This window comes from Phyllostomus discolor, chromosome 11 (assembly GCF_004126475.2).
Source record: "Phyllostomus discolor isolate MPI-MPIP mPhyDis1 chromosome 11, mPhyDis1.pri.v3, whole genome shotgun sequence".
NCBI classification, from domain to species: domain Eukaryota; kingdom Metazoa; phylum Chordata; class Mammalia; order Chiroptera; family Phyllostomidae; genus Phyllostomus; species Phyllostomus discolor.
The window spans coordinates 46,385,852-46,674,209 of NC_040913.2; the positions used below are offsets into that span (position 1 = coordinate 46,385,852).

General features: G+C 39.1%; 3 protein-coding genes, 1 non-coding gene and 2 pseudogenes across 4 annotated transcripts; 2 read left to right on the forward strand and 4 right to left on the reverse strand.

Moving 5' to 3' along the window:
* The first annotated feature begins 39,353 nt into the window (after positions 1-39,353).
* On the forward strand, positions 39,354-217,268 carry GTF2F2 (general transcription factor IIF subunit 2). Its single transcript, XM_028526576.2, has 8 exons — positions 39,354-39,470; positions 41,730-41,803; positions 52,812-52,830; positions 54,589-54,733; positions 117,478-117,559; positions 169,130-169,229; positions 189,509-189,652; positions 212,818-217,268. The coding sequence occupies exons 1-8, from the start codon at positions 39,405-39,407 to the stop codon at positions 212,935-212,937; spliced, it is 750 nt and encodes a 249-aa protein (XP_028382377.1). The 5' UTR covers positions 39,354-39,404; the 3' UTR covers positions 212,938-217,268.
* Positions 42,377-42,822, reverse strand: LOC114508600 (annotated as a pseudogene).
* On the reverse strand, positions 59,642-59,771 carry LOC114509003. The gene has a single exon (XR_003685574.1). It is a non-coding gene; the product is annotated as a small nucleolar RNA SNORA66 (small nucleolar RNA).
* Positions 98,656-101,596, reverse strand: KCTD4 (potassium channel tetramerization domain containing 4). The gene is made up of 2 exons (XM_028526575.2): positions 100,677-101,596; positions 98,656-100,540 (listed from the first exon to the last, which is right to left on the reverse strand). Exon 1 carries the CDS (start codon positions 101,594-101,596, stop codon positions 100,817-100,819), a length of 780 nt encoding a protein of 259 aa, XP_028382376.1. The 3' UTR covers positions 98,656-100,540; positions 100,677-100,816.
* On the reverse strand, positions 106,603-107,765 carry LOC114508601 (histidine triad nucleotide-binding protein 1-like). Its single transcript, XM_036011342.1, has one exon. The coding sequence runs from the start codon at positions 107,763-107,765 to the stop codon at positions 107,403-107,405; it is 363 nt and encodes a 120-aa protein (XP_035867235.1). The 3' UTR covers positions 106,603-107,402.
* Positions 201,307-202,918, forward strand: LOC118497355 (annotated as a pseudogene).
* Positions 217,269-288,358: the final 71,090 nt, after the last annotated feature.

The window sequence follows — 288,358 nt, forward strand, 5'->3', positions numbered from 1 at the left end:
AGCTATTTCCCCATGTAGATTAATAAGTTAAAATTTGAGTTTGTAAAGGGTTGAGTTGGTGAATTTTGATTAGAATGAGTTAGTTTCCCAAAGCCACAGTGCACTGCATTGTTGAATTACTTTCCTGGGGCCATTGTAACAAATTACCACAAACTTGAATGGCTTAGAACATTTATTTTCTCCCTGGCTAGGTGGCTCAGCTGGTTGGAATGTTGTCCTCATATATCAAAGTTGGGGTTCAATCCCCAGTCAAGGCACATATAAGAAACAACTAATGAGTGCATGGATAAATGGAAAAACAAATCTCTCTCTCACTCAAAATCAATCAGTGAAAAATACAATAGATTGTATTTATTTTTTAGACAGAGGGGAAGGGAGGGAGAAAGAGAGGGAGAGAAATATTGATATGTGTGAGAAACATCAATCAGTTGCCTCCCACATGCCCCCAACTGGAGAACTGGCCCACAACCAAGGCATGTGCCCTAACTGAGAATTGAACTGGTGACCTTGAGGTTCACAGACCACTGCTCATCCCACTGTGCCACACCAGCTAGGGCAATAAAAAATAAATTTAAGAAAGAACATTTATTCTCACAATTCTGTAGTTTAGGACTCTAAAATCAAGGTATCAGCAAGGACATGCTCTCTCTGAAGGCTCTAAGGAAGGATTTTTTCTTGCCTCTTCCGAAATCTTGCCAGTTGCCAGCAACCCTTGGTGTTCTCTGGCTTGAAGATGAATTACTCCAATCTTTACTTCATCACCACATGGCATTCTCCCAGTATGTTTGTGTCTAAATATCATTCAATATGCCTCTATTGGCTTATTAACATGCTTACAAACAAAGGAATGATAAACAAAGGATTCCTTTCTCTAGATCCAGCATCTGTGAGATGATAGGAGATAATAAAGTCCCATAATAAACCCCAAGAGAAATTGAACTCTCCTTTAGAAGTAATAGCCATAGCACTTTGCTGATATAAAAGAATCTCTACAAAACGTTTAGTGTTTGGTCTCCTGTGTCACAGCTGTAAATTCACTTCCACTATACTCAGATCTATAAATGTTATTCCATTAACATATGTCCTATGTGTCCTATTAACATATATGGTTAAGGAACTCTCCACCTACTGTGATTGTGATATAAAAAGAAAAGATTGAAAGGAAAATTGAAAAATAAATCAAAAGACAAAGCATCTCCAGAATATAGACTTTTGTTCCTTTGTGTGAGTTAAGTATTCATTATTTAATTGGGGTTTGATATTTTCCTCTTGTTTGCTTTATATGTAATTTTATGGGAAGTATATTTGTATTTAATATCTCATATTTGATCAGTGATGATCTTTTTCTTACAAACTGGAAGCCAGGCACTTTCTTATTTGCATTGCAAAAGAGAAAATCAAAGCATCCAGGCATGTTGTTAGACATTATTCTTGGTTAGAACTTGTCTAGAGTGATCTGACTGAAGTAATAGACTCCCAAGATCAATGGTAAAGATCGGTGCTTTCTTAAGGTTTTTTAAAGATTTTATTTATTTATTTTTAGAGAGAGTGGAAAGGAGTGAGAAAGAGAAGGAGAGAAAAAATGATGTGCAAGAGAAACATCAATCAGTTGCCTCTACCACTCCCCCAGCTGGAGACCTGGCTTACAACCCAGGCACGTGTTAGGAACAGAACCTGTGAACTTTCAGTTTGTGGGACCATGCCCAACCCACTAAGCCACCCCAATCAGAGCTGGTGCTTTCTTACACTAGTGTTTTTGTTTGTTTGTTTGTTTGTTTGTTTGTTTGTTTTTTACCACTCAACATTATAGATTCTTTGGAATTAAAAGACAGGGGATATAGCAACCAGTTACAATACAAATGTCTTCTTCTGATTTAAATCTTGGAATGGACAAATTAAACTGTGAAGGACATTTCTGGAACAACTGGGGGAAAACTGAATATCAGCTGGTATTAGATGATATGAAGGAATTATTATTAATTTTAAGGTGATTACTTCAGCCATGTAGGAAAATATTCCTAAACATTAACAATGCATAGTGAAATAAAATAAATTTTGGCCCTGGCTGGCATAGCTCAGTGGATTGAGCTCGGGCTGCAAACCAAAGCACTGCAGGTTCGATTCCCAGTCAGGGCACATTCCTGGGTTGCAGGCCAGGTCCCCAGTAGGGGCCACATGAGAAGCAACCACACATTGATGTTGCTCTCTCTCTCTCTCCCTCCCTTCCCCTCTCTAATAAATAAATAAATAAATAAATAAATAAATAAACAAAATCTTTTAAAAAATGGGCTTTCCCTTTTAAAAAAAGAAATTTTAAAAACAATATTTTGAAGTGCTAAAAATCAAATTATTAACAACAGTTATTTATGTTGAAGGGAATGAAGCAGCAATTTTTGCCTTCTACTTTACATACTTGTCTGTTTGAATTCTTTGCAAACATATAATATATAAATTTAAAACTTCATCCTCAAGAAACATTCAGATAAATCTTGGCTTGCATACTTCAAAAAGGTTAAGGTTGTGAAAAACAAAGACAAATGAGGAACTGCCCAGTTAAGGGAAACTAAATTGGCTTGACAACTAAATGAACTCTGTGAGTTGAAATTGTATCCTGGACCAGAAAAATATACATATTATTTTTATTTTTGCTATAAAGGACATAATTGAAACAATAGACAAAATATGAAGTCTGCAGATCAGAAGATAGTATGATATCAGTGTTTAGTTCCTGATTTTGATCATCGTACTGTTGTTACGTAAGTGAATGTTCTTGTTCTTAGAAAATACACACTAAAGGGTCATTATGTCTACAACTTACTCTTAAATGATTCAGAAGAAAAAAAACTGTGTGGAAAAAGAGAGCGAGAGGGGATAAAGCAAATGTGTAAAATATTAACAATGGAGGAATCTGGGTAAAGAGAACAAAACAGTTCTTTATACTATTTTTGCAACTTTTCATGATAAAAATTACCATACTTTTGAGACTATAAGATGCACCCACCCCCCCAATTTGGGAGGAAAATGGGGGTGTGTTTTATAGTCTGAATGTAGCTTTACATTTACATTGGTGAAATATTATGTTATTTATGTTATTAAATATTTTACCACATTTTTTGCTTCAATTTTTCCCCTATTTTCCTCCTCTAAAACCTAAGTGCGTCTTATGGACCCACAAAATACGGTACTCCAAAATCCTTTCTTTACTTTCAGAAGAGACTGGAAAAGTTGCTTCCACATCTGCTAATGGAAATAAATAATAATACTTTTATCTCTTGGATGTAGGGTGATTAAATTAAATATAGGTAAAGGGCTTAGCATTGTTACAAAACAAAAATTCAATTGTCAACTTCCAAAATAGTTGAGTAGAATTCTCTCTAGCTAGGTAAGTGCAAACAGATTTATTAAGGGGTATAAAGAGCTCACAAGACTGTTGAAAGGGGGGAAAACACACACACACAAAAAAAACCTAGATTCACAAACCAAAACCACACTAACCAAAGAATTGGTCTGCAAAGATGGCTGCTGTACCTGACACTACTAGAAAGCTGAAGACTCAAGGAGCCACAAGCATAGCTGCTGCCTGCCTGTACTGCCTCCATTGTCATCCAAACCAGCCACGAGATGATTCATAACTTGCCTCTCTCTCCACAGTCTTTATTCCAAGCCAACATTTCATGTGTGTTCATCTAATCAAGGAAGCTTAAAATATATCTACTAGTTGCAGGAATTTTCCACTGCATGAGAGGTCAGCATCCCTAACCCCCAAGTCGTTCAAGGGTAGGGTCAACTGTAGATTCTAGCTGCAAAGGATTCTGAGAATGCAGTCTTTAGTTTTCCAGGCTTTGTGGGGCAGGTGGTCATGCCAACAGGTGGTTGGAATGGATGTGGGTTGTCAATATCTGCAAACAGTCCACAACTGTAGCTACTCAACCTCTGAACCTTTTTATACTTCTTTTTTTTTTTACAATATACTCTTTTTAATTTAATCTTTATTGTATTTTTTCCATTACCATTTATTTCCCTTATATACCCCTCTGCCCAGTAATCACTGCATGGTTGTCCATGTCCATGAGTCCTTTTGCCTTTTTGCTCAATCCTTGTACCCTCAACAATGAAATACCTGCTTAACCTAAATTTCTCCCTTTTTCCCTAAAATAAGAAGCCCAAAGCCACAGGAGTCCCTGTATCTATTTCTAGGGGATTCTTATTAATCTTCTAGATTAATTACATCCTTTCTGGATACCCTGTAACCTGTAACCTGTGGGCTAAATTAAAATTTAACACAAACCAAAACACATGTAAAATAATAGGGAAAATTGTCAGAGAGAGAGAGAAAATAGGGCAGGGCAGGAGAGGTAAAACCATATTAATAAATATAATTATATATACCTAATGGAAATAGTTAACAGATACTATGGCTGAGTGCTCAGGGGCCATGTGTTAAATACTTTGACAAAGGCAAAACCAAAGATAAATATGACCAAACCATCATGGAATGGATTTTAGGATATATGAATGAATCTGAAATGTTATTACAATGTTTAAATTATTATTATAAATTTTGATGGCCTACTTTAAAATTACAGTGCAGAACAATATTCTCAGTCCCTGGCTTACTCTCCTGGTCACAATACAGCACATTAGGAACACTAAATTACCACTTACTTTCAGCTGAAGTTGAAAGAGCAGCAAGACATTTTTCTAGTTCTGCCAATAGTCTTTAGCTGATGGGGAAATGACCATTGCAGTATAAGGTTTCCTTCTTCTCTAATCACAACTGACTAAAGTAAAACCTACCTTCAACTACTAGTCTTGAGGCAGACTGTGATAATGGAATTTCACTGAAACAGTCCCACAGACTGAAGCTCTGTGCAGCCACTTGGAAATGCTTCCTGCACATTTTTACAAGTAGATTTAAGACTGTAGTTGTGATTTGTGCTCTCCCATCGCTAATCTTTTAGCATGTACTTTCCACTTAAATCACTTGAGAAAATTTCATCCTTACATTTTAGAAGTAGGAGTTTTTCAGTGGATAGTATCGTTTGCTTGACTAGTGAAAACAAAACATGTCCTGTTTTCTCCACCACTTTCCTTTCTTCTTCATACTTTTTCTATTCTTTATTACACACAGATTGCAAATGATTGTCATACTCCATGTGATTTTGGAGGTAATGTTGCTCTGTGAAATTTCAAGGTGGCAAAGTTGATATTCTGCTTTAAAATTAAAATTCAGCCTTACAAAATGTGAAGAAATCTCTAATAGAATTTCTAAAAAATAAAAATAAACCCATGGCCTAAACTTAATTAAACACACACAAAAAATAATATAAATTCTTAAACACATTTGCCTGCCATTACACTTCAGCCTGTTATAAAAAGGGACAAGAAAAAGAGGGAGTAAAGACAACTAGAAGACAGTGAGGCAGGCTTGGGAGTTGCACATAGGGAATTCAATTTTAGGAAGCACAGCAGTGCTGAGCCTGCACTTGAGAATAAGTGCCTCCTTAAATTTTGAACCATGAACACTTTACTAGCCTCCCCATTGGTTGCACCCTGAGTTTCTGTTAGTATGAAGCAGCAAGGACATAAACTGTGAGGCCATCATCATCTGTGGGCTATCATGGTGGGGCAAGGTGACCTATAAGTAGAGGTTGGGGATATACTGCTGGGAAAGGGAGTGGAATAAAGGACTTTGCAGAGACTTAGAGAATGGGAAGGGTGATTGAGCCAATGCTCCCCAAGGGCATGTTTTTTCTCTTCTGTTCTCTTTTTCTAGCAGCCCTTCACCTTCCTGCTCTGATATGGACTAGTCTCTCAAGACACATGTTGAGATGTCCTTGTGTGACCTTCAATACATTCTCTCCTTGTTGGGGTCCCTCTTACTATACTACAAGACAACCTGGGAGAATATTCTCCAACAGCTTCCTGAGAAAAAGTACACGGGAGGTTACTTTCTGAGATTTTACATGGTGGAAAATTTTTTAATTTTATTATCAAATCTTATTGATAATTCAGCTGGAAACAGAACTTTGGGTTAAAAATTTTGTCCTTGAAAAGTGTTGAAGACAATACTCCATTGTTTTTGGTTTCCAATATGGTCACTGAAGAGTGAGAGAACATTTTTATTTCTCATGTTTTATCTAAGGCGTATTTCCCACCCTCAGCCCTGCCCCAGAATCTCTTAGAATTTACTCTTGGTCTGTACCTTTTTATAGTTATTTTGCTGGGTAAACTGAGAATATTAATTAAAATATTTAAAGTTTCCCTTGAATTCTTATTTTTTGGTAAATATTTTTTTAGGTCTCTGTTTTTCTTGTTGGAGGCCTTAATCAAATACTTAGTGATCCTAAGCTGTCCAATCATATTAAAGAGCAAAGCACTAAAAATCTGATTGGCTTCCTCTGCTTCCAGCCACAATTGAAAAACAGTGACTAGATTTACTCTTCTATTTGAAACAAACAAACAAACAAAAACAGAAAAAATATACAAAACAATGGTTTTCAGACATTCAGCACCAGTCAGCATTTCTGAGAATGAGAAAAACACATAACGCAAGTCCTATAAACATCCCAGTTTCCTAGGTGAGCAAGGTTGCAGGTCACAAGTTAAGCACTAACAACCAATTGTATTTTTACATGCTAGCTAAACTCATAAGGTGAGATTTAAAAACAATATCATTTATCATCACATCACAAATATGAACTATTTAGGAATAAATTTGTCAAAGGATATGTAAGACCTGTATACTGAAAACTCAAAATATTGCTGAGGATATTAAAGACATACATAAATGGAGAAATACACTATGTTCTTTGATCAGAAGACTCAATATTATCAAGAAGGCAAATTTTTTTTTCAAATTGATTTGTAGAGTCAATGTAATCTCAATAAAAATCCCAGCAGGGTTTTTTTTTTTTTTAAGATTTTTTAATTTATTTTTTAGAGAGGGAAGGGAGGAAGAAAGAGAGAGAGAGAGAGAAACATCAATGTGCAGTTGCTGGGGGCCGTGGCCTGCAACCCAGGCATGTGCCCTGACTGGGAATCGAACCTGCGACACTTTGGTTCACAGCCCATGCTCAATCCACTGAGCTATGCCAGCCAGGGCCCCCAGAAGGTTTTTTTTGCAAAAATTGACAAAATGTTTCTATCATTGAAACAGAAATACGCAAAGGGCCTAGAATAGCCAAAGTAATTTTGTAAAAGAAGAGCAATATTGGAGGACTTACAGCACCTGATTTCAAGCCTTAAAATAAGCTGCCATTATCAAGACAGTGAGGTAGGTATTAGAGTAAGATAAACTTATAGTTCAATGGAATACAATAGAGATGGTCATATATGTTCAACAGTTTTTTGACAAGTTGTCATGGCAGTTCAATGGATAATCTTACACAAGCTATAGATAATCTTTTCAATTAATGATCCTGGGACAATTGGATTGCTATATGCAAAATGAAATACTTAACAAAATAAATTAACAAGAAAAAAACAGAGACATGGAAACATGGATCAGATTGATAGTTGTAGGAGGACAGAAGAGGGGGGAAATGGTGGAAGGAAGGGGAAGGGATTAGTCAAAGAATGTGCATGAATGACTCATGGAAATTGACAATGGAGATGGGATTGACTGTGGGAGAGGGGGTGGGCTGGGTGAAGTGGGGTAAAGGGGAAAAATTTGGACAACTGTAATAGAATAATAAATAATAAATAAATACATACATACATACATACATACATACATAAAACTTACCCTTACCTAACACCCTAAATGGATTAAAATTAATCATACCTAGTATAATAATCAAAACTATAAAGCTTCTAAAAGAAATCACAAGAGAAACTCTTAATGACCTTGCGTATTCAAAGATTTCCCGAGTAAGGGACAAAAAGCATGAATTGTAAGAGAAAAATTTGTTAAATTGCACTTCATCAAAATTAATGACTTTTGCTCTTTACAAGACACAGTTAAGAAAATGAAAAAGAGCCCTGGCTGGCGCAGCTCAGTGGATTGAGCGTGGGCTGTGAACCAAAGAGTCGCACGTTTGATTCCCAGCCAGGGTACATGCTTGGGTTGCAGGCCATAACCCCCAGCAACCGCACATTGATGTTTCTCTGTTTCTCTCTCTCTTTCTCTCTCTCTCTCTCTCTCTCTCTCTCTCTCTCTCAAGTGAATAAATAAATAAAAAAAAAGAAAATGAAAAAGAAAGCTACAGACTGAAAGATAATATTTATATATCTGATGGAGTTTATCTAGGATATACCTTAGAACTCTTAGAACTCAATAATACAAAACAAATAACCCAATAAAAATGGATAAAATATTTAAACAGACTCTTCACAAAAGATGCTATATGGATAGCAAATATGTACATGAAAAGATGCTCAACATCATTAGCCATTAGGAAAATACAAATTATAACCACATGACATATCATCATCACACACCCACTAGAATGCCTTAAAGGCTAACAATATCAAGGATGTTGCAATGATATAAATCAATTGGAACTCCCAAACAATGTTGGTAGAAATATAAGATGTGCTCTGGCTGGTGTAACTTAGTGGATTGAGTGCCAACCTGCGAACCAAAGGTTCACCCGTTCAATTCCCAGTCAGGGCACGTGCCTAGGTTGTAGGCTGAGTCCTTGGCTGCAAGAGGCAACTACACATTGATGTTTCTCTCCATCTCTCTCTCGCCCCCTTCCCCTCTTTCTAAGAATAATTAAATAAAATCTTTAAACAAAAAAGAAGAACTTCCATCCAAGATGGAGGCTTAGGTAGACACACTGTACCTCCTTGCACAACCGAAAGAAGGACAACAACAAATTTAAAAACAAAAAACAACCAGAACCGACAGAAAATTGAATTGTATGGAAGTCCGACAACCAAGGAATTAAAGAAGAAACATTCATCCAGACCAGCAGGAGGGGTGGAGACAGGCAGTTGGGTGAAGAGGACTCTCAGCAAGGTGGCAGCTGGCGGACCAGGTGATGTAGCAGCTTGCAGACTGGGTGATCCCATATTCACGTGCAGATGAACCAGGAGGAACAACTAGGGAGCAAGATCACGCAACCCAGGGTTTTAGTGCAGGAAAATAAAGCCTCTAAGCCTCTGACTGAAAACACCTGTGGGGGTTGAGGCGGCAGGAGAAACTCCCAGCCTCACAGGACGGTTGACTCATAGAGTAGACTCATAGGATCCTAGAACATACACAAAACCACCCACCCAGGAATCAGCACCAGAAGGGCCCAATTTGATTGTGGGTAGTGGGGGAAGTGATTGAAAACTGGCAGAGAGCAGAGGAAGTGGCACTGTTTCCTCTCGGACCCCTCCCCCACAAACAGCATCACAACGCAACCAGTGTGGGTTGCCCCGCCCTGGTGAACACCTAATGCTCCGCCCCTTACTATATAACAGGTTCGCTGAGACAAAAAAAAGAAAAAGGCCCAAATGAAAGAACAGTTCAAAGCTCCAGAAAAAACACAACTAAGTGATGAAGAGATAGCCTACCTATCAGATACACAGTTCAAAACATTGGTTATCAGGATGCTCCAGAAACTTGCTGGGTAATTCAACAGCATAAAAAAGACCCAGGGAGCAATGAACGTTGCATTATGTGAAAAAAAGAAATATCTACAGGGAACCAACAGTGACAGGAAGGAAACCAGGACTCAAATCAATGGTTTGGAGGAGAAGGAAGAAAGAAATATTTAACCAGAACAGAATGAAGAAACAAGAATTCAAAAAAATGAGGAGAGTCTTAGGAACCTCTGGGACAAGTTTAAACATTGCAACATTGGAATCACTGGGGCGCCAGAAGGAGACAAGGAAGAGCAAGAAATTGAAAACTTATTTGAACAAATAATGAAGAACTTCCCCAATGTGGCAAAGGAAACAGGCTTCCAAGAAGTCCAGGAAGCTCAGAAAGTCCCAAAGAATGAACCCAAGGAGGAACACACCGAGACACATCATAACTACATTAGCCAAGATTTAAAAAGATAAGGAGAGAATCTTAAAAGCAACAAGAGAAAAGGAGAGAGTTACCTACAAAGGAGTTCCCATAAGACTGTCAGTTGATTTCTCAAAAGAAACCTTACAGGCAAGAAGAGGCTGGAGAGAAGTATTTGAAGCATGAAAGGCAAGGACTTACATCCAAGATGACTATATCCAGCAAAGCTTTCATTTAGAATGGAAGGGCAGGTAAAGTGCTTCCCAGATAAGGTCAAGTTAAAGGAGTTCATCATCACCAAGCCCTTATTATATGAAATGTTAAAGGGACTTATCTAAGAAAAAGAATATAAAAAATATGAACCCTAAAATGCCAACAAACTCACAACTATTAACAACCCAACCTAAAACAAACTAAGCAAACAACTAGAACAGGAACAGAATCACAGAAATGGAGATCACGTGGAGGCTTATCAGTGGAGAAATTGGAGAGGGAGAGAGGGGTACAGAGAATAAGTAGCACAAATGGTAGGTAAAAAACAGACAGGAGGAGGTTAAGAATAGCATAGGAAATGTAGAAGCCAAAGAACTTATATGTACAACCCATGGGCATGAACTGAAGGGGGGAAATGCAGGTGGGTGGGTATTTGCAGGGCAGAGGGGAATAAAGGGGGGAAAATGGGACAACTGTAATAGCATAATCAATGCTATTAATATAATCAATGCAATTTAATATAATCAATAAAATATATTAAAAAAACAAAAAAGAAATATAAAATGTAACAACCACATTGGAAAAGTTTGACACTTTCTTAAAAAGTTAAACATACACCTACCATATAACCCAGCCACTTTAATCCTAGTTATTTATCCAAGAGAAATGAAAGTGTATGTTCACATAAAGACTGGTATACCAATGTTTACAGTACTTTATTTTTAACATCAGTCGGTGAGTGGGTCAAGAAATTGTTGTATATGCAAATAAAGAACCGAATACCACCACTCAGCAATATTACAGAGTAAATTATTAATATAGACAACACTGATGAATCTCAAAATAATTACAGTGGTTGGGAACAAGCAAGACAAAAAAGTACACACTGTATAATTCTATTTATATAAAATTCTAGAAAGTACAAATTAATCTGTAGCGACAGAACACAGACCAATTTTGCCAGGCCACTGGGATGGGAACAGGGAGGACTGGATCACAAAGGGGCAGGAGGAAACATTGAGGATGATCAAATTGTTCATTATTATCTGAGAGTGGGGTTGTCTTTACAGATGTATACACATGAAAAAAACTAAACTATATGTTTAAATGAGTACAACTTATTGTATATTAATTACACATTAATAAAACTGTTATTTAAAAAGTCAATTGTGTTCTCCCCATGTACAAGTTGGTTCAAACACACGCTGTGCTGAACTGTCTCTAGGAGTGCTCCTCCTGGAGAAAAATACTCCATTACCTGTACTTTGTCCAGTCCCAGATTTATTATTATTTCAATAATTGATGTTCCTTTAAATATTCAGAAACTTCTTATACAACTAATAAGTTAAAATCATAATTTTGTAAATGAGTCTTCTCAGGCATGCAAACATTAATTTGCAAATTTAGTTAAATGTAAATCAGAAAAGGGGACCCTAGTGCGCTGTTGGTGGGACTGCAGACTGGTACAACCACTATGGAAAACAGTATGGAATTTTCTCAGAAAACTAAAAATGAATCTGGCTTTTGACCCTGCAATTCCACTGCTAGGATTATATCCTAAGAACCCTGAAACACCAATCCAAAAGAACCTATGCATCCCAATGTTCATAGCAGCACAATTTACAATAGCCAAGTGTTGGAAGCAACCTAGGTGCCCATCAGTAAATGAGTGGATCAAAAAACTATGGTACATTTACACAATGGAATTCTATGCTTTCGCATTATGCTAAGTGAAATAAGCCAGGCAGTGAAAGACAAATACCATATGATCTCACTTTTAACAGGAACCTAAACAACAAAACAGAGAAACAAGCAAAATATAACCAAAGACACTGAAATAGAGAACAGGCTGACAGTGACCAGAGGAGAGAGGGGAGTGAATTTCAGAATTTCAGGGGAAAAGGGGAAGGGTTTACAGGAACAAGTATAAAGGACGCTGGTCAAAAACTAGGAGGGAGTGGAAATGGGAGGGAGGTGGGAAGGGCTGTGGGGGTGGGCTGGGATGTGAGTAAAAGAGAACTGTACTTGAACAATTAAAATAAGAAGTTTAAAAAATAAAAAATGTAAATAAATTACATTGGCCATTAACTTTGCAAGTTAATGTCTTAGATTTTTTAAAATGCAGTAATTACTTTAAAGGCAAGTAAAATATTTACACAATATTTCAATCATAAACAAAATGAAGGAGTACTGAGACTTTAAATATACTTTTTCATTGTATCTGTTTAATCATCTATGTTTATTTATCTTTCTCCATACCTACAACCTATTTTTAATTTTCATTTCTTCCCAGGGGCACAGTGTTAATTATTTAACCCAGAGGAGCCATGTTTATTCTCAGACAGGCCAAGCTTGTGGATTCAGGTGGACCACTTACATTTCATGAGTGGGAACACAATGTGTAGGAGCCTCTACCAGGATGATTCTTTGTGTCTGTCACCCAATCGGTTCAGTCTTTTGTTATAGGCCTTTAAATTCAGAATTTTACTGATTGGCCTTGACCAAACAGAGGGTTTGATTTCTTCAATCCTTGCCTTATTTTGGAAGTGCTTGTCCTGAATATCTTCTCTAGAACACAGTTTAAATAGCCTATTTCACAACTGCCCGTTTTGAAACAGGGCCTGATTTGGTTTGCTTATATCTTGAGCCTTTGGTCAACCTGTTTTGTAAAACTCAGAGAAGCAGAATGTAGAATGATGGTTTCCAGGGGCTGGGAGAGAGGGAGGAACTGGGAGTTGGTTAATGGGTAGAGAGGTTCAGTCATGTCTGATGAAAAAGTTCTAGAGATCTGCTGTATAACATTGTACATGGAGTTAACAATACTATACTGTATACTTAAATTTTTAGGTCTGTAGATTTAAAAATTTGTTAGAGCATATGTGTTTTTTTAGCACAATTAAAAAAATAAAATGCCAACTTTTCTTTTTCATTAACACTTAAGACATAAAAGTAACAGTGATAGGCAGCAGTATCAATAGATCGATTCTCTGAGGATGTTTCTTTTTCCAGGACGGAAACTTCAGACTCCTGCTTGGATGGTATATACAGCTGCTGGCATCTGAAAGTGGGACAATCTCCTTGGGATGCTGCCATGCCACATGCAAACTTCCCCTAAGTCTCCCTTTTTCTGGTCTGAATCTTTATTCCTGCCCTCTGCTGAGCCCTGTGTCCTTTAATCCAGAGCCTCTTACTTTGCATTTTCTAGAGGAGAGTTCCTGTCCCCAGAAGGTAGAAAGGGGGTGAGTTTGAGTGCTGGCCAGATGGGTATGGGAGATAATCCACACAGCTTTCTGTCTGGTTTGTCAACAGATTTTTAACACACTTCAATGGTTTCAGCCTGCTCATCATTCCTTCTGCAGGACCTGATGCCTTGTAGGCAAATTACTCACCTATGTGGCTATCTGTGGCCCAAACCATCAGATACCTACTCAGTATCTAGTACCTTCCTGTTCCTTGCTAACAGTATATTAATTACCTTTTAGATAACTAGGTACCTGGCCTCAGGTGAGGTGCTTACTTTCCCAGCCTCCCTTGTAGCCACAAGTGACCACATACAACCAGTTTTGTTGCAGGCAAAAATCTGCTAAGTGACTTAGAAAAGTATTTTCTTAATGAAAAGAAACAGATAATGACTGCATGTGGCTTCCCCTTTATCTATTCCTTCTTTGAGGCAGACGTAATATCTGAAGCTGCAGAGGTACCAACTTGTGATCATGAGGCAAACAAAAGTTAACACAGTAAGGATTGCTGAACAGAGTAGAGCCTGGTGTAGGTGAATAGCTGAACCTGTAACAGTGGAAAATTGTAATGGTGGGGAATTGTAATCCACTTTACCATTCTTCTGACATTGTTTCTGTAAGTGGGAACTCTGACAAATATGTGGCCTGTAGATCAACAGCATGTTTGTATAAGAATCTTAGGGACTAACTTCAAATGATACAGACTCTGACCTTCAAGCACCCCAGCTCTGGGAGATTTGCTGACCTTCAAACATGCAGACCTGACATAAAGCCAGGAGGACTAAACCAGGATGATTCACACTGGACCATCACTTGCCTTATCATAATGGACTGTGCTAGTCTTCATACAGAGAACTTTTCAACCCTCCTCCCTTGATTTCTTTGTTCTGTTCCCCTCTCCTTCCTTATAAAAAAAAAAACCCTCTGTCTCCACTGAGAAGCAGAGATGGGCTTTGTGATATGAGTCCCCCGTCTTCCAGGTGGCCAGCAACTGAAAATCAACCACTTTCCTTTACATCAGCACCTGCTTCTCAAGTATTGGCTTTCATAGCAGCAGGCTGACTTAAGCCAGACCTACTTTCAGTTACAAACCAATGCTGGCAACCACTTTCTTTAGAACCTCTTGTGATATGAGAAAAATAAACCCCAATATATTTGAAGCATGTGCTTGTCATATGTCCTGTTACTTGCAGCTGAACACATGCTTACCTGATGCAGAGGTCTGTTTGCCCAAGCACTGAGATTGCACCTTTCTCCATGCAGCTGAGTCAGTTTCCACTCTTTCAGTTATTCTTTAGCTTCCAAAATGGTGCTGAACTCTTTCTTCATTTGTTGTCTCCTCCACTTTTTGTACTTTTAAAAATACACATCAGACCCTTTTAGTGGGAATTTGGGGGAGGAAGTAATAGGAAATAAATGTTCAGTTAAGCTACAGTGTTTGGCTGGAAGTCTTTCGATAACCTCCCTGCTCTTAGTCTTCCTCACCTGATCCACATTCCAGTTTTAGAAATCTCTCTAAATTGTAAATCTTTCCATGGTACTCATCTGCTTAAATTCACTTGCTTTTTTTTTTTTAACATAAGAGTAACAGGGAGTTTTCCCCCCACTTGAAAATGAGAGTTAAATTCCACAGGGAATGGAAGTGACTATTTGTTTGTCCCAAGATCCTAATATATTGTCATGAGAGGAAGAATGAGTCCATCATCTCACCATCCCTGCCTGGGGAAAATCACAGATACAAAAAGCCACCATTCATAATAGATGTGTGTTGTATCCCTGGATGTCTCAAAGATGAAAAGATAATTAAGAACCACTGTTTTAAGAGATTTGTGTAAAAGGGGAAAGGAATAGAGCCAAATAGAGGTGAATGAGTGATATATGAAGTCAATCATAAGCTTGCTCTTTCTGACTGACATAAACTGTCTTGGACAGAGTAAGATTTCTAGTTAGGGAGGAGTGAGAGATAATAATAGTGATTGTGATGTCCACTGTGTTGTGTTACCCACAGACAGTATTCAGCACATCAACCCTTTGAGCTCTAGCTGAACTTCACAGGTAAGGATTCTACTCCCCATTGGGCAACCATAGCCAATCACTGATGAAGAGTGTCTAGATTGGGTGACTTAAGCAACAGACATTTATTTTCTTAAAGTTCTGAAGCTGGAAGTCCAAGATCAGGATATCAGCATAGTTGGTCTTTTGGGCTCACTTTCTGAGTTGCAGATGGCCACCTTCTCACTGTGTCCTCACATGGTGAGGAAAGAGACCTCAGGTCTTTTCTTCTTTTTATAAGAACACACTAATTTTATCATGGGCTCTACCCACATGACCACATCTAAACCCAATCACTGTTCAAAAGCCTTACTTCCAAATACCAACACATTGGGAGTTAGGACTTCCACATATGAATTTGGGGAGACACAAACATTCAGTCCATAACAAAGGGGAAAAAGGCCTGGCCATCTTAGCCCTATTTGAGACAATCCATTCAACTCAACTTCTCCCTCTATTCCTCCTGCTTCCTCCCATGGGTGCAGATCCTAAGGCTCCTTAATAAACTTGCTGGTAGCTAAACTAAAGTTAACCAGGGGAACCTCCTCTAGAACAATATCTTATATCTGTTTTGCAATTTACAAGTAAATTTTAACTACATGTTCTCATTATTTTCTTTAGTCTTCATGAACAGCATTGTGAGGGATCACTATTTTTCTGTTTTAAGAATAAGAAAACTCAGGGTCAGGGAGAGTACTTGACCAGGGGGATGAACAAGGCTAGAATTTAATCATGGTCTCCAGACTTTATTCTTTAGTAGGGTGAGTAGGTCTGGGGGGAAAAAAAGAAAAAGAAAGAAAGAAAAGGAACAAGAAAGCAGGCTTATGCCACAGGCCTACTCAGAGAATTTGGCACCCAGAGTCTGAACACTCAGGCCTCTATTTTCTAACAAAACTGCACTGCCATTTCTGAGAATGTACTTATTTAGATGCCAACATGTACATGTTATACTCAAAAGCCAGAGGTACTCAAAACACTAAAGAGACCAGCAAAACCTTAAAATTTAGCTGTCCTAATGAGTTTTCAGGTGTTCTCTCCAGGAAAGTAACAGGCGAAGCTGCTGTAATTCTTTCCAAGCAATATGGCACCTAGGACACAGAGATACAAATGTCTCCTTAGCAACCACCACAAATGCTGGAAGATGAAATCCTGGTCTCTATTCATGTAACAGATCACATGGGGTCAGGTATTGTTTATTCCTCTAGCAGAAATCACACATCCCTGGAATTTTAATTGCATCCTTAAGATCAGTAAGAAAAGAAGGAAGCAGAAGAAATGAGAGAAGTTACTAATGAACATGTAGTGAACACAAAACATTCAGCTAGCTTCTTTGAAGAATGTACTTTTATAAAATGTGCTCCGGAATCCAAGCTTACACACACACAGTCTTTAAGACTTCTAACACTGCCTTCTCTTCACTGTAATTCTAAACTCACAAACTGGCCTCATTATGTGAATGTTTGGTTTGGTAGGACGTTTCAGCTACACAGGTAATTGACCATTATATGTTTGCCTCATCCAGCATTACTTTTAACAATCTTGCCTCCCAAAAGACCATAATATTGAGCAATCTTGGAGTCAAACTGAAACTAAAGGCTATAGATCAATGTTATTCCTTTTTATTAAAATAGCCTTGCTGGGGTGATGCAGACACTGACCCGCAGTGTCCACATCATTATGGATGAAATGAGACATTCACATGGATTACCGAATCCAGTGGAGGAAAAGGGACAGCATGGCTTTTCTCTCAAGGGGAGCAAAAGCCACGGCCTCCACCATGACAGGCCTTTATTGGGTTTCTCCGCCCATTACATGATGATCCTCATTTACTATGCACAGGTTCACTTTAGGTGGTTACCTTTTATAGAAAACAAAGGAGCCAGTGCTGCTAATCACATCACAGAAGAGGGATATTTGCAAATGAAAAGGCAGAAGTGGTTGAACTGATTACACTCATCCTTGGAAGGTTTAGCATGGATTTTAGGAAGTTACTTTGTAGTAAATGTCCTCAATTTAGGGTGAGGGAGTTTTAGCAAAAAGCAAGACTCAAAGTAGCCTAGGTACATTGCAGGCCTGATTCCCCATGGAAGAACCTATCTGTGGGTGTGGGTCCTGTGCATCTCCAAGTAGGAGCTGGGCCCACGCCATGCAGAATGGTCTCCTACACTGGGGTAGCAGGTGGTGACTGGTTGGTCATGTAACCAGTTGCTGAGTCTGTGACAGATGGGGGTTTACAGTTTCTGTTGCTTTTCTAAACTCTATTTCATTTATTTATTTAAAAAACATTTATCGATGTGTTCTTGATATGAATATGCATCAGGTGCACATTAAGGTTTAAAAGTACTGCTATACAGTGGAGTAATTAGTTTAACAAAATTACTACAACAATCTGAACCATAATTGTTTAATCATATTTATGTAACTTATAATTTACAGGACTAGAGATTTTACAGCAGGATAGCGCCTTGTTTCTCATATGCAGAAGAAGAGTAATACTAGTTACAAACATGGAAAAAAGAGTGACTTTACAAAACTGACAAAGTTGTCTTATGTCAATGTTTAATCTTTAAAAAGAATTTCTTTAGCTGGGTGGCTTGGTTGGTTGGAGCATCATCCGGTGCACCAAAAGATTACTGGTTCCATTCCCAATTGGGGCACATACCTAGGTTTCAGGTTTGATCCCTGGTTAGGTCACACATAGGAGGCAACTGATCCATTTTTCTCATAATAATGTTTTTCTCTCTCCCTCACCCCTTTTCCTCTTTCTAAAACCAATAAACATCTTCAGGTGAGGATTAAAAGATAAAAAATAAAATAATAATAATAGCTTTGGAAACCTGACCTCTAAGGGAAAAGAAATGACAGTTTTAAATAATAGCTTTAGCTTTTTCTTTACTGGCTGCTAAATGAAGGAGACAGACCAAAGGCAGGGAGCCTGCGGTACCTAAGAACTGAATAGGAATGAGGATTAGTTTTGATGGTATTGTACTCTCCACTTTCATCTAACTTTCCTTTTTTCTGACCTTTTATTCTCCTCCCCATTTTCATTTTTCCTGCCTAAGGGCCTATTAATGGAATCTAAAAGATGAAAAGGTCTCTAGTCCATGACTGGTGGCAAATATAAGCAAGTTTTGGCTTTCTCATTGTAAATGCAACTTTGCCACTCTTTTGGTATGCCCCATAGGTCATAGTTAGGGATACAACTTCAGAAGACACAACAGTGGGTACTTGACATGCTGTCAGAATATCACTGTTTCCAAAACACTGTGAAATTTCACAGTGAATTGTGGAGCAATTTTGAAAGTCAAGATACAGAATGTTGGAATCCATATAGAGGCAATTTGTAGCAAGCTGTCAGTGGCAGCAGTGGGTGTTTCAATGTATGTGCACTCACTTCTATTCCAATTTTAGGTAAGTAGAGTTCTAATCTTGAGGGAGTTTTCCCTCCACTTTCTCTGGCACCTGTCTTCCTATCCACTTGCATGATACTGTAAGCACTATCATCACATGATGGTAGGAGAAAAGCCAGAGAAAAATAATTCGACCTGTCAAGGAGTTTGATTTAAAAAATATAAAACTTTACAACTGGGAGTGAATTGAACATTTCTGATTTGTCTTGTTCATGGCAATGAATGTTTGAGAAATATCTATTGAATAAATGAATATATTAGTTAACCGCCCCACTTCCACCTCCATTTTCAGTGTTTTCTGTGTATATGAATCACATGGGGAGGTTCTTAAAATGAAGATTCTGGCCCTGCCAGGGTGGCTCATTTGGTTGCAGGTTTGATCCCCTGTTGGGGTACATATGGGAGGCAGCCCATTGATGTTTCTCTCTCTCTCTGTCTCTATCTGTCTCTAAAAATCAGTGAACAAGTCCTTGAGTGAGGATAAAAAAATAACATTTTTTAAAAATGCAGATTCTGATTCAGTAAGTCTAGGGAATGACTCTAATTCTGCATTTCTAACAAAGCTCTGAAGTGATCAGATATTGTTAGTCTCGGGACCGCACTTTGAAAAGCAAAATTCTAAATCACAAATTTCAAAATCCTTATTATTTCAACCTTAAAAATACAGAACAGAATCTTCCTATGGTATGGCTATTTTGTTTTATTCATTAGACTAGCAATTTTAAAATTAGACTGTGCTATAATTGGCCCCGTTGCATTACAAATGAGTATTTGAGGACTGTACACTAAATAAACTGATTTATCTAGTTGCAAAGAGGCATAGTTAAGAGGTTTTTTCTCTTTTTTGTTAGTATTTTAAATTACTTTTCAATTACAGTTGACAAATAATATTATATTAGTTTCAGGCATACAACATAGTGATTAGACATTTATATAAATTACAAAGTAATCACCTAATAATTCTAGTAACCATCTGACACCATAGTTATTATATTATTGACTATATTCCCTGTGCTGTACTTTACATCCCATGACTATTTTTATAACTGACAATTTGTACTACTTAATCCCTTTCATATTTTTCACCCATCCCCTAAACTTCATACAATCTGTTGACCGCCGATTGGGTCTCATATCTATGAGTTTGTTTCTCTTTTGTTTATCTATTTATTTTATTTGTTTTTTGTGGTGGGGCGATTCCACATATAAGTGCAATCATATGGTATTTGTCTTTCTCTGACTTACTTCACTTAGTATAATATCCTCTAGGTCTATCCATGTTGTCACAATGGCAAGATTTCTTTTTTGTTCTTGATTTTATTTATTTATTTTTAGAGAAGGAAGGGAAGGAGAAAGAGAGTGAGAGATATATCAATGTGCAGTTGCTGGAGGCCGTGGCCTGCAACGTAGACATGTGCCCTGAATGGGAATCGAACCTGCGATGCCTGGTTCGAAGCCTGAGCTCAATCCACTGAGCTACGCCAGCCAGGGCAAGATTTCATTTTTTTATGACTGAGTAAATATGCCATTGTATATGTGTACCACACCTTCTTTATACATCAATGAACTCTTAGGCTGTTTCTTTATCTTTGCTATTGTAAATAATGCTGCAATGAGCATAGGGGTGCATATATCTTTCACATTAGTATTTTGGTTTCTCCAGATAAATACCCAGAAATGGAACTGCCAGGTCATATGATAGTTCCATTTTTAGTTTTTTGAGAAACACCTATACTGTTTTCCATAGTGGTTTCTCTAATCTGAATCCCCACCAACAGTGCACAGGGGTTTCCTCTTCTTCACAACCTTGCTAACACTTGTTGTTTGTTAATTTGTTGATGATAGCCATTCTGATAGGCTTAAGGTGATATCACACTGTGATTTTAATTTGCATTTCCCTGATAATTACTGATGTTGAGTACCTTTTCATATGTCTGCCCGTCATCTCTAGTTTTAAATCTGTGTTCATTTATGAAATTGTCATATTTTTCATATACAACAAAACTTTAGCCATTCAGATCTCTCTAGGTGGACATTACTAGAGGAAGCACACTTATTTTCCTGGATGCTATCCTATTTGCCATTTGAATTTGAAGAAATTTTGAGGGAGCATAGTGGTGCTGGGGTTCTACCAACCTGAAGACATCTACATGCTGAGAGGTGGAGCCTGTATTAGTTATCTATTGCTGCTTGTCTCTGCTCTGTAGTGGCTGGGACTTCAGCTGGATTATCCAGAAACCAGAGGACTGAAACCATCTGAAGACTAGACTGAGGCAGGGGGAGATGCTCCAAGGGACTCATATAGCTGGCTACTTTGTGCTGACAAATTGGTTCCTCTCCATAGAGCTCTCCTTATAGATGAATATCTCTACACAGGGACATTTCCACAGGGCTGCTGGGTTGTCAATATGGTAGCTGGCTTCCTCCAGAATGAGTGAGCTGACAAAGACAAACACAGACCTTTCCCATTTTTCCTGAACCTGCTGGCAAGGCAGACCTTCCAACATGATTCTTCAACTTCCTGTTCTTTGTCTCATGATTGATTTGACTCTTTGTCTCCCTGAAACCAGCTCACCACAGAGAAAAACTTTTCTCTTCAGATCACTATTAAGTCTTCTGTTTACAAAAGAATGCAAGCTATAAATCACCTCATTTGTAACTTATCTTCTCTTTACAAAAGTCTATGAGAAGAACCACCCTGCTGAGACACTCTGATCTTCAGATCTAGGGTGTTCCCTCTATTATAATAGCCTTAATAAAATGAGAGAGTGAGAGAGAATGAGAACAGATAGAAGGCTATCCTTGTTACCGTCTAACTCTGGAAATCACATCATTTCACTTTCACCACATTTTGAAGAAAGGAGTGTCAAAGAATTCGGGTACATTTTAAAACCACTTAGAGTCATAGTCAATGGCAACAGCTGGAACTGCCCAAGAAGATAGGCAGTAACAATAATAGCTTGTTCTAGCATTCTCTCAACATAAGTATTATAATTTTCATTTTTCTTGCCTGATGGAATTTAAATAATACATAGAAAGTTACCTCAGTCCAAATAGTACTATGGCAGGTACAACATATTTACTCTAGTTTGCTTCTTCACAAAAGAGGAAATTGGTTAAATCAGTCTTCATATGGAGATTTTCATCCAAGCATTTATCTCTCTACATTGTAGAGTCTACAAGCTATCAATCCCACCACCACCACAACCGATATGGAAAATCAGGATTCTAAGGTGCACTTTGTAAAAACACTGGTGACCCACGCTTTATGCTCTACAAAGAGAGAGATTCTTTAGTTATTGACAGAAGAGATTCTGGGAACAAAGCCTTATATAGTTAAACAAGATAATGAATAAGTTGAGTGTAAAGATTCACAGTAATTATTTTATTTAGAAGATGTTAGGAAAAGAGGGGGAATATACTGAAAACAAATTTGCATTGAAGTTAAATAAAAATGCTCAATTATAACTGTTGTAGGTCTAATGGTCAATTTTTTTTTAAGAATTTTTTTTAAGATTTTATTTATTTTTTTAGAGAGGGAGGGGGGGGGGGAGAGAGAGAGAGAGAGAGAGAGAGAGAGAGAGAGAGAGACATCAATGTGCGGTTGCTGGGGGCTGTGGCCTGCAACCCAGGCATGTGCCCTGACTGGGAATCGAACCTGCGACACTTTGGCTCGCAGCCGCGCTCAATCCACTGAGCTATGCCAGCCAGGGCCAATTTTTCATCTAGTCTATTAGTGGGGTTATTGGATTCATGATTTACAAAGAGAATGTTTGACCCAAGGAAAGTAATTAACAGCCCTTTCACAACAAAAGATTCAATGCTCAAGTTCTCTGAAAGCTGAAAGGAATTGCAAAAGAATGCAATGAGAATCAATAGAATGAAATAAATTTCAAAACATTATTTACATAATGCTTTTTGGATTCAGGAAATAGGCAAATTCTGATTCTCATTAACAAGGGGTACCTAGGAACCAAAAAATATAATATAAGTAACTGCTATTGGCGTTCTCTTCTGCCATAGTTGAATCTGGTCTTGAAGCCAGAGAAATAAATTGCAATGGAGCACAAATATCACGGACTACTACTCCGTGAGTTATTCTCTCAGGAGTTATTCCATCTCCATCAGTTCTGTTCTCCAAGTGTAATTTGAGTTTATTGATCTTGAGGCATTACAGAGATGTGTCCACATGGGGCAGCTAGTTACAGGGCAAAGACTGATGACCCAGTCCAATTTAGCCCCACTTGGTGGCCACCCAGTGAGGTGCTGATGTTGAGGAGCAGAACTTGTATGCAGATTGAGTGGGGTTACTTGGCACTTGATTCTTAGTTTAGCAATCACAGTAGAAAGACAGTACATTTCTTTCTGGATGCTTGAGAGGTAAATACTGTAGAAATCTATTATACCAAGGAATAAAAACAATTAGGCCATCAGCCAATTGAAAATTTGGGGGCTCTAATTTTAATGGTCATAGAAGCTTTTCTTGATGGGTGATCAAAGGTTGTAGTGGGAAAAATAAAGCAAAAAAGACTAGGGCTTTGGGGTTGAGATATAAAGAAGATGTGAGCCTAGGAATCACAACATTGGAGGTGGATTGAAAGCTGATCTCCCCAGGGTACTCTTTTTGTGTTCATAATGTAGTTTTGAATTCAAATACTCATTGGCCATCTACCCAGCATTTATATGATAAAAACCTCACAACTATGTCCAATCCAGATTGTCTTTATCTTCTAGCTCATGGGAATAATGTTGGGAAAGTCATTCCAAAGAAGGAATGGCAGAACTTGAATATAACAGTTTTGTATTTCATGATGAATTACTGGGTCTATGCAATAATTATCCATTAATGAAAAATTCACAAAAAGAAAGAAAACCAAACATGATCTCATGCTAAAAGTGCTCAAGAACATATATGTAGTAATACAATACGTAGACCTGAGTCTGATTGTGCCTTGAGATCTAATTACCTATTCGTAGGAAATAAAGGGGAGGGAGAAACATCATAAATGAGACCCTGGGGATGCAATCAGCAAAATCCAGAATGTGTAAAAATGTACAGGACAACCATCTAGTTTTTAAACAATTAGAGAGAGGGAGAGAAAACAGCTGTGTCAAACAATCACAATGTATGAACTGTATTTGGATCCAATCCAGATTATAAAAGTTTCTTTTTCTTAATTTAGGTGTTTTTAAAAATTGTGGTAATATACATAATGATATAAAATTTACCATCTTACCTACTTTTAACCCTACAGTTCAGGGGCATCAAGTACATCCACATTGTTGTGCAACCATCACCACCAGGCATCTCCAGAACACTTTCATCTTGTAAAAATGAAACTGTACTCATTAAACAACTCCCCATTCCCCAAACCCCACTGCTGGCAACCACCATTGTTCTTTTTCTACCATGTTTTTATGAATATGACTACTCTAAAACCACATATAAACAGGATTACACAATTTCTGGTTTTGTTACTGGCTTGTATCACTTAGCATAATGTCCTAAAAGTTTATCTATATTTTAGCATGTGTCAGAATTTCATTCCTTTTTAAGGCTGAATAGTAGATATATATAACACATATATATATATATATCTCACATTTTGTTTATCCTCATCAATGGGCACTTGAGTTACTTCTATCTTTTGGCCATTGTGAATAATGCTGCTATGAAAAAAAATATTTTCAAGCTCTGGCCAAACTGATGTGTAATGCTTCCTCTTTCTCTGTTCCTGCTGGTTGGATAATGGAGACATTGTGTTCTGCAATGCAGACGAGAACAACACCCCAGAGACAGTGGAATAATAAAATGGAAGGACCCTGGGCCTCCAACAATTTCCTGGAATGGAGTCATCATCAGCTTATGAGAGAGAAGTAAAAATTGCATTTATAAAGCTTTGGAAAGAGCTTTACTTATAAGACAGAGACTAACTAATCTTTTCTCAATTCTTCCCATTGATGGAGGAAGCATATCCTTGCTTTAGCTAATATTTTCACCTAACCCTACACATTCGAAAACTATCCTTCCCCTAATGTTTGTGTATTTGGGTAGGAAATCTGATCCATCAATATGAAAGCCCCTAGATCTTATCCTTAGCAGTAATGTGGACATAATTCCATATTGATATTCAGCACATATGAATTCTCTGGCTTTAAAATCTGAATACCAGTGAGGAACAATCTGTTTAATATGGTATTTAGGACTTACTGTTATTTGTCATTTTTATCTGGGTACTTAGACCAAGTATTCCAGTGCTCTTCCTAGCTATGATTTTATTTAGTATATTAAGCATGATATAAATATTTTGGTAAATTATATATGAAAACAAATTGGATTTTATTACAGCAGTGTCAAATTAAATTTTCTTATGTTTTATTTAACACTTTATTCCCAGAGTAATCCCTAATGGGCAATTAAACTGAGTTAATGAGAATGAAGGCTTCTTGCAGCCTACAGCAGCCATATGTTACATCAGACATGACACTTATAACCAAAAGCAAGTCAACTGAGTTATGTCATCCATCAAGCAAAGCACATGAAGAGTCTCATCTGATCTCCCAGAAGGAGCCATGCTGTGTGTGTGCACTTTGTTTTATTTTATTTTTAAATTGTTATGAATTTATCTGACCTAAAACTGGTGACATATGCCAGGAAAAGAGATCTCAAATGCACGTTTTATTTTCTTGTACTAAACTGTTATTTGGTAGATGGTATTTTGCTACACAGCAAGAAATCACAAAACCTTATCAATTCTACTCCTAAATCTATGTTTCCAATTCATCCACTTATCTTCTCTCCACTGCCTCCTTCCTAACACAAACCACAGTCTTCTCCCACTTGAATTAGTGCAATAATGTTTAAGTTAGTTTCTTGATATCCATTCTGGCCTCTTCCAATCCATTTTTCCCCCACAACAGCTACAGGGATCTTTTCAAAAAGGTAAATCTAATTATTTCATAATCAAGCTTAAAACTCTTCAGGTTTACATTTGCTCTGAACGAGGCTTCCAAAGCCCCTCATGGTCTGGCCTCCCATTCCCTCTCCAACTGGTGGCACTGTCACTACTTCCGCAATTACTCACTTTGCCCTACTTACAACATCCTCTCTGTTCCACAGACACAAACACACAAGTTTCTTCTCCCTTTGGGTTTATAGATGCTACTCTTTCTTTTAAATGTATGTTTTATTGATTATGCTACTACAGTTGTCCCAATTTTCCCCCTGTGCCCCTCTCCACCCAGCACCCCCACTCTCTCAGGCAATCCCCAAACCCTTGATCATGTCCATGGGTCATGTGTGTAAGTTCTTTGGTTTCTTAATTTCCTATACCGTACTTTATATCCCCATGGCTATTCTGTTTCTACCTATAAATACTCATTAATCTCCTGAACACTCCCTTCGCTTACTCCCCAACACTCCCCTCTATTCTGGCAACCATCAAAACACTCTCCATATTCATGATTCTGTTCTTCTTGTTTGCTTAGTTTGTTTTTAAGATTCAGTTGTTGATAGATATGTATTTATTGCCATTTTATGGTTCATAGCTTTGATCTTCTTTTTCTTAAATAAGTCCCTTTAACATTTCATATGATAATGGCATGTGATTATGCACCCCTTTAGTTTTTACTTGTCTAGGAAGCTCTTCATCTGTTCCTCGATTCTAAATGATATCTTTGCTGGGAGAGGCAACTTGACTGTAAGTCCCTGCTTTTCATGACTTTGAATATTTCTTGCCAGTCCCTTCTAGCCTGCAAAATTTCTTTAGAGAAATCAGCTGACAGTCTTATGGCAACTCCCCTGTAGGTAACTAACTTCTTTTCTCTTGCTGCTTTTAAGATTCTGTTTTTATATTAAACCTTTGGTATTTTAATTACAGTGTGTCTTGGAGTGGGCCTCTTTGTATCCATCTTGTTTTGGACTTTCTGTGCTTCTTAAACTTGCATGTCTATTTCCTTCACCAAATTAGGGAAGCTTTCTTTCATTATCTTCTCAAATAAATTTCCAATTTCTCATACTTTCTTTTCTCCTTCTGACACCCTTGTGATGTGAATGTGGGAATGCTTGGAGTTGTCCCAGAAGCTGCTTATACTATCCTTGTTTTTTTTACTCTTTTTTCTTCTTGTTATTCTGTGTGGTTGTTTGCTTCCTTCTGTTCCAAACCATTGATAGGATCCTTGGCTTCATCCATCTATACTTGTTTCCTTGTAAATTGTTCTTCATTTCAAGTAGTTCACTCTTCATTTCTGACTGAATCTTTTTTATGCTGTTGAGGTCCTAAGTTCTTGAGCATCGTTATAACCAGTGTTTTGAATTCTGCATCTGATAGATTGCTTATATATATATATATATATATATATATATATATATATCCTTTTTGTTTAGTACTTTTTCTAGAGTTTTGATCTATTCTTTCATTTGGGCCATGTTTCTTTTTCTCCTGGTTTTGGCATCCTCCTGTGTTTGTTTGTACGTATTAGGTACAGCTGTTATGACTCCCTGTCTTGGTAGTGTGGCCTAATGCAGCGGATGTCCTGTAAAGCCCAGTGGCACAGCCTCCCCTATTACTCAGGCTGGGTCCTCAAGGTGTGCCCTTAATGTGTGCTGAGTACACCCTCCTCTTGTAGTTGAGCCTTGATTTCTGTTGGCAGGTCTTTGGGAGGGATTTACCCAGGCCAGTCATCTGCAAGGACTGACTGTGACCACTGACCACATACCTCAGCCCTCCATGGAGGATCAGCTGTATAAGGGCAACGTATTGGTGCTTTAATGTTGTCTGTAGCTGTCCACTGGGTGTGCAGGCTCTATGCTTTCCCAAATGGCACAGTCCATAGTCAGCCTGCACCTGTGTTCTTCCCAGAGCCACCCTGCATGTGCTATAAGCAATCTGAGATGCCTGTTACTTGTGCTGGGCTTGGAGATTTCCAGGCAAATCCAAGCTGTGAATCTAGGCTGTTTGCTGCTAGTGCTAGGCCTGGGGCAACATAACAAGAGGTACTGGGCACTTACTGAGGCTGGGTGTTGCTATTTTATAGGATTTAGGAAGTTATGAATCATGAGTCAAGACCCGCCATTCGCATCTTTGGTGAGCCCATAAGTTGATCAGGGATGAAGTCTCAGAGGATCTCCAGGGCAGGGCAAACAGTGTTAGCTATGTTGGTGGAATCTTAGATATGGCACCTGCCTGCCAGCTCTGTGGGGTGGATCATTCAGAAAAGGGGCAATGGCCTCTCTCCATCTTTCTGTCTGGGAGAAAGCTGTTCCCCAGCTCTTGCCTTTATTCCAGATACTTCAATTCCTCCCTGTATTTCTCTGGTGCCTTTCAAGCAGATACCCCTGTGCAAGAGCTCAGAGGGAGTGAGTCTGAGTAAGTCCATGTGTGGGTTCTTTATGGAGAACTGCTTGGGACTCCAAAGGTTTTTTCAGTTGACTCAATCTCTGCTGGTTCTTGAAGGTAGAAGTTACGGAGACTTATGTTCCTGGCACTGGAACCCTGGCGTGGTGTGGGGCTGGAACCTCTTGCTCCCAAGATATCCCTCCTGAATTTTTATCCAGGTATGTGGCACCAGACTATTCTGCATCTGGACCTCTGCTACTAGTCTAGGTGGATGTGGTTTCTTTAATTTCATAATTGTCGGACTTCCATTCAACTTGGTTCTGACAGGTCTGAGTGGCAGTTGTTCTATAGTTTAGTTGTAATTTTGATGTGGTTGTGTGAGGAGGCAAGCCGTGTTTACCTATGCCACCATCTTGACCAAAAATGGTTACTCCGTTTTTCCAGAATACATTATATTACGATGCGCGTGGGTCACCGGCCAGCAGTGACCATGGAACGCTGTGGATGGCTCACCAAAAAACACGCAAAAAAAAAACCCCACATGCACAGAGACAAACTAGTTTCTGTGGGGAAGTAGGGACGAAATGGCCACTCCCCCTAGTGGGGAGCACACAGATTTACCGTCCATACCTGCTTTTATTGGGCTCATTTTGCATAATAATTCAGGTAAAGTACAGTACTCATTAGGGGGAAGTAAGGAACCACAGAAAACAAGGAAATTTGCCCATCTATTTTGAGTCGGGGTCAAAGAGCTGTAAGACTTTGAGGAACAAACTAACTTCCTCCTTGGACCCTTCTCATTCAACTGAGAGCATTCTAAACAAAGAAGGTTTCACAGTAATTTATATATTCTTTCTTAGGCCTGAATAATCCGGGGAATCCGCCCCTTTCAGCACAGAGCTGCACCACCCTGTCATTGTTTCAGGCTTAGGTGGAGCAAGGGAACTAAGGCAACCAAGAGATAAGGAGATTTTCTCCCAGACGATGAGGACAAAGCCAAGGAGCGAGAGTCCATCACCCCCTTTTGCTGCAGCCCCCCAAGTCCTTCTTTTGGGGGGTCTCCCAAAGTGATCGTGCCTGTCTTAGGTCATTCCCCCCTTGGGGAATCTTACCCGATTTTGGCTAACTGACCAAGCTTTTTGGGGCTCAGTTATGAATAAAGCAGCAGCAGCAGCATTCCTGCCAGGGAGATAAGCTTTTGTCTCCTTGCTGGGTTACGTACGGTTCCAAGGGCATTCCCTTAGCCTTAGCCTTAGCCTAGGCGGGGGTTTCAGCTTCTGATACCAGTCAGGGCAGTTCCCAACAATATTATATTAAACACAAAAGTAATAAGAACTAAAAACTCATCACTTCCTAATTATTTTATTGTGTTTTACTATTATGTATGCTCTTGAAGTTATTTATGTCTCATATACCCACATGGTGAAGTATACAATGGCTACTTATGCTTCTCTTCCAATTCTGTGTTTTGTAATGTCATGTTGGTAGCTAGAAATGGGCTATGGTAGAAGTACATACACCACAGAAATTGAAAGCACTACAAAACAGAGCTCTTTTGGTGAGAGAGGTATGGTGTTAGGAAAGCCAGTTGTTAAATATTTACCAGCAATTCACTGACTATAATGAATCTTTTGTGCTTCCTTTTTGTTATTTTACTCAATATAGTTAATGCAGTCACCAAATATTTAAATATGTAACTAGTGTTAAATCCTTTTGATTTGATTTCTCATTTTTCTTGTAAGAACTCCATCAGGTAGGTACAATCCCATTTTATAAGCAAGAAAATAGGTACAGAGATGTTAAAATAATTAGGCCAGTATGCAGTACAGCTAGGACTTAAAAATCTGTTGGACTCCAAAGCTCATGCTTTCTATATTAAACAGTATGGAAACAATTTTGGGGAAAATTTCTTTCTGTTTGTGTATGGCTGGGGAAACAGGGTATCTCCCAGTGAAGTCAGGTATTATATGAAATAACTGTTTATATGAAAGAAAAGACAGGGAGAATTGAGAGAGGGGTCTTATAGTCCTGGTGTGATGTCAAAGCAAAATGATCTGTAACATCACCAATGTCGGTGAAATCTAATTAATTACCACATTACCATGTTAACTTGTAATTTGTGAATGAAAATCTTTATATTAGTAACCAAGGTTAGTAAGTCTGGATTACTAAGAAGGCCTTTGTAGTGGTGTTTTTTGCCTACTATGTGAATTCTCTTGAAGGTAACAGTTCCACTTGCTAGAAAATTTCTGAGTGAAAGTGAACAAAGATGACCTATGGCCTGGAGAGGCACTGGGTCCATGTGTGCCAAGGACAGCATTTGAGAAGGGACTCAGCTACTTGTTAATATCATTCTAATTTTTTCCACTCACTTGTAATATCCCCTCTAATGGCTTTGCTGCTTATAACTCTGATGGATAATTTGGATAATTCTAGCTGTAACACAAATGACAAAGAGAAAATTTTCTAGTAAAATTTCTCTCACGCCTCGGGTCTCAGAGTATGGCCTGGTTCTAATAAACTCTATCAGTCGGAGATTAGAACTATGATTCTCAGATTTTGGTGTGCCTAAGAAATACCAGGGAGCTTGCTAAAATGTCAGTTTCCTGACCCACTTCCAGAAATTTTGATTTTGTTTGTGTGGATTGGGCTCAGGTCTCTAAATATTTAGCACATCCCTCAGAGGATCCTAATAAGCTTGTCCAGGTACCAGGCACTGAGAACATTCATCTTGAATGAAGCATGTTTGGTGGTATTTGGGGTGGTTTGGGGATTTGTTTCTGCTCCAGCTAGTCTATAAGACACACAAAGAGAATGTAGTTCTGTCTATTAAGCAGGTAGGGCTGCCTTGAGGTCCAAACCAGACTCTAAGCCCTAAGTAGTGGTGGAGTTGTAGGTTGGCCTAAGCCAGCAATTTTCAACCTTTTTCATCTCATGGCACACATAAACTAACAACTAAAATTCTGCACCAAAAATAAACGTGGTCTGTCCAGAAAGATTCCAGCCATTGTTAATATAACAAGAATAGTTTGCACAACATCCATGTAACATGGCAGCCAAGGAAAGTGGACTGGAATGTGCATATGTGAACAATGATGACTTCACAGTACAAGTCAGTGGAAGCAGATGACATTGAGTGAGTATGTGTACTGTGTGGCTGTTGCATTCAAAATGATTGAGTAGAAGAACAAATCTACATCAAATTTTGTGTTAAGCTTGAATATTCCTCCACGGAAACTATTCAGAGGACTCAGAAGCCTTTTGGGGATGATGCAATGAGTGCAGTGCAAATAAACTTGTGGCACAAATACTTCAAAGATGGTCAAGAATCTGTTGAAAGTGATCCACATTGTGGAAGACCTGCAACAAGCAGAACACCTGATAACACTGAACAAGTGTGGGCTGCAATTGACAAAGATTGGCAACTGACAGTGTGAGAACTAGAAGCTGATCTGAGGATTTCAAAAACTGTGTCCAAGATTTTGACACAGGGCCTTAGCATGAAATGTGGGAAAATTAGTCTTGCGGCTTCTGCTACCAGAGCAGAAGGAACATGGAGCTGAAGATGCTAATGACTTGATTAAAACCACTTCCAGTCAACCAGACTTCCTCAAGAAGGCCATAACTTTGCAGTGGACTGAGGCTCCATTATTGTATGTACAATGTTTCTTATATTTTGTATCTTCTTCAATAAATGTCTCTATTTTTCACATTACGTGGTTGGATACTTTCTGGAAATACCTTGCTATTTTTTTGCCTATCTGACAAAAAAATTGATATAATTTTGATTTACAAAAAAATAATAGCAATTACATTCCTTCCTTGCTCCAAAATGACTTTTAAAAAATCAGGTGCTAGAGAGGATCCAAGATGGAGGCATAGGTGGTCGCACTGTACCTCCTCGTGCAACCAAAACTAAGGACAACAAGAATTTACAAACAAAAAACAACCAGAACAGAGAGAAATGAACCGAACAGAAGTCTGAATAGCACACATCCAGTCCGGTAAGGAGGGGCGGAATTGGAGGCCTACGGAGAGGGGTTGAGGGGTCCCGGCAGGAAAAAGTGGTGGCTGGCAGACGCACGTGTGCAGGGCACAGACCGCAGTTGGCAGACCCCAGAAGCGCAGGGGCAGCTGAAGGACCGGTGGCAGACCCTGGGCTCGGGAGGCAATGAGCAGACCCAGTGATGCGCGCAAGGCAGCTGGCTGTCCGTAGCCGCACAATTGCGTGCAAACTAAGCAAAAACGGGCAGCGACACAGACCGAGCAACCCAGGGACTCAGTGCCAAGAAACAAAGCCTGAAGGCACCGATTGAAAACACTGGTGGAAGTTGAGGCTGGGAGATTCTCTCAGCCTCACAGGAGGCTCCTCGGAGAAACCCACAGAGTCTGAGAGAGGGCACAAGCCCACCCGCCAAGGAGCCAGAACCAGAGGGGACCAACCTGCTTGTGGGAAGCGGCAAGGGGGACTGGAGTCCTGGTGAGAGTGGAGTGGGCGCCATTTTTCCCTCTTGGACCCCGCCCCCACATACAACGTCACAACCCAGAGACTGAGGTGCCCAGCCCTGATGAACACCCAAGGCTCTGCCCCTCATACATAACAGGCGAGACCAGACCAAAGGGAAAAAATAAAATAAAATAAAAAAGATGGCTCAAACAGAGTTAAAAGCCCCAGAGCCAATTATTTTAAGTGACCGAGAAATAGCCAACCTATCAGATGCACAGTTCAAAGCACTGGTGATCAGGATGCTCACAGAATTGGTGGACTTTGGTCACAAATTAGATGAACAAATTCAGACTATAATAAGTGAAATGAAGAAAAATGCACACGGAACCAATAGTGATGGAAAGAAAGCTGGGTTTCTAATCAATGGAGGGGACCAGAAGGAGGAAAGGAACAACCAAATAGAAAAGAATGAAGAAACAAGAATTCAAAAAAATGAGGACAGGCTTAGGAACCTCCAGGACACCTTTAAATGTTCCAATATCCTAATTATAGGCGTACCAGAAAGGGAAGAGGAAACACAACAAGTGGAAAAGTTATTTGAACAAATAATAAAGGAGAACTTCCCCAATATGGCAAGGAAAATAGACTTCCAGGAAGTCCAGGAAGCTCAGAGCATCCCAAAGAAGTTGGACCCAAGGAGGAACATGCCAAGGCACATCATAATTACATTACCCAAGATAAAAATGAAGGAGAGAATTCTAGAAGCAGCAAGAGATAAGGGGACAGTTATCTACAAAGGAGTTCCCATCAGAATGTCAGCTGATTTCTCAAAAGGGACCTTGCAGGCAAGATGGGGCTGGAAAGAAGTATTCCAAGCCATGAAAGGCAAGGACATCTAAGATTACTCTATCCATCAAAGCTTTCATTTAGAATGGAAGGGGAGATAAAGTGTTTCTCAGATAAGGCCAAGTTAAAGGAGTTCATCATCACCAAGCCCTTATTATATGAAATGTTAAAGGGACTTATCTAAGAAAAAGGAGATAAAAAATATGAACAGTAAAAAAAGACATCAAACTCACAGTTAGTAACAACCACACCTAAAACAAAAGCAAACTAAGCAAATGAAGAGAACAGGAGCGGAACCACAGAAATGGAGATCACATGGAGGGTTAGCAACAGGGAAGTGGGAGGAGGAGAGAGGAGGAAAAGATATAGAGAATAAGTAGCATAGACAATAGGTAGAAAATAGACAGGGGGAGGGCAGGAATGGTGTAGGAAATGTAGAAGCTAAAGAACTTATGACACATGGACATGAACTAAAGGGGGGGAATATGGGTGGAAGGGGGTGGGCAGGGGGGAGGGGAGTGAAGGGGGAAAATGGGACAACTGTAGTAGCATAATCAATATATTAAAAAATATATAAGCATAAAAAAAGGAAAAAAAATCAGGTGCTTATATTTGTATATAAGGATTTCTGGTACCAAGAATTAACCAATCAGCCCTGACTGGTGTGGCTCAGTGGGTTGGGTTTCGTCAAGCCAACCAAAAGGTCTCAGGTATGATTCCTGGTCAGGACATTTGCCTGGGTTGCAAGCCAGGTCCTTGTAGAGGGCATTCAAGAAGAAACTGATTAATATTTCTCTCCCTCTCTTTCTGCTTCCCCTCTCTTCTCTCTAAAAGTAAATAAGTAAAATCTTCAAAGAAAGAATTAACCAATCAGACACAACTTTATTATGAGACAACTCTATTTATGATTCAAGACAGGGCATTCACACCAAACAGCTATTGTGTGTGTTTGTTTGTTTGTTTGTTTGTTTGTTTTTCCATTTGACAATCTGAGAAAAAAGAGGTCAATGCCCCTGGCTAAAGAGTCCAGTATTGCATGTTTTAAAAATTCTAGGGGGACACTGGTTGACAATCACTGGTCTAAGAACTCATAGACTCTTGGAAAAATTTCAGCCAGCAGGGAGTACTTGAGCCATCCTTACTTGACTTGCACTTGTGCCTTAAAAGACTGAATAAGAAATTGACTAGTCAATTATCTGGAAGAATAAATAATTTTGGATTTACCTCTTTGGGGACTGACCTTTCCATCTATGATGGTTAATTTTTTGTGTCAAATTGATTGGGCCTCAGGTTGCCCACCATTATTCTTGGGTTTACCACTATTCTTGGTGTGTCTGTGAGAGGATTTCTGGAGGGATCAACATTAGAATCAATAGGCTGTGTAAAGCAGGTTGCCTTCCCCCATGTGGGTGGGCCTCATCCAATTCCTTGAAGCTCAAAATAGACAAAGGTTCAGTAAGGGAGAATTCACTCTCTTAACTGTCTTCAAGCTCCGACATTGATCTTCTTCTGTCTTTGGACTAGCACATGAACTGGAATTTACATCTTCCATTGTCCTGCTTTTCAGGCCTTTAGACTCATACTGGAAGTAAACCATAAACTCTAAACTCACACAGGTCTCCAGCTTGTGGGGACTTGTCAGCCTCCATAGTTGTGTAAGCCAATTTCTATAATTTCTCCCTCCCTCCTCTATTTCTTTGGAGAATGCCAATACAGATCTTGGTCCTGAGAGTCATTTTAGAAGAACAGAATGTTAAGCATGAATTTCCTAAATTGTGACACGACCACTGACCAGGAGTGACTGCGGAACACTGTGGATGGCTGATCGAAACACAAGAAAAACATACACAAAGACAACCGGGTCCTGTGGGGGAAATAGAGATGGAATGGCCACTCTTTCTAGTAGGGAGCGCCTTGGCCACCCTCCCTAGGGGAGAGTGCCCCGTTCTCCCACCGGAGCAAGCTTTTATTGGGTTCGTTTACACAGGAATTCAGGTAAAGTTCATTACTCATTGCCAGGAAGTAAGGGTCAAATAACAAGGAACTCTGAGGGCCTATTTTGAGTCAGGGTCAAATAGCTAAAGAGCTGTAAAAAACTTTAAAGAACAAACTTATTTCTTGCTTGGACCCTTATCATTTCATTGAGAGCATTCTAAACAAAGCAGGTTTCATAGGATTTTACATATTCTTTCTTAGGCCTGATCCCCCTGGGGAGCCCTCCCTTTCCAGCACAGGGCTGCACCACCCTCTGTCATTGTTTCAGGCTTAGGTGGAGCAAGGGAAGTAAGGCAGCCAAGAGATTAGGAGATTTTCTCTCAGACAATGAGGACTCAGGCTATGTCAAAGCCGAGGGGCGAGGGTCCATCACCCCCTTTTTGCTGTAGCCCCCAAAGTCCTTCCTTGAGGGCCTCCCATGTGATTGTGCCTGTCTTAGGTTGATCCCCCCTTGGGGAATCTTACCCGTCATTGGCTAACTGACCAAGCATTGAGGGCCAGTTATGGATGAAGTAAAAGGAGCAGAAGTGGTGCTCCTGACAGGGAGATAAGCTTTTTTCTCCTTGGTGGCTTATGGTCCAAGGTCATTCCCTCAGCCTTAGCCTTGGCAGGGGTTACAGCTTCTGGTACCAGGCAGGGTGGTTCCCGACAAAATTGTTCCTGGGATTCTGTAATTGCACTCTAATGTGATTAAAGATGCTAATGACTCTATTTCCAGTAGTAAAGAGAGCACTGAAATTCCATGATGTGAATAGTCAATAGAAATCCATAAAATATCTGCACTGGATACACCTAATCAACCACTTAAAAAAAAGCAAGGATCTGAATGACTGTGTATTGGATACTTTTCAACATTTTTGAAAAACTAATTAATATAATGAGATTTCCAGTTGCTTCTAATGTTGCTGGACAAAGTGATGAAAGAAAAGAATGAGCTTAGGGGTTTGAATTCCCAGCTCAAGCACCACATAACTGACCAATGTGTGCCCTGAAGGAAACCCTTGTCTCCTGTAGCCTGGGTGCTGAGATTGCTAAAAATCAAACATAAAATCTTATCCTGTAACTGGCTGAATTACAACACAAGTTGAATACCCAGCCTCATAGAGGTTGCATCTTCTGTTACAATGATAGTATTGATTAAGAAAGAATGGATTCCCATAAGTTGGAATAAGGAAGGCCCTGCAAAAGCTGGGCAAGCGGAGCTCCTAAATTCTGACAAATCTTCTTTGCCAGTGGAAGTGGCCTCTCCCAGTAGAACCAGACTCCCCACCTCCAGTGGTAGCAATCCTTCCACCTCTTACCAGACTAAGAGAAAATTAACCCTACTTGGCTGAGAAAAGTAATGGCTTCCCCCTAAGGCTGCTGCCTCCCATGACAATGCTAATTATCTTCAGGACACACCACTCACCACTCTCTTTGCTTTTAGACTTACAAGCAGACTCAAATTCCAGCAGGCCCATATGTGTGAGGTAGAAATCTCAGTAAAATCTATGAGGAGATATGCTATACTTCCAAAGCATTACTTAAGTTTTATAATTTATATGAACAGAAATCCAGGCAATATGTGTAAGAATGGATATTAAGGGTGTGAGATCATGGTGGAAGGAACATGAAGTTGAATCAGGCCCAATTTATCAATGTCTGGCATATTATAGGCCCTTGGGAAGAGAAGGCTTTGGCTGCAACATCTGTTACACCATCAGTCTCCAGAGTAAATCCTTGAATCCAGTTCAAAGAGCCCAACTTCTCATTTTCTCTCACTGTTCATATCCTTCCTGTCCCTCACAGATTTTAAGTATCCCTCCTTAAACAGGAAGGGGGTTTGAAAATTACATTTAGGGGAAATTTGTTCTTTATTCAACAAAGGGTGAGGATGAGGTACTCAATAAATTGTTGGATTTTTCCTTCTTTATAATCATATTTCAATATTTACCTTTTCTTTTTGTGTCTAGCCATTTCTTCTTCTTTAGCTATTCATTATCCCCCAATTCCAGGAAACACACACACCCCATGAGATATACATCAAGACCAATGTCCTAGCCTGGCTGGTGTAGCTCAGTGGATTGAGCGCAGGCTGCGAACCAAAGTGTCTCAAGTTCGATTCCCAGTCAGGACACATGCCTGGGTGCAGGTCATGGCCCCCAACAACTGCACATTGGTGTTTCTCTTTCTCTCTCTTTCTCCCTCCGTTCCCTCTCTAAAAATAAAAAAAAAAATATTCAAAACAACAACAATGAAAAAGGTCAACTAATCCTTTACTCTACAGTCCATTGCCAAGGTGCTCCAAGCTAGTTTAATTTCCTTCTTTCATGGTCTCATATTTAAATTTTTTCCTTGTATTTCATCAAAGCTTATAGCAGCTATCTTCACCAACTTGTTCTTAAATGTTTTAAGGCCCTTTTCCAAGCTGTGACATGAGAATGCAACCTTTCTTTTCAACACATCAGTTTCCCCAGCTGATCTCAGAGACTAAAGGACTTTTCCTGGCCCTATGCTCACAGACATGGAATTTCTTCAAGTATATGCATGTATTGAATGTGTGATTAAACACATTACTTACCATTCTTATAACATCTTACTGTTTGTTTTTCTTCAGTGAATGTTCATTCCGACAAAGCCTACTGAAATTTAACAATAGCACTGTCCTAGATGTTGTGGATATAAAATGAATAAAGCACTTATTTCAGCCTAGGAGGAGCTCATGGTGTGGAAAGGCAGCATGTAAACATGTATATTGCAATGTGATGTGAAGCAAAATGAACTGCCTGAGCTGGTAAAAGGTCTCATAGGAAGTGACATTAAAAAATTTATTTATTTATTTATTTTTAGAGAGAGAAGGGAGAAAGAGAGTGCAAGAAACATCGATGTGCCAGAGATTCATTGCAGGCCCCCAAACAGGTACCTGGCCCACAACCAAGGCATGTACCCTGACTGTGAATGGAGCTGCTGGTTCAGAGGCCAGAGCTTAATCCACTGAGCCACACCAGTCAGGGAGAAGTGATATTTATACTAGTCTGGAAACCTAAGTAGGAGTTTGCCAATCAGAGGATGGGGTGAGTGCACGTAAGGGCAGAATAGAGCATCTGAGTAAAAAGTATCAAGTGTGCAGAGGTTTTGAAAAAATTGAGGACGATACTGACATGTTTGGGGATGTCTAATGGCTTCAGGGTGGTTGGATGTGTGTTGGATTGAATGTCAGGGATCAAATTGAGAAGGTGTGTGTAGAGAGGATTGAATTCTATTCCACAGGCGAGAGAAGAAACTGTTTAAGAAAAGGAGTTTAACAATCAGGATTTTCTGTTACACTTCTATTTTCACTAACCTAAGTACCCAAAATCAGGGTTTTGAAGTCTGAAAGCGGGTGTGGTCTGCTTGGTTAATTAGAGGTGCTCTGAATAGCCTCTCAGGTGAGACACTGCTTTCCACCATCTCCCACCTCCGGCCCCCAGGTCTAGAAACAGCATGTTTTCAGTATACCCAGGGTTACCAGTCTGATCCCCGTGCCCACCTGTGCTAATTTATTTACCGTTTATTACTACAACACTGTCCTCCAAATGATGTCTCTCCTTGGCCGCGGTTGGATATAAACTCTCTCAACCACACTTCTCTGTTTTGACACTTTCTTTTTTAAGTTCTGCCGATCTAGTCTTCAAGCTTTTTGCTGATGTTTTGGTCCATGCCACCCTACGTCTTAAATAAACACTTTGAGACCAGCGGCACCAGTAGCCACGCCCAGGCAAAAAGTTGCGGATCCAGGAGGTTTGACTGCACCAGCGAGCCGTACCGACGTTAGTAGCGCGCAAGCGCACATCCCGGCTCTCGGAGGCGTGTTTTTCTTTCCGGCTTCCTGGTAGGTGGACTCGGGCGCTTCCTTCTCTGCTTCACACCGCGGCTTGTATTTTGCTTAGCGACAGACCCATGGCTGAGCGTGGGGAACTTGACCTGACCGGCGCCAAACAGAACACCGGAGTGTGGCTGGTCAAGGTAATGTTGGCGCGACTGTCGCTTGCGGTCCTCCTATTATAAGTAGTTTAAGTTTCTTGAGACCGCCTCACTTCGTGCACCTTTTAAAGTTCCTCATGGTCATCTTCACATATCTTGAGTTGTGTGACTCATTGTTATGCACTTGTGCAGACGAGGAAACTAGCTTAGAACAGCAATATCTTTCAGCTGGAGTCCCAACCTGCCTGGAATAGATTTCCATTCTCAACGACCTAGTTTTTCCGGGGCCCTTTCATGGCCCCGATTCGGGCGGTGCATTTTACCCTAGAGTGAAGAATTTCTGCATTTTCTCTTGGTGAAACTGATTTAAGTCATGAGCCTGTAAAGTGTCTGCTTCCTGTACATTTTTCTCGGCCAGAAAATAGAACTGATCTCTGCATACCCTTAAATGCTCTCTTGAGTTGGTGGCCCTTAATCACCTGAGAAAGCTCGGAGTTCACGGAATAACAGGCCATTGGATTGGAGTGTTCTTTTAGAGCATGACAGAGTCTCCTGAAACAGATCGTCAAAAATTTTTTTTTGTAAATACAGCAATTAGACATTAATGAGCACAGTATTTGTACTTTACTTTTTCATATAGGTGAGCGTTGTTTATGAGAGTTTCATAAGATATATATGTATGTTCAAAATGTAATTAAGAGTCTTTGAACCTCAAGCAAAAATGGTTTGTTAAACTTAAAAACACTTTATCACATGGCTGCGTTATCAAGTAAATCTGAGAGGTCCTTCTAGTTCACCTTTCTAAAATAGCTGCCTTACCATCCTTCCCTAGCATGTCGAACCTGTGTTGTACTATTCTTCAAAACCCTTTCCAGTCTGAAGTGATTCTGTGTTTGTGTGTTCAGTGTTGGTTACCTCCCTTTCTCTAGCGCCTGCACATGTACATGCACACATACAGTCGCATTACATGAGCATGATACCCCTGCCTGTCATACCCAGACTTGTGTTTGGCACATGGTAATTGCTCAAGATAGGTGATGAATGAATGATGTCTTACTCTTCAGCCCTAGCCTTAGTCTCTGGCACTCATTTGACTTACCACAACTATGTCAGTATGAATTTAAAAAGATACAGTAAGTGAGCATTCCTCTCTCCATGCTAAATGGAGGAGAAACATTAAGGAGATCTCCCATACAGACTTGAAGAAGGAGCTTGAAAATATAGTGGAACTTGAGATGATGCATTTATGATTGCAGCACAGTAAATGCTCAGTAAATGTTTACCTTAACAGGATTTGGATGGGTGGACAGAGGCATAACATAGTATACTATGGAACAGAAATGCAAGACTGCAGGGCATATTAACATGATGTCTCCTGGGAAATAAAGAGATTATTATATCTAGAGCAGAGGGTCTGTGTAAAAAAAGGTTGGGAACAAGTACTCATTCTTTGTATCTGACTCAAGATTGAAAAACTGTAAAGGTATATGATGATTTAGAGTTCACACTACTTCCTGGAAGAAATGAGTTAAGGTACACAGTAGGGATCCAACATGTATTTTCTTAACCATTTTGAGAATTATAACCCTTCTAATTGCATATATCTAGTTACGGACGCAATATAGTGTATTGGTTACATAGATGTGGGAACCAGAGGGCCTGGATTTGAATCCTGGCACCATCATTTGCTGATTATATAACCTTGGCTAAATTATGTAATCCCTGGGTGCTTCAGATCCATCATCTGTCATATGGGGGTAATCAACAGTGCATACCTTGTAGAGATGTGAGGATTAAATGTATGGAAAGTGCTTGTAATAGTGTTAGTAAAGTAGTATTACATAAATGTTAGCTGTTATGTTGAATAATACTTTCATTTCATTAGATCTTTCATATTGGTCATAGTTTATTATACATAATAAAACTTTTTGAAATCTTAAAGTCAGTGGTGTCCTAAATAATATCATGTCAGAGTGTTATGCTTCTCTGAGAAGTCTTTTCTGGTAGCCTGTCTTATCTTTGAACATTTATTGGACTTATTTGGGAACATAAGTTAATACTTTTCTCTTGTTATTTGACCCATGTTATTTTTGTGTCACAAAGTTGATTGGCTTCAAGCTCTTTGAGAGCAAAAGGCATCTTACCTATCTTAGTATCATAGTGCAAAACATATATTGAGTTTGATATTAATGATTGTCTATTACAAGCAGAAAGTATAATAGAAGCAGTATATCATTTTATGTTTAAAAAGATTCATTAGTATCCAAAATATAGTCTTACTAATTTTTTACTTTGTGTTAGGTTCCTAAATATTTGTCACAGCAATGGGCTAAAGCCCCTGGAAGAGGTGAAGTTGGGAAACTACGGATTGCAAAGTAAGTTATTTGTATGTTTTTGACTTTTTGAAATGCTGTTTGTAAAAGTTTTTTAGAGTGTTTTTTTTACATGGAATTATAGTCTTTTTCAGAAAATTTACCTGGAAAATTAGGTAATGAGCATGTCAACCTAGTCAAGAGATGGTTAGATGCTTCGTAGGGAGTCATCTGTGCACATGTGTGTGCACAGATAAACACTCTCACACTGGCACTGCCCCCCTTCTGACAGGTGTAAATATGAAATCAAATTTGTTGGTAAAACTTACTGGAAGTAAAGCAGAGTATGTAGTTCTCTCATCCCTCCTTCCTCTCCATATCTTGTGAAGAGGTATGTTTGGGTTATCATAACTGGATATATCAAGTGCTTCAGTAGAAGGATTTTGCCCTTGTGCCGCTGTTGGAAGTGGGTAGGGAAAACCTGGTAAACAATGTAATCGCCTTCTTACAAAGGGAATCCTCCAAAGTTCATCCTGTGTCAGCCAGAGGGCTTGTGTTTCACTCTCTCTATCCATTTAACTTTTTAAAAAATTTATTTCTAATGACTGAAACAAAAAAGATCTAAAATCACAGTTACTAGAAGAATCATTTGTTCTTACCAGTCTTGTACCTCTCTTTGAACTTGACCTGGGCCTCCCGTTGGGCCTTTCTGTTTCAGAGCAGGGATAACAGTTTTGTCCAAGGGGGTATGCACACAGTACCTTGTGGATATGAGGTGACTGTAGTTATAAACTCACAAAAGACTTGATCTTTGACCTCTTAACAATTGCTTCTTACCCATGGCAACTATCTCTTTGTGGGGATAATGGTCAATTCCAGACACACTTGCATGGCTGACTGTAAGCACAGTCTGTGGTGCCATCATCAGTGTTCTTCATGATGACCGCTTTGTGTCCAGAGTAGCATCCAGCCAGGACCAGCACCACCTTCCAGGGTTTCATAAACTTGCCCATTTCCACAGTGGCCACTTGGGCCTAGAGCAGAAAGGCTCTGTCTATTCTTTACTAATCCAACTCTTAACACAATTTCCACGCCTGCTGCTTTATTAAGTAGCTCTTATCTGCCACCATTATCCTCTCCTTTGCCAAGCTTTTGCTTTAAAACAAACCACCACAAAATTCAGTGGCTTAGAACAAATGCCATTTTATTTGTTTATAATTCAGTGGGGCAGTTCTGGTTGGAGCTGACCAAGCTGGTCTTTCTGGCTAGAATAGCCTTACTCATGTATCTAGTGGTTGGCTTGCTGTCAGCTGGGGTAGTAGTCATGTGTATTTCATTTCCAGCGTGCTTATTCACATGATGGTGAAAGAATTCCTAGTAACAAAAGAGAGAGGAAACCCCAAAGCACAAGCACTTTACAAGGCTGTTCTTGGATCTGGTTTGCTGAAGTTCTATTAACCAATGCAACTTCCATAGCCAAGCCCAACTTCAGGGGTGGAGCAGTAGACTCCACTTCTTAGTGGGAGTCATTGCAAATAATTTGTGGTCCATTTTTGCAGTCTACCACATCCATGTTCCTAAATCTAACAGTCAGCTAGCAGCCCTCTTGATCCACTTCAATGGAATTTAACACACTGATCACTTCTTATTCCCAAACCCTTTTTTTCACTTCACTTCCAGGACATCATTCTCTTGATCACTGGCTGGCTATTCCTTTTCAGTCTCTATTGCTGGCTCCTCCTCATCTTCTCACTTAGGGTTCAGTTTTTAATTTTTTTCTTCTCTCTATTTAGGGTTATGTAATCCCAGGGTTCAGTTTTTAATTCTTCTATTTGACTGGTTATTTAGGTGGTCATATAAGGTGTGTTTAAAGATATATCTCAAGTATGGCTTCTGTCCTAATTGCCAAGATGCATATATCTGACAACCTCTATGATGTTTCCCCTTGGATGTTTGGGAGCATGTCAAACTTAATAATCACTTTTCCTCTTTTTGGAACACTCTTCCTTTAGATATCCCTATGGATAATATTAGCTCAGCCAGGCCTTTTCTGATTATCCTATATAAAATAGTACCTAGTACTCTATTCTCCTTATTCTCTTCTTTCCCTCTGTAGAACTTACCACCATTCTTTCATTCAGCTTCTACAATGCCCATCTGACATACTGTATTTTTGTTTGTATGTTGTTCATCTGTCCGATTAGAGTAGAAGCTCCACGAGGTCAGGATTTTAGTCTTACTGACTGCTGTATCTCCAGAGTCTAGAACAGTGCCTAGCATAGTAGACACTTAGTAATGATTGTTGAATCCATAAATGAAAACTGCTATGACAGATTTATAATAGCTATTTTATTCTTTAGTTCCAAAAGTGAGATAGAAAATTAGAATGTGAACATTTTTAAAGCATAAATTTTTCCTCCGTCTCCCAATGTATAGAACCTAGACCTCTTTTTCCCTAAAATACCCACTGTCTCTGTGCAAGGTTTGTACTTGTTTTGGAGGGGTGTCCTTTTAAAATTAAACTAATCTTTCTACATCAACATCCTGCTTCAGAAAACTTCCAGTTTTTAAAATCTTTGGGACACGCTTTGTTTTAAAATCTTTGGGACATCGTGCAGTCTGCACTAATGCGGCTTATCTCAAACTTAATTATTAGCCTTTGTTTCTAAACAATTTAACATTCAATGTCATGTGTGGGCTCACTAATAGTAAAAAATATGCAAACAAAAAATGAGATACAATTTTTCTGTTAAAAAATGACTAAGGTTAGAATAATGTTATACTATTTTAGGTTGGTACAAACTTTGAAGGGCAGTCAGGTACCATATTATGTATATATACACACATACATACTGCTGCTCAGAGCAAAGTAGAATAAAAATTCCACTGTTTTCTCTGCCAGTTAGTTCACAGTGCAAGCATTATGTTCAGTTCTTGATTCAGCCCTTATAGAAAGACAAACTGATACAGCAGCATGGGACTGGGATAATGAGAAGGCTAGAAATATTAATGATAAAATATCATGCTTTTGACCCAGTAATTTCTAGGAACTTATATTGTGAAAGTTACAAGTTAGTGATGGCACAAGTTGAAAGGTTGGTATATAAGGATATTCATTTCAACATTGTTACAGGAAAAAATTAGTAACATTCTCAAATTCCTTACTAAGGGACTAAGTAAACTGGGCACATTTTACAATTATTTAATGCTTTTAAAACAATTTCAAGTTGCAGAAAAATTAGAGGAATAGTATAAAGAACTTTTCTATTACATCAAGGACATTCTCCAACATAATCACAGTACAGTCCTCCAAATGAGTAGATTAGCATCAAATTGTACTATTACTTAATCATAGACTTTATTCAAGATTTGTCAGTTGTCTCTATAATGTGTCATAGGAATAGGATCCAGTCCACGAGTTCATGTTGTGTTCTGTTGTCAGGTCTCTTTAGTTTTCTTAAATCTAGAATATTTGGAAATTTTTTTTTACCTACATAGTGTATAAATGTCAGTACTCTTGGGTTTGTCTGACTATTTTTCATGATTAGATTCAGGTTATTCATCTTTGGCAAGAATATCAGAAAGGTGAAGCTGGGTTCTTAATTTTTCTTTTCTTTTAAAAAATTTTAATATGTTTTATTGATTATGCTATTACAGTTGTCCCATTTCCCCCCTTTATTCCCCTCTACCCTGCGCACCCCCCCACCTGCAATCCCCCCTTTAGTTCATGTCTGTGGGTCAATATATAAGTTCTTTGGCTTCTATATTTCTTATACTATTCTTAACCTCCCCCCATCTATCTTCTACCTACCTTTTATGCTACTTATTCCCTGTACCTTTTCCCAACCCCGTCCCTACCTACGCCCCTGCTGATAACCCTCCATGTGATCTCCATTTCTATGATTCTCTTCCTGTTCTAGTTGTTTGCTTAGTTTGCTTTTGCTTTTGTTTTAGGTTCAGTTGTTAATAACTGTGAGTTTGTTGTCATTTTAGTGTTCATATTTTTTATCTTTTTCTTAGATAAGTCCCTTTAGCATTTCATATAATAAGGGCTTGGTGATGATGAACTCCTTTAACTTGGCCTTATCTGGGAGGGACTTTATCTGCCCTTCCATTCTAAATGATAGCTTTGCTGGATAGAGGATTCTTGGATGTAGGCCCCTGCCTTTCATGACTTGGAATACTTCTTTCCAGCTTCTTCTTGCCTGCAAAGTCTCTTTTGAGAAATCAGCTGACAGTCTTATGGGCACTCCTTTGTAGGTAACTGTCTCCTTTTCTCTTGCTGCTTCTAGGATTCTCTCCTTCATTTTTACCTTGCCTAATGTAATTATGATGTGCCTTGGAGTGTTCCTTCTTGGGTCCAACTTTCTTGGGACTCTCTGAGCTTACTGGACTTTTTGAAAGTCTGTTTCCTTTGCCAGATTGGGGAAGTTCTCCTTCATTATTTTTTCAGATAAGTTTTCAATTTCTTGGTCTTTCTCTTCTTCTGGCACCCCTATGATTTGGATGTTGGAATGTTTAAAGATGTCCTGGAGGTTCCTAAGCCTCTTCTCATTTTTTTGAATTCTTGTTTCTTCCTTCCTTCTGGTTCTCACCATTGATTCGAGTCCCCGTTTCCTTCCCATCAGTATTGGTTCCCTGTACATTTTCTTTATTTCGCTTAGCATAGCCTTCATTTTTTCATCTAATTTGCGGCCAAATTCAACCAATTCTGTGAGCATCCTGATTGCTAGTGTTTTAAACTGTGCATCTGGTAGGTTGGCTATCTCTTTGTCACTTAGTTGTATTTTTTCTGGAGTTTTAATCTGTTCCTTCTTTTGACCTTTTTTTGTCTCAGCGTGCCTGTTATGTAGTAAGGGGCGGAGCCTTAGGTGTTCACCAGGGTTGGTGCCTTGTGAGGAGGTATGTGTGGGTGAGGTCCCAGAGGGAACAGTGCCACTTGCTGTGCTCTCTGCCAGTTTTCAGTCACTTTCCCCACCACCCACAATCAAATTGGGCCCTTCTGCTGCTGATTCCCCAGTGGGTGGGCTTGTGTATGTTCTAGGACCCTGTTTGTCTCTACAATGAACTCTCCTCTAAGGCTGGGAGTTTTTCCCACTGCTGCCTTAACCCCCACAGGTGTTTTCAGTCACCGGTTTTGAGGCTTTATTTCCCCATTCTTGAACCCTGGGTTGCATGGTCTGTCTCACTCCCCAGTTGTTCCTCCTGGTTTATCTGCATGCAAATGTGGGACCGCCCAGTCCACAATTTGCTGTCTTGCCTGGTCTACCAGCTGCTGCCTTGCCGAGCGTCTCCTCTGCCCTGCTGCCCACTTCCACCCCTTCTGCTGGTTTGGATGAATGTTTCTTCTTTAACTCCTTGGTTGTTGGACTTCCATACAGTTTGATTTCTTTCAGTTCTGGTCGTTTTTTTTTTTAATTGATTATTCTATTGTAGTTGTCCCATTTTCCCCCCTTCACTCTCCCCTGCCCTGCACACCCTGTCCTCTCACCCACATTTCGCCCCTTTAGTTCATATCCATGAGTCGTACATATAAGTTCTTTGGCTTCTACATTTCCCATCCTATTCTTGCCCTCCCCCTGTCTATTTTCTACCTACCATCTATGCTACTTATTCTCTGTACCTTTTCCCCCTCTTTCCTCCCACTCCCCTGTTGCTAACCCCCCATGTGATCTCCATTTCTGTTTCTATTCCTGTTCTAGTTGTTTGCTTGGTTTACTTTTGTTTTTGTTTTAGGTGTGGTTAATGATTATGAGTTTGCTTTCATTTTATTGTTCACATTTTTTATCTTCTTTTTCTTAGATAAGTCCCTTTAATATTTCATATAATAAGGGCTTGGTGATGATGAACTCCTTTAACTTGACCTTATCTGAGAAGCACTTTATCTGCCCTTCCATTCTAAATGAAAGCTTTGCTGGATAGAGGAATCTGGGATGTAGATCCTTGCCTTTCATGAGTTGGAATACTTCTTTCTAGCCCCCTCTTGCCTGTAAGGTTTCTTTTGAAAAGTCTGCTGATAGTCTTATGGGAACTCCTTTGTAAGTCACTGTCTCCTTTTCTCTTGCTGCTTCTAGGATTCTCTCCTTCACTTTAATCTTGAGTAGTGTAATTATGATGTTCCTTGGTGTGTTCCTCTTTGAGTCTAACTTATTTGGAACTCGCTGAGCTTCCTGGACTTCCTGGAAGTCTATTTCCTTTGCCATATTGGGGAAGTTCTCTTTATTATTTGTTGAAATAACTTTTCCACTTGTTGCTCTTCCTCTTCTCCTTCTGGCACCCCTATAATTTGGATGTTGGAATGTTTAAAGATGTCCTGGAGGTTCCTAAACCTCTCCTCATTTTTTTGAATTCTTGTTTCTTCATTTGGTTCTGGTTGAATGTTTCTTTCTTCCTTCTGGTCCACACTATTGATTTGAGTCCCAGTTTCCTTCTCATCACTATTGTTTCCCTCTGCATTTTCCTATATTTCATCTAGCATAGCCTTCATTTTTTCATCTAATTTGCAACCAAATTCAACCAATTCTGTGAACATCTTGATTACCAGTGTTTTGAACTGTGCATCTGGTAGATTGGCTGTCTCTTTGTCACTTAGTTGTATTTTTTCTGGTACTCTGATCTGTTCTTTCATTTGGGCATTTTTTTTTTGTCTTGATGTGCCAGTTACATACCAAGGGGCGGAGCCTTAGGTATTCACCTGAGTGGGGTAACCCATGTCACTGCATTGTGACATGGTATGTGGGGGAGGGGCCCCAGAGGGAACAACGGTGCTTGCTCCAGTCTGCCGGATTTCAGTCACTTTCCCCATTTTCCACCAGCAAATTGCGCCCTTCTGGTTCTGATTCCCATGTGGGTGGGTTTGTGTACATTCCAAGAGCCTCCAATGAACTTTCCTGTGAGGCTGGAAGTTTCTCTCGCTGCCACCTCAACCCCCACAGGTGTTTTCTGCCAGTGGTTTGAGGCTTTATTTTTCCATGCTAGGTTTGAGGCTTTATTTTTCCACACAGACCATCCAGCTCCCCAGTTTTCCCTCCTGCTATATCTGCACATGAATGTGGGACTGAATGTGGGCACACCCACTCCAGCAGCCACTGCCTTGCTGGTCAGCTGCAGCCTTGCACACCCCACTCTGCAATTCACTGCCAGGCTGGGTCCACTAGCCACCATCTTGCCCGCCCTGATCCTCTGACCGCCTCCTTGGTGTGAGTCCTCTCTGCCTGGTTGCCTCTCTCTGCCCCTCCTCTGGTCTGGATGAATGTGTCTTCTTTAACTCCTTGGTTGTTGGACTTCCTTAAAGTTTAATTTTCTGTCGGCTATGGTTGTTTTTTGTTTTTTAAATTTTCGTTCTTCTTTTGTTGTGAGAGGAGGCACAGTGTGCCTACCTATGCCTCCATTTTGGCTGGAAGTCCCGGGTTCTTAGTTTTTCTAGCAAAGTTTCCATGTTTACATTTTGTCCCATTATTGGTAGTTGTAACTTTGGTCACTTAATAAGGTGTACCCTGTAAGCTTTTTCACTGTAAATGTTCTCTTTTCCCCTTTGTAAATATTAAGTGTTCTATGGGGTGGTACTTTGAGACTATGTAAGTATTTTATTCACCATCAGATTTTTTACTTCATTTATTTACTGATGTTAGTATGAACTCATGGATTCCAGTTTTATTTAATGGGTCATAATTTGTTACCATCATCATTGGTTAAATTGTCCAAAATTTAGCCAGTGGAAGCTTCTTCAAGCTGACTCCTGTGCTTTCTCCCTTTTTTAATGGTGATAAAAAATTATAAATATATATATAAAATGTTTAGCATCTTAACCATTTTTTTAATCCTTACCCAAGGATATTGGGATGTTTATTGATTTTTAGAGAGAGAAGAAGGGAGGGAGAGAGAGTCAGACAGACAGACATCGATTTGAGAGGGGAAAATGATTGGTTGCCTTTTGTACGTACCCCACCTGGGAATTGAACCCACAACCTAGGTGTATGCTCTGACTGGGAATTGAACTGTAACTTTTCAGTGTATGAGACAATGCTCCAACCAACTGAACCACCCAGGCTGGGCCCATTTTTAAGTAAATGGTTGAGTAGTGTTAAGTCCTGTGGCTGTTTGACATGTTCTTACTATTCTTTGAGCACCTTTTGTCATAGAAAGATGTTGGAGATTCAGCTGTATATTTCTGAGCCCTGGTGTCATTCATTTTTGCAAGGCACTCTGGTTCCTTGTAGAAACTAAGATCTGGATACCACAAGTGCTTATTCTGCTCTCATATGCCAGTCTAGCACTACTGGGTATGTTCATTTTTCTCTCTTTTCATATTTGTATCTCTTTTCTGAAAGTGAGAAATCTGATTCCTGTTACCTTTAATATGTTCACTTATTTGTTTAGGCCTCTGTTCTTGTTTGTTCTTTTCTTTTTTCTTTTTTTTTTTTAAGATTTTATTTTATTTATTTTTAGAGAGGGAAGGGAGGGAGAAAGAGAGAGAGAGAGAGGGAAACATCAATGTGTGGTTGCTGGGGGTCATGGCCTGCAACCCAGGCATGTACCCTGACTGGTGTTCTTGTTTTTCAAACCTCTCTTCCACTACCAATGTGTGAAGGCTCTCCTCACCCTGCTTGGGCTATATTGCACTCATTAGACAGCTGCATTTGCTGTCCTCCACAGGGATGCTGTCAGTGCAGTCAGTCTTCTACCCAGTGTTCTGAGTTTGCACTCTCCTCATAGACATTCCTTCTGCTTTTTAACCTCTCTAGGGCTCTTAACAGTTTACTTCTGATTATCCTCCCATGTGGATACACTCGCCTTGCTAGCTTCTGACACACTTCTTGTTGAGCCATTCTGATTTTATGTGGATGCCCTCCTTACCCTGCTAAGCTCTGACACCTTGCTCCAGGCTTTTCCCCTTCCACCCAAGGCACTTCCTTTCTACCCTACGTGGGCTGTGACTACCCTGCTCAACCCACTCTGGAAATACATACCTTGCACGGCCTCACCTAATGGTTTTTCAGCTGAATTGTCCAAGAAGAGGATGTATTAATAGGAATTTAAAATAAAACAAAACCTCCCTGTCACACAGTTAAAGATTTGGTATTATTTGCTTGATTTTCTTAACCTGGAAAAGAAGGTGCCTAGTGAAAAGTCTGGCTCCATTGGTGTCAAATCTAACAAATCTAAGAAATATTTTAAAAATATAAGAGAAAGGAAAGACAAAAAGGCAAGAGGAACAAGACTGGAGTCTAAAGAACTAGTTGTGGAGTATTGAGAAATGGACTCGGTGATGAAGGAGAAACTGCACAACATTATAGGGTGGTCAGTGAAAGGAAGGACCTGATGTTTATTTCATCTTTTCTGAAGCTATTACTGTATTTAAGTAGTTGATGTTTATCATTTTAAACACAGGTCATTATGGAAAGGGTATATTTTAGTTGCAGTGTAGAAGGTCATATATGCTTCATATATTCACACACCAAGACAACATAATATATAATCCTTTTAAAATAAGTTTGAAGTTTCCAAGCATTAATTTTTATTCTAGAAAATTAACTCATCCAGAGTTCATCAATCCCTTATCATTTTAGCTAAGATGCCATTATAATTTTGTTTTTATGTATGGAAATGAAGTCCTCCCATCAAGTGTTTCCTGATTGCATCTGGGTGATTTTCTAGTCACCCTGACTAGAAATGTCAACATGATCTTTAATCCGTCCTTTTCTCTTGCTGCCCACTTCCAGTCACTTTCTCCTCTGTCAGTTCTCACAGTTTTAACAGTTTAAACACCCTGCCATATACTCCTTCTTGCATTCTACCATTACCTGATTCAAGCTTTCCTTACTTTTTATGAGGGTTTTTGCATTAGCCTCAATTCAGTTCAGTAAACATTATGCATGTACTTTCTGTGTCTTTGCCTTTGCCTATAGTGCCTCTATCTTAAAGGTAGCTAAATTAAATGCCTACAGAAGCCAAGTTCAGGAGTGGTACAGAAGAGGCTATTAGTGAATTCAGTGCCTGCCTACGTGTGTTTGTCAAGGGGATTGTATTCATGCTGAATTGGGATGCATCATTGCAAAACCTTTCGTATCTTTATTCAAATTTAATCTCATTTTATAATCATGGATATAACTTTTATGTCTTCTGCTGTCTGGGGACAGGGACCTTACACTTAGTACTTTACATATAGTATTTAGTACAATTTTAAAAAATTAGATACAAAATGGATAGGGAGGTTAAGAATAGTATAGGAAATGGAGAAGCCAAAAAACCTAATATGTACAACCCATGGATGTGATCTAAGGACATGTACTTCCCCCCAGTGCTGGAGGGAGAGGGTGGTGCAGGAAGAGGGGTAAAGGGAGGGGAAAAATGGCACAACTGTAATAGCATAATCAATAAAATAGACTTAAAAAATTAAAAAATAAAAATCAGGCTGTTATATAAGGTGTGCATTGATTCCATATTTGTAACCAAAAAAAAAAAAATTTAAAAACACGTAATTCAAATATATAGGAATAGTCTGGAAGGATATTTACTGTACCAAGATGTTAACAGTGGAATTATGACTTTTAAAACTTATTTTGGTTTGTCTGTATGTTTATGTGTAGACATATGTTTTTAGAGTATAGACAAACTGTTTATAATTTTAAAATATTGCTAAATTTAATTTTGGTCTTTAAAATTTTGTTAGGTAAATGAAACATCTTCAGTTAGACAAATAGTAAAATTTGCTGAAATACTGTATATCTATATTAAATATGCACTCATATGCTGCTAAATTCTAAAAATGCTCAGAAGTAAAAATAAGAATTGTAATAAAATCATTATTTGGATAAAATAATATTAGGACAGTTTTTAATACTATTAAGTGATAAAAACTTAAAATATTCATATGGGATTAATGTGATTTTTGTTTCTCCTATAGGATTACAAATAGGATAGTTGAGGAGAGCCAAAGATAAATATTAAGCTCTGTAAATATAATACTTTATTTAAAAATACAGTAGTGTTATTTCTTTTAATAGCATAGCTTTTAAGAAAAAAACAGGAAATCTAAATAATTAAAATTTCCTTCTTTTCTCCTTTTAAGGAATCAAGGAAGGACCGAGGTAAGATTATTTCTATTTAGATTTTATTTAAAACATGAAATTATTTTACTGTGTATTGGTAGTGGTGAAGAGAGGGTGCTGTTTGTATTCTGGAAAGCTCCATGTCAAACTATATAGTAGCTAATAGTCAGGAACACATTAGTATGAATGTCTCTCTTGTGTGGATGAATGGATTCCTTTCTAGTTGTTCATTTTTAGCATTCTGCTTTGACCTGAAATATACCCTCTCTCAATACTTATGACACTTAGTATTACCTCAGTGATATTTTAACATTGTTTCAGTGTGGCAGAGGCATTTAATTTAGCTTTTTGAGGGCTTTAGATTAGACCCATTAAGTCCAGCACATAATTTGAAGTACCTATCTCACAGTAGAGAGATATTTAATAAATACTTCCTAATCTTCCTTCGTGGTTAGGAGATCAGTAATTTATGTTTATAAATCTCTTTGATGTAAAATTTTATAGTTTTGGGGGGAGATCTGTTATATAGTAAAAATCATTTTGAAAGAATGCCTACTATGTCTTTTTATTCTAAATCTCAATATTGAGTATTCTTATAAATATTTAGTTGTATTTGTTAAAATATTCAAAAATAAAAGATCACCATGTACTCATACAGTAGTCATTAAGACCTAGAAAAGAATATATCATCTGCTTATGGGAATGTTTAAGCTATCTAAGTAGCTCACTTTTCTCCTTTCTAGTACAATTGCTTTCTTAATACCCCTAAAGTATTCATTCATTCAGCAAATTCTGTTTTCCTTCTGTGTGCCAGGCACTTTCTGGGAGATAGATGCATGTATAGGATTGGCCAAAAAGTCTGTTGAGTGTTTTCCATAAAATAAAAGACACATTTTTCATTTTCACCAATAACTTTATTGATTTGGATATTTTGAGTATGGCGTCTGTCTTCCATGTGGTATAACATTGATTATTCTCTATTGATGTCTCAGTTTGATTGCTATCAACTTCAGCCAGTCTACCGGACTGTCATCCAGCGAGAAATCTCCAGCATGAAACTTCACAAACCACTTTTGACACATTTGATCAGTCACAACACCTTCTCCATACATGGCACAAATCTTTTTGGGGGGATTCCATTTGTGTTTTTAGCTTTCTTGAAATAATAAAGCATAATATGCCAAAAATATTGCGTATTGTTTTCCATCTTCAGTATTAAAATGGCTATACAAAAATTCAATTTGGCTAAGTTTTTTTAAAATGCATGCTGATATGACAGCTGTCACAATACAATCTAACAAAATTGTTTCGAATGAAGTTAAGGACAGCTAAGCACTACTAGAGCCATCTTATGGGGAAAAAAAACAAACTTTTTGGCCAACCCAATACACACACACACACACACACACACACACACACATATATATATATATATATATATATATATATATTTATTTTTTAAGGGTATAAATATAACAAGACAGACTTTTGACCTTGAAGACCTTAGGGAGAAAAATTCTATCCCTATTTTGAAGATAGAATTTCTTCATCCATAGATCAGAGAAAATATTTGAAGTCTGTGTATTTGTAATGGTAGATTAGCCCCATTATTCTGAAAATGGGAATAGAATCTCTTTTATAACTAAGTATTAAAGATTTTTGGCTAAAGTTTTAAAAATGCTTAAATGACTAGAAGAGATTCACAATTTTAAAAAGTTATTTGATTTATAGTCAGAATTTCTGTACTTTTGAATATAAAAGTCTATTGTAATTAGCTTTGTTTAATGTGTCTATTAGGTGTCGTTTACTTTAAATGAGGATCTTGCAAATATTCATGATATTGGCGGAAAACCAGCTTCAGTCAGTGCCCCTAGAGAACATCCTTTTGTCTTGCAAAGTGTCGGAGGACAAACATTAACAGTATTTACTGAGAGCTCATCAGGTAAGTGAGAATAGAATTATTTAATGTGATTCCTGTACATGTTGAATGGATTTTCTGTCTCAACATACACTCTAAGGTCATTACCAAGACTGTTCACCTATTGTGGAATACCTCTGTTACTCATATCATACTGCTTCTCTTTACTGTGATTGATGAAATTTTGGCAGTTACTAGAAGTGTTTAATTTCCATTTGGGACATTAAGAAATAGAACAAAGCAGATGGAAAAGTGGGGTGCATCAAGCTGTCTTCTAAGATGTTGAAGAAACCATATTCTGAGTTTTGCCTATTTTGGTAAATTGATCTTCAGCAACTATAAGTTTTTTTTTAAATGCTGCTTAATATTAGGGAATGTTTTAGTCTGAATTTTTGCTCTCATGTGCTGTTGATACTAAGAGGGTCTGTGTAATGCAAAGATGAACTTTTTTCAATTAGTATAGACTTCCAGGGAACAGTGTAAAATATAGTTCAATTTTGTGTGTTTGATATAGATATTTTAACCATTCAGTAAATCAGGAGCGAGTGTTTCAGTTCGTGAATTAAATACAGAGGGAACTTTTTTGCGTCATACATATATGAATATGTTTATTTTCATCGTTTCTTCATTTTTACCTTCACTGAATTTAGAACATTGCTATTAAAAAAAACAGTCCATTTATTTTAGTGGAGTTAATTTCTCATATATAATTCAAATCGGTTTCTGATGGTATAAATGAAAAGATCCGTGATTTTGTTGTATTTTCACTAAGCATTAGGAAAAAAGCTATAAAAATTGTAGTATGTTAAGAACATCATTGTCGCCCTGACCAGTGTTGCTCAGTTGGTTGGGCATCATCTCACAAAATAAAAGGTTGCAGTTTTGTTTCCCAGTTAGGGCACATGCCTGGGTTGTGGATACAGTTCCTGGTTGAGGCGTGTTGGAGAGGCAAACAATAGATGTTTCTCACATTGATGCTTCTCTTCCTCCCTCCCTTACACCACTTTCTAAAATAAATAAATAAATAAATAAAATCTTCTTTTAAAACGTGTCCTTGTTTAAAAAAAGGAATATGATCAGATAAATTTTTGTGGTATCTTGAATTGCTAGTAACTGCATACATTGAATTTTAAAAATCAGTTTTTTTTCCCCACCCGGATGTGGAGTCTAAAAAAGGGTAAATTCGAACTTTTTAGTCATGTGATTTAATGCAAAAGAATCATTTTATTGCATTATTCTGATGCTGTAATAATTCGTAGTGTAGTATTTGTATTGTGGGAGGTAAAAAATGTTAAACATTTTCTCCTGGAGAAGTTTCAGCCATTCAACACATGTTTATTATGTGCAACATTGTGCAGGGCATAGCATAGGCACATCCGGGGAATCTGAAATTTGTCTTGCTATTGATGGGATGTAGTAAGACCTATTGAACCTGTGAGGTTTTCTCTACTTTTGTGGTTATCCTGGAATGAAGGAGGCTTGGAACCAAGATGGTAAAAAGAAGGCAAAGCCTTGAAGAAAATTTGAGGTAGGGGAGCTTGAACTTCCCCTGTAGAAAAAGGTATCTTATTTCAAAATCTTTATATCTTATATTGCTAGTTTTTCCAAAGCATGATTTATTCCTGCTACTTATACAAAAGACAGTAATTTAGAAAACTAAGATTTTTTTGTCCTCCAAATTAACCTTCCATTTTTAATCTTGTAAATTCTTTAGTTAGTGTTGTACTCTTTTTGAACATTTTGGTTCACATTTCTGGTTACAGTGTACTCCAACATGAATATGGTATTATAAATTATCTTGTTAGGAATATGGAAAAGGATCAAGATTGTCATCCTTCTGGAGTTTGGACAATATGTCCTGCTCTGTAGAACTAATATAGGTCTAAGTTGCTATTAGATGGTGTACACTATAAAGGATATTTTTGCTTCTTAATCTCATTAATCATTTATGTTTTGGGTAGTTGTTCTTTGACTCTGTATTTTTCTGTGCTTTAATTTTCTTATTAGTGAAATGGGGATAGCAATTATTTACATTTATGTATAAATATATTTAAAACACTTAGAAAAATACAGTATATAATAAATGCTCAGCTGTTATTACTAATATTAGATTTATTTTTAAACACTTTAGGTTTGAAGTTTGAGACCTGAATTCATTTTATTTTATTTTTTTAAAGAACTTACTTATTTTTATTGTTTTATGTTTTATTCATTATTTATTTATTTTTAGAGAAAGGGGAAGGGAAGGAGAAAGAGAGGGAGAAAAACATCAAGCCGATGCCTCTCATATGCACCCTGACCAGGGACCAAACACACAACTCAGGCAGTGCCCTGACCAGGAATCAAACCTGTGACCTTTTGTTTTGCAGACCATGCTTAACAAACTGAGCCATACTGGCCAGGGCACGTGCATGAGTTTTAGCTCCCTCTATGTATATCACTTGATAAAATTCAGTGAATAGAGATGTTTATGTTTGGTGTTTTTGACTGGATGACCAAGAAAAGGCTGTGCAGTTGTTATTCATAGTTTGTTTTCTGAGGAGTCTTGTGTCCTTTGTTATTTCTGCTTGTTAAGGCATCAGTTCTACCATTGGGTTACATGGCTCTGACTGTCATCATGCTTTTAAAATGCTAGGTATGTATGTATAGTTCCATGTTTTTCTGTAGAACAGACCATAGCTCTCATTAGAGTCTCAGAGGAGTCTGTGACACAAAAAAACTTCAGAGACACCACTGTAGTGTTACCTTGGTTGGTCATGAATTGCCAAAAGTATAAGTAACTAAACCATTTTACACTAAGTGGTTTTTTTTTTAATTTTTACATTGAAATATACACAAGGCAGGCATTATCTTGAACATTTTTATGTTTTCCCTCAAGCATACAACTATACCTGCTTATTAAAAAATTAGTTCTTTTGTTCTGGTCAGCTGGAGACAGATAGATATACTTCACTTCCTTGTACAACCAAAAGAAGGATAGCAACCAATTTAAAAACAAAACACAACCAGAACTGACAGAAAATCAAAGTGTATGGAAGACTGACAACCAAGGAGTTAAAGAAGAAATATTCACCCAGACTGTTTCACCAAGACAAAGAAATATGGCCCAAATGAAAGAACAGGTCAAAACTCAAGAAAAAGAGCTAAGTGACTAGGAGATAGCCAACCTATCAGGTGCAGAGTTCAAAACACTGGTAATCAGGATGATCACAGAAATGATTGAGTATGGTTGCAAAATAAAGGAACAAGTGAAGGTTGTGCAAAGTTTACTAAAGCAAAATATACAGGGAACCAACAGTGAAGGGAAGGAAACCGGGGCTCAAATTAACAATTTGGAACAAAAGGAACAAATAAACATTCAACCAGAACAGAATGAAGAAACATGAATTCAAAAAAAAAAAATGAGGAGAGGCTTGGGAACCTCTGGGACAACTTTAAACATTCCACCATTTGAATCAGGGATGCCAAAAGGAGAAGTGGAAGAGCAAGAAAGCAAAAACTTATTTGAAAAAATAATGAAGGAAAACTTCCCCAATCTGGCAAAGGAAATAGACATAGAAGTCGAATAATCTCAGAGTCTCAAACAAGAGCACACCAGCACACTGCAATTACATTACTCAAGATTAAAGATAACGAGAGAATCTTAAAAACAGCAAGAGAAAAGGAGACAGTTACCTGCAAAGGAGTTCCCATAAGACTATCAGCTGATTTCTCTAAAGAAACCTTACAGGCAAGAAGGGGCTGGAAAGAAGTATTCTAAGTCATGAAAGGCAAGGACCTGCATCCAAGATTACTGTATCCAGCAAAGCTATTAATTTAGAGTGCAAGAACAGATAAAGTGCTTCCAAGACAGCATAAAGCTGAAGGAGTTCATCATCACCTAGCCCTTGTTGTATGAAATGTAAAAGGGATTTATCTAAGGAAAAGAAGATCAAAACTATGAACAGTAAATTGACAGCAAACTCAGAACTGTCAACAACCAAACCTAAAAAACCTAAAACGAAGTAACCAAGCAACTAGAACAGGAACAGAATCCCAGAAATGGAGATCACATGGAGGGTTATCAGTTGGGAGGTAGAGAAGGAAGAATGGGGGAAGTTACAGGTAATAAGAAACATAATTGGTAGGTACAAAATAAACGGGGAGGTTAAGAATAGTGTAGGAAATGGAAGCCAAAGAGCTTACATATAAGACCCATGGACATGCTCTAAAGGAGGGAGAAGCTGGAGGGGTATTAGGTGGAGGGGGATGAAGGGGAGAAAAAAATGGGATAACTGGGATAGCATAACCAATAAAGCATACTTAAAAAGTTACTTTTTAGCCCTGGCTGGCGTAGCTCAGTGGATTGAGCGCGGGCTGCGAACCAAAGTGTCGCAGGTTCGATTCCCAGCCAGGGTACATGCTTGGGTTGCAGGCCATACGCCCAGCAACCGCACATTGATGTTTCTCTGTCTCTCTCTTGCTCTCTCTCTCTCTCTCTAAAAGTGAATAAATAAATTTTAAAAAGTTACTTTTTAAAAGATCCTCATTAGAGAATATGTTTATTGATTTTAGAGAGAGAGAGAGATGGAGGGTGGGAGAGAAAGAGACACATTGCGAGAGAGATACACCAATTTGTTGTCTCCCGTATGCGCCCCTACCAGTGACCTGGCGACCAAACCTGGAACCTAGGCTTGTGCCCTGACTGGGGATCAAACTTGTACCTTTTGGTGGATGGGAGGATGTCAATTAGCTGACCATCGGGCCAGGGCTTAAAAAATTACTTTTTAGGCTCTTCATTTCTTTTTAATAGTGCAACAGGTCTATAAAACAGGGAATTTTCTAAGAAAAATTAAAACCTACTTGAGTTTATTATGTTGAGTTTATTTTTAATATTTTTATTCTTTGTTATATTTTTGCATGGCCCATTTTCTTTTCTTTTTTTATTTTTAACACTGTCCTAGGATAGAATGGACCACCTCAGTAGCTTCTGAGACCAATACATTTCTATCACCACAATTACTTTAGCAAACCTGGTTCCCTTCACTTCTGCAACATGACGCAGAGTTAGTGAAGCATGGCCCATTTTCAACCAATTTTTCTAGTGATTCAATTCCACATATTTGGTGGGGTAGGATTAGAAGAGACTTATGATATGTTTTACAATGCTTTCTCCTTAACTAAAACCATCTGTGTCACCCTTCCTCTTCTCTAAAATAAACAAACATATCCTTGGATAAATATTTTATTTAATCTTTTAAAAATATTTTGTTATTTGTGTTATTACAGTTGTCCCAGTTTTTCCCCCTTTGATCCCCTCCACCCACCCTGCTTCCCATTCCTACAGTCAATCCCTTCACCATGTCTGTGTCCTTGGGTCATGCATATATGTTCTTTGACTACTCCCTTCACCATCTTTCACACAGTCCCCACCTCCCCTCCTCTCCTCTCACAGCTGTCAGTCTCCATGTTTCTATGCCTCCGATTCTGTTTTGTTTCTTAGTTTATTTTGTTCATTAGATTCCACTTATAAGTGAGATCATATGCTATTTGTGTTTCATTGACTGGCTTATTTCACTTAGTAAAATAGACCCCAGTTCCAACCAGGCTGTCCCAAAAGGTAAGAATTCCTTCTTTTTTTTTTTTTTTTTTTGTTGTGTAGTACTCCACTGTTAAACATACCATTGCTTTTATATCCACTTATTTATTGATGGGCATTTGGGCTTGCTTCCAGATTTTGGCTATTGTAAATAATGCTTCTATGAATGTAGGGGTGCATATATTCTTTTGAATTGGTGTTTTGCACTTCTTAGGACATATTCTCAGAAGTGGAATTGCTGGATTATAAGGCAGTTCCATTTTTAAGTTTTTGAGGAAACCCCATACTGTTTTCCAGGGTGGCTGCACCAGTCTACATTCCCACCAACAGTGTACTAGGGTTCCATTTTCTTCATATCCTTGCCAGCACATGCTGTTTGTTAATTTATTATAGCAGTTCTGACAGGTATGAGGTGATATCTCATTGTGGTTAATTTGCATCTCTTTGATGGCTCATGATGAGCATTTTTTTTTAATATGTCTATGGGCCCTCTTTATGGCCTCCCTGGAGAAGTGTCTGTTCAGGTCCTTTGTCCACTTTTTAATTGTATTTGTCTTCCTGGTGTTGAGTTGTGTGACTTCTTTACATCTTTCAGAGATTAAACCCTTATCTGATACATCATTGGCAAATGTGTTCTCCCATACAGTGGATTCCCTTTTCATTTTGATGATGCTTTCTTTAGCTGTGCAGAAGCTTTTTAATTTGCTGTAGTCCTACCCATTTATTTTTTGTTTCTCTTTCCCCAGGATATATATCAACAAAAATAATTGCTCTTCAAGATATCTGAAACTTACTGCTTACTTTTTCCTCTATAATTTTTACAGTATCACGAATTATATTTAAGTCTGTTATCCATTTTGAGTTTATTCTGCTGTATAGTGTAACTTGGTGGTTTAGTTTCATTTTTTTTTTTGCAAGCACTAGTCCACTTCTCCCAGCACCATTCTCTATTTTATTCTCTTGTCTCCTTTGTTAAATATTAGTTGACCATAAAGATGTGAGTTTTATTTCTGAGCTCTCTATTTCGTTCCATTGATCTATGTGTCTTTTCTTTTGCCAGTACTGTTTTGATTAAAGTGACCGTATAGTACAGTTTGGTATCAGGTGTTGTGATCCATCCAACTTTGTTCTTCTTTCTCAGGATTGCTTAGGCTATTTGGGGTCTTTTTTGGTTCCATAAATTTTTGGAATATTTGTTCTAGATCTGTGAAATATGCCATTGGTATTTTATTTTTTTAAATTTTTAAATAAGATTTTATTTACTTTTAGAGAGAGGGGTAGGGAGGGAGATAGAGAGGGAGAGAAACATCAGTGTGTGGTTGCCTTTTATGTGCTCCCTACTGGGGACCTGGTCCACAACCCAGGCATGTGCCCTGACTGGGAATCAAACCAGCATCCCTTTGGTTCGCAGGCTGCCACTCAATCCCCTGAGCCATACCAGCCAAGTCTCATTGGTATTTTAGTAGGAATTTCTTTGAATCTGTTGATTGCTTTGGGTAGTATGGACATTTTAATGATGCCAATTCTTCCAATCCATGAACACGATATAGGCTTTCACTTATTTGTATCTTCCTCTGTTTCTTTCTTCAGTATCCTATAGTTTTCCAAAGATAGTTCTTTTACCTCCTTGGTTAAATTTATTCCTAAGTACCTAATTTTCTTTTTCTTTTTTTTTTTTCTGTTGCAATAGTAAAAGAGGTTGTTTTCTTAGTTTCTCTTTCTGATTGTTCATTATTTGTGTATAAGAATGCCAGTGGTTTCTGAGTATTGATTTTGTATCCTGCTACTTTGCCTAATTCATTTATTATATCTAGTAGTTCTTTGGTGGAGCCTATATGGTTTTTTGTGTACACTGTCATGTTGTTTGTGAATGACAGCTTTACTTCCTCTTTTCCACTTTGGCTTCCTTTTGTTTCTTCTTCTTTGATCACTGTGGTGAGGCTTTCCAGTACTATGTTGTATAAGAGTGGTGAAAGTGGACATCCTTGTCTTGTTCCTGATCTTAAGGGAGAAGCTTTTAGTTTTTGCCCATTGAACATGAAGTTGGCTGTAGGTTTTTTGTATATGTCCATTGATGCAGACTCCAACCAGTGGGGTCCTTAGTGTTGTGGATGCAACAAATTCACAGGGACAAGTAGTCCTGTAAAGAAAAAGGGATGGCATGGCCACTCTGAGTGAGAGAGTGCCCTGACCCTTACCTGGACAGGCTTTTATTGCTTTCTGGGAGCACTGCATCAAAGAAGGTTCTCATTCATTATGCTTAGATTTGCTTTAGGTGATTACTTTTTACAGATACCAAAGAAAAGGATGTTGCTGATTACTTCTTATGGATAACAAAGAAAAGGATGTTGCGAATGCAAGGGGAAAAGTGGTTGAATTGGTTACACTCTGTCCTCAGGAGGTTTAGCGTAAACTTTAGGAAGTTATTTCAAAGATAAGCATTAACCATTTGCTGCCTTAACTCATGGTGAGGAAGTTTTAGCAAAAGCAACCTAGATATAATGCAGGCCTGGTTCCCCATGGGAAAGCCAATCTATGTGCCTGGCTTCTGTGTGCCACCTTGTACCTGTTGGTTTCCCGAACCAGGGCTGAGCTACATTTGCCACTGCCATGTGGACAGGTTCCCTATAGGCCTTTATTATTTACATACAACCCATATATTCCCATTTTACTGAGAGTTTTTATCATAAGTGGTTGCTGAATTTTATCGAATGCTTTTTCTGCATCTATTGCTCTGATCATGTGATTTTTACCTTTCATTTTTTTTGTTATGTATCACATTTATTGATTTGCAAATATTATACCAATCTTTTATCCCTGGGATAAACCCCACTTGATCATGGTGAATGATCTTTTTAAAGTATTGCTAGATTTCATTTGCTAGTATTTTGTTGAGAATTTTAGCAAATGCTTATCAAGGATATTGGCCTACAGTTTTCTTTCTTTGTTGTGCATTTACCTGGTTTTGGAATTGGGAATACTGGCCTTGTAAAAGAGCTTGGAAGTCTTCCCTGTTCTGGAATTTTTTTTGGAATAGTTTGAAAAGGATAGGTGTTAGTTCTTTGAATGAATGGTAAAATTCACTTTTAAAACCATCTAGTCTAGGACTTTTTGTTTGCTGGGAATTTTTTTTATTACTGTTTCAGTTTCATTAGTTGTTAGTCTTTTCAGGTTTTCTGCTTCTCCCTGATTTGGTTTTGGAAGATTGTGTGTTTCTAAAAATTTATCCACTTTGCTCAGGTTCTCCAATTTCTTGGTATATAGTTGTTGATAGTATTTTCTTACAATCTTTGTATTTCTGTGGTATCAGTTTCTTCTCTTTCATTCCTTTCATTTCATATTTTTTAAAATGATATTTTTATTGATTATGCTATCACGGTTGTCCTGTTCTTTCCCCCTTTGACCCTCTCCACCCAGGGCCTCTCCTTCTCCACCCTGAAGGAGGACAGCTGCAGGCATCTGGCTCACCACTGTGTTCTTTTTTTAAATAATACTTTATTGATTGTTATTATAGTTGTCTTCATTTTTCCTTTGCCTGCCCCCTCTATCCAGCACCCCATACTCCCTCAGGCAATCCCCCCTGCATTGTTCATGTCCATGGGTCAGGCATATATGTTTTTGGACTACTCCATTTCCTATATTGTACATTACATCCACAGGCTATTATGTAACTACCTATTTGTACTTTTTTAATCCCCTCACCTCTTCACCCATTGTCCCCTTCCCCCAACTCATCTGGCAGCCTTCTAGTAACTTCTTTTCTCTTGCTTTTAAGAGTCTCTCTTTATCTTTAACCTTTGGCCTTTTAACAATTATGTGTCTTGGAGTGTAACTCTGTGTATTCATCATAATTGGGACTCTCTGTGCTTCGTGGACTTCCATGTCTATCTCCTTTGCCAAATTCGGGAAGTTTTCTTTCACTAGTTTTTCAGATAGATTTCCAATTTCTTGCTCTTTTTTTTTCTCCTTCTGGCACCCCTATTAGGAGAATGTTGGACTTCTTGAAGTTGACCCAGAGGTTGTTTATACTGTCCTTATTTTTTTTTTAATGATACTTTTTTTTGTTGTTGTTCTGTGTGGTTGCTTTTTGCTTCCTTATGTTCCAAATCATTGATTTGATTCTTGGCTTCATTCACTCTACTGTTGCTTCTCTGTAAATTGTTTTTTATTTCAATTAGTGTATCCTCTGTTTCTGACTGGGTCTTTTTATGTTGCTAAGGTTGTTACTAAGTTGCAGAGCATCCTTATAACGAGTGTTTGGAACTCTGCATCTGATAGATTCCTTATCTGCATTTTATGTAGCTCTTTTTCTGGAGTTTTGATCTGTTCTTTCACGTGGACCATGTTTCTCTGTCTCTCTATTTTGGCAGCCTCCTTGTTTCTATGTATTAAGTAGAACTTCTTTAAGTGGCCTTGGTAGAGTGGTCCAATGTAGTAGGTATCCTGTAAGATCCAGTAGCACAGCCTCCGCTATTACCCAAGCTGAGTCCTGGAGGTGCACCCTTTGGTTGGTCTGAGTACACACACCTTCCTCTTGTAGTTGAGCCTTGGTTGCTATTTACAGATCACTGGGAGGGATTTACCCAGACTAGTCAGTTGCAAGGATTGGCTGTGACCACTGACCACTACCCTCCTCCCTCTATGGAGGATCAGTTATGCAGGGGCTGGGTGATGGTGCCCCTGTGTGGTCTGTAGTTGTCCATTGAGTGGGTTGGAAGTGAACCATGTCTGCCTATGTCACCATCTTGACTGGAAGCCTCCCCGATTTTATTAATTTGTGTCCTCCCTCTCTCTGTTTCTTGATGAGTCTGGTTAAAACTTCATAAATTTTGTTTATCTTTTCAAAGAACCAGCACCTGGATTTATTAACCTTTTGATTTTTTTTTAAGTCTTTAGTTATTTTTCTCCCTCTGATCTTCCTCCTACTCTGGGCTTTGTTTGTTGTTGTTGTTGTTGTTGTTTTTCCTAGTTCTTTTAGGTGCACAGTTAGATTGCTTATTTTAGATTTTTCTTCTTGGGATAGGCCTGTGATGCTGTGAACTTCCCTCTGAGGACTGCTTTCACTGTGTCCAAAAGGTTTGGGTTGTTGTGTGTTCATTTTCATTTGTTTCCAGGTACTTTCTGGTTTCTTCCTTAATCTCCTTGATGACTCATTTATTATTTAATAATGTGCTATTTAGTCTCTCTATACTTGAATATTCTTGAGTTTTTTAATTGAGGTTGATTTCTTGTGATTGTGATCTCAGAAAATGCTTGGTATTTTCAATTTTCTTGAGTTTTCTGAGACTTATTTTCTGTCCTACCATGTGACCATGTGGTCTGTCTTTGAGAATGATCAATGTGCACTTGAGAAAAATGTGTATTCTATTGCTTTGGAATAAAATGTTCTGTAAATATCAGTTAAATCCATTTGATCTAGTGTGTCATTTATGGTCACTGTTTCCTTGTTGATTTTTTTTGTCAGAAGACCTATTCATTGGTTACAGTGGGTTGTTAAAATCCCCTACAATGTTGTCAATCTCTTCCTTAAAGTCCTGTATGGTTTTCTTTATATTTTTAGATGCTTGTTTATTGGGTGCATATATGTTTACACGGATTATATCCTCTTGTTGAATTGATCCCTTTAGTGTTATGTAGGGACCTTCTTTGTCTTTTGTGATGGTCTTTGTTTTGAAGTCTGTTTTGTCAGGTGTAAGTATTACTGCCCTAGCTTTTTTTCATCTCTATTTGCATGAGGTGTTTTTTTCCACCTTTTAACTTTCAGTCTGTGTAAATTTTTTGTTCTGAGGTGGGTCTCTTGTAAAAAGCATATATGATCCTATTTTCTTATTCATTGTGCTACCCTATATGTTTTGATTGGAGCATTTAGTCCATTCACGTGTAAGGTTATTATTGATAGGTACTTATCCATTGCCATTTTATTCCTTTATACCTATGTCCTCTCTATATATACAGTGGTACCTTGTTCTCATAATTACTTTGTTCCAAAACTTGTGATGAATGCCAAAACCAATAAGTACGTCTATTTTGTACCTGTCTATCATGCTTCTTATTCCCTGTACCTTTCCCCCATTCTTCCTCCTCCCTGCTGATAACCCTCCATGTGGTCTCCATTTCTTTGATTCTGTTCCTGTTCTAGTTGTTTGCTTAATTTTTGTTTTTTAGGTTTGGCTGTTGATAGTTGTGGGTTTGTTGTTATTTTACTGTTCATAGATTTTGATCTTCTGTTTCTTAGATATCTAAGTCCCTTTAACATTTCATATAATAAGGACTTGGTGATGATGAACTCCTTGAACTTGACCTTATCTGGGAAGCACTTATCTGCCCTTCCATTCTAAATGATAGCTTTGCTGGATAGAGTAATCTTGGATGCAGGTCCTTGCTTTTCATGACTTGGAATACTTCTTTCCAGCCCCTTCTTGCATGAAAGTTTTCTTTTGAGAAATCAGCTGATAGCCTTATAGGAATTCCTTAACAGGTAACTCTCTCCTCTTGCTGCTTTTAAGATTGTCTTTGATCTTGCATAACTTAATTACAATGTGCCTTGGTGTGCTCCTCCTTGGGTCCAATTTCTTTGGGACTGTCTGGGCTTCCTGGACTTCCTGGAACTCTATTTTCTTCACCACATTAGGGAAGTTCTCCTACATTATTTATTCAAATAAGTTTTCGATATCTTGCTCTTCCTTTTCCCCTTCTGGCACTCCCATGATTTGGATGTTGAAACATTTAAAGTTGTCCCAGAGACTCCAAAGCCTCTCATCCTTTTTTTTTTTTGCATTCTTGTTTTGTCATTCTGTTTCATTTGGATGCTTATTTTTTTTTTCTTTTGTTCCAAATTGTTTATTTGAGTCCTGGTTTCCTTCCCTTCAGTGTTGGTTCCCTGTATATTTTGCTTTATTTCACTTTGGGTAGCCTTCATTTGTTCCTTCATCTTGCAACTGAGCTCAACCAATTCTGTGAGCATCCTGATTACCAGTGTTTTGAACTCTGCATCAAATAGGTCATCTGTGTCTTCCTCGTTTAGTTATTTTTCTGGAGTTTTGATCCATTCTTTCACTTGGACCATATCTTTTGTCTTGGCGCACGTGTTACATGGGAGGGGTGGAGCCTTAGGTATTCACAGGGCTGGGCAACCTTCTTTGCTGCGTTGTGGCGCTTTGAGGAAGGGGTCAGGGAAGGAAAAATGGCACTTGCTCTGTTCTCTTATTTTCCATCACTTCCCTCACTTCCCACAAGCAGTTTGTGCCCTTTAGGTGCTGATTTGAAGGCAAATGGGTTTGTTCTCGTTTTAGGTCCCTGTGGGTCTCTTCAACCTACTCTCCTGTGAGGCTGGAAGTTTCTCCCTCTGCTGCCTCAACCCCTATGGATCTTTTCCTCAGAGTGTGGTTTTGAGTCTTTAGTTTCCAGTGCTGAAACCCAGGGAGGGTTTCCTGGTCCGTCTGGTTTGTCTGCGAGTGAATGTAGGATTGCTTGTGTGGTTCACCAGCCATTGCCTTGCCTACCTGGTCCTCTTGCTGCTGCCTTGCCGCGTCCTCTCCACCCTACTACCCATATTCGTCCCTCCTACCTTCTAGTTGAATGTTTCTTCAACTCCTTGGTGGTTGGACTTTTATTTAAATGTTTTTCTGGCACTTCTGGTTGTTTTTTGTTTTTAAATCAGTTGTTTTCCTTCTTTTGGTTGTGCAAGGAAGTGAAGTGTTCTGTCTACACCTCCATCTTGGCTCCCTCTTCTTAAAGGTACTTCTTAAAAGTGGTTTTTTAAGTAGGTTGACTGTTAGTGACAGATACAGGCTTTCATGCAAAGTTAATAGTCTTTTTCTTATGACATTTGAAGTTCAAAATTAAAATATTAAATTCCTTTGTTCCCCACTTTATTTCTTGCTCATTATATATAGATTTTTTGCAAGATGATCCTTTTACTTTCTCTTTGCTATTCAGATTAGTTTAGCACTGTGTGCTGTGTCACTTGGCTAGCCACTGTATACATTATAATAAGATGTATTCCTGAGATTACATAGTAACTGAGATAACTGGATGTGAGGATTTACTTGGTAGTGGCCTGCCTTACTTTCAAACTTGAATTTGGTAACATACACCAGTATACATAGGTCTTACAATGTATTTGTATTTGAAGAAAAATATATATATGGGAATGTTCTTTAATGCTGAATTACCAGTCATTTTGAAAACTGAACTGATACTGTAGAACTTATCATCTGCCTTGTATGGTATTGTTCTGCAACTGTGGTAAGTGAAGCATAAGCAAAAGTAATATTTTCATTTTAACTTGAATTTTCGAGTGCTTATGGGAAACATTACCTTGGTGCATATCTCATTTGTTGAGACTAGGATATTAGATATATAATTTTCAGAGGTTTGAGTTAACCTTTATGTATTTGTGTGCATGCTTTTTGGCATTCAAACTATAGTTGCTTTCTTCTTTGTTGAATTTTCTTATCGTTGCTTTTAAACATGAATTACAGTGTGTTGCCTAAATTATCCCATATGCATATTACTAGTTGCTGTGCAGTGGGTTTGAGATTTTATTTAGCCTTCTGTCATAATTGTAATTATTTTTTAAAGATTTTATTTATGTATTTTTAGACAGGGGAAAGGAGGGAGAAAGAGAGGAAGGGAAACATCATTGTGTGGTTGCCTCTTGCATGCTCCCTACTGGGGACCTGGCCAGCAACCCAGGCATGTGCCTTGACTGGGAGTTGAAAGGGTGACCTTTTGGTTTGCAGGTCAGCACTCAATCCACTGAGCTACACCAGCCAGGGCATAATTGTAATTATTTTTATATTACTGTAGTACAGTGGCTCTCAAATGTTTTGATCTAGGGATCCTTTATACCTTATTTGTTGATATAAATAACACTTTTATTTTTAAAACTATTTCCCTCCCAAAAATTAGTGTGAAGATTGACACTTTGAAAATCTCATAACCAGCTTAAAAGACAAGCTGGATTCTCGTATGTGCTTCTGGAATCAGTAGTTCCAGTAATCAGTAATATTGGAATCAGTATTAGCAGTGTTATTTTGGCTGAAGTTTTGATGAAAATCTGACCTCTTACATGTACATAGTTAGAAAAGAGAAGAACACTTACTAGCATTTTCAGATAATTGTGGATATTCATCTTTTCACACTATACCAAACTACAAGTGTTAGTTTTTTGCAGGTGAGTTGAAATAGAGTCTGAAACCCTATCAGTGGACTTTTTGTACTGTTACATTGAAATCCACTGGTTTTATCTTGTACTTTGAATGGATCTTTCACTTATCTTTTTAAAATAATATTACATGTCCATTATTTGGTGAATATTGAGTCACTGAATTATGCAGTTCTGCCATGTTCCATTGTATAGTATCAAAATTTTGTATTCATTAACACCGTTGAATTAACTGGAAAGTCTTTAAGTATTGGAGGGCTGTCAAGCTTATGGTCGTGGGTAAAAGTTTTTCAGAATTTCTGATTTTGACTTCAGTGTTTGAATTTTATTAATGGCAAGAAATACTGAATACTGTCTGCTGTTTTCTCTGAAAAGATGGGCGTATTCCATTTATTTTTGAGAAAGTAATACCCAAGTCTGAATAACCATAGTTTGTCTCTCAATCATTTTTTAAAATAAAAATGATCTTCCTGAAAAAAGAAGCTACTTCAGCTCCTGACTCAAACAATCACACAAATGCTTTTTTGCTTTTTTTTTTTTTTTTTTTGACACAGGCATCCTCTGTTTGTATCCAGCAGAAGTGTTTTATATGCAGAATGTTAAAGAATGTGTATCAAGGGTCAGAATTGAATTAAAACAATTTTTATTGTTCATCAAGAACATGTTTAAGTAAAACTGCCCCCCCCCCTTTTTTTTTAATCCTCACTCAAGGATATGCTCATTGACTTTAAAGAGAGAAAGTTAGGGGGTGAAGAGGGGAGAGAGAGAGAGACAGAAACATCAATGTGAGAGAGAAACATTGATCAGTTGCCTACTGTATGCATTCCAGCCAGGCATTGAACCTGCAATCTGGGTGTTTACCCTGACCTGGGGATTGAACCTACAACCTTTTGGTGTACGGGACAACGTTCCAACCAACTGATCCACCTGGACAGGACTGGCCCTGTTTTTAAAACCTCAAGTGGGAGGTAGTAAAGAATACAGTAGTACAGTTTGATACCACTGCCTCAATTTGTGGAGGGCCCAGAAGTTTTACCAGCATTGCTTTTTCACTATCATTATGCAGGTAGCAGTGAAAAGGGCAATTGAGTGTTTTAATGAGAATAGTTTGACTTTGTTGGACACCCAGATGATCTTGAGGACTCCTCCATAGACTTTACTCTGAGGAATGCTGATTTAGTGTGCTGTAATGAGAAAAGTTGCAGGTTCCATCTTGAGGTATCTTATGTGTTGAATTTTTTTTTTTTATTGGCTATAGACTCCTCCTTCCAGTGCTTCTTAGGACAGCACCATTGATAGCAATGTTCTTATTGGTGGATATATTAAGAGTTGAGTATATACATTTTTTACTGGATTTGAGCCTCTGTTAAACTATTTCCTTTAAGTATTTATTTATTACACTTGGTGTATGACCTGCCTTCACGTATAGTATTTAATCTCCCCACAATCCCGAGGGTATCACTTTTAAATTAAATCTCTATTATGTACATGAGAGAACAAAAGCTCTTAAGAGATTGTGTGACTTAGCCCCACTGTATTTCCTTATTATTTAGAAATAAAATTTTAAAACAAGCTTTTTAAAAAATAGGTAACTGAAATACTGCTGTGCCTATATGAGTGAATGCCTGCTCACTAAGCTCTGATGAAATCTTTAGCAACTCCAGGTTGTCTCTCGCCTGCCTGCACTTCCATCGCTGCTGCCTCACAGTCCTATCTGGGCTTTCCGACTTGTAAAGACCTCTGTGGAAGGAATTAGGAAGGTCTGTTTTTTGCTTACTTTGAGTAACAACCATGCTACTGAACATTTGGATTCATACCAGTTTCTGACAATCTTATGCTTGTGAGGAAGAACAAACAAACAAAAATGTATGACTTGAGTATTTTGTATATTTCCTGAACTGCCACCAAGGTTTGTGGCTAATTTCACAGGTTCATCTTTCAGTGTTACTGCCAACTGCCTAAACCATGTCTACTCTTTGAAAAATTAAGCCTAATAATAGAAAATGTTTCCTGTTCAGTGGCTGGAAGGAGTAAAAGACATGTTTTCATATTCAGGTATGCATGCATAACTACATGGTTCATGTGTATACTGTAGCTTTAGAAATTGGATAAAGGTGAGGAGGAGAAAAAGAAAAATCTGGAACTATAGAGAATAGCGTAATCTTTGGCCAATAGCTGTATTTTATAATTATTGACATTGCCTTTTTTTTTTTTAAGAAATAAAAACACTTTAGATAGTTGACATTCCATTTTCCTTTTCTGGTTCCACCCACACCTCCCTTTGCAAAGGTAATCATCATCCTGCAGTTAGTTTTATTATTGTGACTCATTGTGATGGGTCTGCAATTGCCTACAACAAAACCTTTCAATTTAATTGGAGGAAACCAACAACATTTTTAGAGATGGTTTAAGCATTGGCATTGAAATTTCTGGCAATTACAGAAGTTCACTGCGTAAATTGAATAGAAATTCTTTTTAGTATAGGGTATATCTTGACAAGCCTTTTTTTGTTTGTTTCTGATGCTTCTTTAATACACAATTTTTTAAAAAATTTCCTGAAGTTTATCATTGCTTGTATGATCCAAAGTTATTGAGAAACTTTAAAATTCAGTCCTATATTGCCTGGTGAGAAAAACTGATTCATCAATGAAGAGTGTAAAAAGATGTTTGATATCTGTTGTACCCTTGGCACCATGTGTTTTTTATTTTGGTAATGTAGTCTCTTCTATACCTTTATTGTAAAAATCATACTGACTCTGTGTGAATTAGATAATGTTTGTAGTATTATTCCTCAGAAGACTTGATATGTAATTTATGCAAGGAAAGTGGCACACTTGTTTTCTCCTTAGTTTTAGTCCTTTAGTTAATAATATGGCCTAAACTTCCAATTTCAGTACTCATGAATTTCACTTAAATATTATTGCTGAAAATTTACTGAAGTTTGGGTTGTGATTTCTGTTAACTTTAATTTTGACCTCTGTTCTATATATCCTTGTTTATTATTTTTTGGAGAATGTTACAAAGCATCCTTTAAGTTTTTACCTTTATTTTATGTTGTATATTTGCCTATTCCTAAAATCTGTGATGCTCAGCTGTATTTTTCTTTTCTTTTAATTTCTTATTTTTTTTACCAAACTTGTTCATTTTTTGTTTTATAAAGCAGTTGAGGACAACTTAGGATGTTTTTTTATCATACCTGAAGGAAATAACAGGCTGTAGAAACATGTTTCTTTTCTTTCCCGTTTGATTTTCTATATCTTTTAGGTTATAAAGCTGGTTATTTGTTTTGATTCATGGATACTTAAGATATTTGGAAGAATTTGGTTTCTTTACAAACCAACCTCACCTTAGTAAAATCAAGTTTACAGTGTAACTTACTTACAATATTAAAATGAAGTCATTGAAACAATTTTCATTTTAAAAAATTTACAGTTAAATTTGAGAGTTAAAGGTGAGATCATATGGTATTTGTCCCGCACCACTTGGCTTATTTCACTTACCATAATGTGCTCTAGTTCCGTCCATGCTGTTGCAAAGGGTCATAAGCTCCTTCTTTCTCTCTGCTATGTAAAATTCCATTGTGTAAATGTACCATAGTTTGTTTGTTTTTTTTAAGATTTTATTTATTTATTTTTAGAGAGGGAAGGGAGGGAGATAGAGAGACAGAGAAACATCAATGTGTGGTTGCTGGGGGTCATGGCCTGCAACCCAGGCATGTACCCTGACTGGGAATCGAACCTGCGACACTTTCATTTGCACCCCGCGCTCAATCCACTGATCTGCGGCAGCCAGGGCTGTACCATAGTTTTTTAATCTACCCATTTGCTGGTGGGCACTTAGGTTCCTTCCAGCACTTGGCTATTGTAAATTGTGCTGCTATGAACATTGGGGTGCATAAGTTCTTTTGGATTGGTGTTTCGGGGTTCTTAGGGTATAATCTCAGCCGTGGAATTGCTGGGTCAAAAGGCAGATCCATTTTTAGTTTTCTGAGGAAGTTCCATACTGTTTTCCACAGTGGCTGCACCAGTCTGCATTCCCACCAACAGTGTACTATGGTTCCCTTTTCTCCACATCCTCTCGAACCCTTGTTTGTTGATTTGCTTATGATGGCCATTCTGACTGGTGTGAAGCGGTATCTCATTGTGGTTTTAATTTGCATCTCTCTCATGGCTAATTATGCTGAGCATCTTTTCATATGTCCCTGGGCCCTCTGTATGTCATCCTTGGAGAAGTGTCTATTCAAGTCTTCTGCCCATTTTTTAATTAGGTTTTTTGTCTTCCTGGAGTGGAATCATGTGAGTTCTTGATATATTTTGGAGCTCAAACCTTTGTCTGAGGTGTCATTGGCAACTATGTTTTCCCGTACAGTTGGTTCTTTTTCCATTTTAATGCTGTTTTCTTTATCCATGCCAGAAGCCTTTTAATTTGATGAGGTCCCATTTGTTTATTCTTTTTTTTATGTCCCTTGCTCTAGGGGACATATCGGTGAAAATACTGCTGCATGGAATGTCTGCAATTTTCCTGCCTATGTTTTCCTCTTGGACTTTTATGGTGTCACAACTAATATTTAAATCTTTTATCCACCTTGAATTTATTTTTGTGTATGGTGTAAGTTGGTGATCAAGTTTCATTTTTTTTCATGTAGCTGTCCAGATCTCCCAACACCATTTGATGAAGAGGCTATTTTTACTCCATTTTATGCTTCTTCTCCCTTTGTCAAATATTAATTGACCATAGATACTTGGGTTTATTTCTGGGCTCTCTGTTCTGTTTCATTGGTCTATGTGCCTGTTTTTATGCCAGTACCAGGCTGTTTTGATTACAGCGGCCTTGTAATACAGTTTGATATCAGGTATTGTGATCCCTCCTGCTTTGTTCTTCTTTCTCAAAATTGCTGCAGCTATTTGGGGTCGTTTGTGGTTCCATGTAAATTTCTGAAATGTTTGTTCAGTATCTTTGAAACATGTCATAGGTACTTTAATGGGATTGCATTGAAGCTATAAATCACTTTGGGAAGTAAGGCCATTTTGATGATGTTAATTCTTCTAATCCATGAACACAGTATAGGCTTCCATTTGCTTGTGTGTTCCTCATTTTCTTTCTTCAGTGTTGTATAGTTTTCTGAGTACAGGTTTTTTACCTTTTTGGTTAGGTTTATTCCTAGGTATTTTATTTTTCTTGTTGCTGTATGAAATGGAATTTTTTACCTGATTTCTGTTTCTGATATTTCATTGTTGGTGTACAAAAATGCCTTTGATTTCTGAGTATTCACTTTGTATTTCCCTGTTTTGCCAAATTCATTATTAGGTCAAGTAGTTTTTTTGTGGAGTCTATAGGATTTCCTATGTACACTATCATGTCATCTGCAAACAGTGACAGTTTTGTTTTCTTCTTTCCAATTGGATGCCTTTTATTTCTTTTTCTTGTCTGCGTACTGTGGCTAGGATTTCCAGTACTATGTTGAATAGGAGTGGTGAAAGTGGGCATTCTTGTCTTGTTCCTGAACTTAGCGGAAGAGCTCTTAGTTTTTGTCCATTGAGTATGATGTTGGCTGTTGGTCTCTTGTATATGGCCTTTATTATGTTGAGGAATGCTCCCTCTATTCCCACTTTGCTGAGTGTTTTTTATCATAAATGGGTGCTATACCTTATCAAATGCTTTTTCTGCCTCTGTTGATATGATCATGTGATTTTTGTCTTTCATTTTGTTTATGTGGTGTATTACGTTTATTGATTTGCAAATATTGTACCATCCTTGCATTCTGGGATGAATCCCACTTGATCATGGTGTATGATCTTTTTAATGTATTGCTGGATGCAGTTTGCCAATATCTTGTCAAGGATTTTAGCATCTATGTTCATCAGTGATAATTGGCCTAAAGTTTTCTTTCTTTGTTATGTCTTTATCTGGTTTTGGGATTAGAGTGACATTGGCTTCATAAAAAGAGTTTGGGAGTCTCACATCTTCTTGAATTTTTTTGGAATAATCTGTGAAGGATATGGGGTTAGCTCTGCTTTAAAAGCTTTGTAGAATTCTCTTGAAACCATCTGGCCCAGGGCTTTTGTGTGTTGGGAGTTTTTTGATTACTGCTTCAATTTATTGGTGTGTTCAGCCTTTCTGCTGCTTCTTCATTTTGGAAGATTATATTTTTCTAGAAATTAGTCGATTTCACCTAGGTTTTCAGATTTCTTGGCATACAGTTCTTTGTATACTTTCTTACAATCCTTTGAATTTCTGTGGTATCAGTTGTAATCTCTCCTCTTTCATTTCTGATTGTGTTTATTTGGATATTCCCTCTTTTTTTCTTGATGAGCCTGCTTAAAGGCTTGTCGATTTTGTTTATCTTTTCAAAGAAACAGCTCCTGGATTCATTGATCCTTAGAAGTGTGCTTTTAGTCTCTATGTCATTTAATTCTACCTTGATTTTGGTTATTGCCTTCCTTCTGCTTGCTCTGGGCTGTTTTTGTTGTTCCTCCAGTTCTTATAGGTATAGGGTTAGGTTGTTTATTTGAAATGTTTGTATTTTTTTTTAGGTAGGCCTGTATCACTATGAACTTCTCTCTCAGGACTGCCTTGGCTGTGTCTGATAAATTTTGGATTGTTGTGAGTTCATTTTTGTTTGTTTCCAGAAGGTTTTTGATTTCTTCCTTGATCTCACTCTTGATCCATTCATTGTTTAATAGCATGCTATTCAATCTCCATGATTTTGAGAGTTTGGGTTTTGTTTTGTTTTTCTTGAGGTTGGTATCTAGTTTTAGTCTCTTATGGTCAAAGAAAATGCTTGAAATGATTTCAGTTTTCTTGAATTTGTTGAGGCTTGTTTTGTGTCCTATCATGTGGTCTATCTTTGAAAATGTTCCATGTGCATTTGAAAAGAATGTGTATTTAGCTTCTTTGGGATGGAGGGCTGTATATATATCAGTTAAGTCCATTTGATCTGGGGCATTGTTCAGTGCCACAATATCTATGTTGATATTTTGTCTGGAAGATCTATTTCTGACAGTGGGGTGTTAAAATCCCCTACTATAATTGTGTTGCTCTCAGTTTCTTTCTTGAAGTCCTCTAAGATTTTCTTTATGTATTTGGGTGTTCCTGTGTTGGGTGCATATATATTTACAATGTTTATGTCTTCTTGATGGATTTTTCCCTTGAGTATTATGAAGTGACCTTCTGGGTCTGTTTTTATGGGTCTTTTTTTGAAGTCTATTTTGTCCAATGTAAGTATTGCTGCCCTGGCTTTTTTTTTTTTTTTTTCCTGTGCATTTGCTTGGAATATTTGTTTCCAGCCCTTCACAGGCTGAAGCCTGTGTAGGTCTTTCATTCTGAGGTGGGTCTCCTGTAGGCAGCATATGTGTAGGTCATGTTTTCTTGTCCATTCAGCTACTCTGTGTCTTTAGATTGGGGCATTTGATCTATTTACATTTAAAGTTTTATTGATAGGTACTTATTCATTGCCATTTTTTCGCACCTGTATTCCTCTCTCTTTCACTGTTTTTCTTCCTGTTCTTAAAGGAAACCCTTTTTTTCATCTCCTGCAGAGCTGGTTTGGTGGAGGTGTATTCTTTGGGTCTTTTTTGTCTGGGAAGCTCCTTATTTGGCCTTCCATTCTAATTGAGAGCCTTGCTGGGTAAAGTAGTCTTGGTTGCAGGCCTCAGGTTTTCATTACTTGGAATATTTCTTGTCATTCCCTTCTGGCTTGGAGTGTTTCCATTGAGAAGTCAGCTGCTAGTCTTATCGGGGCTCCCTTGTATGTTACTTCCTATTTTTTCCTTTGCTGCCTTGAAGATTCTCTCTTTATCTTGGAATTTTGCCATTTTAATTATGATGTGCCTCTTTGGTTCCCTCTGGATTGGGACTCTCTGTGTTTCCTGGGTTTGTGTGACTTTTTCTCTCATCAAATTAGGGAAATTTTCCATCATTACTTTTTCAAACAGGCTTTCTATCCCTTGCTCCTCTTCTTCTGGTATCCCTATTATATGGATATTATTGCATTTCATGTTGTCCTGCATTTCCCTTAACCCCTATTCATTTTTTCTGAGCCTCTTTTCCTTTTCTTGCTCATTCTGGAGTTTTTTTTTTCTACCTTGTCCTCCAGCTTGCTGATCCGATCCCCTGCTTCATGGAATCTGCTTTTGATTCCTTTTGCTGTGTTCTTCAGTTCAGAAATTGTATTCTTCATTTCCTCTGGGCCCTTGTTGATAGTTTCTATTTCCTTTTTCATGTTGATGTACTTTTCAGTGAGTTCGTTGTATTTTCCCTGTAATTTTTGGTAATTTTCTGTGAGCTCATTGAGCTTCCTGATAACCATTGCTTTTAACTCAATATCTGATAGTTTACTTACCTCTATTTATTTTAGCATTCTTTCTGAGGCTTCCTCTGTTTTCATTTGGGGTTTGTTTCTTTGTCTTCCCATTGTTTGTGAGACTCTTCTTGTTAGCCTCTGCTTCTTAAATTTATCTGTTGTGACTCCCTGGGTTTATGGTGTGAACTTCTATGGTAGAATCCCTGTGAGATTCATTGGTGCAGTCTACTTGATCTCCCAAGCTCGCTGGTCTTGGACTGTCATTTATGTTGGCTCTGTGTACGTCTTTGGGTTTTGATTGTTGTTGGGTCTTTCTTTTGTGCGTCCTTCCCACCAGCTGGTTAACTGAAGGTGACTCTGTCCATCACCTCTTGTATTCTGTTGTATAGATGTGGATACGTTGTGTTGAACCTGGTTCTTCTGTGTGTACAAGGTTTTGAGGATTCTTTCTTGCTCTTGGTCAGTTGTTTGTTCCGAGTAATTTCTCCAGTATTTAGTTGTACTTCCAGATAGGTCCTGGGTTGAGTTAATGTGGCTTCCACTCCCTCCTTCACTTTCTTCTGTTGTTATCTGTTGGTGGTTCCTTTGTTATTGGGTTTCCTCTTCCAGCAGGTATCTTGATGTTCACAGCTTCGACCTACTCATCTGATTTTTCAATGTCCTCTACAATTTTTGGTCTCCAATCTTCATATATGCTAGGGTACTGTTGGCTGTTTGCTCTGTTCCTCAGAAGATCAGCTAGGTGTTTCACCCATGTGCAGGGCAAAGTGGACTCGCTCCCACCTATCTCATTGCTACCATCTTCTCTCTCTTGAATACACTTTTAGATGTATACTTATATATTTGTATGTTATCTAGTGTAGTGGCTCTCATCTGAGGGTAACTTTGGCAACATCTGGAGATATTTTTGATTGTTACAACTTAGAGTATGTTCCTGGCATCTAGTGATCAGAACATCCTACTATATCAGGACATCCCCTCACAACAAAGAATTGTTGAGCCCAAAATGTCAGTAATGCCAAGGATGAGAAATTCTGGTCTAATGTAAGGTAAACTATATTATTTTTAGTTGACAATCAATTTGGTGTAACTACTGATGATATTAAAGTTATAAAATACAGTACTCCCTAACCCCCATTCAATAGAGGTTAACATTCCAAGACCCCCGTGGGTGCTTGGAACCGTGAGTAGTAAGAACCCTATGTATTCTATGTTTTCCCTATACATTCATACCTATGATAAAATTTAATTTATAGACTAGACATAGTAAGAGATTAATAATAAAAATTGAACAATTATAGCAGTATACTGTAACACAAGTTATGTGAATGGCTTTGGGGACATTTTTTAAGTAAAATAAGAGTTGCATGAACATGAGTGTTGTGATGCTATGACTGTCATTCGGATAACCTAGATGGCTACTAAATGACTAATGGGTAGGGATTGAATATAGTGTGGGTGCACTGGACAAAGGTATGATGTTAGCCGGCTAGGTGCAGGATGGCTCGAGATTTCATCGTGCTATTCAGAACATACAATTTAAAATTTATGGATTGTGCATGTCTGGACTTTTTAATTTAATATTTTTGGACTGCAGTTGACTGTGAGAGACTGAAGCCACAGAAAGCAAAACTGCAGGTAAAGGGGGGACTACTGTAAATGTTATTTTTGAAGAAGCCAACAGGAGTAACCAGAACCTATTTGCCTCACCAGTAGTTGTTTTTTGTTGTTGTTCTCCTCCTATTCTTGTATTTCTACCCTTATTCCTTCTGCCTTTTTACTTCTCTTTGTTATGTAAGAAGAAATGTATGAACTTACAGGAGACTGTTCTTGTGGTTTCATCTTTATACAGTTTTTCTTTTTAAATATCTACTCTTAGGTACTCAATTTTTTCATTAGCCATTATTTGTTAGACTTCTCCTTTAAAACAATTTTGAGTGTTTACCATGATTATTAAAGCATATTTTTCTCATACACTACACCTCACCCACTACTACTCACCCACTTTAATTGAAGCTTGATTTAATTCTTTAATTTTAAGCTTAAGATTAATATGTAATAAAGGGGGGAAAAGGCAATGTAAAAATTGAACTATGGCTGATTTCTTCCCTATAGATTTTTAGACACGAATTTTTTGTAGGGCTTTTCATGATAAATAAAAGCTTACCAGGACAGAAAAATAAACTTTCTTTTCTTTCCCATGTCACCCCCCTCCCCCTTTCTTTTTAACTTTTCACTGTGGAAAATTTCTTAAGTATATATAAAAGTATAGAAATAGTATAGTGAACTTGTATATACCTATCATCCAACTTCAGATTATCAACATATGGTCATTCTTGTCTCAGCTATACCCCAGCCATGCTATTATTATTTTTTGAGTTTAAAGTGAAAAAGTGTATTAGTGAAACAGTGAGACTAAGAGTGGCTACTCCACAGACAACAGCCTCACAGGATTATTTTAAAGAAAATCTCACATCCTTAAATTCTTCAGTATATGTCTCCATCAGGATTCCTTTTTAAAGATATATATGACCACCTTACCATTATGATACCTGAAAAATGAACAATAATTCCAAAATGTCACTTAGTCAGTGGAAACTATTTAATGCTCAAATTCCAGTAGTTCTTGACCACTCCCCACCTTAAATCTGTTCTGTTTTCTAATTCATATATCCAGCTCTATCTGAAGTCACAGTTGTTTGCAATTATACAGCTTACACTATCCACTTGTAAAGGTACCACTGGAGAAAATACAATTCATCAAATCATTTGTATTTGCCTTCATGCCTTCAGGAAGCAGTCTTTTTGCAAAACTGTTTGAGGAAGTTGACTGATAAAATGATAGAATAGAAGATCATTCTAGAGCTGTACCAAAGCACTGATGTCAAATTTGTGACAGTGTTGGGGTAGGTGGGGCGAGGGTACTTGAGCTGTGTTTTCTGAATGGCACATATTTTCAGATTTTATAAACTTACTAAATAGATACATTTAGAAAGAAGAACATCTTGTTAAACCTGAGGAATAGAGGGCTTTTAAAATAAAAATTAATAAAATAGAAGGTAATACAAGAATTTATATGATGAATGGAATTAAAAATGTTATTTACCACAGACTGGTGTGGCTCAGTGAGTTGGGGGTTGACCTTCAATGTCCCCCATTTGATTTCTGGTCAGTACACAGGCCTGTGTTGCCAGCCAGGCCCTGGGTTGGGCAAGTGCGAAAGGCAACTGATTGATGTTTCTCTCCTCCTCTTTCTTTTGCCCTTCCCCTTCTCTCTAAATAAATAAGTAATAAATAGGCATTTATTCTTTTTTTTGAGTAAATAAGCATTAAATAAATAAAGTGCAAACAAAACAAGTAGGTGGCTATAGCCTGGTCAGAGGTGAACCACTGAGAGAGCCAGTATGCTCCGAAAAGCCACTGTGTTTGCAAAATTTCCAGTGAATTTTTTTTTAAGAACTCTGTGTTTATGCATCAGTCCACAGTTTCTTGTTTATATTGTGTTATTACCTATTCCAAAACAAGGGGAAAATTCTCAACAGACACATACTGTTTTTATATAGATATATATATTTGGTTTCCGTCTAAAAGAGCCTTTCTTGAAAATTATTTTTTACTTGAAAGTTGTAGCTTTCTTTTCTCGCCTTTTCTGCTCAAAGGAAAAAACATACCACCCAGGACTGTTTACATCATCAGTTTCTTTTTATAAAACTATACAGAACTCAGTGACTATAAGGATTTGTCAGATTTTTTTCTTACTAACTTGTGTTACAGTTAAGCAGTTTCTCTTTTTTTAAGTATGTTTTATTGATTATGCTATTACAGTATTCCCAATTTTTTTCTTCCCTTTATCCCCCCTCCACCCTGTACTCCCCCCACGCTCCAGCATTTCTGCCCCCTTAGTTCATGCCTATGGGTTGTACATGTAAGTTCTTTGGCTTCTTTGTTTCCTATATTCTTAACCTCTCCCCATCTATTTTAGGCCTTCCAATTATGCTTCTTATTCCCTGTACATTCCCACTCCCCCATTCTTTCCCTCCCCTCTGAAAACCCTCCATGTGATCTCCATTTCTCTGGTTCTGTTCCTGTTCTAGTTTGTTTAGATTTTTTTTTAGGTTCATTTGTTGATAGTTATGAGTTTTTTTTGTCATTTTACTGTTCATAGATTTGATTTTTTCTATTTCTTAGATAAGTCCCTTTAACATTTCATATAATAGGGTCTTGGTGATGATGAACTCATTTAACTTGACCTTATCTAGGAAGCACTATATCTGCCCTTCCATTCTAAATGATAGCTTTGCTGGATAGAGTAATCTTGGATGTAGGTCCTTGCCTTTCATGACTTGGAATACTTCTTTCCAGTCCCTTTTTGCCTGTAATGTTTCTTTTGAGAAATCAGCTAATAGTCTTAGGGGAACTCCTTTGTAGGGAATTCTTTCCTTTCCTCTTGCTGCTGTATCTTTAATCTTGGGTAATCTAATGATGATGTGCCTTGGTGTGTTGCTTCTTGGGTTCAACTTTTTTGGGACTCTCTGGGCTTCCTAGACTTCTTGGAAATCTATTTCCTTTGCCAGACTGGGGAGGTTCTCCTTCATTATTTTTTCAAATACATTTTCAATTTCTTGCTCTTGTTCTCCTGGCAGTACTGTGATTCAAATGTTGGAGAACTTAATGTTGTTCCAGAGGTTCCTTAGCCTCTCCTCATTTTTTTGAATTCTTGTTTCTTCATTTTGTTCTGGTTGGATGTTTATTTCTTCCTTTTGTTCCAGATCATTGATTTGAGTCCTGGTTTCCTTCCCTTCACTGTTGGTTCCCTGTATATTTTCCTTTATTTCACTTTATATAGCCTTCATTTCTTCCTTCATTTTGTGACCAAGCTCAATAAATTCTGTGAGCATCCTGATTACCACTGTTTTGAACTCTGCATCAAGTAGATTGTCTGTCTCCTTGTCACTTAGCTCTTATTCTGGAGCTTGATCTGTTCTTTAATTTGGGCCATATTTCTTTGTCTTGGCACAACTGTTATGTTGTAAGGGGGCAGAGCCTTAGGTTCCTCACCAGAGCCTCACCAGGGTGAGGCAACCCTTTTTGCTGTACTGTGGCTCTGTCCGTGGGGGAGGGGTCAGAGAGAGAACAATGCCACTTGCTCCAGTGGAGTTCTACTCTAGCCCCACTTTCCAATGTCCCTTTCCCATGAGACTTGTAATTTCTCCTGCCATCGCAACCCCTACTGTATTTTACAGCTAGCTTTGAGCCTTTAGTTATTTGTTCAGCCAGCCCCGTTTCACCCATGCGGTTCGCTGCCTTGTCTCATGTCCTCTATGCTGGGCTACCCGTCTCCGCCACTTCTACCAGTCTGGGCGAATGTTTCTTTATGTCCTTGGTGGTTAGAGTTCCATGCAGTTTGATTCTGGCACTTCTGGTTGTTTATTGTTTTTAAGTTGGTTATTATCCTTCTTTTGGTTGTGAGAGGAAACAAGACATTTCTACCTATGCCTCCATCTTGGCCGGAACCTCAGTTAAGCAGTTTCTTGTGGGGAACACCTATACTATTTAGCAAAGGAAAATGATGATTTAGAGTAGTTTTTAATCTGTTTATTTATTTGTTTGTTTGTTTACAGGTTCTCTGTAAAGGGTGATATTTCTTATATTCCAAAGTTAGGGACAGACTCCCATGGATTAGGGACTGTGGTTTAAATGCCTTAGATGCTCTCAGTGCCCACCTATAGTCCCTCAGCCCCTTTCATTTCTGTGCACGCTAGCCAACTGCTAAATCTCAGTGTCTGTATCTCTTCCAGAGAGCTTTCTCTGCTGGCAGCTACTGTGCCCACCTGGAGGGCAGGTAAGACCTGCCAGGATATTCACTCTGTTTGGGAGTCTCTCTCAACCAAAGCTGACAGGAGTTAGTATGTGCATACGCAGCTTTCTTAATAGCCTTCAGGTGGGATAACTCCAGGCACATGTCTTTACCTGTCTTCAGAGTTCTGCAGCGGGATTAGGCAATAGTTTTCCACAGTGGTACACAGCTGGTAACAGTGTTCTAAATTTATGCCTTTATTGACATGGACTTGTTTCCTCTTCCATCTCTTTCCCCAGTTCTCTTTCACTGTTCTGGGATCACCTTGCAAATAAACTACATGAACTTTAAAACCTTGTCCCCAGTCAGCTTCTGTCTTTTGTTTTGAGAGCACCAACATGTTCTTTGATCCTCAGCCTTCTTTTTCTGAGTGTCTGCATCCAAATGATTTTAAACCCATAATACCTAGGGATACTGTGCGTAAAGCATACTTTAATAGACCCAAATGTCCTAACACTGAGGTTCAGATGGATTTTAAATAGGAAGCTAAAATATTTTAGGGCACACTGTTTTTAAATGGCTTTGTCACTGCAAACATTGCTTTCTCTCCACTAATTGCTGCCTGCTTTTGCTGCTATACCAGTCAGCTGCCTTTTACCATTCCCACTGACCACCATCATTTTCCTCAGCTATCTCTGCTCCCACCCTGTATGCTGACCATGCTGCTAATGTCATCATTGGGCTTCATTACAGTCTCCCCTCGGCCCCACTGGGTAATCATCCCTACCCTTTTCTTTATTTTGACTTCAATTCTGTTATGAACGGTCACTGCGATCTCAAAAGGTTTTCTCCTGTGCCGCTTCTGATCCCTATTTTTTACTTCAGCCCCTAGTTTTCAATATATGCAGATTCTCTGTAGTCTCCAGTTTTATTGAAGTAATTGCATAAAAGCCATTTGGATATAATTTACTCAGGAAAACACTTGCAAGGGAAAAATATTCTGTGTACAGTACCACATTAGCTGGAAAAAACTATCATTTGTTGGAAACAGTTTCATCTCAAGATTATAAAGTTCATGAAAAGTAATTCATGTAAATTAACTGCATCATTGATTTAACTGATGTTCACTTTCCACGAGTGCCTTTACACGTTTGTCAGAAAAAAATATTAGAAGTCAATAAGTGGGAGGAAAAAAAAGTTAATTGGAGCCTCTGTAATAAATTTACATGACTATATGTATCTCAGAGAGATAACCATAGTCTCTTCTTATTAAGAAAGAAGAAAAGAAAAATAAATTTTTTACATGCTGGAACCATGACTGATTTGTCTATTTTTTAACATGTTAGCCTTCAAGAAGTTTAATGTTTCTAATATTGCAGTATCTCTAAATAATACTGGCTGTGTCCACTGTAAGACTTTTGCTTGAAAGTTAAAAAAAGTAAACTATATTAGGAAGAAGCTAAAGTAACTTAGGATCTATAAGAGACTAGTACAGGAAATTCAATATTGAATCCATGAATTAAAAATCAAAGCATAGCTACCAGTGTTCTATATTTTGATCAGAGTGTTGATTACATGGATGTATTCACTTTATAGAAATTCATCAAAGCTGTGAATTTATAATTTGTGTACTCTTCTTAAATGTAGGTTGTGTTTCAATAAAAATATTAACAAAGCAAAGCATAAGAAGGAGCACACATTTTTCTAAAAGTCCATCAACCAGATCTCAGTTGGTTCAAAAAATTAGATCACAGGTCTTAAATCATATTGTATTGGTTTGCTAGGGCTGAGTGATTTAAAAACAAATATATTTTCTCATAGTTCTGGAAACTAGAAATCCAAGATCAAGGTGTTGGCAGGTTTGGTTTTTTCTGAAGCCTGTCTCCTGGGCGTGCAGATGGCCACACTCTTGCTGTCTCTTTACGTAGTCATCCCTCTGGGCACACATTCCCCTCGTGTGTGTCTGTTTGACCACATTTCTTCTTTTAAGGCACCAGGCATATTGGATTAGGGCTAACCCTAACTATAGAGTTACAGTTAACTGTTTTTGTCTGGGTTATTATTTTTCGTGAAGTTGACCCTATGGGTTATGATATTACGACATTTGATTGGGATCCTGAGAATGAAACTGCAGCACAAGATTATGTTTGTCCATAGTTTATGCATCTTTGGATAGTAATACATGCATTGCTACTTCAGCCGATAGAATCATATTGGCTAAGTTAATAGGATTAGAAGGAATGCTATTTAAATAGTCATTTTCTAACATTACTAGTAGAGAAGACTTGCCTTTTGACACAGACCATTTCTTAATAGGACAGTGTGTGTGTGTGTGTGTGTGTGTGTGTGTGTGTGTGTATTATAGGATACTGGCTGAAAGAGAACTCAGTTTACTAAAAAGGTAATTCTAGCATTAAAGATATGTGTGTGGCTTTGCTACACACAGAAGGAAAATATATTGAGAGAATAAAGTCATAGATTGGAGAGTGAGTTGGAGAGTGAGTTCTAGAATTTGACTGCTGAATTAAAACCCTCTTGGAGACTTCCGGCCAAGATGGAGGCGTAGGTAGACACACTATGCCTCCTCACACAACCAGGATGGGGACAACAACAAATTAGAAACAGGATAACAACCAGAACTGACAGAAAATTGAACTGTACGGAAGTTGGACAACCAAGGAGTTAAAATAGACACATTCATCCGGACTGGTAGGAAGCGTGGAGTGAGGCAGCCGGGCGGAGAGGGGTCACAGCACAAACAACGGTGGCACCAGGTGCATAAGGCATTTGGGCACACAAGACCGCAGCAGGAGAACACTGGCCATGCAAGTGGTGGCTGCTAGACCCTGGGTGTTGGGTAGCAATGGGTAGACCCAGTGAGGCGGCGATTGTGAAGCAAAGCACTGCACGCAAGGCGGCTGGCTAACTAAGCAGTCCCACATTCACACACAGATAAACCAGACGAAATTGGGAAGTGAGACAGACTGCGCGACCCAGGGCCCCAGTGCCAGGAAATATATCCCCGGGCACTGATTGAATACACCTGTGGGGTTTGAGGCTCAGTGGGGGGGTCGAGGCTCAGGGAAAGACTCCTAGCCTCATAGGAGAGTGCATTGGAGAGACCCACAGGGTCCTAGAATGTGCACAAGCCCACCCACACGGGAATCAGCACCAGAAAGGCCCAGTTTGTTTGGGGGAAACAGCAGAAAGGACTGAAATCCGAGAGACAGCCGAGCAAGTACCATTGTTCCCTCTCGGACCCCGCCCCCACATACAGCGTCACAACCCAGCAACTGGGTTGCCCTGCCCTTTTGAACACCTAAGGCTCTGCCCCTCATATGTAACAGGCGTCACGAGACAAAAAAAAAAAAAAACACACAAAAACCCAACAACAAAAAAACAAAACAAACAAAAGAAACCTGGCCCAAGCGGAAGAACAGATCAAAGCTCCACAGCAAATACAACTAAGCGACCAAAAGATAGCCAACCTATCAGGTGCACAGTTCAAAGCACTGGTGATCCTGATACTCGTAGAACTGATGGAATTTGGTTGCAAATTAGATGAAAAAATGAAGGCTATGCTAAGTGAAATGAAGGAAAATGCACAGGAAACCAATAGTGATGGGAAGAAAACTGGGACTCAAATCAATGGAGTGGACCAGAAGGAAGAAAGAAACAATCACACAGAAAAGAATGAAGAAATAAGAATTCAAAAAAATGAGGAGAGGCTTAGGAATCTCCAGGACATCTTTAAACATTCCAACATCCAAATTATAGGGATAGCAGAAGTAGAAGAGGAAGAGCAACAAGTGGAAAAGTTATTTGAAAAAATAATGAAGGAGAACTTAGGTGGCAAAGGAAACAGACTTCCAGGAAGTCCAGGAAGCTCAGAGCGTGCTAAAGAAGCTGGACCCAAGGAGGAACACACCAAGGCACATTACAATTACATTAGCCAAGGTAAAAATGAAGGAGAGAATCCTAGAAGCAGCAAGAGATAAGGAGATAGTAACCTACAAAGGAGTTCCCATCAGACTGTCAGCTGATTTCTCAAAAGAGACCTTACAGGCAAGAAGGGGCTGGAAAGAAGTATTCCAAGTCATGAAAGGCAAAATCTACATCCAAGATTGCTCTATCCAACAAAGGTATCATTTAGAATGGAAGGGCAGATAAAGTACTTCCCAGATAAGGTCAAGTTAAAGGAGTTTATCATCACCAGCCCTTATTATATGAAATGTTAAAGGGACTTATCTAAGAAAAAGAAGATAAAATACATGTATAGTAAAATGACAGCAAACTCACAATTACTAACAATCACACCTAAAACAAAAACAAAAGCAAACTAAGCAAACAACTAGAACAGGAACAGAACCACAGAAATGGAGATCACATGGAGGTTTATCATCGGGGATGTGGGAGGAGGAGAGTGGGGGGAAAGGTACAGAGAATAACTAGATGGTAAGTAGAAAATAGATGGGGAGGGCGAGAATAGTATGGGAAATGTAGAAGCTAAAGAACCTATGACCCATGGACATGAACTAAAGAGGGGGAATGTGGGTGGGAGAGTGTGTGCAGGGTGGAGGGGAGTGAATGGGGGCGAATGGGACAACTGTAATAGCATAATCAGTAACATATTTTTTTAATATATTTTATTGATTATACTATTACAGTTGTCCCATTTCCCTCCTTCTCTCCCCTCCCCCGTACCCCCCTCCCACCCACATTTCCCCCCTTTAGTTCATGTCCATGTGTCATACTTACGAGTTCTTTAGCTTCTACATTTCCCGTACTATTCTTGCCCTCCCCCTATCTATTTTCAACCTACATTCTATGCTACTTATTCCCTATACCTTTTCCCCCTCTCTCCTCCTCCCACCCCCCTGCTGCTAACCCTCCATGTGCCCTCCATTTCTGTGTAACATATTTTTTTTTAAAAAGCCCTTCTTAATCTCTCAGGGGCTCTAAAACCTAAGGCACATTTCTTTGCCAAACTTCAGTTTCTCTATTTATAAATTAGACATAGTAATGATGAAAGTGCTGGGAAGGTGTTAATCCTCAGTAAATAGTGACCTTTTCTTTTTTTTTCTCGTGTTTCATATTATCATTTTTATTGTTGTTGTTATTCTGTGGCATAATATGAGCCTCTAATTGTGAGGGACAGGATTTTGAACAGAGATGAGCAACAGACCTAATATAAAGGTCTTAGGCTACAAAGATATTTTTAAATAATTGTCCAATATAAACATGTTTTTTTGAAAAAATTTTATTTTAATTGTTCAAGTACAATTTTCTATCTTTTACTCCCATCTCACCCCACCCACCCAGCTCTCCCTACCTCTTTCCCCTTTCTACCCACCCCTAGTTTTTGTCCATGTGTTCTTTATACTTGTTCCTGTTTTTAAACAATGAATCTAAAAAGATGAATTGGTTTGGCCTGTATCAACTTACAAAAAATTTAAAAGAAATCTATTATTAAAGTGAAACCAAGCAGAAGATATTATTAGTAAGTTCAGTGAGGGCCATGTTCAATCCAGAAAGATTGACCAAACAATGCCATTCAGCCAATCCTTTCCTTTTGCATTTCCTTAAAGATTGGTGGGGACTAGGTTAGTAGGCATCTTTCTTGAGTGCTGTAGAAAAAGAATGTTTCTCTGTCTTCATCCTGTTTGATTATTTAATACCCTCCCCATAAACAACTGGAGCTAAAAGATGCCTTGGTTCCAAGGTAATGGTCAAGGCTTTTTAATTATATTGGTCTTAGTTGACCTCTTTCATTTAGTAGTTTGCCAATATTCAAAATACTTTTTCCTTTCAGTGGACTCTTTTACATGTGTGTTTTTGTGTTTAAGTCTTGTAATGACTTATAAATAATTTGCCTTACCTGTGGCTGTGTAAAGTAAGGTTTAAGCAGCAGTAACTTTATATTTTATCTCTTAAAGCTCTGTAGTACAAAACAACTAGTACTTATTTTGAAGTAAATACGAAATCTATTTGTGGATGAGCAGGTGTTGCCTCTTAAATGATCATCAAATTCAGGTTATATAACCAAAAAGAAAAAATCTATTCATGATTGCCTCAAAAAGAAGAAAATACCTAGGAATAAATCAAACCGAGGATGTAAAAGACCTGTACCTGAATAATTATAAGACACTGCAGGAAGAAAGTGAAGAAAATGCAAATAAGTGAAAACACGTGTCCATGGATAGGGAGAATTAACATATGAAAATGTCCATACTAACCAAAGCGATCTACAGATTCAGTGCAATTGCTATCAGTATTCCAATGACATATTTCACAGAACTAAAACAAGTATTTCAAACATTTATATGGAACCACAAAAAGTCCCACACAGCAACAGTGATCCTGAGAAAGAAAAACAAAGTCGGAGGAATCAAGCTACCTAACATCAACCTATACTATAAGGCCTTAGTAGTCAAAACAGCATGGTACTGGCATAACATTGACAAATAGATCAGTGGAACAGAACAGAGAGCCTAGAAATAAACCCACACCTTTATAGCCAATTAATATTTGATAGAGGAAGCAACACATACAATGGGGTAAAGATAGTTAATTCAGTAAATGATGTTGGGAAAACTGGACATATATACACAGAAAAATGAAACAAGGCCATTTTTTTACACCACACACAAGAATAAATTTAAAATGGATTAAAGCCTTAGATATTAGAGACTTCTGGCCAAAATGGAGGCACAGGTAGATACACTTTGCCTCCTCACACAACCAAAAGAAAGACAACAAATTTAAAAACAAAAATCAGTCAGTACTGCCAGAAAATCTGTTTGGAGGTCCAGCAGCCAAGGAGTTAAAGAAGAAGAGGGACATGGGCAGCTGCAGTAGAGAGGATGTATGGCAAGGTGGCAGCTGGAGGACCTGGTGGTCCCACATTTGTGAGCAGATAAACCAGGAGGAACAACTGTGGAGTGAGACAGACCATGTAACCCAGGGTTCCAGTGCAGGGAAATAAAGGCTCAAAACCTCTGGCAGGAAAAATCTGTGGGGGTTGTGGTGACAGGAGAAATGCCCAGCCTCACAGAAGAGTTCGTTCAAGAGACCCACAGGGTCCTAGAATGTATACAAAAATCACCCACCCGGGAGTCAACAACAGAAAGGCCCAATTAGCGTGTGGATAGCATGGGAAGTGACTGAAGGCTGGCGAGAGCTGAGCAAGCAGCATTGTTCCCTCTTGGACCCCTCATGGACATACAGTGCCACAACGCAGTGACGTGGGTTGCCCCTCCCTGGTGAATAACTAAGGCTCTGCCCCTTACAACATAACAGGTACACCTAGACAAAGAAATATGACCCAATTGAAAGAACAGATCAAACTCCAAAAATAGAACTAAGTGATGAAGAGATAGCCAACTTATCAGATGCACAGTTCAAAGCCCTGGTAATCAGGGTGCTCACAGAAATGATTGAAAATGGTCACAAAATAGGTGAAAAATTGAAGGCTATGCAGTGTGAAATAAAGAATAATATGCAATGAACCAACAGTAAAGGGAAGGAAACTGGGACTCACATCAACAGTTTGGAGCAGAAGGAAGAAACAAACATTCAATCAGAATAGAATGAAGAAACAAGAATTCAAAATAATGAGGAGAGGCTTAGGAACCTCTGGGAAAACTTTAAACATTCCAGTATTGGAATCATTAGGGTGCCAGAAGGAGACAAGGAAGAGCAAGAAATTGAAAATATAATAAAGGAGAACTTCCCTAATCTGGCAAAGGAAATAGACTTCCAGGAAGTCCAGGAAGCCCAGAGAGTCTCAAAACAGGTGTAGCCAAGGCAGCATACACCAAGACACATCATAATTACATTACCCAAAATTAAAGATAAGCAGAGAATCTTAAAAGCAGCAACCCAAAAAACGAGAGTTACCTACGAAGGAGTTCCCCTAAGACTTTCAGCTGATTTCTCTAAAGAAACCTTGTAGGCAAGAAGGGGCTGGAAAGAAGTATTCAAAGTCATGAAAGACAAGGACCTGTGTCTGAGATTACTCCATCCAGCAAAGCTATCATTTAGAATGGAAGGGCAGATAAAGTGCTTCCAAGACAAGGAAAAGCTAAAGGAGCTCATCATCACCACACCGTTATTATATGAAAAGTTAAAGGGACTTATCTAAGGAAAAGAAAATCAAATCTATGAATTGATTTCATAGTAAGATTAGACCAGACTCACAACTAGCAACAAGTGAACCTAAAAACAAAAACAAAAATGAGCTAAGCAAACAATTAGAACAGGAACAGAATCACAGAACAAAAGTTGACTGTGTCTCAGAACTCTGTAAAGTTGTTCTTGTGTTTAATTGATATATAAATACCCTCCCTACCCTGCCCCCATTTTCTTAAAGATATTTTACTTTTTCTTATATGTTCCCATGGAAGAATGTTTAGTTCCCATTTTTAGAAATCAGTTTGGTGGTAATTCCCAGGTATCTGTTCTTCTGGATTTAATCCAATAATGATTTTGTACCTGAATGAAGAAAATCTACCTGGCTCACAGAGGTTTCTTTCCTGGTTAGATTTATGCCCTGACCTACTAGTTTTCTTGTCTTTTCTGTGGTCATAGCACCACATGTCTTGGAAGTGGGTCCTCTGTTCTAATTTTTTCCTGCTCCAAACTCACCAAACTGGATTCTCTGTTGGTTAACTTTGGCATACTCCAGTATTTTAAAGCTTAGTCTTGACCTAGTCTAATGAGTAGAGCTGCCAACCTTTCTTTAACATCCTCTTGCCCATTTTTAAGGCACATATTCTCTGTTGAGAGTCTCTCATTGAGTTTCTGGCTTATAGTCTGAAGGAGGTATCACACAGTGGTTAAAAGCTTGGCACTTTGCAGGTTACTTACTAGCTGTGTGACTGCAGCAAGTTGCTTAACTCTACATGTCTATTTTCTCATTTGTAAAACAGGGTTCTGCCTACCTCTGTCTGTTAGGATTAACAGATGTCCCAAAATAGTGATTAAACATATTTCTCTTTGTAAAGGAAAATCTTGTAAGTCCAGGTCTGAGATGGTGGTTCTATGGTTATCAGCAGCAATCTGCTATCATTAATTTGTGGCTTTCATCCTGAAATGATACAGAATGACTTCTGCAAGTGTAACCATCACATCTGCATTCGAGGCAGCAAAATGGAGCCAATAGGGCAAGGCAAAAACTCACATTGTTTTGTAACCCTTTGCAGGACCATATCCAAAAGTCACACCCTAGTTTTGCTTATATTAACTCTTGGTCTGAACTTGATAACGTGGCCTCACCTAGCAGCTGCAGAACACTGGGAAATACAGGGTTTTATCTTGGTATGGTTGCCACACTGAATCAGGGTTGAGGGTTACTAACAAAGAAGAGAAATAAGTAACTAGCAGCCTCTGTACCTTGACTTAAAGGAAATAATGCATGTAAATTACCTACTACTGTGCCTGGTACCTGGTAACACCTCAGTGAATGCCAGGCATTTTTGTGATCTCCATTAAAAGGTCAGATTACCAGTATATCCCACTTTTTCTTACTACTTTCCACCAATTCATTTGCTTTCCCAGAGGAGTGACATTAATAATGTCTTAATTTTTGAAACTTACAGAGCCAGCCATAGATGATTTCTTTGAAGGCAAGAGACATTAGTAATTGTTCACTTGTTGGAAAACCAGTAGTTACTGTAGAAGTGTTTTCAGCTTTTTTTTATTTCATTAGGATTTATTAACATCAGTGGAGTTAATATATATTTTTTAACTTTGATTTTTAAATTATCGGCCATTTTTCTTTCCTATTGTCTTAAAGACCATTGTTTTGATACATGTTCATTTTCTAAAAGATAAAGAATTAAAATTAATTTTACTTAAAAATGTTATATTACAACCTTTAGTTATATTTAAAGTCTTAGTGTGATACTGACTGAAGATGGGAATGATTTCACTTAATGCATAGCATTGATTTCACTAGTACCTCAGTACTGTTAGGTTTTTATATCTAGCTTTGTTATTTTTCTACATCTCATCTAGTGAATTTTACCATACACAGTTTTGCTCTGTAATAACAAGAGATATAGCATATTTTTCGGACTATAAGATGCACCCCCCCCTTTACCCCACATTTTTTGCTTCAAATTTTTTTCCCCTATTTTTTTCCCCCTAAAACCTAGGTGTGTCTTATGGTCTGAAAAATAGACTCACCTAGGTTTTAGAGAAGAAAAATAGGGAAAAAATTTTTGAAGCAAAAAATGTGGTAAAAAGTGTGTCCTATAGTCCAAAAAATATGGTAGTTGAACCTCCTTTTTTTGCCTTTTATTAAGTACAGTCAGCCTTATATTCCAAAAAATAATAATCTTATTTTATCAAAATCTAAATTTTGATAAGATAGAAGAGGGGAGGTAAGTATAATTGGGCACTAAAATGACATTTTAAAATAAAGCCTACTTCCAGTTCTCAAGGTAGATGAATATTTATATACTGAATCCCAGTGTGTTAGGTTTTTTTGGCTGGGTTGTAACAAACAGACATCTATCACGAATGTCTGTGGTTGCATCTTTTTGGTATGTTTTGTAAATCAGTCACCTATGACTTCTAGATTCTTTTGTTTGGTGTTTCTCTCCCATAATCATCAAACCTTTATTAATAATTATTTAAGTATACAACTATATGTACTCTTTCCTTTTTCTTTCTGTAGTTCTTTTTTAAAATATATACATGAAGTGTTGCAGGTTCGATTCCCAGTCGGGCCACATACCTGGGTTGCAGGCCACAGCCCCCAGCAACCGCACATTGATGTTGCTCTCTCTCTTTCTCCCTCCCTTCCCTCTCTAAAAATAAATAAATAAAATCTTTAAAAAAAAATATATATATATATATATATACACAAGTAGGAAAAATACGCAGAAATAAAGAATTGTTTTGTTAGGATATAAGATCACAGATATCTGCATTTATATTTATTTTTTAATGTCTTTTTCAAGATACATATAAATGAAAATTCATCAAATGGTATGATACCTAAATTAAATGCTCTAGTGCTTTATAAAACCATATTAAATCATAGAAGGTCATCAAATTCAAGCAACTTTTGAGATTAAAGTTAATATCACTCAACAATTCTAAAAATTAGAATTATTTTAAACCTTAAACCTTAAAAATTAGTCGATAAACATTTGTTATAATGAGGCAAAAATCAGTGAGGATGAAATTAAGAAGAAATCAGTATACTTGCTCACTTTTATTTTAATGATACAAAAAAAGTTTGCAAACATCCTGTAGGATAGTAATCAAAATTACTTTTGGGCCTGTCTTCAAAAAGCAATTTCAAAATTAACTAGATTTTTTAAAAAGGGGGGAAAAATACACACACACACACACACACACCCCTAAAACTTGCTTTTAAATGTCACTGTGTACTATGGAATCTGGGTTTGGAAAAACTCGTGTTATTAGGTTAACTTTTATATGACACTTTAGGTATTGTAGCATTTGATGAATTTATATTTGATGCCACAGAACAGTTTCTTTAAGACACATAATAAAGAAATGTATTGCCCTGGCTGGCGTAGCTCAGTGGATTGAGTGCGGGCTGCAAACCAAAGCATCGCAGGTCCGATTCCCAGTCAGGGCACATGCTTGGGTTGCAGGCCACAGTTCCCAGCAACCACACATTGATGTTTCTCTCTCTCTCTCTCTTTCTCCCTCCCTTCCCTCTCTAAAAATAAATAAATAAAAATCTTAAAAAAAAAAAAGAAATGTATTATTGTCTCTTTAATATCTAATTCAGTATTTTTCCTCAAATAACCAATGACTTAAGTAAAACTAGAGTTTCCACATTTTTTGCAGTGTTGGAAAATTAAATGTAGGTACCTTATAACAGTTTATAATATTTATGTAGTGATTTTCACTTGATAGAAAATCTCAAACTATTGTATATTTTTGTCAAGAGAAGTAGGAATGCAGTCACTTCTTTTATAAATTATTTTAGGCAGATTTTAAATTTCATCTTAAATATTTCTCTCTGCCCAGCAATACTTTTCTTTATCACCAATTAACTTTAATATTAGCTTTAAGCTAAGTGTGATTAGGAAGATAAATCTGCTACAGAAGTAACTATTCTATATTTCAAAGATAAATGGTAGTAATTTCTAGGTTGTATGTGATTTTGGATAGGCCATATTTACATCTCTTCTTATCAAAGATAATTATGATTCAGATACTCTAATTTTAATCTTGAATGACATCACTATAATTTAAGACAATCACTGAAATTTATTAAATAGGGGTACCTTTAAGATTGTGTTGTCACATATATTACTCTTCACTGATTTCAAATTGCTGATGGAGCAGATGTAATGATTCATTTGTTCTTTTTTAATAGCTTAATGTATTTTAATAGCAAACTTACAGGAACAGCACAGAAGACAACATTAAAAACATGTACTTGCATGTAGGACAACTCACAAACACCATTTAGTTGTCATCAAGAAATTTACTTATTTTTTTAAAAAAATCCAAATGCTGGAATGGTCCAGAAAATTTAACAGATTTATTTATATTGTTATAAAGTTCAGCTGTTGAAACTAGTTCACTGAAACCTTTCATTGTACATTAATGTTTTATGTCCTCACATTTATATTTTAAAAATTCATACACAAATGAAAATGGAAAAACTGTCAATACCTTATTTCTGCTATTTTCCACTTGCAGTCCTATACTTAGGTTCCCTTTGACCCCATGAGGAAAAAATATCTAACTTTCAGAACTACCAATTACAGGAAGAAGAGAATTTTTTTAAAAGAATGAAATGTTCCCCATCATAGTAGATTCTTAAGCTCACTCTCCATGTGTGTGGTATGCTAGCTGGATGTCTTTTGGCATAATTGTTACACATTTGTCATGGATAGCACACAAGCTGGTGTCCTCAAAAATGCCAACCTGACAGGCCTCTCTTGCCTCCTATAAAACACTCTCTCGAAGCTCAGATTTGTTTGAAGTCCTGATAAATTTCTCACACCAGATGCTGGTAGGGAAGTTTGTGAATCAGAATTTCAGTGTACTTCTTATAACATAATTTCACCAAGTGCCATGTTACCAGGCCTGGAACAATAAAGTTTCTTAACCCTGCAGTAGACAGTGCTCTCCCGAAAGTAGCTTTGGTAGCCAGTTGCTTCCTTGGTATTTTGCCACCAGTCAATTTGTGGACAGTCTGCTTTGTAGGAGCCATGATATAGTGACCTTTTTACTTACCGTCCCTCTTCTTTGGCTGGAGCTCCATGAGCTCTAGAGGCAGCACTGGTGTTAGCCATGACTGCAGCAAACACTGCTTATTTTGTGCAAGAAGTCCCAAAAAGCTTCCTATATAATTTTATACTAATATAAATGAAAACTGTATTTGTCTGGAGCAGCTGAAAGTATATTCTGTGTCTTACAGTATTCATCACAGTATTAAGTCTGTGTTTGTTAAAGTTCTCCCTGCTGTTCATGTCTAAGTGGAAAGTCTTATGAATGTAAACGTGCATATTTGTGCCTGTTATTCATGGTTATATCATGAAGATACCTTTACACAGGATAATAACCACTTCTTATTGAAGGTCTGTGATGGATGAGGCACTTTACATATAATTTAGAATTTAATTTAAGCCTTATAAAAACTAGCAACTAATCATTATCAACTCCACTTCACTATGAGGATGTTGAAGTTCAAAGAAGTTAAGAATCTTGATTACAAATGTGTAAACAAGTTAGTGGGAGTTAATTGTGTTTGAACTGAAGTCTGACTCCAGAGCCCATGTGTGTTTGACTGTGACATTTTTTCTTCATAACACATCAGTTCTGTGGACTGTACAAATCATAAAAAGTTAACCTCCTTTTTATTTAATCTGATATGTGAAAATCTAGATTAACCAATAGACTGGTTTAGGATATTCTTTACTCTTGTGAGATGATTCATGTCATGTTCTTTAAATGACATAATATTAAAAATATTACTTGTGCCCTGACTGATGTGGCTCAGTGGGGTGGGCATTGTCCCACAAACCAAGAGGTCAGTAGATCGATTCCTGGTCCAGGCACATGCCTGAGTTGCAGGTTCAGTTCCTGAACAGAACAACTTTTGAGAGACATCCAGTGGATGTTTCTCTCTCACATTGATGTCTCACTCTCTTTTTCCCTCCCTTCCCCTCTCTCTAAAAATAAATGAACAAAATCTTTTAAAAAAAATAAAAATATTATTTGTTTTTCCAAAATTCAGTTTTTCTCTCAAATTTTAAGAGTACCTACATTATGAGATTTTTAACAAGTGAGGCAAACCTGTGTTTTGGTATCCTATGTTCAGCTCATACTTCATGAATGCCTGTTTTAAGCCAGTTTCTAGGTGTTAGAGGTGAAAGTGGTCTGCAAGAGCAGACATAGTTCCTGTTGGCTCTGGAACTAGTGTACCTGGGTTTCAAATCTTGGTTACATCTTTATATCTTAATGACTGTATGACCTTAGCAGGATTCTAAGCAGGACTCATCTCTGAGTCCCTGTGTCATCTATAAGAAGGAAAGAATAATAATACCTTCTTAGGGTTAATTGAGAATTAATTGAAATAATATATGTTCATAGGATGTCATTTGGCATGTGATAAAATGATAAATGTTACCTTTTATTATCATCTTAAAGATAGCACTTAAAGTATAAGTAATTTTCTTTTTAAAAAAAATTAACTGAACAAGCTTAATCAGTATCATCATCTTCGGTCCGGGATAATAGTTTCTTATATTATTTGAAAAGTCTCTTAAGTGTTTTATTTGTTCTGCGTGCTGCCATATACATTTTAGAAATATAGTACACATAGCTGTGTGTTGTTTTTCATATTTTAAGGGCAGTGCTACAGTCACTGCGGGATATTTTCAAATATAAGGGTATATATATTTGGCTCATGGCAGGTATAGTAACCTACCTTTTATTACCCTTCTTCTGAAATAGAAGATAAAGAGTTACTTTGTGATTTATTCTTTGGTGGAAAGATTGGAGAAAGGAAATCTTCAGTGACTGCAAACAAAAATATTATGGCAGCTTCAGTCTGACTTACAGTCAGCATTTTGTATGATTCTTGATTTTTTTAAAATGGAAAATATTTCCAAATATTTTTAGAAAACAGCAAAATTTAAAAATAGATATTTTCTATACACTTAAAACACAATATGATTATGTAAATCCAAGTGCAAGTAATTTTGAGTTTTAAATACACATTTATGAAAAGTTACACAAGAGTAATCAATCTAGTCAAATTTACTTCTAGGTTATTTAATTGTTTTAGGATATCATGGTTTATCAAAAGCTTGAGGAGGACTTAAATGCATCCAGATAAAATTTTTAGAGAAAGATATAAAAATGAATGACAAATTTCTTTAAGTAGTGGTTTCCATCAATAATAATTTGGTATAAGAGTTAAATTCTCTTTTGTGTGAGTTGATGTAAAACCTTATTTATAATACTTGTAAGGAGATTTGTTCAAATATCTCCGGTAAAAAGATGTCAGGGCTATTTGTATTATCCATAATGAAAAAAAAGTCTTGCTTTAACATTAAAATTGCTACAGTGTTTTTTTATTACCAAAGTCCAAATGCCAAGGAAAAGTCAACTCATATGCAGGGTAGGTATATAAACAACAGTTCAATTACTAAACTGCTAAAATAGATTTCACTATTTTTTCTGTTTTTAATTAAGCCATTTTCAAATACATAAGAGAAAATTTGATGTTTTAGTAGCAGCTTTTTTTTCTTGTACTGAAAAAAAAATAGTGTGGTTAATGTGGAGTATTTTTTTTTTAATGTGAATTTTTAAAGGACTTCTTTGTATAATTTTTAAATATTTCTTTTAGTATGTACAGCCAGCTTTTCTGTTACTTTAGATGTTGTAACTGGAAGTCAGTTATAGATCTGAGAATATTAGCTTTGGTAATTTAATCTAAATTTATATGCATAAGGCAACTTTTATCATATTTGCTAATTTATTAACCTCAGTAAAGATTTTCAAAAATCATTTGTTGAAATTTATTAAAGTTAAGATTTCGTTACAAGTTTTAATGGTTAAACTTTAAAGGAGCAAATTTAAGATATAATTTGATTTTAGAATCCAAAATAAGTGGTATAGAAATAATTAACTGTTATTTGGGAGGAAAAAATGCACTCATATTTAGAGCTAAGTGTCCAGATTATTTTATTGAGGCAGACATATATAAAACTTAATTATAAAAAATAACTTCTTGTTTAGCATGAAGAAATTAAACACAACTCATTGAATAAGAATAATGTTTAGTGATGCTCATTTACTATTTTTGAGCTTGAAAAATGAATATATATTTAGGGTGATACTGAAAATGAACTCCCATATTATTATTATGCCATACCATGTTGAGACTAAGTTATCCACACTGTGTTGGAGCTCAGCCTGAAAAGGCATGAATCTGCTGATTTTTGTCACTTCCAAGACCAGCCAGGGTAACTGCAGCCTGCCAGTTGCCTACATCAATGAATAATACTGTGTGAAATCATCAAGTGGCAATATTTGTTTTAAAAGTGACGTGCGTAACTTTTTATTAAAATTATTAGTACAGGCAAAGAACCTAGTAGTGCTTTTATTTTTATCAAGCAGTTTTCTAGGAATTTTCAGCAATATATCATCAATTCAGCTATAATTCTAGTGTGCAATACAGAAATTATAAATAAGCTTTTGGCTCCTACCATTAAAAATTATATCAATAGCTTTAATACCTTTTTACACTCTATTTGGTTTCACTATGCTCTGTTTTAGTAGATTTGCATATCTATTTTGCTCTCAATGGTTAATTTTACCAGTTCAGTTTCTTTGTAGACTTTTGCCATAAGTAAAAAGGATTTTAAATCTTGTAGCCCCTTCAAATATTTTATTACCATTTATTTAAATAAACAATAACGTACATGCTTGTTTATTGTGAAAATATCCATGACATTCTTGGATTGAAAGACAGCCTAAGGAAAAATAAACAAAGAACAAAAGCATTCAGTCTTTATTTACAATATATAGAAGATCACTGTTTTCATTTTAAGTGTAAGAGACTGCAGGAAACCCTAAAGAAGGACATCTTTAGCAATATAATTTACATACCGTTAGCTCACAGTAATTGATTAGCAGCAGGGCTTTGAGTACAGAGCTGGCTGGGCACAGTATTTGGGATGCTTTTGATGCTGTGCTTTTCCGAAGCTTGCTGGCTGCATGCTTGTTGCCTTTGTTTGTGACACAAGTAATTACTTGATAAAATGAAGTGCATCGCTGTGAACAATTGACCCTTTGGAACAGTCCAGGCTGGTCAGCAGTCTAAAGCCACACTTTAAAGCCATCATTATAGCCTCAAACTTAAGAGTCTCCAGCGTACAGACAAAGGTGTTATCTTCCTTTAGTACAAGCCGAGTGCCATTTTCAGACTTTATGAAGTATTTAAATTGAATGATATTTGACGATATTGAAAACTCCTCTGGAAATCCATCCAGCCTGCTTTTGGACACCAGAACAATACGAGATTTTATCTTTGATATGAAATCAGGAGCATTACAGAAGATTCTCAGTCCTTGTGAGCGATCATGGTTATCTGTTATCTCCAAGAAAGTAGTCTCTCTGGGTGTTAGCTGTTCTTTCTCCCACCTGGATTTCACTTCCTCTGCCAGTCCCTTGAGCTGAAAGAATTCTGCTTCTTGTGCGAGAAGTTGATTTTCTCGAAACCCTTCGGGCAGTAGTAGTTCTCCATTTCGTAGGAAGTTTAGGACATGCCTGAAGAGGAGCCCATCCCTGTCTATGAAATAATGACCATCAGCATCAAATGGGCAGAGGATTTTTCCATTTACTATACCTTCAAGGAAAGTGTCTGGGTACTTGGTCAGTGTTTGTTTTTGAGTAATGTATAAATATCCACCAACGTTTAGCGTCATCAGTGAAGATTTGCAGTTCTTTCCTTGGTCAGCATCTTCCAGGTTGTTGTCTTTCTCTTCATATTCCTTTTCTTTTTCTCTTCTATTTAGTTTACACTCCATTTTTGAAAATGCTATTTGAGCTTGTTCTTTTGGCTTTGAGATTTTTATAAAAGAAACTGCCACACAAACACGCCTTTATTCAGCTCCAGCCTGGTGATAGAATGGAAATGCTGGCAGTGTCGCTTGGCTCTGTCAGCTCAATTTTGCAGTAGGTGGCGTATCAGCTGTATATGCAGGAGCTCTCTGGAGTAAGATGAGGGGGGGGGGAGATAATTTGCATTTAACTGTATCAGGGAAGGAATTTGTTGTGCAAAGATTTTCATGTATATTTTTTGAAATAATAAAAGTCACTCCGAATAAATTGAATTGCCTCTGGCAGTTAAGTGATTACAGCTGTATAATTCTCCAGCTAAGTGAGAGTTTTCATCCATTTCTAAACATATACTAAGGTGTTGCTTAATAAGGTAGGCTTAATATTGAATAATACTGTCATCTTTTGGAGAGTACTATATATTGAATTAGTATCCTTTTTTAAAGTAAATTATAAAAAGGAAACCTAAAGAGAAAGGAATTAGGTGTATAGGATTTTCTCTCCTATAAAATGTCACACATTGCACAGTGGTATAGTCATTTTAGAAACCCAAATGAGAATATGTAAACCTGTCATTTGTGACATTGTATTTGAATTTAATTGGATATTTGTATGATTCTGATTTGGGGTCCTTTAGCAAGAGAGAAGGAATTTTCTTAATATCCTTTAATAAAAGGTTCTGCTTTTTTTTTTTACCCTAAATACAGCCTTCGCAGTAATCATTTACATTTTTTTGGTTAAGATTTCCTATGGAAAATAAAGCTTGTTTCACCCTAAACCTGCTTCAGTACTGAACAAAAGACTTGGACTGATGTAGAAAATATAACTCAGTGTGTGTGTGTGTGTGTGTGTGTGTGTGTGTGTGTGTGTGCGTGCATGCATGCATGCATTTGGGTGAAGATAAGACAGGTTCAAAACACCTGCACTAAAATAGTGTCATGAGACACTGGTTTGTTGTTGTTGTTTTCAGTGTTCACAAAGGATGAAAGGGCCAAAACCTAAGCTTAAAAAAAAAAACTTGGCAGCTGGAATGACATGTGACTGTAGTGTCCCCCTCCCCTCATTTTTTTCTCCTTCCCTTGTAACATGCTTACCTTCCAAAGCATTTTAGTGGTCTGAGCTTTCAGTTTTAGAGTTTAAAGTCCCATGGTAAAAAATGTGGACACTGTCCCCAATACACCGTTATTTGACTGGTCTGACTGCTAAATTATTCTGGAGAACTACATTGTTTTCAGAATTAGACTAGATTTTAGATTAAATTAATTTATATTTCTTTTATATTAAAGATGTTTTTAAATTCTTCAGTGGTATGGTGATAGAAATATTGGAGCAGATTCCTCTAAAAATGCTTAGCTTACATTTTCTCTAAACAAGGTTAGACTTTTTCAGATAAAAAATTATATTCTTAATTATAACAGATTTTGAATTCAACATTTATGTGTTGTTGAGATGATCAGAAGTTCATTGAAATAAAATGCAAATCTAAGGCATAACATGTTTTAGGACTAAGTTTTTGTTTAAAGGCCATGAAATTCATCCTATTTACTCTACTGAAAATAAAATTACACTTCAGAGAATTGTTAGTGTTTTATCTATAATTATAAAGCTTGTTGATAGCTATCACTTGGACTAGAGCTTCCTCTCAGTCCTACATCATTTAAGAGTTTACTGTAAAAGTCTAACAATTTCATGTATGTGTTGACTTTCTTATGTATATGACTTTTTAAGAACTGGTGAATAGATTGGGGGTTTTTAGTACAACTTTGGAAATATATTCATGGAATTTTTATGTTAATCATCACTGCACATGAGTAGTACCATATAATAACAAAAGCATAACAATTTTATTTACAGGTAGAGTCCTCTTTTAATGAAGTTGACAGGACATCAGAACAATCAATAGAACATAACTGTGGTTTAGTGGTAGAAACTGTGCTAGCATTTTCTTTGTATGTTTAAAGTGATGTAGCTGAATAATATGTGATACCAGGTCTGCTTCCTTACAGCCTGTTTGCCCACTTGTAGGTACCCTTCATGGAGAAGTGAAGCTAGTGCTGCTACAGGATGGGCTTCCATGGGTTGGGGAGAGGAGGCTGCAGAAGTTGGACTGCTGACCTCTTCATCCATCACTCACCCCAAGCCTGCCTTATATTTGCTAACTCGCTTACTTGTGGTTTCTGCTGTCTCTTTTTTTTAAACTACTGATACTTGTTCTTTGTTTCTTCTGCTTGCTTTGACAGACTAAACCACCACATCATATGCCTATAACCCGTGATCACTGTTTCTCACTCTACACTTCACTCGGCTGTTCTTGGCTTCCGCAATCCTGACATGTGTGATTTGTTTGCCATCTGTGGCTGGCCACAGTAGTGTTAATGGAAGCCTAGTCTGAGTGTGTGACTAGAATCTCATATCAAACCATAGGACTTTTCTTTTGTGTTCTGTTGCCTCCAACTTGCAGAAAATGGCACCCAATATGATCCACTTTACCCTCATCACTCCCTATTACCCCCATTAAAATAAAGTGATTGCAGTTTACAGAAATTGCAGGGGGTTGTTGGTCGTTGCTGACTATCGTGGTCTACATGCCCCTCGGAGAAAGCCAGCTTGTCTTTTTGTCAGTCAATTCTAAATTTATATTTACCTGCTTGGGGGATTGTGGGGTAGGGAAAGTTTGCCCTAGGTAGTATTAATCAGGTCCGCATAGCCCTAACTATTAAAATGGTGCCAGTACCAAAGCCAAGGGAAACATCCCTGGTTTATATGACTACATTTCTCTGCCTTACTGTAGATACAAACTGGAATTAATCAGTTCAGTAGTTTCAGTAGAAAGGCTTAACCTGCACATCAGTAATCAGTTCACTTAGATCCGCTAGACTTAAGAATTTCATCTGCTTTGTAGGTAGAAGGATTTTTTTAAAAAAGGTAAGGACCCTGTTTTATACTCAGTACCAAAGCCCTTTATTAGAGTTAGATCACCTCTATCTTAGACATCTGTAAACTATGCATAAACAGATCCCTTTAGCCAACTTTGAAGATTTAAACAGTGCCATTGTCAGGTTCTTGGTATGAGCATATCCATTAGTTAGGCCCAATTCCTAACCAAATTCTAGCTAAACTTTTCAGTATATAGTGATGCTGATTTTCTACTGCCTACATTTGGCAGACCTGATTCCAGGCCAGTGGGAGGCATTCCCATTTTATCTATCAACTGATGGGAAATGATGTCATTGACATCATTATGATTGAATGTGAGAAACATTCATTTTGACATTCAGCTATGACTATTTTACTTCAGCGCCATTCTGTATGTTAAAAAAAATAAAGATAAATTGAATAGTGTAGTGTATTAACATTTTAAGAATCAAGAATTTATCCATTCTCTATTTTTAAATTTATATCATCATTTATGCTATTACATTTGTCCCAATTTTTAAAATTTATCCATTTTAATCTGAATCTATTTGAATATTCAAGTTTTATTTTGTTTGGAAATAATAAAGTTTGTCTACATTAGATGTTATCTGGTACTGAGGTTGTACTAACAAAAGTGCATACTACAATACTTACCTACCTTATGTTGCTAATTGACCACAGTGTCTACCCAACTATGCAGAGTGCTTGTGTGCTCCTAGGACTCACCAAATGTAGCCATTGGCAGGAAGGTGATGTGGATGGGTAATTCCAGTCAGATGAGTAGAGTTTTAAAAGTTTTATAGTGTTGGACTGGGTCTTCAAAAAGTCCAGGAAACTTTGCTACATCAGCAAATTTTTAGCCTCATTTGAGAAGTATGGAAAATAAATAAAGCACTATGTATCAAAAGGAGCACAAATAAAAATGACAGACTAAATGAGAAGTGCAAGCAAAATTCCATCTGTATTTTTTTGCCTTTCATTACAGAGGTAATCTTGAAAACAATCTATAAATTACATTAATTAATACTTTAAATGTACATTAGAAGATGAGTATTTTAAAGAAACCTGTTTTATAATTCTGTAAGCAGGAATCATTTAAGTTTTTTAAAATTATTTCTGTCTTTTGAAATGTAGCCTATACATTGTTCACTGGAAAATTTTATTGTAACCAAATGAGAAAACTACTTCCATAAACCATCAAGTGAACATTGAAATTGTATTATTGTATTGAACTCATTTTTATAGTGCTGTTTGGTAAAACAGCATTTACCTTCTCTTTGAGAAGGAGGTGTTATAAATTAATAACCATATAATGGTTATTAATGACCATTAATGGTTATATAATGGTTATTAATTTCTTAGTGACACATAAAGTAATAGTGACTATTACAGTTGACATGCAACGTCTCCAAGTGAAGGATGTGACTTAAACTTATGAAGCTAATATTACTTTGAAATCACTGACCAAAAGGGTCTCAGCTCCCAAATTGTCCCCTACCACTGTTCCTTCTATTATCCTCTTATCTTTAGATACTGTTGTGATTTTAGTGGTGAGATGGTGTGGGAGAGAGAAGGGTGCCTGGATAGCAGAACAGGATATGATGGTTCATAGGAGCAAATGCAGTTTCTTACTCATAGAGAGTAGAGTGATTATAAATTAGGAATGGAGAACTCTGTTATATTGCACATTTTTTGACATTTAACATTTCTGAAATGTTAAGACATTCAGGATATGTGTTAAAATTATTGGCTTGTAAAAGTTTCATGGCAGTATTTTGTCTTTCTTAGTGACACATAAAGTAATAGTGACTATTACAGTTGACAGTATCTTAAATTTGATGAAATATTTGAGCCTGTGAGATTACCCCAGGAAATAAAACTAACAGGGTGAGGAAAAGTGGGAAGGGGTGAGAGAGAGAGAAAAAGATTAAGGCAGCAGTCCTTAACTCTGGCTGCTGCATATTAGAATGATCTAAGGAGGCTATAAAAATACCACTACCTCTTGTCCTCACAAGGAGGTTCAAGTATAATCTCTGGGAGTAAGATTAGTATTTTTTTTAACCTTTGCAGGTGATTGTAATGATCAGAATTGAAGAACTACTTTATTAAAGACATTGATGAGCTAAGGAAAGGGAACTTACCTGAAAGGAGTTCTTAATGATGGGGACATAATTTCTCCCTTGTAGTTGTGAGGATCACTTACTATGAAAGTATCTTGAAAATTAAAAACAACTAAACTAGTATGTGATATCATTGCTGTCACTAATTAAACATGGTGAAGAGAATAGGATGAAATTAATAAAACTTGGATCATATTCAGTTGATTTAAAAATATGCTGTTGATCATCTATATGCATTTCATTAATAATATTGTATCCCTCAACAGTATTGTAATCTTTCCTAAGCACGGGTGTCTGTATTTTACTTCCTTTGTTCCCCTCACCACAGTTAGCATAGTGTGTGGCACTGTTTAACTAAAATATAGCACTATAGTGGAAGTTTTTTCTCCAGGAGACTTAATCTTTCCTATAGGGATTTGTTTTTCTCTCTGTTTAATCACTTTTGCTGTTGTCATTTTAAATTCTTTCTAACTGCAAATGAAGCAGTCAAAGCTGGATTACACCCTTTGATGAAGGTATAACTAAAACTATTACAGTACTATGATTTTCCCACCCCTTTGCATTTATTATTACATTACAGCATTCATTTTTTCCCAAAACATGCAACATCTTTTAGAAATTATTTCCTCAATCTCTTTATACACAGGCAAAAATAAAGTGTACTGTTTAACTTGCAAAACTGATCATTGCCTAGAGTAAGGAAAATTATCCTTAAAACATGCTTAACCAGGAGGCCAATTCACCAGCCGACTCCAGGAACATGGAGGTGAACATGATAAACAGACTGTCCCTCATCTGAGCCTTCATTCACTACCATTTGATAACCCTTCTTCAGGCCCAGATCAACAGCACCTTTCTTGCCAACAATCATTAAATAACCAAGAAGACTCTTGTCATCATCCTCTGCTACAGAAATCTGGGATACATGCGTCTTGGGTATCACCAGAAAATGTGTTGGTGCTCGAGGGGAAATGTCATGAAAGGCAAGACACTGGTCATCCTCAAAAATGACCTTGGCTGGTATTTCCTTGTAAATGATCTTCCTGGAGATCATGTCTCCAACAGGTGGAGCAGCCCGAGCTTTGGCGACCTCCTCTGCCATTGCAGCCTCCTTTCCTCAAGGCTACCAGGAGTAGCATTCATTTTTTTAAATAAAGCTCTATTTTATTATTCTTTAGAGCAACTTTGAGATTAGAGATTGTCTCTTTATAACATCACAACATCATGTCCACATCTGTTAAGAGGTTTTTATATTAAGTATACATGTGATGTAACAAGCAAAAAGTATTAGAACATACAAATGTTGTTTTTAAAATGTCCAGTCACTGTTTCTTTGATCAAAATTCTGTTATGGTTTCTGTAGACTCACAGAACAAACTCACATATGTATGGCCTCCTTCTTTGATTTTCTTTCTTAGCTGACCACTCTAATTCATAGGTACCCTTTGATCAGCATCACAACATCCCTTATATAGGAATATACATCCTTCTTTTCCCCATTCTGTAGGGGAAAAGTTGAAGAGTGGTACCATGAGTGAGGAAGTTGAAATGTTTTCTAAATCTTAAATCTAGTTCTCAAATTATGGTTTCAATATTCTATTTAAAATTGGGGATTCCCAGGGCATTAGGCATAGTTGTAATTTGAATATTATTGTAAGAAAACATATTATGTTAACATAACTTTTGGGAATATTTATATGACTGCTTATTTGTTATTTGTGAGGTAGCTAATCAAATGCTAACTCTGTAAGTTTACTGAAATCTGAGCATGATCGTTTATTCCTAAAATTCCCGAAGACTGGCCCTGGCTGGTATAGCTCAGTGGATTGAGCGCAGGCCTGTGAACCAAAGCATCACCGGTTTGATTCCCAGTCAGGGCACGTGCCTGGGTTGCAGGCCATATCCCCAGTATGGGGTGTGCTAGAGGCAACCATACATTGGTGTTTCACTCCCTCTCTTTCTCCCTCCCTTCCCCATTTCTCTAAAATAAATAAATAAATTCTTAAAAAATATATTTCTTGCCCTGGCTGGCGTAGCTCAGTGGATTGAGCTCGGGCTGCGAACCAAAGTGTCACAGGTTCGATTCCCAGCTAGGGCATATGCCTAGGTTGCAGGCCACGACCCCCAGCAACCGCACATTGATGTTTCTCTCTCTCTCTCTCTTTCCCCCTCCTTTCCCTCTCTAAAAATAAATAAATAAAATCTTTAAAAATATATATATATTTCCTTAAAAAAAGAAGATCTACATTAACTTGATTTAAAAAAAAAATCCCGAAGACTAAATAGAGATCAGAGCATCAATTTACAAATTTGAATAAAGATTGCATTCTTAAAATAGAAGGATTGCAAGTTTCTCTAACTGGTTTGTTAAGATGCCAAGTAGTTTATGTTAATAGGCCATACCCTGTGAACCACAGGCAAAATCTGTGAGGAAAAGATTTTAAATGAGGCAATGGAGACTAGTAGGCATATTGAAAATGATTTACCTTTTAAATACACCTGCTCTGTGGAAATTCTGTCTCTTCACGACTTTTCCAGACAAGGTAGACAAGTGTGATGTAAGTGTGAATCAGGAAAGTAGCTTCAAAAGTCTTGAGGATCAGTCCAAAACCTTGGTTCTAGCTCACTCTTCTGTGTTTCAATGTGAGTTGCAAGTGCTCTTAAAGCCCTCCACATTGAACTGGATCCAAAGTGGTCCTGTGGAAATGCATGCCTGTGTACTTCCTAATGCCAACTGTCTTCCTAACATACCTGCTCAAATTGCTTACATGCCAATGCTACTAAGCACCCTTCCTGCTTGCTTATTACTTTAACTTGTTCAAACTAGGAATGCCCTTAACTTGTAAAAAGTTTAAGTCACTACTTCTCTTGAATTCTTCAATATAGAGTATATCTCAAATTGAGATGTACAATAGGAAGCTTCTCTTAGAGCAGAAGTTTGTGTATTATCAGGTGTTGGACAGCTTCTCAATATTTTGTCATTCTAAGAAACAGTTTCTAATTTTCTACTCAAAGAGAATTTAAGTGTATGTAGGTCTTTTAGAAAGTATTAGAGCAAGCAAAGTAAACACTAAATAGTCAAACTTTCCCAATTAGAGAGGAAGGCCAGTTGTGAGTTGTTTTTCTTTTTTTTTTTCTTTCTTTTTTTTTAAGAGATCTCAGAGATGCCAGGAACTTCATTGCTGAGGCCCAGAGATGGAATGTAACATCTCCAAAATAACACTGCTATTTATGACAGCATCAGAACTGGAAGCCTTCAATTCTTTTTTTTTAACATACTTTTTTAAAAAAGATTTTATTTATTTTTAGAGAGGGGGAAGGGAGAGAGCAAGAGAGGGAAAGAAACATCAATGTGTGGTTGCCTCTTGCACTCCCCCAACTGGGGACCTGGCCTGCAACTCAGGCATGTGCCCTAGACTGGGAATCCAACCGACACCCTTTTGGTTTGTACGCCGGCACTCAATCCACTGAGCCACACCAGCCTGGGCATAGAAGCCTTCAATACTTTTTATAGGATGTGATCTGCATATTTAACTTTTAAGAGTCTTCCTTCAAATTTTTATAGATAAATAAAATAACCATCACCAAAAACATGTGCTCATACTCATTACAATTCTTTTGGTTACAATTAGCAGAAACCAGTTATTAACCAGTGTAGCCAAATAAATAAATAAATAAAAAGGTGGGAGGGTATTGGGGAAGACTTTAGGACTTCCAAATCCTTTAGAAAGGATTTAGAATATATCCCAGCATCCAAAGAAGATGAGGACAAATGGCCAAGCCTAGGAAAAGGTAGGAATTGAGGCATTTCAAAGACTTAGTAGAATGAACTTATGTGGCGTCTCTTTAGAGTGCTGTCATGACCATGTCCCTCCAGCAGTTTCTGGTGTGGGTCCCTTAGTTTAAAATTCTGAGTGAGAGAGAAAGAGATGAAAGCCATTGTACACACTGTTTCCACCACCTTCACTACACTTCTGACTTACTTCCCAGTCTAAATCCAACCCATTTTTCAAGGTCCAGCACAAACATTGTTTTACCTATCACAGCTCTTCTTGATCCCCAGCTGGACATAATCTGTGTGTGTGTGTGTGTGTGTGAATTGTGTATGTCTCTGTCTTAAAGCCCTTATAACCCTTAACAAATTTTACTTTTCTTTCCTTTTTAAAAAATATATTGGGGTGACACTGGTTAACGGAAAGTAATACAAGTTCAGACACACAATTCCACAACACATCATCTGTACCCTGTATTGTGTGTTCACCACCCCAAGTCAAGTCTCCTTCCATCCCCATTTATCCCCCGCCATACCCTCTTCCACTCCCCTCAGCAATCACTACACTGTTGTCCTTGTCTGTGGGTTCTTTCTTTTTTTTCTTTTTTGATCTATCCCTTCACCCCTCTGCTTCCCCAACACATTCTACTTTGTACAGTAGAATCCCACAGCCCATATATGGAAGGACCAGTACTTGATCAGTTAAATTCAAAGGTAGGGTATCATAAAATGATATTAATATGCATTTCTACTGTCTTAAACACTATATCTTAAAACTTACAAATATTGTAAATGTACATTTAGTTACCAGTATTCTTTTAGGTCATTGCTTTTAGTATAGGAGTCTGATTAAGCATCTGCTTTCTCTTTCTTGTGAAGATTAAACCCACAATTTAGTTAGATTTTCAATTTTGGTTTCTTTAAAATGGAGAAAGAACTTTGGCACTCTGAAACAATATGAATTCAAAATCCTTTGATGTTTCTCTGCTAGTCTTCTGTTGTCTCTGCATAATTTAACATACAAGCACTACATAATTTGACAATAGTTTTTTAACAATTTACCAAAACATTAAATCTAGCTTTCATAGAAGCATTTCCCTCCCCAATACTCATAAGTAATAGGATTGTGTAGTCTATAATCAAATTGTATAATTACTATCAGAGTAAACCTAGCATAAACAAGGTTCTAGCATAGTTGGAGCAGAAGTGTGTGCATGAATACTGGAGATTTTAACCTATTAGCCACTACTGTGTAGTAAGCTGTGGGCACCTGTTATATTTAAAAAAGGGGAGTTGAGAGTCTTGGTAATTTGGAGGTGTGTTAAGTGGTCTAGCAGAAGTGCTTTTGGTGTATCAGAATGGTTTGTATGCCTATCTGATCACCCTGTTAGACCAGCAGACCTCAATGTATTGATCTGAAAACTGCTGGGTACAGAAGTCTCTGAAACTTTTTCAAGGCATCTGTAAAATCAGAACTATTTTCACAATAACACCAAGCCTTTTTGCCTTTTTCACTCTGATTTTCTAAATGTTTCTCAGTTTTAGTGTCTAATATAGTAAATATTGATAGATAAAACCCACATAAATAAAAGCTCTTTGGTGACCCTCAGTACTTTTTAAAAATATATGCTTGTTAGTAATTGGCTGTATTGGATTCTGACTTCTTGAGGGCAGCAGCCATGTTTCATTTATCTTTCATATTTCTGATGTGTTTTTGCATTATCTTCTGCATAAAAGTCACTCAGTAAATATCTGATACATGTATGAGCCAAAAAAAAATCATTTCAAGTATTTACGGTCTCTCAAAATGGGCCAACAAAGTAGTCTCAAGTAAGGGTTCTTGTATTAATGAATATAATCAATAATTAGTGGTGGTGTACAAATATTTTAAATAATAAAATGTAATATTTAGTACCTTCCCCCTAAAATCTTTTTTTTAATATATTTTATTGATTATACTATTACAGTTGTCCCATTTCCCCCCTTCTCTCCCCTCCACCCTGTACCCCCCTCCCACCCACATTTCCCCCTTTAGTTCATGTCCATGTGTCATACTTATGAGTTCTTTAGTTTCTACATTTCCTGTACTATTCTTGCCCTCCCCCTATCTATTTTCAACCTACCTTCTATGCTACTTATTCTCTATACCTTTTCCCCCTCTCTCCTCCTCCCACCCCCGGGCTGCTAACCCTCCATGTGTCCTCCATTTCTGTGGTTCTGTTCCTGTTCTAATTGTTTACTTAGTTTCTTTTGGTTTTGCTTTAGGTGTGGTTGTTAGTATTTGTGAGTTTGCTGTCCTTTTACTATACATGTCTTTTCTTTCTCTTCTTTTCTTAGATAAGTCCCTTTAGCATTTCATAAAATAAGGGCTTGGTGATGCTGAACTCCTTTAACTTGACCTTATCTGAGAAGCACTTTATCTTCTCTTCCATTCTAAATGAGAGCTTTGCTGGATAGAGCAATCTGGGATATAGGTCCTTGTCTTTCATGACTTGGAATATTTCTTTCCAGCCCCTTCTTGCCTGTAAGGTCTCTTTGGAGAAATCAGCTGACAGTCTGATGGGAACTCCTTTGTAGGTTACTGTCCCCTTATCTCTTGCTGCTTCTAGGATTCTCTCCTTCGTTTTCACCTTGGCTAATGTAATTATGATTTGCCTTGGTGTGTTTCTTCTTGGGTCCAACTTCTTTGGGGCTCTCTGAGCTTCTTGGATTTCTTGGAAGATTGTTCCCTTTGCCAGTTTGGGGAAGTTCTCCTTTATTATTTGTTCAAATACGTGCTCAATCTGTTGCTTTTCCCCTTCCGATTCTGGTACCCCTATAATTCGGATATTGGAACGTTTAAAGATGTCTTGGATGCTCTTAATCTTTTCCTCAATTTTTTGAATTCTTATTTCATCATGCTTTCCTGCTTGGTTGATTCTATCTTCCTTCTGGTCCACTGTATTGTTTTGAGACTCAGATTCCTTCCTTTCACTATTGGCTCTCCTCTGCGTGTCTTCCTGCATCTGTTTTATGGTAATCTGCATTCTTTCATCTAGATTTCGTCCAAAATCAACCAGTTCCATGAGCTTTCTGATCACCAGTGTTTTGAACTGCGCATCTGATAGATTGGCTAATTCTTGGTCGCTCAAAAGGATGAGTCCTGGGGGACTGATCTGCTCTGTTGAAAACATATTTTTTTTTTCCCCTGTCTCTCCTTTTTTTTTTTTTTTTTTTTCGGTCTGGTTGCTCTTTTTACGGTGGGGGGCGGAGCCTTAGATGCTCACGGGGCTGGGCACCCCAGTCGCTAGATTGTGACATTATATGTGGGGGCGGGGCGGGAGTGGGGCGGGGAGAAAACAATGGCGGTAGTTCCGTTCTCCTGGACTCAGACCCTTGTCTGGGCTTCCGGGCCGCAAGTTCTGCCCTGGTCCACAATCACTACCCCTCTGGGTCTGCCAGCCGCAGCTTGCGTACTCAGGGATCACCGCTGCCTTCTTGCGTGTCGGATGGCTTTTGCGCCGGGTTCGCACCAAACCTTCCCCCGACCTCCGCGCGCTGCCAACCCGAGCCAGCCCCGCGCCCGCCCTGCTCGTCTTATCCTACCAGTTCAGATGAACGCGTCTACTTCAACTTCTTGGCTGCCCGACTTCCATTCAAATAAATCCTTTGCCGGATCTGGGTGTTATTCTGACTGTAAATTATTGTTGTTCTAATCTTGGTTGTGCGAGGAGGTACGGTGTGTCCACCTATTCCTCCATCTTGCCGGAAGTCTCCCCCTAAAATCTTAAACAATGTCTTGAGGAAGAAAAGAGGCATGGTTTAATGGGAAGAATATGAAAACATGTTCCTGTGAAGCTTTACAAGGTGTGTGAAGACTTTAAATCTTGCTTAGTGAACTGTACCATAAATAAATTGGCTTTTTAAAATTTGTTTAAATAGCCCTGGCTGGTATACCTCAGTGGATTGAGCGCGGGCTGCGAACCAAAGTGTCACAGGTTCGGTTCCCAGCCAGGGTACATGCCTGGGTTGCAGGCCATAACCCCCAGCAACCGCACATTGATGTTTCTCTCTCTCTCTATCTCCCTCCCTTTCCTCTCTAAAAATAAATAAATAAAATCTTTAAAAAAAAATAAAATAAAATAAAATTTGTTTAAGAGGAGAAGGGAGAAGAAGGACAAGTGAACAGAGATGTGACATTAAGAGCAGTCAGTTGGTGGGAAGACTTTTTCTTTCACGTGAGAAGCATTTAAACACTATTTTAGGTTTTAAAAAGCTATTCTTAGGTTTGAAAATAGGAAATAATGGTCAGAAAACTATCATCTGGAAAGTGAATTTTATTGCTTTGTGTGAGTAACCACGATTGAAGAAAAATGATGAGAGCGGTGCTCATGTTGAAATGGGCCAGGGACTTTGGACTCATCCATTCAGGTGTTATATGGAGAATGTTGACAGCAGAAACCATTAATTGAAAGTTAAATTAGCCTGTTCACATGGAGTAGATACTACTAAATAAGTAAGGAACACTCACAGGTGCTATTAAAAGGTACCTCTTTTACTATTCAACATTAGTAAACACATGGATCTATTGTATAAGTTAAATTTTTTCAGGGACAGTGTTTTAGTGGTATTTTGTTTTTTAAAAAAGGATTAATATATATTTTAATAGTGATTTTTTCTCATGGATTAATGATACTTTATACAATACATTGAAATTTCTCCAAATCTTGCTAGTAAGACAGTTTTCTTAATAGAACTTTTAACTTCAGTGAGAAGCAAACTTGAATATAAGATTTGTTTTTGTTTTAAGAAAACTCTAATTCTAATTTTTATCTTATTCAATTCATTAAGAGAAGAAATTATTTTTAGATGTTTAAATTTAATATAAAATAATTAGGGGCTTATTATTTTCTTCCTGGCATGTTTTGGTATAAGGTAGGCATGCTTCTCCTTATTACTCTTGCTATCATCCGACAGTTCTTGAGAGTTGTTGTATGTGTTGCCCAGATGGATCCTTGAACCATTGAATTACATAGTGTGTTCATATTTACTACTCAGGAGCTACAATAGTGAGTCCCCTAGATTGTGAAGACAAAATTAAGAAAGCTTATGCTATGAAAGATTTTCTAGTATAAATCATGAGGTGTTGTTATATGTGTACTCTACAATTCAGTCAGTTTATCTCTTTCCTCCAGTAAACTGCATGCTTCTTGAAAGACAGAACTGTATCTTAATCATCTTTGATTCCACAATGCTTAGATGGTGCCCTTGATATAGTAGGCATTTAGTTAATGTTGAAAGAATGCATGAAGTCATTTGCCCTAGGAAGATGAAACAAATGTATTGCTGATGAGCCAAAGGAATTCGTGACTGTCCTCTCAAAACCTGGGTGAATTCTTACAGAAATATGACTGAGCCATAGCTATTTCTAACTGTAGTCATCCATTTCCAGACTATAAAGCTATAGTCTGGAAAACTAATAAAGCTTCCAGGACTTGTTGTCTATTCTTTCACCAGATTGGGGAAATTATCTTTCACTATTTTTTCAAATAAGTTTTCAATTTCTTCTCCTTTTGGCACCCCTATGATTTGGACATTGGCACGTTTAAAGCTGTTTCAGAGGTTCTTGAGCCTGAGCCTCTCTTTATTTTTTTGAATTCTTGTTTCTTCATTGTGTTCCAATTGAATGTTTATTTCTTCCTTTTGTTCTGTATCGTTGATTTGTGTCCCGGTTTTCTTCCCTTCACTGTTGTTTCCCTGTATATTTTGCTTTATTTCACTGTGCATAGCCTTCACTTCTTTTATTTTGCAGCCATACTCAGCATTTCTGTGAGCATCCAGATTACCAATGTTTTCAACTGTGCATCTGATAGGTTAGCTATCTCCTCATTATTAGTTGTTTTTCTGGAGTTTTGTTCTGTTCTTTCACATGGGCCATATTTCTTTGTCTCAGTGCCCCAGTCTGGATGAATGTTTCTTGTCTAACTCCTTGGTTGTCAGACTTCCATACAGCTCAATTTTCTGGCAGCTCTGGTTGTTTTTTGTTTTTTAACTTGGTCATTCCCTTCTTTTGGTTGTGCGAGGAGGTGAAGCATATCTACCTGTGCCTCTATCTTGGCTGGAACTCTGAAAATTATTACTAATGGTAGGGAAAATTGTCCTTCTTTTTGGACAGTTATTCATAGCAGTTAAAGCTGTAGTTTGGACATACCCAAATTAATAATTCTGTTGGAAAGAGAAGTCAGAGCAACCGGCAAGCAGAACTGGTCACAGAGTAACCTAGACAATGGTCCTGCCCAGTTTCACAATATTTTCTAGGCTAGCTGTTCTAGTCACAGTGTGTTGTAGAATTTTATTTACAGATATATGTATGTATACTCATGCATGTATGTGTATTCAATATTTTTCCATTTGATTTTGTGCCATTTTAAGCCAACCTCTTTAGAAAGAGCTAAGTGTATAAAAACTATTATTGGCAAGGGGCTGCAGCAACCCAGTAAACAAACCAGACAGGAGCCCAGTTTTTTTGCTAGCCAAGAATAAGGTTTTCCTTTACTCTGATCAATAATTCTACTCTAAACTTAGAAATAGTTCTTTTGAAAAAAGAAAATAACATAGAAACAGACTCATAGATACAGAGAACAGACTGACGGTTGACAGAGGGAAAGGGGATCAAGGGATTGGGTGAAAAATGTGAAGGGATTAAGAAATATAAGTTGGCCTTAGTCACAGAGATGTAAATTACAGCATAGGGAGTATAGTCAATAATATCAACATATCTATGGGGCCAGTTGGGTATTTGAACTATCAAGGGGACCAGTCTATAAAGTACATGATTGTCTAACCCCTGTTCTGTACATCTGAAACTAATACAGAATAATATTGAATGTAAACTATAATTGAGAAAAACATACTATATATATTCCTTTTTCCCCTTGATTTTTATTGTTAATTAAATTTTATTGTGATTATTATTACTGTGGTTAATGTGTTAGCATACAATCTTGAAAATGATAAATGTTAACTCTGAATACATTTGTGAATTCTTTTCTTTCCATTCAAGATAAGCTTTCATTGGAAGGAATAGTGGTACAAAGAGCAGAATGCCGTCCGGCTGCAAGTGAAAACTACATGAGGTTAAAAAGGTTGGTGATTTTTAACTTTAAAATAATACCTGATGTTTCCTTTTGGGAATTGACATATATATGTTAGACTGCCTGTTGACTGCAAGTGTGGTTATTGTTGAAAGTGTTTGCTTCAAAGGCTGTTGGGTCTTAAAACCAAGTAAGAATGAACTTCCAGTTGTAAAACATTTAAATAAGTCATAGGGATGTAATGTGTAGCAGGTTGACTGCAGTTATAATAATACTCTGTTGTATACTTGAAAGTTGCTGAGAGAAGATCTTAAAAATTCTCCTCATAAGAAAACAATTGTTTGTAACTATGTATGGTGACTAACTTAATTACACTTACTGTGGTGAACATTTTGCAGTATATATGATTATCAAATAAATCATGTCGTACACCTAAAAATATAATGTGACATGTTAGTTATACTTCAATTTTTAAAAAGCCCAAGTAAGAGTTTCTTTGGCAAGGGACCCTTTAGAACCTGGGCTGTTCATTAGGGGTTTTTTTAGGCTACTGTGTTAATATAACCTGGAATCAAACATTTTAAACTTCTTTTTCTAGTTGTCCTAATAAATCCCTGATTTTTATTTTAAGTTCTCACTCAAGGATATATTATTTGATTTTAAAGAGAAAAAGGAAAACATCGATCAGTTGCCTCCTGTGCTCACCCTGACCAGGAATGGAACCCATGGTGTATGGGATGATGCTCTAACCAACTGAGCCACCCAGCCAGGGCATCCTTATAAACCTTGATTCTTTAAAGATATGTAATAATAATAATAATAATAACTTTGTATTATTTTATTTTCAAAGGTTATAATCTTCCCATAATGAATGTCTAAAATATTATACTGTATAAAGCAAATATATTACTAGAATATTATCCTTTTCTCTTGATTTGCAGGAAATTTTTTTATAAACATAATACTTTGTTTGAGATTTTGCTTCAGGGTCCACCCTTTCCCACTTTTGTACAAGGCTAATGTTTTGTAATTAATATATAACAATGATGATTGCAGTCTTGGCTGGTGTGGCTCAATGGATTGAGTGCCGGCCTGTGAGCTAGAAGGTTGCCAGTTTGACTCCCAGTGGGGATTGCGGGCCAAGTCCTCAGTGGGGGGCAACCGATCGATGTACATCTCACACATCAATGTTTCTCTCCCTCTCTTTCTTCCTTCCCCTCTCTCTAAAAATAAATAAATAAAAATCTTTTTTTTAAGATGATTGCAAATTCTTGATACTCTAAATTTTATGACTTTCAAAGAGTCAAGCAATTTTTAAACCCTAAATAAATGTATTATAGTTTATATTGACTATATTTCAATCCCATGTAGTTCAGAATTATAAATTTGTTTGTTTCAGCACTTACTAGGTGAAACAAAACAAACAAAAATATCTGACCTCCTGGAGCTTATATTTGATCAGATTTTAGCTACACACAACTGGTAGTTGAGGGCACCTATTCCAACAGTTGTGGTGGCCTCTCTGGATTCCAGTGTTCTCACTTGTAAAAGAGGCTGGTTGAGCTGGATCTTCTTTAAATTGCACATCATCTTTTTAATATTTTTCCTTTTCTCAATTAGATTAGAGTTTATCTCTTGGGAATGAAACAAAGAGACTGATTTTCTTGTCCAGTAATTCCACTCATTTAAATACCTCCCTAGGGCAAGTAAAAGTATGACAATTAAAATGAAAAAAAAATTTATAATAGAAAATAACTTTGGGACTTAGGCAAATTTTTCTCTCTTTGTGTTTATCCTGTGGAGTTTATTATGTTATACAAGTCTTTTTGAAGATTTGTCTTCAAATAACTACTGAAATTGGAAAATGCAAAATCTCGTTACTGAACTGCTTGCCAAGACTTTTTCCTCTTGTCTTAATTTTCTTGAAAGGTTTCTAAAGATTTCTGATGATGAGCCGGCAAGTCACCATGCTTATGAAATGGCTGCCTTTTTTCTTAACAAAAAAGAAATTAAAATTGTTTAGCCTTTAGTATGTAAAAGACCAGCCATTATATATTTAAGTTACTTAAGTGACTTACAGAAACAGGGCGATTCAGAAGATAGTAATCATCTGAGTTTCGTAAAATAGATGATAACCATCCGAGTTTCATGAAACAGATGACAACTAACATAAATCTTGAAGACTGAGAGTTTTCAACCAAGTGAAAAAAAGAAGTAAGAGCACTCTAGTTAAACAAAGAAACATTCAGGCACAAAGACTTGGGGGGAACACATTAGAAACTTGTGTATTGTTCTGCAAGCCTGGAATACAGTATTTGTTTAAGGCAGAACAGAAGCTCCAGCTCATATCTTTTCTTTGAACTGCAAACTTAAATACCCAAAAGCTTGGTTCATTTCAAAAACTGGACTCCTAGTCCTTCCCCCAAAACCTGCTCCACCAGCTTTCTCACTGAGTTAATGCCATATCTGTCCTCCACTTTGTCAGTCCAAACCTTGAACACATTTTTGATTCCTTTCTTACATCCCATATCCTATGTATCAGAAAAATCTGATTAACTGTACCTTTAAAATATCACACATCTACAGTCTTACCATGTCTCATCACCCACATGTCATTATTTCTCACCTGGATCACTGCAATAGCCTCCTAATAATACAGGTCCTGCTTCCACCCTTGCTGTATTATTTGTAGTCTGTTGTCAGTGCAGTAGCCAGAGCAGTTTCTTTAAAAATCTGTCAGATCATGCCATTTCTCTGCTCTTTGGTTCTTTGTGAACCAAATGCTGTTGGTTCGATTCCCAGTCAGGGCTTGTGCCTGGGATGCAGACCAGGTCGTTAGTGCAGGGTGTGCGAGAGTCAGCCACGCACTGATGTTTCGCTCTCTCTCTTTCTCTTTCCTTCCCCTCTCTAAAAATAAAATCTTTTTTTTAAAATGATAAAATAATTGATCTTTCCTTTTAAAAAAAATCAAAATCAAATGACTTAAATTGCAAGTAGAGTACCAGTGGGCAAATTCTTCCTCCAGATAGTTAATTAAGTCTTTGAACCTGAAGATACACACTCTCACGCAAGATTATCTTTTAAAAAAAATCGATTTACTGACAGTAGAGTGAGGGGGACAGGGGGGGATAGAAACGTAGCATGCCTTGACTGGTGTGACTCAGCTAGCTGCATAGCTGAAGGTCGCTGGTTGCGTTCCTGGTCAGGGCACATGCCTGGGTTGCAGGTTTTGTTCCCTAGTCAGGGAGCATATGAAAGGCAACTGATCAATGTCTCTCTCTCACACTGATAGTTCTCTTACTCCCTCCCATCCCCTCTCTCTAAAAATAAATAAATAAACTCTTAAGGAAGAAAGATACTAATGAATGAACATGGTGGCAGATTTCCAGATGTGTGTGACATCAAATATAAGTTTTGAGAACAGAATTGGCGGTTCAGTGTGTGAGATATCCTATACCTAGATATTTCACACATATGCTCAGTTTTTCAGGGACCTCCTCCTGACTGCCTACACCTAATGACATTCAAATTTTTTTATAATCTGGCTCTTGTCTCACTTTCTGGCTTCATTTTAGGTATTCCCCTTTACATAGACACCAGATAGCTGTATCACACTAGAAACTGTTATTCCAAACGTGCTAAGAATTTTTATGCCTTTGTAACGTACTCCATGCTCTACCTACAATGCCTTATCTCCCTTTTGCCAAGGTTCTTTTGAGCCTTTAAAACCAATCCAGTTTCCGTTTACTCAACTCAGGGAAGCCTTCGTGTAGCTTCCACTCCTCACTCTAGTTAGGATCTGCCATCCTCCTTTTCTACATTTCACATACTTATTTATTCTTTTTTAATGATTTCTGTAAAAGTCTGTGTTTTCTACCATTTAGGTGTACATAGTTGCATTTTGTACAAGATTATGAACTTAAAAAGTAAGGGCTGTGAGTTTTATTTTTCTTCCTTTTTTTCTTTGTACTCTCCCTCCCTCTTTTTATATTCTTTACAGTTAGCAAAGTGTATTACAGATATAATATATCCAGAACTATTTGTTGGGTTGAAATATATTGAAATAGAAAGGAATGCCAAAACTCTAGGTATGGAAACATAAAAATCAACAACACTCAGCTTTTTTAATTGTCTTACTCAGAACTGCATTTGAAACCTGGAATTGATTTTTCAGTTCATATACACATTTTTCAGTTCATACACATACATTGCTCTGAGAAGGGAGAAATGATTATAAAACAAATACAGAATACTTCATCAACAATTAAGAATATACTTATTCTTCAATTATATTATTGAAAATTATTCAAAATATAAAAAATAGTCTTCCATTTACACAGGACTAGAAGAAAAAGCCTTTACCAAGGAAGACCTTTCTTTCCTCAAGTTGTAAATTGTTTTATGACTCAGTGAGTTTTCGCTGTATTATATTTTAGAAAATAGCACCTGAATTATATGTTTAGTAACATGAATGAGTATATTGCACAGTATATTTTATGTTTATAAATAATGCTCTTTAAAAATGAGTAGTGTTACTTTAACAGGACTTTATTTTTTAATTTTATTGATTATGCTATTACAGTTGTCCCAATTTTTCCCCCGTGCCCTCCTCCACCAAACACCCCCCAAGTGCCTCTCAGGCCATCCTCACACCATTATTCATGTCTATGGGTAATATTTATAAGTTCTTTGCCTACTCCATTTCCTGTATATCCCCATGGCTATTCTGTAACTACCTATTTGTACTTAATCCCCTTACCTCTTCGCCCATTCCCCAAACATCCCCCATCTGGCAACCATCAAAACTCTCTCCATATCCATAATTCTTTCTCTGTTCTTCTTGTTTCCTTAGTTTGTTTATTTGATTCATTTGTTGATAGGGTTTTTTTTTTCACTTTTATTTACTTTTTTAATTACTTTATTGTTATTCAATTGCAGTTGTCTGCATTTTCTCCCCACCCCTCCCCTCAACCCCAGCCAAGCCCACCTCCCTCCCTTGCTTCCACCCACCCCCTTGATTTTTTGTCCATGTGTCCTTTATAGTAATTCCTGAAAACTCTTCTCCCCACTGTTCTCTCCCCCCTCCCCTCTGACTGTTATTAGATTGTTCTTAATTTCAGTGTCTCTGGTTATATTTTGCTTGCTTTTTTCTTTTGTTGATTATGTTCCAGATAAAGATGAGATCATATGGTATTTATCCCTCACTGCCTGGCTTATTTCACTTAGCATAATGCTTTACCAGTTCCATCCATGCTGTTACAAAGGGGATAAGCTCCTTCTTTCTCTCTACTGCATTGAATTCCGTTGTGTAAATGTACCAGTTTTTTGATACACTCATTTGCTGATGGGCACTTAGGTTGCTTCCAGCACTTGACTATTATAAATTGTGCTGCTATGAACATTGGGGTGCAAAGGTTTTCTTGGATTGGTGTTTCGGGACTCTTAGGGTATAATCCAGCAGTGGAATTGTTGGGTCAAAAGGCAGATCCATTTTAGTTTTCTGAGGAAGTTCCATACTATTTTCCACAGTGGTTGCACCAGTTTGCATTCCCACCAACAGTGTACTAGGGTTCCCTTTCCTCCACATCCTCTCGAACCCTTGTTTGTTGATTTGCTTATGATGGCCATTCTGACTGGTGTGAGGTGGTATCTCATTGTGGTTTCAATTTGTAGCTCTCTGATGGCTAGTGATGCTGAACATCTTTTCATATGTCTCTGGGTCCTCTGTATGTCCTCTTCTGAGAAGTGTTTGTTTAAGTCTTTTGCCCATTTTTTAATTGGGTTTTTCGTCTTCCTGGAGTGGAGTCATGTGAGTTCTTTATATATTTTGGAGCTCAAACCCTTGTCTGAGATATCTCTGGCAACTATGTTTTCTCATGTAGTTGGGTTTTTTTTTTCATTTTAATGCTGTTTTCTTTATCCATGCAGAAGCTTTTTAATTTGATGAGGTTCCATTTGTTTATTCTTTCCTTTATGTCCCTTGCTTTAGAGGACACATCCGTGAAAATGTTGCTCCGTGAAATATCTGAGATTTTCCTGCCTATGTTCTCCTCTAGGACTTTTATGGTATCACAACTTATATTTAAGTCTTTTATCCACATAGAATTTATTTTTAAGTATGGTGTAAGTTGGTGATCGAGTTCCATTTTTTTTTTCATGTAGCTGTCCAGTTCTCCCAACACCATTTGATGAAGAGGTTATTTTTACTCCATTTTATGCTTTTTCCCCTTTGTGAAATATTAATTGACTGTAGAGAACTGGGTTAATTTCTGGGCTCTCTGTCCTGTTTCATTGGTCTATGTGCCTGTTTTTATGCTAGTACCAGGCTGTTTTGATTACAGCGGCCTTGTAATACAGTTTGATATCAGGTATTGTGATCCCTCCTGCTTTGTTCTTCTTTCTTAAAATTGCTGCAGCTGTCTGGGGTCGTTTGTGGTTCCATGTAAATTTCTGAAATGTTTGTTCAGTATCTTTGAAATATGTCATAGGTACTTTAATGGGATTGCATTGAATCTATAAATCACTTTGGGAAGTATGGCCATTTTGATGATGTTAATTCTTTTTATCCATGAGCATAGCACATGCTTCCATTTGCTTGTGTGTTCCTCAATTTCTTTCTTCAGTGTTGTATAGTTTTCTGAGTACAGGTCTTGTACGACCTTGGTTAGGTTTATTCCTGGGTACTTTATTTTTCTTGTTGCTATATCAAATGGGATTTTTTTTCCTGATTTCTGTTTATGATATTTTACTTTGTATCCAGCTGTTTTGCCAAATTCATTTATTAGGTCAAGCAGTTTTTTGGTGGAGTCTGTAGATTTTCTATGTACACTATCATGTCATCCGCAAACAGTGATAGTTTTGCTTCCTCCTTTCCAATTTGGATGCCTTTTATTTCTTTTTCTTGTCTGAGTGCTGTGGCTAGGACTTCCTGAATAGGATTGGTGAAGGCGGGCATTCTTGTCTTATTCCTGATCTTAGTGGGAGAGCTCTTAAGTTTTTGTCCATTGAGTATGATGTTGGCTGTAGGTCTCTTGTATATGGCCTTTATTATGTCGAGGAATGCTCCCTCTATTACCAGTTTGCAGATTCTTCTTATCATAAATGGGTACTCTACCTTATCAAATGCTTTTTCTGCATCTATTGATATGATCATGTGATTTTTTGTCTTTTGTTTATGTGGTGTATTACATTTATTGATTTGTGAATATTGTGCCATTCTTGCATCCTGGGATGAATCCCACTTGGTCATGGTGTATGATCTTTTTAATGTATTGTTGGATGCTGTTTGCCAATATTTTGTTGAGGATTTTAGCGTCTATGTTTGTCAGTAACATTGGCCTGTAGTTTTCTTTCTTTGTTGTATCTTGATCTGGTTTTAGGATTAGGGTGATACTGGCTTCATGAAAAGAGTTTGGGAGTCTTCCCTCTTCTTAGATTTTTTTTTTTTTTTTTTTTTTTGAAAAGTCTGTAAAGGATAGGGATTAGCTCTTCCTTAAATGTTTTTTAAAATTCTCCTGTGAAACTGTCTGGTCCAGGGCTTTTGTGTGTTGGAGGCTTTTTGATTACTGCTTCAATTTCATCAGGTGTTATGGTGTCTTCAGGCTTTCTGCTTCTTCACTGCGTTTGGGGAGATTATGTTTTTCTAGAAATGTGTCCATTTCACCTAGGTTTTCAAGTGTCTTAGCATATAGTTCTTCATAGTAATATCCTACAGTCCTTTGCATTTCTGTGGTATCAGTTATAATTTCTCCTCTTTTGTTTCTAATTGTGTTTATTTGGGTCCTCTCTTTTTTCTTGTTGAGTCTGCTTAAAGGCCTGTTGATTTTGCTTGTCTTTTCAAAGAATGAGCTCCTATATTCAGAAGTTTTTAATTCTTTCAGTGATTGTGGGTTTTCTTCAAAATCCTAAGACAGGCCTTTCTCTTTGGGAATGGGACATTGGCTGTGGAGGGGAGGAAAAGAAAAAAATAAGGTTCTTCTCTACGCTGAGACATCGTATACTGGAAAGCATGTTGTGATGCACATTCTTTCCTGGGGGGAGGTTACCGTGCTGCACCTGCCTAGTTTCCTAATGTCCCATATTATACTAAAAGATGTCTTAGAATGTCTTATTGTAAGGGAAGAGGAAAAGGCCCCTTTATTCAGTATATCTTTACATAATTTTTGGTTTGTGTCATTCAAGTGAGTGAACTAGATCTGTGCCCAAAGAAATTCCTGCAAATAAAATTTTGTTTAATGCAATAAAAACACTACAGCATTTCTTCTTGCCACATTTAAACTACTATTTGAATATATTTAGTACTGTCATTTTGACCCTTCATATATACATTTCATGAAGAATAATTTTTGTAAGTGATTTTTCTTATCTATTAGTATGTTATAACTATATCCTTCTTGTTAAAAAGATACAAGATGAGGACTTCCAATCAAGATTGTGGCATAGGTAAATACAGCTTGCCCCTCACACAACCATAGCAAAAATTACAACTAAAATACAAAACAACTATCACCCAGAATTACCAGAAAATAGAACTCTGTGGAAGTCCGGCAACGAAGGAATTAAAGAAATCACATTAATTCAGTCAGGTAGGAGAGACAGAGACGTGCAGCAGGCAGTCCCACATGTACATGTTGGTAGATAAAAATTGGGAGGCATACCTCTGGAGTGAAGGATCCCAGCCCCACACCAGGGTTCTATTGTCCAGAACATAAGTACTTGTGGCTGTGAAAACCAGTGGTAATTGGGCAAAGGAAGAAACTGTGGGATGCTGAGGCATTTCCTCTTATGGGGCCCAAAACAAACTTAGGACTTAAGCAGACTCACTTGTGCTAGGCTCTATCACTAGGGCAAGAATTTTAGAGGCACCAGTGGCATATAGGGAAAAACTGAAGTGTCTGGCATCAGGATAAGTGCTGGGAGATAGCTTCCTCCTGAACAAAACTCCAGACATAAGGCAATAGCCATAGTCTTTTTTCTGACCCTCCCCAACACAGAGCCACAGAACAAAGACACCATATCTGAGACTCCATCAACCTGGTTCACATGGGCTGCCTTGCCCTGGCAATTACCTAAGGCTCTTCCCCATCCAATTTACGGGTGTGCTTTTCGACAATAGGCTACGCTACTAAGACAGGGTTTCAAAGCAGCTCTACCTGACACATAGAAACAAACAGGGAGGCTATCAAAACAAGGAGACAAGGAAATATGGTCCAAATGAAAGAACAGAACAAAGCTCCAGAAAAGAACTAAACAAAGTGGAGATAATCTGTCAGATGCAGAGTTGAAAACACAGGTTATAAGGATGCTCAGGGAACTCATCGGTTACTTTAACAACATAAAAAAAGAGCCAGGCATAAATGAATGTTACACTAAGTGAAATGAAGAAAAATTTACATGGAAACAACAATGGAGTGGATGAAGCCAAGAATCAAATCAATGATTTGGAACTGAAGGAAAAAAAAAACATTCAATCAGAACAGCAAGAAGGAAAAAAAAATATTCAAAAAAAATGAGAACAGGCAAGAAGCCTATGGAACAACTTCAAACATACCAACATTTGAATCATAGGGATGCTGGAGTAGAAGAGAAAGAGCAAGAAATTAAAAACTTATTTGAGAAAATAATGAAAGAAACCTTCCCTAATCTGGTGAAGGAAATAGACATACAAGTCCAGGAAGCATAGAGAGTCCCAACCAAGATAGACTCAAAGAGGACAACACCAAGACACAGCATAATTAAAATGCCAAAGGTTAAAGATAAAGAGAGAATCTTAAAAGCAGTAAGACATTAGCAGATAGTTACCTGAAAAGGAGTTCCAATAGGACCGTCAGTTGATTTCTCAAAAGAAACTTTGCAGGCTAGAAGGCACTGGCAAGAAGTATCCAAAATGATGAAAACCTAGTATCTACGCTTCAGATTTCTCTATCTTCCAAAGCTATCATTTAGAATTAAAGGACAGACAAAGTCCTTCCCAGACAAGGTAAAGCTAAAGGAGTTCATCATCACAAAACCATTATTATATGAAATGTTAAAGGGACTTACATAAGAAAAAGATCAAAACCATGAACATTAAAATGGCAATAAATTCAAAACCATCAACAATTGAATCTAAAAAATACAGCAAACAAGAAGAACAGAAACGGTGGTAATGGGAGGGAAGTGGGGAGGGGTGGGAGGGGGGACTGGATTGGGAGTAAAAAGCAGAAAACTGTATTTGAACAATGATTAAAATAAAAAAAAGAACAGAAACAATCATGGATGTAGAGATCATTTGGAGGGTTATTGGGAGGGGGAAGGGGAGAATGAGGGAAAGGGTGTAGTGATTAAGAAGTACAAATTTATAGGTTCTGAATAGATAGGAGGATGTTAAGAACAGTATAGGAAATGGAGTAGCCAAAGAACTTATATCCATAACCCACAGACATTAACTGGGGGTGTATTGCTGCAGCAATGGAGGTATCGGGTGGAGGGGGACAAAGGGGGAAAATTGGGACAACTTTAATAGCATAATCAATAAAAGTATATTTAAAAAACATACAGATGAATTATAAATATTATGAGTTTATAATTTATTGTTAAAATTGGACTTTGAGAATGAAGATGAGAACTACTCAGAGAACGTACTGTATTAAGACAACAATATAAGTAGTTCCAGATAAAGTAGGATGTAAGGTCACCCTTATTGTGGATAGCCTGGATACACTAAAATGCTAACCTTTTAAAACGACAACTAAAACTAAGGGACATATAATAGAAGTTTGGGCAGGAAATGTATACTAGAAATTCTAGACTGGAACCAACTGCTATTGCTAAACATAAATTGTTGTGTGCTTCCCAGTAGTCACAAAATTGGAAATATGATGGTACTGTATTAACATTTTCATGTAAATTTTTAACTATATTTTATTGATTATGCTATTACAATTGTCCCATTCTTTTTTCTTCCATTTATCTCCCTCTCCCTGGTACCCTTAGAAGTCCCTTATTCTCCCCCTTCTTGATACCCTTGTCTTGGAAGCACTTTATCTGCCCTTCCATTCTAAATGATATCTTTGCTGGGTTGAGTAATCTTGGATGTAGGTCCTTGCCTTTCATGACTTGGAATACTTCCTTCGTGCACCTTCTTGCCTGCAGGCTTTCTTTTGAGAAATTAGCTGATAGTCTTATGGGAAGTCCTTTGTAAGCAACTCTCTCCTCTTGCTGCTTTTAAGATTCTCTACTTATCTTTAATCTTGGGTAATTTAATTATGATGTGTCTTGGTGTGCCCTTCTTTGGGTCCAACTTGTTTGGGAGTCTCTGAGCTTCCTGGGCTTATGAGTCTATTTCCTTCACCAGATTGGGGAAGTTTCCTTTCATTACTTTTTCAGATAAGTTTCAATTTCTTCGTTTTCATCTTCTCCTTTGGGCACCCCTATGATTCGGATTTTGGAACATTTAAAATTGTTCCAGAGGTTCCTGAGCCTCTCCTTTTTTTTTTTTTGAGTTGCCTGTTTCTTCATTCTGTTCCAGTTGAACATTTATTTCTTCCTCCTGTTCCAAATCGTTGATTTGAGTCCTGGTTTCCTTCCTCTCACTGTTGGTTCCCTGTATACTTTATTTTACTTTGTATAGCCTTACTGTCTTCCTTCATTTTGTGGCCATACTCACTCATTTCTGTGAGGACCCTGATTACCAGCATTTTGAACTCTGCATCTAATAGGTTGGCTATCTCCTTATCACTTAGCTCTTTTTCTGGAGTTTTGGCCTGTTCTTTCATTTGGGCCATATTTCCTTTCTTCAGCACACCAGTGTGGATGAATGTTTCTTCTTTAACTCCTAGGTTGTTGGACTTCCATACAGTTTGATTTTCTGTCATTTCTGGTTGTTTTTTGTTTTTAAATTGGTTGTTTCCTTCTTTTAGTTGTACATCTCTACCTCGGCCGGAACTCTTAATGCAATTTTTTATATCAATTTTTGTGTTATCTTTGCAAAATGAGTAATAAATGAGCAATAGTTTTATAGAAAAACATTTTTTTATTAATCCTCAATAAGGGTTGAGGTCATAGTAATTTGGAGTTTTATCTGTAACTTTATGACTAGTGAAATAGAGTATTACATTTTGGCTTTCTAGTGATCATATTTGAAATAGCTTTTATTGCACAGTTTTTGGAGAATATCGAAATTAATGGTCAGTATTCTTTTTTGAGGATGCTTTCATTTGCAGGTATCAGAAAACCCAAAGCAAATGGTGTAAAAATAAAAGGAATTCGTTGACTCACATGAATCAGATCCATTGGTATTCTGGGCTGAAGCCATGTTTTTAACTAGAACTTCTCAATATCATCAGTGCTGTTGCTCTGTTTCTACTTTTCTTGGGTCTGTCTTTCTCCAGCTTGACTATCTTCAGTCTGGCTTATCTCCTGATAGCAGGATGGCTACATGCAGCTCTCAGGATTATCAGCCTCTTTATTCATATGGGGCAGCAGGAGTTAAGTGACCAGTTAATAAGAGATCAATCAGCCTTTGGAGTCAAACTGCCTGGGTTCAAAGACTGGCTTCCCTTTTTACCAGTTATGTGATGTTAGGCACAGTATATGATTCTCTGTACTTCATTTATCTCAGTGTTATGATAAAGATTAAATAAAATATAATAATACATGAGCTATCTGACACAGAGTAGAAATAAATAAATACTAAGTATACTTATGACAATTAACTAAGATTTCCTGTCCTAAAACTCTCCTGGAGATATTCCCCACTCCATCTAGTTCTCATGACAGAAGAGACTTGTATATAAGGATTCTTTCTGAATCCCTGCCCTGAGGTAAATAACCTAATTTAATAAAGTTTACATTAGAACTAGAACAGAAAGGTAAATAGATCTGAGAGAAAGAATCTGGAGATTTTGTTATAGAGTCCACGACAATAATCCTATCTTCAAAACAGAAATCCTAAAGTGGTAGATTAGGCCACGTAGATACTTTCCAGATTCAGAGCTGGGAGGGTTTTTAGTTTATAAATCTTCTGAATGTTCAGAATCTTTCTGGAAAGTGTAAAGGATATTAACCGTGAAATTTTCCAAAGTTGTCCTTGTAAACAGTCTTATCCTCTCCTGCAGTGAAATTTTGATGGCTCTCCTGAGGTACCCAGATGTGTGATCTTTAAATTGTGGGGCTATACATCTTTTTTTAATTTAAATTTATTGGGATGACAATAGTTAATAAAAATATATAAGATGTAGTACATATATACAGTGGAATACGATTCAGCTGTGAAAGATGAAATGCTGTCATTTATGACATGGGTGGATCTTTAGAATATCATGTTATGCGAAGTGTGTTTTTTGGTTCACAGGCCAGCATGCAATCCACTGAGAGCCACACCAGTCAGGGAAAATGTGTTTTTTAATCAAAAATTTTGTGAACGCCTGGGAACAGGCAGTCATTCTGAGGAGCTAACCCAAGAAGGAAGCAAGCCTTCTCTGCCATAAGTGTGCCCTTGTTTTCATATCCTTTTCCTTTGAACTGCGCCTTTTTACATGAAGGATTATGTGAAAGAAGCTGGATGTTTTCATTAAAATACAATACAGTATTATAGGTGGAAATGGGAGGGAGAAGGGGAGGGGTGGGTGGGTGGGTTGGGATGGGAGTAAAAGATAGAAAATTGTACTGCAACAACAATTTAAATAAAATTTTTAAAAAATGCAATATAATATTATAAATAGACAGCTGTGGTAACAGTGCAAGAATACCAGTGAGATAAAACTACCATAAAAAGCATGGCAAGGTGTTTTACTCAGTGTTTTGTAAAAAACAAGCAGGTCTCCACAGAGAATGCAGGAAGACTTCTTAGGGAGATTGGCTGGGAAAGATTGCCATCTTTCCTGTAAAAAACCATAGCAGCTGCCCCCACAGACCTTGAGCTATAGACTGGCCCTGAGATTTACTATTCTGATGAAAAATGAATTCCAAATGATTATAAGAGGTTATTGAGTTTATATATAAAGAATTAAAACATTGGCATAATTAAACAACAAACAAAGATTTTAAATAATTGCCTTGTTTCAAGTCCTTTGATAGTTTCACTTTAAGGTAGGAGGGGGAAAGGAATGTTTTTGGTATCTGGTTGTCCCTAAGCTCATCTTTGGAATTCCCCACCTCTTCTGGCCACTCTTGTGGTATTCCTCAGGATTTTGGTTCCTTATTCTGCTGCCACTCCCACTCAGTGTGTACTGTGTCAACACCAGGCAGGTTCACCCCTCCACACATGCATCACGTGCTGTCATGTCTCACTGTCTGCAGCATTCTTTTCATGCTTTTCTGCCTGCCAAACTCTAGTTCATCCTGTCAGATTCACCTCATGTGTGGAATCTCCCCAGCCATTTTCCTCCACACAGGATACATCATGTACACAAAGCTCCTGCTATCCTTTTTCTAATAGTCTGTAATTAATTACATTTTGTTCTTTATTTAACTCTCATTACTTTTGTTTTTGTCTATAAGGATTAGATCTCATTTATCTTTCTTCTGGCAGCTTTATGTGCAATGAATCCTTAAAATGCAAATCAAAAATCAGCATTTTAAAGTTTAGGATTTACAGTTATACTTTTATGAATGATTATGTTCTGAATTAATCTCTGTTTAAAATACATTTAGCTGTGCTTAAGATTCAAATTATAAGTCCTGAGAAGCAATATTGACATATGGTGGTATTTCTACAAAGTCTCACAGCTCCACAGAATAAAAATATTTCAGTACACAATTTCTCTTTGTTCACTCACAGTTGAAAATCAACAAAGCTAGCCTGAGGCAAAACTGTGAAGTATGGGAAATTTTCCTTTATTATCCGGACATCTCCTGTTTTTACTCCTTCCCTTAGTAATATCTCTCTGTATGCATCTACTTTTTATCCTTTTTCTGATCCTTTTAATTCTATCACTTCTGAATACATTTTAAGAATGAATGGGCATAAGTCAAATTGGGCATTTGATTTTAAGCCTTTTATTACTAAATGTGAAATAACAGTCATTAGATTATCTGTTCAAGGTATTTGCGTAGGAAGATTTTTTTTGGTGGGGGGAAATCATTGAAATTATACAATTTGTAGATTGGCCCCAAACACAAAATCGAGTAGTCCTTTTTGTTTGTGGGAGGATTTGTCACCAGGACAACCATCTCTGCTTCCTGGGCCAAGTGGGTAGGTCTGGCCTAGCTGCACTTGTTGGAGATCTATTGGGAGGATTGCTACTGAATGTGACCCATAGAAGTGGCCAGATTCCCTCAGGCAGAATCGGGACCATCATTACTAGTCCATCTGGTACTCTTGTACACATTTTTAAAAAATTATCCTTCCTGAAGGGTTTTTATTTTTATCTATCAGAAAATCATGGTAATTTACAGATTTTGTTAAAGAAAGCAGTACTACTATCTTCCAGAAAATTGTCACAATAATTATACAAATCTCTGTTGTCTGTAATGTGAATATGCCCCTTCAATGTGGCACCATTGTGCACCACAAAATGGGCAAAGTTGGGAGATTGCTGCATTCTCCAGTTTGCTGCAGGCCTACATGTCCTATTTTCTTACTGAGTAACTTAAAATTTAAGTAGCTTGCCTGGTCCTTGCAGGCACTGGAATTTTTTTTTTTTTTAAAGTTAGGTTCTTTTTTTATTTGAAATCTTTTTTTTTTTTCCTTAAGGTCAGCCTTTTTTTTTTTTTTTATTTCAATCATTGTTCAAGTACAGTTTTCTCCCCCCTACTCCCGTTCCAGCCCCTCCACCCAACCCTCCCCCCTTCCCCCCATTACCCCCCACCCCTAGTTTTTGTCCATGTGTCCTCCAAATTTGTTCCTGTAAACCCTACCCATTCCCCCCTGAAATTCCCTCTTCTCTCCCCTCTGGCCACTGTCAGACTATCCCCTATTTCAGTGTCTTTGGTTATATTTTGCTAGTTTTTTGTTTTGTTTTGTTTTGTTGTTTAGATTCCTGTTAAAGGTGATATCATGTGGTATTTGTCTTTCACTGCCTGGCTTGTTTCACTGGCTTGTTTCACTTAGCATAATGCTTTCCAGCTCCATCGATGCTGTTGCAAAGGGTATGAGCTCCTTCTTTCTTTCTGCTGCATAGAATTCCATTGTGTAAATGTACCATAGTTTTTTGATCCATTCATTTACTGATGGGCATCTAGGTTGCTTCCAGCACCTAGCTATTGTAAATTGTGCTGCTGTGAACATCGGGGTGCAAAAGTTCTTTTGTATTGGTGTTTTAGTGTTCTTAGGATAGAGTCCCAGCAATGGAATTGCCGGGTCAAAAGGCAGATCCATTTTTAGTTTTCTGAGGAAGTTCCAAACTGCTTTCCATAATGGTTGTACCAGTCTGCAGTCCCACCAACAGTGCACTAGGGACCCCCTTTCTCCACATCCTCTCCAACACTTGTTGTTTGTTGCTTTGTTTATGATGGCCATTCTGACTGGTGTGAAGTGGTATCATTGTGGTTTTAATCTGCATCTCTCTGATGGCTAGCGATATTGAGCATCGCTTCATGTGTCTTTGGATTTTCTGTATGTCCTCCTTGGAGAAGTGTCTGTTCAAGTCCTTTGCCCATTTTTTAATTGGGTTACTTGTCTTCTTAGAGTGGAGTCGTGGAATTTTTAACCCTTGATTTGTGATTCCCTAAAGCACTTGAAGACTACGGAAAGATACCACATGTTCCTTTATTGGGGAACGAGGGTCCCATTTAGTATATTAAATCAATAGGAATAATGATAATCAAATCTCTAACTTACTACTAGAAGGAACTAATTTTGTCCGAGTACAAGAAGACCTGACTCACAGACGTCTTACATTACTACCCCTCTTGCTTGAGACTAATGCAGTTGCCATGTGTTGTATTATAAAGAAAACCTGAACTGTGAAAGAGATTCCATCAGTTTATGAATATTTTAAGACTGTTTAGGGGAACTGATTTTTTTGGGAGGTGCTGATTTTCAGGTAGGACAGGTGAGTGTGCAGGATGGGCCACACACTCTTAAATGGCTTCATATTAATTAGATTTGCATTTTAGTTTCTGTTTTAACAATCTTATTTCCATTTCCACAAGTGAGAAATTTTAGTCATAAAGAAGTTAAGTGATTTGCCCAAGCTCACAGTTTGTAAATGGCAAAGCTAGAACTTTAACCTAGTCCTGATTGATTTCAATGCAGTAGATGGACAGGCTGCTTCTTCAGGCCTTAAAGAGTTTCAGGGGTTGCCTGGTTTATCAGCAGGAAAAGTGAGGGGAACTTGTTCTCTTTCCTCTCTTCTACTGGATAACCCTTGCCCTAATACCCCACAACCTAAACTAATATTACCAAATAAAACCATGGTTTTGTTACATTATAAACAGGATAACACAGGATTTATATATAAGATATATAACAGCTTCATTGCTTCAGTTTAGAATTTTGTATCAAATATCAGATGCTACACTTAAAGTGAACTTTGATACAGTAACATAATGTCAGGGCTCCATATATATCTGCAGGAGAGAGGTATACTATTTAACTGATTTAACATGCCTATCAAGTTTATTGTTTATTTTTGTGTTTATGTGAAATCTGTAATGCTTTGGGTAGTTTTGAGGAACTAGTAGTACTTGTGCTATTTTGAAGGTCTACTTCTTTTTAACATACCCTTAGTATATTACAGTTATCATTTACTATACTGGTTTTTTTCTTGTGTGACTTTGAAGCCCTCAGAATGCCTAAAACCCTTTTCTATAATGTGTTACGTATTTGAGGAAAACTGGAAGGATAGAATTAATAGTAATAATAATAATGTTAGAAACTTTTCAAAATGAAAAATAATAGACGTGGGAAAAGCAGGGGAGAAAGATGTGGACTTGGTGAGTTTATACAATACAAAGTATGCCAATGAATGGTATTCCCAATGGCATCACCCTGAAGGCAAGACTTCTTATCTACTTTATTCACCGGTGTTTCCCTAATGACTAAAAGAGGGCCTAACACCTAAAAGGTGCATAATAAATATTTGTTCAATGAAGAAAGGAAGGCATGAAGTGTATGAGACATGGGTTTTATGCCTTTTGTTTTACAGGCTGCTCAGGATTTTGATCACAATGAGTAATTTTTTTTCTAAGCTGTTGCTTGCTAAGCTGATTTATTTACTTCTGTTGCTTCCCCATATTTCATAGCTTCAAAGTGTCATTTATTACTCATTTGTTCAACAGATATTTTTTGAGCATCTAATGTATTCTAAGTAGTGTAACATTAAAAAGTAACTAGAGCTTATCTATTTTGAGAAATGATCATACATGGATATTAAATGATAATTTAAGATATTATATTGTTATATGTCATATCAGAGGTTGGCACAAGCAATGATTACCTGGTTTCAGAAAATGCTGATTTGGTAAATTTAGAGAAAAGAGTCATAGACGTTCAATAGATACAGAGGGGAAGGAAGGAATTCTAGGAGGAATGGCACAGCATAATCTGAGATAAATCACTAGGAGTGTTAGAGGAAATGTACTAAATCAACCTGGTAGGTAGAGTAAACAAAAGACTAATTGTAGATATTTAAGTGTTACACCAAGCAGACAGATGGATGATCCAAGAAGTTACTGATTGAGTGCACATTTCGCTCTGAGGGAAGTTCCTAGATCTCCTTCAGGGTTCTCTTCTCCTCTGTTGGTTACTATGACCCTGTTTCATTTTCCACTCCCCTTTGTAGCTCCTGCTTATCTCTTGAATTCTTTCTCCCTACATTGTCTTGCTAAGTGATCCCATTCACTTTAAATTTATATATATATGTATATTATATATATACAAATATATAAATATATTTAACATTTCTAAAATGTATATAAATTTATATAAATACATTTAAATATTTATAAATATATTTAATATTTATAAAATATATAAATTTATATATATACACATATATATATTACATAGTAGCCCGAGAATTTGTTTTTCCAGCTCAGATTCTTCTGCTGACCTTCATATTCTGACATAAACACACAAACATTCCCTTTGACACTTACATTGGAATGTCTCACAGCTTTCTACCCAATGCTTGAAACCTCAAATGCCTGAAATTGAATTCTTGGTTGTTACCCACCCTCCATCCCCCAGTTTCTTTCATTAATACTCACTCAGGTAAAAACCTTGGAGTTATCTATAATTCCTGTATGTATGTATGTATGTATGTATGTGTATATGTATTTTGTTGTTTTTAAGCATATTTTATTGATTATGCTATTACAGTTGTCCCAGTTTTTTTTTCCCTTTAACCCCTCTCTGCCCTGCACCCCCCCACCCTCCAGCCTTCCACTCCCTTAGTTCATGTTCAAGGGTTGTACATGTAAGTTCTTTGGTTTCTCTATTTCCCATACTGTTCTTAACTTCCCCCTATTTTATGCCTATGAATTATGCTTATTCCCTGTGCCTTCCCCTCTATTGTCCTCCTCCCCCTTCTCATTGATAACCCTGCATTGTTTCTCCATTTCTCTGAATCTCTTCCTGTTCTAGTTGTTTTCTTAGTTTTTGTTTTGTAGGTTCAGTTGTTGATAGTTACGAGTTTGTTGTCTTTTTATTGTTTATAGTTTTTTATCTCCTATTTCTTAGATAAGTCCCTTTAATATTTCATATAATAAGGACTTGGTGATGATGAACTCCTTTAACTTGACCTTATCTGGGAAGCACTTTATCAGCCCTTCCAATCTAAATGATATCTTTGCTGGATAGAATAATCTTGGATATAGGTCCTTGCCTTTTATGACTTGGAGTACTTCTTTCCAGCCCCTTATTGCCTGTATGGTTTCTTTTGAAAAATCAGCTTATAGTCTTATGGAAACTCCTTTGTAGGCAACTGTCTCTTTTCCTTTTGCTGCTTTTAATATTCTCTCCATATCTTTAATCTTGGGTAACTTAATGATAATGTGCCTTGGTGTGTGCCTTCTTGGGTTCAGTTTCTTTGGGACTCTCTGGGCTTCCTTGACTTCATGAAAGTCTATTTCCTTCACCAAATTGGGGAAGTTTTCCTTCATTATTTTTCCAAGTAAGTTTTCAATTTCTTGCTCTTGTTCTTCTCCTTCTGGCACCCATATGATTCTGATGTTAGAGAGCTAAAAGTTGTCCCAGAGGTTTCTCATCCTTTCCTCATTATTTTAAATTCTTGTTTCTTCATTGTGTTCTGGTTGAATGTTTATTTCTTCTTTTTGTTCCAAATCGTTGATTTGAGTCCTGGTTTCCTTCCCTTCACTGTTAGTTTCCTATATTTTGCTTTATTTCACTTTTTATAGCCCTCATTCCTTCCTTCATTTTGTGACTGAGCTCAGTCAGTTCTGTGAGCATCCTGATTACCAGTCTGCATCAGATAGGTTGTCCGTCTCCTCATTGCTTAGCTCTTTTTCTGGAGTTTTGATCTGTTCTTTCATTTGGGCCATATTTCTTTGTCATAGTGCACCTGTTAAGTTGTTAGGGGGTGGGGCCTTCGGTGTTCACCAGGGTGGGGCAGCCCTCTTTGCTGCCTTGTGGCACTGTCTGTGTGGGAACGGTCAGAGAGGGAACAGTGCCAATCATCCTCTCTGCTCTAGCCCTACTTTCCAGCTAACTCTCCTGTGAGATTGGGAGTTTCTCCCACCTCCCACTTTCTCCACCCCCACAGTATTTACAGCTAAGGGTTTTGAATCTTTAGTTTCCAAGTTAGCCAGCCCCTCCTCACCTGCATGGTCCTCCACCTTGCTGCAGGCCCCCTACTTGTGCTTGGCTTCCCGTCTACCCGTCTCTACCCTTACTACCAGCCTGGATGAATGTTTCTCTGATACCTTGTTTGTTGGCATTCCATGCAGATGGATATTCTGGCAGCTCTGATTGTTTATTGTTTTTAAATTGGTTGTTATTCTTCTTTTAGTTGTGAGGAAGCAAAGCGTTTCTACATATACCTCCATCTTGGCTGGGACTGTCATCAATCACTGTTTTCTTGACAAGACACATCCAGTCCATCTTTGGATTCTGTCAGTTGTACCACTATACCAGGAGTGTCAAACTCATGTTCACCGGGGGCCACATCAGCCTCATGGTTGCCTTCAAAGGGCGGAATGTAATTTTAGGACTGTATAAATGTAACTACTTCTTAACTAGGGGCAAGGAGCTCAGCACTGCCAGTGGGTAGAAACGAGGTGCCAGGCCAGATAAAACAAGGTGGAGGGTTGGATTCGGCCTGTGGGCCTTGTGTTTGCTACCTGTGCACTATACAGTCTAACCTGCTACTTTTGATCTCTCTCTGCTACAACAATAGTCTAAGCTGCCTTCTTCATTCATCCATATTTAGGATCGACTACATGATTTGCAGTACCTATTACAGAATGAAAATACAGAGCCCTTTATTTAAGAATTTCAAAGTGGTGACAGCATTGCATTAAATCAAGTGCAAGGCCCTCCTAAGTGCAGGCTCAATGTGACTGCATAGGGGATCTGCCAGTGAAGTTGGTCTTCCCTTTACTACTCCAGGAGCCTCCTAACCAATTGCTCCTTGCTTCCTCCATAGACCACTGTTCCCATAGTAGTCAGAGTCATTAGCCACTCCCTGCTTAGAATTTAAAGACACTGCATGGTCTGGCCTCCCAAACTTTAAGTAATTTGATACTGAAGCTTTTTCCTCTCCTTCCACACGTTCCTCCCTCCATCATGGGTAGCAACCAAAATGGCTGCTTTTTGCCCAACAGGTAGAACAAGAACAGTTCCATCTCAGGGCTCTTTAACCTTAGCGCAAGATCTAAAAGAGTCATCCTTCCATCACGCAGTCTCAGGTCATATGTCACCTCCTCAGAGAGACCTTTCCTGATCACTCCTAGGTGAAATAGTGTAGCCTTCTCACCACTACCTAGTTACTTTGCTAAGCTATTACACAGTTTTATTGTATTCTTAGTGCTTATTACTGTGTGGCACTAGATTTATTAATTAATTAATAATTATGACTTACTGACCTTTCTCTCACCTAGCATAGTGCCTGCTATATGAGAATACTCAATAAATATTTGTTGCATGAGTGAATGTTTTTCATAATAATTTTTATTTGCCCTGGCTGGTGTGGCTTAGTGGATGGAGCACCAGCCTGTAAACCATAATAATTTTTATTTGTTGAATTTTCATAAAGTTAGCTTATATTTAATTTTGAAACATTCCAAAATTGGGTTTAAAATCTCAAAGAAATCATTTCAAAATGGCATGTCTTTGGTATAACACATATTGCATGTATTATAGCTCAGACAAGGAATTAAAGATGCTATTTATTACCTGTTGAAACTAAAGTTAATGCTATAGGGTCAGCAGAGTTTCCCCCCTCAGAGGCAATATTTTACATCATAATACCAATCATTCACAGCCAAACCTCACAGATTTATGTAAACCCATTCATTCAGTAAGCATTGAACACCTATTATGTACCAGACACTCAGGAACAAAAAGTTGAAATTTTCCCTGCCCTTAAGCTACCGTTGATGATTTGTTCTTTGATATGCAGCATTCTGAGGAGTTTCTAGAAGAAAAATACTGAATCTGCTTCACTATGCTTGATTTTCTAGCTTTTAAGTCTTCGCCACATAGTCCAAAATGATGTACTTTATGAAACTGACATGAATGTGAAATATTTAAAATTTATTTACAAATTTGTTGTTTACCAGTAATGTCTGGTACACACACCAGTTTTGGGTGGGGGGTGGTAATGGTAAAATGCTATTCACAAAAATTTCAGTGCTTATTACATAATTACATTGAATACCATATGATGTCTTATTGTAGGTCATTACATTACTGGGGGTTTAAACTTATATTTTTGTTATTTTTAGTGCATTTCAGTTGATATGCAACATTCTGAGTTTTCTGTTAGCACTATTTTCTGTTACAGAAACTTTAGATATTCCTTTTTCATGAAAAAAATTATCCTTCAAGATGAAAATAATTCATGTAATACAGCACCCTGAGTTGTCCAGAAATAATCCCCATGTGCATTCTGAATGGTGACTAAGTGATAGTATATATGCTATATAGTCCTTCAAACATAAAAAAATAAGAATAACCATTGCCAACCATGTCAACAGAAAAATAACTGAAATTAATTTTTTCAAGGACATTTTGTTTTGAAAATTACCTCTACTGGTTTAGTACATTAGTCTCTTTTTCATTCCAGGAACTCTAGAGGGATGAATCATTTCTGATAGTTTTCCAAAGAGCTGCTATTAAATTCTTTTTAAAAGTTTGTAACTTTAAAAAATTGAGACTTAAACATAACCCACAACACCATAATTTCATCTGCCTAGAGGAAAACATAGGCAGTAAAATGTCAGACATCCCGTGCAGCAGTATGTTCAGTGATATATTTCCTAGAGCAAGGGATATAAAAGTAAACAATCAACAAATGGGACTACATGAAATCAGAAAGCTTCTGCACATGTATAGAAAACATCAGCAAAGTGAAGCGGGAACTAACTGTATGGGTAAATATATTTGCCAATGAACCTCAGGCAAGGATTTGATCTCCAAAATATATAAAGAACTCACAGCTCCACACCTCGAAGACAAACAATCCAATTAACAAATGGACAAAGAAAAAAATTGTAATTAGCATTAATGAATGAAAATCTTTCTGAAGTATATTACATATTGTGCCTATATACATACCTCAGGTATAAAAATTTATTGGGAACGTGATTTTAGCCTTCTCTTTAACTTAGTTTTCTTGTGAACACGTATTTGTAAATTATGTGGTAGAGGCCTTCAGATGCTATCAAGAAGAGTAGAGCTGTTTACCCTTTCACAAGATGGCCACAGACTTACCCTGTGTAAGTTCTTTTCATTGTTTTATTTAGTTCTTACTCGCCTCTTAGCGGCCATCCTTTTGTCATGTTGATTATGTTACTGTCTGTTGCAGCTCTCTCTTTGTTCTGATTTAGTGTTTTTAATTTCCTGTGAACTAGGAAATCAGTTTTAAAATTCTATTAGAATGTATGAAAGAAGATTGAATAGACTGAGTGAAGGTCAGATGGTCTCACCTATGAGTCAAGTACCCAGAAATGTCATGCTTGGCCTTGTGACTTCCATCTTGGTTGCTGAAATGTTTTGTGTGGTTTGTTTGTTTGTTTGTTTGTTTGTGTGTTTGGCCTTTTTTTTTCCTGATTTCCTGGTTCTGGTTATAGCAGATATCAGTATATCACAAAATAGAAAATATGTAGAATATCTCATTTTGGAACTTTTCCTTTGGGTCACTTGGTTCTTGTTAATATGATACACTTGTATCATCTATTTGATACTTAGATATATAATAATAGTTAAATTGCTCGTTAACTTCTCTGACATCTTTCCAAGTGCTTTGCTGTCAAACTGAGTCATGCAACTAAATAAACTGTATTAAGCTATTAATTTCCAAAGCTTGTTTCTCTACTCTTTATTCAGATTTCTGTCATGAATGAAGCATGCAGTTTCAAAATCAGTTGAGTGTTGACAAGATATTCTGCAGTTAAGTGCAATGTACATTATTCATTAAATCTTCAACATATATTATAGAATACATTCTTTATCTGGCATTGTGTTGCAATGAATAAGAAAGACAGGGTTTCTGTGTTTATGGGGCTTGTATGTTACCCAGAGTCATTCTCAACTTTTTATGTGTGTATTCAAATCACCTGGGAACTTTATTAAAAATGTTGATTCCAGCCCTGCTGGGTGGCTCAGTTGACTGGGGAGCATCATCCTATACACCAAAAGGTTGTAGATTCAATTCCTGGTCAGGGCACATACCTAGGATGCAGGTTTGATCCCTAGTTGTGTAACTGGAAAAGACACCGGCGTTCAGGCTGCCTGTCACTATCAAATCCAATAAGCAATGACAGTGATTAAATCTTTTATGGGTGCTTTATTCAGATGGCCAGCGATCTGAGAAGATGGCAGGTTCATACCCTAACAAACCATCTTCCCCTTTCTTTACTGGCCGGATCTTTTATAAGGGGGGTTGGGGAAGACAAACAGGAGTCAATGAGAGTCCTTGAAGTTTGCAGCTGCATCACTTCTATCCTGGGCAATTAGCTATCTCCAAGTGGGAGGGGTAGTCGCCTGGTTCTTCCCGATAAGGGTGTCTCCAGGCGGTAATCTCTAACCAGCACCCCAGGGGGTCAGCCGCTTTTTCTCTGGTGCCAGATGGGCCTTATCTGTAGTTTCTGAAACAAAAAGCTTAACATACGCATTACTTGCTAGATTTATGGCTATTTACCTTAAGCTAAAATCTTCCAAGTCTTGAGTCCCCTGTCATTTGGGATGCATATGGGAGGCAAGTGATTGATGTTTCTCTCTTTATCTCGCTCTCTTCTCCCTACATCGACTCACCATCTCTCTCTTCACCCTCACTGACCTGCCATCTCTCTCCCTCTCCCCTTCTTTCCCTCCCTCCCTTCCCCCCTTCCTTTTTTTTCTGAAAAATCAATAAACATGTTCTCGGGTGAGGATTTTTTTTTTTTTAATGTTGACTCCAGGGCCAAGCCCCTAGAGTTTTTGACTCAGTGGGTCTGGAGTTGGGACTAGAAATATGCAATTAACAGACAACCCAATGATTCCAATATAAGTGGTCCTCAGAGCACATTTTGATAAATTGTGTCACTGGTTGTCTCCAGGGAAAGGATCCAGATGTCTGGGGGTGACATTTTTAATCATGTATCCTATTAGGTGACTGCATTACATAATCAAAAATAAATGTGAGAATGTACGCCATGTTGTGACCATGGCTCTGAAAGTATACTATTAGTTACTATTGACTCACATGCCTCTTAACCCTGCCTTTCTTTTTCACATCTTTCCCAATTAGCATATTCTAAAAGGTGGAACTCTATGTCTTGTAAGCACATTATTTGAATCTCCCCTTATTCAGAAGTTTGTGATACCACTTTATCATAAATTTCATTCTTACACATCATACGGTCTGTTTCTAAGTAGTCTCTTCTACTTCATCTTTCTTGTTTTATACCAGAAATGCACCATTTTAATTATTGTGGCTTAATAACATCTTAATTCCTAGAATATTATGATTCCCATTATTATTGTTCTTTACATTTTCTTTTAATTCTTTTTACCTGATTAGACTCTCATCTCAATTTTAGAACAATTTTTTAATTTTATTTTACTTTTATTTTTTCAAAAAATAAACTTTGTGTTATCTTTTTTTGTTTTTATAAGATATTTATTTACTCATTTTTAGAGAGAGTGGAAAGGAGGGAGAAAGGCAGAGAAACATCAATGCGAGGTTGCTTCTCACACCCCCTACTGGAGACATGGCCCGCAAGCAACCCAGGCATGTGCCCTGTCTGGGAATCAAACCATCAACCCTTTGATTCTCAGGCCCGCACTTGGTCCACTGAGCCACACCAGCCAGGGCTAGAACAATTTTTTAAATTCAGAATACTCCAGTAAAAATATTTTTCTATGAAATATTTTGGGAAAACTTAATTAGCTTCCTAACATATTTAATCTTCTCATTCACATACACAGTTCTCTCCATTTTCTCAAGCTTTCCTTTATACTTTTTCATAACAATGTGCAGTTTTCTTCATATAGGGTTGAACCTTTTTTGGTAAGGGTTGCTTTGTGTATTTATATTTTCATTGCTATTGCAAAGTTTTTTCTTTAAGAAAGTATTATAGAGCTGGAACATAGGAAAGCTCCTTTTGTATATTTTCACTCTGGTCTATTATTGTTCAGTTGTTTTTCTTTTTCTTTTTAGCATATTATTATATTGTCTGAAAACATATGTAGACATTTAAAATATTTCATTAGCATATGAATATTAGAAGAGTTTAATATGAGCATGTTTTTGAGGCAGGAAATAGGAAGGAGGAAACTCTGGCTGTAGTGCCCTAGGGCTAACGTAAAGGACAGCAAGCAATACTTGACAGAGACCCTGTTCTAAGACTGGTTGTTCCTGCTTTCTGGGAAAGTGCTGAATCATGGTGAATCATGAATACACCTGTGCAGAGGATCCTACGTGACCCCTGCTTCATTATAATAGCACTATAATAAAATAATATTCTAGGACCCCCTTCGCCAGTGGCCAATCAAGAAAAACCTTGGGAGACCTCATGCTCAATAGCTTTAAAGCAATACAACTGTGTGTACATGTGCAATAAAAGCCCACCAAAACTAGCCAGGAAATATCTGCCCTGTAAGAATAGACTCCCTCCAGCCCCTGAGGTCAGTCTCTGCTTGGAGTTCTCCCACTCCCATGTTCTGTGGAGTGTATTATCGCTTAATAAACCTGCTCGCTCTCTGCTATAAACTTTGTGTGTTCAATTCAGTTATCAGTCTGTGATCACCAAGAACCTGGTTATCTGTGCCCACCTGTGACATATTTATAGTTATCATTATGTGAAAAATGTAAAATAAAACCTCTATGACCTCAAATTCCTGAGATTGGTCAGAGATAGAGAATAACTTAAATATATATATATATATATATATATATATATATATACACACATATACTCAGCTTGGGTTTATTGATTTCTCCACAGAGAAAACAAAATTCAGCAGAGAAACCTAGGTTATAAGGCTGGGCTCTGTTTCTAAAACAGATATCACAGGGTTTCACAGGTATATACATACGAGAAGACTTAACAAATTATACACTTTAATTATCTGCAGTTTGTTGTATATCAATTATATTCCAATACTGCTTTAAGAAAACAGTATCATGAAACATTTGCTTGAGTTAGGTTTCCTGCCTAATAGTCTTGCCTTCATTTGCTCTCATTTGAGATTTCCATTATAGTTTTTGTTAGTGGACTTTAAAATGAGTGTAAATCAGTTGTTAACACAGTACCTGACAGATAGTAGACACTCTGAATGTATTAAGTGGAATGTAACTGAGTAATATATTGGATCGTTTTTTTCCTTCTTTAACATGTGACTTTAGGTGGCTGTTGGAATACTGTAGTCCTCTAGTGAGAGATGCAGGAGAGATGGAAATGGAGCAACCACAGAGGGAGTAAGAAATGGCTTTGCTGGGGACGTGATGGCCCAGGGAGGGGTGTGCCTTGCAAAAAGAGTGGTGAGGGTTAGAAAAGAAGGTGACAAATCCCAGGAATGGTAAGGAATCCTCAGAAGTTCCAGCTCTTTGTATTTCTTGCCCACTCCGCCAGCTTGTCGCTTTTTCATTTTGGTTTTTCTCACATTTTCTGACACTAGGTCTGGCTTATATTAGGTTTCCAGAACGCTTTTGAGTTCATTGTCGTATGTACAGTACTCACCATTCTGCCCTCCAGCTGGTACTGTGTAGCTTTTCTTCATCTCTTATTTTATTGCTCTCCCTGACACTATTCTCTTCCCTACCCTGGCTCATTCTCCTTATTGTTGCTGAATCAATCTTTATTTTAAAGTGAACTCTTTCTGTAGTTTCCCTGTTTTAGCAACTGATTCCTAATAGTTTAGTTTGGCATACATGAGCTTTTTATAGTCTGAATTAACAATCTTTTTACCACTTACTCTTCACCTACCCTCCCTATCCCCCACCTTCCTCCCTCTCTCTCCTTTCTTCTCTCCCTCCTCCTTTTTCCTCTAATTCTAGCATTAATTTTTTGTCACTGTATCAGAGAAGTTTATATCCAACTTGTATTTTCATTTCTGAATATAAAGTTCAAATTCTGCCCATTCGAAATGTGCAAAAATTTTTCTCATCCCTCTCTCTTCATCCTCCTGATGGAAAGAAATTAAGACCATATGGCCCGAAAGCCCATTCCCAGTGGAAAGTCTGAACGATTGAATCAGTAGAGAGTCCTTTTTTCTCTTGTTGCTGTTCTAAATGGCAGTCTAAATGACTTTCATTCCTTAATATCAATATCAGTATCATAGCAGCTGGTCCTAAACAGAACACTTTTCCTTTGAACCTAACCACTCCCTCTGAGTTTTTCCCCTTGGTTTGATTGAATTCTAGTCAGCACCAGAATCTCTTAAATCTTTGAAAGTTGCTGAAACAACTTCTTAAAATTTACCCCTTATCTTTTCAGAAATTCTTTCTAAATCTTGGTGCACATTGGTGGCCATATACTACCAAATTATTCCCATCTATTCAGCACTTATAGTTTTATGGAGTCATTAATGAAGTAGCCATTTGCTGTATTTGCTTAATCACCATAGCAACAGTGTCTTAATGTACACCTAAGTAGTTTCCTACAGTTTGATATTGATATGCAGCTAATAATTCTGATTTCTACTCAGAGGTCAGTGAAATGTACAGAATGGTATTTTTGAATTTGTTGAATAGAAGTTTTTAATCCCCTTGTTGTATTCTGTTGGCACCCTCCAGATAGTCATAGGATCATAGAAATTTTAATTTGGAAAAATGACACACACTTACAGTATATATCACAGTGGCTGGCTAGGGAAACATTGTTTCTGTCACTGTAAATTTACTTAATCTGTAACCTAAATATATTTAGGAGTTAGAGAAATTGATGAGGAAGTTAGCAGTTCAGGTGCTTAATAAGCTTAGCTGCTTAGCTTTAAACTTTTTAAAATAATTCTGATTATAAACCTTTGACTTAATAATAAATAGGAAAATTGCAAAAGTGCTTCTCATCAGAGTAATTTTTCTAGTCTTGTATTGTGTAATTTTTGTTAGGTCAGCCTCCTTGACCTGTATTACCACATTCATTTCCCCTCCTACACACTCGCTTTAAATTCCTTTAGTCATGTGGCTTAGTTGGTTGGAGCCTTAGCTGTTACCAAAAGGTTGAGAGTTTGAGTCCGGATCAGTGCATATACTCGGATTGCAAGTTTGTTCCTAATCCATGTGTGGATGCAGGCGAGGCCCCTGTCTGGGCAGGTGTGATCCCCAGTCTGGACCTGTAGGGGAAGCAAGCAGTCCTTGCTTCTTACTTGCATTGATGCTTCTCTCTCTCCCTTCTGCTCTCTCTAAAAGTAATGGGGAAAAAAATATCCTTGGGTTAGGGTAAAAAAAAAATTTCTTTAGTCATTACTTAAACTAACAGTAATATGAATCTTTTTTCATTTTTTTAAATTTATTTTCTTGAGATTTCACATAGTAAAACTTAAAGAAAGTGCACATTCTCTAACATATATTATTTGGAGAAGATAGCCTTTTCGTGGTGATAGAATTCAGCCTCAAGAATATGATCTAGTCTTTTTAATTTTTAAACTAATTTTTAGAGAGAGAGAAAGAAACATTGATTTGTTGTTCTGCTCACTTATGTATTCATTGTTTGATTCTTGTATGTGCTCTGACTGGGGATCAAACCTGCAGCCTTGGCATATCCAACAATGGGATAACCAAGTGAACTCCTTGGCCAGGGCTGATCTAGTCTTAAATATTGTAAAGATTATTTCTGTCCCCGATCGGTGTGGCTCAGTTGGTTGCACATTGAACCACAAAGCAAAAGGTCACCCACTTGATTCCTGGTCAGGGCACATGCCTAGGCTGCAGATTCAGTCCCCGAACTAGGCGCATACAAGAAGTAACCAGTCGGTGTTTCTTTCACACATCAATGTTTCTCTCTCTTTTTCCCTCCCTTCCCCTCTCTCTAAAAATAAATAAATAAAATCCTTTTAAAAAAGGTTTATTTCTGTACCGGCTGTTATAAACATGTAAAGGCTCTCTTTAGACTACAAGTCTACATGACAACTATATTGCTTTTATCAAATATGCTCCATATTTTAACCCCTTCCTGTGAATTAAACATAAAACTCACTTTCCTTTATTCATATTTTCATTTTGATCTGCATGACAATACAGCAAGTTCAAACCCTTATTTTTTTCTTGACTCTCGATATTGACCATGGGCATATTTTAGATAGTATGTGTTTATTCAAGTGTATACATGTACATATACATCATACATAATTTCTCATTTGTTCCTGCTTAACTCAGTTGTTAAATGGATTGTGCTAAAGGAAAGGTTGTAGGGTCAATTACCATTTGGGGATGTTACTTTGTACTGTTCCATGGACACAGACTTAGCCTTTGCTTTCAGCTAACAACACTAGCAGGAACTGAGGGAAGGAGCTTGGTATAAAACCATTACCACAACTGGGAAAAATAATATAGGAATTTGTGCTTTCTTATGTCTCATCATCTTCCTGTTGATATTCACCCTTGTCAAAGATGACAAGGTTTGTCTACAATAGTAACATTTATAAAGATAAATGACCCAGCTCCAAATCATATCAGCAGCTTAGGAAAATGGAATAGATTTTGTCCATCATTTCTCGAATATACATCATGGCTATAAGTAGCTTGTATAACACTTCGTACCATTCATGCATGTTGATGATGCAGAATACATTTTTATACATTTCTTTTGGGCCCGTAATAGTATGCATTCTATGACTAACCAGAGGTACGTGAAGAATAGCCTGATATCTCTAACATTTTGTAAGATTTATAGGCTATTCAGTAAGTGAATAAAAGGTGAAGCTGCTTTTAAGTAGAGCTAGCAATGCAAATGAAATAGTGTTACAGAACAACAAGGGGAGCCTGGAATGATATACTATTATGGAAAGGAACCCCCAGGTCTGTTATGTCCGCTGCCTATAGGAAAGACATCTCTCAATGCCAGAGATTCGTGAAAAGGAAAGGAAATGTTTATTTAATTCTATACGAACTTAAAGTAGTGACCTAATGTCTTCATCAAAGTCTTAAAGTCCCTTAAAACACCCACAAACATACACAGTCCTTCCTTCCCCCTTTGCCCAGTCTGGGGTACGGTATCTCAGGAAAGGAAATAGAAGTCCTTGGCTCAGGCAGCCCCCAGTTCCTCCCAGTAATCTGTCTTGGCTAGTAGGTCTCCCTCGGTTCCTGGCACCCTCAGCTGTGTTGCCAGGATCTCTGCTCCAGCCAGGCGTGGTCCTCTCTCTTAGGACCACTGGAGTCCCCACTCTGCCAAGCCGAGTAGGCAGTTCTCTGCTAAAGCTGCATGGTTCTCTCTCACAGGGCTGCGGGAGTCTCAACTCTGCCAAAGCTGCGTGGTTCTCTCTCACAATGGCTACCGCGTCTGGGTTTAAATCCCTGAACCAGTCCTCCTCTGCAGCCCCATTTCCAGCTCCTCCTACAATTGACTACACTTGCCAGCACTCTCATATCCTTCCAGCTTTACTGGGCTGCCATCATGAGTCTGGGCAGGTGTGGCCCCAATGTCATGGAGCCATCTTCTCCAAGCTCCCACGCAGGCGCTGTATTCGGGGGACCTGCCCCCAGTTACGTCTTGGTGGGGAAATTTACTTCCATTCCCTGGCTCAGAGCATGGCCACAGCTATTTAACGTATCTATGTAACCAGTCAAAGGTTATAGATATGTTAAATTACCACACCAGAGGTTAGCTGCAAAGCTGTTGCTGTACAAAACAGCCCTCAATGGCCCTGCTCCATTTGTCCCTTCCCCCAACCCACACCTGGGGTGGGGTGAGGACATCCTAATATTTCCTGGACACCCTGATTTCTGGACCCCATTCAAAATCCCTATTTGGGGTTCCTCCTCTTGGCTGTACCCTGTTATAATAGTACAGCATCTAAATCTATAAAGCGTCAGTGCAACCAAACAGAAACAAAGTGGAGATTCAGCTGCCTGCTGCCACAAAAGCCAAACTTGTGAAACAGATGCTGGTACATAAGGAAAGAGGTTTTAACCTGGGAGAATGACAGACTCCTGTTTCAAAGCCCACCTTCTCAGCAAGATCAAGACAAAAGCCAATGTTAAGAGATCCTGCTCCAATTGAAAGTGCAGTCCTCTGGAGCCTACAGGTGGCTGCTAAATGGTCATAGTCCCCATCCACATAGATTAGCTTGGTTTTGGCTGCTGTCCATTTCAGGATGTCCCCTGGAACCTGTGTGTGGAACCCACAAAGTCATGGCCATGCAGTTTGCCAGGGTCTGGTGCTCCCAGGTGAGAGAGCACATGACTGAAGGCCTAGTGCATCACCAGGTTAGGGAGAGAGACAGACTCCCCCCTGGAGGCCAGGAAAGTGCACCTTTCACATCCAGGTCACAAGCAAGCATAAGGCTCTTTGTTCCCTGGCAGTGAATTAGCTTGGGTGTGGGCAGGCTAGGTGCTTTCCTCAAAACAACCAATCAATTTCCCAAACTTTTATACCTCAGGTGGGTCTCCCAACCAATCCCTTCATTCCCAGGCTAGACTAACAGGCCACTTTGGTCCAGCACCTCTCCCTATGCCATTTGACCCCTGTGGTGCATGTGCCTGCCCTCTGGTCTCTCCCACAATCTGGCACTAAAATAAGGAGGGGTAGCTCTTTTTTACTATCCAATTATCTTCCTACTTTCTGCCTCTAAGAACCACCCCTGCCACCATCTTGGCCAGTGAGGGAGACTCCCTGGCGCTCTGGGCAGACTATCTTCTGGTAACCTCAGAACTATTTTTCCCCAATCTTGTTTAGAAACTCTGTTTTCCTTTTTGCTTATTTATTCTTTTTGTACTAAGACCAGTATTAAAAACCTAAGTTTGAATTGAACCAGGTAATATTTTATGCACTTTAGAAAATAAAACTGAAACACTTCTGTAATGCTTTCTTTCCTCTACTAATAGCAAGAAAATAATAGTATTGAATTCATAAAATCATATACTCAGTTTTTAATAAATCTGTCCATAGGCTCTGTGTAAGAGAAAATTTGCATCTTGGCCAGGTAACTTCATGTATGTATTACATAAATATTCCACATTAAAAAAGAAGGCTGTTTATCAGTAAGTCAGTAGATAAGCAGTTTGAGGAGCTTACAAAAAAGTAGTTACAGCTGAATGTTGAGGAGGGCTGGCAGCATGAGCTGACAAAATTGTAAAGATCGTAGTGTAATAATTATTCTCAGCACTTTATCAGAATGATAAACATGTAGCCATCAGTATTTCTGTTACAAAACTGAGTTAATTTTATTATATTGACAGTAATTTATAGATATCTTTTATTTCTAAAGATTTTATTATTCATTTTTAGAGAGAGAGGAAGGGAGGAAGAAAGAAAGGGAGAGAAACATCAGTGCGTGGTTGCCTTTTCACGCACCCCCATCTAGGGACCTGGTCTACAACCCAGGCATGTGCCCTGACTTGGAATTGAACCGGCCAATTTTGCTTCACAGGCCGGCACTCAATCCACTGAGCCACACCACCCAGGGCTAGGGATTTCTTTTTTTTTAATTTGAAATATTACTCATAAATGTAAAATCTGTGTGAGACTTTAAACTCTTAAAACCAAATCACAATCTTAAATTAATTTATCAATATCAATGCATTTCAGTCCCTCATAAAAAAGAAATGGCTTTTGCATTGGTTTGTCTTACAAGTCATACATTAGAGTTCATCATTTTGGCGTAGTGGAAGACCTAACTAGAGTTTTCTTCTTGAATTTTTTGGACAAATTTAGAAGGGGAAAAAGCATTACTTATCTGTATTTTTATTTCTAATGTGTTATTAGTGGTTTTAAATGCTAGTGAGCCTAACAAATTCAAAATAATTATGTTTATATACTTTAATTTCTATATCTGCTTCATGCCTTTGCTATAATACTTATTTTACTGTTTATCATAAAAATTACAAAGCTAAAAAGAAAAATAGAAAAGTGGTACTTAAAGGAACTCTTAATTGTGGTAGTCTTCTACCTAATTGCACTATCTAGATTTTGTTTAAATCTTTTTAGAGAAAGTAGCCAATATAACTATTTCAGATCAGAAATGCTCTCAGTCTGTCCAGAAAAAGTCCAGCCACTGTTAATATAATGACAATGGTTTGCAGGATATTGATGTAATCTGTCAGCCAAGGAGTGGACTGGAATGTGCTTGTGTGAACAATGACTTCACTGTACTAGTCAGTGGGGGCAGTAGATGATGTTGAGTGTACTGTGTGGCTGTCACATACAAAATAACTGAGCAAGTAGAGGATGAATCTGCATCAAATTTTGTGTTAAGCTTGAACATGACTCTGTGGAAACTATTTAGATGATTCAGAAGGCCGTAGCTATGGGCAACTAGTGATTGGTAGCTTCATCACAACAGTGATGCATCATGCATCAAGTCTGTCTCATGCAGACTTTTTTTGTGAAACATCAAATGACTCAGGTTACTCAGTCCCCCTACAGCCCAGATTTGGCACCCTGAAACATACCTTTTCCCAAAAATGAAGTCAGCTTTGAAAGAGAAGAGATTTCAGACCATCGAGATTCAAGAAAATACAATGGGGCACCTGATGGCAATTGGGAGAACTGTGTGAGGTCCCAAGGTGCCTACTTTGGAGGGGAATAAGGCATCATTGTCCTATATATGTGTTTCTTGTACCTTGTATCTACTTTAATAAATGTCTCTGTTTTTCATATTGCATGTTTGGATACTTACCAGGCAGACTTTATTGGTGAACAGCACTGGACAAGGAATCTTGATTTTTTTTTTTTTCCTCTCTGTCTATGACCAACTGTATGGTCATGGACAAGTCACCATTACAGTGGAACTTAATTAATGATTTGAATTGTATGATTCTCACATAGAAGAACTCAGTTCATTATTAAGTCTTTCATTCAGAGGTTGCTATCAGGATAAATCATACGAAATTCGTAGTTCTATAAAATATTCAAAGAAAAATCACAGAGAGAAGGGAAAGGATGGAGAAAGAGAGGGCGAGAAATGTCAATGTGAAAGGAAAACATCAATTGGCTGCCTTCAGCAACCAGGCATGTGCTCCAACCTGGAATCTAACCCATGACCTTTCAATTTGTGGGATAATGCCCAACCAAATGAATCACACTGGCCAGGGCCCAAAGTTTCCTTGTCTGTTATATGACTTTGGGCCAGTATATTTGCAGTCTGTCACAAGCAGCGCCAGTGCCTTCTCCTTTTCGTGCTTCTCTTTGCCATGAAACTTTTCTCTTACACCCTCCAAATGTCAGCACCGTTTCCCCCTTAGGAGACATTGTTTACTTCCTTAACTGTTTTACTCTCTTCCTTTCAAAAATGAAATCAAACTCTTAAGACAATACACATTCTCTTGTGAAACATCATTTTAAGAATAGGTTAAATTGCTTCCAGCCAAGATGGAGGCATAGGTAGAGACACTGTGCCTCCTCGCACAAACAAAAGAAGGACAACTACCATTTTAAAACAAAAAACAACCAGAACTGACAGATAATCAAACTGTATGGAAGTCCGACAACCAAAGAGTTAAAGAAGAGACATTATCCCGACCAGTAGAAGGGGTGGAGATGGACAACTGGGCAGAAAGGACTTGCAGCAAGGCAGTGGCTGGAGGACCCAGCGGATTGTGGAGCAGGTTGTCCCACATTCACATGCAGACATACCAGGAGGAAGAACTGGGTATCAAGACAGACTGCACAAACGAGGGCTCCAGCTCAGAGAAATAAAGCCTCAAACCTCTGATTGAAAACACTGGTGGTGATTGAGACAACAGCTGGAGAAACTCCCAGCCTCACAGGAGAGTTCATTGGAGAGACCCACAGGGTCCTAGGACATACACATGCCCACTCACCCAGGAATGAGCACCAGAAGGGCCTACTTTGCTTGTGAGTAGCCGGGCAAGTGACTGAAAACCATTAGAGAGCCGAGCAGCACCATTGGTTTCTCTCGACCCCTCCCCCATATACAGTGTTACGACACACCAACATGGGTTGCCCGGCCCTGGTGAACACCTAATGCTCCGCCCCTTACTATATAACATGCGTGCCAAGACCAAAAAAAAAAATAAAAGGACCAAAATGAAAGAACAGATCAGTGCTCCCAGAAAGAATACAACTAAACAACCAAGAGATAGCCAACCTATCAGATGCACAGTTCAAAACACTGGTAATCAGAATGCTCACAGAATTGGTTGAATTAATCGAAAATTAGATGAAAAAAATGAAGACTGTACTAAGTGAAATAAAGGAAAATGTACAGGGAATGGACAGTGACAGGGAGGAAACCAGAACTCACATCAATGGTGTAGACCAGAAGGAACAAAGAAGCATTCAACCAGAACTGAATGAAAAACAAGAATTCAAAGAAATGAGAAGAGGCTTAGGAACCTCCGGGATAACTTTAAACGTTTCAACATTCCAAATCATAGAGATACTAGAAGGAGAAAGGGGAAGAGCAACAAATTGAAAACTTATTTGAAAAAATAATGAAGGAGAACTTCTCCAATCTGGCAAAGGAAATAGACTTCCAGGAAGTCCAGGAAGCTCAGAGTCCCAAAGAAGTTGGACCTGAGGAGGAACACACCAAAGGCACATCATAATTACATTACCCAAGATTAAAGATAAGGAGAGAATCTTAAAAGCAGCAAGAGAAAATGAGGACAGTTACCTACAAAGAAGTTCCCATAAGAATGTCAGCTGATTTGTCAGAAGAAACCTTGCAGGCAAGTTGGGGCTGGAAAGAAGTATTCCAAGTCATGAAAGGCAAGGACCTACATCCAGGATTACTCTATCCACCAAGGATTTCATTTAGAATGGAAGAACAGATAAAGTGCTTCCCAAATAAGGTCAAGTTAAAAGAGTTCACCATCACCAAGTCTTTATTATATGAAATGTTAAAGGGATTTATCTAAGAAAAAGAAGATAAAAAATATGAACAGCAAAATGACAGCAAATTCACAGTTATTAACGACCATACCAAAAACAAAAACTAAGCAAACAACTAGAACAGGAACAAAATCACAGAAATGGAGATCGTATATAGGGTTATCAGCAGGGGAGTGGGGTGGGGAATGGTACAGAGAATAAGTGGCATAAAATGGTAGGTAGAAAATAGACAGGGGGAAGTTAGAATAGTATAGGAAATGTAGAAACCAAGAACTTATATGTATGGTCCATGGGCATGACTAAAGGGGGGAAATGTGGGTGGGAGGGGGTGTGCAGGGCAGAGGGAAATAAAGGGGGGAATGGGACACTATAGTAACAATAATAAAATATATTTTAAAATATAATAAAAAAAAAAGAAAGAATAGCTTAAATTGTAATCACGTGTAGCTATAGCACAAAGGATAGATAAATTCTAAATAAGATTATGTAACATTACAAAGTAACTCCTACATTGGCAGTTGCTCATGGAGACATTTATTGCTCAGTGTTTTTGTAGTTATTTAATTCTGTAGTTAATAGTGAGATTAGCAAGGCAGTATTACTTAGGGTTTTCTCCTTAGGCATGAAAATAGTCTCCATATGTAAAATCAGATATTATTGTGTTATTTGTTAATATAGCATTTGGTCTTTTTCTTTGTAATCTGATTGTCCAATAAAGGTGTCATTTGTTCATTCCTTAACAAATATTTACTTTAATTACTTTGACTTGAGAAGTACTGCACATACTAATGAGATAAAAAGAGATCTGTTGGCTAATAAATTTTTCCCCAATCTGTCACAGCTTAGAGCAGTAGAATTTGGCTTTCTTTTTGCCATTTTGTTAGATTTTGACGATGTTCATCTTTTAAAATATTTGGGGGATATTCATATTACTCTTTTTTTTACATGAATTTTATATTTCCAAAATATACTAAGTAATTAAAATTCCCAGTATAGTATATAAATCTTTTTGTATTATGTTATTGATTATGCTATTATAGTTGTGCTGACTTTCCCCCCTTTGGCACTCCTCCACAAAGCACTGCCCCATGCCCACAGGCAGCCTCCCCATCGTTGATTCATAGTCCCTGGGTCATGTGTGTAGGGTTGTTTGGCTTACTCCTATACTTATATCCCCATAACTGTTCTGTAATTACCTATTTGTACTTCATTTTTTAAATATATTTTATTGATTATGCTATACGTTTTTCCCATTTTTTTTTCATCCCTTTATTCCCCTCTGCCCTGTACCCCACCCCCACCAGCATTCCTTAAACTTAGTTCATGTCCTTGGGTCATACATATAAGTTCTTTGGCTTCTCCATTTCCCATACTATAACCTCTCCCTGCCTATTTTGTATCTACCATTTATGCTTCTTATTTCCTGTACCTTTTCCCCCATTCTTTCCCCATTCCTCACTGCTGATACCTTACATGTGATCTTTTTTTGGGGTGGGGGGGTTATTTATTTATTGCTAGACAGAAGCAAAGGGTGGGTTGGGGAAAGAAATATCAATGTGTGGTTGCCTTTAGTGTGCCCCCTATGTGACCTGGCTCGCAACCCAGGCATATGCACTGACTGGGAATCGAACCACCAACCCTTTGATTTTCAGGCTTGTGCTCAATCCATGGAGCCACATCAGCCAGGACCAAGACCTCTATTTCTGTTGAATCTTTTCCTGTTCTAGTTGTTTCCTTAGTTTTTGTTTTTGGTTTTTAGGTTCAGTTGTTGATAGTTAGGGGTTTGTTGTCATTTTACTGTTTATAGTTTTGATCTTCTTCTATTTCTTAGATAAGTCCCTTAAACATTTCATATTAAGGAGGCTTGGTGATGATGGACTCCTTTAACTTGACCTTATCTGGGAAGCATTTTATCTGCCCTTCCATTCTAAATGATAGCTTTTGCTGGATAGAGTAATCTTGGATGTAGGTCCTTGCCTTTCATGACTTCAAATACTTCTTTCCAGCCCCTTCTTGCCTGTAAGGTTCCTTTTGAGAAATCAGCTAGTAGTCTTATGGGAACTCTTTTGTAGGTAACTGTCCCCTTTCCTCTTGCTGCTTTTAAGATTCTCTCCTTATCCTTAATTTTGGGTAATGTAATTATGATGTGCTTTGGTGTGTGCTTCCTTGGGTCCAACTTCTTTGGGACTCTCTGAACTTCCTGGACTTCCTGGGTGTGTATTTCCTCTGCCAGATTAGGTAAGTTCTCCTTCATTATGTTTTCAAATAAGTTTTCCATTTCTTGCTCTTCCTCTTCTACTTCTGGTATCCCTATATTTTGAATATCAGAGCATTTAAAGTTGTCCCGGAGGTTCCTAAGCCTCTCCTCATTTTTTTTTTTTGTATTCTTGTTTCTTAATTCTGTCTGGTTGAATGTTTATTTCTTCCTTCCGCTCCGAACCATTGGTTCTAATACCAGATTTCTTCCCTTTTCTGTTGGTTCCCATATTTCACTTTTCAGAACCTTTACTTTTTCCTCTATTTTGTGACTGTATTCAACCATTTCTGTGAGGACCCTGATTAGCTGTGTTTTGAACTCCGCATCTGATAGGTTGACTATCTCTTTGTCACTTAGTTCTATTTTTGATTTTTGATCTGTTCTTTCATTTAGGCCTGTGTTGTTTTTTGTGTTTGGTTGGTTGGTTTTGGGGTTTTTGTTTTGTTTTGTTTTGTTTTGTTTTGTTTTTTTGTCACAGCATGCCTGTTACATAGTAAGGGGCAGAGCCTTAGGTATTTGCCAGGGCGAGGCAACCCATGTTGCTGTGTTGTGGCACTATATAGGAAGGAGGGGTGGGAGAAGGAACCGTGCCGCTTGCTCAGCTCTCGGCTGGCTTTCAGTCACTTCTCCCACTACCCACAAGCAAATTGGGAGTTTCTGGTGCCTATTCCTGGGTGGGTAGTTTTGTGTACCTTCTAGGGTCCTGTGGGTCTCTCCAATAAATTCTCTTGTGAGGTTGGGAGTTCCTCCAGCTCCCTCAACCTCCATGGATTTTTTCAGTCAGAGGTTTTCAGGCTCTTTCCCTGTGCTAGAACCCTGGGTTGCATGGTCTGGCTCACTTCCCAGTTGTTCCTCCCAGTTTATCCGTGGGAAAATGTGGGACCACCCGTTCCACCAGCTACTGCCTTGCCCATTCCACCAGCCACCACCTTGCTGCAAGTCCTCTTCACCCTGGCTGCCCATCTCCACCCCTCCTACAGGTCAGGATGGAAGTTTGTTCTTTAACTCTTGGTTTTTGGACTTCCATACAGTCCAATTTTCTGACAGTTCTGGTTATTTTTTGTTTTTAAGTTTGTTGTTGTCCTTCTTTTTGTTGTGCAAGGAAGCAAAGTGTTTCTACCTACGACTCCATCTTGGCTAAAAGTTATTTGTATTTCTTAATATTCCACCTCTTCACTATTCTCCCACACTGCCCTCCTATCTGGCAATCATCAAAATGCCTCTGTATCCATGATTCTTTCTCTGTTCTTCTTGTTTCCTTAGTTTGTTTTTTAGGTTCAATTGTTGATATATTTGTATTTTGTGCCATTTTATTCCCTGTTTTTGGTCTTTTTCTTAAATAAGTCCCCTTAACACTTCATATAATAGTGGTTTGATGAGTATGCACTTCATTTTTTTCTGATCTGGGAAGCTCTCTATCTGCCCTTTGATTCTAAATGATCCATTTGCTGGGTAGAGCAGTCTTGGCTGTAGGTCCCTATCTTTCATGACTTTGAATATTTCTTGCCAATCCCTTCCAGCCTGCAATGATTCCTTTGAGAAATCAGCTGACAGACTTATGGGAACTCCCCTCTAGGTTACTAACTGCTTTTCTCTTGCTGCTTTTAAGATTCTCTCTTTATCTTTAACCATCCACACTTTAATTATGATGTGTCTTGTTGTGGGCCTCTTTGCATTCATCTTCTTTGGGACTCTCTGTGCTTCCTGGACGTGCATGTCTATTTCCTTCACCAATTTAGGGAAGTTTTCTTTCATTACTTTTTTCAAATCGTTTTTCAATTCCTTATCTCCTTTCCTTCTGGCACCTTTATGGTACCCCTGTAGTGTGGATGTTGGAACACTTGACGTTGTCTCAGAGCCTGCTTATACTATCCTCATTTTTAAAAATTTTTTTTCTTCTTGTCCTAATTGGTTGTTTTTTGCTTCCTCATGTTACAGATCATTGATTTGATTCTCAGCTTTATCCACTGTACTGTTGTTTCAATTATTATATCTTCCATTTCTGACTCCATCTTTTTTATGCTGCTGAAGTCCTCACTAAGTTCCTTGAGCATCCTTATAACCAGTGTTTTTTCTCTGCATCTGATATAGTGCTGAAGTCCATTTCAGTTTGCTCCTTTTCTGGAATTTGGATCTTTTTTTTTTTTTTTCTTCATTTGCTCTGTGTTTTTTTTTGTCTCTTTGTTTTGACAGCCTTTCTGTCTTTTTTCTTTGTATTAGGTAGAGCTGCTGTGACTTTCTGTCTTGGTAGTGTGGCCTAATGTAGTAGGTGTCCTGTAGAATCCAGTGGCACAGCCTCCTCTGTCATCCAAGCAGAGTACTTGAGGTATACCCTTCATGTGGGCTGAGTACACCCTCCTCTTGTAGTTGAGCCTTGGTTGCTGTTGGCAGATCAGTAGGAGAGATTTATCCAGGCCATTCAGCTGCAAGGACTGCTGGGAGCACTTACTACCAACCTCCTCCCTCTATGGATTTTCAGCTATTCAGGGCAGGGTGGCGGTGCTCCACAGTGGTCTATAGCTGTCCACTGGGTGAGCTAGCCCTGGGGTTTCCCAAGTGGTGCAGGCCAAGGGCAGCCCCCACCTTTGTTCTGTCTGGGGCTACCGTGACTGAGCTATAAATCAATCTGTGATCTGTTACTTGTGCTAGGCTTGGAGATTCCCAGGCAAAGCCAAGCTGTGAATCTAGGCTGGTTGTAGGTAGTGCTGGGCCTGGGGCTCACTGAGACCAGTTGTTGCTTGTTTGAGAGGATTTAGGAAGTTGTGCAGCATGAGCATAGACCAGCAATTCATATGGAAAAGCTGCTTGGGTTTCGTGGGGCAGAGTCTTTGGGGATCTCCAAGGCTGGGCAGACACGTTAGCCAGGTTGATAGTTTCAGATATGGCACCAGCTTGCTGACTCTGCGGGGGAGCGTTTAGAAAAGAGACAATGGCCTCTGCTCACCTTTAGTTTCTCCCTATCTACCACTAGTGCCTTCCAAGCTGCTACCCTGGTGCTGGAGCTCAGAGGGAGTGAGTCTTTGTGGAGGTTCTTTCAGAGGAACTACTTGGGGCTCCAGCAGTTTTTTCCACAACTCAATCATTGCTAGTTTTTTCAGCCAGAAGTTGTGAGACTTATATTCCTGGTTTTGGAACCGTGGGCTGGGGGCTGGTATAGGGTTGTGACTCCTCACTCCTGAGATAGTCCTCCCCAGTTTTTATCCACCTCATGTGTGTGAGGGACCAGCCCATTCTACATCTGTGCCTTTCCTACCAGTCTAGAATGAATGTGGTTTCTTTAATTTCATAGTTGTCAGAAACTTCCATTCAACTCAGTTTCTGACAGTTCTGAGTAATGGTTCTATATTTTAGTTGTAATTTTGATGTGGTTGAGTATATAAATTTTAAAGTATAATGAAGAATTCCAAGTTAAGTTTTTTTTTTTTTATAAACATGATTGTGAGCCCTGGCTGGTGTGGCTTAGTGGATTGAGTTCCAACCTGCAAACCAAAGGGTTGTAGGTTTGATTCCCAGTCAGGGCACATGCCTGGGTTGCAGGCCAGGTCCTCAGTTGGGGGCGTGAGAGGCAACCACACATTGATGTCTCTTTCCCTCTCTCCCTCCCCTCTCTCAAAAAATAAATAAGTGAAATTAAAAAAACACAGCTGATTCTTAAATAATAATTCTCAAAATACTAGTAATTCAGTGAGTCCTAGCCCTCTAAGAATGTGGAAGTATATTATAAATTGCCCTGGAGTAGTGGTGGTAATCAGCATGAAGTATTTTTTTAATAGTTTATAAAACAAAGGTAAAACATTTAGATATTAAAGGTATTAATATCTAAATAATTACAGATATTATTTTTCTATTATTCTTTCTTGAAAGTAACACTACATTTTAAATTTTCCTGAAAAATTTAAGAAGCATTCTTTTTCATAGGTCAGGATAGTAAAGCTTTTGGCTTACTCCCAGCACGGCCTGTACAGCCTATACCCATACAGTCCAACATGCAGTTTGCTGTTCAACCAAATATGTCCAAATCATATTATTTGGTACAAACCCAGATAAGTTTTATTTTCATTTTGAAGGCATGTTGAGGTCAATGATGTTTAATTTAGTGTATTGTTCAGTGGTGAAGTGGAGTCTCAGGTTTTTCTGACACTTCATAAAATAATATTAAATGAATTTCTTAAGCAAAGAACCCTGCTAAATTATTTTTAACTATTCAAGGCTAATTAAAGTGCCTTAAGGTTTAGTTCTTTAAAAATGTTATATTTTAGCCTTGGCTGGCATAGCTCAGTGGATTGAGCATGGGCTGGGAACCAAAGTGTCCCAGGTTCGATTCCCAGTTAGGGTACATTCCTGGGTTGCAGGCCATAACCCCCAGCAACCGCACATTGATGTTTCTCTCCTCTCCTCTTCTCTCCTCTTCTCTTCTCTTCTCTTCTCTTCTCTCTCTCTCTCTCTCTCTCTCTCTCTCCCTTCCCTCCCTAAAAATAAATAAATAAAATCTTTAAAAAAAAAAGAAAAAAATGTTATATTTTCAGTCTATAGAGTAACCTTTTGAGTTTTGAATCATAAGATATCCTCTTTTAATTAAAATAAAATTTAAATGAATAATAAGGTTAAATTTTTATGTGAGTTTTTATTTTTAAAATATTAATTCAGTGTATTTCTTTATATACTTAAAAGATTAATAAATTGTTTGAGTATAAAAATGGTATGACACTCTGGATGATGGCAGCTTTACAACTGTTATGTTAGAATTGAAAGGAAAGTATGCCACATGAACCTGCTGTCACAACCCAGTGGCTGGAAATAAATTCAAGTGTAAGAGTATGACAAGAATAAGCTACCATTTATGAAAAGGCACACTTACCTAAACAAACTGAAACCCTGAGGAATTTTCAAATTGCAAAGTAATGGGAACAATCATTTAATGTGAATGAAAGGACCTCACATATGCTTTTCTGTTTGAATATCTCATTAAGATTAAATTGTGGAGTGAGGTGATCAAGACAGGGAGAATGTTTTAGTGGCAGCATAACAGATAGATTACCATTTAGAAAGGCCAAACCCCTGAGAACTGGTTGCATTAGAGGATAGGGCTAAGGTTAGAACACAGCGGTGTTCAGGAAAAGGCTGCCACTTAGCTATATTATTTTTAAGTGGTTTTTTTTTGTAAAAAGTTACACATGATTAATTCTAATACTTTGTAAACATTCCTGTATGTCTTCACTTTATTCCCTCTAAATGGTTATCTCTTAATCACTTAGAGACATCCTATCAGCTTGGAGGAGTCATTTTCACCCAGTCTTCTTGCCCAACCTCTCACAAGTATGAGCAGTTCTGTTCCAGCTTACCCTTAAGTGCACACTGTGGAATTAATATTTACGTCATAGCAGCATGTAGTCAGTTGCCATAATAGCCACTCCCCTGTCTCTTTTCAGTACTGCAATTATTAGTTATAGATAAGCATTTGTTCATTGTTGGTCTTCCACTAACAAAAGTCTTGTCTTTTTCTTATCCTCACCTGAGGACATGTCAATTGATTTTTAGAGACAAGGGAAGGGAAGGAGAGAAACATGGATGTGAGAAGAAAAAATAGATCAGTTGCCTCTAGTTCATGCCCCCATGGGACCAAACCCACAACCTAGGTGTGTGCCCCAACCAGGAACCAAACCCATGACCTTTTGGTTTACTGTATGACATTCCAACTAATTTAGCCACACTGGCCAGGGCACAAGTCTATTTACTGGGTCATTCCCAACCTCTAACCCATGACCTGGCAGAGATAGGCACCTAGTAAACACTTGTTGGGTGATTGTCAGCAGGCATCTCCTTCTGAAATCTGGTCATGGCACTGTTGTGGCCTAGTCCAGATGTGGGAGATAAGCAGGGACTAGATCCTAGAGGTACATGAAATCATGTGAAGAAGGTTGTTTCATCTAAGAACAATTAAGAGGCCATTGAAGGATTGTAAGTCCAAGCCCATCTTTGGGTAGACGTCTCTCTTCTAGACCTCTAGATAGTGCTTTCTTCATGGTTCATAGAAAGTATATTTGCCACATGAAAAGCAAATTAACATTTGAATTATGATTATACATACAGTAAGTTTCTATAGCCATTTCTAGAGTACTTTATTATACTTTATAAATAATTGGAAGAATTAAAATATTTATATTTCAGTATAGAAATTAGTATACTGAATTTGGGTTTGTAGGAAAAAAAACCTACAATATTTGTAGCTTTCAATTTAAAAAGCATTTAGGAGATATCTAGTATCTTCTGAGTCATTTAATATGCCTAAAAATAGGCAGAAGCAAGTAGCTAATAAACTTTATCCAAGGAATTAGATAATGTTATTAAAACTTCAAGTTTTGCTTTTGAAGGAATTTTAAGGAACATTATTTTTAGTTCCTATTTTTATTTATTTTGGCTTAGGCAGCAGAAGTTTGTTTTCTCGCAGTTCTGGAGACTTAAAGTCCAAGATTAAGGTGTCTGCAGGATTGGTTCCTTCTGAGGGCCATAAGGAAAGGACCTCTTCTAGGCCTCTCTCCTTGGCTTATGGATAGTCATCTTCTGTTTTCCCATCCTCTTCCCTCTGTACAGATCAGTGCCCAAATTGCCTCTCCTCCACCTTTATCTTGGATCCTTGAACATGCACTCCTTTTTTTTTAAGTATATTTTATTGATATGCTATTAACAGTTGTCCCAGTTTTTCCCCCTTTGCCCCCCTCTGGCTGGTCCCCCCTTCCCTCCTACAATCCCCCCACCACTTAGTTTTATGTCCATGGGTTTTGCCTTTAAGTTCTTTGGCTTCTCCATTGCCTATACTGTTATTCACATTCTCCTGCCTTCTCTGTAGCTACCCAGTTATGCTTCTAAATCCCTGTACCTTTACCCCTATTTTCCCCTTCCCCCTCCCAGCTGATAACCCTTCAAATGATCACCATATCTATGATTCTATTTCTGTCCTAGTTTGTTTTTGTTTTTCAGGTTCAGTTGTTGATAGTTGTGTGCTGTCATTTTAATGTTCATAGTTTTGATCTTTTTCTTAAACAAGTCACTTTAACATTTCATATAAGGGCTTGGGGATGGTGAACTCCTTTAGCTTTACCCTCTCTGGGAAGCACTTTATCTCTCCTTCAGTTCTAAGTGATAGCTTTACTGGGTAAAGTAATCTTGGTTGTGGGCCCTTGCTTTTCATCATTTGAATATTTCTTGCCAGTTCCTTCTTGCCTGCAAAGTTTCTTTTGAGAAATCAGCTGACAGTCTTATGGGAACTCCTTTGTAGGTGACTCTGCCTTTCTCTTTCTGCTTTTAAGATTCTCAGTTTAGCCTGATCCTTGACATTTTAATTATGATGGGTCTTGATACGGACCTCTTTGGGTCCAACTTCTTTGGGACTCCCCGTGCTTCCTGGACTTGTATGTCAATTTCCTTTGCCAAATTAAGGAAGTTTTCTTTCATTATTTTTTCAAATAAGTTTTCAATTTCTTGGTCTTCTTCTTCTCCTTCTGGCATCTCTATGATTCAGATGTTGGCACTTTTGGAGATGTCCCAGAGTCATCTTAAATTCTCCTCGTTTTTAGAATTCTTGTTTCTTCGTTTTGTTCTGGTTGAATATTTAATTCTTCTTTGTGTTCCAAATCATTGATTTGAATCACCGCGTCCTTCCCTTCACTGTTGGTTTCCTGTGGATATTTCTCTATTTCCATTACTAGAGCCTTCATTTCTCCTCTTATGCTTTTTCTGTATCTATCAGTGAGATCTTGGAGCACAATGACCACTGGTGTTTTTAACTCTGCATCTGATAGGTTGGCTATTTCCACATTGCTTAGTTCTTTTTCTGAGGTTCTGTTCTGTTCCTTCATTTGGGCCTAGGTAGAACTGCTTCAATTCCATTTTAGGACACCTGTTGAGTTGGATCAGGCAGAGCCTTGAGTATTTACCAGGGCAGGGCAACTGTGGCTCTGGGGGTGGGAGTAGGGTCAAAGGGATAATGCTGTTGCTGGCTGACTTCTGGGTGCTTGCCTGGCCCTCACCTCGTTTCCAGTCACTTCACTCACTTTGCACATACAACTGGCACCTCTCCAGCTGCTGTCCTGGTTGTTGTTCTCAGAATGGGTGGGTTTGCATATGCACTGACAGTTTCTTTTGCCACCCCAACCCCTACTGGGTTTACCACCAGAAGTTATGAGGCTTTCTTTTTCCCAGCACTGCAGCCCTTTTTCTGAGGCTTTGCAGTCTGGCCTAGGGCTGGGCTCACTTGCTCACAATGTGTGTCCCTGTTTTTTATCCACCATACTTGACAGTAGGTTGCTGCCTCTCCGCCCCTCCACCCTAGCTCCACACTGAGTCCTCTCTGCCTTACTCCCTGTCTCTGCCTCTCCTACCTGTCTGGAAGAATAGGCTATCCACCTAAGCTTCCATCCTGACTGGAAGCTAATGAACATGCATTGCTTTTAAATAACCAACATGTTTATGCTTTCAAATTAACCTAAGAAACTTTTTTCGTTAAGAAAGTATACTCCCTCTTCAGATTATAAATATAATAGATGCTTATTGCGTGAAATTTAGAAAACATACAGAAGTCTTAAAATGCATCAATTTTAATCTCTTCCTTCATACCTTTCATGTTTCACTCTATAAAAAAAAAGCAAAAACCTTTTTTGGTGTTTATTGAGTAGGCAATTTTCTAACATGGTTCTCAATTTCTTTGCTGTGACCATTGCATCCCATTAGTTCCTTTTGGGTTGATTTTCCTTTTTTTTTTTTTTAAGCTGATTTTATTTATAATTACCTTTTTAAATTTTAATTTTAATTATTGTTCAAGTACAGTTTTCTGTCTTTTACTCCCATCCCAGCCCAACCCCCAGCCTTCCCTACCTCTCTCCCATTTCCATTACCCCCTAGTTTTTGCCCATGTTTCTTTTATACTTGTTGCTGTAAACCCTTCCCCTTTTCCCCTGAAATTCCCTCCCCTCTCCTCTCTAGTCACTGTCAACCTGTTCTCTATTTCAGTGTCTTTGGTTATGTTTTGCTTGTTTGTTTGTTTTGTTGTTTAGGTTCCTGTTAAAAGTGAGATCATATGGTATTTGTCTTTCACTGCCTGGCTTATTTCACTTAGCATAATGCTTTACAGTTGCATCCATGCTGTAGCAAAGAGTAGGAGCTCCTTCTTTCTTTCTGCTGCATAGAATTCCATTGTGTAAAGGTACCATAGTTTTTTGATCCATTCATTTGCTGCTGGGCACCTAGGTTGCTTCCAGCATTTGGCTATTGTAAATTGTGCTGCTATGAACACTGGGGTGCACAAGTACTTTTGAATCGGTGTTTCAGGGTTCTTAGGATATAATCCTAGCAGTAGAATTGCTGGGTCAAAAGGCAGATCCATTTTTAGTTTTCTGAGGAAGTTTCATACTGTTTTCCATAGTGGTTGTACCAGTCTGCAATCCCACCAACAGTGCGCTAGGGTCCCTTTTTCTCCACAACCTCTCCAACATTTGTTGTTTGTTGCTTTGTTTATGATAGCCATTCTGACTGGTGTGAAGTGGTATCTCAGTGTGGTTTTAATTTGCATCTCTCTGATAGCTAGCGATACTGAGCATCTTTTTGTGTGTCTCTGGATCCTCTGTATGTCTTCCTTGAAGAAGTGTCTGTTCAAGTCCTTTGCCCATTTTTCAATTGGGTTGCTTTTCTTCTTAGAGTGCAGTCTTGTAAGTTCTTTATATATTTTGGAGATGAAATCCTTGCCTGAGGTATCATTGGCAAATGTGTTTTCCCATACTATTGGTTCTCTTTTTATTTTAATACTGTTTTCTTTGGCCATGCAGAAGCTTTTTATTTTGATGAGATCCCATTTGTTTATTCTTTCCTTTATGTCCCTTGCTCCAGGGGACATATCAGTAAAAATGTTGCTGCGTGAAATATCTGCGATTTTCCTGCCTGTGTTCTCCTCTAGGACTTTAATGGTGTCACAGTTTATATTTAAATCTTTTATCCACCTTGAATTTATTTTTGTGTATGGTGTAAGTTGCTGCACACGTTTCATTTTTTTGCATGTAGCTGTCCAGTTCTCCCAACACCATTTGTTGAAGAGACTATTGTTATTCCATTTTATGTTGCTGCCCCCTTTGTTGAATATTAATTGACTATAGAGTTAATTTTTAAAGAGAGGACAGAAGGGAGAGAGAGACAGACATCGATTTATTGTTCCACTTATTTATGCATTCATTGGTTGCTTCTTGTATGTGTCCTCACCTGGAACTTGAACTTGTAACCTTGGCATATCAGGACAATGCCCTTACCAACTCGACTATGCAGCCAGAGCTTTCATTTTACTTCTTACTGTGACAAATTCTTGAGTAGTTTTGTCTTTGAGGATCTATCAATGATAAACTGCTTTTTTGTCCAAAAATACTTTCATTTCACTCTTACTCTTCAATTAAAGTTTAGCTAGATATGTTTGGTAATATTTTTTCTTATAGTGCTTTAAATATATTCTTGTATTCTCATATCTTGCTGATGAGAAGTCCACAGGTACAATGATGTATTTGTTTTTTTTTAAATAGTCACCTTCAAGAACTTTTTTCACCCTTAAAATGTTTTTTAGATTTACTATGCTGATATACCAAATGAATTACTCTAATTTTTAAAATAAGAAGTAAATGGTAAAGTGTGAGTCATTAAATATGGTAGCATTTAATCCAAAGCAAAATTACATAAGATTGCTACTTGAATATATCCTTATTGTAAAGTGCCATATTTTGTAATATGCTGTACATAGCATCTTATGTTTATTTTGGGGTCTTTTTTTTCTAAGGTAGAATTTTGGCCCTGGCTGGTGTGACTCAGTTAGTTGAAGTATTGTCCCTTAGATGAAAGGTTGTGGGTTCCATCATCAGTCCAAGCATGTACAGTCCCCAATCTAGGTGTATATGGAAGGCAACCACAATGTTTCTGTTCTCAGATCAATGTCTCTCTCCCTTCCTCTCTCCCTTCCTCTCTCTAAAAGCAATGAAAAATGTTCTTGGGTGAGGATTTTAAAAAATGGTATTTAAATTATATTTTAATATAGATGGAGTCCTGTAATAGACCAATGATGTCCAATAGAAGTTACTTTGATGATAGAAATGTTATATATCTGCATTGCCTAATAGAGCCACCACTAGACCCTGTTGGCAATAGATTATCTTTTTACTTACCCTTATCTCTTACCAAGTGAATAGCAGTTTTGCATTAATAACTTGGTTAGTTTTAAGCCCTATGATTTAAGATAATTCATTTTTACTTGCAGATTTTTTTCAAAAATTTAAAGAGGATTAGCTTCCTTGACTATACAGTATAGGGTTAGAAGTACCTTGAAATTAAGAACAAACTGACAGTAACCAGAGGGGAGGGGATAATGTGGGGTGGGGGGAGGGTGAAGGATTTATAGGAACAACTATAAAGGACACATGGACAAAAACAAGGGGGGTGAAAACAGGGGAGGGGAAGGTGGGGATGCCTCTGGTGGTAGGGAATTGGGAGGGGAAAAGGCAGAAAACTATAGTTGAACAATAAAAATCAAAAGTATTTTTAAAAAATAATAATAAAATAATTTTTAAAAAGAAGTAGGTTACAGAATTATAATGAGAGTGTATGTTTAGCTTACAGTCTGATTTCTACATTATAATGTATTCAGGGTGTTTTTGAAGTATTTTATTAAGGTTGGTACATCTTCTGAGGTTACTTTTTATAAAGTATTAGTTCTTGAATGAGAAGAATTATAGGAATAACTGTTCAGGTTTCACTCTGTTAAACAAGTGAATTTGTTAATAGTGTCTTCTGTTTTTCAGATTGCAAATAGAAGAATCTTCTAAACCTGTAAGGCTATCACAACAACTGGACAAACTTGTGACAACCAATTACAGACCTGTTGCCAATCATCAATACAATGTAAGTCTGTCTTTCTTCATTATATCTTTCTTCTTTTCTGTATGATAGATCTATCTATCAGGGGCTTGAGTTATCCAGACATAATAAGAAATATGACAATTTGCCAAGCAAAGAATAGATATTCACTCTATATCACAGGTGGCAAACACAAGGCCCTCAGGCTGAATCTAGCTGGGCACCTTGTTTCTGCCCAGTGGCAGTGCCGAGCTCTCACTTAACTGTTAAGGAGTAGTTACATTTATACAGTCCTAAAATTACATTCGGCCCTTTGAAGGCAACCGTGAGGCTAATATGGCCCCTGGTGAAAATGAGTTTGACATATATCCTACATTACACTGTTCAAACTACTTTTGATGTTTTTCAAAGAAATAAAACACTTCATTTTTCAGTGTTTCTAATGTTTTAAATTATGGTGTTCTTAATAAATAATAGTTTTACTTTAAAATTTTTCTCCCGACTTTCATAACAGATTTTTATGTTTTGAGAAAAGATATAAAGATTGTGAAACAATTGTAATTTTTCCCATTGATTATTAAGACTGCTTTGCATAATTGCAGCTTTCACAGGTATTTTTATGGTTTCACACTACCATGCAAAGTGAATACTTCCCTGTGTTATTTAAACCTTTTTTATTGAAACATATCATATATACTATATATATTATATTCTCTAATATACAATACACACATATATTGTAGGCATATTATGTATACTTTGTGCCAGGCACTGTTCTGAGTGTCTCATAAATAGTGACATTTAATCTTCATACCTACCCTATGAAGTAAGTATTGATATTATTGTAATTTTACAGATGAAGTAACTAAGACACAGAAAGGTTAGCGTACTTGAGGTCACGCAGCTAGTAATTAATTGGTCCAAGTGCTGAACCCAGGCAGCCAGATGTAGGAGCCTTAATCTTAGTTAACCAACATGCTATGCTGCTGTAGATTATTAGCAGTGCTAACAGGGCAAAGGTTTTGGGTCTTAAAGTACCTGTAATGTGAGGAAAAATGTGATGACTTTCTGAAGATAAAATGAAGCCTAAGTTAAGTAGCAGTTAATTAACAGTTGATATGTGGTGTCCTGCTTTATTACTTAAGATCCTCTTGGTACTGAGTTTAGGAAGAAATAAGCTCTTTAACACTGGCTTAAACCACTGTTTTTTTTTTGAACCACTACTTTATGATATTTGAATTTCATAGTTATTTTATATGAAATAACTCTGCAAGGGTTATGCCTGCAGGACCACACAGGCGTCCTTAGTGAGCATAATGCTATAATTTAAGAAGGTAAAATCATAGGGACTGTGATGAACTGGAGTGCACATGCCCCTTCTAAAGACATTCAAATTTTAAAACTTGCTACACTATGTAAATTAAGTGAAGCAAGTCAATGTTCAGTTGCATCTAGTCAGGCTTTAATTTTACAACCTCTACTTATACTTTAGGAGAAATATAAACTAAAGAAGAGAACAGGCCAGATAAGTGGAGACATAATTGTCAGATTATCCAAGAAATGTATTTTTCTGTTGTCTGTTGACTGAGACAAGTAGATAAAAGTCCACTTTTTTTGTCCTCTTTTATTCTTATCTTTGCTGCTCATATGGGGATACATGCAGTTTTCTGAAGCTAAGTGGAAATGCTGAAGTAAAGTACTATAGGTTTTAATTGTTTTTGTTCATTAGTGTGCTGCTTCTGTAGCCCCCGACCATTTCCACTTTTTTCCCACTTGTGGGCCAGGCTTCTATATACAGTTTCCACTCCTGAATAGGTTTTTATCACAGTGAGGAGAAGAAAGACCTCACTTTACACAAGCTATAAAGAGGTAACCTTTCTGAAAAAAAGTTTGGTAAGAAAGATAAGTGCCCAAAGATATATATATACAGTAATGTTTATCTTAATTTTTTTAAAATAGGGCAAAGTTGGAAACAAATGTTCAAAAATGAAGATTAGTTAAATACTTAAACAGTCATTATTTTTGGTTAATAGGAGTAAGTGTTTCTATCCTAATTTTCTTCTTTATAAAATTGTTTTGAATTATCACGGTGAGTATATTGTTTGAAGCAGTGAATAACACTTTTCTGTTGGGATGGGAAAAGCAGGAAAAACTATGGAAGTGTTAGTACCAGCTATGACAGTATTCTGCCACAATTATCTAAGATTTGTCTTCTCTTAACAACAGATGTGGTTTTTTTGTTGTTGTTGTTGTTGTTTTAAGATTTTATTTATTTATTTTTAGAGAGGGAAGGGAGGGGGAAAGAGAGAGAGAGAGAGAAACATCAATGTGCGGTTGCTGGGGGTTATGGCCTGCAACCCAGGCATGTACCCTGACTGGGAATCGAACCTGGGACACTTTGGTTCCCAGCCCGCGCTCAATCCACTGAGCTACAAGGCAACAACAGATGTTTTTTAAATGCCTCCTCATGCCTGAGGGTACCTACTTCTAGTGAACCAAATAGATAAATTCCTGTCTTCAAAGTGCTATTACTACTTTTCATTCTCTGGTTGTGCCTTTTCAGACCCCAGCAGGGTATAATCTCTTAATTTTTTCGAAGTAGTAAGTCCACATTTCTATACTAGAATCATTTCTCCTTAATTCACTAAAAGAGTCACTCTTGTTATACTGCTACAGACCATCATTTCTGAGGCAAAAGAAATTAGGCCTGTCTCTCTCTTAGGTCAATCAAAGTTGGCACTTTGCTAGTATCAAATCGCTGACCTTTCTCTAGTTCGTATTCTTAGTTACGTTGGCACTATACTCTTACCTGTCAATATAGAAGATAGGGTCCAAATGTCATATTTTAGGATGCTTTCACATTTTTTTTAACTAATAAAATGTGAATATGTTGTATTCTGAACCCCTTGTTAGGATACAAAGCTGAAACATCCACTTTAAAGACTCCTTAACATTAAGTGACCTTTCAGGTCACTTTGTTAAGCTTGTCATAGTGTGAAGCAGTCATTATGTTAGTGTAATTATAGTAACGAGTCTTACAGTAATTTTTATTCATATTTTATTTACATTAAAAACAAAGATTGACTATAAACTGCTACAATGCATTATTTGAATGTTTAGTAAAGTATTTTTCCATCAGAGTATGTGAGAATGGGTGGAGATACACACATAGCTTTTAAAAGTATGCTCAGTATTATAGTATAATACCACCTATAGGAAGATTATAAAACTTTTGTTACTATTAACAAAAAGGAGCATTAATGTTTTTCATGTTGTTTTATTTTTTTATAGTTCATTTTTATTGTATTTTTTCCTTTACCATTTATCTCCCCATACCCTCTTCCACCTCCACCAACCCCTTACGCCCACAATTACCACACTGTTGTCCATGTTCTTGAGTAATTTTTATTTTTTGTTCAATCCCTCCATACCCTCCAACTGCCCTGCCCAGAGCTGTCAGCCTGCTTTCTATCTATAATAGGGTCTCTTTCTGTTTTGCTTGTTAGTTTAGTCTGTTCATTAGATTGCACATATTCATGAAATCATACGGTATTTATCTTTTTCTGACTGGCTATGTCACTTAACATAATGTTCTCCAGATCCATCCATCCTATCGCAAAGAGAAAAATTTTCTTTTTTACAGTGAGTAGTATCCATTATGTAAATGTACCATTGCTGTTTTATCCACTCACCTACTGATGGACTCTTGAGCTGCTTCTAAATCCTAATGATTGTAAATAATGCTGCAGTGAACAAGGGAGTGCAAAATTTCTTTCAAATTAATGTTTCGGGTTTCTTCTGATAAATTCCCAGAAGTGCAATCACTGGGTCATACAGCAGTTCTTTTTTTTTTTCCCATTTCATTTTTAATTTTTTGAGGTAACTCTATACTGCTTTCCACCATGGCTGCACCAGCCTGCATTCCCACCAGCATTAAAGAAGGGTTTTCCAAAAAAATCCTCACTAGCACTTGTTGTTTGTTGATATATTGATGATAGCCATTCTGACAGGTGTGAGGTGATATCTCATTGTGGTTTTAATTTGCGTTTCTCTGATGATTAGTGATGTTGAACCCGGTCCTCTTTGGAGAAGTGTCTGTTTTGGTCCTTTGCCCATTTTTTAGTTGGATTGTTTGGGTTTTTTTGTTGTTGAGTTTTATAAATTCTTTATAAATTGTAGGTATTAACCCCTTATCAGATGTTATCAGCGAGTATGTTTTTCCATCCAGTGGCTTGTCTTTTCATCTTTTTGTTGGTTCCTTTTGCTGTGAAAAACCTTTTTAGTTTTATAGTCCTGTTTGTTTGTTTTTTTTCTTTGTTTCTGTTGCCTTAGGAGATACATCAGAAAACCATATTGCTAGGAGATATGTCCAAGATTTTACTGCCTATGTTTTCTTCTAGGATTTTTATGGTTTCAGTTTTAACATTTAAGTCTTTAATCCATTTTGAATTTATTCTTATGTGTGGTGTGAGAAGGTGGTCTCATTTAATTTTCCCACAAGTTTCTCAATACCATTTATTAAATAAATTATCTTCAGCTCACTTTTGCCTCCTCTGTCCAATATTAATTGACTATAATGTCATCATGGGTTTATTTATGGGCTCTCTATTCTGTTCCATTGAGCTATATGTATCTTTTTATGCCAGTACCATGCTGTTTTGATTACTAGTGCCTTATAGCATAGCTTGATATTGGGTATAGCATGATTCCTTGAAATGTGTTCTTCTTTCTCAAGATCACTGTTGTTATTTGGGATCTTTGTGGTTCCATATATATTTTCAAAATATTTTTTTCTAGTTCTGTAAAATATGTCATTGGTATCTTGATAAGAATTGCACTGAATCTGTAGATTGCTTTGGGTAGTATGGACATTTTAATGACGTTAATTCTTCTTATCCAAGAACATGGTATATGCTTCCACTTATTTGTATCATCTTCATTTTTTTTTTCTTTAGTGTCTTATAATTTTCTGTGTACAGGTCTTTTACATCCTTGGTTAGGTTTATTCCAACATTTTTTTAAAATTCTTTTTGAAGCAATTGTGAATGGAATTGTTTTCTTGATTTCTCTGTTAGTTCATTGTTGGCATATAAAAATGCAACTGATTTCTGGATATTAATTTTGTATCCTGCTGCTTTGATCACTTCTAGTAGTTTCTTGGTGGAGTCTTTGGGGTTGTCTATGTACAGTATCATGTCATCTGCAAATAAAGATAGTTTTACTTCTTCTTTTCCAGTTGGATGTCTTTTGTTTCTTCTTCTTGTCTGATTGTGGTTGAATAAGAGTGGTAAAAGCAAATATCCCTGTTTTGTTCCTGATTTTAAGGGACTGCTTGTAGTTTTTGCCTATTGAGTATAATGTTGGCTGTGGGTTTGCCATATATGGCCTTTATTGCCTTGAAGTATGTTCTCTGTATTCTCACTTTGCTGAGCATTTTTATCATTAATCGTTGCTTGATTTTATCAAATGCTTTTCTGCATCTATTGATATGATCGTGTGGTTTTCATCCATCATTTTGTTTGTGTATTGTATGTTTATTGATTTACAGGTATTGTACCAACCTTGCATCCACAGAATAAATCCCAGTTAATCACGGTATATGATCTTTTTGATGTATTGCTTGATATTTTGTTGAGGATTTTAGCATCTATGTTCATCAGGGATGTTGGCCTATAATTTTCTTTCTTTGGAGAAAGAAAATTATCTTTAAATGTCTTTAAAGATAAAATTATCTTTATATGTCTTTATATAGTTTTGGAATTAGGATAATGGTGATCTTGTAAAATGAGCTTGGGAGTCGTCCTTCCTCTTGAACTTTTTTGGAATAGTTTGAGAAGGAAAGGTGTTAGCTCTTTTTGAGTAAAATTCATCTTGGAAGCCATCCAGTCCAGGAATTTTGTTCTTTGGAAGTTTTTTGATTACTGCTTCAATTTCACTAGGTATAATCTATCTATTCACATTCTCTAATTCTTCCTGATTTAGTTTTGGAAGATTATATGTTTCTAGGCATTTATGCATTTCATCCAGATTGTCCAGTTTGTTGGCATATAATTATTTGTAATATTTTCTTACGGTCCTTTGTATTTCTTTGGTGTCAGTTGTTACTTCTCCTCTTTCATTTCTGATTTTATTTATTTGGGTCCCCTCTCTTTTTTTCTTGAGGATTCTAGTTAAAGGTTTGTCCATCTGTTTATGTTTTCAAAGAACCAGCTCTTGGATTCATTGATCTTTTGTACCTTTTTTTAAGACTCTATTTCATTTATTTAATGCTCTGATCTTTATTATTTCCATCTACTCACTTTGAACTTTGATTGTTTTTCATTTTCTAGTCTTTTAATTGTAAAGTTAGATTGTTTATTTGAGCTTTTCCTTGTGTCTTGAGATACTCCTGTAATGCTATGAATTTCCCTCTGAAGCCTGTTTTCCCTGTGTCCCACAGGTTTTGAGTTGTATTTTCATTTTCATTTGTTTCCAGGATTCTTTTGATTTATTCCTTGATTTCATTGTTAAACCATTCATTGTTTAGTAATGTGTTATTTAGCTTCAGTGTCTTTGTGTGTTGTTCAGTTTTCTTCTTGTGATTGATTTCTAGTTTCATAGCATTATGGTCAGAGAAGATGCTTGATGAGATTTCCATCTTCTTAAATTTATTGAAATTTGTTTCATGTCCTAAGTAGTAGTCTATACTAGGAAACATTCTATGTGCACTTGAAAAGAATGTGTATTCTGCTTTGGGGTGGAATACTATGAAGATACCACTTAATCCATTTGATCTAGCATGTCATTTCAGGTTTCTATCTCCTTGTTGATCTTCTCTCTGGAAGATCTATCAGTTGAAGTAAGTGGTGTGTTAAAATCCCCTACTATGACTGTGTTTCTGTCAGCTTCTTCCTTTATGTCCATTAAGATCTACTTTACATACTTAGGTGCTCCTGTTTTGGATACATAAATGTTTGTTAGAGTTACATTCTCTTGTTGGATTGTTCCCTTCATCATTATATAGTGCCCTTTGTATCTTACTATAGCCTTGGTTTTAGAGTCTATTTTTTCAGATTTTCCATATCTTTACTTTCGTCTGCACATATCTATCATTCTGAGATGGGTCTCTTGAAGACTGCATATATAGATGGATCTTGTTTATGATCTTGTTTTCTTTTTTTTTTTTTAAAGATTTTATTTATTTATTTTTAGAGAGGGAAGGGAGGGAGGGAGGGGGAGAGAGAGAGAGAGAGAGAAATGTCAATGTGCGGTTGCTGGGGGTTATGGCCTGCAACCCAGGAATGTACCCTGACTGGGAATCGAACCTGAGACACTTTGGTTCCCAGCCCACGCTCAATCCTCTGAGCTATGCCAGCCAGGGCTATGATCTTGTTTTCTTATCCAGTCAGCAACCCTACATCTTTTGATTGGAACATTTAAGCTGTTTACATTTAAAATAATCATTAATAGATAAATAGTTATTGCCATTTTATTTTTTAACTACCTTTGTAGGGTTTTATCTTTCTTTTTCTTCTTTTTTATATTTATTTACTTCTGAGAGAGAGGGGAAGGGAGGGATAAAGTGAGGGAAGTGTCAAAGTGAGGGATGTGTGAGAGATACATAGATTGGTTGCCTCTCATATGCCTCCAGCACGCCCCCAACTGGGCAACCTGGCCCACAACCCAGGCATGTGCCCTGACTAGGAATTGGACCTGTGAACAGGTCTGTGCGCAGTCCATTGAGCCACACCATCAGGGCTCATCTTCCTCTTAAGGTACACCCTTTAACATTTGTTGCAATGCTGTTTTGTTGCTAACAAACTCCTTTACTTTTTCTTGTCTGGGAAGATCTTTATTTCTCCTTCAATTTTAAATCATAGCCTTGCTGGGTAAATAGCCTTAGTTGTGTGTTCGTACTTTTCATCACCTTGAATATTTCATGCCCAATCCCTTCTGGCTTGAAACATTTCTGTTGAGAAAACTGTTGACAGTCTTATGGGAGCTCCCTTGTAGGTAACTAATGGCTTTTCTCTTGCAGCTTTTAAGATTCTTTGTCTTTAAGCTTTGCTGTTTTAATTATGATGAATCTTGGTGTGGGACTCTTTGGATCCATCTTGTTTGGGACTCTGCACTTCCTAGACTCGTGTCTTTTTCCTTAACCAGGTTAGGGAAGCTTTCCGTCATTATTTCTTCAAAGACATTCTTAATCCCTCACTCGATCTCATTTCCTTCTGGTATCCCCATGATGTGGATGTTGTTACACTTCATGTTGTCCTCAAAGTCACTTTAACTATCCTCATTTTTTTATTCTTTTTTTCTTTTTGCTGCTCTGATTGAGAGTTATTTTTCTAACTTGTCTTCCAAATTGCTGATTTGAGCCTCTGCTTCATCTACCCTACTGTTTATTCCTGTCAGTGTATTATTTATTTCAGATACTGCATTGTTTATTTCTCACTGGTCCTTTTTTCTGGATTCTATTCATTTTTCATGCTGTTGAGCATTCTTATAATTATCACATGAACCCTGTATCTGATAAATTGCTTGCCCCTATTTTATTTAGCTCTTCTCTAGAGAATTCTCCTGTTCTTTCATTTTGGTTCTTTTTTTTTTTTTTGTCTTTTCCTTTTGGCTGCTTCTACATGTTATGTAGATCTGCAATGACTGGTACAGCCCTGTGTCACATGTTGCCTGTGACTGGCCCTTGGCAACCTGTTTGGCACTATAAGCAATCTACAACTTGTCTTTCTCTGCTGGGCCTTGGTGCTTGCTCTGTTCCCAGGCCAGGTTTTATCAGCACCAAGGGATCATGGTGGCTGACCCTTCAGCTCTCTCCTCAGAGCCACCAACCCCAGACTCTCCTCTTGTGGCTCTAGACCTCTCTGCCCTCCCTCCACCAGAGTCTGGAGTAAGTGGCTGCGAATGAAATTTTGTGGATTGGCCCTTTAAGAGGGACATAGCTAGAGACAGCTATGTCTCTAGCTATCTCTCCCTGCCAGACAGATTCCCTCATGCTTTTCACATCTGGATGTTATGTAGGCACCTTTCCTTGTTCTGGTGCCCTAGGCTGGAAAGCCCAGCTTACTGTTTAGACCCTACACTCTTCAGAGCGAATCCCCCATAGCCACTGATATATCCCTCCAGAACTTCATCTGCCGCCCATGGGAGCCCAGCCAGCCCCCTCACACCTCTGCACTGCCTCCCAGTCTCTATTTGGTGATGTAGTTTCTTTGGTAAGTCCTTAGTATAAGGGTCCTCTCCAGGTGTTCTTCAGTTGGTTTATTCAGGATGATTTTTCTGTGATTTAGTTGTAATTCCATTTTGGTCCTGGGAGGAGTTTAATGTAGCTTCCACCTATTTTTCTGCCACCCTGGATCCTCAGGAACATTGATTTTTAAAAGATTGTGAAATATCAACATAATGGAACAAGATGACTTAGAGGTTGTATAATCAAAATAATTAGATTTTAAAAATTTAAATTCAATATAATGTTGAAATGTTTTCAAAGTTTTGCCAGGCAGAACTGTATAAACATGAATCCCAGTATTTTCTTCTAACAGTTGCTGATTTTTAAGTACATTTTCAGGATAAGAATGAGGGGGAAATGAGTGCAAAAAATAAAAGAGGAAGTGGGAAATATTATGTATTTGTAAAACTGTATCTCTCCATTTTATCAGAAAGAAACCACCTTGCATTTACCTCCAGAAACTTTTCACCCACATAGAAAAATGTGTGTGTGTGTGTGTGTGTGTGTGTGTGTGTAAAATCATCTCCAGATATTTGAATTCCTGCTTTGTACCTGGTGCTATTCAAAAAATTGCATTTATATTTATCTCTTTAGTTCACAAACTATCTAGGACATAATACCTACGTACTTGCCATTCAGAAAATAGTCATTGGGTCAAAAAGAGTTATACAATTAGCCTTATCTCTTTTTTTATTGATTTTAGAGAGAGAAGGAGTTGGGGAGACAAACATCAATTTGTTGTTCCATTTATGCGTTTATTGGTTGGTTCTTTCTTGTATGTGCTCTGACCTAGGATTGAACCTGCAACCTCAGTGTATTGGGACAGTGCTCCAATCAACTGAGCTACCCCAGCAGGGCCAACCCTAATTTCTTCTTACTTCTTCCTTGAAAGCTTGGCCATGAAATCTCTCCCCTTACTAGGATATAAACGGTCAGGTTTCTCCTTTAGCTGCCTTCCCTCTTCCTTAAATCTTTATTAAGTGTGTGAGCCTTGAACCACTTCATGTAGGTCATAGGTCAATATTTTCCAAAGTAAGTTTTTTGAAACACTAATTTTGTAAAACTCTTTGAAAAAAAAGTTGTGTGAAAAGGGTTCTGAGTTAAAGGAATTTGTAGATTCTGATTATATCCTTCCCTTTTAAAAATTGACACTGCATTTAATATATTAATGTTGGGAATCTTTAGGAAATTGTTTAATCCTATACTTTGCAAACATTGTAATGTTAAATTCCCCTTCCCCCATTCTGTGAAGTAGGGAAGATAAACTGGGAAATACCTGTTTCCTAAGGAAGGATGTATGAGAGGACCTATTAAGTGATGGGGTGGGAAATATTCGAACTTGTATTTATTTTGTTTTTTTACCTAATAAAGGAAAGAAGTTGAGCTTTAGAAATATTTACTATGTGAACTGACCCTGGCACCCTTATGCAGTCCCTGTGCTAGTCAGTCATTTTTCAGCAGAAGGGTAGAAATTGTACAACACAGAGAGGTTGACAGTGGTGCTTTCAGCTTTATAGGTTTGCTGCTAAATTCAGGAATTTACAGATTATATATCTTTTATTAACTAAACTCAATCTGAAAAAATGGGCAGATGGCTTTAAAGGATACCTGCAAAGAAATTGTAGATCAAAGGTAATACTAATAAAGCACATATATGTGAACAAGAAAGTAGAAAAATTGACATTTCTTTTACTTCTAAAATGAGCTCTTTATGAGGCACTTTATGGGGTAAAGAAGATGATGTAATCCAATCTGACAAGAACTTGGCCCTTCCAAAAAGGAAGTTATTGATGTCATTTTAAATATGGCTTGTTCTACCCTGGCTGGTATGGCTCAGTGAATTGAGTGCTGGCCTGCGAACAAAAGGGTCACCAGTTCAATTCCCAGTTGAGGCACGTGCTTGGGTTGTGGACCAGGTCCCCAGTAAGGGATGCATGAGGGGGTGCCACACATGGATGTTTCTCTCCCTCTCTTTCTCCCTCCCTTCTCCTCCCTAAAAATAAATAAATAAAATCTTTTTGTAAATAAGTAAATAAACAAACAAATAAAACTTGTCCTGTCTTCAGTGATGATTCAGTTAATATCTATCATAGAAACAAAAACAACTCTAGATATTTCAAGCAGAAAGGGATTTAATACAGGGAATTGGTTATCAATGGTATTGGAATACAAAATGGAAAGGCTGTAGTTGAAAAAGTATTAGGTTACCAGAGGTTAGGAAGTTGTTGCTTTTGGAGGTGCTCCCTAAACACAGATAAAGAAAAATATCCCTTCCTCCTGCTTTTCTTCTCCCATTGGCAGAACCCCAGCTGGAAACCAGCTGGCATGGCAATGTTTTAAATATCGCCTGCTTGTTGCAAGTAACCATAGTGACCCTTGGGGTGTGTGTGTGTATGTGTGTGTGTGTAGGCTGTACCTTAATTAGATTAGATGTTGTTGGTGTAAAGCTATTAGTTTGCAACTCATTTAAAAACTAAGCACCCAAAACATGACAGATCACTATATTTTGAGAGCAAAACAAAAGTGTTTTGTAATTTTGACAAATTAAAACTTAAAATGCTGTGTTCTTTTTATTTTATCCCTTTAAACTTTTTTGTTTGTACATACTTTGTAATATGTATGCATATTAACAGTACATTTTTACAATTTACAAGTATATATACATACAGTTTATGCTTTAAATTTTTAGCTAACATATGTAATCAAAATTACAAAATATGTAATCAAAATCAAAATATGGAGAAATATTCCATCCAACTTCCTCCATCTCTGATTGCAAGTACGGGTGCTTTAGTTTGTGTGTATTGGTTAACTTTGTGGGCATTATCATCTCATCTAGCCTGTGTAAATTTCACAGCATTCTCATAAATAGTCCACTGTCTTAATGACTTTTTCTCATAAGGATTCATGTCCTCTGTTGTCTAGGTAGCGGTCCTTAGTACAGGCTATACCCTAGCTAGAATCACCTAAAAAGCTTTTTAAAAAAGAAAAATACCTCTGAAGATTGATTCAATTGATATGATATGGAAGCCAGCTGTCTCAAAATTTTCAAGTCCCCTGGATAATTCTAGCATGCAGCCAATGATCCAAAGAGCAATTTTTATAGTTTTCTCTCCTTCCCCTCCACCTTGCCCTCCATTCCCCCCACAAGAGCTGTTGGTGAGAAAGTGATAGAAAACTAGAAAAACTTAACTAGAAAATTATTATTGAAAGAAATAGAATTATCACATAAAATTTTCAGATAAGCCCCCCAGGAACTAGAGAGAAAATTTGTTTTCTATGTATACTGTAGTTCCTTTAGTTTTCAGAACTAAAGTTATTGAAGGAGGAAGGGGTGGTAGGAAGTTTATTACTGTTTTTTAATTATATGTATAAATTTAGAATTTTACTGATTAAGATAGATGTCTGCAGGACTGTGTCATAGAGGCCTTTCAGCAATATTTGCCTATTGTACTATATAGTATCAACATACTACATGCTTTCGTCCACTTGAATTTGCACACCAAGGATTGACTGACTCTAAAGAATTGATTTTGACACACTAAGTAGAAATAGAAGCATTGGGGACAGGGATCTTTCATCAGGATTTAAAATGCAAATCATGATAATCACGGTTGTCCTGCTTACTTCAAAAGTTAAAAGCCTCCACAAAGTCGGCCTTGGCAGAGCAATCAAAGTATTTCTGCAAAGAACAATCTACAATTTGCAGACATCTGTGTTACAATATTTTAATTGGCAGTGGCACTTATAATTTTAATGATTAAGGTTTCAGTAATGGCATTTGAACATCTCTGTACCACATCTACAATGGATTTTAATTATTTGGTTGCATTTTAGTCTTAAATAATTTATCTTCTATTGTTAAAATAAAATTGCATATGATGGATTTTTTGGATTGTAAAAATTTGTAACTGGAGACAACATTTAAATTTCTGAATTGACATTTCCATACAGCTAGGTCATTGAGGATATATATAAGTTCAGTAATGAAAATTCACATAATGTAAATGCTATTTCTAGTCCAATAACTATCCTACTAATTAATATCTGGTGGTGGCCACTAACAAGTTAGACTTCTGACTGCTTTGAGTATCATTTTCTTTTTTTTAATGTTTTATTTATTTTTAGAGAGGGAGGAAGGAGAAAGAGGGAGATAAGGACCAATGCACAAGAAATATATTGATCTGCTGCCTCTCACATGGCCCCAACTGGGGACCTGGCCTGCCACCCACACATGTGCCCTGACCAGGAATCAAACTGGCAACCTTTAGCTCTGCAGGCCAACACTCTATCCACTGAGCCACACCAGGCAGGGCTGCATATCATTTTCTTTAATGCCAGCGTGCCAGTGCACCAGTGCAAAACAAAATGCCCAAAGGGAAAAGAGCTAAAAAAAAAGAAGAAATAACATTATCCCAACACTGTAGTCTTCTAAATAGACTAATTCATATCACTTGCATTTTATGTATAGAATTAATTTTATTTGTTGTACAAAGTATAAGTACAATATTAAGATTATCATTTCTATACCATTTCGTTTTAAAGTGAAAAATTACCTCAGGAACATCAGTTTTGTCCCAAGTATAAAATTATTAGTAATTTAATGACCACAGAGATCATTAAAATCCTTTCTGTAATTACATATTTATATTAGAAGTACCTGATGCCACAGAGCAGAATTTGGATTATGAGCCTGTCTTGGAAATTATCAAAAAAGATTTAAATAATGCTATAGCTAAATGTTGGTTTTTTATGGGTTTTTTTAAGATTTTATTTATTTATCTTTTAGAAAGAGAGGACAGGAGGGAGAGAAGAAGAGAAACATTTATGTGAGAGCAAAACATTGATGGATCCATTACCCCTCACATGCACCCTTACCAAGACCTATTTGCAATCCAGGCGTGTGCCCTGACCTTGGGAATCAAACCAGTGACCTTTCATTTTGTGAGATGGCACCCAACCAACTGAGCCACACTGGTCAGGGCCAAATATTTTGTTTTAAAAGTTTTTTATAGGTTATCACATGGCGTGGGCCCTGAATGGATTAAAGAGATGCTCCACTTTACATTTTGTTGTTAAATAAGTGTAAGGTTAAATTTCTAGTACTTAAATTTCTCTAGTGAGGAATACTTCCATTTTTGTCATTGCTGTTATTATTTTCTGTGTCTGGGTTTTCAGGTTATACTTTTAAGTGTTTTATGTTCACTGGTCAAAGTAAAGTTAGGTTGCATTGCCTCCAGATATTGAGCTGTTTTTTCTAATTTAAAGTAGGAAAGCACCAAGGCAGTATTCAGGCAGTATTTTTGAGACCGAAGTATGTAAACCAAGATTAAAAAAAGAAAAAGAATCAAAGAAAAAGAATTTGATACTTTTCTCACTACTCATAAACTTTGCTAATCACAACTTGATCTGACCCTTAATCTTATCCTTTCAGTTTTGATTTTTATGTTTTTTCTTAACTTATTTTAACATTTTTTTTTATCTTCACCCAAGCACATGCTTATTGACTTTAGAGAGAGGGGAAGGGAGGAAGAAAGAGAGGGAGAGAAACATCAATATAAGAGAAAAAAACATCAATTGGTTGCCTTTTGTGCATCCCCTGACCAGCAGGACCCTACAGACATGTACCCTGAATAGAATGGAACCTGCAACCTTTCAGTTTGCAGGACAACACCCAACCAAAAAAGCCACAACCTCTAGGGCCTTTCTAACTTATTTTAGATTCTTATCTTTGTTCTCTCTGCTGTCATCTAGAGTATGAGCCCTTTCTGAAGTGGGCCATCTTGCCTTATCAGCAGGGATTTTTTTTTATACTTTTCTATATTAATCTTCCTACCTTCTCTAGTCATTTTATGTAGAAGAGTGACTTCTTAGGGTGGAAGCTGAATATACCATCATTTCTTTTTCCTGTTTCCTGAATTTAACTTTGTCTGTCTTCTTTCAGCATAAATTAAAGCTGGGAAGGGAGGGCAGACAGAATATCTTGCAAAAGTGCCTACATTCAGAGAATACCAAAGCTAACATTGGTCTTTTGCTAGGTCCCCACTTCCTCTGTGTTGTTTTTCTTGAAAACCAGTGGCCTTTGGCTAAATGAAACCCCATGTCTCATTGAAACCTGTGGGGAAGAAATAGGCTTTTCCCACCCCTCCTTAGTCTGATTCTTTCTCCCTCTTTTCTAGATCCCAAGTTGTTTTTCTTATTCCACACTTGACCAGAATAAAGGGTTATAACAGCTTTATTCCCTGGTCCACATTTGTTCATACTTTTTTAGCAGGCCCCCTTTCTAGACTGTCCATCACAATACAAAACAAACCTGTTCAAGGGCAGTGCAGTGGTGGAAGGGGATTTCAGGATGTAAACTAAGTACATTTGTAACCAGGGAAAATAGATATATTTTAGTCAGTAAAGCAAGACTTAAAATATTAATCTCTTAAGGCATTCCATGATATCATTTCTTTTTTTAATCCAAAGACCCCTCTGCTTGAATTTATGGGTTTTGTCCTGCCTGTCATGCTTTCTTTCTCCATCACAGTTCTATCCTTTAATCCTAGAGAAGAAAAGTCTTTCTTGAATGGACCTTGAATCCATCCCATTTAGTCTTTGCCCTCTTGCAGCCCTCTTTCTTGCTGAATTGGGATAGACCGTACTTCTGCCCTGTCCTTAAATGCATTTTTTCATCTGTTTCTCTATCTTCCCCACACTGGGAAGACTTGGTCAATCTCCTTGGTCATGGGTTTCTCTGATATCTCCCCTCTCTAGTTTTGCTTCCGGCTCTTCTAGTAATAAATTGTTTTAGCTGCTCATAGTTGTTTTCTTTCATGCTCTTCCCACCCAGAAACTGTTGAGACTGGCTGGATTTCATTCTTTCCCAACAATACAATCTGTGTCATGCATGTGCATTTTTTCCAGTGTCATGATCTTGTCCTAGGTAGTTCTGTGATCTATTACCACATTTATAATGCTCAAGGTCCTCTGTGAACATTTTAATACATGAGCCCTAAAAACAGGATACAGTTAGCAAGAGGTTGTCTTATTTGCCCTGTGTCTTAGTGCAATTCAAAGCCCAGAGTCCTTGTTTAATATTTTAAAGAGATGAATGGAGCCCTTTAAGGTGTGGCTCAGTTGGTTGGGGCGCTATCCAGTAACCAAAAGATTACAAGTTTAATTCCTAGTCAGGACATACCCTTAGGTTGCTGGTTCCATCCCTCGTCTGGGTGGGGACAGGAGGCAACCAATCAGTGGTTCTCTCTTACATTGATAATTCTCTCTCGTTTTTCCTCTCTCTCTCAAACCAGTGAAAAAATGTTCTCGGCCCTGGCTAGTGTGGCTCAGTGGATTGAATGCCGGACTGCAAACCAAAGGGTTGCTGGTTCAATTCCCAGTCAGGGCACATGCCTGGGTTATAAGCTAGGCCCTTAGTAGGGGGCACATGAGAGGCAACCACACATTGATGTTTCTCTCCTCTTTCTCCCTCCCTTCCCTTCTCTAAAAATAAGTAAATAAAATATTTTAGAAAAAAAAGAAAAAGAAAAAAATGTTCTCAAGTAAGGTAAATAAATACATAAATAAATGGATTAATTTTTAATTGAATAAATTTGACATATAACACTGCAAATTTAAGGAATATGATGTGTTTTTGATACATATTACATAATTATAGTACAGTATTATCTATATATATTACACTGTATCTAGATCTCTGTGGCTTATTTGCTACTTATTGCAAGTTTGTACATTTAAACACCATCAGTCTCATCCTACTACCCCCTGAGATTAATAGATTTTGAATTTTACTCCCAAGGTCTACATATCAAAAAAAAATAAAGATGTTTGTTAGACCTTTTCCTTGTCTAGTTTCTGATTTTGTTTAATTAAAAGGCAGATATTTTTTGTTGTCAAAGTTACCTCTTGCCAGTAATTTGAAAGTTCTGAGTAACAAGAAGATAGCCCTGGCTGAGTTACTTGGTTGATTGGAGGAACATCTCCTGTACACCAAAAAGTTGCAGGTTCAATCCCTGGTCAGTATGCATATGGGAGGCAACTGTGTTTCTCTCCCCCCCCCACACCCCATTTCTACTCTGTCTAAAATCAATAAACATATCCTCAGGTGAAAAAAAGTTAATAAATAAAATTTTGAAATATATAAATTTTTAATCTTAGCATCAGTAGAAAGTTTTATTTTTTATATAACAATTGTTATAAATAAATAGAGTGAGTTTAACTATATGAAGCTGGAATTTATGCAATAATATATTGTAAGTTTTGAAATGCATTTCATTACTTTTATTTTTTTATTTTTTTTAAATATATTTTATTGATTATGCTATTACATTTGTCCCATTTCCCCCCTTCTCTCCCCTCCACCCTGTACCCCCCTCCCACCCACATTTCCCCCTTTAGTTCATGTCCATGTGTCATACTTATGAGTTCTTTAGTTTCTACATTTCCCGTACTATTCTTGCCCTCCCCCTATCTATTTTCAACCTACATTCTATGCTACTTATTCTCTATACCTTTTCCCCCTCTCTCCTCCTCCCACCCCCCTGCTGCTAACCCTCCATGTGCCCTCCATTTCTGTGGTTCTGTTCCTGTTCTAATTGTTTACTTAGTTTCTTTTGGTTTTGCTTTAGGTGTGGTTGTTAATATTTGTGAGTTTGCTGTCCTTTTACTATACATGTCTTTTCTTTCTCTTCTTTTCTTAGATAAGTCCCTTTAGCATTTCATAAAATAAGGGCTTGGTGACGATGAACTCCTTTAACTTGACCTTATCTGAGAAGCACTTTATCTGCCCTTCCATTCTGAATGAGAGCTTTGCTGGATAGAGCAATCTGGGATGTAGGTCCTTGTCTTTCATGACTTGGAATATTTCTTTCCAGTCCCTTCTTGCCTGTAAGGTCTCTTTGGAGAAATCAGCTGACAGTCTGATGGGAACTCCTTTGTAGGTGACTGTCCCCTTACCTCTTGCTGCTTCTAGGATTCTCTCCTTCATTTTTACCTTGGCTAATGCAATTATGATGTGCCTTGGTGTGTTTCTTCTTGGGTCCAACTTCTTTGGGGCTCTCTGAGCTTCTTGGATTTCTTGGAAGACTGTTCCCTTTGCCAGATTGGGGAAGTTCTCCTTTATTATTTGTTCAAATACGTGCTCAATCTGTTGCTTTTCCCCTTCTGATTCTGGTACCCCTATAATTCGGATATTGGAACGTTTAAAGGTGTCTTGGATGCTCTTAATCTTTTCCTCAATTTTTTGAATTCTTATTTCATCATGCTTTCCTGCTTGGTTGATTCTATCTTCCTTCTGGTCTACTGTATTGTTTTGAGACTCATATTCCTTCCTTTCACTATTGGCTCTCCTCCGCGTGTCTTCCTGCATCTGTTTTATGGTAATCTGCATTCTTTCATCTAAATTTCGTCCAAAATCAACCAGTTCCGTGAGCTTTCTGATCACCAGCGTTTTGAACTGCGCATCTGATAGATTGGCTAATTCTTGGTCGCTCAAAAGAATGAGTCCTGGGGAACTGATCTGCTCTGTTGAAAACATGGGTTTTTTTTCCCCTATCTCTCCTTTTTTTTTTTTTTTTTTCCGGTCTGGTTCCTCTTGTTACGGTGGGGGGCGGAGCCTTAGGTGCTCACCGGGGCTGGGCACCCCAGTCGCTAGATTGTGACGTTATATGTGGGGGTGGGGCGGGAGCAGGAGCGGGGCGGGGAGAAAACAATGGCGGTAGTTCCGTTCCCCTGGACTCAGACCCTTGTCTGGGCTTCTGGGCCGCGAGTTCTGCCCTGGTCCACAATCGCTACCCCTCTGGGTCTGCCAGCCGCAGCTTGCGTACTCAGGGATCACCGCTGCCTTCTTGCGTGCCGGATGGCTTTTGCGCCGAATTCGCGCCAAACCTTCCCCAGACCTCCACGCGCTGCCAACCCGAGCCAGCCCCGCGCCCGCCCGTCTCGTCTTTTCCTACCAGTCCAGATGAACACGTCCACTTCAGCTTCTTGGCTGCCCGACTTCCATTCAGATAAATCCTCTGCCGGATCTGGGTGTTATTCTGATAGTAAATTATTGTTGTAAATTATTGGTTTTCTAATCTTGGTTGTACAAGGAGATACGGTGCGTCCGCCTATTCCTCCATCTTGCCGGAAGTCGAAATGCATTTCATTACTTTTAAAGGCAGCCCCTAGATTATAGTTATAGAGATTGTTCCCTGGTAGCTGTCACCTTCTGATGCTTTATTTTACCAGGTGGGCTGCTGCAATTTATTTTTTAACATTTTGTAATTTTTATTTTTCATTGTTGTTCTGTTACAGTTGTCCCAATTTTACCCTGTTGCCCTCCCCTACCTGCCCTCCAGTTCCCACAGTCAGTCCCCACCCCGTTGTCCATGTCCTTGGGTCATTTATACTAACTAGTTCTTTAACTAGGCCCTTCCCCTTTCCTCCCTTATACCCCACCCCCCTCCTCCCTGGTCCCTGTCAGTTTGTTCCTTGTTTTCATGCTTCTGGTTCTGTTTTGCCCATTTGTTTGTTTTGTTCATTAGGTCCCACTTATAGGTGAGATCATATGGTATTTGTCTTTGCTGCCTGGCTTATTTCACTTAACATAATGCTCTCCACTTCCATCTGTGCTGTCACAATATATATTTCTTCTAACAAGTTCCTGGTGCCATATCAAAATGAAATGTTTCTAATAAAATTAAAAGCTTAATCAACTGAAAGTTTGCATGTTTTCAATAAAAAGATAGTTTTTTACAAATGAACAAGTCCCTGGATGGTAACACTAAAACTAAGTTGATACATTCCCTTAGTGCCATTGCTCACCTCATTTAAATTGGAGAAGAAACAATTCAGGGAAGTCATAAAGCTAAATTTAGGAAATAATGAAAATGGTTTAAGGATTAGCATTAATACAAATCTAATACTTCTTAGAGGCTTAAAGATCTGATAAACTGTGGGAGCAATGAGGACCTCAGGTTCTGAACCACTGCTCTTTAACCTGCTATCTTGCAGCTTAACATCTAGTAGTTATTTGGATGGCTGATAAAAAAATGAACGTGTTTCAGAGTGAGCATGTTGAATTGATGCTTTTATTTCTTTTGCTTTTTGCACATAGATTGAATATGAAAGGAAAAAGAAAGAAGATGGAAAACGAGCTCGAGCTGATAAGCAGTATGTTTTAGACATGCTATTTTCGGCTTTTGAGAAACATCAGTATTATAACCTTAAGGACTTGGTGGACATCACAAAACAGCCTGTGGTATGTATATGCTCACATTGACCCTGTAACTGTCCTTCTACATTAACAGTGTATTACTGAAGAGAAGTATGTCATATGTAAGTAAGTCCACATGCACCTATGCTAATGTCAGGTTTTATTTCAACACTCAATAAAGATGTCTTAATGCAGTTTTTTTTATAACATCAGCATCATTATTTTGTATCTTCAAATATATTTAATATTAATCGTTCCGTATGAAGAAAAGGTGAATTTATCCCTTTTTTTTTTTTACTAATCCTTAACATGAAGCCTGAAATCTTTTTTTTATATCATTTCTAGTATTTCTTTTGTTCTCCTAGCTTCCTCCAAAAAAAAAGCTCAACTCCTTTTGTTAATTGAAAATGTGCCTTAAAAGAGTCATAGTTCAGTAAGAATCATACTGGTCTGTCACAGTGAGAGAGTTTACTTCTGTGGACTGTTCTCTAAAGAATTTTCTATTTTATTTTTTAAGATTTTATGTATTTGTTTTTTGATAGAGAGGGAGGGAAGCATCAATATGTGGTTGCCTCTCATGCTCCTGGTACTGGGGACCTGGCCTGCAACCCAGGCATATGCCCTGATTGGAAATTGAAATGACAGCCTTTTGCTCCCCAGGCCAGCGCTCTGTCCACTAACCAGGGCTCTAAAGAATTTTTTAAAAATCAGAATCCACTAATACTAATATTAGATCCTTTTAAACTAGCAGTATTGCCTCATGATGCTTGTTGAGATTGTTGTTAGGTTGGCCTGTTCTCCATTTTTAAAGAACAATTTTTAAAATGGGTGTTTTAAAAATCTTGCTTTTTCTATAAATAATCATTTTTATTACTTCTCCAGACTTTTGTGCCTACTTGCCTAATCATTTGTATTTCTAGTCCATTTAAACACTGGTAACAGGTAAGGAATCCAAATCCTTTCTCTAGTCTTTGACATTTCCTTCTGTTTATCTTTCTTATACTGTTATGCAAGCCAAGTATCAAATTGAATTATAACAGTGTTTATTTACAAGATTTTTAGGAAAACCTTTTATTTTCTGTCCTTTTATAATTTGTCCACTTTGCCAGCATAATCAAGGAATATATTATTCTAACTGTCCTATTTATTTGCTTCAGAATATGTAACAAGATAACCAGTTTTTAAAAATGTTAACATAATCAAATTACTACTTATTAAAGGGTTTGGTGCTTTTTTTTTAAGATTTTTTCAAAGCTATAGAAAATGATTTGTGAAACTTTAGTTTCCCACTTCTGCAGAGATTTCTCTGCTGTTGTACTTCAGCCTTCTACTTTTTCATTAAATAATTAATTTAAGTTCCAAAAGATCTAGTTTTTTTTAAAAGACAATAGGAAAATGTTCATGCTACAGTATTATCAATTCATCTTAATGACTTCACTCCCTTTGGCATGAAAGCCTTAGAAATGGCATTCCAAGCTAGAAAAAAAAATTGAAATAGAATAATTCATTAGCTAAGCTGTGTTTCTTATGGTTTTAATGAAGTTTATCTGGGTGCTTTATATAAATATGAAAAGGTCAGTCCAAAAACTCTGAGCTCAAACAATATATTCTCATAGAATAACACACAAATATGTGTGTGAAATAGACATTTAAAGAGAACATTCAGAAGGAAAAGAATTTCTTTGCCTTAATATGGAATGACACGTTTTAAAAGTTTTATTCATTTTGCATCAAAGAAAAGGGATAACCAGTAATTCTCTCAGTTTTGGTTCTTACAATTTTTATGTGGTGGTACTCAGTGAATTTCTTATAATAAAGCTTTCTTTAATTAATGGACTTTAGGGGATATAGTGATATGTGTATTAGTATGTTAAAAAATGTATGGATTTTTCTGGGGAGCAGATCCATGTTTATATCAGATTCTCATTGAGTGCCCAAGACCCTCAAAAAGGTTTTCATTCCCAGTCAGGGCACATGCCTGGGTTTTGCCTGTGGAGGGCGTGTGAGAGGCAACTTACACATCAATACTTCTCTCCCCCACTTTTGCCCTCCCTTCCCTCTCTCTAAAAATACATAAATAAAATTTAATAAATAAATAAAAGGTCAAGATCTGTAACTGATGTAAAGTCAGAAACATGGTCAGTAACCATTTACAGTTTAAATTTTGACTCTCTCCTCCCCTCTTTGAAAGTGAAGTATCAGAGGGATTCTGTTATTTTTGTTCCCTGGCAGTATTTGATCTGTCACTTTGAATGTGTCTAGTCTTTCTTTATATTTTATTATATCTTTAAAATAGAGGCATATATAGCATTTCCTTCAAAATACAAACCAATAGAAAGTTTATCCAGTTGTTCCCTTTGAAACATTAAACTGTCAAGACCCTTTGAGCACTAACACACTCTTTTCTAGCACAGAACCCATTTACCAGTGTTTCTATTAAAAGCGTCATCCAACATCAGCTCTGATGATAACAGAACCAATTAATTTCCTTGTGCTACATTCATTGAATTTCAGGTCAAGATTTAGGGAAATGTACCTTTAATTATTGATAATCCCCTTTAAATCATAAGTCATGTCAATTGAGTGGATCTCTTTTTCAAATTCAAAATGCTATTGAACAATTTGCATGCTCTTATTAAAGTAAGTTCAAATCAACAGGAAAAACTAGGCAAAGATTTCTATGGCTTTGATTTTGAGGCAGCTTAATGCCAATATGTCAAGTTCCCCAGCTTAACGAGCTGTTGCTTATTTATACAAAGTAGGCTTTTAGTAAAGTAGTGCATCAGTAAGGTAACGTTAAAGTAATCTTCATAGTTTGTCTTCAGACAGGCCAGAGTAAAGGCTTAAGTAGAAGTAATTTCATTTTTTATTAGATTTTTTTAGATTTTATTTGTTTATTTTAGATAGCAGGGAAGGGAGGGAGAAAGAGAGGGAGAGAAACATAAATGTGTGGCTGCCTATCGAGTGCCCCCTAATGAGAACCTGGCCTGCAACCCAGGCATATCCCCTAGATTGGGAACTGAACCAGCAACCCTTTGGTTTGCAGATCCGTACTCAGTCCATTGAGCTACACCATCCAGGGCTTAAGTAGAAGTAATTTAAACAAATCAGAAAGATAGGGGTTTTTTAAAGATAAAATAACTAGATTCTTAATATTTGAATATTAAGAATTTCTCCTGTCAAAAAAATAAAATTCTATTTATAAGTGTATGCTATTCTAGATATGTGAATTAGCTGGGACTCTTAGTTGCAAACTAAACTTGAACTAGCTTAAACAAAAGTAGAATTTATTGGCTTCAGTAGCTAAGAAGTTTGGGAATGCATCTAGCTTTAAACATGACCAGATCCAGATACTAATATTATTTAGTTAGAACTTTCTCTTTCCATCTCTCCACATCTCTCTTCATCGTTCTATGTTTCTTGTCCATTGTTTTTATTTTTAAAGACAGGATCTTCCCATGTGGTAGACAAAATGATCCCCTAAAGCACCTCATAGCTAGCAGCCTCTAAGCAAAAAGAAACTATCTGCCCTGGTAATTCTAATAAAAACCCCAGGGAAGATCTTATTGATGTGGCAGGGTGGTATGTCCATTCCTTAAACAACATGATGCACTAGGAGTACTCTGCCAGCCAGGGTGACACAGACACCGGCCCACAGTATCTGCAGCGTTATGGATGAGATACGAGACAAATTCACATGGACTACCAAGTCCTGTGGAGGAAAAGGGACGGCACGGCTACTCTCTCAAGGAGAAAGGGCCCCAACCCTTGCCTTGAATTTGCACAAGAATATAGGTAAAGCTCATTAATCATTGTCAGGCAGTAAGGATCAAACAATAGATAGTATACAAAGAACTACAAGGGCTTATTCTGAGTCAGAGTCTGTTAGCTAAAGGGCTACAAAACTTTGGGAAACAAACTCATTTCCTGTTGGACCCTTATCGTTTAATTGAGAGCATTCTTAGCAAAGCAGGTTTCATGGGAATTTATATATTCTTTCTCAGACCTGATCACCCAGGGAACCCACCCTTTCCAGCACAGGGCTGCACTGCCCTCCTATCACTGTTTCAGGCTTAAGTCAGGCAGCGGAAGTAAGGCATCCAAGAGATGACAAGACTTCTTGCAAACAGAATGAGGACTCAGGCTATGCCAAAGCCAAGGGATGAGGGTCCATCACCCCTTTTTGCTGTAGTCCCCCAAGTCCTTCCCTGGGGCCTCCCTGTGATCGTGCCTGTCTTTGGTCATTCCTCCCTTGAGGAATCTTACCGTCATTGGCTAACCGACCAAGCATTAGGGGCCAGGCAGGGTAAAGGAAAAGGAGCAGAAGCAGCGCTCCTTCTAGGGAGATAAGCCTTGTCTCCTTAGTGGCTTATGGTCCAAAGGTCGCTTACTCAGCCTTAGCCATAGGGGGGTTACAGCTTCTGAAACCAGGCAGGGCAGTTCCCAACACAAGGGCCCACTGCCTGGTACAGAGTTAACACCTAATCGATGTTAATCATTTTTTTGTAATTTCAAGTTTAGTGTGTTCAAAACACAACTCTTGATTTCTACACCCCTCCAAAGCTTCCCCCAGGTTTCTCCACTTAAAGTGACACCATTGTTCCACAAATTGCTCAGGCCATATACCCCATATTCCTATATCCGCGCGCTCTCGCTCTCGTGCGCTCGCTCTCTCTCTCTCTCTCTCTCTCTCTCTCTCTCTCTCACTCTCACACACACACACACGTCTCAGGATTTTTTTTTTTTTAGATTTTATTTATTTTTATTTTTAGAAAGGGAGAAAGGAGGGAAGAGAGAAACATCAATCAGTAGCCTCTTGCATGCCCCAAGCAGAGGACCTGGCCTGCAACCCAGGCATGTGCCCTGATGGGGAATCAAACCAGGAAATTTTCAGTCTGTAGGCTAGTGCTTAGTCCACTGAGCCACCCCAGCCAGAGCTTGACTCAGGATCTTAAAGGCAGTGGTAACCTTTCTAATTTAAAAAGCTAGCAAACAAAGAGTTGCCTAGTAGTTTGAACCCAGTTGTCCTGACTTCAGTCTAGGAATATCTCTTACCACATTGCCTCTTCTACATTCAGATATATAAATGTGTGTGACAAGCAAGGAAAATATTTTTCTAACACTGGGAATCTCTTTCTAATAAAAAATTTAAAACTAATCTCTCAGGCAGCTGCTTTCTAATTTCTCTGTTATTGAGTCATCATCATTAATCTAAACTGGGTACATAGAGAATGGAATTTAAGCTTTATCTCAGTTCATTTAGCTCCTAATCCACAGTAAAAATAGATATTTTTAAGTGTTTGAAACTCATTCGAAACTTAGTAGTTAATAAATGCTGTTTTCTCTTTTTTCCCCTAAATTTTTATCATTTGTTTTCTGTTCACATATCTTCTGTCAGTTCTCTTCATTGTCCCTATAACTGAAAGTTTTTGTTTTTTTAAGAGTTTATTTATTTTTAGAAGAATGGGAAAGAAACATCAATTGGTTGCTTCTCGCAGACCTCCACTGGGGACAGGGGCCACAACCTAGGCATGTGGCCTGACCAGGAATTGAACCAACAACATTTTGGCCTGTGGTATAACACCCAACCTGCTGAGCCACACCAGTCTGGGCTGGAAGTTTTTATTTTTAAATTATTTTGTATTGATTATGTTATTATAGTTGTTCCACTACTTCCCCTTTTGCCCTTCCACCCAACATGCCCCACTATCTCAGGCAATTCACACACGGTTGTTCATGTCCATGGGTCATGCTTATAAGTTTTTGACTACTTCGTTTCCTATACTGTACTTTACATCTCCGTGGCCATTGTGTGACTACCTCTCTGTACTTCTTAATCCCCTCACCTCTTCACCCATTCCCCCACAACCCCTCCCATCCGTCAACCATCAAAACACTCTCCATATCCATAATTCTCTTTGTTCTTGTTTGCTTATTTTGGTTTTTAGATTCGGTTGTTGATAGATATGTATTTATTGCCATTTTATTGTTCATAGTTTTGACTTTTTCTTAAATAAGTCCCTTTAACATTTCACATAATAATGGTGAAATGAACTCCTTTAGTTTTTTCTTGTCTGGGAAGCTCTTTATTCTGCCCTTCAATTCTAAATGATAGTTTTGCTGGGTGGAGCAGTCTTGGCTGTAGGGCCCTGTGTTTCATGGCTTTGAATATTTCTTGCCAATCCCTTCTAGCCTACAGAGCTTCTTTTGAGAAGTGAGCTGCCAGTCTTATGGGACCTCACCTGTAGGTAACTAACTGCTGCATTTAATATTTTTTCTCTCAAGTATGTTTGATTGATTATGCTATTACAGTTGTCACATTTTATCCGTCTTGGCCCCCCTTTGCCTAGTACCCCCATTCCCTCCAGCATACCTCCTCTTTGTGTCCATGAGTCTTACATATGAGTTCTTTGGCTTTTCCATTTCCCATACTATTGCCAGCACCCCTCTGTCTATTCTGTACCCACCAACTATGCTTCTTATTCCTTGTACCTTTTCCACCATCTTCATCCCTCCACCTACTGCTAACAACCCTCTGTGTGATCTTTATCTCTATGATTCTGCTCCTGTTCTAGTTGCTTGTCCAGTTTTTGTTGTTTTGTTTTGTTTTTAGATTCTGTTGTTGATAGTTGTGAGTTTGTCGTCTCTTTTTTTTTTTTTTTAAGATTTTATTTATTTATTTTTAGAGAGGGAATGGAGGGAGATAGAGAGAGAGAGAGAAACATCAATGTGCGGTCGCTGGGGGTTATGGCCTGCAACCCAGGAATGTGCCCTGGCTGGGAATCAAACCTGGGACACTTTGGTTCCCAGCCCGCGCTCAATCCACTGAGCTATGGCCAGCCAGGGCGAGTTTGTTGTCTCTTGACTGTTCATAGTTTTTATCTTTTTCTTAGATAAGTTCCTTCAACATTTCATACAATAAGGGTTGGTGATGATGAACTCCTTTAGCTTTACCTGTTCTTGGAAGTGCTTTATCTGCCTTTGAACTCGAAATGATAGCTTTGCTGGATAGAGTGATCTTGGATGTAGGTCCTTGCTTTTCATCTCTTTGAATACTTCTTGCCAGTTCCTTCTTGCTTGCAAGGTTTCTTTTGAGAAATCAACTGATAGTCTTATGGGAACTCCTTTGTAGGTAGCTCTTTTTTTTTTTTTTTTTGTCATGCTGCTTTTAGATTCTCTCTTTGTCTTTAACCTTTGGCATTTTAATTATGATGTGTCTTAGTGTGGCCATCTTTGTGTCCAACTTGTTTGGGATGCTTTGAGCTTCCTAGACTTTATATATCTATTTCCTTCACCAAATTAGGGAAGTTTTAGCTCATTATTTCAAATAAGTTTTCAATTCTTGGTCATCATCTTCTCCTTTTGGCATCCCTGATTCAGATGTTAGTATGCTTAAAGTTGTCCCAGAGGTTCTTAAGCCTTTTCTCATTGTTTTGAATTCTCATTTCTTCTGTCCCGGTTGACTGTTTATTCTTTCCTTTTGTTCCATGTCATTGATTTGAATCTCAATTTCCTTCCCTTCATCATTGGTTCCTTGTATGTTTTTCTTTATTTCACTTTGCATAACCTTCACTTCTTCCTTTATTTTGCCACCATACTCAACATTTCTTTGAGCATCCTGATCACCAGTACCTTAAACTCTGCATCTGATCTGATAGATTGTCTGTCTCTGTGTTGCTTAGTTCTCTTTCTACAATTTTAATCCATTCCTTCATTTGGGCTTTATCTACCTGTTTTGTTTTTTTTTTTCATTTTGGCAGCCTCCCTGAGTTTCTGTGTATCAGTTAAAGCTGCTTTGATTCCCATGCACTTGTTATGTTGTAAGGGGTGGAGCCTTAGGTATTCGCCAGGGCGGGGCAGCCCACTTTACCACTGGGGTGAGGAAAAGGTCAGAGAGGGCACAGTGCCTCTTGCTTGTCACCCACCCTGTTTCCAGTCACTTCCTCCACTTCCCATAGCATCTGGTGACCTTCTAGATGCTGCCCTCATGCTGATTCCCAGAGGGCATAAGACGTTCTAGGACCCTGTGGGCCCTTTACACAAACTCTTCTGAGAAACCAGTGGTTTCTTCTACCATGTTAACCCCTACTGGGTTACAGCCAGAGGTTATGAGGCTTTATTTTCCTGTCACTGGGACAGTGGGCTGTGGGTCTGACTTGGGGCCAGGATTGCTCACTCCGCAGTTGTCACTCCCAGTTTTTGTCAGCCGTGCATTAGTGTGGGACTGCCCATTCTTAGTGTGGAACTGCCCATTCTGTGGACCACCGCTGCAGGTGCCTGACTGCCACCAGCACCTCTCTGTGCCATGCTGCATCCTCTCTGCCCCTCCTACCTGTCTGGATGAATGTTGCTTCTTTAAATCCTTGGTTGTCAGACTTCCATACAATTCAATTTTCTGACAATTTTGGTTGTTTTTTGTCTTCAGATCATTTGTTATCCTTCTTATGGTTGTGTGAGGAGACAAATTGACCATCTTGGCTGAGAGTCGACAAGACCCTCTATCTTTGACCTTTAGCATTTTAATTACGATGCGTCTTGGCATGGGCCTTTTTGCATCCATCTTGTTTGGGACTCTGTGCTTCCTGGTCTTGCATGTCTATTTCCTTCACCAGATTAGGGAAATTTTCTTTCATCAGTTTTTCAAATAGATTTCCAATTTCCTGCTCTTTCTCTTCTCTTTCTTATACCCCTATGAGGTGAGTGTTGGACCTCTTAAAGCTGTCCCAGAGGCTGCTCACATTATCCACAGGGTTTCTCTGGATTCTTTCTTCTTCTGATTGTTCTGATTGGTAGTTTTTGCTTCCTTATTATGTTCCGTATAGTTGATTGGATTCTCAGCTTCATCCACTCTACTGTTGTTTCCCTATAAAGTGTTCTTTATTTCATACTGTGTCCTTCATTTCTGACTGGATCTTTTTTATGCTGTTGATGACCTCACAGTGTTCCTTAAGCATTCTTATACCAATGTTTTGGACTCTGCAGCTGATAGATTGCTTACCTCCCTTTTGTTTAGCTCTTTTTCTGGAGTTTTGATGTGTTCTTTTCATTTGGGCCATATTTCTTTGTTCATTTTGGCAGCTTCCCACTGTTTGTTTCTATGTACTAGGTAGAGCTGCTATGACTCCATGTCTTGGTAGCAAGGCCTATTGTAGCAAGTACCTTGTAGAGTCCAGTGGCATAGCCTCCCCTATCACCCAAGCTGGGTACTTGAGATGTGCCCTTTGTGTGCCGTTGGCAGGTCAATGGGAGGGATTTACCCAGGCCAGTCAGCTACAGGGACAGGCTGTGACCACTGGTCACCAACCTCCACTCCCTGTGGAGGATCAGCTGTGCAGGGGCAGGGTGGTAATACTCAGACATGGTCTATAGCTATCCACTGGATGCACTGACCTTGGATTTCCCAGTTTCAGACCAATGTCAGCCATACCCTTTTGCCCAGGGCCACCCTACGTGAGCTGTAAGCAATCTGAGATGGCTGCTACTCGTCTTAGGCTTGGAGATTGGCAATGTCAAACTGTGAATCTAATCTGGCTGCCTCTAGGGTGCACTGAAGCCATCTGTTTCCTATTTGATAGGTTTTAGGAGCTAAGACCAACTATTCTTATGAAAAAGCAGCTTGGATGTGCCTGTAAATTGGGAGGGTCAGAGCCTCTGGTGATCTCCAAGTCAGGTTACACAGTATTAGCCATGTTGATGGTGTCTCTGATATGGCATGAGATTACCAGCTCTGCTGGGGGAGAGTTTAGCAATGGGACAACGGCCTCTGCTCACCTTGATGCCAGCACTTCAGTTTCTCCCTGCATACCACTGGAGCCTTTCATGCTGCTACCCTGGTTCCAAAGCTCAAAGGGAGTGAGTCTGAGTAAGTCCTTGTGGGTTCTTTAAGAGGAACTGCTTAGGGCTCCAGGAGTTTTTTCCACTGACTCCGTCCCCTCTGGTTTTTACAGACAGAAGTTGTGGGGACTTGTCTTCCTGACACTGGGATTCTGGGCTGGGGGGCTTGGTATGGGTCTGAGCCTGCTCACTCCCGAGTTCTCATTCCCAAACTTTTATCCATGTAGGTGTGGGACCAGCCTGTTCCGTGGCTGCGCCCCTCCTACCAGTCTGGGTGGATGTGGTTTCTTTAATTCTGTAGTTGTCAGAGTTCCAGTCATCTCAGTTTCATAGTTATCAGGTTTCTATTCAGCTCAATTTCTGGAGTTCCTGAGTGATGGTTGTTCTACATGTTAGTTGTAATTTTGATGTGGTTGTGCAAAGAGGTCAGCCAGGTCTGCCTATGCCACCATCTTGACTGAAAGTCCAAGACTCCTATTTTCTTAAAATAATTATTTGCCACCCTGGCTGGCATAGCTCAGTGGATTGAGCACGGGCTGTGAACCAAAGTGTCGCAGGTTCGATTCCCAGTCAGGGTGCATGCCTGGGTTGCAGGCCATGACCCCCAGCAACCACACATTAATGTTTCTCTCTCTCTCTCTCTCTCTCTCTCTCTCTCTCTCTCCCCCCCCCCCGCCATTCCCTCTCTAAAAATAAATAAATAAAATCTTTTTTAAAAAGCAGATATGCTTAAAAAATAAATAAATAAAATAAAATAATTATTTGCCAGCTTATGAAATGTGGAGCTTTAGTTAAAAGTTTTAGAATATGAGATGTCATGCTAAAATAAATTATTAACTATGTTTGAATATAAATGGATGAAATTTAAATATTTATGAATTGTAATATTTTTCCTATGAATAGAATGTTCATAGGAAACATTCAATAGATCTACTACCAATTTTATAATGGGATAGTAACATTTTCTCTCTTATTTTCTTAAAGATTTTATTTGTTGCCCTGGCTGGCATAGCTCAGTTGATTGAGCGCGGGCTGGGAACCAAAGTGTCCCAGGTTCAATTCCCAGCCAGGGTACATTCCTGGGTTGCAGGCCATGACCCCCAGCAACCACACATTGATGTTTCTCTCTCTATCTATCTCCCTCCCTTCCCTCTCTAAAAATAAATAAATAAAATCTTTAAAAAAAAAAGATTTTATTTGTTTATTTATTTTTAGAAAGAGGGGAAAGGAGGGAGAGAAAAATCACCACTGTGTGATTGCCTCTTGTGTGCCCCCAACTGCAGACCTGACCCACAACCCAGGCATGTGCCCTGACTGTGAATCGAACTGACGACCCTTTGGTTCACAGACTGGTACCCAATCTACTGAGCCACACCAGCCAGGGCCGTTTTGTCTTTTAATATATAGTTTGTTTCATCCTCTTTTAAATCTTTTTGTTATATTTCTCTTTTTTTTTTAATTGTTGTTCAAGTACAGTTTTCTTTTACTCTCAGAAAAAGAGAACCAACTGTAGGGGAAAACATATTTGCCAATGATACCTCAGACAAGGGTTTCATCTTCAAAATATATAAAGAACTTACACTACTCTACTCTAAGAAGACAAGCAACCCAGTTAAAAAATGGGCAAAGGACTTGAACAGACATTTCTCCAAGGAGGGCATACAGAGGATCCAGAGACACATGAAAAGATGCTCAGTATCTCTAGCTATCAGAGAGATGCAAATTAAAACCAGACTGAGATGCCACTTCACACCAGTCAGAATGGCCATCATAAACAAAGCAACAAACAAAAGTGTTGGAGAGGTTGTGGAGAAAAGGGGACCCTATATTTCTTTTTTCCGTTTTTTTTTTTTTAAGATTTTATTTATTTTTAGAGAGAGGGGAAGGGAAGGAGAAAGAGAGGGAGAGAAACATCAATGTGTGGTTGCTTCATGCGTGCCCCCTACTGGGTACCTGGCCTGCAACCCAGGCATGTGCCTTGATTGGAAATTGAGCTGGTGACCCGTTGATTCGCAGGCTGGCACTCAATCCACTCAGCCACACCAGCCAGGGTTTTTTACATATTTTTGAGTGAGTTAAAAGTTGGGGTAAATTTACCAGCGTAACCAGTTGAGTCCAGATTTTACTTGAGATATTACGTTGATAAAAGCAATATCTAACAAAGGCACCCAGTAAAAAAATTTTTTTGACATTGATTTATATATATAAATTACACAGAATTTTCACTTAAGCAATAGGCATTAATATTTATCTTTAATCTGAAAATTGCCATTACCCATAAAATCTTCTCTACCTTTCCAGTCCCATTTGATTTAAAGGGAGGTAAAGTAAGTTTCTAAGCTTGTTAGTTGCTTTCTCCTGAATTTTTTATTTACTCCCTGAACAAGCTAGGACTTGTTTTTAGACTTACAGTTCTTGTGGAAGTTGTCTCAGGAAAGAAATCCTTTTCTTTGCATTGGTCTCTGCATTAGAGGAAACATTATGGATTTAGATAAGTATTTGAAGCCTTCCTGTTTCTCTGCCTGGTAAGGGGAACTGAGATACCAGAAGGTAAGCCTGTAGGCTGGCTTTCTTCAGTTCTCTATTGCAACTTTATAAGCCAGTCTTTCCTCGTAGAATGTCCCAAGACAGATATTCTAATTCCATCATTTTTCCAGTACATATGAGCTAATATACACAGAACTAGCCACTGTTTGACATGTTACTTTACTCATGATAATTTAATAATTAAAAAGATAGTGTTTTCTTGATATGTTGTGAGACCTCAAGAGGTCTCCTTCCACCCCACAAATTGAAAACCTTTATTTTCAATACAAGTAACACTGTTTTGTTTTGTTTTTTTTAAGTTATGGTTGGGTGGGTTTTAGTATATTCACAAAGTTGTGTATCTATCAACCACAGTCAATTTTAGAACACTTTCTTCACTTCAGAGGGCAACTCTGTACCTATTAACAATCATTCCTGCGGAACCGCCGTCTTCCAGTAATTCGCCAAAATGACTAACACAAAGGGAAAGAGGAGAAGTACCCTCTAGGCCTTTTAGAAAACATGGAGTTGCTTCTTTGGCTACATACATGCAAATCTACAAGAAAGGTGATATTGTAGATATCAAGGGAATTGGCACGGTTCAGAGAGGAATACCCCACAAACGTTACCATGGCAAAACTGAAAGAGTCTATAAAGTCACCCAGCATACAGTGGGCATTGTTGTAGACAAACAAGTTAAGGGCAAGATTCTTGCCAAGAGAATTGATGTACGAATTGAACATATTAAGCACTCAAAGAGTCGAGATAGCTTCTTGAAATGTGTGAAGGAAAATGATCAGAAAAAGAAGGAAGCCAAAGAGAAAAAGGTACCTGAGTTCAACTGAAGCGTCAGCCTGCTCCACCCAGAGAAGCACACTTTGTGAGAACAACCGGAAAGGAGCCTGAGCTGTTGAAACCCATTCCCTATGAATTCATAGCATGATAAATGTGGGGGAAAAAAAGACTTCTATACTGGAAATCATCACCATCATCATCATCATCATCTTTCCCCTTATGCTGGAACCTAGGCAACCTCTGATCTGCTTTCTGTCTCTATAGATTTGCCTACCCTGGACATTTCGTATAAATGGAATCATAAAGTACATGATCTCTTAATGACTGACTTCTTTCATTTAGGCATATTTTCATGTTTTATCCATTTTGTGGCATGTGTCAGCATTTTGTTCCTTTTTATTGCCAAATAGTATACCATTATATACCAATATAACTTACTATATTCAAACAAGTTATACAACATTTTGTTTATCCATTCACTCATGGATGGGCATTTGACCTGTTTTCACTTTCTGACTGTTATGAATAAAGCTGCTATGACCATTCATGTACAGGTTTATGTGTAAAGATATGTTTTTATTTCTCTTGGGAGTAAAATTGCTGGATCATTTTGGTAACTTTTTAACCTGAGGAACTGGCAGATTGTCATCAATCCTTCTTTAATCCTTAGCCAGCAAAAACTTTTACTCTCTGTTCCAAGTATCATAAAGTAAATAATGTTTCATCATTGGGAATGCTAGGTAATTTATTGAAAATTCTCTCTTGGTAAAATATATACCTAGAGAGTCTTTCTGTATGCCATTTAGTTTCTAGCAACATTTTCAAGTAAACAAGTAATAACTATGAAAATTGGTATCTTCTTATATTTTGTATATTTCAAACTATACCTCACACCAAATGCAGTAATATAAGGTTCTAAATGCCATGGTTCTAAATGCAAGAAATCATATTTAAATTCCAAATGGAATTTTATTTTTTTGTCTTTATCTATTAAACTTTGGATATCTCTGATTGTATTTTCCTTATTAACAGTTTCAACATTAAATATGTATATAGACACACAAACACTTTTTTCCTAGTTCAAAGCCATCATATCCCAGCCTTGGAATAACCAGCCATATTCTAAGGTTATATTACATTCAGCATATAAATAGTATAGTTTAGAAAGTGTCATTAAGCAAGAGGTTAAAATTAAAGGTTTTGTCCCAAAGGAAGGAAACTTTAACTGACTTGTGTAAACATGTCAATCTTTTGCCAAATCCAGATAGATGAAAATGATTTACAAATATTAATGCAGTAATGAATTTTTTTCTCAGAACTCGGATTAAGCCATAAGGTAGGCCAGGGGTTTGGGGGTGGGGTATGTGCTTTGACCATTTCATTACCCATCATCTCTCTGCTTCTTAAGAGTTTTACAATGAGAGGAATACAGCCAGTGGGGCCCTGAGAGGAAGATGGGGCCAGGATCTAGTAGAAAAGCAGAGGTGAAACCAAAAGGAGAAAATGCCAAGGTGGCCCATGTTCCATAGATGTTTCCAGCATCACCTTTCCTTTCCTCTTCACAGTTTTCTGTATGTAAAGCAGTCACCTTGCTTCACAACTTATGCCTAATGTGTAGTTTTATTTTGTTTTTCTTTTTTAAGTTGAGTCTTTTTTTTAAGATTTTATTTATTTTAGAGAGAGGAAGGGAAGGAGAAAGTAAGAGATAGAAACATTAATGTGTGGTTGCCTCTCATGTGCCCTGCCCCCACCTGGGGACCTGGCCTGCAACCTAGGCATGTGCCCTAGACTGGAAACCGAACCAGTGACTCTCTGATTCGCAGGTCCATGCTCAATCCACTGAGCTACGCCAGCCAGGGCTGTAGTTTGTTTATTTATTTTTTTTTTAAATATTAAACCAACTTTTAATTAATGTTCTTGTACTGGTTAATGAATAAACTGAAAAAGCAATGGAATGCAAGAGTAGATAGTAATAAAGTTTCTAAAGCTAATTAAAATGTAAAATATATAAGTGGCATACTAATTAGTGAATAAAATATAAATTATTAAGTAAATTGCACTAGAACCTGGAAATCATACTGTGAAAAAGTAAAGTTGGATCCATTCTTCCCATCTAAAAAGTAAACTTAAATTGAACCAATAAATACTTTAATATAAGTATTAAAACAAAGCAATTTAGAAATTATTTTAAACATTAAATATTTCAAGTAATCTATTATTATAAATATTATATACAGATACAAACCTATAAACCAATGTTCAAATGACTAAAAATAAAATACAGAAATAGGGAAAAGACAGTTCATGAAATGGGCTCTTGAACATATGAACATTAGGAGAGATGTTTAACATCTCTCCTAATATGAAAAAAGTAAGATGAAATTTTACTGGTTTCTAAAATTTCACCTGTCAGAGAGAATTTTCACTGAGAGAATTCAGAGTCAGTGGCATTGTGCAGTTCTCAGCTGAGTGTAGAGAGCGCATTGATGTTTTCTCTTCTTTCTTGAACCCATTCCAAGGGGAGTTGTGAACCAGCCCAGCCTTAGCACCTGGATAACAAGGAATATGGCCCAGCTGCCCAGCCCACCCCTGTTTTCCAGAAACAAACCTGCAAATACCTATATACGGAGCTCCCTCCTGGCTTGTTGCTGGCCCAGCTTAGACCAGAGCAATTGAACAGCTGAACTCAACCTAAATTGCAGATCCAAAGTATCACTAAATATTAAATGGTCATTGTTTTAAAGCAGTAATTTTAAAGTAAAATGTAATGCATATCCCTTTGTTACATGGGAATATGCAACTGATTCAAAATTTACAGTATATTTAAAGAAAAAAAAACATTGTAAATTCCTTTTATCTCCATTGTTACAGATTTAACATTCCAAGATCAGGAGGTATGTTGTAGAAAGTGCAAAGAGCATGGGTTTGGGAGACAAGAGAACCATGTTCTAGATTAGGATTTGCCATTTCCTGGCTGCACAGAATTTGTTAAATGTCTAGTCTTTTAGACCTTCAATTTTATAAACATTAAAAGGTATGAAGTAATCAAGTAATAATGATATATTTTATATCATTAGTTTGTAGGGAAACCACCCACACAAGGTCTATTGCTCACTTCTTCCTACTGTAAGCACTCACAATAAAAGTTTTTGGCTTCATTTTTTAATATTAATTTATTGTCACACTCATGTGAAATGAATCCGGTGTCAGAAGGAGGAAGGCTATCCTTCCATTCCAGCTTCTGTGCAGCCACCACAATTTTTCAGACCAGTAACAGCCATTGGGTACTGAATTTGTGGGTTTTGGGTTTTTTTTGTTTTTTGTTTTGTTTTGTTTTTTATTTTTATTTTTCTTGACTAAAGTTAATAGATTCTTTTATTATACTTTTCTCTCTATATTGGGCTTCAGTTTTCTATGACATAATTTTGTTTTAATATTTTAATTTTTATGATTAATTCTGACAAAGAATCTAGAAGCAGGTTATCAAAAAGTCTAATAACTATTATAGCTCACAGCCATTAACAAAGCTGGAAGAACTTCCATTTTCTATTTTCTACTTTCTTTTTTTAATATATTTTATTGATTATGCTATTACAGTTGTCCCATTTTCCCCCCTTCACTCCCCTCCACCCTGTACACACTCTCCCACCCATATCCCCCCTTTAGTCATGCCCATGTGTCATAACTTCTTTAGCTTCTACATTTCCCATACTATTCTTACCCTCCCCCTATCTATTTTCAACCTACATTCTATGCTACTTATTCTCTGTACCTTTTCCCCCTCTCTCCTCCTCCCACTCCCCTGTTGCTAACCCTCCATGTGATCTCCATTTCTGTGGTTCCGTTTCTGTTCTAGTTGCTTAGTTTCTTTTGGTTTTGCTTTAGGTGTGGTTGTTAATAATTGTGAGTTTGCTGTCCTTTTACTATACATGTTTTTTCATTATCTTCTTTTCTTAGACAAGTCCCTTTAACATTTCATAAAATAAGGGCTTGGTGATGATGAACTCCTTTAACTTGCCCTTATCTGAGAAGCACTTTATCTGCCCTTCCATTCTAAATGAAAGCTTTGCTGGATAGAGCAATCTGGGATGTAGGTCCTTGCCTTTCATGACTTGGAATACTTCTTTCCAGCCCCTTCTTGCCTGTAAGGTCTCTTTGGAGAAATCAGCTGACAGTCTGATGGGAACTCCTTTGTAGGTTACTGTCCCCTTGTCTTTTGCTGCTTCTAGGATTCTCTCCTTCATTTTTACCTTGGCTAATGTAATTATGATTTGCCTTGGTGTGTTTCTTCTTGGGTCCAACTTCTTTGGGGCTCTCTGAGCTTCCTGGATTTCTTAGAAGTCTATTTCCTTTGCCAGAGTGGGGACGTTCTCCTTTATGATTTGTTCAACTATGTGCTCAATCTGTTGCTTTTCCCCTTCCCCTTCTGGTACCCCTATAATTCGGATGTTGGAACGTTTAAAGATGTCCTGGAGGTTCCTAAGCTTCTCCTCATTTTTTTTTGAATTCTTATTTCTTCATTCTTTCCTGCTTGGTTGTTTTTTTCTTCCTTCTGGTCCACGCTATTGTTTTGAGTCCCAGTTTCCTTCCCTTCACTGTTGGTTCTCCGTGCATCTTCCTTCATCTCTTTTATGGTAACCTGCATTTTTTCATCTAATTTGTGCCCAAAATCAACCAATTCTGTGAGCTTCCTGATCACCAGTGTTTTGAACTGTGCATCTGATAGATTGGCTATTTGTTGGTCGCTCAAAAGGATGAGTCCTGGGGGACTGATCTGTTCTTCTGTTGGAGACATCTCTCTCTCTTTATCTCTTTTTTTTTTTTCCTCCTGGGTCTGGTTGCTCTTGTTACGGTGAGAGGCGGAGCCTTAGGTGTTCCCCTGGGCTGGGCACCCCAGTCGCTAGATTGTGACGTTGTATGTGGGGGTGGGTGCGGGGGGTGGGAGGGAACAATGGCGGTAGCTCTGTTGTCCTGGGATCTCAGTCCCTTCTCTGGGATCCTGGGTTGCGCACTCTGCCCTGGTCCACAATGACGCCTCACCCCCGGAAGGCTTACGCGCTCCCAGTTGCCTTATGCGCCCAGTTCTCCCCAGTCTCTGCACGCTGCGACCCGCGCCCGCTCTTCCTCTCAGGCCCTCCTACCGGTCTGGATGAACGGGTCTACTTCAACTTCTTGACTGTCCGACTTCCATTCAGATAAATTCTCTGTCAGTTCTGGGTGTTATTCTTGCTCTAAATTGTTGTTGTTCTAATCTTGGTTGTGCGAGGAGGTATGGTGCGCCCACCTATGCGTCCATCTTGCCTGAAGTCTCTGTTTATTTTTTTAATGAAAGAATTTTGTGCCTTGGAGCCACTAACATATTTATCAGTAAGTTCTCCATTGACCTTGCTTAAAGGAGTCACAGACACACAAAAATCGCATAAATGTGAAGTGATACCTTGACATTATTACAGAACTGAGAATGCCCTTGGATCACTTTATAAGAAGCATACATGTAGAGTGATTTCCCTTTGGTGACTGCATTAACCAATGCTGTAGTCTTTGGTGTAGCTTTGCATATTGCATATTCACTCCAGTCTTCTTGAGAACATTTTGTGATTAGAAGTCTAGAAGAGTTGTATTATTGGCTTATTACTTTAAGTAGTTTTACTTGATGATCAGCTTTCTATCAAAGATAATCTTTTTGATCGACTTCTTGGAATTATTTTCATAATGCTTAAGACTGAAATTCCTGATGAAATGAAAGGCAGATAAATCCTCCATTTGGTTGGCAGAAAGTAGAAATATTGGGGGTTTGAGGAAGGGAAGGAGGGAGAAAAAGACACTAAAATAGTGGGCTGTGGTGCCTATGACTACATAGGTTTGTCTTGATCTTGGAGAGAGGTTAGGAATTTCATCTATGGATTTCTGGCCTTTTAGCTGCCACAATTGTGTCTTTACTCACAAATGCAAACCATATCCTATCACTTTACTTCTTTGGTTTAGTATATGCTTTGCCTTTTCCTTCCAAGGAAGCTGTAATATTCTACCCCTTTTTTCTCCACATGAAAACTTACTGCAAATACTCTCCTACACATCCCTTTGATATGAAGAACTGCTGGACCTCAGCCAGTTTATTCAGATCTTGTTCTGCAGCACTGCACAGAGTCAGCAATTGGAAATCTCTCTTATTTTGTGTGACATAAAGGTGATCTACCCAGTTCTAGACTCCTTTGTTTAAAATACAGGTAGGCAAAAGATCACATTAAAAAGTCAGTGTTTAGAATAAGTAAGAGGAGGAGAACCAGTTTTTCTTGGTATCTGCATGGAATTACCATTCAATTCAAGTGATCAAATATATACCTTCTAACAACCTAATATCTTGACTCAGGCTAGGTTAGGTGCTCTTTCTCAGTGCTCCCATAATATCCTGTGTATGTATTCTTATTACTCTGCTTCTGTGTTATTTCATGATTGCCTGTTGTATGCCTTAAGTCTCCTGCCTGCCCCACATATCCTTATCTTAAACTGTGAACTCTGTGAGGATAAAAATTGAGTCGTACCACTCTACCTGGTACATAGTGGGTGCCAAAATAAATATTTGTGTGAATACATGAGTTTTTAAAAAGGAAAGTTACTCTTCAACTCTATTAGAACCTTAAAAATTTCCCCCTCCATTGGCTTTGTCTCTAACAATATTTTAGCACTGTGATACAGATTTTAGTAATAAATGTTATTCAAATTCAGGTAAACAATTTAATGAATCAACTTTTATTTCTCCAACTGAGTCATTACCCTATAAGTTAATTAGAGCCTGAATTCTAAAAATGAAAAGAACTAGAGCCCTGACCAGTGTGGCAAAAGGTTGCTGGTTCAATTCCTGATCAGAGTGCATGCCTGGATTGTAAATTCAGTCCCTGGTCAGGGCGTGTACAAGAGGTCAATGTTTCTCTCATGTGGATTCCTCCCTCCCTTCTCCCCTCTACAAAAAATAAGCAAATAAAATCCTTTTTTAAAAAAGAAAGAAAAGAACTAGAATTACCTTAGTTTATCCCTATACCTTGTGAGTGATGTCCCCTCAATCACCCCTTTCAATTCTCTTAGATCCTTTGTTTACTCTTAAGCACACCCTGTCCATTCAGCATAAGTGAGCTAAGCCTCTGTAATGTGCAAGCAGGCACTATAATAGGAACATGGTTTGATGGGAGAGATGAACATGTAAATAAAGGGTTATAATATATCATGAAAACCTTATTGAGAGCTGGGACTGTTAGGGAAAGTTTCCCTGAGAAAGTGACATTTGTGCCAAATCTTAAAGAATGAGGGGTTTTAGATTTGTGGGGAGGGGGTGAGCATTACAAGAAAAGGGAACAGCATATGCAAAAAACTAGAAGCCTACAGACACAGAAATGGCAAGTAGATATAAAGGGAAGTATTAGAAGATGAAGCCAAAGGTTAAAAAAAAGCAGACCTGAATGGATTCCTGCAAAGAGTTTGGAATTTAACCTATAGGCCTAAGGGGAAGTCATTGAAAAATTTTAAACAGAGGAATGATATGATCTCACTATTGGCTACTTGTGTCTTTCCTTCAGGGATTTTCTGACCCTGTTTTTCCGTATCATTACTACTACTTTCTCTGCTAATGATTGTTGCCAAGTTAACTCATTTGGTTAGAGTAAAATGGTCTTAGGTTGCAGTTGGAAACATTATAAAACTGTATATAAAAACTACATTTGGAAATGTAGAGAGTTGCCTTCCTCTCCCCCTAACCCCCTACCAAAAAAAAAAATCTGTACCATAGCTAGATAATGTGACCCTAATCCCATCTTGTTACCTAATGTAGTAAATTGATAGTCTTTGAATATGTCATTCCATTCTTACTGCAAAAAGGAAAAAAGTGATGTTTTTGTTTAAAAACTAATGTTTTGTAACCTTTTGATATACTACTTTAGCAAAATAAAGATGGACTACACATGAAAGCAACTGAATTTTTACACTTAAGACTTTCTTAATATTTTGTGTTTAACCCTTTTTAGGCTTTTCATGTTCTATATTTAAATTATAAGTGAGCACACTAGACTTGAAACCAAGAGAGCTTCTATCAGGCAACCACAGTACTCATGGTGATTGCTGTTTTCATTTTTGACCCATTGCAAAGCGTCCACAGTTGCATGATTATGCACAGGGTCTTAGCTAGTCTCACAAGAAATCATTTTTGAATTTTGACAAAGATGTCATTCTTGGCATCTAAACTGAAGATAATTTGTGGCCAACCCATCATTTTCCATTTATGAGTTCCATTTAATTAGAAAGTAGTTTATGAGGTATCCTGTATTCTAAATGTAATTTTAAGTGACAGATGGATGGCACACATGCACATGACCTGGATGTCTCAAGCCTTTTTGCTTACTCACGCACAAGGGTCTTGGTAAAGCCAGCTGCAGGTCTGGGAGACCAGCAAGCCTCCTCCTGGGGAAACCCAGTCGTCATTTGATTCATTGCTGCCACCTGCTGGGAGCTGGCCACTGAAATGGGAAGGCTGCTGACCTGGTAGAACTGAGCCCAAGCAGGGCCACAGAAGGAACTCGTGTGCACGTAGTTGAGGAACTAATCAGCTGTTGTTTCTAGATGACAACCTACCCTTAAGTAAGAGGACTTTATAAACTGTAGAATATTATACCAATGTAAGGTGGTATTAGGTTACATTGGTTAATGCATAATGTCCAGCAATGATAAGACTCAGAGAACACTTCAGAGACTCAAAAATCCTAGAATATTAGAGCTGGGAGAATCCCTAAAGCAGATGCTGTGGAACTTTAGTTAAATCAGAGTTTCTTGGGGTCTTTTGGAAATGCAGATACCCAGGCCTGGCCCCAAAGAGTGATTCACTAGGCCTAAAATGGGTCTTATTTAACAAGCATCCCATGAGGTTCTGATGCAGGTAGTCTAGCACCGCACTCAAGAAGGGCACTGCCTTAAACACTATCTAGGTAAGAGCTTATCGGTCATTTTTATAATCAGTGCCTTATTTCAGTAAATGTAGTATTACATATTTCATCAAAGAGATAAGTCACTATAATACTGTAACTGGTTCCTTGAAGCATACACACAAACATCATTTTTGGATTGGTTTATTCTACAGCAAGGGGAAAAACAATCACTTTTAAATGATTAACTTTTCTGTCTGCTCCAAGAAGGAGGTAAAGTACTATAATTTATACCGGTTAGTTTATAGTGGATGCTTTTGGCAAGCAGAGGTAAGATTTGGTATTGCATTTATCATAGCCATCATTTCCATAAACCTAGTAATCGTTTGGTATTAATATCTGTTGAATTTTCAGGGACCTGAAGTACCACAATGCAGAGTTCTGCTCTACAATAGCTATCTGCTTGCCTCGTTCCTTCCTTAGGAGGGGCCGCACAAGACAAAGCTGCTGCCCCCAGGGTTTTAGCAGGGCTAACTATCACTTCTTATCCTCACTCAGTCTTGATAAGCTTGGCCAAGATAACAATAGTAAAGACAAAAATGACTTTCCTTATTATACAGGAAAAAATAAGTGATCTGAGAGCAAATTTGAAAATTCAGCTTACAACTGAGAATTCTGGATACCTGTCATGTGCTTGCCTCATAGAATATTATTGTTCCAAAAATATTTGTCATGTTTTATGTGCTACTGCTTCTGAAATGACTGGTTCAAGAATCATTGTCTCTGAACTTAGGCCACTGAACTCAGAGGCGGGTTACACTTGGTATACAGTATCATCTTAGTAAGCATTGGGCACCAATAATTTTCTAGGCTTTTTTTAACTCTCGGGTCATTGTCATTCAGGACTTCCAACCTCTTTAATGTAGATGATCATATATTGAATGCAGTTATCATATATTGCATGTGTAGAATTGAAAGGCAGTTTATTGAACCTCTTTATAGAGAAACCTTGTTGTGTTTACAGCATCATAATTTTTATTACTTATAAAATGTGATATGGTATATCATTTTATGTTAAATTTTGTTTCCAGCCTTCACAATCTCATCTCTTTGGGGTTTTTTGTTTGTTTGTTTGGGTTGTTTTTTTAGGGCTACCTGAAGGAAATCTTAAAAGAAATTGGTATTCAAAATGTAAAAGGGATCCACAAAAACACATGGGAGCTGAAACCAGAATACAGACACTATCAAGGAGAAGAAAAGAGTGATTAAGAAGACTCTAAGCCAGCATGCTAACAGAACTCAAGGGTGATGTGTTAAACATACTGCATTGATACTTGAGCACTTGAGCACCATCTGTTACAGGGGTAAAATGACTGATACTATAATTTCTCTAGGTAAATTTTTTAAGCAATAACTCTTGAAAAGTTACTTGTTTTTTGAAGAGAAATAACAAATTTATTTATAGACTTAACTTGTATTAAATCAGATTATTCATGTGGGGATAAGATGTTATGTAATTAAAGCAAATCAAGGAAATAACTATCCATTGAGATAAATATTTTTCTGAATTATTTGATTTTTTTAAACATCAGAACACCAGAATTCTGAGGTTGAGTGCCACTGCACTAAGAAAATTTTTATCCTTGCATTCTCACTGTAAAATAAATCTGGATTAAGGAATATGGTCCCTGTTTTCCTGCCCTGCCTCCAGTTGTCTTACCCTACTTTGTTCTGATGTGGGAAGCAAATCATTTCCCAGTTGCCTTCTAATTCTTAATTATTTGAGACTTGGTGTCAGGAAGCAAGCGGATAATGGTATGATAAATCAAGGACTGAGGATCCTTGATGCCTGTCGTGTGCTTGGTTTGTAGCATAGGACTTTCCCAGAACCTTGTCTTGTTTGGAACTGCCCTGAAACACACCTGTCTTCTACCCCTGCCTTTTGTTTTTGTGGTGACAGTGCCTGCTAGGGGGAACTTGGTGACTGCTGATAGCATTTCCAGATCAGAGTTGTGTGTCATTTGAAGTCATGCTTTGATATTTCTGCAGACCTATTTTTTTTTCCAGCTTATTTTAGTTACCTTTAGCTCATCATACCTGACAGTATCTGCTTGAGTCTTTTAAACACTTAATTTGAGTCTCTTAAACACTTGTTACCTTTCAATAGGATAGCTAATTTGTGTGGTAGACTGGTGTCATTCCTGATTAGTTTTTTGGAATTGCTTTCTTAATCATTACTAAAATATTGGCCATGGAAGAGACGCCCTTTTACCTGGGTTTCCATATTTTTTCTTTTCATAAGGATTTTTTAATTTTTATTTTTAGAAAAGCGGGAAGGCAGGGAGAAGGGGAGAGAAACGTTGATGTGCAAGAGATACATCAATTAGTCACCTCTCACACACCTTCTACTGGGGACCTGGCCTGCAGTCCAGGAATGTGCCCTGACTCAGAATCGAACCAGTAACCTAGTGGTTCACAGGCCAGGACTCAATCCACTGAGTCACACCAACCAGGGCTGGGTTTCCATATTCTTTTATTTCAGGACTCTCTTACTCAGATAACATGCTTTTGACAGCAGAAATGAAGAAGTAAAAATCCTAAACCCTAAACCACTGTGAGATTGAGAGGAAGGCTGATACACAGAAAGGCCTTATATAATAGATGAGATTGTTAAAACTCAGCCAGTACAGGAATTTAGGGTATGTTTTAACTGTCAAAATGTAATAAGATATGTTTTCTGGGCATTGGAAAGATTTTAAATTACTTGTTGCCACAGTAACTTCTAAAGTGATACATCTTAAAAAAGAGAACAGAATTTTCTCTGTTGTATTATAAGTAGCTCTTGTGGGTTTCAGCAGTATTGCAGTTCTTATGGGTCTATGAACAAATTTTCTTTGAAGCATATTTTGATCAATGTTGGTATACATCAGTGAAATAAGAGTAAACACTTTTCAGGTCCTTACGCGCTGGACAGTGTGTTAAATGCTCTAAAATATCTCATCGAATCCTCAGAAATAGTGCTGAGAAATAATGTCCATTTTATAGAACCATTTCCTGCCCACCATACATACCCTCATGAATACTGCTCCCTCTTTGGAGGAATACCACCCTTAGGGCAAAGTGAGTAAAAGAGTGTACTTACTTTCTAAAAACTTGCCCTCCCCCTATGCCCCCAATCATACCTCCAGACCAGGAAGATGGTGCCAATTGCAGAGAGTTGTGAGGAGGAGAGTTTATCTCTGGTATCTGTGCCTGAATTCAGACATCTAAACAGCCCTTCTCACCTCCCCCCTTTAAAGTGAAGATCCTTTTACTAAAATTTGAATTTCTGTTATACTTCAAGTACCTGGGGTAGGGTATGTGCTGTGTGACTTTAGAGTGGACTCTTTTAGACCTCCATCAGAGTTAAGGAGCCCAGTGGAATATGACAGGCAGTGGGGCATTGAGCTGAAGGGGAGCTGCCTTGGATTAAGACTTCACGTGCTGCAGACACCCCTTTCATATCAATACATTAGCCATCTTCCCTGTCATTTTTGTAAGAGTCCAGGAGATGATAAGCTGCTTCTCTTTTTGATTGAGTTTTCTTTCTGACATATGTCCAGAGCAGGTTCCTGAGTATAGTTTCATTTGCATGAAGTGTAAGAGGTATCAGAGATCACTTTTGAACCTGACTTTTCACATACTCACATTACTTTGAGCAGGTACCACTGTCCATAACACAATTATATGATGTAACTTCTGACAGATGAGCAGTGTGAGCCTTTAATAGTTTAAGAAAATTAACAGTTTTTTTAAAGATTTTATTTATTTATTTTTAGACAGAGGTGAAGGGAAGGAGAAAGAGAGGGAGAGAAACATCAATGTGTGTTTGCCTCTCATGTGCCCCCTACTGGAGACCTGGCTCAAAGGCCTCACTCAGTCCACCGAGCTACACCAGCCAGGACGAAAATTAACAATTTTTATCTGATTTTGTTAGAAATCATCTAAATAAAGGACTTTTTAGATGGTTTAGCTTACAGTTTAAAGTAGATTCTTAGAAGTCATTTAGGCTTAAATTTTAGGTTTTTAAATAATTATTTTCTTAAAGTGTACCATATTTTTAAATGTGGAAATTTGTATTTGTAAGGTCTTAAGAAGATAGTTTAGTTTTGTTTTTTATTATTTAGTGGAAATGTAAGTACACCAGAAGAACATGTTTTGGTGTACTAAAAATTTTAATCTGGTATGTTCATGGAACACAGTGGCTGTTTATTTGGCAAGTATTTATTAACCATGAATATATTCCAGGCACTGTGGGATATGAACGCATAATAGTCTAGTGGGAAATAGAGTGTAGAAAGGTAACAATGCCGTGAGGGTCCTGAAGTGTGAACTAAGCATTACACTCAGTCAAAATATTCCAGTTAATTCATCGTTGCCATTTAGACTCTACATGGATTTCCAATTTTTAAAGCATTTGAATGCAGTAATATATACTTAATTTTAAAACGTCCTCTAATATAATTTAACCATTGATAATTTATAAGACACAAAAGGACTTACACAATGCCTAAGAATCATGATTATGAATACATACAATGTATGCCTATAATGCATCAATTTCATTAATAGAAAACTGAATTAAAGACTTTACTGGGCTAGTCCTCATGACATTTAAGCCTTACTTCTGATTGCCACTCTAGTTTCTCTCCTTGAACAAAAAGCCTGTGAACCACTTTGGCCATTCATTCATTCAGTGAAAAATCCATGGAAATGCCCACTGTATGCCAAGCAACAGGGTTAAAGGTGATGGGTGTTTGTGGTAATGTGCCTTATATGCTACCAGTTCTTTTCCTACTTGACTAAGTCAGCAAGAAGAATAATAGCTTTTGTTTATTAGGCCTTTATTATGTGCAGTCACTGTGCTAAGCATTGCACTCACAACTCATTTAATCCTCACAGCAACCTTACAACATAGGTTCTCTTCTTACCCTTGTTTTATAGATGTTCAGGTACTAAGAGGTTAAAGAACCATAGTCATACAGTAGTCAGGGTCAGAGCTGATTCAGATCCTAGAACATCACTCTGGAATGCAGGGTCTTAGTCACCCTTATGTATGTAAAAATCATGGGTGCTACTTGCTGATTGCCCACAGCTGTGATTTATTTGCCCAGAGTCTTTCATCTTTGGGTTTTGTTTTAATAATTACTAAGATATAATTTACATATCTCTGTCACATTTGACTTCTCCTCACTAATGGGGAACAGAATCTCAAGAGTTATCATTCCTGAATCAAAAAAGAGAGTGGACTGTGAATTCTATCTGAGTTTTGACTTTAGAGATTTGGTTTCCAGTTCTTGTTCAGGTTCTAGAGTCTCTTACTAGTGGAATGATATTCCTTTTTTTTTCCTGCTCTAGATTCAGATGAGCTATTTCCCAGAAATGATTGCAGATGGTCAATAGACTTGATTTACTTAGATCCTAGACCACCCAATGAAAGTCAGTCCCACACTCATGAGAGAGTTGTTGACTTGGCTAACCACAGGGGAAGATCTGTGTTATGGCTTAGTGAGCACATAGGACGTCTATTAGCTTGAGACTGCCAAGTATGAGAATAAGAGCTGAACAGATAAAACGGTCTTTGCTTTTAGAAACTTACAGTATTGAAGAGGACTGTGAAATAAATAGATTGCAGCATAATGTATTAAGTTTAGCAATAGAAATACATGTCAGCATGTTTTATGAGCTACCTGGATTCAAAGCCTATGACTTAGAGCAAGATGTTTACCATCTGTGCCTTAGTTTCCTCATCTATAAAGTAGAAATATTAAGAGTATTTGTCTCATAGAATTATGGTGAAAATTAAATAAGTGAACATATGTAAAGCATTTAGAACACTCCATGATACATAAAAAATACTTTATTGGTATTAGCTTTAACATATACAAAATATATAAAATGTGGAGCTAGCACAGAGAATGAAATGATTAATTACATCTTTGGGGAATCAGGAAAATCCTTAGAGGAGTTGGTATCTAAATTGGGTTTTGAAGGGGTCTGAAGAGTCGAGGCAGGAAATACAGAAAGAACAAGTGCAAGGGCATTAAGGAGCGGCCTTACTTCACTTGATGTTGGGGGTGAGAGTCCCTACACACCTTCTCTGTGGCTGGACAGTCTCAGTCTGATGAAAGAATTTGAAGGTCAGGTAATTTTACCATGGGCGCAGATGAAATGGGTGAGGAGCTAGGCAGGGCTAACTTCCTTCAGTTGTACACACAAGTTCAAAATGATGCAAACAATTCAATTATTCCCCCCATTTGCAACATACTTTTTAGTCCAACGATACAGAATGCTCCATTTCTACACCATTCAGTGTGAGGGTTAGGAAATACATTAAGTCCTGCCTGCCATCAGGGAAGGCCCTTTCCCTGGAGAAAATGTAGGCTAAGGGGATAGACTGCACTTCATCAGACATTTATTGAATTTCACCCTGCTGCATCCTGGGTGCCACCCAAGGTACTGGGGTAGGGAAGCCATGGGTGCCGAGTTAGACCCTGTCCTCATCCTGCACTGCACTTCTGAGAGCCTGCAGATTGTTCCTGTCAGGAAATGAGGCGAGAAGCCCATCAGAGCTTGTTTACAGTGTTAAAGGCCTGCTCTGCTGCCTTGAGAAATTCTAGGATTCATGGGTAAATTCCATCTCCAAAAGGGAAGAAAGTGCCTGGTGTATACAGAGTTGGAGGCCTTGAGTTATGTCCACGGGGAGACAGGCATATCCCACAACAAATTTGGGAAGTGAATATCACTTCTTTGATTTGGTAAATGTTTGAGAAAGCAATTTTGAGTAACTATTTCCTACTGTAGTAGGTAGGTGGAAGGTATGAGATCTGCTGGGTTTTTTTCTACTGTTTTTGAAGCAGAGAAAACCAAGGTAAGTTCTTAACCCTGTCACAGTGGAACTATGAAAAAGCTAAAGCTAGAACTAAAGTCACCTTGAGCTGAAGCTTTTGCTAGTGTGTCTAGCCCAACAACAGTCACTGCCTCAGGTCTCCTGCTTTTGGGTGAGGAGCCTTATCTCTACATGGAGCCCAGGATCTGAGAGGAGAGCAAGTAGGCCAGCCTTGCAGTGAACTCTGGTAAATGGACCTGTTCAGCTGCAACTTGTGGAGGTACTGGGTCCTTAGTACTCACCATGCTTTATATCCTCTTAGAAAATGAAACGCTTGCCTAACTGGTGTGGTTCAGTTGTTTGAGCACCAGCCTGTGAATGGAAAGGCCATCAGTTCGATTCCTAGTCAGGGCACATACCTGAGTTGCGGGCCAGGTTCCCTGTTGGGGGCATGCGACAGGCAACCGACTGATGTTTCTCTCCCTCTCTTTCTCCTATCCCTTCTCACTGAAAATAAATAAATAAAATATTTTAAAAACTAAAAAAAAAAAAATGAAACTTTTAATCACATTCCAACAGCATTGGCAAGTGAAACCTTAATAATGTCAAAGAGCTCTGAAATCACATTTTGTTAATTAACCACCTACACAAATATTCATCTGAAAGTCTACAAACCTTAGCCTGCAAGCTTAGTATATTGAAATGAAAACACTGCATGTGGATGTTTCGGGTAGCATGCAGTTGCAAATGGAGGCCAAGTAGTCAGTTGGGAAAGAACAGGAAAGGAAACAGTTACTTTAAGTAACATTTTTTAAAACATCTTTCACTTGGGCCCAATTGGTTCATTTCCTCACACACAAGAAAGAGTTTGTCGATCAAGACTAGAGCATCATGTGTGCCAGAAAAGAACAAGGGAAGAAGCCAGGAAAGTAGAACTGCAGTTTCACGTTCCCCACTATCTCTAATACTTATTTTTGCCAGACTTTTTAATCAGTTGCTATCACCAGTAATCTGGAGTGGAGAACCTGGTGTGGTTTAAGGGTAGTGGCTGGAGAGGGGCTGGTCATCAGAAAAGGGTATCAGTACTTACTGATAGGTTGGTGAAGATGATCTTTAATGTCCTTCTGGTTTTAAGATTCTGTAATTCTAAACCATGGGCCTGGCCAGTCTTGACTTCCAGTCTTGCCCATCCCAAGACTGGAAAGGGGTTGCTTCATTATTCTCACTCAGAACTTGTATATATGGCACAGGCCCAACCACAGTACATGCTGAGTTGCACATCTACCTACAACCCACTGTGAACAGGATGGCAGGCACTAGATGGGTGTGTGTGTGTGTGTGTGTGTGTGTGTGCACGTGCGTGTTTTCTGGAAAAAGACCATTCACAATGTGACTTCATGATATCACCTGCCCTGCTGCAGGCCCACTTGCTTCTATACACTCTTGCATGCACTCCAGAAATACTTGTCATACATTCATTGCTCAGCTCTGTCGTACTCAAGGTTCTCACTTGTAAGAAGCAGAAATCCATGTGAGTTGGTTCAAAGGCAGGAACTCCCCTCTCAGGGACTGGCCCTTTTTCCCTGCCTCTCTCAGAGGCCACCTGGTCTTTGTCGTTGGCCTGCTTCTCTGCACCTGTTTGGCAGTGTCCTCTGCAGGTTGGCTTCCCTGGCTCCACAGCTTCATGTTCCCCCATGAATTCAGCATGTACTTTGCTTTGCCTTGACACAGTGCCAGCTCTGGCATCAATTTTATATCACTTTTCAGCTCAGCTTCCCACAGCTGGCTGGCTCAGATTCTGGATTCCAGCTCTGGATTTACCAGAAGAATCTGGTTGCTGCCCATATTAGGTAGGTGTCCACCCTTCATCTGATTGGTGAAGAAAAGTGTGTATGGTCACAGAGGCCTCCTCTGGTGGTGACTAGCTGTAGAGGGCAAGAGTGGCTCCCATAGAAGGGTTTCTGTCTAGCAAGCACTCCAGAAAGTGACCACAATACCCTCCAACTGAGCCAGTTACTCAGGAATATACACAGGAATGTAAGTATTCTGAAATCACATTTTGTTAACCAGCAGGTCATTGTTCCACTATATTCCTCTCTAATTTAGAATCTGTGCCTAGAGACCCACAACTAAAGAGATAGTAAGTACTGGAGAAAAGGTTCACCAATTAATTCCAAGGTAATGGTGACAACTAGGAGGAAAAGGCCCTCCAGTTTTAAAGTCCCAGAGATTGCCATGTAGAGAGAAAAGAATGGAGAACACTCCCCAATAAAAGAAAAAAGTAACATGCTTTACAAGCTCAGCATGTAAAGGGCTCATCTATGGAGTGCACAATGAGAAGAAATAGCCTAAACCGCAGTAAAAGCAACAAGTAATCTTACCATTTTACACATATTATTGCAACAATTTAAAAGTGTTTGGTTCCCAGTTTGAAGAAGGTAGAGGTGATGTATCGACTTACACATTGCTAGTGTGCACTGATAAAGCACTTTCAGCATCTCTGAGAACTTACTAGTGATTTCTATTCCTCTTCTACAGACACAGAAACAAAGGTGCAGAACAGGTAAACTGGTCACATCACACTGCCTGTTGGTACAGAGCTAGGCCAGTAGTGAACCCTCACTCCCAGCCACAGCCCTTCTCCAGCCTCTGGTACTCAGCTGTCTGCTTATCAAAGCCATATGGGTGCAGTGGTAAAGTGCAAACTGCTAGGCACTACCTCACAGGACTGAATGTATCCCGTGAGAGGGGCCCTATCTGTTTTATTCAAGCTCCACAGTTATTTCTGATCAACCAGGTCTGGAAACAATTTTCACTCATCAAAATTTTCAATCAGAAAACGTGTCAAGGGTGGTCGTGTTTTCTTGGCCATGGACAGCCTGTAGGAAACTTTCAGGTTTTCCTGAAAAAGCACAGTGGTATCTTCCTTTTACATGTCATACCCTATGGAATGAACCAACACTATGACCTGGACACCTTGTGAAGCCTCCCTGCACTCATCTGAAGCCCAAAGGTGTGAATACCTATCTATCCCCAGTGGGAACTGGGAGGGTACAGTGAGAAGAGTTGTCAAGTGGCTCAAAGTGACAACTTTACCCCATATACTTGACATATACTGCCCCGTAGTATATGTCTAATAAATGTTCATTATTGAATCTCTTTCTGGAGTTACTATCACTGAATGATAAAGGTAACTTGCATTTCGCATCTTCCATTTCTAGCTATTTCATAGGAAATGGCCAAAGCCATTAACAGGGATGAAAATCTTAGGACCTGGGAATCCAGTATGGGCTAATGGCAGTTGTTTTTATCAAACCAAATAGCAACCCTAGTTTGTGATAAAACACAAACTGGCCCTAGAGCCCTTGATAACTGGTTTAGAACCCTGTGGGTTCAGGTGCCCCAAGACCAGATCTTTCCCAGGGCCATCAGAGCAGGCAAGCCAGTTCTGTCTACTCTGCAGAACCAGCCCTGTTTCCCCACCACCTTGTCTGTTTTCCTGATTAGGTCCCTCCTTAGGGTGAGTGTCCCAACGTAAACTGAGAGTAGTTACTTTTCACCCTTGAATATACCAGGCCTGTTTGGGATTTTAGGTCCCTTGGTTCTTTCTCTTAGTAGGTCTACTCCAATTTCCTTGTCCTTCAATGTCTGACTTCTATATTTAAGACAGGTACATGAAGAATAGATGGAGAAAATGCTTCTTTCTGGTCACTCCTTGGAAGACAGGCACTTTCAAAATCATACCTTAAGCCCTACATGCTTTACACAGTGGTGAAAAGTAAAAGAGCAGGTGACGCTTAGTTCTTACTGGGTTTTTGCCTTAATTAGCATTTGTGACAGAAGAAGACATTGAACTGAACTGGTGAGATACTCACCTTGGGTAACAGAGCCTGGGCACATTTTTGTGATGGTGCAATAGTCGGTTTCTCGTACCTTAATCCAGCTTGATCTGAGAACTGGTTGCAGGTCCTTTTTTTTATGATGAATACATTTGTTTTGAAAACCACTGTTTGCTGCCTTCTATCCTCAGCTGAAATGAGTGCACAGCTCTGTTATTTATCAAAGTAGAGACTACACCTACACAGAATCTACTTTTGGGTTTGGAGAGGGTGGTAATGCCACAGCTCATGAAGACGGACTTGCCAAGTTAATCTGAAATGGTGTAAATCGCAATTCTAGTATGCAGACTGAAAACACTCTGACCTCAGGAGCTGGAGATAGTGAAAAATAGCATTATACAGCTAAGAACAAGCAGTGGGGTCAGCCTGCAGGCTATCTTTCTAAGCATCTTTTTCAAGCACCTGACAAAGGAAATTTAGAAGCTCTATCAGTGAGACCTGTAGGCACTTCATTTAGTTTTCCTGGCACCTGGCACTGTCCCCTCACTTAGCTACAGAGAGATAATAATAGATGGGGGAAAAAAAAAAAAAACAGCTCATTCCTCTAGGTGGGGGAGGAAGAACGAAAGGAGGGAGGGAAAGATGTGCCATGCTGTGCTAAGAAATTAGTAATTGCCTTGAGGCTTGACTACTTACATAAAGGGAAGTCTGGGATCTCACAAAATGACTGTTTAGCTCAGACTTCATTTCAGAGTTTGAATGAAATTAAAAGGACCTAAAGAAATCAGACTGGAAATATTAAAATTAATGATTGTTGATAACTCCTAACTGCACTAACTTCAGTTTCTCATGTACAGGAAAGGTGAACCACACCCACTCACAAAAAGACAAATCACTTAAAACTTCCTGTACAGATGAAGGGAGTTTGAGTAGAGAGAGCACAGATTCTGAGGCAGGAACACTGGCTCAGATTGTAACTGTCTGGTACAGCCTTATATTTCTCTGCATTTCATTTCTTCCTTATGAAGGGTACTACCGAAGTGCCTACCTTACGTTATTTATTGTAAGAGTAAAACAGTTCTTTAAATCTGTAAAGCAATATGCAAGTGCTAATTATTTCAATGGTGTGTACCCTTTGAGTTGAAAAAGACAGAAACAGATTGGCTTAAGTGAAAAGCAGTCTGCCTCCATGGACCCCAATAAAAGGGATAAAAATGGAATGGTGGAGTTTATAAACCCATTTCTTGAAAACTCCTTCCACAGTTTTATAATTTATCAGAGGTTTATTGGGACTTCCGGCAAGATGGAGGCATAGGTGGATACACCGTACCTCCATGCACAACCAAGATTAGAACAACAACAATTTAGAGCAAGAATAACACTCGGAACTGACAGAGAATTTATCTGAATGGAAGTCGGACAGCCAAGAAGTTGAAGTAGACCCGTTCATCCAGACCGGTAGGAGGGGCTGAGAGGAAGGGCGGGAGCGGATCGCAGCGTGCGGAGATCGCGGAGAACTGGGCGCACAAGGCAACCAGGAGCACGTAAGCCTTCCAGGCCTCAGCGGTGGGCCATGAGTTCGCAAGCAGTGGCTGGCGGACCCAGTGCAGAGTGCGCAACCCAGGATCCCAGAGAAGGGACTGAGATCCCAGGACAACAGAGCTACCGCCATTGTTCCCTCCCGCCCCCCTGCACCCACCCCCACATACAACGTCACAATTTAGCGACTGGGGTGCCCAGCCCAGGGGAACACCTAAGGCTCCGCCTCTCACCGTAACAAGAGCAACCAGACCCAGGAGGGAAAAAAAAAAGAGAGATAAAGAGAGAGAGATGTCTCCAACAGAAGAACAGATCAGTCCCCCAGGACTCATCCTTTTGAGCGACCAACAAATAGCCAATCTATCAGATGCACAGTTCAAAACACTGGTGATCAGGAAGCTCACAGAATTGGTTGATTTTGGGCACAAATTAGATGAAAAAATGCAGGTTACCATAAAAGAGATGAAGGAAGATGCACGGAGAACCAACAGTGAAGGGAAGGAAACTGGGACTCAAAACAATATTGTGGACCAGAAGGAAGAAAAAAACAACCAAGCAGGAAAGAATGAAGAAATAAGAATTCAAAAAAAATGAGGAGAAGCTTAGGAACCTCCAGGACATCTTTAAACGTTCCAACATCCGAATTATAGGGGTACCAGAAGGGGAAGGGGAAAAGCAACAGATTGAGCACATAGTTGAACAAATCATAAAGGAGAACGTCCCCACTCTGGCAAAGGAAATAGACTTCCAAGAAATCCAGGAAGCTCAGAGAGCCCCAAAGAAGTTGGACCCAAGAAGAAACACACCAAGGCAAATCATAATTACATTAGCCAAGGTAAAAATGAAGGAGAGAATCCTAGAAGCAGCAAAAGACAAGGGGACAGTGACCTACAAAGGAGTTCCCATCAGACTGTCAGCTGATTTCTCCAAAGAGACCTTACAGGCAAGAAGGGGCTGGAAAGAAGTATTCCAAGTCATGAAAGGCAAGGACCTACATCCCAGATTGCTCTATCCAGCAAAGCTTTCATTTAGAATGGAAGGGCAGATAAAGTGCTTCTCAGATAAGGGCAAGTTAGAGGAGTTCATCATCACCAAGCCCTTATTTTATGAAATGTTAAAGGGACTTGTCTAAGAAAAGAAGATAATGAAAAAACATGTACAGTAAAATGACAGCAAGCTCACAATTATTAACGACCACACCTAAAACAAAAAACAAACTAAGCAAACAACTAGAACAGGAACTGAACCACAGAAATAGAGATCACATGGAGGGTTAGCAACAGGGGAGTGGGAGGAGGAGAGAGGGGGAAAAGGTACAGAGAATAAGTAGCATAGAATGTAGGTTGAAAATAGGGGGAGGGTAAGAATAGTATGGGAAATGTAGAAGCTAAAGAAGTTATGACACATGGGCATGACTAAAGGGGGGATATGGGTGGGAGAGTGTGTACAGGGTGGAGGGGAGTGAAGGGGGGAAAATGGGGCAACTGTAATAGCATAATCAATAATATATATTTTTTAAAAATATAAAGCTTTAAATTCCTGAAAAAAAAAATGGGTTACCAATAAGGGACTAAGCCCATGCTTTCCAGGACACTGCATTTGGAGACTGATTCAATGCAAATACTGAACTTACAAAACCTCCAGATCTGGTGGTTAGCATGCCCTCTATGTTGTCTCTCAAATCTCCATGGTTTTATAGCCCTGTCCTCCTCCTCAGTGGTGTCACTCTGCTAGCAAACGTGCTCAAGGGAACTAGTGAGAGCTCTTGCTGATATTTTAGATTTCCTTCAAGCAATGATGCTGGAGTAACAGGTTATAGACAGATGTGAGAATTACTAAGTAGTGGTGCTATTAGAACTCACAGGCCTTTGGGAAGAATTTGCAGTGTGATTGGAACTGCTCTGGAAGGTCAGACTACCTGGTCTGGATGGTCAGCAGGAGTGCAAGACGGAGCAGATGAAGAGGGGAGACACCATGCTTCCATGTATGAAGAGGGGAGACACCATGCTTCCATGTATGAAGGCCCACTAAATTGTGACCATCTCCTATCAAGTTGGAATTTGGAATTAGTGTTTTACCCTTTATCTAGAATGGTGCACACAAGAAACATAATTTAATTTAAATAATAAATACTTGTTAACTGAATAAAGTGATAAAGAGCAAAGTTGAGAACTAAGATGGACAAGAAGAGTGTTAGAACAAAGATGTTTTGAAGAAATAGTAACATACGGGGGTGAAGAAGAAAGATCAAAAGGGAAATGGCAGTGGGTTTTTATTTATTTATGGATTAATATAGAAAAGCACTGAATTTCCATTTGGACTCAATGAGTCTTAACTGCAGTCAGTACACAAAATTCAAGATGTGGGACTAGAGATCTGGAGTCAGTGACATGGATGTGACAGTTCTGGGAACTGGGTAAGGTTCCCAGAAGAGTGACATTGGAACAGTTTGGCAATGAAATGAAACCATCAGATAAAATGATGGGCCTCAGGATGGATGATGATGGCAATATTTTTACTTAGAGATGCAAGAGGCCTGGGCATGGTGGAAATAGAGTGAAAACATCCCCCTTCTCCCTGTTCTGAAATGGTCCCCTAGGATCACTGCCTTGCTTCATGCCAACATGCCAAAACTGCACAGGAGTAGCAGGCACTTCAGCCCCAAAGTGCTCTGAATGGGTTTCTGAGAAGAATAAACTTTTGTCTCCCTTAATTCAGTTTGAGGAATTGAAGCCTGCTGTGTCTACTGGATACGGGAGTCTTGGGAAGGCTAAAATGTTTTAAAATGTAATTTTGCTGTGTGCCCAGCAGCTCTTGTAGGTTAAATCTTCCCATTCTTGTAGGAAACAGGCTTTCCAAAGGGAGATGAGTCCCTCCCAGGTGCCTACCCTTCAGTTCCTGAACAGAAGGAATCTAGCCAGGCAGGTAGTAGGAATCCTGGACCAGAGGGTCTGAGTTAGGTGTCAGTGAGCAGCCACTGGCCACAATCTGACATCAGGTGCACTCAAAGGCCTGGAAAAAGCCCCTTCTCTTTCTTCTACCTTCCATGGTCCCTGTGTTTGTATCTGGGTCCTCAGAGCCTTTTTTCTTTCCTGTCTGTCCCAACTTCTACTTCTCTGCCCCAGTGTACCCTCCTACCCCTCCCCCTGCCATAGGATCCTGGCCCCTCCCCTGGCAACAGGCCATCTCTGCTCAGCTGCATGGACAAACTTCCTACCCAGAAGCTCTCCTGATAGGAATTTATGGAGATAAAAGTTGTTTAATTTTAATTTGATTCTCCACCCCTGCCAATCAAAAATGCATGTCCACCTGGCCAGGTAGCTCAGTTGGCTAGAACATCCTCCCTATACACCAGTTTGTGGGTTCAGCTCTAAGACAGGGCACATACAAGAATCAACCAGTGGCCCTTGCCAGGTGACTTAGTTGATTAGAGCACCATATATTATACACCAGAAGGTTAGAGGTTTGATTCCCGGCCAGAGTACATACCTAAATTGCAGATTCAATCCCCAGCTGAGGTGTGTATGGGAGGTGGCCATCAATGTTTCTCTCCATTCCTCTTTCTCTAAAATCAACATATATTTTTTAAATCTTTTCAAAAAAGAATCAACCAATGAATGCATAAATAAGTTGGATGACAAATCGCCCTGGCTAGTGCTCAGTGGATTGAGTGTGGGCCCGCGAACCAAAGGGTCACCTGTTTGATTCCCAATCAGGGCACATGCCTGGGTTGTGGGCCAGGTCCCCAGCTGGGGGGGGCATGTAAGGGGCAACCACACATTGATGTTTCTCCCTCTCTTTCTCCTTCCCTTCCCCTCTCTAAACAATAAATAAATAAAAATCTTTTAAAAAGAATAAGTGGAACAACAAATTGATGTTTCTCTCTTCCTTTCTCTCTAAAATCATTTTTTTAAAAAAACGATGTTCCTTGTAGAAAAGTGTAAGAATCCAGTCAAGATGGAGGCATATGTAAATACATCTCACCTCCTTGGAAAACCACAACAAAATTGCAGATAAATTACAGTACAGGTATCACTCAGAACCATCAGAATGTTGAGCTGTATGGAAGTCCCACAACTAAAGAATGAAAGAAACCAAATTCATCCACATGGGTAAGAGAGACAGAGGGGTAGAGACACGGAACCAGCTGGTCCCAAATCCATGTGAGGTGGATATAGAATGGAAGGATATCTCAGGAGCAAGGGATCCCAGCCCCACACCCAACTACCTAGCCCAGGGTTTCAGTGCCAGGAATGTAAGTCACCATAATATCTGGCTGTAAAACCCAGCGTGTGTAGTGGGGGGGAGGGGGAACTAGTGGGGGTTGGATTGGTGGCAGAAACTGCAGGATTCTCAGGTCTCTCCTCTTAAAGGGCCTCATACCGTATACTCAGGCTTACTCAGACTCCCTCTAGGCTCCAGCACCTGAAAGGGCACCAGTGGCATACAGGGAGGGACTGAAGTGTCTGGCATCAGGGTAAGAGCTGAAGAAGAGCTTCCTTCCAGACAGAACTGCTGATGGTGGTCATTGTGCCTCTTCTGAGCCCTCCCCCACACAGAGCCACAGTGTGGTGGCACCATATCTGAATCTCCATCAACCTGGCTTACATGGTAAGCTCCCTTCTTCCCCGATAATTACTTAAGAGGCTACCCCATCCAACTTATGGGCTCACCCAGCTAGTAACAGTGGCTTTTCTATATGAAGGGCTGGGCTAGGTGCAGGCTTCAGACCTTCCTAAATCCACTCAAACACTCAATGGCTGAGCCCAGCCCCCCATACCTCTCGCTGAGTGGCCCCAGGCCCAACACTAGCAGCAGTCATCTGCAGACCACTTTATAGCTCACGCCATAAAGGACCCAGACAGAACACAGGTAGGGACTGACCTTGGCCTGCACCACCCCGGAGACTCCAGAGCCTGTTCACCCAGTAGACAGTTACAGGCCATGTTGAAGAACCACCCAACTACCTCCACAAGCCACAGAGGGAGGTGGTTGCTGGTTAGGGTGTCACAGCCAGCCCTACCAGCTGTCTGGACTGGGTAAATCCGTCATCCCCTTGACCTGCTGACAGCAATCAAGACTCATCTACAAGAGGAGGGAGTACCTCAAGTATGCAGCTTGGGAGAGAGGGGAGGCTGTGTCACTGGACCCTACAGAACACCTACTACATTAGGCCACACTACTAAGTCACAGAATCAAAGCAGCTCTACCTAATACATAGAAACAAACACAGAGAGGCTGCCAAAATGAGACAAAGAAATATAGCACAAATGAAAAAACAATAAAACTCCAAAGAACTAAATAAAAGGGAGATAAGCAATCTGTCAGACGCAGAGTTCAAAACACTGATATAAAGGTGCTCAAGGGACTTAGTTGTTGCGCATGGGTCACCGGCCAGCAGTGACCACGGAACGCTGTGGATGGCTCGCCGAAAAACACATGAGAAACAAACACACATGCACAGAGACAAGACTAGTTTCTGTGGGGAAGTAGGGACAGAAATGGCCACCCCCCCTAGTGGGGAGGGCCTCGATTTACCGTCCATACATGCTTTTATTGGGCTCATTTTGCATAATAATTCAGGTAAAGTACAGTATTTATCAGGGGGAAGTAAGGAACTATAGAAAACAAGGAATTCTGCTGGTCTATTGAGTGGGGGGGTCAAAGAGCTATAAGACTTTGAGGAACAAACTTCCTCCTTGGACCCCTCTCATTCAACTGAGAACATTCTAAACAAAGAAGGTTTCACAGCAATTTACATGTTCTTTCTTAGGCCTGATCACCCAGGGAATCTGCCCTTTTTCAGCACAGAGCTGCACCACCCTGTCATTGTTTCAGGCTTAGCACGGGAACTAAGGCAATAAGGAGATTTTCTCCCAGATGATGAGAACTCAGGCTATGTCAAAACCGAGGAGCGAGGGTCCGTCACCCTCTTTTGCTGCAGCCCCCAAAGTCCTTTTGGGGGGCCTCCCAAAGTGATCGTGCCTGCCTTAGGTCGTTCCCCCCGTGGGGAATCTTACCCGTCTTTGGCTAACCGACCAAGCTTTTTGGGGTTCAGCAGCAGAAGCAGCATTCCTGCCAGGGAGACAAGCCCTTGTCTCCTTGCTGGCTTACGGTTCCAAGGGCGTTCCCTTAGCCTTAGCCTAGGCGGGGGTTTCAGCTTCTGATACCAGTCAGGGCGGTTCCCAACACTTAGTGGATGCTTCAACAGTATAAAAAAGACCCAGGCAGAAAGAAAGGATATACTAACTGAAATAAAAAACAATTTACAGGGAATCAATAGCAGAGTGAATGAAGCCAAGAATTAAATCAATGATTTGGAACACAAGAAAAAGACATCCAATCACTACAGGAAAAAAAAAATCAAGGACAGTGCAAGGGGCCTCTGGGACAATTTCAAATGGTCCAACATATCGCATCATAGAGGTGCCAGAAAGAGAAGAGAAAGAGCAAGAAACTGGAAACCTATTTGAAAAAATAACCAAAGAAAACTTCCCTAATTTGGTGAAGGAAATAGATATATATAAGCCCGGGAAGCACAGAGTCCCAAACAAGATGGATGTAAAGATGACCATACCGAGACACATCATAATTAAAATGCCAAAGGTTAAAGATAAAGAGAATCTTAAAAGCAGCAAGAGAAGACAGTTACCTACAAAGGAGTTCCCATAAGACTGTCAGCTGATTTTTCAAAAGAACATTTGCCAGCTGTAAGAGATTGGCAAGAAGTATTCAAAGTGATGAAAAGCAAGGACCTATAACTTATCAGTGTCCCCAGCAAAGCTATCACTTAGAAGGGAAGAGCTGATAAAGTACTTCCCAGACAAGGCTAAGGGAGTTCATTGTCACCAAGCCATTATTACACGAAATGTTAAAGGGATTTATTTAAGAGAAAGAAGATCAAAACTATAAACAAAAATGGTAATAAATTCACAACTGTCAAAAATTGAATCTAAAAAGCAAACTAAGCAAACAAGCAGAACAGAAATAGAATCACAGATAGGGAGAACACTGGGATGGTGGACAGTGGGAAGTGGGGTATAGGGGAATGAGGGAAAAGGTGAGAGGATTAAGAAATACAAATTGGAAGTTACAGCATAGACGGGGTGTTAACAGCAAGTATAGGAAATAGAGAAGCCAAAGAACCTCAGTGCATGACCCATGGACAGGAACAAAGGAGTGAGGATTGCTGGAGGGAGTGGGGGTGCTGTGTGGAGGGGGGCCAAAGGAAAAAAACTGGAACAACTGTAATAGCATAATCAATAAAAAATAAAAACATAAATTTTAAGAAGTATAAGAGGAAGAAAAAAGCATCCACAGGGTAAGTAATTAAACCTTTTCATAGAGGTTAACATTTGGTGTCTGTCTGATTCTGAGCTCTGCTTCTTACTACAGCTGTGTGACCGAAGGCCAGTTACCTACCTCTGCGTCTGTCTGCATAATAGTGATACTTGCATTGTCTGAGGATAAAATGAGCTAACATTTGTAGCACTTAGTAGGGCTTAACAAATGGTAGGCATTGGTATCAACTAAGTGGTATTTATTATGACTAGATGCTCAATACATGGGAACTGTGACTGTCATTGTCATGACTCATCACCCCCTCCTGGAAGTGCTCTCTGTGCAGGACAACACAGTAACGGCAACCTCTGAGTTGCGGGTGTTGATGATGATGCCTCTGGATTTAAACAAACTCCCAGTGAAAGGTGAACAAGTAGGACTGAGTCCCCCAGCACTGGCCTCCCTCAGGACATTGGTCCTGGGGATCCTTTTCTATTTCCTTATCCTCTCTAACCTCACTATCCTCACTGTGCATCACTATCAGTCTCTGCCAATTCTTTCTGTTCACTCACAACTCCGCTCTGGACATTTTTTCCCTCCCTGGCCTTTTAACTTTACTCTGTTGCTTCTGATTCTTACTTCCCCAAAAGAGCTGATGACAAAAGTGAGAGGCCTCATACATGTTACTAACTAGTATTTTTCATTATATTAGTACATTGTGCAGTGTGTGTGTACACATACGATTAACACAATTAGGTTCAGTATGTATACTCTTCTGCAAGTTACCTCTTTTACTTAATATGTGGCAGATATCTTTTCATATTAGTTCATACAGCTTGACCTCCTTTAATAGCCTCGGAGGATTTATAATATGGATATAACATAATGTATTTAAATGTTCCACCACTAATATACATTCAGGGTGTTCCTAGGCTTGGTCTTTGTATCAGTCTGCTTTACTTATAAACAGTGCCACACTGAACTTCCTTGGGCACAGCTCTCTGTGATGGCACCCATTTTAGAAAGCACTGTGCTGAGGAAGGGACCAGGGTCTTTATTAGCATCAAATGGACACAGTCATGGTGCATCAACACTTGACTTCCATCCAGATTCCTCTGATACTTCAGGAACTAGTGTGTAAACAGTTTGCAAATCTGGCCTGAAAATTCATGAGGAGCCCCTTTAATCCTTCTACCCAACTTTGGTTCAAGTATTCATGTAGTGAACTTTTTCTGCCTTTAAACAGGTTAATTTCTACTTATTTAAGGTTAGATCTTTACTATTTAAAATTTCTTCTCTGGATTTAAATGTGCTCAAAGTCTCCCTGCTATAATTCCATTTTGATTCAGGATCTTGTGGTAGAATCAACTCCTGTGTGAAAGAATCAGCTCCTCCTATTTCAACCCACTCAACTATGAACACTTAACCCTTTAAAAGATTATACCTAGATGTAAATATAAATATTGACATCAGAGCACTAGGTATATGGTTAAAAGTTCAACTAGGACAGAGGAGTTACAATGAAAAGCAAAAGCCCTACACCTTCCCTACCTCCTTATTTTTTATTTCTTTTTATCTAGACCATGACATTCTTCTACATTTTTTTGTTTTCCTGGAGTTTAAAATTGCCTTTGGTTCCCCTTCTGTATGTTTACCATACCCTCAAGTGTTTTTAAATTCTCAATATGGTAAATAATTCCATGGAATTTCTGTTTCTCATCTGGAACCTTTAGCTAGCTTTCTCAAAACTGTATTATACATCTGTCATCCTAGAACTCCTCTTACTACTTTTTCTTTGGGTTTGTCCCTGATTCTTAGAGTTAACATTCTCAAATAACTTCCTAAGAAAGGATATATAGGAAATAAGTGTTCTCGGACTGAAATGTCTGGAAATGTTTTTAGTCTCCCTCATACTTCGTTGATAATTTGACTGGGGATAGAATTCCAGGTTGAAGGAATTTTTTTGAGAAGTATTAAGGCATTCAGCCATGTTTTAGCACCCAAATTCACTGGAGAAGGCGGCATCTCTTTTCTTGTCAGTGAACTGTTGAGACGCAGTATGTGTAATGGTTAAGAGTGGAGACTCTAGGCCCTGGCTGGGTAGCTCAGTTGGTTTGAGCATCATCCTGATACTCCATGGTTGCAGGTTTGATCCCAGGTCAGGGAACATATGAGAATTAACCAATGAATGCATAAATAAGTGGAAAAACAAATCCATGTTTCTATCTCTCTCCCTTCCTCAAACTCTCTCAAATCAATTAAAAAATAAAAAAGAGTGCAGGCTCTAGAACCAGACTGTCTGAGTTTTAACCCTGGCTCTATTATAATACTATTTGCTGGCTGTGTGATCTCAGTTTTCTTGTCTGTGAACTAGGAATAATAATAATACCTACTCATAGGGCTGTTGTAAAGATTAAAAGACTTAATAGAGGAATAATGCCTAGAAGAATACCTGGTACATAGGACTAGTATTAATATTTTCTTTCTTGGAATTTTTATTTTTTTTTATTTTTATTGTTCTGACATTTCACTAAATGTGACCCATACTAAGTAAGACATATCAGGTGTTTCACATCTGATCTATCACAGTGGGATATCTAATGTATCCTAGTATGGGTTTTTTTTTTTTTTATATGTACATTAGGTTTGACACTCAATAGTGCATTTGGTTTGAAGATTATTTGTTATATTTATTTTATAACTTTTTTCTCTATTTACTCTGTTCTTTCTCTTCTTAACTACTATTAGCCAGGGGTTGGTTTCTAGATTGATTCTTGAACTATCTCATCTTTTCTTTCAATTTCCTACTTTTCCTTTTAAAATTTTTGTTCCAAAAGATTTCCATTTTCCAATTAATTTATTTTCCTCCAATGAAGATGTTTTATTTTTTAAAAAAATATTTATTTAGAGAGAGGGGAAGGGATAGAGAGGGAGAGAAACATCAATCTGTTGCCTCTCACAGGGGCTGAACCCACAACCTAGGAATGTGCCCTGATCAGGAATCGAGACAGCAACCTTTTGCTTTGTGGGACAGCACCTAATCAACTGAGCCACACCAGTCAGGACTCAATGAGTATATTTTAATTGACAGTTTCTTCCTTTGAAAGCTTTGTTCTTTGGTTTTTGTTTCATGGCATCTAGTTCTATAGTTGTTTTACTTTTGTGAGGATTCTAATTAGAAGTTTTGTTGTTGTTTGTTGTTATTGTTCTCTCCTGCCTCTGAATTATGTCTGTTTTCTCATTGTTCATATTGGTCTTTTTCTTTTGCACTGAAGGCTTCCTTGATGATTCCTATGCACGTTTTTTAAGTAAAGGAGTTGATACTTGCTTAGCAGCCCTCTGTGTAGGCAGGACTTGTCAACTGACAGACTGCTTTTTGTGAACAGGTGGGAACCTGGCCATGGTTCTGGGGATTCTAAAATGCCAGCATGTGGATGCTCTAAATTTGGAGAATCACAAATTCTCATTATCTTAATTTTCCCCAGAGTTTATCCAATTTTAAAAAACTTTTATATTGATTTTAGAGACAGAAGAAGAGAGAAAGATCAATTTGTTGTTCTCCTTATTTATGCATTCATTTGTTGCTTCCTATATGTGCCCTGGCCAGCGATCAAACCCACAACCTTGGAGTATCAGGACCATGCTCTAACCAACTGTGTTGCCACCCTTCAAGGCCAGGCAGGTTCACAGTATTCATGCAGATGGAAAAATATTTACGGAGCCGTTGGGATGGCTGGCATGCCTTTATCTGTGGTTGGGCGAGCCATGCACACTGCAAGCTCATGTCATGGCCCCTGCTCCCCAGCATGGCACCCATCATGGCACCTGTCCCCTTGCATGTGTCTCATCATCATTGCCCCCCAGCAGGGAATCCCTGCCTGAGTAAGTACTAGAGGGGAACAAAGCCAGCAAGATGCCAGAAATTACATAACATGACATAATTCTGTGCATGAGAGCCCACTTCATGTTATGGGAACAGTTTATCGGACCCAGTCTCAAGGCTATGAGGACACTGGTTATCAGGCGCCTCCATGGCTACGGGAACACTACTCCCCTTAGTTACTGAGACACCTGGGTGAGGAAGCCAGACTGCCTCCACTTACCCTACACTAACTTAGCTACTCACTCAGGGCAAGTTTATCCAATTTTTTTTATATAGAAAAATACTGCATAATGTCATGTTATATTTTAGACAGATAGATATGTGATGCACAATTAGGCATGAGCAGAACAAGGATGATAACCTGGGTACAGAAGGTCACCAGGGTGGAAAGCTCTACATGCCTAGCAAGAGAAAAATCTGGGCTGGGACTTTGACCCCAGGGTGACTTTTTCTCCCCTGGCATATCACTGGTCATGTGGTTTAGACCCCCTGACCTTTCATATGGTGGTCATGCAGTTCGGACCCTCCCCTGACCCCTCCTCCGGCATGTTGCTGGTCTTGAGGGTCAGACCTCCTTAAAAGGAGAACAAAAAAGGGGAGCAGAGAATAGCCCTTAAACATTAAGCCCTCAAGACAGTGAGGTTCAGACCAGCATCAAATACATTTAGGCCTCAGTTGTGTTTCAGCTCCAGGCCCAGAAAAGCAGCTGAACCAGACAATTAGTGGAAAATGGCACCCTGAAAGGACACGCCTGGAAAGCTGATGAATATTCTATTACAGGGGTGTCAAACTCATTTTCACTGGGGGCCACATCAGCCTCGAGGTTGCCTTCAAAGGGCCGAATGTAATTTTAGGACTGTATAAATGTAGCTACTCCTTAACCAGGGGCAAGGAGCTCGGCGCTGTCGCCAGGTAGAAACAAGGTGCTGGTCCAGAAAAAACAAGGTTGAGGGCCGGATTCAGCCTGTGAGCCTTGTGTTTGCCACCTGTGTTCTATTGGGATCCTCCTCTAAGACTTCCAGATAAATACCCTCAAGACAGAGGACCCAAAGTGATTCTATTTCATTGCTTTTTTAGAGAGAAAGGAAAAGAGAGAGAAAGGGAGGTTAGAGAACCGTGGATTGGTTGCCACCCATTTGTGCCCAGACTGGGGATCAAACCCACAACCTATGTATGTCTTCCTGACTGGGAATCAAATGTGCAATTTTTTGGTTGCAGGATGACGTTCCAACCAACTAAGCCACACCAGTCAGGACTTGGCTCTGAATTCTTTCTTAGCCAGAACTCAAGTACCGGGATTGCTGAACCAAGGTCCAGTAGCTGATAACTTTCTGGTGCCATTCCACCACTAAAAGATAGATAGATAGATGATAGATAGATAAAAAGTAAATATTATTATTTCCTTACTTACAGCCAATGAGAATTGAAAGGAGATTTTAAATTTAGGTCTTTTTAACTCCAAAAGCCAAATTCTCTTAACAACTATGATAAACTGTACTGGATGATCCAGTAAACTGGGTACATAGATATGTGAATGAAAAAGAGGTCACATACTAAACCTGACAAGCCCAGGGGAGGCCTGCATGGTGGCCTTACAAACTCAGATACCTAAAGTAATCATGTAGTGACTACCTAAAGTAGTCATGTCCTAAGCTGGTATCTTTCTTGACAAAGGTCAATCTTTACCTTAACTGAGCCTATTGTCTTTTTGCATCTATATAACATACCTTTGGAATGTCAGAGTAATTCCTTTTTCTATGCCCCTTAGGGCACAATCTCCCACCCCAGCAGTAAGACCACCAAGTTCTTCATTGTTATTATTATCGTGTTAATTGTTAACTGTCCTATACCCTCCTATATAAAAGAAGTGTGTATCTATTTTCTTACTTTTTATCCAACCAGATTTTTCCGTTTTGCTTTCTCCCAACTCCCTAACCTGTCACCAGTGCATTTCTTCTTTTCTCCTGATATTTTAAAATTATTTTATTGTTGTTCAATAACAGTTATCTGCATTTACTCCCCACCACTCCCCCACCCCATCACCAATGAATTTCATGTAACCCTCTTATATCTTCCCTTTTGATTCTGATGTATAAGATAAGTGGTAAAACTGCCATTTTTTCAGAGCATTTCTCAATCTGTTGAGATTTTTCTTCCTGGCAATTGTCATCAGTTTTGCTCAAATAAAGTCATAAAAATTATTACAGGTTTGGACATTACTGATGTCAATAGATGGATAGTTTTGGTGGAAATTGGCTTACCCCCAATCCTACCCTCATTCCCCACAGAAGGATCTTTGTTAGTGGTCTAATATAGAAATTGTGGAGCCTAAGTACTGAGTCACTTTGCTTTTAGCCTCCATTCAGCCTTATTCTTCATCCTCAAAAGAAACAACCAGATTCCCTGGTTATTTTATAAGCTTTATTTTCTTGACACAAAGAGAAACCCTTAACATGGCATTACCCTGTCAGACCCTTTCCCATTGAAGGCCATTGCAAAGGACATTGCACTCTGGTATATTTCTGAAGCCAAGGGCCACTCTCTTGCAATTGTTACAGCATCTATTTTGTGTTGAAATCAATGACCTTTGTTGAATGATTGTCAACCCTTCTCTTCTTAACTTTTTAATGTCATCTGAGGTCCCTGTGAGTTCTTAGCCATTCTCCCATTCTGAAGTTGCTTAAAACCTCTCTGCCTTAGAAGCTCTCATTGTGAAAAGATAATATAAAAGTCATTTCAGTGACTTTTCAGGGATGGCTAGTCTCAGGTCATACAAGAAAAGTCTTGGGATTGCTAATTATGAAGCCAAGTGAGCAGTTACTCCATAAAAGACTTTTATTGAATTTCATTGTTTACTATAACTTGCCATTTCCTAGACAGCCTGCCTGCAGAAAGAAACAAGGACGTTCCCAACCAGAAAGCAGACACCTTTAAAGATAGGTCATATACCCCATCACAGACCTCTTCAGAAATTGTTTTCTGATCTACAGAAGGGAGAGGCCTTTGTACTCATAGGAAAATAAATTTCTGCTATATATTTTTAAGTGACTCAAATATACATTTGTAATACAGGAAGAAAGCCCTGTCTAGTGTGGCTCAGTTGGTTGGGCATCGTCCTGCAAACTGAACAGTCACCTGTTTGATTCCCAGGCAGGGCATGTGCCTAGGTTGCATGTTCAGTCCCTGGTCAGGGTACATACAGAAGCCAACCAATTAAAGTTTCTCACTCACATCAGTGTTTCTGTCTGTCTCTTTCTCCCTTCCTTCTCATCTCTCTGAAATCAAAAATTAAATTTAAAACTTTAAATAAATAAATAAAACAGGAAGAAAAACATTAACCAAGGTAAAATGTATAGTTAAAAGGACATTTAAATGTGCATTTTGAAAATAAGGTGAATGGGCCCTGGCTGGCATAGCTCAGTGGACTGAGCTCGGGCTGCGAACCAAACCATCGCAGGTTTGATTCCTAGTCACATGCCTGGGTTGCAGGCCATGGCCACCAGCAACCGCACATTGATGTTTCTCTCTCTCTCTCTTTCTCCCCCACTTCCCTCTCTAAAAAAATAAAATAAATAAAATCTTAAAAAAAAAAAAAAGAAAAGAAGGTGAATGGTAACCAGCCTCCAGGAGGGTCTCCTGAGATCCCACCTCCTGGTATTCACACTTTCATTAGCCAGTCTCCCACATGGAGTAGGGCTGACCTATGTAACCATTAGGATATTGAAGAAATTGTGATTGGTGTGTAGCTTCCAAAGCTAGGCCATTAAAGGTATTGTGGCTTCTGTTCATAAAAGATACTGCCTTCTGTTGGCTCTCTCACTCTGGAGAAAACCAACTGCCATATTATGGAGACACTCAAACAACCCTATGATGAGGTCCATCCAGTGAGAAATTGAGGCTTTCTACCAACAGTCACGTGAGTGAGCAGCTTGAAAGTCAATCCTCCCACCCAGTTAGACATTCAGGTGATTGCAGATTCAGCTGGCATTTTGACAGCAACCTCAGAACAGAGGGAGGCCACGAGCGAAAACCACCTAGCTGAATGGTACCCAAATTCTTGACTTACAGAAACCTCAAAATAAATGTTTATTGTTAGTTTAAAATACTAAAGTAGGGGGTTGTTCATAACACAGCACTAGATAAGAGATTCAGATATGTATTTGAAAATAAAAAGGTATCTCAGTATTTTCAGAGCTTTTATTGGGTTGGCCAAAAGGTTCATTTTTTTCCCCATAAGATGGCTTTACTAGTGTAATTGTACAAACTGGGTTTTGGCTGTTTAGTGCCCTTATATATGAACCAAAAATTTGTGTTAAAGAAAACAAGTTTTTATTGACAGGCTTCCAACCTTGGGGGGGGCGGCTGCAAACACTCCTATTCTGAGTCCTTGTCTCCCATAAAACCCAGAACTTCTCTTACTCCCCAAAACACTACAAGCTAAAACCATGCCCAGAAGTTCCCCATTTCTTTATCTGTCCTTAAGCCAGTCATGCAAACAGATCTCCATTCCCTCTGGAATGCACCCTTGTGGGTTTCAGAGTCGCCATCTTCTTGCAGCAGCTCTCCCTTTCGGGATCTGGGGTGTACTGCTCTCAGTCTCCATGTAGCAGTCTCAGAACTGTGTGCCATGCTGTTGCAGGGTTCATTGAAACTGTTGGCAAGCAGACCAGGGCCATTCACCTTGGTGTAAGATCCAGCAATTAATGCTAGAAGGGGCAGATCTTTATCTACAACATTCCAACTGTTACAGAGCAGACCCAGTGGACGGGGGAGGGGGGGGTAACGATATACTACTACCAAAAGGACCCCCCTTTTTCTCTAGGGGTCCCCACCCACCTACTGTGTTCACCTTGCCAGCCACCAGAGAAAGACGTTTCTCAATGCCAGAGATTGGTGAAAAGGAAAGGAATTATTTATTTTAAAGTTATACAGACTTAAGAGTAATGACTTAATGTCTTCATTAAAATACTAAAGTCCTCCAGAATACCCACAGATACACACAGTCCTTCCTTCTCTCTCTGCCCAGTCTGGTACACCGTATCTCAGGAACAGAAGTAGAAGTCCATGCTTCAGGCTTCTTGCACCATTAGCTGTGTTGCTGCCATGATCTCCAGTGAATCCAAAACCATGTGGCACCTTCTTATGGCCCACCAGCAAGAATCCTTTCACCACTTTTCTTCCAGGCAGTGTCTCTCCTGCTTCCTAAGCCATGTGGCAAAAGGGAGCACCCCAAAGCCAAGTGGTCCTGACTCTCACCCAAGCCGCAGGGTCCCCACTCTGCCAAAGTTGCATGATCCCCCCTTGGCATTGCTACCACACCTGGGTTTAAATTCCCATGCCAATCTTCCTCTGCATCCTCATGTCCCACTCCTCCCACAATCAGTTACATCTTCTAGCATTCCTGTATTCTTTCAGCTTTATTGGGTTGCCATAGTAAGTCCAGGCAGGCATGGCCCCATGGCATGGAGCCAATCATCTCCAAGCTCTCACACAGATGCTGTAACCAGGGGGAGTTGCCTCCCAGTTACATCTTGGGTGGATGTCACTTACATCCCCCTGGCTCAAAGCATGGCCACAGCTATTTAACATATCTATGCAACCAGTTAAAGGTTATAGATATGTTAAATGACCATGTCTGAGGTTATTTGCAAAAGTGTTGCTATGCAGAACAACTCTCAGTGGCCTTGTTCCATGTGTCCCATCCCCCAGTTCAGACTTGTGGGGGTGAGGACATCCCATATTTTTAATATTTCCCAGACACCCTGAGTTCTGGACCCCATTACAAATCCCTATTTTGGGCTCCCCTCTTGGCTGCACCAACACACAAGGTTCTGTAACAACACAACCTTGGGGAGCTCAGCACATCGGCTGGGAGCCCTCCTTTCCCACGACACCCAGCACTTCCCATGCTCCCCACCAGGCTACTAGCCAGAAACCCCAAAATTTCCCATGCCCTTATCTCTGCAGGATCTGGAATATGTTGCCATCAGCCTCCATATAATAGTCCAGAGAAGCATGTGTCATGTTACTCTGAGTCATGGTGAAATTTGGGAAAGGGGCAAGTCTTAACAGTCCATGTCAAGTCCAAGTCTACAAGGCAGCATCTTGCAAAGTAGTCCTTTGCAGCTCCAGAGTCAGCTAGAGCAGACATGATTATAGCAGCAGTGTGTGGTCTAATCTCTTACCATAAACAGCATGTCTCTTTCCTCACTACTACTCCCCACATGGCCAAGAGTGCTTCTCCTTCCCAAGTCTCATGGTCAGGAGAGCTTCTCATGGCTGCTACATCATGCTTTTCTTCTCCTTTCTAAGCTATATGGCTGGGTTGGGGTTGGGGAGGGGAGGTGGGGGAGAGTACCTCTCATGGGTCTCTTACTCCCAAGCCACATGGTCTAGAGAGCATGGCTGCCCCACGCTTGAGTTTAAATCTGGGTGCCTCCTCTGTAACCCCATTTCCAACTCCTCCCACACTACATCTGTCAGTAGTACCCTGGTTTCTTCTGCCTTTCTCAGCAGCGGTCATTGTTTGTCTGGGTAGGTGTAGCTCCGTGAAGTAGGGGAACCTCCCTACTCTTACATGCAGGCACAGCAACCAGGGAACTGCCTCTCAGCTACATCGCAGGTTAAAGTCACACCCATCTCCCTGGCTCTGAGCACCTGCCACAGCTACTTAACATATCTATGAAGCTGGTTAGCTGTTATCGACATGCAAAGTACCTGTCAATCAGTCTGTCCACTTCCCCATCCTTCAAGTGATGGCTGTTGGGTTATTTTTTTATATTCCTGGGCACCCTAAGTTCTGAACCTCATTCCACACCTGTTATAGTGCTGGAGCCCAGAGAGACACTATCCCTGTGTGGGACCCTGCCTCCAGGAATGGGCTCCCATCCTCTGCAGTGTCTAAACTCCTGGTGGATCCAGCATCTCCTGGTCTCACCAGCACTCTCATCCATGCAGAGACCAGGGCTAGAGGACCAGAATGTCGAAAATGCCAAAAGCCCAGAGAGAGAGCTTGCACCAAGCTCCAAAACAAGAGAGTGACTTCTCTGTACCAAGCACATGTGCATGTGCAAGAGAGAGATTTCCTTGCCTCTTTAAAAGATGGCCCTCCCGAAATTCCACATGTGCAGGAAGCTTGGGGGAATGTCCAAATTTTCCTACAGTGTGTCACTATCTGCCATTTTTGTCAGCTCCCCAGTGTTTTTGACCCTCTTTTGGCTGCCATCTTTAGTCAAGGCAAAAGTTTCCCAGCCACACAGGTGTAATACGTATCTGTTCTGAGTTTGGCATCCAGCCCCCACAGCTCCCACAGGCACTCTATGAACTCACCCCTTCCCCCCCCCCCCCCCCCGCTGCCCTGAAGCTCTCCCTGGATAAGTCACAAGTCACTCTGTCAGTGGCAGTGCATGTTCTCATTGTCATGTCTACAATTTGACCTTGGCAGCAGCTTTCTTCTACAGCTCCTCCCTTCAGGAAGGCACAGGCTCTTAATCTGTCTTTGTCATGCAATGTATCTTAAATGCTGTGGTTGCTGCTCCATGAGCACCCTTCCCCACCCCTCACCATTTGGCAGGATTTGGTGGGGTTCCCCTGTTTTCCAGGGACCTCTGCTGTGACCTACCTAAATATAATGTTGACGGAAGAGACCTGGTTCTTCTTACTCACGTAAAGAATCACAGACCAGCAAATGCATTACCGTGCAACCAGAGTGTATTAATTATCCATTTCCAGGGAAGAGAATGGGCCTAGCTAAGGTGCTGTTACCGAACGGACCCATGGTGGGGGACGATATACTGTTACTGAATGGGTCCCCCCTTCTCCTGGGGTCCCCCTGTACTAGGTTCGCCTTGCCTGCTGCCAGGAAATTATAGCTCTCCATGTCAGAGATTGTTGAAAAAGAAAGGGATTATTTATTCAAAAGGTATACAGGCTTAAGAGTAATGACTTAATGTCTTCATTAAAATCCCAAAGTCCCTTAAAACACCCACAAACACACAGTCCTTCCTTCCCCCTTTGCCCAGTCTTGGGTACCATATCTCAGGGAAAGAAATAGAAGTCCGTGGCTCAAGGAGTTCCTGGTTCTTCCCAGTAATCTGTGCTCGGCTGGCAGGCCTCTCTCAGGTCCTCCTAGCACTATCAGCAGTGTCACCAAGATCTCCAGTTCTTAATCCAAAACCACATGGCACCTTCTCATGGCCCACCAGCAAGAGTCCTATCACCCCTTTCCTTCCTGCAGTGTCTCTCCTGCATTCTTCTGAACTGCTGAGAGAGCTCTGCATCGCTGCTACATCTTGCTTTCTGGCTTCCTAAGCTGCATGGCAAAGGGAGCCCCAAAGCCATGTGGATTGCCCATGCATGGCAGCTGTGCCTGGTTTTAAAGCCCAGTGCCAATCTTCCTCTGCATCCTCATGTCCCACTCCTCCCACAATCGGCTATACCTGCCAGCATTCCCGTGTGTTTCCACCTTTTCTGGGCTGCCATAGTAAGTTCATGCAGGCATGGCCCCATGGCATGGAGCCAATCATCTTCAAGCTGTCACGTAGATGCTATAACCAGGGGGAGTTGCCTCCCATTTACATCCTGGGTGGATGTCACTCCCAACTCCCTGTCTCAAAGCATGGCCACAGCTATTTAACACATCTATGAAACCAGTTAAAAGCTATAGATATGTTAAATGACCATGTCTGAAGTTATTTGCAAAATTGTTGCTATACAGAACAACTCTCAATAGCTCTGCTTCGTGTGTCCCATCCCCCAGTTCAGACTTGTGGGGGGTAAGGACATCATATATATATTTTTCTCTAATATTTCCTGAACATCATGAGTCCTGGATCCCATTAAAAATCTCTCTTTGGGGGGCCCTGGATACACTCTGTTACAGAAGGGGAGGGTGGAAGGCAAAGGTTTAGGGCAAAGCAGAACAACAAAAGTAAGTGTGGATGAAAGCCCAGATGGCAAGCCCCCAGGTGGCCAGAGGCTGGGCACTCATGTCACAGGTGGGCACAGATAAGCAAGCAGGTTCTTGGTGATTGTGGACAAAGAATTGAACTGAACACACAGAGAGGTTTATAGCAGAAGGAGAGAGAGTAGATTTATTAACTGGCCAACTCCGAGCAGAGATTGATCTCAGGGGCTGGAGGGATTCTATCCTTATAGGGCAGATATTTCCTGGCTAAATTTTGGCAGGCTTTTATTGCCCAGGTACAAGTAGTTATATTACTTTAAAGCTACTGTGCATGTGGTCTCCCATGATTTTTCTTGATTGGCCACGAGGGAAGGGGGTCCCACAATGTTAATTTATTATAATGCTACTATAATGAAGCAAAGGTAATGTAGCATTTTCTACACAGGTACATTCATGATTCACCATGATTGAGTGCTTTTCCAGAAAGTGGGAACAACCAGTCTTAGAACAGGGTCTCTGTTTTGTATCGCTGTCCTTCATCTTGGCCCCGGGACACCTCTGAAGTTTCCTCCTTCCTATCTCCTGGCTCAACCAGAGAGCTAAAAGAGCCAATAGCAAAGAGAGCAAGTCCTTTGTTCTGAGGACTTATATACTTGGTGGGATAGGGGTGAAGAAGTTACATATTGACAGGTTAAAGGTGGTGCCAGCTTTCCCAGGGGTGAGGAGAGACAGGACAACCCAAACTTAGGCATGTGTGGGATTCTGTTAGCCCAAATCCTTATTTTGCTCCAGACCCCATTTGTTCATCGTGTTGTAAAACAGACACATAACAGGAGGCAATTAAAGTTGAGGCAGTTACCCAAAATTATTTATGGGCTCTTTCTGTAAGCACTAGGGACTCCCTCATAAAACTTACAGTGACCAGAGATAGACAATTAACCAAAGTTGTTTTATGGACTTCTTCTTTTGTCACCGGGGACCCTCTCCCACATTCAGGCCTTGGGATGAAACCCCAGTTTCAAGGCTTTCTTTCCCAGATAGTGGAAATGCTGCATAGAATTTCAAGGACTTTCCTCCATCCTCACTAACATAGTGTTTCTTGTGATGTTGGAACACCTGGCAGTATGTTTGGACCAGGCTCAGGACTGCTGAGTTAGTGGGTGAGACATGTCTTCCTCCTCCTCCCTGCTTTGGTTTGCTATTCATTCTACCTAAGTGCTAAAAGGCATTTCCTGGCAACGAGGATGCTAGACGCTGGCCAGTAACAGCAGTGCAGTCTCAGTTCTTCCTGTGCTGTCACCTGCCTCAATAGTAGCACTTAGTTGTCTTAACTTCATTCAAAACCACTTTGTTAGATTGTATTGTGACAGCTGTCATATTAGTGTGCATTTTAAAAAAAACATCGATAACACAACCACCAACCGGCAGTGACTGCGGAACGCTGAGGATGGCTCATCAACACACAAGAAAAACATACACAAAGACAACCAGGTCCTGTGGGGAAGTAGGAACGGAATGGCCACTCTCTCTAGTGGGGAGCGCCCTGTTCCCCTCTGGAGAGGCTTTTTATTGGTTTTGTTTGCATAAGAATTCAGGTAAAGCTCATTACTCATTGCTAGGAAGTAAGGATCAAACAATAAAGAACAAGGAAGTCTGAAGGCCTATTTTGAGTCAGGGTCAAAGAGCCGTAAAACTTTGAGGAACAAACTTGCTTCTTCCTTGGACCCTTATCATTCGACTGAGAGCATTCTAAACAAAGCAGGTCTCACAGGATTTTACATATTCTTTCTTAGGCCTGATCACCCGGGGAACCCGCCCTTTCCAGCACAGGACTGCACCACCCTGTCATTGTTTCAGGCTTAGGTGGAGCAAGGGAACTAAGGCAGCCAAGAGATAAGGAGATTTTTCTCACAGGCAATGAGGACTCAGGCTTTGTCAAAGCCAAGGGGTGAGGGTCCATCACCCCCTTTTGCTGTAGCCCCCAAAGTCCTTCCTTGGGGGCCTCCCACGTGATCGTGCCTGTCTTAAGTTGTTCCCCCCTTGGAGAATCTTACCCATCATTGGCTAATCGACCAAGCATTGGGGGCCAAGCAGGGTGAAGTAAAAGGAGCAAAAGTGGTGCTCTTGCCAGGGAGATAAGCTTTTGTCTCCTTAGTGGCTTATGGTCCAAGGTTATTCCCTCAGCCTTAGTGGAGGGTTACAGCTTCTGATACCAGGCAGGGCGGTTCCCAGCACATCGAAATTAGTGACTTTAAATTTTAATATTGAAGATGGAAGAAAATACACATCATTTTTTTGTGTATTATGCTTTATTATTTCAAGAGAGGTAAAAATGCAAATGCAAAAAAAGATTTCTGCAGTGTATGGAGAAGGAGGTGTGACTAATCCAACATGTCAAAAGTGGTTTGCAGAGTTTCATGCTGGTGATTTCTCACTGGATGATGCTCCGTGATCAGGTAGACCAGTTGAAGTTCATAGCGATCAAACTGAGACATTAATTGAGAACAATCAACATTATATGATGCAGGAGATAGCCAACATAGCAATATCCAAAATAATAAAGTTATTGGTGAAAGTGAAAATGTGTCTTTTCTTTTACGGAAAACACTAAATGGACTTTTTGGCCAAGACAATAACTTGTAAACATGTGACAAAGTTCCTTTGATTAGGTAGGGCTTATTTCACTTATTGTTCTCTTCTGTGGCTGTACACATTTCCCCATTCATACCAGTATATGCATTAGGCTTTAATCATACCTTTCCAAGGATTGCCATTGTTCTCCTACACAGTAAGAACACTTGGAGATGGACTAGTTGAGAGACACAAGGTAAGGAGCAGTAAATCACAACTGAAAACAAGGTCAAGACTCAAATCCAACATGGGCATTTTCCCAGCCACCTTCCAATTCACACCTATGTTCTGGAGGTCATAAGTCCTGCATCTCCACGCAGCTTTCCAGTAGAGACCTCCAAGTGTTGAAACCATCACTGGCCGGGTCTCACTGCCTTTTAAACTGCAACCCGTAGTTTTGTAGGAATCAAACTTGGGCACCATCTGGTGACCTTCCAGTGAACTACAAACATCACCAGGACCACTTTAAGTACTATACTCCTTTTCTATACGTATACTATAGCAGCTGGGAGTATGATTTACAAAAAGGAAAACTTTACCTACATACTTTTTAAAAACATTTCCAGATTTTTTTTATTCCCACACTTACCTTACTTAGTGGTACAACTAATGGGTTATGGTTATTAATTGTAGACATTGTAATAAAATCATAATAACCTCATTGCCTAGTCTAATTCTCTTGGGAAGTGTTGGAGATGTGGTTGCAAAGTTTGCTAAATTTTTCTTGAGAGTTAGCATAGTAATGATTGACTCAAATCCTCTTATATTCTTATTTTTGCTAGTTTCAGAGGCCACCTTAGGCAAAATTTCGGGCATGAACTCTCAGTTTGGTTACCTTCCCCATGTTCCACCCTGGCCATGCATCACCTTCCCTGCTTTGCCTTTTTTGGGGATAAGGAAGGGAAGGAACAAAGAGGGCAAAACAAGATACAAAAGGTGATAATAGATATATGTATGAAGAGCTTCCTGTAAATACAGTTCTGTGCTTTCTTTGCACAGTGAGTACTTAATATCTTCAGAAAGAATAAATTCATAATGAGCTCATGCTAACCACCTTGGCCATCTCAGAATGCCCACATCATAAGTTAGCAGCAGAATCAGACAGAAATGAATGTACCAAGAACTCCATTGCCATTCATTCTGAAAGGAATGTTTGGTATCTTTCTAAGAAAAGATATTTGGAGAAGCAAAACTACCTCTCTCCCCATTTAGCCATCAGGCATTAAATAATGAGCTTTGTACTACCTGTCTTTTATTGTAAGTTTTCACCTTAATGGTTATATTAATACTTTATGTTGCTAAGCAACATGCCACATCTGGGCTCTTCTCCACCAGACTATAAAAATGTCTGTCCAGCCCTTGCCAGCATGGCTCAGTCAAGCAGGTTGTCCTGCAAAGTGAGAGGTCCCAGGTTTGATTCCCCATCAGGGTATATGCCTTGTGGGGCGGGGGGAGGTTGTCTGGGTAGGGGTGCTGGTGAGAAGCAACCCACGGATGTTTCTTTCCCTCTTTTTCTCCCTGCCTTCTCCTCTCTTTACAAATGAATATTTTAAAAATATAAAACTTTTTTTTAAAAATGTCTGCTTAGTCCTCCTGCTTATGAAGGAAGCTTGACTATACTAAAAACACGTGCTTTATAGTTGCTTTCTCCGGGCCGTTTTTCTTTCTTTCCCTAAACTGCTCCCAAAATGGACATATTGGAGCTTCAATACATCTCCAAGCCACAGCCAAAGTGGCGGCGCTCCCTCTGGTTAACACCTTGCATCCGTGGATTTACAGGGAGAGGCCGAAGGCAGGGCCATTATTAAACTGCTTTCAATGAGGTCTTCTGTTAGAAATTCACTTTCTTTGTTCCATGTTAAAGCTAGCGGTCACTTGGCTGTACAATTGCTGCCAGCGCCTGAGCCACTTTTTGTCATAGTCCTGTGAAAAAAGGGTTGAGGAGGGGGAGGAGAAAAGGGATATGCGGATAAATTGCTGTTGTTCGTTTTTTTTAAATCTGGACAGTTCGAGTATATTCTGCTAGGAAAAGGCACTATAGGAGAGGTTGCAAAGATGGAGGCGTCTCCTGGGCAGCATTTGCCTTCTTAAAAGCAGTGACCAGAGCAAACTGCTGCCACGAGGACTGCCATCAAGTCTTGGCGGCCACCTTAGGCCAGGAAATGCCTTTTCAGAGGGGCTCCGAGTGCTCCGTCTCTGGATCTGTGCTCCTGTCCTCTCTGCAGCGGCAAAGATGGCACAGGCGCGGGATCCAGAGGCGGGACAGCAGCCCTGCACAGTGGCCTGCAGAGGTCTGGCAGCCTCAGGAAAAAGACCAGGGGCGTGGTCCCTGGCTACTGCACCTCCTAAGCGTGCCCAGCAGTCTTTCGCAGACACCCATCCTCTCCTAGTGCTGTGGTGGTTCTGAAAGGTGATCTTCAGGGATGTCCAACATTTTGGCGTCTCTGAGTCACACTGGAAGAGTTGTCTTGGGCCACACATTAAATACATTGTGACGTGTAACCACACAAAAAAATCTCATAATGTTTTAAGTAAATTTATGATTTTGGGTTGAGCTGCATTCATAGCCATCCTGGACTGCACGTGGCCAGCGACAGGCAGGTTGCTCACCCTTGCGTGATCTGCATGCAGTTGAGGTGGACGGGGAGGTTGTTACAAACCACAAGCCACTACAAAAAGTCTGTGTGTGTTCACCCAAAGTTCCCAGATTTGACACTACAAAAAGCACACAGGTAAATATCCTTAAATATCACCATAGTGGTTGTTTTCCAGACAAATGGTTGAAATCTGTGCCTCCTAGGGACAGGCAGCAGTGGGCGAGTAAGGCCATTTACTCCATTGAGAAAGTTGTCAATGGGCGGGGCTGAAACACACCTGCTCTACAGAAATATGAATTTTAGGTCTTTCCTGTCATTTCCTCTTTTTTTTGACAAAGTAAATTTTGTCTGATCCCAGTTCTGTTTGTACTTTATTTAGTAAATATTTATTAATTACCCACTATGAAGTGCCCACCAGAGTATTCTAGACACTAAAACTAAAACAAAGCCTGTGTCCCTGTTTTGTGGAATTTATATTCTGATGGGTGCAGGGAGAGGGATAGTCAGTAGCACATAAATATATAACACAATCTGCAGGTACTACTTGAGGAATGGAGTGAAGAAATAAAATGGAGTCACTATAGTCAAGCTCCTAAAAATAAAGTAGATTGAGGTATGAGAAAATTCTATTCATTTTAACTAGCCTGGGAACTTAAACTTTTCAGTCCTGAATCAATGCCTGGATATATAAGTACATCAGACTTCCAGATACCTCTCTGATCTCCCCCCACACCCCACCTCTCCCAAAGGACTCACACATCCAGGCCACCTGACATCCGTCATCCAGACTGTCTGACATCAGCCTGGTAACTGTCCTGGACCAATCCTAAGGCTAAGAATGCAGAACTGCCCACATTGGTGTGGCTCAGTTGTTTGAGCGTCATCCCATGGCTAAAGAGTTGCCAGGTTTAATTCTCTGTCAGGGCACATGTCTAGGTTTCGGGTTTGATACCTGGAGCTGGTACATTTGAGAGGCAACCAGTTGATGCTTCTCTCTTACATTGATGTTTCCCTCTCTTGCTTTCCCTCTCTCTAAGAGCAATACAGAGAGAGAGAAAGAAAAATAGAGGGAATGCAGAACTGATTATTCTTAAGAATGTTCTTTTTGCTAGAATGTACTTTCTTCAGACTATATATTCAGGGATCATTTATATAGTTTGCCACTGTAAGGACTCAACTTTTTTTCTTTTTGGTGACCACTTCTGGATTTTCATCTACTATGTTTTTGGCTTATAAGCCTTAAGACCCTTGAATGAATCTTTATCATTTATCTCTAGCGAAAACCTCCCGACTTTTTTTGAGTTTGTTCAAAATAATTATATCAAGCAGGATAAGAGAGTGATGGGGTTACTATCTTAGATGGTTAGTGAGGAAAGTTCTCTCTGATTAAAAAAAAAGGAAAAAAAGCTGAGAACATAAGAAATGAAAGTGTAAGCAACATGGAAATCTGAGGAAGAGCAAGCAGAAAGCCTAGAGCATGTGTGGGATGTTTGAGGGACAACTGGATCTGAGTGAGTGAGAAGGAAGATTCTGGAAATAAAATCAGAAGGGAGGAACCAAATCATATGGGGCCTTGTAGGACAAAGTAAGACCAAGACTTTTGGATTCTAGTCTCAATGAGATGCAAAGTTGGAGGATGTGCTAGAGTAACCGGATGGAACTTAGATTTTTTTTTAACTTTTTTTTATTTTAATCATTGTTCAAGTACAGTTTTCTCCCCCCAACTCCCATTCCAGCCCACCCACCCAACCCTCCGCCCTTCCCCCCCATTACCCCCCACCCCTAGTTTTTGTCAATGTGTCCTCCGAATTTGTTCCTGTAAACCCTACCCATTCCCCCCTGAAATTCCCTCTTCTCTCCCCTCTGGTCACTGTCAAACTATCCCCTATTTCAGTGTCTTTGGTTATATTTTGCTAGTTTTGTTTTGTTTTGTTTTGTTTTGTTGTTTAGATTCCTGTTAAAGGTGATATCATGTGGTATTTTTCTTTCACTGCCTGGCTTGTTTCACTTAGCATAATGCTTTCCAGCTCCATCCATGCTATTGCAAAGGGTAGGAGCTCCTTCTTTCTTTCTGCTGCATAGAATTCCATTGTGTAAATGTACCATAGTTTTTTGATCCATTCATTTACTGATGGGCATCTAGGTTGCTTCCAGCACCTAGCTATTGTAAATTGTGCTGCTATGAACATTGGGATGCATAGGTTCTCTTGAACTGGTGTTTTAGTATTCTTAGGATACAGTCCCAGCAGTGGAATTGCTGGGTCAAAAGGCAGATCCAATTTTAGTTTTCTGAGGAAGTTCCATACTGCTTTCCATAGTGGTTGTACCAGTCTGCAGTCCCACCAACAGTGCACTAGGGACCCCCTTTCTCCACAGCCTCTCAAACACTTGTTTGTTGCTTTGTTTATGATGGCCATTCTGTCTGGTGTGAAGTGGTATCTCATTGTGGTTTTAATCTGCATCTCTCTGATGGCTAGCGATATTGAGCATCGTTTCATGTGTCTTTGGATTTTCTGTATGTCCTCCTTGGAGAAGTGTCTGTTCAAGTCCTTTGCCAATTTTTTAATTGGGTTACTTGTCTTCTTAGAGTGGAGTCGTGTAAGTTCTTTATATATTTTGGAGATTAAACCATTGTCTGAGGTATCATTGGCAAATATGTTTTCCCATACAGTTGGTTCTCTTTTTATTTTGATACTGTTTTCTTTAGCTGTGCAAAAGCTTTTAATTTTGATGAGGTCCCATTTGTTTATTCTTTCCTTTATGTCCCTTGCTCTAGGAGACAAGTCAGTAAAAAAGTTTCTGTGTGAAATATCTGAGATTTTCCTACCTACATTCTCTTCTAGGACTTTAATGATGTCATGCTTTATATTTAAGTCTTTTATCCACCTTGAATCTATTTTTGTATATGGTGTAAGTTGGTGCTCGAGTTTCATTTTTTTGCACGTAGCTGTCCAGTTCTCCCAACACCATTTGTTGAAGAGGCTATTTTTATTCCATTTTATGTTGCTGCTTCCTTTGTCCAATATTAATTGACCGTAGAGGCTTGGGTTTATTTCTGGGCTCTCTGTTCTGTTCCATTGGTCCATGTGCCTGTTTTTATGCCAGTACCAGGCTGTTTTGATTACAGTGGCCTTGTAGTATAGTTTAGTGTCGGGTATTGTGATCCCTCCTACTTTACTCTTCTTTCTCAAAATTGCAGCAGCTATTCGGGGTCGTTTATGGTTCCATATAAATTGTTGAAGTGTTTGTTCTATGTCTGTGAAATATGCCATTGGTACTTTAATGGGAATTGCATTGAATGTGTAAATTGCTTTTGGTAGTATGGACATTTTGATGATATTAATTCTTCCAATCCATGAACACAGTATATGTTTCCATTTGTTTGTGTCTTCCTTGATTTCTCTCCTCAGTGTTATGTAGTTTTCTGAATACAGGTCTTTTACCTCTTTGGTTAGGTTTATTCCTAGGTATTTTATTTTTCTTTTTGCTATTTCAAATGGGATTTTTTTCTTGATTTCTGCTTCTGCTGTTTCATTGTTGGAGTACAGAAATGCCTTTGATTTCTGGATATTGACTTTGTATCCCGCTGTTTTGCCAAATTCATTTATTAGGTCAAGCAGTTTTTTGGTGGAGTCTATAGGATTTTCTATGTACACTATCATGTCATCTGTGAACAGTGACAGTTTTGTTTCCTCCTTTCCAATTTGGATTCCTTTTATTTCTTTTTCTTGTCTGATTGCTGTGGCTAGAACTTCCAGTACTATATTGAATAGAAGTGGTAAAAGTGGACATCCTTGTCTTGTTCCTGTTCTTAGTGGCAAAGATTTTAATTTTTGCCCATTGAGTATAATGTTGGCTGTAGGTTTCTCATATATGGCCTTTATTATGTTGAGGAATGCACCCTCTATTCCCACTTTACTGAATGTTTTTATCATAAATGGGTGCTGTACCTTATCAAATGCTTTTTCTGCATCTATTGATATGATCATGTGGTTTTTGTCTTTGCTTTTGTTTATGTGATATATTACATTTACTGATTTGCGAATATTGTACCATCCTTGCATCCCTGGAATGAATCCCACTTGGTCATGGTGTATGATCTTCTTAATGTACTGTTGGATGCGGTTTGCCAGTATCTTGTTAAGGATTTTAGCGTCAATGTTCATCAGCGATATTGGCCTGTAGTTTTCTTTCTTTGTTGTGTCTTTATCCGGTTTTGGAATTAAGATGATGTTGGCCTCATAAAAAGAGTTTGGGAGTCTTCCATCTTTTTGGATTTTTTGAAATAGTCTGTGAAGGATAGGTGTTAGTTCTTCCTTAAATGCTTTGTAGAATTCTCCTGTGAAACCATCTGGTCCAGGGCTTTTGTGTGTTGGGAGTTTTTGGATTACTGCTTCAATTCCTTTTGCTGTTATTGGTTTGTTCAGGCTTTCTGCTTCCATTTTATTGAGTTTTGGAAGATTGTATTTTTCTAGAAATTTGTCCATTTCATCTAGGCTGAAAGGTTTTCAAATTTCTTGGCATATAGCTCTTTGTAGTAATTTGTTACAATCCTTTGTATTTCTGTGGTATCAGTGGTCATCTCTCCTCTTTCATTTCTGATTGTGTTTATTTGGGTTTTCTCTCTTTTTTTCTTGATGAGTCTGCTTAAAGGCTTGTCAATTTTGTTTATCTTTTCAAAGAACCAACTCTTGGATTCATTGATCTTTAGAATTGTGTTTTAATCTCTATGTCATTTAATTCTGGTCTGATCTTAGTTATTTCCTTCCTTCTGCTTGCTCTGGGCTGTCTTTGTTGTTGATCCTTGTGTTCTTATAGACGTAGGGTTAGGTTGTTTGTTTGAAATGTTTCTAACTTTTTTAGGTGGGCCTGTATCGCTATGAACTTCCCTCTCAGGACTGCCTTGGCTGTGTCCCATAAGTTTTGGGTTGTTGTGAGCTCCTTTTCATTTGTTTCCAAAAACCGTTTGATTTCTTCCCTAATATCATTCTTGACCCATTCATTGTTTAATAGCATGCTGTTTAGTCTCCATGAATTTGAGTGTTGTGGGTTTTTTTCCTTGGGGTTGGTTTCTAGTTTCAGTCCCTTGTGATCTGAAAAATTGCTTGGTATGATTTCAATTTTTTTGAACTTGTTGAGGCTTGTTTTGTGTCCTATCATGTGGTCAATCTTTGAAAATGTTCCATGTACATTTGAAAAAAATGTGTATTTAGCTTCTTTGGGATGGAGGGTTCTGTAAATATCAGTAAAGCCCATTTCGTCTAGGGTATTGTTCAATGCCACAATATCTTTGTTGTTATTTTGTTTGGAAGATCTGTCCCTTTTTGATAGTGGGGTGTTAAAATCTCCCACAATAATTGTGTTGCTGTCCATATCTTTCTTGAAGTCCTCTAAGATTTTCTTTATGTATTTGGGTTCTCCTATGTTGGGTGCATATATATTTACAATATTTATGTCTTCTTGGTGAATTCTTCCCTTGAGTATTATGAAATGACCTTCTGGGTCTCTCTTTATTGTCCTTCTTTGGAAGTCTATTTTGTCAGATATGAGTATTGCTACCCCGGCTTTTTTTTCCTGCCCATTTGCTTGGAAAATTTGTTTCCAACCCTTCACTTTCAGCCTGTGCAGATCTTTTATCCTGAGGTGGGCCTCTTGTAGACAGCATATGTGTGGGTCATGTTTTCTTATCCAATCAGCTATTCTATGTCTTTTGATTGGAGCATTTAATCCATTGACGTTTAAGGTTATTATTGATAGGTACTTATTCATTGCCTTTTATGTACGTGTGATCCTCTCTCACTCTCTCTTCCTTTCTTTCCTTAAAGCAGTCCCTTTAGCATGTCTTGCAGAGCTGGTTTAGTGGAGGTGTATTCTTTTAGACTTCTTTTGTCTGAGAAGCTTCTTATTTGGCCTTCTATCTTAATTGAGAGCCTTGCTGGGTAAAGTAGTCGTGGTTGCAGGCCTCTGGTTCTCATTACTTGGATTATTTCTTGCCATTCTCTTCTGGCTTGGAGTGTTTCCGTTGAGAAGTCAGCTGTTAGCCTTATTGGGGCCCCCTTGTATGTTACTACCTGTTTCTCGCTTGCTGCCTTTAAGATTCTCTCTTTGTCTTGAAATTTTGCCATTTTAATTATGATGTGTCTTGAGGTGGGCCTCTTTGGGTTCCTCTTGATTGGGACTCTCTGTGTTTCCTGGATTTGTGTGACTTTTTGTCTCATCAAATTAGGGAAGTTTTCCATCATCACTTGTTGGAAAACTAGAAAACTAGGCTTTCTATCCCTTGTTCTTCTTCTTCTCCTTCTGGTATCCCTATTATACGGATATTATTACGTTTCATATTGTCTTGCATTTCTCTGAATCCCTCTTCATTTTTTCTGAGCCTCTTTTCCTTTTCTTGCTCTTTCTGGGTGTTTTCTTTTTGTCCTCTAGCTCGCTGATCTGATCTTCTGCTTCATCGATCCTGCTTTTCATTCCTTCTACTGTGTTCTTCAGTTCAGAAATTGTATTGTTCATTTCCTCTTGGCCCTTGTTGAGAGTTTCTATTTCCTTTTTTATGCTGATGTAGTTTTCATTGAGTTCACTGTAGCTTCCCTGTAGTTTCTCGTAGCTCATTGTGAGCTCATTGAGCTTCCTGACAATCACTGCTTTGAATTCAATATCTGATAGTTGAATTGCCTCTATTTCATTTAGCATTCTTTTTGATGCTTCCTCCTTTCCTTTCATTTGGGGATTATTTCTTTGTCTGCCCATTGTTTGTGAGACTCTTCTTGTTAGCCTCAGCTTCTTATATTGATCTGTTCTGGCTCCCTGGGTTTATGTTGTGAACTTCTTTAGTAGAATAGCAGTGAGTTTCAGTGGTGCTGTTTCCTTGATCTCCCAAGCTCACTGGTCTTGGGCTGTCGTTTAAGTTGGCTTTGTGTTTGCCTTTGGACTTTGATTGTTGTTGAGTCTTTCTTTGGTGGTCCTTCCCACGAGCTGGTTAAATGTCGGTCACTCTGTCCACCACCTTCTGTATTTTGTTGTGCTGGTGAGGGCAGGTTGTGTTGAAGCTGGTTCTTCTGTGTGTACAAGGTTTAAAGAAATCTTGTTCAGTTGCTTGTATTGGGTACTGTCTCTACTGTTTAGTTGTATTTCCAGATAAGTCCTGGATTGAGGTTTGTGTGGTTACTACTCCCTCCTTTACCTTCTTCTGCTGTTATCTGTTAGTGGTTCCTTTGTTGTTGGGTTTCCTCTTCCAGTGGGTATCCTGGTGTTCACCTCCTCCACCTATTCTTTTTTCTCATCAGTTGGAGGGGGAAGGCAAAATGGTTTAAGACAGCAACAGAGAATTCTATGCTATTTACAGTAGTAGCATGCAGGGAAGATATAGGAGATCCTTTCACTATGTACAGTGTTAACCGTGGTCTTCCACCCACCTAGCTGATTTTTAGAAAGGATGGAAAGAAGATAAGACTCTTGTTGGGGGAGGAAGGATTGTGAGTTGGATCTATAAAGCAGGGAGGTTGTGGGCGGTCAGATTCTGGGGTAAGGTGAGAGTAAAGGATAGTAAATAGGTGTAGTGCATGAGAGAGTAGAGTTAACCACTACAGTAATAGAGTTCAGGAAACTTTGAAATGGGCTAAGATCTGGGGGGAGGGGGGGTGTTGTGAAGTAATTACAATTGCATGGAACAGCGGTTATTTACAATAATATTATGGCAACATTCATATGACAGAGTCTATGAGATCTAGGTAACAAGAATAGGGAGTACAGAACATCGAGTAGTGTGCTGATGGGACACAGGTGAGTTAAGGGACAGTAGATTAGTAATACAGTATAGAAAGAGATATCAGGGGAAAGCTGTCAGGTCATACAATATATCCAGCCTAGCAAAGCAGGCTATACAAAAAGAAGAGGGATATAAAAATACTGTTAAAAAAAGATGTAGGAACACTGGAAAAATAATAATGATACAAATATGCAATAACTTGCCGGTTCTCTGTAATAGCAGAGTGACATTTATCTCACTGTCCCAGCTGTTGTGATGCCCCTTCTTTGGGTTTAACTTTGGTCTTTTCACAGATCCAGGATTTTGTCTCACTTGTAGGTATTTAGGAAAAAATTTAAAAAAGTAAAAAATTGAAAAGGCAGATGAAGAAAGGAAGAAGAGATAAAATTGGAGGACAGGAAGGAGGAAGGAATAAAACAAGAAATCAGGTAAGAGAGGAAAAAGAAATCAAAAGAGAATAAAAACAATAAAACTTAAAAAATTAAAAATTGTTAAAAAAAATAGAATCAAATTAAAAAGTCTCTTGATTTCAAAGTGGCCAAACCGGTTTTTCTGCTCTTGCTGGTTGAGGCAGGCTGAAGGATGATTTGTTTGGCTTTTCTTCCTTGGCCAGTGGAGTTCGCACTGGCTCCTCAGCTTTGGGCCCTGGGTGTGGGAATCAGGTCTTTCCCCGGGGTTACTGCTGTGGGCTGGGGTGCGGGGATGCTCTTCCTGCAGGCGCACCCGCACCGCTGGGATGCAGACAGCCTGAAGCTACTGATCACATTAGGAGAATTCCCCAAACAGTGTCTGTGTCTATTCACTCCTTCCTCTTGAGAAATTCCTCTCATTCAAGCCCACCGCTCCCCACAGTGGCCTGGCTTCTCCCAGCACCAAAGCTCCAGCCAGACTGGTGACCCTGGGAGTCTGGGTCCGCTGCGCGACTGGGCCCCTCTGGTGTCCACCACCGCCTCCAAAGGCGCTCACCGCCCCCGTGTGTTTGCCAGCACCTGGATTCCTCCCAGAGCCACTCAGACCTTGCTCGGCTGGGGAGGGAGCAGTTGACCTGGCTCTCTCGCAAGAACCCTATGGTAAACCCAGCAGCGACCCCGGGCCTGGGGCTGCAGCCCTGGGCCCACACGCTTGTCCTGGGACCCTACCTTGTTGCAGCACTCCCCTTAGGATCTGTTCTTTGTTCTTTCAGTTCTGCCACAATCCTTGGTCCTCTGTTTTCAAAAATGCTGAAATATGTTGGTTGCTTGCCTTTCTACTCCATAGATCGGTCAGGATTTTCTCCCCTGAGCAGAGGAAAGCTGAATCTGCTCCTTCCTACTCTGACGCCATCTTAGATCCATCGGAACTTAGATTTTTAAAGGCTTACTCTGCCTACTAAATGAAGACAGGACCCAAGGCAAATAGCCCGCAGATAATTCAGGGGAAAGACAACAGTAGCTTGTCCCTAGTGCTGGCTCTGGAGGCAGTGAGATGTGGTCATCACCTGGATATATTCTGAAGATAAATCTAAGTTTTATAGGGCCTAGTTTCTCATACACACTTTAAATGTAGGTAGTTAGTTGTATATAAATTATTCCTTAATAAAATTTGATAAGTACATTGGGGACACTTGTACAGGTTTTGAAAGTCAGGCCAAAGAGTTTTGCAGGTTTTTTAAATGAGGTGAAGTGACTGGGTTTTAAGGTTCAGAATTTGACTAGAGCATAGTTACTCAACACGTGGTCCACAGTCTGGGGCAGAATTAAGAGTAAGTAAGTGTTTAGAAACTTTTTGAGGCATTTGACACAATGTATATAAAAATAAAATCTAATAACCTAGAAATTTAATAATATAAGTTTAAAACTGTATTTTGTATGTTTTTGTATTTTTTCTGTAACATTGTGGTTTATAACAAGAAATATATTTTTTGCTCTTTAGCCACAGTTCCCAGCACAGTTCCTTAAATCTTTGTAATTTCTTTCCTAAGTGTTAAGAGCAATAGGGCCATCTTTGGTTCACAGCTCCTGAAATATCTCTAGAGATAAAGGTGAAATGTGTGTATTTTAATGCATAACAGGTCCCTTTCGACCACACCTAGGTTTATGTTAATAAAGTGACTTTTGGAAAGCTACCTGTGATAGGAGCTAGTTGCGGAGGAGGAAAAAACACTGGACTAGAAGCTTGAAACTTTCAGCCTACCACCCTAAACCTCTGGGGAGGGAAGAAGGGCTGAAGATTGAGTTCAGTCACCAACGGCCAATGATGCAGTTAGTCATGCCTATTTAATGAAGCCTCAACACACACACACACACACACACACACACACAAACCCAAAAGATGAGGATTTGAAAGGTTAGTGAATGCATCTACAAACTAGGTGGCACACCAGAGAGGGCATGGAAACTCAGCACCTCTTCCCACACACCTTGCCCTATGTATCTCTTCCATTTGGCTGCTAACAGAATCATATCTTTTATAACAATCCAGTAATCTAGTAAGTAAAATGGTACCAGACCACTTCCATGCCAAGAGCTGGCCCTATCCCAGATCGGTCATGGACCTTTCGTGTGTCAGGCAACCTCCAGGTTCTTGACTTGTGCTGGAAAAATTTCAAGACATAAGTCCTGGTAAAAGTGAAAATAAGTTTATTCAAGCTTGGGACGATGAGGCAAAGAAAGGGCCCCTGGAGACAGGATCAGGAAGTAAGACTGGGAGGAGCTACCACTGCCCATTGCTCTCTGGGTGCAAGTCTCGTCAGGATCCTTACACATTAGGATAGAAGCAAAGTACTGGTGTCACAGGTGGGCACAGGTAACCAAGTTCTTAGTGATTGGGACACAGAATTGAACCAAACACCCAGAGTTCATAGAAGAGAACATGGGAGCAGAGATTGACCTCATGGGTTGGAGGGACTCTATTCTTTTTTTTTTTTAACAATTTTTTTTTAGATTTTATTTATTTATTTTTAGAGAGATACGGGAGGGAGAAAGAGAGACAGAGAGAAATATCAATGTGTGGTTGCTGGGGGTTATGGCCTGCAACCCAGGCATGTGCCCTGACTGGGAATCGAACCTGCGACACTTTGGTTCGCAGCCTGCGCTCAATCTGTAACTGGAAAAGACACCGGCGTTTGGGCTGCCTGTCAGTACCAAATCCAATAAGCAATGACAGTGATTGAATCTTTTATAGGTGCTTTATTCAGATGGCAGGCTATCCGAGAAGATGGCGGGTTCATACCCTAACAAACCATCTTGCTTTCTCTTTCCCAGCCAGATCTTTTATAAGGGGGTTGGGGGAGGGCAAACAAGGTGTCAGCGAAAGCCTTTGAAATTCAACAGTTGCCTCCAAGGGGGAAGGGTAGTCGCTTGCTTCTTCCTGGTACAGATGTCTCCAAGAGGTCATCTGCTTACTCTTAGGCACCAAGATAGGCCTTATCTGTAGTTACTGAAACAAAAACTTAACATACACATTACTTGCTAGATTTATGACTATTTACCTTAAGCTAAATTTTCCCAAGTCTTAAGCCCCTATCAAATCCACTGAGCTACGCCAGCCAGGGCAGAGGGACTCTATTCTTATAGGACGGATCCTTCCTGGCTAGTTTTGGTGGGCTTTACTGCGCATGTACAAGTAGTTGTATTACTTTAAAGCTATTGCACACGTGGTCTCCCATGATCCTCCCCGATTGGCCACCAGGGAAGAGGGTCCCACACTGCTACTGAATTGATCTCCATTTTCCCTGGGGTCCCCCTGTACTAGGTTCATCTTTCCCTTCACCAGAGAATTATAGCTCTCCATGTTAGAGATTGGTGAAAAGGCACAGACCTACTTATTCAAGTTATACAGACTTAAGAGTAATGACTTAATGTTTTCATCAAAATCCCAAAGTCTCTTAAAAGACCCACAAACACACACAGTCCTTCCTTCCCCCCTTTGCCCAGTCCGGGGTACCATATCTCAGGAAAAGAAATAAAAGTCCATGGCTCATACAGCGCCTGGTTCTTCCCAGTAACCCATGCTCAGCTGGCAGGACTTCCTCGGTTCCCAGCACCATCGGCAGTTTTGCAGGGATCTCCAGCTAAAGCCACGTGGTGATTCCCCCTGTGCCAAAAGGGCATGGTTCTCCTTACATGGCTGCAGCCATGTGCTTCCCTCTCCTTACATGGCTGCAGGAGTCTCCACTCAGCCCAAACCACATGGTTCTCTCTCTAATGGCTGCCAAGTCTGGGTTTAAATATCCTTCCAGCTTTTCTGGGCTCCATCATGAGTCTGCGCAGACTCATGCGTGGCCCCATGCTGTGGAGCCAATCATCTCCAAGCTCTCACACAGGCACTGTAACTAGGGGGAGTTGCCTCCCAGTTACATCTTGGGGGGAAGTTTCTTCCATCCCCCTGGCTCAGAGCATGCCATAGATATTTAACATATCTATGCAACCAGTAAAGGTTATAGATGTGTTAAATGACCACGCCAGAGGGTAGCTTCAAGGCTGTTGCTATGGGAAACAGCTCTCAATGGCCCTGCTCCATTTGTCCCTTCCCCCAACCCACACCTGGGTGGGGGAGGGGTGAGAGCATCCTAAAATCTGGACATCTTGAGTTCTGGACCCCATTACAAATCCTTCTTTTGGGGACCCTCTGGCTGCACCCTCCTACACTGGCACCTGAGGAAAGGGACTCTAGCATGTTCCAAGAAGAGAGCAAGCTGGTATCCTTTGTCCTGAGGGCTTTTCTTTTTTAAAAGATTTTATTTATTTATTTTTAGAGAGAGAGGAAGGGAGGAAGGAAGAGAGGGAGAGAAACATCAATGTGTGGTTGCCTCTCGTGTACCCCCTACTGGGAACGTGGCCTGCAACCCAGGTATGTGCCCTGATTGGAAATCGAACCAGCAACCCTTTGTTTCTCAGGCTGGCAGTCAATCCAGTGATCCACACCAGCCAGGGCTGTCCTGAGGTTTTTATCTATTTTCTATAGGTAAGAATCTAGGGGAAGATTTTTTCTTAAGGTACACTTTTTATTGGCTTATTGGTTGATTTTATTTTAGTTTTTGAGAGAGAGAGGAAGGGAGAGAGAGAAACATTGATTTGTTGTTCCACTTATTTATGCATTCATTGGTTGATTCTTGTATGTACCCTTGCTGGGGATCGAACACACAAACCTAGTTGTATCAGAACAATGCTTAAACTCACTGAGCTACCTGACCAGGGCCTCCCAGGGGAGGAATTCAACAGAATATTCATTAGATTTCTGGGTATGTTGTTTAGTATGCTGATGTATTAAAATGAGCATTTAATGTGGTCTGGGGTCATTTTCTGGTTAGTTTTACCCTTATCTCAGATTAGTCTGGCTGTAATTGGATTTCTTGTTATCTGTCTCCCTGCCTGGTGATTTAAATCATCTGCTCTTAGGTATCTTTGGTTAGGGAGGATAGGGTCTTGTGATTTATTGACTGGTTGCTTATTGCTTAGGCTTTCTGGTCATTTATATAACCATTTCTCTCAGTTTCCTCATTTCCCATGCCGAGGAATTTTCCTAGTTTCTTACTAACCTGCCTCAAAATGTTTTCCTAAGGTCTCTGAGTTACTCTAGGAAGTTAATCAAACTAGAGCAGGTGGTGGGAACCTCTGATTTTATAGCCAATTGATCAGAGGCACAGGCAACTTGGACTGGCATCTGAAGGGGGTGGTGGGCAGTCTTGTGGGACTGAGCCCCCAACTGTGGGATCTCACATTATCTCCAGGTAGAGGGTGTCAGAAGATGAATTGTAGGATACACAACTGGTGTCAGAGAATTGTTTGGTAAGTAGAAAACCCACACTCATTCGGTGACCAGAAGTGTCAGAAGTGAAGTAAAAGATTGAGAGTAGAGATGAGACATAGGAGTGTTTTCCTTTAGATTTTCTAATTCACATTTCTAGTAATCATGTTTATTGTATGTTATAAAGGTTACCAGTCCACAACAGATTTGAAATTTAAAGAAAATCGGCCCTCTATCACAGATAGTTTGGGCATTACTGGACTACAGTCAGAAAATGAAAGGCAAGATTTATGTCTGATAGTGTAGGACTGTAGGTCATTAGATAATTGGGGAAAAGAGTGATAGAGCTAATTAAAAGTTGGCTATTAAGAAACTTGTGGTTTGCTCAAGGAGTGGAAATATGGAAGGACTGTATGCAGTCAGGATAAGCAGGATTTAAAGTGGTAACTTAATGATAGCACTATTGATTTCAGACTCCTGCGGGCCTCCCAGAACATTGAACTATATTTAGATTAAAGTCTATGCTGCTATTAAATAAATGAAGAAAAAAATCCTGAGGGAAGGGGGGATTGAAGGTTTCTTCTTCTTATGCTAAGCTTCTGCAATAACCTGGAAGGCTATAGCTACTGTAACAGGGTGCAGCCAAGGGGTGGGGTGGGGTATCCCAAATAGGGATTTGTAATGGGCTCCAGAACTCAGGGTGTTCAGGAAATATTAGAGAAAAATATATATATGATGTCCTTAACACCGCCAGTGTGAGCTGGGGGATGGGACACATGGAGCAGGGCCATTGAGAGCTGTTTTGCATAGCAACAGCTCTGCAGCTAACCTCTGGCATGGTCATTTAACATATCTGTAGCCTTTAACTATTTCATAGATATGTTAAATAGTTGTGGCCAGGCTTTGAGCCAGGGAGATGGGAGTGACTTCAACCCAGGATGTAACTGGGAGGCAACTCCCTCTGGTTACAGTGCCTGTGTGAGAGCTTGGAGATGATTGGCTCCACACCACAGGCCATGCCTGCCCAGACTTACTATGGCAGCCCAATAAAGCTGAAAGAATACAGGAATGCTAGAAGATGTAACTGATTGTGGGAGGAGTCGGAAATGGGGCTGCAGAGGAAGATTGGCTTGGGAATTTAAACCCTACTTGGCTTTGGAGGAGTTGAGACCACTCGACTTGGGTGGGAGTTAGGACCACTTGGCTCTGGGGTGCTCCCTTTTGTCATGTGGCTTAGGCAGTAGGAAAGACTTTGCCTGGAAGAAAAGGGGTGAAAGGACACTTGCTGGTGGTCCATGAGCAGGTGCCACATGGCTTTGGATTAACTGGAGATCGTGGCGGCTACACAGCTGATGGTGCTGGAAGGCTGAATCATGGACTTCTACTTCTCCTGAGATACAGTACCCCGGACTGGGCAAAGGGGAGAAGGAAGGACTGTGTGTGGGGTGTGGGGGGTATTCTAAAGAACTTTATTATTTTAATGAAGATATTAAGTCATTACTCTAAGTCTGTATAACTTTTAAATAAATAATTACTTTCCTTTTCACCAGTCTCTGGCCTTGAGAGATGTCTTTCCCCTGGCACAGGCAAAGCGAACCTAATACAGGGTGGGGAACCCCCGGAGGAAGAAAGGGGGGTCCTTTTGGTAGTGTATATCATTCACTACCCCTCACCTCCAGTCTGTTCTGTAACACTACTTTCAGAATTTTTAAGTTATTTATACACAAGGGAAATGTTTTAAAGAAACATTTAAAACATGTATCCTTATACATAGGAAGGATAGGGAAAAATCTTTTCTTACAAGGCACTGCAGGGAAATGTCACTGTGTGATAACTCCCATATGGGCTAAGTGAGAGGTGTTAAAAAACTTCATGGCCACAAGCTTTTCTAAAAGAAAGGGTTTATTAAGCCACATGCTAGCCACAAAAAGAACCAGGTCCTGGGGTATGTAGCCTCAACCACCAGCAGCAGGGCTACAAGGAGAAGACAGACATGCTCACCATCCTGGGATTGACAGGGCTCTTTTATACCATGAGTATGGGGAAGAAAGATATAAGTTGTTTTGAAAGAATTTACATTGGCTATAAAAAAAAGAGGTCTAGCTTTGGGATAGGTACATTGTCTGTACAGAAGTGTTTGCTCTTTTGGATTGCTTGTTGGCAATAGTCTGAAGAGCTCATGCTTAAGAAAGATGCATTGGTGTCTGGTAGCTGGCTCTTTTCTCTAGACAACTGAGGAAATAGCCACCTGCAAGTTAATTTAAAGTTTTAACATATATTCAGGAATGTAAGCAGTCTTTTGTTGGTTTTTGGCCTGCAGCTATTAACTGATTAATGACTCTTGTCTCTTCCTTCCACTCTGTGGCATGCTATAATTTAATTTAGGACATCTTGGAATTTTTCTCGTCACAAGCTTTGGGCTTCATGCATAACAATGCACTGTGTTGTTATATAATAGCACACATCCTCCTTCTGGGCCTTGCTGCCTTGCACAGCAATACCCAGCCTACTGTGACAGTCCAGAACAACCAAGAAGTATGACACAGACAAAGTCTCAAGGCAAAAAGACAACTGATTTATTTTTTTCTAATTTTGAGTATATTTTATTGATTATGCTCTTACAGTTTTCCCAACTGTTTTCTCTTTGCCTCTCTCCACCCAATACCCCTGTTTCCTCCAGCATTCCCCAACAGTCTTCATGTCCATAGGTTTGTGCATGTAAGTTCTTTGGCTTCTCCATTTCCTATACTATTCCTAACTTCCCCCTGTCTATTTTGTTCTGACTAAGTATGCTTCTTGATCCCTGCACCATTTTCCCCCATTCTCTCCCTTCCCACTCCAGCTAATAACCCTCCAAATGATTTCCATACCTATAATTCTTTTCCTGTTCTGGTTGTTTGCTTAGTTTCTTTTTGTTTTTCTTTTAGTTTTTAGGTTCAGTTGTTGATAGTTGTGAGTTTGTTGTTATTATAATGTTCATAGTTTTGATCTTCTTCCTTTTCTTAAATAAATCTTTTTAACCTTTCATATAATAAGGGCTTGGTGATGATGAACTCCTTTAGCTTTACCTTCTCTGGGAAGCTCTTTATCTTTCCTTCCATTCTAAATGATAGCTTTGCTGGATAGGTAATCTTGATTGTAGATCCTTGCTTTTCTTCACTTTGAATACTTCTCGCCAGTCCTTTCTTGCCCGCAAAGTTTCTTTTGAGAAATCAGCTGACAGTCTTATGGGAACTCCCTTACAGGTAACCCTCTGTTTTCCTCTTGCTGCTTGTGTCACAGGTGGGCACAGGTAAGCAGGTTCTTGGTGATCATAGATAAAGAATTGAGCCAAGCACATAGAGAGTTTATAGCAGAGAGAGAGAGAGCACAGGCTTATTAAGTGATAGTACACTCCACAGAACATGGGAGCTGGCCAACTCTGAGTAGAGATTGATTGACCTCAGGGGCTGGAGGGATTCTATTCTTGTAGGGTAGATATTTCCTGGCTAGTTTTGGCAGGCTTTTATTGCACATGGAGAAGTAGTTATATTACTTTAAAGCTACTGCACATGTGGTCTCCCATGATTTTCCTTGATTGGCCACCAGGGAAAGGGGTCCCACAAAGTTAATTTGTTATAATGCTGTTATAATGAAATAGGGGTCATGTAGCATCTTCTGGGCAGGTGCATTCATGATTCACCATGATTGAGTGCTTTTCCAGATAGTGGGAACAACTAGTCTTAAAACAGGTTCTCTGTCCTGTATTGCTGTCCTTTATCTTAGCCCTGGGGCACCTCCAGAGTTTCTTCCTTCCTAACTATCTCCTGCCTCACTTGTAAGATTCTCTCTTTATGTTTAACCCTTGACATTTTAATGATAATGTGTCTTGATGTGGTCTTCTTTGGGTCCAACCTGATTGGGATTCTATGCTTCCTGGACATTTCTATCTATTTTCTTCACCAAATTAGGAAAGATTTTTTCATTATTTTTTTCAAATAGATTTCCAAATTTCTTGTTCTTCCTCTTCTCCTTCTGGCACTTCTATGAGGAGAATGTTGGACCTCTTAAAGCTATCCCAGAGGTTGCATATACTATGCTCATTTTTTTTGATATTTTTTCTTGTTGTTCTGAATGGTAGTTTTTTGCTTCCTTATGTTCTAAATCATTGATTTGAATCTCAGTTTCATCCACTCTACTGTTGTTTCCCTGTAAATTGTTCTTTTTTATGTTTTTAAAAAATATTTTTATTGATTATGCTATTACAGTTTCCCCGATTTTTCCCCTCTATCCCCCCCTCCACCCTGCACCCCCAATCCTTCAGCATTCTCCTGCTTAGTTCACATCCATGGGCTGTACATATAAGTTCTTTGAGTCCTCTGTTTCTCATACCACTTTTTATCTCTCCCCATCTACCTTATGCCAACTAACCATGCTTCTTCTTCCCTGTACCTTTTTCCCCAATTCCTCCCTTCCCCCTCCCCACTGAAATCCCTCCATGTGATGTCTTATTTCTCTGATTCCATTCCTGTTCTGGTTGTTTGCCTAGTTTTTGTTTTCATTGTTTTTCTTTTCTTTTAGGTTCATTTGTTGATAGTTGTGAGTTTGTTGTTAACATTTTACTGTTCATATTTTTTATCTTCTTTTTCTTAGATAAATACCTTTAACATTTCATATAATAAGGGCTTGGTGATGATGAACTCCTTTAATTTGACCTCATCTGGGAAGCACTGTATCTGCCCTTCCATTCTAAATGAAAGCTTTGCTGGATACAGTAATCTTGGATGTAGGTCCTTGCCTTTCATGACTTGGAATACTTCTTTCCAGCCCCTCCTTGCCTGCAAGGTTTCTTTTGAGAAATCAGCTGATAGTGTTATGGGAACTCTTTTGTAGGTAACTCTCCCCTTTCCTCTTGCTTCTTTTAGGATTCTCTCCATATCTTTAATCTTGGGTAACTTAATGATATGTGTGTGTTACTTTTTGGGTCCAACTTCTTTGGGAGTCTCTGGGCTTCCTGGACTTCCTGGAAGTCTATTTCCTTTGCCAGATTGGGGGAGTTTTTCTTCATTATTTGTTCAAATAAATTTTCAATTTCTTGACTTCCTCTTCTCTTTCTGGCACCCCTATAATTCAAATATTGGAAAGTTTCAGGCTGTCCCAGAGGTTTGTAAGAGTCTCTTCACTTCTTCAAATTCTTGTTTCTTCATTTTGTTCTGGATGGATGTTTATTTTTCCCTTTTGTTCCAAATCATTGCTTTGCATCCTGGTTTCCTTCTTGTCACTTTTGGTTTCCTGAACATTCTGCTTTATTTTATTTTGGATATCCTTCATTTGTTTTTTCATTTTTCAACCAAGCTCAATCAGATCTGTAAGCATTTTGATTATGAAGGCTTTAAATTCTCCATCAGATCAGTTGGCGAGCTCCTCCTTGCTTCGTTGTCTTTCTGAGACTTTATTCTGTTCTTTCACTTGGGCCATATTTCTTTGTCTTGGTGCAGCTGATAAGGTGTAAAGGGGTGGGGGCCTTAGGTATTCACTTGGGCAGGGCAACTGTCCTTGCTGTGCTGCCTGTGAGGGAGGGGCCAGAGAGGGAACAGTGTGGCTCACCTCCTTGTCTCTAGTGCCCTTTTCAATGGACTCTCATGTGAGACTGGGAGCTTCTCCTACCACCACAACCACCATAGCCCACAGCCACCTCTGAATCCCCTTAAGTCAGTCCCTCCTGTGCAGCCCGCAGAGCTAGGCAGCCAGCCCGGCCCCCAAGATCCACCACGTCACCCTGGTTTTCCTGAGTTGGCCCTCGAGGTCTGCCACCTTACTGGTCTGGTTTTTTTGTTTGATTTTTTTTCTTTAATTCCTTTGTTGTCTGAGTTCCATACAGTGTGATTTTTCTGGCACTTTTGGTTGTTTATTGATTTCAGATTGGTTGTTATCCTCCTTTTGTTTGTGTGAGGAAGTGAAGGGTCTGTACCTACACCTCCATCTTGGCCAGACCTGTGAAAATGGTTTTTTATTTCAATTAGTGAATACTTCATTTCTTTTTTTTTAATATATTTTATTGATTATGCTATTACATTTGTCCCATTTCCCCCCTTCTCTCCCCTCCACCCTGTACCCCCTCTCCCACCCACATTTCCCCCTTTAGTTCATGTCCATGTGTCATACTTATGAGTTCTTTAGTTTCTACATTTCCCGTACTATTCTTGCCCTCCCCCTATCTATTTTTAACCTACATTCTATGCTACTTATTCTCTATACCTTTTCCCCCTCTCTCCTCCTCCCACCCCCCTGCTGCTAACCCTCCATGTGCCCTCCATTTCTGTGGTTCTGTTCCTGTTCTAATTGTTTACTTAGTTTCTTTTGGTTTTGCTTTAGGTGTGGTTGTTAATATTTGTGAGTTTGCTGTCCTTTTACTATACATGTCTTTTCTTTCTCTTCTTTTCTTAGATAAGTCCCTTTAGCATTTCATAAAATAAGGGCTTGGTGATGCTGAACTCCTTTAACTTGACCTTATCTGAGAAGCACTTTATCTGCCCTTCCATTCTAAATGAGAGCTTTGCTGGATAGAGCAATCTGGGATATAGGTCCTTGTCTTTCATAACTTGGAATATTTCTTTCCAGCCCCTTCTTGCCTGTAAGGTCTCTTTGGAGAAATCAGCTGACAGTGTGATGGGAACTCCTTTGTAGGTTACTGTCCCCTTACCTCTTGCTGCTTCTAGGATTCTCTCCTTCGTTTTTACCTTGGCTAATGCAATTATGATGTGCCTTGGTGTGTTTCTTCTTGGGTCCAACTTCTTTGGGGCTCTCTGAGCTTCTTGGATTTCTTGGAAGACTGTTCCCTTTGCCAGATTGGGGAAGTTCTCCTTTATTATTTGTTCAAATACGTGCTCAATCTGTTGCTTTTCCCCTTCTGATTCTGGTACCCCTATAATTCGGATATTGGAACGTTTAAAGGTGTCTTGGATGCTCTTAATCTTTTCCTCAATTTTTTGAATTCTTATTTCATCATGCTTTCCTGCTTGGTTGATTCTATCTTCCTTCTGGTCCACTGTATTGTTTTGAGACTCAGATTCCTTCCTTTCACTATTGGCTCTCCTCCGCGTGTCTTCCTGCATCTGTTTTATGGTAATCTGCATTCTTTCATCTAAATTTTGTCCAAAATCAACCAGTTCCGTGAGCTTTCTGATCACCAGTGTTTTGAACTGCGCATCTGATAGACTGGCTAATTCTTGGTCGCTCAAAAGGATGAGTCCTGGGGGACTGTTCTGCTCTGTTGAAAACATGGTTTTTTTCCCCCCCTGTCTCTCCTTTTTTTTTCCAGTCTGGTCGCTCTTGTTACGGTGGGGGTGCGGAGTCTTAGATGCACACCAGGGCTGGGCACCCCAGTCGCTAGATTGTGATGTTATATGTGGGGGCGGGGCGGGAGCGGGACGGGAGAAAACAATGGCGGTAGTTCCGTTCCCCTGGACTCAGACCCTTGTCTGGGCTTCTGGGCTGCGAGTTCTGCCCTGGTCCACAATCGCTGCCCCTCTGGGTCTGCCAGCCGCAGCTTGCGTACTCAGGGATCACCGCTGCCTTCTTGCTCGCCGGATGGCTTTTGCGCCGATTTCGCGCCAAACCTTCCCCCAACCTCCGCGCCACCGACCCGAGCCAGCCCCGCGCCCGCCTGGCTCGTCTTCTCCTACCAGTCCGGATGAACGCGTCTACTTCAACTTCTTGGCTGCCCGACTTCCATTCAGATAAATCCTCTGCCGGATCTGGGTGTTATTCTGATAGTGAATTATTGTTGTAAATTATTGGTTTTCTAATCTTGGTTGTACGAGGAGGTACGGTGCGTCCACCTATTCCTCCATCTTGCCGGAAGTCCCGCCAATACTTCATTTCTGACTGGATCTTTTTTATGCTGTTGAGGTCCTCACTATGTTCCTTGAGCATCCTTATAAGCAGTGTTTTGAACTCTGTATCTGATAGATTGCTTATGTCTATTTTGGTTAGCTCTTTTTCTGGAGTTTTAATCTGTTCTTTCATTTGGGCCCTGTTTCTTTGTCTCCTCATTTTGACAGCCTCACTGCATTTGTTTCTATTTATTAGATAGAGCTGCTTTGACTCTGTATCTTGCTAGTGTGGCCTAATGTAGTAGGTGTCCTATAGGGTCCAGTGGCACAGCCTCCCTATCACCCAAGCTGGGTATTTGAGTGCATCTTTGTGTGGGCTGAGTATACCCTCTTCTTGTATTTGAGCCTGGGTTGTTGATGGCAGACCAATGAGAGGGCTTAACCCAGGCCAGCCAGCTGTAAGGATTAGCTGTGATCACTTACCACCAAGCTCCACCCTCTGTGCAGGATTAGCTGTGTAGGGGCAGGGTGACAGTGCTCCAAAATGGCCTATAGGGTCATTGGGTGCATTGGCCCCAGGGTTTCCCAGAGGGTACAGGCCAAGGACACTCCAACTGTGTTTTGCCTACAACTGCCCTACCTGGGTTCTAAAGCAATCTGAGATGACTGCTACTTGTGCTGGGTTTAGAGATTCCCAGACAAAGCCAAACTGTGAAACTAATCTGGCTGCTGCTTAGTGCCCAGCCTGGAGCCCACTGAGACCAGCTGTTGCTTGTTTGATAGGAGTTAGGAATTTATGAGGCATGGGCCATGAGCAGTCATTCATATGGAAAAGCAGCTTGGGTGGGCCTGTAAATTGGGTGGGGCAGAGTCTCTGGGGATCTGCTAGGTGGGTCAAATAATGTTAGCCAGGTTGATGGAATCTCAAATATGACACCAGCCTTCCAGTTACGTGGTCTTCAGGGGGTAGGCTCAGAAAATGGTTGATGGCTTCTGCTCACCCCTATAGCAGATACTTCAGCCTCTCCTAGTATGCCAGTGGTGCCCTTCAAGCTGCCACCCCAATGCTAGAGCTCAAAAGGAGTGAGTAGGAGTTTATGAGTCTAGTGTGGGTACTTTAAGAAGAACTACTTGGGTCTCCAGCAGTTTTTTCCCACTGACTCAATACTCACTGGCTTATGCAGCCAGAAGTTGTGGGAACTTATCTTCCTTGTACTGGAACCCTGGGCTGGGGGTCCTGCTGTGGTGCTGGGACACCTTGCTTGTGAGGTATCCCTCCCAAATTTTATTCACCACACGTGGGTGAGAGACCAGCCCGTTTCATGTTTGCGCCCCTCCTACCAGTCTTGATGAATGTATTTGTTTTTTATTCCATAGTTGTTAGACTTCCATTCAACTTGATTTCTGACAGTTCTGAGTGATGGTTGTTCTACATTTTAGTTGTAATTTTGATTTGGTCATGTGAAGAGGTGAGCCATGTCTTGCCTATGCTGCCATCTTGACCAGAAGCCTCTCCCTCATTGATATTTTTAAAAAATATCATTTTAATGTAGGGAGCAGATCATCTTCTTGAGGACAGATAAATTCTGACACATTTCTCACAGCTTGTCTGGGTCCAGGCTCACTACTCTATGAGGGTAGCCAAATAAACTCTTTTGAGATTTTTAAACCATATAAATGAAATAAATTATGTAAAAATGAATTTCAATCTATAAAAAATGTACATACATGTTGGGAACCGCCCTGCCTGGTATCAGAAGCTATAACCCCCCACCAAGGCTAAGACTGAGGGAGTGGCCTTGGACCATAAGCCACCAAGGAGACAAAAGCTTATCTCCCTGGCAGGAGCACCACTTTTGCTCCTTTTACTTCACCCTGCTTGGCCCCCAATGCTTGGTCGGTTAGCCAATGACGGGTAAGATTCCCCAAGGGGGGGAACAACTTAAGATAGGCACGATCATGTGGGAGGCCCCCAAGGAAGGACTTTGGGGGCTACAGCAAAAGGGGGTGATGGACCCTCACCCCTTGGCTTTGACAAAGCCTGAGTCCTCATTGCCTGTGAGAAAAATCTCCTTATCTCTTGGCTGCCTTAGTTCCCTTGCTCCACCTAAGCCTGAAACAATGACAGGGTGGTGCAGTCCTGTGCTGGAAAGGGCAGGTTCCCCGGGTGATCAGGCCTAAGAAAGAATATGTAAAATCCTATGAGACCTGCTTTGTTTAGAATGTTCTCAATCAAATGATAAGGGTCCAAGGAAGAAATAAGTTTGTTCCTTAAAGTTTTTTATAGCTCTTTAGCTATTTGACCCTGACTCAAAATAGGCCCTCAGAGTTTCTTGTTATTTGATCCTTACTTCCTAGCAATGAGTAATTAGCTTTACCTGAATTCCTGTGTAAGTGAACCCAATAAAAGTCATTGAGGAAAAGGTTCTTGGTCCTTCTCCTTTGAGAGATCAGCCACCTTTACTCCCCAAGCAGATCATGTCTTGGTAGACTTATTCTCATCCGTGGCAGACAGGAGGCTCTGTGGACAAAGCTCCCCCACATAGACATAAGGAAGATATTCTGATATTACCTAAGCCCAGAAGTTTCTCCACATACTCGTATCACAATTCTCCCCAATGTAACTCAAACACCCTTGACACATAGCTGTAATAGGATACAGGGTGGGGTGTGCCCCCAGGAAAATAGGAGAAAACCTCCACAAACCTTGGTTGGGGGATGGGGATGAGTGGATGACAGGATTAAGATACTTTATATTACAATGACAACTTGGTAGCTAGTTTAATAGCTGTGTTAATAGCTGTGCTGCTATTATAATGGCTGGGGCAAGGTGGGTGTGACTTTTAGGGCATATCCTGACCTGTGATGTAGCCAGGGAGGAGGGTTCCCCAGATCACTAAGAACTTTTGCCCTATCTGGGGATGGCAGTCAAGAGAATGTAAACAATACAGAAGAACTGGCAAATGTAGCTCATTGTGGGAAGAGACAGAGATGAAGCCATGTAGGAAGTTTTGGGTCAGGATTTAAACTCAGGGCGGTCAACCATGAGGGAATTCAGCCATGGGGCTTGCAAGGGGGTAGAAGAGCCATGAAAGAGGAATGCTGTAGCAGTCATGTGAAAGGGAGCAGTAAGCAAGCAACTATGTAGTTTGTGGTCAGGATATGGCCATGAGGCCTGATGTAGTAATGAAGGAGACATGTTGCTGCTTTGATCTGGCCTGCTCTAACTGATTCCAAAGACTCTCCCTTGCAAGACACTGACCTCCTGCCTTGCAAAACCAGACTCTGCCTAGAATCTCAGGACTTACATCTTTCCTGAACTTCACCATGATCTGTTGCACCACAGTACTTGTTTTCCTGGACTATTACATGGAGGCCGATGACAACGAAATCCTGATCCTGAAGAAGAGAGCTGCCACATGAGGATGGCAACTTTGGTGCCTTCCAGAGAGACTGGAGAATTGTTTGCAGCCAGCTTAAGATAAAAATGTGAGGTTTGCTTTTGGCTTATAGCCTTTTGAGGAACAAGGGAAGTGCTGGGTTCTGTGCAAAAGAAGGGCTCCGAGCATAAGTGCACTGAGCTCCCCCAAGGTTGTAATATTGTAAATAAAGACCTGTTCCTTCCAAAACTGATTGTTGGGTCATGCACCAAGATACTGTTACAGGGTGCAGCCAAGAGGAGGGACCCCAAATGGGCATTTGAAATGGGGTCCAGAACTTAAGGTGTCCAAGAGATTTTAAGATGTCTCCATCCCCCACCCCAGGGTGTGGGTTGGGGGAAGGGACAGATGGAGCAGGGCCATTGAGAGCTGTTTTGCATAGCAACAGCCTTGCAGCTAACCTCTGGGTTGGTCATTTAAAATATCTATAGCCTTTGGCTGGTTGCATAGATATGTTAAGTAGCTGTGATCAGCTCTAAGACAGGGGAACAGAAGTAACTTCCCCACCCAGAAGTAACTTCCCCACCTAGATGTAACGGGGGGGGGGGGGGGGCGGGTCCCCTGAATTACAGCGCCTGCGTGGGAGCTCAGAGAGGATTGGCTCCAGGACATGGAGCCACGCCTGCCCAGACTCATGATGGCAGCCCAGTAAAGCTGGAAGGATACGAGTTCTGGCATGTGAAGCCGAGTGTGGGAGGAGTCGGAAATGAGGCTGCAGAGGAAGATTGGCCTCGGGATTTAAAATCCAGATTTGGCGGCCATTGAGGAGGAGAACCATGCTGCTTTAGGGAGGTGAACCATGCGCAACCCTGGGAGGAGAACCACGCAGACTTGGCGGAGTGGAGACTCCTGCAGCCCTGAGAGAGGGAGAACCATGTGGCAGCCCTGAGGGAGAGAACCACGTGTCTTTAGCAGAGTGGAGACTCCCACAGCCCTGAGGAGAGAACCACGTGGCCTGGCAGAGTGGGGCCCCCACAGCTTTAGAAGGGGGAACCACCACCTGGTTTTAGCAGAGATCCCGGTGACTCAGCCGAGGGTGCCGGGAACCCAGGGAGGTCTCCCAGTCGAGAAGGAGTACTAACTGAGAAGAACCAGAAGACTACCTAAGCCATGGACTTCTATTTCCTTTCTTGAGATACCGTACTCTGGACTGGGCAAAGGAGGAAGGAAGGAAGGACTGTGTGTTTGTGGGTGTTTTAAAGGGACTTTAGGATTTTTGGTGAAGACATTAGGTCACTACTTTAAGTTTGTATAGCATTAAATAAACATTTCCTTTCCTTTTCACGAATCTCTGGCATTGAGAGACGTCTTTCCTCTGGCGGCGGACATAACGGACCCGGGGCCTTCTTTCAGTAATAGTATATCATCCCAGGCCCCCCTTGTTGTGTTCTGTAACAATACCACATGAATGGTCCCCGTCAGCTCGGTCACATCACCACATGCTAAAAAGGTGGTGTCTTCACATTTAAGTCATGAAACAAAAGCAGATGTGATGGGAAGTGATGTGGGCTGCTGTCAAGCCTTAGTCTCCTGATACCATGTAGATAAACTGGCTTTCTTGGGGAAACTGATAGCTGTGTGATATGCAGATTATGCTGCAAAACACCTTCAAGAAGCATCTCAGGGAACCCATCATCTGATTGATAGGAAATCCAGAAAGTAAGAGCTGAAAGATGGAAGGAAAATACAAAACAAATTTTTTTTCAAGAAATGAAATACATGGTTCCAAGTAAAAATAACTGACCATGTGTCTCCCAGGTGGTTTAAAAAGACACATACTAAAGAACAATATTATGAAATTTCAGAACATCACCAACAAAGAGAAATGTTAAAATTCCAGGAAGGGAAGAAAACAAATCATCTGCAAAGAATGGGCAATCAAAATAGTAGACTTCTCAATATCAACACTGAAAACTAGAAGACAATGGCTTTTTGGACAGTGTCAAAAAAATCTGACAGATTATTATTCCTAATCTAGAAGTTCATACTTAGTCAAATTATCAATCACATGTGAGAGGAGAATGAGGATATTTTATTTTATTTTTTAAATATATTTTATTGATTATGCTATTACAGTTGTCCCATTTCCCCTTTATCCCCCTCCACCCTGCACACCCTCTCCGACACTGACATCCCCCCCTTTAGTTCATGCCAATGGGTTGTAAATATAAGTTCTTTGGCTTCTACATTTCCTATACTATTCTTAACCTCCCCCTATCCATTTTCTACCTACCATCTATGCTAGTTATTCTCTGTACCTTTTCCCCCTCTCTGCTCCTGCCACTGCCCTGTTGCTAACCCTCCATGTGATCTCTGTTTCTGTGGTTCTGTTCCTGTTCTAGTTGTTTTCTTAGTTTGTTTTGGTTTTTGTTTTAGGTTTGATTATTAATAATTGTGAGTTTGCTGTCACTTTACAGTACATGTTTTTTATCTTCTTTTTCTTAGATAAGTCCCTTTAACATTTCATAAAATAAGGGCTTGGTGATGATGAACTCCTTTAACTTGACCTTATCTGAGAAGCGCTTTATCTGTTCTTCCATTCTAAATGAAAGCTTTGCTGGATAGAGCAATCTTGGATGTAGATCTTGCCTTTCACGACTTGGAATGCTTCTTTCCAGCCCCTTCTTGCCTGCAAGGTCTCTTTGGAGAAATCAGCTGACAGTCTGATGGGAACTCCTTTGTAAGTAACTCTCTCCTTTTCTCTTGCTGCTTCTAGGATTCTCTCCTTCATTTTAATCTTGGGTAGTGTAATTATGATGTTCCTTGGTGTGTTCCTCCTTGGGTCCAACTTCTTTGGGACTCTCTGAGCTTTCTTGACTTCCTGGAAGTCTCTTTCCTTTGCTAGATTGGTGAAGTTCTCCTTTATTATTTGTTCAAATAAGTTTTCCACTTGTTGCTCTTCCTCTTCTCCTTCTGGTACCCCTATAGTTTGGATGTTGGAATGTTTAAAGATGTCCTGGAGGTTCCTAAGCCTCTCCTCATTTTTCTGAATTCTTGTTTCTCCATTCTGTTCTGGTTCAATGTTTCTTTCTTCCTTCTGGTCCACTCCATTGATCTGAGTCCCAGTTTCCTTCCCATCACTATTGGTTCCCTGTACATTTTCCTTTATTTCACTTAGCGTAGCCTACATTTTTTTCATCTAATTTGTGACGAAATTCAACTAATTCTGTGAGCATCCTGATTTCCAATGTTTTGAACTGTCCATCTGATAGGTTGGCTATCTCTTGGTCACTTCATTGTATTTTTTCTGGAGCTTTGATCTTTTCTTTTGTTTGGGCCATTTTTTTTGTCTTGATGCACCTGTTATGTAGTGAGGGGTGGTCTTAGGTGTTCACCAGGGCGGGCCAACCCACGATGCTGTATAGTGATGCTGTACATGGGGCAGGAGTCTGAGAGGGAACAATGGCGCTAGCCCACTCTGCCAGATTTCAGTCACTTCCCCCGCTTGCCGCAAACAAATTGGGGCCTTCTGGTGCTGATTCCCATGTGGGTGGGTTTGTGTATATCCTGGGAACCTGTGGGTCTCTCCAATGAACTCTTCTGTGAGGCTGGGAGTTTCTCCCAGCACCTCAACCCCCACAGGTGTTTTCAATTGGTATTTTGAGGCTTTATTTCCCTGTGCTGGGGCCCTGGGTTGTGCAGTCTGTCCAGCTCTGCAGTTGTTCCTCCTGGTTCATCTGTGGGCAAATGTGAGACGGCCCAGTCCACAATCCGTGGCCTTGCCAGGTCTGCCTGCTGCTGCCTTGCTGGCCAGCTGCAGCCTTACAAGCCCTGCTCCACTATCCACTGCCTCTCTGGGTCCTCCAGCCACTGCCTTGGCACGAGTTCTCTCTGCCCGTCTGCTTATCTCCGCCCCTCCTAGGAGTCTGGATGAATGTGTCTTTTTTAACTCCTTGGTTGTCGGGCTTCTATACAGTTTGATTTTCTGTCAGTTTCTGGTTGTTTTTTGTTTTTAAATTGTTGTTGTCCTTATTTTGGTTGTGGGAGGAGGCAGTGTGTCTACCTACTCCTCCATCTTGGCTGGAAAGAATGAGAATATTTTATACAAAGTCTCAAAATAAAAATTAATCTCTCAATAATCTATTAGAGAGCTGCTTCTCAAGAAAGAAAAACATGAGATTAAGTGGGTAGTGAAGGAAATCCCAGGCTGAAAGGGAGGAATCTCCACATAATCAGAAAGCAGAAGGTGTAGACACTATTCCAGACTGGAGCAGGATGGCAAAGGGCTCCATGAGGGAGCTCTGCAAGAAAAAAAAGTGCATCTAGTAGATTCAAGTTTGAGAGGAAATTTGTATTTCTTGCAGAAAGCTTAGGGGATGGACTAGTGCTGAGTACATAAAGAAACTAATCAATAGGGAGAATAAAACTTGTTAACTCCAGAAACAATAAAAAATTAATTAAATTTTTTTAAAATGTACTATATGGCCCTGGCTGGTGTGGCTCAGTGGACTGAGCATCAGCCTACCAATGAAAGGGTCTTTGGTTTGATTCCCAGTCAGGGCACATGCCTGGGTTATGGGCCAGGTCCCCATTAGGGGTGCATGAAAGGCAACCATGCATTGATGTTTCTCTTTCACTCTCCTTTCTCCTCTCTAAAATAAATAAATAAAATCTTTAAAAAATGTACTATATGGTTCTATTCAGAAAAAGACATAGTCAGATCATAATTACTAATTTAACTAAACTGTGAGATAGCTGATGGGGAAGGGGAATTGATAGGACTCAGGGGAGAGAAGAGATGGGAATTAGGGACAGCAAGAAAGCCATGTCTTCATCTCCCATAGAGAAAGTCAAAAGATACTATCTAAGCTCTGAAGCTGAAGAATTAAGAAATACCCCTGGCTCAGTGGTTTGAGTGCCAGCCTGTGAACCAAAAGACTGATGGTTCAATTCCCAGTCAAGGCACATGCCTGGGTTGTGGGCTGGGTCCCCAGTTGGGGACATGTGAAAGGCAATCACATATGGATATTTTTTTTTAAGATTTTTATTTATTTATTTTTAGAGAGAGAAGGGAGGGAGATAGAGAGAGAGAGAAACATCAATGTGTGGTTGCTGGGGATCATGTCCTGCAACCCAGGAATGTACCCTGGCTGGGAATTGAACCTGCGACACTTCGGTTCGCAGCCCGCGCTCAATCCACTGAGCTATGCCAGCCGGGGGGACATATGGATATTTTTCTCTCTCTCTTTCCTCCTCCCTTCCCCTTTCTCTAAAAATGAATAAACTCTTTAAGAAAGAAATATTTTTGAAGCAATTTATTTAGAAATAAAGATTTTAAAGAAGAAGAAACAATAACTAAGCAGCAAGTGGTAACCCACAGATAGAAATAGCCTGTGAGGAATGGGGTAGGTCAAGGGTGTGTGTGTTATAATCATTAAATTCAACATTTTAAACTATGATATAAAATATTTTTTATTTTTTAAAAGATTTTATTTCTTAGAGAAAGTGGAATGGAGGGATAAAGAGAGGGAGAGAAACATTGATATGTGAAAGAAATGTAAATTGGTTGCCTCTTGCTTGCCCCCAACTGGGGACCTGGCCCAAAACTCAGACATGTGCCCTGACTAGGAATTGAACCAGTGACCTTTTGGTTCACAGGCCAGCAGTTACCCAGGGCTTTTTTTTTTTTTTTTTTTTAAGAAGCATATTCAGGCCACACTCAGCATAGTATGTGTAGTATCTTCCATCATTCTTTTAATCCTATGTAAACATGCATTGGGCACCTACTGGCTAAGTGCCAGGCAATGCTGTGAACACTCAGGATACAGCAATGAGCAAACCCAAATTGAGCAAGGCAAAGCCAAGCCCTTTTGAAACTTGCATGGGTTTGAGGTAGAGGCAGATGATAAATAAGCATAGTATGTGGGATGATGATAAGCACTGTGAGGAAAATAAAGCAAAGAAGGGGGTTAGGCATACCAGGGTATGGGTGTAGGTTTAAACATGATGGTCAGGGAAGGCCTCTCTGATTCTGAGACGATGACCTTTGAGCAGAGACTTAAAGATGGTCATGGATTTGTTGGGTAGGTGATTGGATGTATGTGTCTGGAGGTCAAGGGAGAAACTTGGCTGGTGATATGAATGGAGTCATTGAACAGTTGACACTTGAACAACATGGGGATTATGGGTGCTGACCCCCATGCAGTCAATAATCCACATGTAAATTTTAATTCTGCAAAATTTAACTATTAGTAGCCTACTGTTGCTCAGAAGCCTTACCAATAACATTTAACAGTTGATTAACACATTTTACATTATATGTATTACATACTATATTCCTACAATAAAGTAAACTAGAGGAAAGGAGATGTGATTTAAAAAATCATAAGAAAGAGAAAATACACTTATAGTACCATACATATTTATTGAAAAAATCCACATATAAGTAGCACTGCACAGTTCAAATCTACGTTGTTCAAAGTTAATTGTAGTTCTAATTATCAAAAACATTCCTGTATTTCTCCTGTAACACTTAACTATTACAAAAGTGAGTCTGCATAATAAACTACCTCTAAAGTTAACCATTCGTTTAGCTTAAGATTTTGTGTATCAGCAATATAGGCTGAACTTAGATGGACATTCTGGTACTGTTTCATTTTGTCCAGACTTGTTCATGCATCTGCTGTCAGCTGGCAGGTCTGCTAGCTGCTCTAGGATGACCTCAGCCACAAGGATGATCTTGGCACTTGATCTCTCATCTTCCAGCAGCAGCAAGCCCAGAACTGTTCTCATGGAGGCAGTACTCCCAGAAAGAAGTGCTCAAGGTCTCTTGATGCTTCAATATGGAAGTTTCTATCACACAGACACTTCTGCCACATTCTTATGGTTAAAGCAAGTCACAGGATGGTGGTGGAGGGGAGGGCAATAGATTTCATCTCTGGGTGGGAAGAGCTAGAAAGTCACATTGTAAAGGGCAGGGGCACCAGTAGGACATTGGGGCCTTTGCTCAATTAATTTACCATATGTTCTGACTCCAAAGCATTTTCAACCCAGCCATATTGAAGTTTGGAGTCATCTTTGCTCTTTAAGAAAGACTATTTTTTTTAAAAAAATCTGCTTGTTATAGTTATAAATGATGTTGGTCTCATTCTTAGCTTCAGTTATAACCAGAATCTCACAGGGAGGGAGGCAGGACCCAAGGATACCAGGACAGTGAAGTGAGAATATAAAAAAAAGGGGGCCAAGCATAAAGAGAAGGAAAACAGCATCCTACAACCATACCACGAGGCTTATAGAGAAGCCAGCAAGTCCCAAGGCTAAAAGACCTCACCTGCCATCTCCTGCTGTCATACAGCCTCTTACCTCTGTGAAGGGATACCTGAAAAGCATTATAGAATCCAGTTGTGGCTGGTGTGGCTCAGTGGATGGAGTGCCAGCCTGCAAACCAAAAGGTCAATCCCCAGTCAAAGCACATGCCTGGGTTGTGGGCCAGGTCCCCAGTAGAGGGCACATTGAGAGGCAACTACACATTGCTGTTTCTCTCCCTCTTTTTCTCCCTCCCTTCCACTCTCTCTAAAAATAAATAAATAAAATCTTAAAAAGAGATATCCATCTTTGCCATGTTATTCATTCCATAAAATGTTGTTAACAAGTAGTCATGTCAGTACCTGAGAGCACTGCTGGCAGTTAAGATTCTTCCTTTTCTGTATCATAAATTCCTATTCCAGTAGCACTCTAAGTCTGGATCTTCTTAGATCTCAGATCCTCGGTAAAGAGAAGATATCAGTATTTGTTGCCTTGGATGTTTTTTTAATATTTTCCACCTACATAGGTATTTATTCCGCATCAGGTCCTTGGGCAAATATTGTCCATCCTCCTTCCAGACTGGTGCCTGTTGAAAGTGCTGTGGTGTTGTGGTCAGGGGGCAGGTGCCACAGCATACATGGGCCTTTCATCCATCTTTGAAGCATTTCTTCTAGTAATGAGTAAAGAAAAAAGGAACCAGTTTTCAAGGTTGGGAGCAACTCTGCATTTTCAATATTCTGTGTTTGAAAGAATGTGGGCACATAGAGAAAAGGATCCCCATGGTACAGAAAGGTGTTAGACTCTTCCATTTTAACCACTTGTTAGCCACTTGAACAGAAATCATGGAGTGGTTCAAATGAGTTTTAATAAAGAACCAAAGGTTGTAAAGGCTCAGCACATAGAAATTTATAGAAGATGGGAGGGACTTAGAGATTAAACTAGGAGTCATACAGTTTAATCATCTCATTTTGGATGAGAGCTCTGTGACCTTGGAGTCTGGGCCAGCACTGGAGCTAGGACTTACAGCTCCCCACCTAGGGTTTTCTCCATAGACCCCTGTTGCCAGCCAGCCATCAAATCACTAAGTGTGTGATGCCAAGGAGAATTTGAATGAAGATGGGATTTGAGGACAGCAACCAGGGACTAGGTAATACACATGGACTAAATGTTTTTTTGGTGGGGCTTAAACTACAGAAATTTATTTCTCACAGTTCTGGAGGCTGAAAGTCCAAGGTCAAGTTGTCAGCAGGGTTGGTTCCTTCTGAGACCTCTCTCCTTGGCCTACAGATGGCCACCTTCTCACTGTGTCTTCACATGGTCTTTTCTCTGTACATGTGCACCCTTGGTGTTAAATGTATTCTTGAAATATTTTCTCAGAGCTACACAAGAGTCAGAGAATGAAAACAGACATCCTGTATTTAACATCTGATTCACAGTAGAGACCAATATTTTAAGAATTTCTCATTGTAATGAGACTCCTATCATAGCCTCCATTTACTGAATCAGCCAACAAGGGAAGTATTAGCATCTGTTTTCTAGATGAAGCTTAGGGAAGTTAAGACACCACAGTTCTCAAGTTCTCACAGCCACTAAGTGGTGGGGCTTTCATTAGAACCCAGATTTTTCAAATGTCACTGTGTTGTCACCCTTCAAGGCCTAACAGGTTCATGGTATTCATGAAGATGGAATAATATTCATGTAGCCAGTAGGATGGCTGGCATGCCTTTATTCATGGGTGGGCGAACCATGCATGCTGCAAGCTGTGTGTGTATCAGCATGTCTCACGTCATGGCCCCTGCTCCCCAGCATGGTACCCATCATGGCACCTGCCCCCTTGCATGTCTCTCATCATCATCGCACCCAGCAGGGAGTACCTAATTGTTTAAATACTGGAGAGGAACAAAGCCGCAAGATGCCAGAAATTACATAACATAACATAATTCTGTGCATGCGAGCCCACTTCATGTTATGGGAACAGTTTAGCAGACCCAGTCTCAAGGCTATGAGGACACTGGTTATCAGGCCCCTCCATGGCTATGGGAACATTGCTCCCCTTAGTTACCCAGACACCTGGGTGAGGAAGTCAGACTGCCTCCACTTACCCTACAGTCACTCATTGCACATCCTTCCAGAAATTGACATAATGACTTTTTTCTTACGTTTGCTAAATTGATGCAAAATGGTAGAATCTTTCATTTGTTTTAGCAGATCTAAAGTGGAACTTCAAAAAAGAAAAAAGAATTAAGAATGAAAATATGTACAGCACAATTCAGATGCTGAAATATGTGGTGTGCAGTGAAAAAATGTATCACGGTGTAAGTTCCTGTGTGAGACAGGAATGTATCCTGTGTAAGTTCCTGCACAACTGGTTTGCAACAGCATTCATAAAGAAAGACAAGTTTTAGCTGGTAGGAAGCTCAGTATGAGTCACCTGTGTGGTATGGTTACCAAAAAGGGGGGAGTAAGTTTAGGGTGCATTGAGGTAGCATGTGGAAAATGAGGCCCCACCACACATGGAGAACTGCAGCATTCAGGGCACCTTGGTCAAGAAGGATGTGGGTTGAGGGCCCTGAGCACTGAGTGGTAGTCCTTGTTGACTTTTGAGACTCCTTTCCGCTCTGGAGCTTTATATCTTGTTCTAGCAAGAGGGCAGCAACTACTTGCCAGTCTTCTAAGCTGTGACTTTTCACTTATCTAATAAAATCGTCATTTCTTGCCCATGGTTCCTGCTACAATTGTGGTTCCTCAGCCCCCAGTAGGTGGCAGAATACACAGAGGGACTCTTAAAATGCTAGATATTCTGATTCACTGGTTGTGATATAGGGCTTGGCATTTAAAAAATTGAATTCAGTTGTTGAACAGGTAATACAGTCATGTGATTCAAAAATTACAAAAGGTATATAGTGAAGAGTCTTCTTTCTGGAGCATTCTGTTTTTGTCCAGAGATTTTCTATCTTTATGTATCCTTCTAGAGACATTCTATGCATAGACCAGCAAAAAGTTTTCCCCACCCCAAACACATTGTACTGTACTTTACTTTTTCACATAAAAATAGATTTTTAGTGCTTATTTCATAGCAGTACATTTATTGTGCTTTGTTCTTATGGCTACATAATATTTCAATATACAAAACATTTTAATCTATGCAATGCCTGTCATGGACTGAATGTTTGTGGTCCCCTCAAATTTATATGCTGAAGTCCTAACCCCTAATGTGATAGCATTAGGAGGTGGGTTATGGAGAGGTGATTAGATCATGAGATTGGACCCTCATGAATGGGATTATTGCCCCTACAAGAAAGACCAGAGAGCTCCCTGGTCCCTCCCACCACAGAAGGATGTTACCAGAAAAGGGACCTGGCCTTGAGCGGCTCTGCCTCAGGCTGGCCAGTAGTGTGCAGGTTCTTGACTTTGTTCAGAAATACTTCAGAGTACAAGTCCAGGTGATACTGAGGGTACATTTATTAAAGCTGGAGACAGTGAAACAAAGAAGGGCTTAGCATAGAAAAAGCAACAGGAGTGCCTAGACTGGGCTGTTTTGGTTCTTTAAAAAATATTACAGGAAAGAAATGAGCCAAGGTGGGGTTGCTTTAGCTCACTGAGAAGTTGGACAAAAGGTGGCCTTGGACACAGGTTCAGGGGGTTATCCCAGGACAAGCTTCCACTGCCAATTGTTCCCCTGGTTGCAAGTCTCATGGGTCCCTTAGTGTTTAGGAGATGCAGGCCTGTGGGGGAAGAAGAGAGGGAAGGGAAAGGCACAGGCATGCTCCCAGGAGGGAGAACACTTGTGAGGGAACCTTTCTCTTGAGGGTTTTTATTTCTCTCTTGCAGGTGGGAATCTTAAGGGAGGTCTCAGTGGAGGGTTTCGGCAGAATATTCATTAGTTTCCCAGGTGTGCTCTTTCAGGGTCGTGGTCTGCATCAATTAGTCAGTGCCAGGGCAGAGAATCATTAGTCACTGCAACTGGTCCTGGGGTCACCCACTTGGTTTTGCTGCTTTTCTGGGTCTGGAACTGAAATACAACTGAGGTCTAGATGTTATCTCTAGAGAAGTGACCTTCTGCATCTGGCTGTAAATGACTTGGCCAGTTTGTTCAGCTGCCTGTCTCAGTTTCCTCATCTACTTGCAAAGGAATTTCCCTAGCTTCTTAGTATTTTGCCTCAAGAATAAATGAGGGACTTCTGGCCAGGATGGAGGTATAAGTAGATACACTGTGCCTCCTCGCACAACCAAAATAAGGACAACAACAATTTAAAAACAAAAAACAACCAGTATTGACAGAAAATCGAACTGAATGGAAGTCCAACAACCAAGGAGTTAAAAAAGACACATTCATCCAGACTCCTAGGAGGGGCGGAGATAAGCAGACGGGCAGAGAGAACTCGTGCCAAGGCAGTGGCTGGAGGACCCAGAGAGGCAGTGGATAGTGGAGCAGGGCTTGTAAGGCTGCAGCTGGCCAGCAAGGCAGCAGCAGGCAGACCTGGCAAGGCCACGGATTGTGGACTGGGCCGTCTCACATTTGCCCACAGATGAACCAGGAGGAACAACTGCAGAGCTGGACAGACTGCACAACCCAGGGCCCCAGCACAGGGAAATAAAGCCTCAAAATACCAATTGAAAACACCTGTGGGGGTTGAGGTGCTGGGAGAAACTCCCAGCCTCACAGAAGAGTTCATTGGAGAGACCCACAGGGTCCCAGGACATACACAAACCCACCCACATGGGAATCAGCACCAGAAGGCCCCAATTTGTTTGCGGCAAGCGGGGGAAGTGACTGAAATCTGGCAGAGTGGGCTAGCGCCATTGTTCCCTCTCAGACTCCTGCCCCACGTACAGCATCACTATACAGCATCGTGGGTTGGCCCGCCCTGGTGAACACCTAAGACCACCCCTCACTACATAACAGGTGCATCAAGACAAAAAAAATGGCCCAAACAAAAGAAAAGATCAAAGCTCCAGAAAAAATACAATGAAGTGACCAAGAGATAGCCAACCTATCAGATGGACAGTTCAAAACATTGGTAATCAGGATGCTCACAGAATTAGTTGAATTTCGTCACAAATTAGATGAAAAAAATGTAGGCTACGCTAAGTGAAATAAAGGAAAATGTACAGGGAACCAATAGTGATGGGAAGGAAACTGGGACTCAGATCAATGGAGTGGACCAGAAGGAAGAAAGAAACATTGAACCAGAACAGAATGGAGAAACAAGAATTCAGAAAAATGAGGAGAGGCTTAGGAACCTCCAGGACATCTTTAAACATTCCAACATCCAAACTATAGGGGTACCAGAAGGAGAAGAGGAAGAGCAACAAGTGGAAAACTTATTTGAACAAATAATAAAGGAGAACTTCACCAATCTAGCAAAGGAAAGAGACTTCCAGGAAGTCAAGAAAGCTCAGAGAGTCCCAAAGAAGTTGGACCCAAGGAGGAACACACCAAGGAACATCATAATTACACTACCCAAGATTAAAATGAAGGAGAGAATCCTAGAAGCAGCAAGAGAAAAGGAGAGAGTTACTTACAAAGGAGTTCCCATCAGACTGTCAGCTGATTTCTCCAAAGAGACCTTGCAGGCAAGAAGGGGCTGGAAAGAAGCATTCCAAGTCGTGAAAGGCAAGATCTACATCCAAGATTGCTCTATCCAGCAAAGCTTTCATTTAGAATGGAAGAACAGATAAAGCGCTTCTCAGATAAGGTCAAGTTAAAGGAGTTCATCATCACCAAGCCCTTATTTTATGAAATGTTAAAGGGACTTATCTAAGAAAAAGAAGATAAAAAACATGTACTGTAAAGTGACAGCAAACTCACAATTATTAATAATCAAACCTAAAACAAAAACCAAAACAAACTAAGAAAACAACTAGAACAGGAACAGAACCACAGAAACAGAGATCACATGGAGGGTTAGCAACAGGGGAGTGGCAGGAGCAGAGAGGGGGAAAAGGTACAGAGAATAACTAGCATAGATGGTAGGTAGAAAATGGATAGGGGGAGGTTAAGAATAGTATAGGAAATGTAGAAGCCAAAGAACTTATATTTACAACCCATTGGCATGAACTAAAGGGGGGGATGTCAGTGTCGGAGAGGGTGTGCAGGGTGGAGGGGGATAAAGGGGAAATGGGACAATTGTAATAGCATAATCAGTAAAATATATTTAAAAAAGAATACAATGAAAAGATAGCTGTCTATGAACAATGAAGTGGATCCCTCATCAGAACCCAATCATGGTGGCACTTGATATCAATTTAAGCTTCTGGAACTGATAAAAATATATGTTGCTTCAGCCAGCCAGTCTATGGCATTTTGTTATATGAGAGCAAGTGGACTAAAACAATACCATAATTTATTCAAACAGCACTCCACTAATGAATACCAGTCTTTTTGCTGTCACAAACAATACTTCAGAGAATAACTTCCTATACAATCAGTTCATAGATGTTGATAGATGTAGAAAAAACTCCCAGAAGTAGAAGGACTGGGACAGTGGTTCTGTGTGTTTATGACAACATCCTCACTCACATCCCCACTTGTGAGGTCTGGGAGAGCCTGCTGCCCTGCAGCCTCCACCACAGAGGGACAGCAAAATGTTTTATCTTTGTAACTTGATATGTCAGAAATGGTATCAGAGTAAAACTCCAATTTGTATTTCTTATATTCTGAGATGGAATATCTTTTCATATGCTTATAGTTCTTTTCTGTGAACTGATTGTAACCCTTTCCCATTGTTCCATAGGGTTGCTGGTCTTTTTCTTACCGATTTGCAATGTTGGGAACCAATTCTACAGGGATGTCTCCCATTCCTGCATAGTCTGGGCCTTCTGAGCAAAGGACATATTTAAATAACAAACATTTTTAGGGCTTAGATAAATACTCCTAGAGATAGGATATCCTTCTGAAGGACCTTAGAGATGGACCTCCTCAGAGACATCTCAGGGCAATAAACTAGAGATAACTTTTATTTTCCCTCAGACATCTGCTTACATTCCAGGTAAGTGAGTAATGTCCCTAACCAGATAGAAGGATGGGCTGATGTGTTAGCAGCCTTATAAGCCCAGAGTCTCCTAACTTGGGGTTCTTTCCCTGTCGTTACCCCATTGCAAGTATGGGGAACATTTTCTTCCTTCATGTCACCCATGGTGGTGGAGCATG

Excerpts from the sequence above, each read along its gene's own strand:
- GTF2F2 (XM_028526576.2), top strand. The coding sequence starts at position 39,405 with ATGGCTGAGCGTGGGGAACTTGACCTGACCGGCGCCAAACAGAACACC. Across the intron at positions 39,471-41,729 it reads CCGGAGTGTGGCTGGTCAAG|GTTCCTAAATATTTGTCACA; the intron begins GTAATGTTGGCG and ends ACTTTGTGTTAG. Across the intron at positions 169,230-189,508 it reads TTGCCAATCATCAATACAAT|ATTGAATATGAAAGGAAAAA; the intron begins GTAAGTCTGTCT and ends TTTTGCACATAG.
- KCTD4 (XM_028526575.2), bottom strand. The coding sequence starts at position 101,596 with ATGGAGTGTAAACTAAATAGAAGAGAAAAAGAAAAGGAATATGAAGAG.
- LOC114508601 (XM_036011342.1), bottom strand. The coding sequence starts at position 107,765 with ATGGCAGAGGAGGTCGCCAAAGCTCGGGCTGCTCCACCTGTTGGAGAC.